Here is a 219552-nt window from a genome sequence, read left to right as displayed (position 1 = left end):
AGCCCCTACTGCGTGCCAGGCATTACATTAAGCACCAGGGACACATCAGCAAATGGAGACCCAGTCCTCAAAGAACTCACCATTTCATGGGGAAAGGGAGAAAAAGGCAGGCCCACAAATAAGTAAGTTGGGTAAGTAGCCAAATAAGTAAGTAGCCAAATAAGTAAGTAGCCCCATGGACGTAACTGAAATGGGGCCCCACTTTCTGCATGTCTAGTGGTCCTTGCGCTGGAATGATCAGGGAGGCTTCCCAGAGGAGGAGACTTCTGAATTGCAAACTGAATGACAGAAGCATGAAGGGTGACGAGCACAGCTGAGGTGGAGAGGAAGACCCTGAGGGGTGCTAAAACCATTCATGGTTGAGGCTCTGCATCTCCTGGTTCCCCTCAGACTGAATCTGGGCTAAGACAGGTGTGGGAGAGACAATGAGTGGTCACTAAGGGTTAAGCCACCCAATCAGGCAGCCAGGACTCAAGTCTGAGCTGCCATCTATTCGCTGAGTGCTCTTGGTCAGGTCATCTTCCCTAACCTCAGATCCCTCACTTGTAAGGGGGAAAGAATGATATTTGCCACTTAGGTCTATGCACTCCTAGGCATTTATTCCATAGGAATTCAAACAGGATGGAGTGCAAGTCTTTCCATGCATGTCCACAGCAGCTTTATTTGCAATACCCAGAAGGTAGGACCAGCCCAGGCATCCTCAAACTGGAGGATGGACAGACAAACTGGTATGTCCTCGCCGTGGAACACCACTCAGCAAATGAAAGGCATGAACAACACCTACATGGACCTCCACGGAATTTTTCTGTGTGAAAAAGAGTCAGCCCCAAGGTCACATACTGAATGATTACATATATATGACATTTCTGAAATGACAGAATTTAGAAATGGAGAACAGGTTGGTATTTGCCAGAGGGTAGAGAAGGGGTGGAGGATGCAGCAGGAGGGAGGTCAGCATGGTTACAAAGATCAACAGGAGGGACCTTTGTGGTGATGAAGCTGTTCAGTAACTTGTCCAGCTATAAAATATGAAGAGAACCTGTAGGTTCTGATATATATCCCCGGGGCTTACGTAATGACAGCATCCACAGCAGTGAGCCACAGCTCCTATTTGAGAGAGAGCAGAACCTCCCTCACTGATCAGAAAAGCTGTGGTCCTGGGCCCTTTTCACCTCTCTGTCTGCCCAGACTGGGTACAGGCATAGATATATCAACTACATGCAGCAGAGCAGAGTCACTCAGTCACTCAGTTCTCTGAATGGAGGAACAGGGAGCCTAAGAAACCAGAAATCACTCAGGAGCCCACACAGTCGGGGGGAGGTGGGAAAGGGGATCCTTTAAAGCTGCACACAAGTGCCTGGGCTCACCTCCAAGCTCTGTGCATGTGCGGGCGTCTGATCCAGAACAGCGTACCTAGGGCTTTGAGAACTGAACACAGAATAAACCATCATCCAGAGCCAAGACTGGCCACTGGGTGGTGCACACGCAGGGCAGCTCTGACCAGCATGGCAAGAGGTTTTGGAAACTGGCCTGCCATCAGGACCACAGCTCATAGGAGACTGGTGGGAACTTGCTGCCTGGACAGATTGATTGCCCAATCAACCAAAACTAGCAAAGTCACCATGGCATTTAAACATGACCTAGAGCCTCATAATACAATATTCCAAATGTCCAAGATACAGATGATAGTTACATATTTAGCACGCACGTGCACATACACACACATACACACACACACACAAAAGGAAAATCTCAACTTTTACCATCAAAGACGAAGACCAGACCCCTATACCTATGTGACACAGATCTTAGGATGATCAGAAAGACTTAAAGCAGCTATTATAAAAATGCTTCAAGAAGTAAGGGCAAACACTCTTAAACTGAATGGAAAGATAGGCAGTCTCAGCAAACAAAGTGAAAATATACAGAAGAACCAAACTGAAATTTTAAAACTCATAAGTACAATAACCAAAATGGTAAAGCTAAAATAAATTAAATTAAAAATGTTAAATCTCACTGGATGGGCTCAATAACAAAATTGAGATAGCAGAGGAATGAATCATTGAGTGTGCAGATAGACTAATAGAAATTATTCAATGTGAACAACAACCCAAAAAAGAATTTTAAGAACAGGGGGGAAAAAATGAACAGGGATTCAGGATCCGTACCAGAAGGTCTAACATTCATGTCCTAAAAATCCCAGGACGAAAGGAGAAATAAAAAATGCAATGTAGGAAAATATCTGAGAAAATAATAGCTGAAAGCATCTCAACTTTGTCAAAAAGCAAATTTAGATTTGCTTACAGATTTAAGAAACTCAGTGAATCCCCCAAAAGGAGAAATTCAAAGAAACTCGTGTCTAGATACATTATAATCAAAAGGATCAAAGCAAAAGACAAAGAAAAAATCTTGAATGAAACCAGAGAAAAAACAACCCATTACTTACAGGAAAACAATGAAGCAAAACCCATAGAACTAAAAGGAGAAACAAATCCACAATTATAGTTGGGGAACTCAACACTCCTCTCTTTGTTCAAGAGAACAAACAGACTGGAAATCAGCAAGGAAGTGGATGAACTGACCATCAAGCAATTAGATCTAATTCATAAAGCACCATCAAAAGCAAAATGCCCTATCCTTTTTAAGTGCACATAGAACACAAAAATCAACAACCATTTCTTGGGTCATGAAACAAACCTTATCAAGCTTACAAGAACTGAAATCATATAAAGCGTGTTCTCTGATGATAATGAAATTAAACTAGAAATCAATTTCAGAATAATAACAGGAAAATATCCCCAAACTAAAACATATCTAAATAATTGATAAGCCATAAAGGAGTTCTCAAGGAAAATTAGAAAATATCTTTAACTGAATGAGAACAAATCTATGATATAAAACTTATGGAGTCCAGCTAAAGTGGTGAAAGAGAAATTTATATCATCAAATGCTTATTTTAAAGAAGGGCTCAAATCAATGATCTAAGTTCCATTATTAGAAACTAGAAGAGTAAAATAAACCAAAGTAAACAGAAGAAAATATATAATGAAGAATAGAAATAAATAAAATTGAAAAGAAAAAATTATAGGAAAATCAATGAAATGAAAAGCTGGTTCTTCAAAATAATAAAATTGATAAAACTCTAGCAAGAATGACAAATAAAAATAGAAGACACAAGTTATTAATACCAGGAACACAAGAGAACAGATCGTTACAGACCCTCAAATATCAACAGTACAATAAAGGAATACTGTGAACAACTCTATGCCAATAAATTTGACAATTTAGATTAAATGGGAAATTTTCAAAAAACAAAGACTAGAAACTAACAAAATTCATACAAGATGAAATTGATAATATGAATAGCTTGATAAGCATTTTTAAAAATTGAATTCATAATTTAAGATCTTTCAAAAGAGATCTCCATGTCCAGGTAGTTAAACTGATGAATTCTAATACCAAGCATTTAAAGAAGAAATAACATCATTCTATACAATTTCTTCCAGAAAATAAGAAAGAAGGAAATGTTTACCAATTAATTTTATGAGGCTAGTGTTACCCTGATATCAAAACCAAAGAGTACAAGTTAGAAATTTTTAAGAGCTACAGACCAATGTCTCTCATGAACATAAGCACAAAAGTCCTTAACAAAATACTAGGAAATTGAATCTATAAATATATAGAAGGAATGATACACCACAACCTAGTATAATTTACCTCAGGAATGTGAGGGTGGTTCGCTATTCAAAAATTCATCAATATGGTCTACCATAGTAACAGACTGAAGAAAACCCATATGACATGTGAACTAATAAATACAAATCATTTGACAAAATCCAATATCTACCTATGATTTTAAAAAACTAGAAATACAAGAGAACTTCCTCAATCTAATAAAGGGAATCGACCAAAAAAGCCAAAAAAATCCCCACAGTCAACATTATACTTATAATGATGAAAGATTAAACACTGTTCTCCTAAGATTGGGATTTAGGCAAGAATATCTACTGTCAACACTCATGCTAAACATCATCCTGGAGTGAGTCAAGACAAAGAAACAGAAGACATACAAATTGGGTAGAGAAAAAGGAACCCTTCTGCACTGCTGGTGGGAATGTAAGTTGGTGCAGTCACTATGAGAACAGTATGGAGGTTCCTTAAAAAAACTAGAAACAGAGCTACCATATGACCCAGCAATCCCACTCTTGGGCATATATCCAGAGAAAACTATAATTTGAAAAGATACGTGCACCCACAATGTTCACTGCAGCACTATTCACAATAGCCAAGACGTGGAGACAGCCTAAATGCTCACTGACAGATGAATGGATAAAGAAGATGTGTGTGTGTGTGTAATGTATATATTATATATATAACGGAATATTTCTCAGCCATAAAAACAAATGAAATAGTGCCATTTGGAGCAATGGATGGACCTAGAGATTATCATTCTAAGCGAAGTAAGCCAGATAGAGAAAGACAAATATTATATGATATTGCTTATATGTGGAATCTAAAAAAATGATACACTGAACTTATTTACAAAACAGAAATAGACCCACAGACATAGAAAACAAACTTATGGTTACCAAAGGGGAAAGGGGGGAATAAATTAGGAGTTTACGATTAACACACTACTATATACAAAACAGATAACCAAAAAAGACCTACTGTTTAGCACAGGCAACTATACTCAATATTTTGTAATAACCTATATATATATATATAAATAATCGCTTTGGTGCACACCTGAAACTAACACAACATAAGTCAACTATACTTCAACTTTTAAAAAGACATACAAATTGGAAAGAAAGAAATAAAACTCTCCCTATTCACAGTATGTCTAAAATTAAAAGTCTAACCAGACCAAGTATTGGTAAGAACATGAAGAAACTGGAACTCTCCTACACTGCTGGTAGGGATGTAAAATAATGCAACTACTTTGTTGAACAGTCTGGCACTTTCTCAAAAATATAAACATTCACCTACTACATGACCCAACCATACTCCCAGGTATTTACCTGAGAGAGAGGAAGACATGTGTTCATGCAAAGACATATACATAAATGTTAAGCAACTTTATTAGTAATAGCCTCCAGCTGGAAACAACACATATACATCAGTAGGTGAATGGAAAAACTGTAGTATAACCATACGTTAGAATACTGCTGCTATTCAGTCGCTAAGTTGTATTCAACTCTTTGAAAATCCATGGACTGCAGCACGCCTGGCACCCTGTCCTTCACCATCTCCCAGAGTTTGCTCAAACTCATGTCCATTGAGTCAGTGATGCTACTCACTGCCTACATTGGAATACTACTCAATGATACAAAAGAATTACTGATGCATGGTACAACATGCACCAATCTTGAGATAATCATGCTGAGTGAAGTAAGCCAGTCAAAAACAAATACATTAATACAACTCTAGGAAATTCATACTGCCCTGTGACAGAAAGCAGATCAGGAGCTGCCTGAGAATAGGTAAGGGGAGGGCAAAGGAATCAGGAAGGATACTAGGAAACTTTAGGGGAGAGGAAGTATCAATGACATTTTCATTATTTAGAGTTTGGTGAAGGTTTCATAGTTGGATACATTATGTCAAAACATCAGCTTCTATGATTTAAATGCATGCAGTTTCTTGTTGTCAATTATACTCAGATTTTTTTTAACTCAACAGACAGAAAACAAACAACCCAATTAAAAAATGAATGAAAAGCTTTAACTGATACTTAGCCAAAGAGGGTATGTGTATGACAAATAAACACATGACGAGACGTTTAATACATTTAGCCATTCGTGGAATGCAAATCAAATCATGATGAGGTATCACTACACATTCACTACAATAGTTAAAAATACTCACAATGCCAAGTGCTGGTGAAGTCACAGGAAAATGGGAACTCTCATCCACTGCTGATGGGACTGTACAGTGATGCATGCACTCTGGAAAACAGTTTGGCAGTTAATTAAAAACTTAAACACACAACTACCACATGATCCCACCATCTCAAAGACATGTTTATACAAAAATCTGCACATAAATGTTGATGGCAGCTTCATTCATAATCACCAAAATCTGGAAATCCAAAAGTTCTTCAACTGGCAAATGATAAACAAATCTTGGTCCATCCAATAAAGGAATACTACTCAGAAAGAAAAAAAGAGAAGCTGCTGATACATGCAACAGCATGGCTGGATCTTAAAGGAGTTGTGCTGAGTGAAAGAAGACAGGCTCCAAGGTTCTGGTCTCTGAGTGCACTGACATGACTCTCTGGAGCACACAGCATTATCGTGCTGGGCTCTGACCAGGAGTCTCCAGTGTCTGGTGATGAGGGGAGGATGTGACCATGCAGGGGTTCATGAGGGAGATTTTTGGAGTGGTGCAGCTGCCCTGTATCTCAATGGAGATGATGATGACACAAATCTACATGTGTGTTAATACTCATAGGACCATACAAAGATGAGAAAGTCAGTTTTAATGTATGTTAACTTTAAAAATAAAAAGGTATAAAGGAGTGATGAGTGTTTGAGCTCTGTGCTAATGAAGAAAAATATCTCCCAAACCACATGACTCCAATCAGAGCAGAAGGATCCTTACTTTGCACTGGCCGGTGTCCAGGGAAGAGGGACAGAACTTCCCCATGTGAAATGGAGAAAATTCACATTTGCTGGAACTCGCATAACCCTGATTCTCCCACTCAGCCCATTTAATCCTGAACCTAGAATGAGGTAATAATTATACAGCCCAAGGACTCTTAACAGCATGGAGGAGAAACCTAAGCAAAGTCAGCGAGGGGGAAGTTCTCCCAGAAATGGGAAATTCGAGCCTGACCAGAGGTCTCAGGGCTGCGCTCCCTCCCGCGATGGTGAGCTCTCAGCCAGGGCACTGTTAACCCCAAGGCGGTTCCGAGCATCCAAGGCTGCAGCAAACGTGCTTCAGAGACAGACCCTGGGGTAAATCCCCAGGCACTACTTCTCCTCAGACCGCCACAGCATAGGATGGTTCTCCACGTGCAGACTGACCACACGCACTGCAAAACATCTGCATTCCTGGCCCCTCCCCATCACTGTCAGAGCCAAAACTTCCATCCCTGTGTATGTTCAAATAACCATTGGGCGATCCTCTGCTTAAGTGTCCGGAAACAGAAAAGGAGGTTGAGTTGGAAGCAACTGCTCCCTTTACCCTGATTGGAAGAATGTCCCCAGGGCCCAAGGGACAACACAAGTTCATGCAATGAGACGAAAACTGTTCATGTACAACACCCTCAGTAGTTTTTGTCCCTAGTCTTTAAGAAAGAATGCCAGTTCTGATCACATGTCTCCTCCCTTCTCCGATGCCCTCTGAGGAGAGGTCTGTAACCCCCATGAGACTCAGGCCTTCAGTAGGGCTGCATCTGGACCACAGAACCATAGTCCAGACCACCAGCAAGGCAGCCTGAGGTCGCACAGAATGCCGGAATTGGAAACAGAAAACCTAAGTCCAAGCCTGGACCTCACCACCTCACCCCTCTGAGCCTTGGTGTCCTCATCTGTAAAATGGGGATAACAGGACAAGCTCTTTCCCTTGTCACAGTGATTCACATATTCTATTCCCTCTTCCAGGGGATGCTCTCCCCAGGCTCTCACAGCTGTTTCCTTCCTGTCCCAGAAGTCTTGCAAATGCCACCTCCTCAGAGGCACCTTACCATCCAAAGTAAACTCCCACCACAGTCACTTTGTACCACAGCGTCCTGTTGAATTTCACCAGGCAGGTGCCACCACTGGGATTGTCTCTGTCCTCTCTAGACAGTCATCTCTTCCAGATGAGAATGCAAGCACCACGAAGGCAGGATCCTGGCCACCTCAGCCCCACTCTATACACCAGTACCCAATACACAGTATATGCACACTTTATTTTGGTTGGATGAGTGATGCTTCCCCAACTCCCAGGGTTGCTTTGGGGTTGGGGAAGCCTATGTGAGCAAGCAGTCTGCACCTCAAGAGTTGGTGGGTCTCACTAAGTAGACCTCAGATACACCCACTTGTGTGCTCCCTAGGAAACCAAGAACTGGAGTTTTGTGTAAAAACCCTCAAATCATAAGATTTGGAATGCTGCACTTTGCCAGCTTGCCAGAGTACAATTTTGCTAGGAAATAAAAATATATAATACTGCCACAAAATTCAAAGCCAGTAAGAATCCCAGCTTACTAGCCAGACCAGATGCGTCTTCCCCTCCATGTCAGTTATGTTCACCAAACATTTAGGAATCAACTTTCAAAGTTCTTTCAAAACGGGAACCCAGCCCAGAGCTCTACACTGGAGCTCAAGTTACATTTGGATGCTAAGCTTAGCACCTAAAATAAAATTGAACTTCTCCAAGGTGTCTCAACACCCCATCTTCCCAAGAGTGGTCCATTAGCTGACATTCAAGTTAGGAGAGCAGAGTCTGCACTTTGCAGCAGTCAGACCCCTCCACCACCACCACCACCGACAGGGGTACCACCCTCAGGGCCTCAAAGTTCCTCATCAGTGAAATGGGGCTAATACTTACTATGTAAATAGCTACATGAAGACCAATACTTACAATAGCGTTAGCTATCAGCAGGCACTCAACAAACAATACTTGTGATCAGCATTCCTTGCTGAGAGGCTTTGAGCTAGTCATTTCACTTTCTAGACTGCAAAGTGGGTACAGAAGTCCTTTCCTGCTTGCACGCTTGCTGAGACAGTCAAATCAGATCATGTTGGAGAATGTGCGAGTTCCCCAGGGATGCATGGTCTCCTCTTACTGACTGAAGGGAATTAGAGAGAGGCTAAAGAGGTTTTAACAGCATTTCTCCTTTAAGCAAAGCCATTGGGATGAACTCCTGTCCTGAACTTTTAATCAGAGCTATGAACCAAACTGGCTTAAAACTCAACATTCAAAAAACTAAGATCATGGCATCTAGTCCCATCACTTCATGGCAAATAGATGGGGGAAAGATGAAAACAGTGACAGATTTTATTTTCCTGGACTCCAAAATCACTGCAGACAGTAACTGCAGCCATGAAATTAAAAGATGCTTGCTCCTTGCAAGAAAAACTACGACAAACCTAGACAGTGTATTTAAAAGCAGAGACATTACTTTGCTGACAAAGGTCCACATAATCAAAGCTATGGTTTTCCCAGTAGTCATGTACAGATGTAAGAGTTGGACAATAAAGAAGGCTGAGTGCTGAAGAACTGATGCTTTCAAACTGTGGTGTTGGAGAAGACTCTTGAGAGTCCCCTGGACTGCAAGGAGATCAAACCAGTTAATCCCAAAGGAAATCGACCCTGAATATTCATTGGAAGGACTGATGCTGAAGCAGAAGCTCCAATAGTTTGGCCACCTGATGCAAAGAGCTGACTCACTGGAAAAGACCCTGATGCTGGGAAAGATTGAAAGCAAGAGGAGAAGTGGACAACAGAGGATGAGATGGTTAGACGTGAGTTTGAGCAAACTCTGGGAGATAGTGAAGGACAGGGTAAGCCTGGCATGCTGCAGTTCACGGGATCACAAAGAGTCAGACATGATTCAGCAACTGAACAACAATAGTAAACCACATGCTAGGGGAAATATGGGGTGGGGTGGGGATGTGCTGTGACAGTCATTAGCATGGGGGTATTGGAACAGCAAGGTGGAGTGGTAGCTAAAGATGCAGTCTTCAGGCCAGCAGCTGCTGGAGTTGGGGAAAGGGCAGTGGGGCTGGAGACATAGAGGGTTCAGCTGCACAGCACCACAGCTAGCCCCAGATGGCACCCTGTGCAAATGTGAAAAAGATACCCCTTCACCAAGATATTCTGCTCCCATTTCCTGCAAAATTGACACAATAAATATACAAATCTACAGTGACTTCTATGTGAGTGGTGCCTGGGATTGTGCAGTGCACAACCTATACAACTGTACTTACTAGCCAGAGGAGACCATGAACCCAACAAGGTTTAAGGAAATCAGCTGAGCACAGATATGTGGATTTTAAATGGTTACAAACAGAACATGGAAAAGGACCTCAGCAGATGTGGAGAAATTGGAACCCTTATACATTACTGGTGGGAATGTAAAATGATTCAGTTGCTGTGGAAAACACTTGGCAGTCCTTCAGAAAGTTAAACATAGAAGTACCACATAATCAGTAATTCAATCGTAGATATATACCCAAAAAGAGCTGAAACAAAAAGTTGTACACAAATGTTCATGGCAGCATTATTCACAACAGCTAGAAGGCAGCAACAGCCCAAATGTCCATTACCAGAATGGATACATAAAATTCATCCACACAACAGAATAATAATCAGTCATAAAAAGGAATGAAGTACTGACACATGCTACTATGTGGATGAGACTCAAAAATATTATGCTGACAGAAGCCCATCACAAATAGCAGTGTGATTCCATTTCTTGAACTGTTCAGAAGAGATAAATCCACAGACACAGAAAGCAGAGTAGTGATTGTCAGAGCTTGCGAAGAGGAGGAAACAGGGAGTGACTGCTTCAAGGTCCTGGGTCTGCTGAGGCGACAAAAACATTTCAGAACTAGAGAGAGGTGATGACTGCACAACAGGGAATGGACAAAATTCCACTGAATGTTAACACTTTAGGATGGTTAATTTTGTGTTACGTGAACGTCATCTAATTTTCAAAATCCCTCAGCAGTTACATTTAGGAAAAGCCAACAAGGACAGAGAATAACACATGGACCAGGTGCCCACCCTTCAATGCTAAAAGGACACATAAGCCCCGGCAGGAACTTAGATCTCGCTGGAAAAGGGAGGAAAGGGATGAGGGGAAACTGACTCTCCATGACAGTCAAACTCAGCATGACCAGGTTCCTTGGGACCAGCAGGTTGGATCTTCCAGAGGTTGGTGGACACAGGATCTCAAGAGGTAAGTTTGATTATAGAAAAATAAGAAAAGGCACAGCTGTGCACACTTGACTTCAAAAATGTGAAAGTCAATGTCTACACTCGGAGTAGAATCCTCTTTTCATTCCCATCATATAGACAAGGGACTCCAAGACCTGGGGAGGCTAAACCACCTGCCCAGGGAACACAGCCAACACCTAATATGTGAACTCAGGCAGCCTAACCCTAGAGCCCCAGTCCGGACACACTCCCTCTACCACGTCCCACATGAAGGGAGGTAACCAGGCTAAGGAGGCTGTCAGAGCAAAGGAACAGAGGGCTGAAACAGAATGCATGCTTCTGGGTGTATGCCAAATCTGAAGCATGGAGCTGATGGTGGTGATGAGGTGGGTTGGGGATGGTGATGAAGATGCTGATTATGAGGATGATGGTGATGGTGATAATAGAGATGGGAATAGTGTGCATAGAACAGGATAGGTCTAAGGACTGATTCAGGAAAACTATTTAAAACCCTTTGTTTAATTTCTGGCATACAGTAAAGCCCTCGGTGAATGCTAGCTACTGTGACTGTTATTGCTATCATTATAAACTTCTGGTTTTAAATCTGTTTCTAAGCAATTTTAAGTAGATTTGTGTGTACCCCTCAACCTGTGACCTGTATTAATCAAGATTCTTACAGTTAAATAAGGCCCATTTCCAGCTCGTTCATTCCAATCAGGGAATTATTTGCTTCTCCCAACTAGACAGTCTGTGCTGTTGTTAATATGGACTAGAAGGGCCACACAGTGTCTCCAGTCCTGCTCTCCCTACTTCCCTCTGCTATTTTCCTTGCTCCAAGGTGTCATTTGGGGTAGGTTCTCCCACAGGGATGGCAAGGAGCTTCAGGCAGCCTCATGTCCAAACCCTCACAGCTTGGCAATCCCAGGGCAAAGGGAATGTCTCTTTTGCTATGTTCCAGAAGGAGACTCCTGGAGGGCTCTGCCCACCAGGTCAGAGTGCATCTTCCAATCAGTCACTGAGGTCAGAAAGGGTGGATTGTTCTCACTGCTGAGCCTAGGTCCTATGCTCGTACAGTCAAGTGAGCTGGGGGTAGAGGGAAGATGATTCCTCAAGGGAAACAAAGGCAAGATGGCTGTGGAGTGGATGAAATAAGTAGATGGCCACTGCATGTCCAGGATGTTGGGAGTTCCAGAGGTAGACAGCCTGCCCCTTAGGGGAACCATCTGTTCAGCTGGCATCTACTGACGGCTTGCATGCACTACTCAAGCTTACTGTGTGCACAGCAGCCCATTTCCTGCAGAGCTAGAGAACTCGGCCTCGTACCCACCCCAAGGAGGGAGGCTGGGGTCCACCACAGCTGTGGACCAGAGAAGACACTGCTTCCCTGCTCCTTCCATTACAAGAAAGGGTTAAAGTGTTGGGGAGGATCCTCCCCATTTGGGCAGGCAAGGGAGGGAGCCCACACACAGGCTTCCTGCAGGGGAGGGAAAGACTGGGTGGCCTGAGGCAAGGTATGCTGGGGTGGGCCTGCTTACTCAGAAAGCCCAGAGCCAGCAGGCCCTGGGTCAAAGTTTAGCCCCCCGAGAGCCTCTGGGTTGAGTTCATTCTTCTTAACTGATATCATGAGGCGTCTTCTGGAGGAGGAAGGAAATGATCTCTCAAGAATGCATGTAAAGATGGTCTGGGGGTGTTTCTGGGATTGGGCAGGTGACAGGAGCTGCAGGATTGAAAGTGGTATGTATGTGAGAAAGAGTGAATGTGAGTGTGGTCTGTGTATGTGTCTGTTTGTGCTGTTGCATAAGGAGACCTCCATCTGTCTCAGCCATTAATCCCCTAAACCAGTCAGGGTCACAGTAAACCTCCCCAGAGCACCTCCTGAGTGCTGGGCATGGAGCTGAGCACCCTCCACACCTCATCTCCTCCTCTGGGGTGGCTGAGAGAGGTGAGGCATGGACTAACTTGGCCGCTGTTTCTCAGAGAAGTTGACTGAACAACATAGCCAATGCTGCACCCTAGGACTCACACCCAAACATTCTGACTCCAAAGCCACCACTTTCCACTGCAGCCCACAGCCTCCCCTGATCCCTGACAAATGGCCATCTGTGTTTCCTTGTCCAGAATTGGGAAACTCACTGAATCTAAAGGAAACAACCCTCTGTGCCAGAGGGTCCAAACTAGGGACCCTTGGGATGGAGTCACCCCTCACGTGGGTTTTGTTGGTCATCATTTTGTTTTGGTAAAACTTAAGATTTTATTATCTTCAGGCAATTCATCATAGGTCACCATGCCATATTTCCTTACATCCCCAAATACCAATCATTTCTGTCATCTGCCCAGCTACTCAAGGCATTTCAGGGAATCGGAATGAACGGCTACTGACACTGCTAACTGTCAGACAACTCTTTGTCAAAGTGAGCTGTGAGCCCTCTTTGGCATAGTTCTATTTCTGTATACAGGTGTCTAATTCATCTTCCCATTATGGTGAGGATGATGGCAGTGATGATGATACTAAAGAAAAAATTACCCAGGACCCTTGTTAAAGTGGTGTTGTTGTTTAGTCACTAAGTCAGTCCGACTCTTTGCAACCCCATGGACTGGAGCCCATCAGGCTCCTCTGTCCATGGGATTTCCCAGGCAAGAATACTGGAGTGGGTTGCCATTTCCTTCTCCAGGGGATCTTTCCAACCCAGGGATCAAACCCACATCTCCTGATTAGCAGGCAGATTCTTTTCCACTGAGCCACCCTGTTAAAGTGGTGAGGTTGCCTTTATTCAAGACTATTGCAATAGGTGTAGGGCCCAGTGAGACACTACAGGAAGAAAGAGAGATTGGATTCAACTCAATTCAACAAGGAAAAGTGAGAACTTGATAACAAGTTTTTTTAGTGGATGGAAAATTAATAGTAGGAAACACTAGGGATGAGGGTGAATATGGCTAAGCTGACCAAAAGGATTCATGCTGAAGGCAGGACAGGTGGCCAGACATCACCAGAGGAGAGTGGGAAGGAGGAGTCGCATCATATATTGAGGGTGGTCAGCTATCAAAGGTGGGGGATTCTGGCTAAACTGACTAAGCAGTGGGCTCCTGAGGACATGCCAAAGGATGAGGCCTCATGGAAAAAGTGCTCAGAGGAGTCTGACTAGAGTCTGGTCAAGGGAGAGTGGTTAAGTGGTGAGTGACTGGCCCTTAGCCCCACCCTCAACACATCTGCTGTTGTGCACCCCAACACTGCTGGCATCAGTTCATCAAGTCTGACCAAGGCAAAGACACCTTTTGGTTATGGCTTCATTTCAGTTATAAAGACAAATGTTTTGAATTTTGAAACCACTCATAGCCCTTCTTTCTCACCTTCATAACTCCCAGGGTCCTAGAGCAGAGCTAGGAAATCCTGGTCTAGAATAAAACTATGCTCCAGTCCCCAGCAGTGGGGAGTCTGTCCCAGCTGCCGAGAGCTGCCCGGGCAAGCCAGCCTTCCCGGGGGCTTGGGTATAAGGACTGGGCATTTAGGCTGACTGACGAACACTCTGACCACAGTCCTCACCCCAAGCACCCCCTCAGACTGGTCCAGGCTCTACCAGGCCACATTGAAGTTCACCTTCTTCCTCTACCCATCCCATTTCCTCTGCCTTCGTTTCAAAAGTATTCATCGCCCCAAAGTCTTGCACCCAACCTGTCTCAGTATCTAGTTCCAGAGGCCCACCTGTGACAGATGCAGTGAAGAGTTCAGGCCTTTCTCCCATCGCACAGTCTCAACGCTGGGGATCATGGGCACATTTGCCTGACACCTCCAAATACATCTGAGAGCCTCAGTTCTCCGAGTCAGAGCAGTGGGACTGATGATGGAGATGGGAGAGGGAGGAAGGGGAAGGAAACCAGAACCTCTGTGACCCTCCAGTTACCCTCCTGGCTGAACACACCATGGGAAATCAGAGTTTACAGTTCCTTGCCCCAACAGAAAAGGAAGTGCCTTAAAGACTAGAAAAAGACATTAACACGGGGTCTTTAACACGGTGCCTGGAAACCAGTCGGCCTTCAGCAAGTCTCAGTATGTCTGTCCCACACACAATCTGGAGGGGCCCTCCAGATTCATTTCTGCTGCTCAGGAGAAACAGATTAGACTTGAAGTCTCTTTTCGGGAAACGGGGCACTGAGAGGGACTGGGTTCTGGCACAGATGGCGCTTTCTACCGTGTGGGGGCAGGGAGGCCAGTCCCCTGTTGCAGGACTTATTTTCCAAGTCCAAGTTGCTGCTCTAACAACAAATCCAACTTCATTTGGCAGTGAGGAGATGCTCATCCCTTCAATCTTGCTAATCTGCTCCCTGGAAGCCTGGCAAAAAAAAAAAAAACTTCTAGCTTTGACACTCTCTGATGAAGGAGGAAAACGTTCCAATTCCCTGACAATGGTGAGGCCCTGTGTCCTCAGCAGATGGTGAATGAACAGCCAATGTTAGCCCCAAAAAGGGTTCAGACAGGAATGGCCCAAGGCCCTGGGAACAAGGTGGAAAGGTGGGCGTGGCCCCTTTAACAAATAAGGGTCACCTGAAAGCTGAGGGGGTCTCGCAGGCCCTGAACTGTGTTTCCCACATTCCAAGGAGAGAAGCGTCCACATGCACATTCCTCAAACAGTCCAGCAGTTCCACAGCCTCTCCTGGGCGTCTCCTTGGGCAGGGTGGTGCGCATGCGCACACACACACACACACACACACACACACAGGCCCAATTCACACCTGATCTTCTCTTCTGTGTCAGCGGGGAGGGTGGGTGGGAAGGTGACTTTTCAGGTTGGAGGGTCACTGACCCGAGAACGCACAAGCAAACATCCTAAAACACCACAGAGAGCCTCTGGAAACTGATTGGAACCAGTTGTGTGGTCGACAAGAATGAGGGCCGCAGAGGACTGGAAGGCCGGGACAATGTCTGCTCTGTTCTGAGGCAGGGAACAGATGCCAGCGTTCTTCTGACTTTACAGCTTTTTCTTGGCTTGTGCGGGTGAAAGAGGCTGATTAAAAATGGGGCCCGCGCTGGGTGCTGAGCAGCCTGCCAGAATGTGGCACAAGACACGGTGGGCCCGGCTGGAACCCTCGCTGCCCCCAGTTCCCACTGGACACATGCATCAGGCAGCCCAGCCTCCAAGGCCAAGAGGCCCCAGGGATGCTCCTTCCCTGCCTCTCGGGCCTTCTTCCTGCCCCTGCGCCCGAGGCCAGGCCCAGGCTAAGAAGCAGAGCTGCACCAACACCCTCTGCCTTCCTCCAACTAATAAAACCTTTCAGAAATGGATGGAAAGACATTCATCCCCTCCAAACCCATTTCTTCCTGTAGCGGTGTCGTAGGTAAAACCGAGTAAGCCCAGGGCATTGAGTTTCACTGGGCGAGTCACTGTGTGGTCTGTTCTGAGAGCCAAGACTTTCCAACCATACATTTCAACGGCGGTTACTCAAGTTTGGGTAAGAAAACACTTACCCAATTTCCGAGCAGACAGTGAACCACGGGGCCTGTAACAGATACAGAGAGAAGGAGCATGCGTTTCCCGGCAGCGCCCGGCTCCCCGGCCTGCACGCACGTCTACCGGGCTCCTACAGGATGCGGCCAGGCCTGCCAATTAGCCTCTGGCCCCTTCTACTGGAGATGGGGCAAGGGTCCCCCGTGTGCGATTCAGAGAATTTCACACGGTGCCCGCTCCTCTGCTAGAGGGGTCGAGGCTCGCGGGAGGAAGCTGGAATGAGGATTGGAAAATGAAAATATTCTGTTAATGAGGAGCCAGAAAAGACTGGAAATGCCAGAGCTAGAAGGGGCCTTGGAGAGGGGCGAATTCAGGTCTTGGGGCCTCGGTGGCCTCGTCCATAAAATGAGGGAGTGGGGGTGGAGGGGGGCTGAGACCAGCAGTCCAAGGCCACCCAAGGTGTTAGCGGCTCAGCTGGGCTCAGACCCCTGACCCCAATCCAGGGCTCTTCCTACCACGTCATGCTCCCCATCCAGAATAGAGCCTAGTGAGTGCTCAGCGGGAGGCAGCTTCCATGGGAATGTTTGCTCTGCTACACCCAGGAGGTGATTCTTCAGACCAGAGGAGCATCTGACCTTTCCTTCACACAGCCTTCTGTGATGGATCTGACCCCTGGAGCCACTTCTGACAGAGGCGCCTTCATTCATTCCACAGTGCGCTGAGTCGTTCCATGGTGTGTGTGTGTGTGTGTGTGTGTGTGTGTGTGTGTGTGTGCGCGCGCGCGCGCGTGCATGCATAATTATATGCGCGTGTGTGTGATATTACTGAGCCCCCATCACCACCTCCATCCCAGCCAATGACATGCTGCTCCTATTCTGGGTTCTAGGGATACAGCATAACCAAGGCATCACCCTCACCCTACAGGAGTTCCAGGCCAGCTGAGGGGGCAGATACTGAGCTGGACAGTGGTCCTTGCCTTCTCACAGATGGGCAGTTCCCTAAGGATGGGACTGTACCTTCTCTCCACCCCAAAGCTCACTGATGACCAGATGACTGATAGCAAGCAACACACACTGCTGGTTGGTTGGTGACTGGCTGACTCATTATTGGTTGGTTGTTATTGGTTAGGTGAATGGTTGCTAATAACTGGTTAGTTGGACATCCCTGGTGGTCCAGTGGCTAAGACTCCAACTCACAATGCAGGGAGCCAGAGTTCCATCCCTGGTCAGGGAACTAGATCCCACATGACACAACTAAAGATCCGTGTGCCAAAAACAAGATCCAGCACAGTCAAATAAATAAATAAGATTATCTTTTTAAAACAATTTTTAAAAAATAAATAAATTTTTTAAAAAATTGGTTGGTTGGTTGGATGGGTGGGTGGATGGGTGGTAAGTTGATGGACTATTTACTAGTGGTTGTTATTGGTTGGGTGGTGGTTGTTCACTAATTGGTTAGTTAGTTGATTGCTTGGCTGTCTAAAAACAAAAGCCATATCTAAACCAGCATCATGTCCTAAAAGGAACATGGACTTTGGGGTCAGAGAGCATGGATCCCACTCCCAGTTCTGCTACTTCCAAACTTTACAACCTAGAGAAAGTCCCTTATTATCAACACCAAGCCACAAGACACTCATTTGTAAAATATGGATAATAGCACCTACTTTGCACTTAACATACATAAAGCAACTTGTACATCAACAGCACTCAGCAAATGGAAGCTGTTATCATTAATCCTACTCATTGTGGAAATGAGAATTAGAGTCTGTAACTTGTAAGGCACCCTCACACACCCTTAACATGATGTTACCTTGAGATTTGCACATGATCACATAGACCTGTCTATGCAATGAGTGATGGGCCCAGAAAGAAATAGGGCTCATCATAGCCATTGCATAGTAAGAGCCAACCTGTAACTTAGACAATGCATAGACCTCATAAAGGAGTTCCAAATGGCGTTGGCACTCAAGGCTTCCTTCTCTTGACCATTGGGGAGTAAAAGCCAGCACCAAACATAAGTGTTGGATGGAGAGAAGTTCCCCACTTGGACGTTCACAAGCATCTAAAACACTTTACGGTTTGCAAATCACATTCATATCTATTACATCATGTGATCCTTGGTACACTCCTAGTAGGCAGGCAAAGTTCAATTAGTCTCCCCATTCTACAGATGAGGAAACTGAGGCTCAGAGAAGTAGAGTTGCTCACACAAGTCACACAGCATAGCCCAGAGGAAGTCCTATACCTTCGTCCTGAAGCACATGTTTTATGGGTATTGAATAGAAATCCTTGGTCCCAAAACATCTCTGAAGTTGATATTCCAGTTTGAAATCCAAGGCAGGTGCTTTTGCCAACATGCTCTCTAAGGACAACCTACTACTCAAACACAGGAATGTTCTAAGCCACTATTTTTTTAAAATTTCCCATGAAAATTCCGAAGAGCTATAAATGAAAAATAAACATGAAGTTATTAATATTAAGCCAAACATCATACAAATCTGGAAAATACGAGGGTGACAAGATGCCAGCTCAAATGACACTGGTTCAGTTCCCATCACGTGTGTGGCAGGGACCCATTGTGCAACCTATCACTCCAGGACTGTGGGAAGTGGGCATGACATCCTTCTTTTTCCTAGTAATGTCTTGCTCCAAGCTTCTGTTTGCACTGAAGTTTTCCACTTACACATCATATCACTGTTCCACATGTGATTGTCCTTGTTCTATTCGCATAGTAGATTAGACCCAGTGAAAAAGAAAATCAATTAGAAGATAGAGCTAAATGATCACACAGAATGCAACATACAGAAATTATGTGGTAGAAAACATGAAGAGGAGTTAAGAGACATGGAAGACAGAATGAAAAGCTCCAACAAATATTTAATAATATTCCTTAAGAAGAAAATAGAGAATGAGAGAGAAGAATGGTTAGATAAAATAACAACCTAAAAAAAAAAAAAAAAACCACCTTAAGTTTTTCCAAAATCAGACAAGGATATGAATATTCAGACCAAAGGAACATGCTAACTCACAAGCATTTTGGGATGGATGGATGGATAGATGGGTGGGTGGATGAATAATGTAGTGGTAGACTTGAATAGTGACATATCTGTGAAAAGATCCCCTTAGCTTAAAACCAATAAAATAAAATCCTAAATCACCTTGCTGCCAAGTTCATCTCCCAGAGGAATGAAAGAGTTCTAAAAGTCTGAACCTCACTCTGACCAACAAAAAAGAACTAAAGAACTTCTTGAAGATGTGGCAATACATGAACTCCTTTACAAAGCAACAAAAATTAAACCCCTACCTCACCTCATAGATAAAAATAAACTCCAGAGGCACTAAACAGTTAAAGATGAAAAGCAAAATATTAAAATGTTTGGAAGAAAATATATAATAGCTTTATGAATTTTTAGAATTTTTTAAATATGATAAAAATACAAAAATACATCATCATCATCATGATCATTATCATCAAAATCATCACTATCATCATCCTATTGCCAACAATTAACACACAATGAGCACTGACCATCCACATTTAATCCTACACATTCCATGTGCATCTGCTCATTTAACTCTTATGAAAACCCTCAGAGGTACACATAGAATCGTTGTTCCCATTTTATAGATGAGAAAGCTGAGGCTCAGAGAAGTTATAAGACCTGTGCCTTGTGCTGCAGCTGGGAAGTCACAGGTTTGATGCCACAGCTGGCCCATGTCCATGTCTTCTGTCTGCCACTTTAGGTCCTAGCTCATGCCTGTCATTCTTGAGTTCTCTACCAAAGATCTATGACCTGCCACTGTGAAGTCCATCCTCTTCATGCAGGAGCCAAAATATATTCATCTACACATTTCACAGAGTTTGTTAAGACCTACTAGGTCCTGGGGGTTCTGCAAGACCCCAGAGAGGTTAAGTTCAATTTCACATGACTCATTTCATCAGACTGATGGGAAATACCAGGGCAAACATTTTAAGTTTAGAAACACAAACAAACATACTGAATATTTTCCAAAGTTTCTATCATATAAGCATCAATATGAGGGCTTTGAGCCTAATGGAAAGTGAAAGATCGACACTGGAGAGGGTGGGAGTGAATAAACCCTCTCCCCACCCCCAGGTTTGATGGAGAAGACTGTTTTTGCAGGTGGAAAATGACTACATTTCAATCAGGATCAAATTCCAAAGGCTTTGCCAGCATTCACAAGTGCCCACATGGTATAGAGCCCTGGCCTGGCCAACTTCCTACTCAATAACCTATTTCTACAACTCTTTGGATATTAAAAAAGTTGAAATACAAGATAAACTCAGCTGAAACCCAAATGAATGGATTCGTTCCCATTTTAATACCATTTGAGGGTGTTTTATAGCCTGTACTGTGTATCTTTTACACATCTATTTTTAAATACTGCAAACTAAATGATCATGATAAAATATATAAAACCCTTTATGAAATTCCATCTACAAAATTACAGTAAGATCTAGACGGTAAAAATGTGCAGTCAATGCTGTTAGGCAGTGATGGCAGAGCCTGAGTTGTACTGAATCAGTCCTTTGAACAAGGGGCATAGCTAAAATACCTTGATCTTCTTCCTGAAGGTTGTCCCATTTGTAAATCCACCTCCTCCATGAAAATGCAGGAACCTACAAGTGATCAGATGCAGCTAAGTGACAGTCAAGTTATGAAAATGGGGGTCAGCTCCTATTCTCAAGACCATCCTTCTATGAGCAAGGTGTTCAACCACTTTCATAAAAGCAGCTAACGCTTATTGCAAGGCTAGGTTTTTTTCTACATGCTTACATATATAAATTCATTTAATACTCGCCACAGCCCTGTGAGACAGGTTATGTCATTGTCATTATTTTACAGATATGGAAACTGAGGCACCGAGAGGTTAAGCAAATTGTCCAAAGACAAACAACTGGCTCTGATCCCCATTCTTAACCACCATGTTCCCTGCCTCTTGTGGATGCCTGCTAACAAGGTCATACTTGATTGTGGTACTTTGCTACCAGAAATAGAGATAAAATAAGAATTCTGGTTTCCCTTCATTAGAATATGATTCCCTTCCTCCAGAGGAAGCAGGCAGTGACCCCACGGAATAACTGTGCTACTACTAGGCCATACAGAACTCTGGTGTGAATTAGAAAAATGTACCCCTTTCTCAATCTGTCAGAAAATAGTCATAATATACTTTTCATTGGAACAAATCACTTTATTACCATGTTTTATTATGAAAAGTGTCATAATAAGCCCCCATATCTATGATATCTGTGATGCAAATGGGGGCTTTAGGTCACGCAGTGCACAACCTCAGCAACTGTACATAGTGGTCCTACCCTCCATCCTCAGCCAAGTCAAAACAAATGTGGTTTGAACAGTGTCTCCACAAAAGCAGAGTGCAATAAAGCAGAGACACTAGGAGTGTGGTCCCTGGAGTCACATCTCATATGGTCATTGTTAGCATTCAACAAAGTAATAAAGTGTTTCTATAAAATGCTCAACAGACATTAGTTATTGCTCTCATTGGCCCATTCAAAACACCGCTTCCTCTTTCTCATCCTCAGTTGCAGTCCACAGACAATGTTAGAGAGGCTGGAAATTTCTCCTCCGGGGGGATTTCTACACTCAGACAATCAAAGCTTAAAAGAACTTGCTCCCCAAGGAAGTACTCAACCAAGTTTCCATACATGTTTTGTTAAAACTTTATCAAAATGTTACTTCCCTTTTTCCCCTTCGTGGAAACGCTGGGTTGCTCACATTTAACATGATCTGACATTGGCTTTGACTCTTCACCCCGCTAAGTACCGTGGGTGTGCATGTGATCCTATTAACCCTCAAGGCAACCCTCTGAGGGAGGTATCTTTATGCCTGTTTTACAGATAAGAAAACTGAGGCTCAGCCTGAGGCGGTGAGGACCAGAGCTGATGATTGCAATCTGATGTATTTGCACTTCGTAGCTGTTGCTCTTAACAAAGTGGTAATTCAGCCAAAATAAACCCATTTTGTAAATGTTATTTATAAAGCTGACAGCAGTCAACTACGCCCTGAAGCACGCACAGCAGATGAATACAGAAGTTCTCCTTGGACAAGAATCACTTCTACTTTCCTTTGAAAGAAATAATGAGAAACAGAATAGGTAATTGCTGTTCACATCATTTGGTTTCTCATGGAAACAAAGGCTAGAACTCAAGGTGAATTTTAATACCTTCTCAACTCAAAGCTCTACCAGGAGGGTCATCACAGGTGAAAGGAAACGTACTTCCCCACTTAATGTTTCCTTTCCAGTAGGGCTCCAACAACCTTTTTCAAATAACAGTGTTACTGAGATCTAATCCACACTATGCTGGACATATCTATAGCTGTTGTCTCAATCCAAGTCACCATTCCACCGCACAGACTTGAAAACTGAGGCTTAGAGAGGTCAGTGTTCCCCAGGCAACCCCGATATCTGCTCCATGGCAAGAGTGGGATTTGAACCTGGATCTGCCTGGGTCCATCTCCAAAGATCCTCAGCCTCCTCCACAGTCTCTCCACCAGAAGAGAAGGATGAGGCTGGAGGGTACAGTGGCAGCAGCCGCCCTCTCACCATTTCACTGTGGGACATTTTAGAGACAGTTACAAAACTGCACTTTTATTTAGTTTACATAAACTCAAACACATGCAATTTATCACTTCACCATGCGTATTGTTGGCTGGAGATGTGCCCACATCTAGGGAACCCCCAGGAACAAGCATTACACAAATAAACTTTTTTTCCCCAAATTCCTTCTGATTCCTGAAGCTACTAAGACGGCGCGCCAATACTTCCATAATTTTTTAAACCCCACAGAAGAAAATTAGTGTACAACAAAAGCCTCTGTGGTTCTCAGCTGCATCCTAACCAGCCTCTTGCCAAGTTTCTGAATACACTGGCCCTAGTAGTGGAGCCCAGGAGGGGACAGCCTGCCTGAGAACACTAGTTCTGATGTTTTACTCTGAAGTAGGATGTAAGCCAGTGCCAAGGAGTTGAAAACAAGGGAGACAGGAGCCCTCAGCAAATATCCTCCCATCATGGACCTAAGACGCCAACCAACTGTGAGTAACACACTAACCATCGTTAAAGCCAAACAATTAAAACCACCAAAATATAATTATTTTATAATAAATTATTTCAACGCCTTAAAGCCCAAGTAATTTATTTTAGAATAAATTACAGCCAATAAAATACAACTGAAACCAAAACAAATTTATTGTGTTTGGCACAATTACAAGACAACCAGGGCTCCCCAGGTGGCTCTAGTGGTAAAGAACCCGCCTGCCAAAGCAGGAGACATAAGAGATGTGGGTTCGATCCCTCGGTTGGGGAGATCCCCTGGGGCAGAAGATGGCAACCCACTCCAGTATTTTTGCCTGGAGAATCCCATGGACAGAGGAGCCTGGTGGGCTACAGTCCATAGGGTTGCAAAGAGTCGGACATGACTGAGGCGACTTTAGCCAGCAGGCACAGAATCTGATCTAAAGAGAGCATCTTCAAGTGACAAGATCACAGACCAGTGAGGTTAGCGCCGAGGTCCCCATCCCAGACCCACTCATGTCTGACAGGCCCTGGGTGACATGACTCATTCATCAGTTTTCTTGTGGTTAAATGGGCACACAGAGCATGATACAGTATGAGGCTGTGCAAATGGTGTAGCACTGGTGTGTGCTTCAGTTTGTCACTAGAGGACACTGTGACGTTTAGCATGTTCCTTCAAAAACGACAATGAATATGGGATCATGGAGTCCAAAGACGGCAATCAAGTTTACTGATTGGAAATGGAGAACTGTGCTAAGAAGGATCCTGAGGCTAAATCTAAGGTCAACAGGATGGAACTCTGGGATCAGCCAGAAATGTCTGTCATGTTTGAGGTCGAGGGGTGGGGGAGGACACAGATTAAACAAACTATATACACTCCCCATAAAAAGAAAAAAACAACAACACATGATCACCCTCCCCAAACTGTGAGACTATTTTCTTTATAAAAATCTTCAAAAAGTGAGACCTTTGGGAACATACTGCAGGCATTAGACATTTTCCACAGGAAATGTTCTCTAAACAGGTTTAGTTCTTGTGAACTTTCCAAGGAAGTTCCAAATTCCATCTTTCTCTACTCCAGACTTCATACCTTAATAGAGCGGGTGGTTTCCATTTTCTCAGGCCTCCTACTTTTCCAAACAGGACACAGAGATGAGCAGTTTTCAAAGAATGTTTCATGTTCATACAAAAAGGAGATTTTCCCATCTGCCTGGAGGTTGCTTTTGGGCTGCGACCATGGGAATCACTGACAGCACTGCGACACGACATTCCGAGGAGCTCCCCCGACAGAGCGACTTCAGCCCTGCCAGGGGAGGAGGAGCCCCACTCTGCCCCCAGATACTAACCTCAAGGCCTGCAGCCCACATCTGCTGCCCTGGCTAGGAGCGATCCGCGCTTCCCATCGCCAGAGGCTGGGGTGCCAGCCCCACGGTGAGAGCCGGATTGTGGTGGTCTGTCTGTTTGTTGAAATTGGGCCGGGAGAAACAGCCTCGAAGTCAAGATTGCCTGGAATGTGAGTCCTCGCGCTGTGCAGACGGCTCTGTCAGCAAGCTCAGGAAACAGGCTGGGAGGCTGGGACGAGGCCCAGGTCTGGACCACGGGTCTCACCCAGGAGCACGCCATCGGGGAGGGGAACCGAGGGATGCCTCCGGGACAGACGTCCCTTCTGTGTGGATGCCGCCCTGCCCTCACTCAGTGTGCAGCGTGAGGCCCTCATTTCCTTGACCAAGTGGAAAACCCAGTAGGAAGTGCTGATTTTCTTATTTGACGACTAGGGCTTTTTCCAGCAGGGAAGCTGAATCATGCTGACTTTCTGGAGAAGGCCAGCATTCCCTCTCATTCTCAAAGGCAAAATCTCTGGGTCCCCTTCTTAAAATAAGTACAAGACAATATTAGTAGACATGAAAGAAGTTCCCATTTATTGAGCACTTACTAGAGAGAGTTCTTCCCCTGGAGTGATCTTCAAAATATTTAGCCACTACTAAGCCACAGTTACCAGTTATGGAAGGCACTGTAACAAGTCTCAGAAGCCCCCACTCTGCCAAATGTTGCTCTTTAGTCACTGGACCATGAGGAGGCTTGGAGGGGGTGGTCCGGGGGCCTCGCAGGGGCAGCAGTTATTTATGAAGGAGTATTTACCCACAGCCGTGCTCCCAATGCCTTGTCGCTGAATGTCAGCCCCGCTGAGAAGCACTTGTGCCAGGTGGTCCCCAAACCACCCCTGACAGCTCTGCCACCTCATGGGCGCAGGCCCTCCCTCCCAGGACTCAGCAGGGCCTATGACAGCGTGGTCTGCAGGAGTGACCTCGGGGTCGTCCGAGCCCAGGTATCAGGAAGACCTGGTCCTTTGGACCCTTGAGTCTGCTCTCAGGAAATCCAGGCCACCCTGTTAGAGAGAACGTATGAAGAGACCTGGAGAATGAGACACCACGTGGAGAGGCCGTGGAATCAGTAGGCTCAATAGAAGGTTGCTGTCCTGAGCCTCCCTTCGTGGGAACAGTTTGGTGCATAGCATTCGACAACCAGAACAGCACCTAATATACATCCCCTTCTGTATTATATTACTGCTGTGCACTGGGCATTATTATAACCTATTTTACAGACCCAGTAGATTAACACACTGCTCCAAAACCACACTAAATCTGGAGACCCACTGCTACTGCTGCTAAGTCACTTCAGTCGTGTCCAACTCTGTGCGACCCCATAGACGGCAGCCCACCAGGCTCCGCTGTCCCCGGGATTCTCCAGGCAAGAATACTGGAATGGGTTGCCATTTCCTTCTCCAGTGCATGAAAGGGAAAAGTGAAAGTGAACTCGCTCAGTTGTTACTATGACTTCCTAAACCACCATAATTTACAGAAGAACCTGAGGGCTCTTCTCAGCCCCTCACTCACAGACCCTCACCCTTCACCAACTCTTTCAGTATCTCCAGAAAGCAACTGTGCATCTCATGATTTCTGCTCATGATCTTGTCAACCTTCCCATTCTGCCCGCTGGAGGCCCTGGCCCTGGCTGAGCATTCCCTGTGCTGTTAGAACAGGCAAGCCCATGCTGTCCTGGGTGCAGCCTCCCTCCCTGTTGAAGCCCCCGCAGCACCTCCTGCCCGAGCACCCTGTCCTGGGACAGCCGCCGGGCCACGTGATGAGCTCTGCGGGTATATTTAGCTGCTGGGAGACTTCTCAGGATGGCATTGTTGATCCTGGACCCCAATCGAGCCTGAGTGGAAGAGCCGTTATGCGGTTTTCTCACTGCCCACTCTTCATGTTTTACACACTCACTCCTCAAGTTCCTCTAAGGAATGGAGACGTTGTATAACATTTATGAGCTTTATTCCTGCTGGTGCTAATGGAACTGGAAAAAAAAATCTCATTTTTTTTCCCTGCTGGAAAGTACTTTTCCATACTTCTCTGTCTTTGTTATGAAATCTCCTCAGCTATATTAGTTAATTACTCAAAACAAAACTGCCCAGTGAGACTGAATTCATCCCACCAGAGGGTTGAGTGTTTTTATTCCTGTTGTGTGGTGGTTTCTGCCCCCACCCAGCTCTCCCCTTGGCCCTCATTAGGGTGACAGATGCCCAACATGAGCCACAACAGGCTGAAGAGGGGAAGAGAAGCACACCATGCCTACCTCCCTGTCCTTCATGCTCCTACCTGGCCCCATTCGCCTGCTTTCCTGAGCTCATCCTTCAAGACTCTGTTCAACTGCCACCTCTGCCAGGAAGTCCTCAGGGAGCACTCCTTCATCTTCACCTACCATATCCTCATTGGCACTCACCTCTCAACACTGAGTTCTTCTCTTTTTAAGACTCATCTTCTCAGCTATATCCTATGCTCCAAACTCCAACCTCATGTTCTTGTAGACAGTGTCATTGCCACCACACACCCCACTTTCAGACCCAGTGTTTCCTGGGGATTATCTCATTTCATAATAGGTATACTGATATCCCTATTTTGTAGAGGAGAAACCGGGGCTCTAAAAATGCACCCCATAATGCATAGCTGGCATGTAAGCCCAGGTAACCTGAGGTCAGGGTCTGTGCTGTTAACCATGCTAGTAATTAACCCACAACCCTAACTGAGCATTTCAGGACAAAAGGAGAAAAAGCAGAAGAGCGCAATCTAACTTCTTCCTGTGAACAAGCAATAGAGAAAAAGACAGCACTTCAGAGGGGATACCCCATACTAGATAAGATGTAACATCACTCGTGAGATTCAAAATCCACACACACATCCTCATATTTGTTTTGGAAGTATAGTACAAGAATACCAAAATCACCCAAAAGGTTTTCTCTATGACTCCTGCTGTCTGAATCTTTCTTAAGGATATGAGCACAATGTGAATCAAGATTTATACACAGTGACATTCACTGCACATGACTTCCAACAGCAAAAAATTTGGAAACAACCTAAATAAACAGCAATAGGAAGGGAGTGTGGAAACATGTTGATTTTTACTTTCTTCTTGCATTTTTCTGCATTTTTCCAAATTCTTTCAAAATGCACATGTTGCCTACAGGCTTAGGGGGAAAAAAATCAATAATGTTTCTAAGGCAGAGCAGGGACACAGGTCAAGTCATTCCTGCTGGTGGAGAAGCAACTCTGTGGAGGGCATTTTGGCAGCACATGTCCCAGTCTAGCAATTCTCCTTCTAGGAATTCACTCGACGTAGATCCTCACACAAATGCACCAAAAAGTACATGCAAGGATGTCTAGTGATGCACGACTTGTAATGGCAAAAGACTCAAACCAACCTGAAAGTTTACCCAAAGGGACTGGTTGAATAAATTATGGTATATCCATACAAAGGAATGCTGTGTGGTTAAAAAGAAAGAAATGGAGTATAACGTGAAAAATTAGCCGTGATATATTGTTGAGTGAAAAAAGCAGGCTACAGACCTATGTGCATAGAATAATCCCATTTGTGTAAGACAGTATAAATATATGTGCTTGTTTATATAGACGTTGGAAAGTCTAGAAGGATATACATCAAACTCTCAATCAGTCATTACCTGGATGGGGAAGAAGTTGGAAAAATGAAGAACTTTTGTGTTTTACTCAGTTTTTATATTGCTTGAATGGTTTCCAAATCCAGTCCTGCTTTAGGCAAGTAAACATATTCCTTCTTTACTTTATGTTATGGAATAATTCAAATATACACAAAAATAGAAAGAACAGTACAATTAACTCAATGTACCCATGACCAAGGGCTTCCCTGGTTGCTCAGACGGTAAAGAATCTGCCTGTAATGCAGAAGACCGAGATTTCATCCCTGCAGGAAGATCCCCTGGAGAAGGGAATGGCTACCCACTGCAGTATTCTTGCCTGGAGAATCCCATGGACAGAGGAGCCTGGTGGGTTACAGTCCATGGGGTCACAAAGAGTTGGACACGACTGAGTGACTAACACTTTCACTCTTTTGTTTTTCACCCATCACCCAGCTTCCAGATTCAAAAATGATCAACTCTTGCCCAAACTTGTTTCAACTCTACCTTACCTATCCAGATTCTAGTACTATTATCACACCTGAAGAATAACAATAATTTCTTAGTGTCATCAAATATTTGGTCAGTGTTCACATTTCTAATTTCTCTCAGTGTTATAAATCATTTTTTAACAGTTTGTTTGAATTGGAATTCAAATAAGGGCCTCAAATTACAATAGATTGGCTTGACTTCAAAGTATCTTTATCATAAAGATTATTTATTCTCTCTCTAGACACATACATACATATACACACACATGAATATACATACATGTATACCCATATATGTAGGCATAAATATGTATTAATATATGTGTATATATAGCTGCATGCATGTGTGTGCATGAAGTGGGTGATCTCATTACCCTCATCTAACAGTAGGGAAACTAAGGGACAGAGAGGGTAGGTGACTTGCCCTGAGTACACAGAGATGTGTGGAGAGAGTAAAAGAAGGAGAGGGAGAGAGACTGAAGAAGCCACAGTCTGGGTTTGGCTGGTCACATCCTCATGGTGTGGCTGAACCTGCTCTTCTGTCCTTTGTGTTTCCTATCAATTGGCGGTTAGATCAGGAGACCTGATCAAGTTCAGTCTGATGTTTGGGGCAAACTTCCCATGAGTGGTGGCACCCTTTCGTCAAGAGTCTCTTGTCCCTCACCCTGCCATGTTAGTTGCATGGACGCTCGGTGCTCGTGAGCCACTGGCTTATCATGGCGGCCTGTCAGATGTCACTCCCCGCACCATGCAGGCTGAAGCCGGCCTCTCCCCACCGAGCACTGGCTGAAGTACAGAAGCACATAGTTGTGGCAACCAAGGGAGTCTTTTATCAGCCCTGCTGTCTGCTTCCAGCTCCCTGGAGCTTGCTGCTGTGACCCCAGCAGCACGGAGAGACACACACACCCCACAGCATCAGTGTGTCATTCTGCCAGACTCGCCACCTGTCTGAGCTGCCGTAACACAGAATAATACCTTCCTGCCATGCTTCCCTCAAAAAAGTGCTTTGGAGACTGAAACACAGTGGGAACTATGGAGCAAAGGGCTTGTTTACACACATGGTGAGGCAACTCAGTGAAAGGCTCAGAGACCTGGAGCAAAACAAGCCCCTAATCAAGGCTTCCTCACTTTCTCCAGGGCAAGTACCTACTCTCTTTGTGCCTCGGTTTCCCTGTCACCCACTTCCTAGGCTGGGAACAAGAACTGGATTAGAGAATATGTCAAAGGTGCTGAAACCGTGCTGGTACACCAGATGTTAACTTCCATCCCGTGACCTGAAGGGAGTAGGGACAGGGCCCAGGGAGCCTATGATGGGTTAGCAGATCCCATGGGGCATCCCATGGCAGGGAGCACAGTGGTGAGAACTGTCTTTTCTGGAATCAGCCAATCATGGTGGTGCTGCTTCCTATCTTTGTGACCTTAGGCATGTTACTTCACCACTCCCAGCCTCAATTTTCGTATCTGTAAAACGGTGGTGATGCAAGCCAAGCCTCACAGGGCACTGTAAAGATCTGACAACCTAAGACTTGTAATGCAAAGAGCCAACACTCATGGGAGGATGACTTTGGGCCAAGCACCCAGTTCCAGGCTCTCTCTGTCTTACTGCATTTAGTGTCACCACAGCCCTGGGAAAACTGGTCAAATTTACCCCATGTAAGGTTTCTAGAATTCTGCCAAGGATGTTAGCCGGACCACAATCCCTATCTGAAACTGCTGGGGCCAGATGCATTTCAGAGTTTTAGGAATTTAGAACGGCAATGAAGTACTCACCCAGTTTGGTCTTAACACTGCAGCAGGATCCAGGGCAGCCTCTGCAACCAAGCATGTTGACACCTTGGCCGCACAACGTATGAAGTGAGTGAAAGTCGCTCAGTTGTTTCCTACTCTTTGCAACCCCATGGACTATACTGTCCATGGAATTCTCCACGCCAGAATACTGGAGTGGGTAGCCTATCTCTTCTCCAGGGGATCTTCCCAACCCAGGGATCAAACCCAGGTCTCCCACACTGCAGGAGGATTCTTTACCAGCTGAGCCACCAGGGAAGCCCAAGAATACTGGAGTGGGTAGACTATCCCTTCTCCAGGGGATCTTCCCAACCCAGGAATCAAACCAGGGTCTCCTGCATTGCAGGCAGATTATGAACAACATATGAACACCCCCACTAACTGGGATAAACCAAGACCCAAACAGACCCGCATCAGTTCAAGTCAAGTTTTACCACCCAATTAATTTGGGGCAAACCTGGGGAAAATGTTTCAGTATTCCGATATTCTGAGCTTTTGGCATTGCAGACAGGCAAGTGGGCCGGCAGTGTAAACATTAGAGACCACAAAAGCAGTGCAGTGGGCAGCAAGAGTGACTTGTACGTCAGGACCTGGTGACAAGAACATTAGACCAATAGAAGGCCGTGAAGACCTCTGAGACCTTTCACAGGTAAGAATCCCAAGAGCTCAAGCTTGGATAATCCTCTGGACTGTGGGGAAGTTCAGGCAGTATCAGGGTCTGGGAAGGCTGAGATGAAGGTGAAGACAAGATCTTTACCCTTGATCCTTTTGTCCATGCCCTCATTTCCGGGGGCACACTGGGATCGCTGAGCCCCTGAGGGGCCAGCCCCAAGTGCAGTGGGCTCCAGCCCCCCTCAAGGTCCCAGGATCCAGGTAAGAGCAGGGCCATGTCAGGGGCATGTGGTGGCATCTAGTCTTGTCACTCAGGCATCCCTCCTTCCTTCCAGGTATGACCCCTCCTTCTAATACACACGCTTTCTCTCCCCTCACCAACCCCTTCTTCTGGTAGGGGTGGCTATACTCTGCCATGACTTGATGGACACAGATGATTGGCCCAGGAGAGAACCTCTGAGGCAGTCAGAGTGCTTCCGGAGGTTTTTCTGAGCAACTGGGAGAAGTGGAAGGTGCAGCCCCTCTCCCCTGGGGCCTTATGAGCCAGAAGACAACAGCTCTAATGCTGTCTTTCTGCCCCTACATGGAGGGAGCTGTTTTGGAGAGTGAGTGGAGCGTGACATGCAGACAGAAGTGGATGTGAGAGAGACAGACATTTCTCAAGCTCCCCTGGCTGAGCTGACACAGAGACCCAGGTCCACACCTGCTCTCCTCCTGACCTGGATTTCATCCTTTCCATAAACCCCCATTTTTACCTAATTTCCATTGAGCTGGGGTGGGAACACTCTGTGGGGGAAGAAAGGGTCCCGCAGCTGGCCACGAGCAGCTCTCTGGCTTGTGAATGAGGGCTGTGTTGCAAAGAAACCTCCTGCTTCTGTATTTGTTCAGGAGGCTCGGGTGGGGGTGGGCACATCTTAACCCAAACCCACCCAGCACCTGTTGAGAAACACTGACCCCATTGCAGAGTTTGGGTTTACACGGACTCTGTATAACACCTTATAAAGAAAGCCACTAGAGCAGAAGATTAAAGAACACCATTAAGTTCGTTGTTTTATTTCTTCTGAGACCGAACGAAAGCTGGAAAAGTGCAAGGAAACGTTGCTGAGTTATTTACTCTCCGTTACCAGAGGCTGTGCATCGCCTCACATAAGCAGCCCAGCCGGTCACAGCAGTGGTTTATAAGGTGTAAATGTTGAGGGGGAGCCAGCGCCGTCCTGGAGGGAAGCTTGGAGCAGTCACACGGTCCGAACACAAGTCAGCGCCAATAAAAGCTCCTGGGGCTGGTCTGGCGTCCTGGCCCCAGCGGGACCAGGAAGGAGGCCTGTCCAGCTTCATGGAGCCCCTACCATTCCTGGGTGGAATGTGTGTCGAGCCTGCCCACTGGGGTGGCTCAGTCTCTTTATGGATTCTACAAATCCCTTTCTGGAGTCAAGGGCAGATGTCAGAAAGAAAGCAGCCCCTTTCACTGCTGGACACTGCACAGTGTGCCAGGAAGGGGGAATTTCACCCAGGACTGAAGGAGGTTCGTTCCATGTCCCACATGAGAGGCTACCTGGGTTTCTGGCCTCCTTTTGTGCCTGCTCTCTGATTATCTTGCTAAAGCACCTGGGAGCTGCAGGAGACTGAAACTGACCTGAGCTGACTTGAGCCAAAAAGAGGGGTATGTTGTAAGGTGACATGGGTGACTCACGAGACTCAGGTCTCAGGGGACTGGGATGGGAACAAAAAGTCTTCAGAAACTGGGCCTGGCCACTAGATGACTCATCTACGTGTCTCAAGTTCTGACTCTCCCTGACTCCAGGCCTGCTTCTCTGGTTCTCTGTGTGCATGGTGGAGTATGAACGTTCCACAGCTCCCAAGCCTCGCACCCACCCTTCAAGCCACCTCTAGAGCACTGCTTCCAGACCCTGACAGGCAATCAAGTCCCCATGGCTAGGGGAGTCACAAAGAGTCACTGCCCTACTGCCTTCCCTCCTCCTAGAAGCCATTCTCTATCTAGTCAGTCAACACATACACACTGAGCATCTACTGTGTGCAGACCTGGTGCTGGGGGTGGGGAGGACAGCACTATGATGAGCAAAAGAGACCCCATCTCTGACCTCAGAGTGTCGCTGTCCCGATGGGGGAGGCGGATAGGAATTTAATAAGCACACCAGTGGGGAGGGGGCTGCCCAGGTGGCTCAGATGGTAAAGAATCCACCTGCAATGCGGGAGACCTGGGTTCGACCCCTGGGTCGGGAATATCCCTAGAGGAGGGCATGGCAACCCACTCCAGTATTCTTGCCTGGAGAATCCCCACGGACAGAGGAGCCTGGTGGGCTACAGTCCATGGGGTCACAAAGAATCAGACACTTTCACTTCACCTCACTTCACCAGTGGAGAGGAGGGGGCCATGGTGACGAAAACTCGTCACGGGGGCAGGTGACATGATCTAAAGTGACATGTGAGTTAAAATCTAAATTCTCTAGAAGGTAACCAGGCAAGTGAAACAGAAAGCGCCCCCAGGCAGAGGAAAGTGCAGGCAAGGCCCCAGGGAGGGGAAGGGCCAGACTGACGGGATAAATGAGGACAGCACTGGGAGGGAGGCAGGAGGACACCATGGTGCTGCCAAGGCACAGGAAGCGTCAGTTTTCCCCACAGCAACCACTGGGAGGCTCTGGGCAGAGAAGCAAGTCAGGTGTAATGGGAACTCAGGGCGCAGCTCGGTGTCAGGTGAGGCTCTGAGGAGCCCACCTGAGTCCATTCTCTGTGAGCTTAACTCCCCAGGTCTCCATTCTCAGTCTCGGCTCCTGCCTTTCATCATCTACCCAGACCTCTATCTGAGAGGACACAAAATTCTTCCCAACTCTCAGCGCCATCCCTGGCTTTCCCATCCTTAGCCCTGGGAAACTCAGAAGTGTGGAGAAAAATATTTATCTTATATTTAGCCGCATCCCCAGCGGATGACTAACATCCCGTCCCCACGCCACAGAGAAACACAGACTCAGCACACAGACAGTGGGACGGCAGGCTGCCGGGGCTGGTGGGCCTCAACCACAGAATCGGGGCAAAGGAGGGGTGCTGGGTGAACCATCACAAGACACCCACGACTCTCCCTTTCACTTTGCCTGTTTAAGATGCTACTTGAAGCCTGCATCTTTGAGCCTGTCTGGAGAAAGCTATGTAACAGCAGGTGGTGTGAGAAGGGCTCAGATGGCGTGCATCAGGGCTAGGAGTCACACAGCGCTGGGCTGGCCGCCCATCCTGACCTAGCAGGGATTATTATCTCCCCTACTGTATTGATGAGAAAGCAAAAGCGCAGAGAAGTGGAGCTTCTTGCCCTCAGTCACCAGCAGGTGGTGAAGCCAGTTCTGGAGCCATGATGGGGTTCCAGGGTCCATTGCCTCCCACAAGGCACTCCACAAACACGGCCCAGGTAAGCTAGGTTGCTCTTTTGTCAATTATGTTCCCATCGAACAGCAGTGAAATTCACGCTTTCGACCACTGCGGGGCCTGTGGGACCAAGCCCCAGCTATCCTGCCCTCGGCTCTTCTCTGTCACATGCCTGGTGTCCACACCTACCCTCTAGGTCTCCTCCTGAAGCTCATGGACACAGACAGGTGCCTCTAAACAGCCCACTCCTCTCCCACACGGCACCCTGTGCTTTTCCCTTAGAGCACAGATGTCCGTCTGCAAGGTTACACTTCCACATGCACTTAAGTCTCTGAAGGGGCTTGGAACTTGGGAGCTGCAACACACAGAGTGTTTCTGTCCTACCTTCTGCTGAATTCTCAGCATCCACCGCAGGGCTTACAGCATAGGACTGTTTATGGATAGAAGTGAGGGAGAGGGAGGGAGGGAGGGAGAGAAAGAGGAGGGGACAGGGGGGTGAGAACCCAGCGCCACGAGCACACAAGCACCCACACAGCACATGTCTCCCAACTCCTTTTCTCTCGGATGAGTTGGTCAATAGATATTTGATATAGCTCTCATTTTTTGAAAAGTAAACTTAAATAACCGTCATCAAGGATGGTTTCTGGTCATTGTGCATCTGGACGAGGGGACAGTCTGTATCGTGGGCCAGAGTGAGTAGATATGTCTGTGTTGATATACAAAAAATTCTAAGGTATATTACACATAACCTATTCCTAACAGTATCTGGGACACGTGATCATGGGTTTTTTTAAATTTATTTATTTTAGTTTTTAATTTATTTATTTTAGACGATAATTGTTAAAAAAAAAAAAAAAGTTTTGAAAAGGTGGTATGGGGGGACTCTCCGGGTGATCCGGTGGTTGGGAATCCACCTTCCAATGCAGCAGATGCAAGTTCAACCCCTGGTTGGGAAACTAAGATCCCACATGCCTCGGGGCAACTAAGCCCACACACTGCAACAACAGTGCCACAACAAGAGAAAGCAAACAAAGACCCAGCACGGCCAACAACAAAAAAAGTGGTATGGGTAAAGTGATATCACTTATGTTTAAAACTATATGGTTAAAGATTCATATAGTAATGCATATATATGGAATCTAGAAGGATGGTACTGACGAATCTGTTCTCAGAGCAGCGGTGGAGATGCAGACATAGAGAACAGACTTATGCACAGGGTAGGGGAGAACAGGGAGAGGGTGAGATGAGTGGAGACAGCAGCATGGATGCATATGCACCAACATATGTAAATAGACAGCCAATGGGAATTTGCTGTATGACTCAGGGAACTCAAACTGGGGCTCTGTAATTAACAGAGAGGGGTGGGACTGGGTGCGGAGGTGGGAGAGAAGGGACGTATGTACACCTACGGTTAATTCATGCTGATATATGACAGAAATCAAACCAATATTGTAAACCTATCATCAATTAAAAATAAATACTTAAAAAATTATATGACTAAAGATATAAATATGAATATGATTTTCTATACCAAGAAAATTTCTAGAGGTGATAATGAAAAATCACCCCATACCTGGTCTCAGACAGAACCTCCTTGCATGATGTCATTTACAACCTCCTTCTTGGAAGTAACTGGCATTTCTGATAAATTCTAAAGTGATTTTCAAATAAACTTCAAGTTGACCCTCTGTCTTCAACCAATCATTGTCAACCAGTTACTCTTTTTTTTTTCTTGTGTCCAGGCAAAATATTTAAGAGGTAGTTAAAACTATACAGCTATTAACTTTTAGTCTTTATTTTATATGGTTTTGTAATCTTTGAATTTTTAGCCATTGCCATGTATTATTTTTTAATCTATTTATTTTTTAATTGAAGCCATGTATTATTTTTAACAAATGTTTTTGAAGAGTTAAACATATATCATGTCTTAAGTTGTGCAAAGACTTAAATGCCACACAGGAGTATCTGGAAGCTATCACACAGGTGATAGGGAGCCACAGAAGATCTTTGAGCCAAGGATTTCCTAGACAAAAGTGTCATTTTTAGAAGATTTGCCTAGAACCAGTGATGTCTTGCTCCTCACCTGACTGTGTTCTCCTGAGCTTCTCCTAAAATGAGGCTTAAAAATTACAGCCTTTCCATGTGTATACTCAGAGTAAGTGAAGTCACTCAGTCGTGTCTGACTCTTTGCGACCCCATGAACTGAAGCCTACCAGGTTCCTCCGTCCATGGGATTTTCCAGGCAAGAGTACTTGAGTGGGTTGCCATTTCCTTCTCCAGGAGATCTTCCTGACCCAGGGATCAAACCCAGGTCTCCCGCATTGTAGACAGACACTTTACCATCTGAGCCACCAGGGAAATACCATACTCAGAATAGATTTAAATAAAAAGTGGCTGTTAAGAAAAATTATGAAACACTTTACAATAGGAAAAAAGATGTCACTGGAATCAATGAAATTGATTGACTGATCTGAAATAGCAATGTAGTCTTCATTTGAATTCTAGGAATTGTCTAGCAAAGCCTCTGGAGTTGCCCTGGTCTTTGAGTGTGTATTGTACACACTATAAGGCAACTGTGTAGTGTAGAACACAGAATAATGCAAACAATTCTTGCCCCCAGAAGTGCAAATAAATTCTGTCCTGTAGAGATGCAATTCATTCACCCTGTAGAAAAGATGGCTCCAAACACACATCTTCCATCCTAGATATATAAACTCATTGTGCACTGATTAAGAAACTCATTTCCATCTGCCTGATTGCCTACAGACATGTCTGCTCTTCACACTCTCCTCTGAACCAGCTTTAACACCAGACCAATTTATTTGTGACTTAAATTTCTTATCGTTGTTCATCTCATATTTGTGCGAGAGTCATGATTTTACCTTTTGAAAACTATACTTTAACATGACCAGGTCAGAATGGAAGGAATGAGACAATGTCTCTGCCCCACAGTTATCATCCGAGTGGGGAGGAATCAGAGACAACCAGAATTTAGGACCTGAGCATATATGACTAAGCATGTCAGGCAGCCAGGACTGGAAAAGAGAGATGTGATCTGGAAATAGTTCAGCAGTCAGTTGGGCATGGAGTGGCAGGGGACTCTGCCAGATGAGACAGGATGGTGTGGGGGTGGGGAGCAGATGGAGAAAGAGTTGGGAACAAGAGAAAATCTGATGATCAGATGTGCAAGTAGCTTACAGACATGTTTTGATAATTATGCGATGCTAAACAGGGCAGAAAGAATGAAGAAAAATGAAGAGCTGAGGGGACTGGATGTGGAGAAACTTGTTAGTCTTGAATCTGAACAATGAGATGTTTTCTTAATCAGATAAGAGAGCAAAAAAGAGACTTGTTCCAAACTGCATCCGAGCCCATGATCAGACAATACTTACACTGAATTTAAAAGCTAATGAAATTACAGATCAGTGATCAGGAAAAGCAGTGTTTGCCTGTTAATCTGCTCTTCCTACCTGGGGACAAATGGGCAGACAGGCTGTGTTTTGAATAATAATAACTCGAATAGAAGCGGGAACGGGTGAGCTTTGGGGAAAAGATCCAGCCTCTAGAGGCTAGGTCTTCTCAGGGTGAAGGTGACTTCGACAAGGAACAGAAGAGAAGCACCTGGAGCCCTTTTCCTGGGCTTCAACAAGACATGGAGTTTGGGCTCTGGGACACTGATTGCCCAGGCTGTTATACACTGCATCACTTGCTTTGTGGGGCAGGGAAGGGACATCCACCCAACTAGAATGGACTGTTTGCTCCATTCCCTCAGTACCTCTTTGAGGTTGGAAGAGATTTTCCTAGACAGACAAGGGACTGAACCTTCCACTGGTTCCACCTCCTGTGACCACAAACCAGAACAATGCTTCAGACTGAAATCTCCTGCTTTTTTCTTTTAAATAAAGTGACTCTCTTGGTTTAAGACTCATATATGGGGACCAGAGGAGTAGAGCATTTTGATTGAGCCCAGAGAATTTGAAGTCATCGCTCCAATTTTTGCAGTTTCTGCTTGTTGACCTTGGGTGAACTCATCTTTCAGACTCTCAGATCCCTTGTCTGTGAAGGAGGTTAATGTCCCCCAGACCTGGGTCCACTGGGGAGCCCGTGACTAGAGAACACGTCACATGGTGCTTGGTTTACATTGGACCCTTACTCAGAGGTGGCTGAACTTCAAGCTGTTGATGGTTAGCAGCTGTAGGAATAGTAAACTGAAACATACAAGCTGGATAGAGTCGTTGCATTAGGAAATTGCTAATCATCTTTTCTCTAAATTTGTCTTGACTTTTGTCATGTTGCAATCTTTTCACTTGTAAAATGAAATAAGTCTTGGATTCAGCGGGATTAGTTTCTAGAATACGTAAATAATAATTAGTAGCACCTACTCTGTGCCCAGCCCTGTTCTATTTGACCCTCACAACTAATCTCTGTGGCTGGTGCTATCACTGTTCCCATTTGACAGAGGGAAATGCCAGACCAGGAAAGGCTAAGAAACCTGCCAGGAGGAGATGGCAAGTAGAATATGTACCTAACAGTCCAGTTCCAGGAATGGAGTGGCCCTTCTGTGGACAGGGCATGCCAGCCAGGAGAGACAGGGAAAGTGGAGGCCAACACAGACCAAGCCTCTCAGCCATCAGTGAGCCTTTGCACACAAGACCTGAATGCGCCTCTGAGCTGAGTTGTGGGGGAGGGTCACTCAAAGATGCCCTGAAGCTCCCTTGCATCTTCCAACTGGCATTAAACCAAATGTGTTCTGGAGAGCAGAAACCAACTGTCTCTGCATGGCCCAGGAGAATTCCCCAGCTGGCTCTGTTAAGAAACACAAAATGCCGTGTGAAGGAGCAGCACCTTGGCCCAGCTGGCAAGGGTGGCACTGTGGGCAGAGTGCAAGACAGATTTCAGCTGAGACACACAGTTCTCCTGCCCAGGGATAGCCCGTGCCAGCCACCAGGTGGGGCACCAATTTAGTTCATGAAGTCAGTTTTCGAGACCCCCACTGGCAAAGGCAGCCTCTATGCACACAGTTTTCCATTTGTGCAGGAAGCCGCAGCGACGAAAAGAGATGAGCCTGGACGTAAAGTCAGATTCAATGATTTTATTGAGGCTGGAGCTGCCTGGGAAATGCTCACCAGCTTCATGGGCACCATGCCTCCCTGGAGACCTGGGAAAAGTTAAGCCAGTGTCTGGAGATCGGAGCATGAAGACGTCCCCAAAAGGCAGGGTCTGGGCACAAAAAAAAGTACGCTTCTGTGTAGAGCTCCAGGATTCCCGGGCTCAGCTCAACCAGCTAACAGAAAGACCTTTCATGGGGCTCTCAGGAGATATTTGAGAAAAAGAAAAGTAGAGTCTTTCAAAGAAGAAAGTTCAGCCCTCAGCAAAAACTGTTTTAAGAAAAAAAAAATTAATCAATTTTTGTGGTTTCAATAAAAGCAAAGGATTTTGTGGTTTTCCCTCAAACTTTTCACCATTTTCCATAAAAACAAAAGCCAATATTTGAAACCATTTTTCCCCCAATTGAAAGTGGCGACATTTTTGCCCAGAGACAACTTCTTGGAAAAACCTCCTTGCAGTTTCTCAGCCTCGTGATAGCCCTGTTTGAGCCCGAGAAAGCCTGACACCCTTGTCCATGCAGGCGTATTTCACCTGCAGCCAAATGTGTATGCCTCAGATCACAGAAACGTGCTTTGGTTGGAAAAATTCCATATGACAAGAAGAGATCTTTTCTTTCAAGATGTTATATTAGAAGGAGATCATTTTACTTTCCAGGGAGGCCAACATGGCAGTCTCAAAGTGATTTCTGAGATGCAAGTACTGTACCTTAAGCAGGTCTGATTGCAGAAGACAAAAGATACCATCAAAGATACTCCTAAAACCATTATAGTCCCAGAAGTAGAACTCTCACACCTGAGATCTCAAAGGAGACTGGTTTAACCCTCTTACTTTAGAGATGAGGAAACTGAGGCCCAGAGAGGCTGTGGGACCTTCCCTAAGACACAGACTACTGGCAGAGCTGCAATTCAAATCCAGGTCTCTTGATCTCTAGCCAGTGGTTTGGGGTTTGTCTTTTCTATTATCACACATCCTCTTTTGGTAAGATTTGCTTATTTTTATCAGTTCTTAATTTCTGGAGGGAAATATCATCTATACTTTCGCCAGCAAAAGGGAAAAAAAGTGAAAGTGTTAGTTGCTCAGTCATGTCCAACTCTTTGTAACTCCATGGACTGGAGGCCACTAGGCTCCTCTGTCCATGGAATTCTCCGTGCTAGAATACTAGAGTGGGTTGCTATTCCCTTCTCCAGGGGATCTTCCTACCCAGGGATTGAACCCAGGTCTCCTGCATTGCAGGTGGGTTCTTTATTGTCTGAGTCACCAGGGAAGTCCAACTTTAACATTTTTTTGAGCACCTGGAACTGAAGGTCAGCAACTGTCAGCTTCTTGGATTTGAACTTCAGGAAGAGATTCCAAACACTCACAAATCTTCCTTTCAGATCAGGATAAAGAATGTTCCAGGAACTTTAAAGGAGACAACCAAGGACCATCAGCCCCTTGTGAGTTTCTGCCTCCCTATCTTTGACATTAACAACACTTTTCTAGTTTTGTTTTTTTCCTTGGCTGCTAGGAAGCTCAGAGCTAAGTTGTATGCTTAACTGCTATAGCTTCCCTAAGTATAGATTTTGTAATATAATTTCTGTCTCTGCACCTTTATTCTCTTCAATCTTGTCTTTCATTCTGAAGTAATGATTTTTATGCTCCAACACACCTCATGCAAAGAGTCAACTCATTGGAAAAGACACTGATGATGGGAAAGATTGAAGGCAAAAAGACAAGGGGGTGGCAGAGGATGAGATGGTTAGATAGCATCACTGAATCAATGGACATGAATTCAAGCAAACTCCGGCAGACAGCGGAGGACAGAGAAGCCTGATGTGCTGCAGTCTATGCAGTTGCAAAGAGTCAGACACAACTTAGCAACTGAACAACAACAATTTTGGTGTAAGTCATTTTGAATTTCTTCTGAAATGGTTAAGGATAAATACTAAAATAAATAGATACTTTCTCAGATCTCAAACCAAAATAATTAATAAAATTACTGTATGACAGAAAGAAGTTTGCAAGAGAAACACAAAAGTAAATATAAAAAGAACTTTCCCCCTGTGACAATTGACAGAGGAGGCATGGGGTGGGATGTGGGAGGTGGGAGGGAGGGGACATATCAGCCATCAACCTATGGCTGATTCATGTTGATGTATGGCAGAAACCAACACATTGTAAAGCAATTATCCTCCAATTAAAAATAAATTAAAACAAAAAAACTGTCCCTGAGAAAGCCAGCAAAAGAGAACCAAAATGTTTCCAGTAAAACTTTCAGAAATACAGGGTTTTCACTGTAGGCCTCTTGACTATGCTATTAACTGCCACACAGAAGCACTGAATCACACTGTAATTCTGAATCTTAAATCTGAGGATCCATTCTCCCTCTAGTCACTCTGGTTCTCACAACTGGCAGGACAGCTGAGTATCAATTCAGTTCCACAGTTAACAGATAAGGAGAATGAGGCCCAAAGAGGGTAAATAACTTTTCCAAGGCCACATAGCTTGGAAGTAGTGAAGTCAATACCTGGGGGTTTTCTGCACTATCACATCCTCCTTCACAAACCAGCCTGGTTCTGCTAAACCACATGAGACAGACTTAAGAATTTCATTTGCTGACATGAGGTTTTGTTGTTGTTGTTTTTATTTTTTCGGGACAAGCTAAAAACTAAATTAAAAGAAAAAACACTTAAGTTTCTACTCACTAATCTACAACAATCAACAAGGTGTGTGTGTGTGTGTCCAAGTACCATTGTTGGCGTAAGACAGATGATCTAAAATTCCAAGAATCTTTGTAGGTAAAATTTAGGAAGTTATTTGTAAAAACAAGCTGTCACACCTATTCAAGGAACATTTTCTTATTCAATAAATATTTAACAAGAGCCTCTTAGGCACCCAGCACCACAGAGCAGGAGGCAGCAATAAACAGAACAGAAGGGTGAGCCTCTACAGATTCCACGCCCTTATTCCCAGGGAACTCACATCTGAGAAAAAACACTCTGTCCAACCCAGTACCTCGAAATAAACTCTAAACTGCTGGATGTTGGAGCATGAGAGAAACCCACAGCCTCTCTGTGAAGCCAGTCTCTTTTTGAACAGAGAGAAGGAAAGCTTTACTTTCCATAAGCAGCTGCTTCTGTATGGTGAATTGAAACAATACGATCATTTAAACTTTCTCCACAGAATGTGTGGTATCACAGGAATGTGTGTTTGCAGCCTGGAAAACTTGGACTCGCCGCGCCCACATATTCAGCTCCTCCGTCTTCGCGGAATCCCTACTTTAGTGTCTGCTGAAAACTTAATGTCGAATTAAATGGCTTCCCCGAAATCTGGGACCCACAGAGACAGGCTTGGGATCTAGAACATTAGTTTTCTGTGTGTTCATGGAGAGGGATTGATTTAAATATGTTGAAGACGTCTTAGTGGTAAAAGTGAGTGGATTTTTTTAAGGAAAATTTTATTGGGAATATTTTTTCCCCTTAGGTGTGAAGTTTGGCAGGTAACTGCATTCTCTGATGGACTGTTGAAGACTCGGTTAATTAGAAACAAGATTCAGGTCCAAGGAAAACATCGTGAGCCTGCTAAGTCTTCTTAGGATGTTTGTCTGAAATGCTTCTGAAAATAGTATAGCTTTCTATAAAGAAATATTAACCGGTGTTCATAAATGGAGCTGACTACATTCTAACTCAGCCCTTACTAAATTGGTATTAGACGAGGGATTAGTCTCTGATTTTATTTGAAAATCCCAAGAGGAAAAGCAACTCCAACCACTGCTTTCTTACTCATTTTTCAGAAATCAGGCAACGAAGCCTCCTCTTTAGTCAGGGCTGTGGGAGATTAAGCCAGCCCAGTTGGCTTGATGCAAAGAACCCGCACAGCTAATAGCCCTCTGCCTGCCAATACAATCAGCTGCACAGACAGGAGGGTGGGCGCTCATCCGTGGAGTTTCACTTAGGTCAGAACACTTGATCTTCATTTATGTCTCCGTGCACCATGCAGCCAGGGCCACCTACACCTTGAGATGCTCTGTCTTCTCCATGCAACTCCCCTTACTTCTTTTCCTAGTCCTCACACCACCCGGTGCTAAGAGGAATTTCAAGCCCCAGGAATTTCCACGAGGAACACAGGATAAGGATGGTATGCTGTGACTTGGGAGAACAACACCCCCAGGCAGCTTTCCCTCCTGGGCTGGGCATGGGAGGCCTCCTGGATGGAAAATACCAAACCTCTGCTGAGCACCCTCTGGGGACCAGGCACCGGGCAGCAGCATCCCTCCCATTTGGGGGGTAAGTCAAGGAGTAGGAAAGTTAAGCCAGTTGCCCTCCTGTCCACAACATAGTGAAAAGCAGATTTGAGCCCAGACATCTGGAAAAATAGGCAAGACAAGTCCCATCCTCAGGGCACAGGTTTGCAGCAAGCTGAGAGAGCAGGAATCCACACTCAGAGCAGAGGGTCCAGCAGAACATGAGGACCCATTCCAGGCCTCAGCCACGACCTCCTGATCATGAAATCATAACTTAAGAAACCATAAACACATAGACAACAGAGTTCAGAATAAAAAGATGAATAGTCCAGCTACAGCCAGCTGCCCATGGGGGCAGGACAGGGCAGGACCTTGGGGTCTCCTTCCTTGCAGCTCTGCTGGTCCAATTGCCCACGTCCCTCCTTAGCTGTTCACCAGGAAGCACCCCTGCCACCCTGAACAGTGCCAATGCTTCTCCCTCCCTCTTTTCTGGCGTTCACCAAACTTCATGTGAGGACAAATGGGTGAATGTACACCTAAGCACCATCTCAGCAGGGTCGTGATTAATCACCAGAACATCAGCCCCAGGAAGGTAGGGATCTGGGGTCATTCACTCCTTAGTACCGATGATTATGCCTGGCACACAGTAGGTGCTCAATAAATACTAGTGGATTATGCAAAAAATATTTAATAATAAGTCCTTGTCAAATGATCAGTTAATGAAACAGGTCTCCTGGGTCCACATGCCAACTCAACGAGATTCCATCACTTCCCTGTACCCTAAAGAGACCTGATCTGGCACTCAGCCCCTCAAGCCTGGCCACCCTCTGCCTTTTCCCCTCTGCCTCCAGCTGTGGGAGAGGGAGGAGAAGCAGGCGCTGCTCCCTGGTTGCCCCCTAAGCCCTGCACTTGGCTGGAGTTTCTGAAAGAGGCCACCAAGCCTAGAGGTCATGGCTTCTGGCAAAGGAGGACCAGGACTTTGCTCCATGTAGCTGACCACATCCTGACCAAGCATGAGGGTCCAGCCTCCAGGGTCTAGGCTTGTCCCGCTGTCCCCCTGGCTCTGAGGTGTACCCTCTTTTCCAGGGCACATGGGAGGAAGAAAGTTCACTCTGGCCAAAACCCTGGATGTGTTTCCTAGGTCGAGACTCTATCCAGCATGAGATACCCTGTGAGTGGGGAAGGGTCCCTCCTGCCCACGAGGAGCTCCCAGCCTGACCAGTACCTGAGCATCGTTGCCTTTGTGGGTGAAAAACAAGGCACTCCCCCTTGATCTGGATGTCTTTGTTTTAAAATATATTTTCCCTTTTGATGCATTGAAAAATGCTTCCTTCCATCACCTCCTTTCTCTTATGTGTCTTCCCTTCCTCTCCTCCATGGGGCTTCTCAGGCACAAATGCATAACCCAGGGTGATAAGTGTGGACCAGGGTAGGGAAAATTATTTAAAGAAAAATGAAAGAAGAGCTTGCTGCACCTCTCAGTGTGCTCTTGGGTGAGGCACTGCTCTGTGTTCCGTGCAGAGGAGCTACAGGGGGTGTGAGGGGTTCTGGTTGGCACAGGGATTCTGGAGAGGGGGGCAGAGAAGGTAGGCTCCTCTCAACGTTGCTTCAAGACCCCCAAAATCTATCCAAGAGGACCCCCCAGATTGTTCCATGAAAGGTGTGCTGATCATCTTGAGAATCCACTCACTCAACACATCGTTACTGAGGGCCTAACATCTGCATGGCACATGGGGACCAGCAGTGACCACAATGGACACAAGTCCTGTTTGCCCGAAGACAAGGTGAGGAGGCAGACTGTAAGCACCAGCAATAAATGATCCAGTATGTATGAGTGTCATGTGGCTGCTGTAACAAAAGTCAACAAACTGGGGCCCTTCAAATTGCAGAAATCTATCCTCACAGTTCTGAAGGCCAGAACCCCATACCAAGGTGTTGGCTGGGCCACACACTCTCTGACACCTGTGGGGGAAACCTGTCCTGTGCTTCTCTCTCAGCTTCTGGCGTTGCCAGAGGTCCTTGGCAGTCACTGGCTTGTAGACACATCCCTTCAGTCTCTGCTTACTCCACCGTCATGTGACCTCTCCCTATATTTCCTGTCTTCCTCTTCTTATAAAGACATTAGTCACTGGATCAGGGCCCACCCAGATGACCTCCTCTTAACTGGATCACGTGCAAAGACCCAATTTCTAAATAATGTCCCTGTCAAAAGTACCAGGGGCAGAATTTGAACATATCTGTCTGGGGAAACAATTCAACCCACAGTTGTGCTTGGAGAAAATCAGGCAGAAAAAGGAAGAGCCAAAGTTGGGGGCAGCATGTGCGTGTCTCCAAATGGGGACTTCTTTAGAGTATGGTCTTAGCGTCCAGGACATGAGCAAGACCATCCCCCGCAGATCCTCAGGATTCAGAGGCCACTGCACCACTCTTTCTTCTCACTTGCCCCCTTGAAGCTGGGCTGAAAGTCACCAACAGCATCATCTGGTCACTGAGTCCCTGGTGCCAACGCTCTCAATCCCTCTCCGGGCCTGGGCATTCATCATGTGTGGGGGCGGGGCTCTGTCCAGCCTGCACTTCGGGCAAGAGGCTGACACGTCTCCACTAAAGCTGCCTCATAAAAGCTGGAAATATATCGAGCAGAGGGCTGTCTTTCCTGTCCGTGCCGGCAGGCGTTCGTACCAGGCTTTCATTCTCTGCCAAGTACTCCAGGGAGGTAACGCTGCAAACCAATTTTCTGAATAAATGTTTACACTGTATAATTTTCCTTTGGTGCAAAGCATTTCATCTACATGGGAAAACAAGCCAGAGACAAGACCGGCAAGCTGTGTAAAGGCAGGACTCTGCGACCCGTGGTGCGGGGGAAGAGGGCGGAGCCTTCAAGAGTCCCATTAGAGACAGAGGTTGCCACCCTGCATCCCCCGGCTCCCCTTCCTCGCCTTGCAGCTGCAAACAGGGTGCTCTCGAGGTATCTCAAGGGTTGAAGGTTCTGCACATTCGTCCAGCTTCCCCTGGGCCCATCTGTCCCAAATACTTAGATACATTTTTCTTTTGCTAATGGCTCCTCCGTTAAAGATCCTGAACGGGGAAAGATTTTTCTTTTTTTTAATTAACAGACTTTAGTTTTTAAAGCAGTCTGGGATTTACAGAAAATTGAGCAGAGTTCCCACAAAACCCAGAGGTGGGTTCCTACCTGTCGTCTCCAGCTAATGTCCCACGTGAGGCAGGCAACCAGTTGTGACCGAGGCCACCATGGGGGTGGGGATACCCCCAATGGGCCCAGCCGAGACCTGCTCCCCAACACTTTGATCCTAGAGAGAGTGCAGACAAGTAGGCCAGAGAAGCTACTGTTAATGAGGGTATGACAAAGAAGACAACCAGAACGGGGTGACAGACACTGAAGGAGGAGCCTGCTCTGACCCCATGTGTAGGGGCAAAACTTTACATAGTCCTGTTCATAGCTGCATTTTATTGGTGATATTGAAAAGTTAGAAACGGCCTCAAGGTTTAAATACAGGAGTGTAGTTAATTAGCCTCAGCATCCAATGAATGAAATACTATGCTGCCACCAAAAATAATTTAAAGACTGTGTAATGCCATGGGAAACTCTTACAGTATAATTTGAAATGAAAAGTAGGAGAATACAATACTGTACTTCAGGTACTAACTAGGAGCACATAAAAATATATGTACACTGGAAAGAAACACATCACATTTAACAAGGGTTGTATCTGGCAGCTGAAGAGATGAAGGTGCATCTCTTTAATGAGTACATATACCTTACATAGTAGGTGGGAAGAAGTTTTAAACAAAGAAATGGCCCCAAAGTTCAAATCAGTTCTGAAGTCAATCAGAGGTTATGATTTAAAAGTCAGTATTTAAACCAGCATTATTGCATTTGACATTTCCCTATTTCTGATCACTCACCACTAGCAAGCCTAAAAACTATGTTAAGATAATATGCACATATGCTCACATGTATATATTTATACATACACACAGATATATGTGTGTATGTGTGTTTGTGTATGTGTATACATATCCATCAGGGTTTTCTTTCCCAAGGAAAAGTTATAAATCTTAATTTGTTTGGAAAAAAATCCCCAAAGGTAGGCTCCAAATGGTCTTATGAAAATAGATGACCAGCCAGGATTTATGAATACATGAGGTAGACAGGAATAATTTTACACATGATATATTCCTGGCAGAGTGTCAGCCATACATTTGCAAAATTATTTTTTAATTAATTTCAATAGTAAAAAAATAAGAAAAGAAAAAGTCTTTGAGTAATTAAATTCTCTGCCTCTAAGCATTTTCACTTAAATAGATTCATTTGGTTTTTAACTGACTCAGTAGAAATTCATAAGCCAAAAAACTGAGGTCTGAACTAGTAATCCTGGCCTCAGACCATAAACCTAGCTGCTCTGAGGTCTAATTCAGGCTCAGTTTAAACTCCCCCTGTGGTCCTGGGCTAGTTACTCGGGCCTGGCTTGCTACTTCTTAGCAGAGAAAGCTTAAAATCAGCAAGGATTCTGCAGCATTGGTCATTGTCTAGTGGGACTGAAACTGGCCATATCGTGGGCTGCAAACTCTTCTGGGCTCCACAGAGAACATCCACCTACCACTTGCCTGCTAGGGGCCTTGAGCTAAAGAACGTTCCTCTACGAGTCTCATTTTCCTCATCTGAAAGACAGGAATATCCCGGTGCACCAGGATGACCCAGAGGGATGGGATGGGGAGGGAGGTGGGAGGGGGGTTCTGGAAGGGGAAAACATGTACACCCATGGTGGATTCATGTCAATGTATGGCAAAACAAATACAATATTGTAAAGTTAAAAAATAGATAAATAAACTAATTTAAAAAAGTAAAAATAAAAAGACAGGAATAACAAAAGTACCTCTCTCATCAAGAATGACCAAAATAAAACCAGGACTTAATGTGTCAAGGGATCCCACATGATAGGGTTCACTTTCTCCTCCCAATTCTTTTTTTAATAATTGATTTACCAAATGATTCAGTTGAAGTTTGTATGTTTTCCCTCTGGTAAAGGTTGGTTTTCATTTTATTGAGCACTTACTGTGTACCAAGTACTACCCATATTAGTACTACTCATGTAACTCTACCAAGAGCCCTGGAAGTTACCAACCTCATTTCCCCATTAGACAGAAGGAGGCGCTGAGGTTCAGTAAACAGAACCAGGAGTACAACCCAGGCAGTTGCACTCCAAGTCACATGCTTCACCCCTCTCTATGCTACATGTGAAGGGGACAAGAATATGGTTGTGGATGGGCTCACTCACCAAATGTGAATGTTAACTAGGATCAGTGATCCATAGGAATCCAAACAGTCCCCTCCTCCTGCCCACTCCCACAGGCTCTCAACTCCAGGATCCTAAAGTTAAGGATGCCAGTCTCAGCTCTACCATTTTCAAGCTGTGTGATCTTGGGTGGGCTTCTGGACCTCTCTGTTCCTCCTTTTCCTCAGCTTCAAGTTAACAATAGAAGCATCTCACGGGTTGCTATGAAGATTACATGAAATAGCGCACTCAGAGTGCGTACAGATCAGCAACTGAGATTCAGAGAAGCTGCATGCCTTGCCCAACACTCCACAGCCTAGGTCCCTGAACCAGCTGTAACGGTACCTGCTGTGCCATTGATGATGGAACACCATTGAGTGTAACATCACCTTTGGAACAGGAGAGTTTTACTTGCACATTTCGTGTTTTTTTCTGTCACTCATTAATTTGTTCAACAAATATTTGAGTCAGATACTGAGCTGGGAGATGGGGAAATCACAGAGAATAAGACCAATGTGGTCCCTGCTTACATGGAGAATTGCAAAGAATTCTATCTTGCCTCCATGCCACTCTTGGGATTCCCTGGCAGACCCTAGTCAGGTCTGCTTTCTGGGGTGAAAACTCTCACATGGCTCCTAGCAGTGTGCACAGTGATGAGCACTGTTCTTGCCGCTGGGCAGCTGGGTGGGGATGGGGCTCCTTTTACAGCCAGGGTCTTCCAAGAGAGTCTCCCCTGCCAGTTTATATTGTTACAGACTGGAGTCAAAGTACCCAGGCGCCTTCTAGTCTTGGGGCCTTTGCACATGCTGTTCCCTCTGCCTGCAACATCCTGGCCCCGTCCACTCTCCACCTGGCCAACTCCTCCCCCTTCAGGTCTCAGCACAAACATCAATTCCTGGGGACCACCTCCCTTGGCCAGGACCACCCCCTTCCAGCTTAGGCCCCTCTTTACAAAGCCCCATACACCTGCATTCTCCCTGCAGTCCCAACCACGCTGTGGTTCTAAGTATTTACTTGTCTCCCCTACTGAACTTAGCCCCATGCAAGCAGGGACCACACTAGTCTTAATCTCTGTGGTTTCCCCAGCTCCCAACTCTGAATCTGACTCAAATGTTTGTTGAACAAATTAATAAATGAACAGAAAGAAAACTAAATGTGCAAGTAGAACCCTCCTCTTCCAAAGGTGATGTTACACTCAACAGCATTCCATCACCAGAATAAGCAGTGTGTTTTAACTCCTGTTTCCTCTTCTACATCCCCCACTTCCTTGCTTTCCACATTTATAAACTGAGGGAAAATGAGTTCATGTAAAGGACTAAGCTCCTTTTGAAAAACATTTTCAGTGACTGATGTATTTCATTAGCATGGAAAACAATATAGTTACATTATACATTTTATACAAACTACTAATCCACATGTGTGCAAATTTGCCTCTAAGGACCACTTAGTATTTTTACAATATGCTTTCAATATTTCTCCATTGTTCCCATGTAATATATTTTGCTATTAAAATATATAATAACGTTTTAGAGAAGAAAAAAAAAAACAGAGTTGCTCTAACCAAGTAGAAGCAGAAGATTAGAGGCTTACAGATCCAGTTTCCCTTTGTCTTTGATGAGGGAGGGGTCTGAAATTAACTTCGCCACCTGGATTTCAAAAATACATGGAAACAGTCATACACAGACTTGAACCCACCACACTGCCTCAGCTCCCTTTCCCCGGTACACCCAGCCCTGCAGAGACACAGTGGCGTGCAGGTAAACATCCAGCAACACTTCTAAATCAGGGAGCCCTGGACAGCAGCGTCTGTCCACTGCTCGCTGTGTCCTCTCATTAGGAGAGAGAGCTCTGATCTCTTCCTCTTCTTCCAAGGACGCCGACTCCACCGTGGGGGCCCACTCTCAAGACCTCCTCTAAGCCTAATCACCTCCCCATGCAGCCACCTCCAAGTATCACTGCACTGGATTTGAGGGGACACAAACATTTTGCCCAAACACTCACTAATATTTAGAATGTTGATAACACTTTTGGTGTATTGAGTTAAAGTATATTATTTCATTTCACTTACATTATTTAAAAGGAGCCTATCAGAAAATTTAAAATTATACTTGAACTCATCTATATTTCCATGGGATGACAGTGGTTTCCCAGACCATGAACGCAAATTCCATTTGCATATAGTACTGTGTGACCTCAAGCAACTAACTGTGCCAGGTTCCAAATCTAAGAGATGGGCATTGTTCTGGCACATGAAGGTGAGCTCTTTTAATCTGCACCATCACCTGGCAAACAGCCCTTCCAAATGGGCAACTTTCCCAGGAGCAGGTGTGTCTGCTGGAATCCTCTCCCTCGTGAAAAGCTCCCCACTTCTGTTTAGTCCTGGCAGGCCTGGGGATCACACAGCCTTTGTCTGGTGAAGAACTGATTGGCAGGGAGACACTAAGCAAGAAAAACAAACAGGGCCCCTTTCTATATGGTTATTTAAGAGAAAGCTTGAAAACCAACAAACGAAGAAAGAAGCAGTCACAAGAAATCTAAGTCGTTAATAAGGCGCCTTAGAACTCACTCCAAGCTCCAGATTGGGAGTGGGAGGGGCTGCAGAGGAGGGCCACAAAGGGCAGAGGAAACAGAGGGGAGGAGATGGGGAAAGGAACACCCACCTCAAACCAACACGAGTCTGACAGGTGAAAGCTGACAGGGCATTCAGGTGAGGCGAGGAAGGAGGTCCCCACGTTTGGGAGTAATTACTAAATCATTTTGCACCTTTCAAAACAGCAAAGAGCGATTTCCAGCTCCAAATATCTTTGCAATGTTCCCCACTGCAGAGTCCCTCTGAACCCAGCTGGCTGAGTAGCACTTTCAGCCTCGGCTCCACCAAGCCAGGCTTGGAGAGAAGGGCGTTCTGCGGGGGTCTGTGTGCTGCCCTGGGGCTGGGGCCACAGAGCAAAAATGCAAGGATGGTTTGTCTGCCACCACTGGGATGGAACCAGCTGGAACCCACTCACATCCTGCATCAGCCGGATGTCACACTGTGATGGATGAGGGTCAAGAACCTGCCCCTGACCTGTGTCCTGGGGGGCTGGGCTTCACTTAGAGCCCGGGTCTTCTGTGGGGGAGAGGGCTAACGCACACTGAGCCACATGGCAACAGCTCCTGAGCTGCTGAGAGGTCCTGGTCAGTGGTGTTCTGTGGATATTCTGATGAGAGGTGAAAGACTGGTTTTGCAGAAACAATGTCCTATATCCTATGGTTTCAGCAAGGACCGCCTTGCTTAGTGCCCCATATGCCATCTGGAAATGCTGGTTCCTAAACTGCTAAGTGACCAGATCTAAGGAAACTATTCACCTAACTGTTTTTTCGTAAGATTCTCATTAAAACCCTGCCTTGGCCAAGCTAACCAAGTCCAGGCTCCTCTCTGCCTCTGCTCCCTCTCACAGCCCTCCAAGCTGACCGCATACCCCAGGAGTTTCCCAAAAGGCACTGCATCATTCACCCTTAATGCCAAATGCCGCCCCCTCCACCTCCTGGCCCCTTGAGAAGCCTCCCTCACTTTCCCCTTTTTCTTAGTTCACTGTTCCCCTCACTCCATTGGCCGCCCTGGCCCTTGCACAGCTATTGCTGCCCTCTACTCTCTGCATCAGAGTTATTTCTGGGTTTGTTCATTTCCATGTTTGGTTGCCAACCCATGGGAAGCCAATGAGCGCCTCTGTCTAAATCACCTTCGCATTCAAACACCGCAGATGCTGAATACAAATGAAGAACTGTATGAATGAATAAATGAACAACTAAATAAATGAAAATTGACTAGGCAGACATTTCAGAGGCATTCTGGGCCCTTCCTCTTTAACGAGTGTCAAGAGCATGGACTCCAAAGTAGTAGGCCTGAGGTTGAATCCCACCCAGCCCACATGCCTTGCTTACTGTGTGACCTTGAGCATATTACTTAACATCTCTGTGCATAGTAACAGTACCTACCTCCTAGTGTAGAAGTAACCAAGTTACTCTATTTGAAGTCTGTAGAGCCATGCCAGACACATAGTAGGACCAGGGACACTGCATAGTCTCAGCACAGAGTACAAAACCAAATGTTTTTAATGAAATTCTGATGTTGATTCCAACAGCCTACTTTGAGCTCACTGTGATAAAACAGAAGGCAAGGAGTTAAACCCTTCAGCCTCAGGAAAGAGGGATTAGCAGCATTGTGTCTGTTTAGTTACTCAGCTCACTGCCTCTCCAGAGGAAAATATCCTTGAAAGATTAGATTATGTAGTGCGAACTACAGCCACAGTGCCGAGAAGCGCTGCTGTCGCCTCCCAGCTAGGCTGAGGTCTCAGGCTAATTTCCCGTAGGTGGTCTGGGCCAGATTTCCTGGAGGCCGGGGACAGAACAAACAGCCTTTCCTGTCCCCCAGGGACTACAGCGTGAAAGTACTTTTTGAACCTTAAATTAAAAAACTGAAAGGCCGTGTCCATTCTGCAAACTCCACATACTTAGTTTTTAAAACAGCAACACGTCAAAGAGCTCTCACAAATGATGGGCCCCTGCTTTGGACTATTGAAAAGTGTTCGCCTTTAAGAAAAATAATTCAAGCAGAGTGACATGTGCCTGCATCTCTCCTCCTCTGGAATGTCTTTCCTTCTCCAGGTTTCAGGGCTGTGAGAGATGTGACAAACGATGTTTGGAATTGTTCATACTCTGATATTTTAATGTTCCAAGGGAGTCAAGGCTTAGCACCCTGGAACAGGAAAATCTCCTTGTTCTGAGTATGAAATGGACCATCATACAGAAGAGAAAAGGCCTGGCTTTCTGTCAGAGGTTGGAGATGGCTCTGTGCTTGCTCTTCATATTTGTGATGACTCCCAAAGATACTCAGATGGACAGAGACCAAACTTTGAGCAGAGAAGCCAGACTCCAGACAGAGTTGAAATGGAAAGTTCTGGGTAAGCATCACAAAGCCTGAACTCAAAGCTCTCTGGCTTCTAGGACCCTGGACCAGTTTCTTGACCTCTCTGAGCCTCAGTTTCCTCATGTGCATAACTGTAGAACTATCAGTTCCCAGGCTAACTAGTGAAGACTCCATGAAAACTTGTACTTGAAGACTCTGTTTGGAGAACTGTAATTTGCAATATTGTGGTATGCAAGTGGGAGTTTTCTCTAGACGAGGCTTGGTGTGTTGTGCCTTGTTACCCAAAGAATCTTTAAATCTTATAAAACACCCAGGTGCTCAGTGAGACCTTCATTGCTTCCTTTTTTATAATGGAAAATCAATTGGAACTTAATTTGCTGTCCATCAAAATTCAGTGTTTTCTTTCAACATTGAAGAGTACAGGGCATAAGGATGAGCATGGAGAAAACGCCTAGATACTCTGTTAAACAGAGGGAAACTAGCCCCAGCACAACATGGCTGCAGGCTGTGAGCTGTGTGGTGGCTCACTATTGAATCTGCTGCTCACAGCATCACACCTGGCACACAGCAGGTGTTCAGAAATATTAGTTGAACCAATAAATACATACAGAATTATTCTACACATTAAATATTGGCTGCCACTGAATGTGGCATTAAATGACTAAAGTATTACTATCTATATACGTATACGAGTGCTTGGAAAGGAACCTGGAAGGAGGCACTGAAATCGTTTAAGGTGATTGCCTGAGGAGGGGTGGGGCAGCACTTTTGCCATGAACTTCAGAATCATTTGAATACTTAGTCAGTCAGTCAGTTCAGTTGCTCAGTCATGTCCGACTGTTTGCGACCCCATGGACTGCAGTACTTCAGGCCTCCCCGTCCATCACCAACTCCCAGAGCTTACTCAAACCCATGTCCATCGAGTCGGTGATGCCATCCAACCATCTCATCCTCTGTCGTCCCCTTCTCCTCCTGCCTTCAATCTTTCCCAGAATCAGACTCTTTTCAAATGAGTCAATTCTTCCCATCAGGCGGCCAAAGTATTGGAGTTTCATCTTCAACATCAGTCCTTCCAATGAATATTCAGGACTGACTTCCTTTAGGATTGACTGGGTTGATCTTCTTGCTGTCCAAGGGACTTTCAAGAGTCTTCTGCAACACCACAGTTCAAAAGCATCAATTCTTCGGTGCTCAGCTTTCTTTATAGTCCAACTCTCACATCCATACATGACTACTGGAAAAACCATAGTTTTGACTAGATGGACCTTTGTTGGCAAAGTAATGTCTCTTCTTTTTAATATGTTGTCTAGGTTGGTCATAACTTTTCTTCCAAGGAGCGAGCGTCTTTCAATTTCATGGCTACAGTCACCATCTGCAGTGATTTTGGAGCCCCCAAAAATAAACATAATGAATATTTTAAAATAAATATAATATTTAAAAATAAATATAATGAATTTTTTAAAATAAATATAATGAATTTTTAAAAATAAATATAATGACTATTTAACCCTGAAATTATATTCTTGCCACCTTGTACACTCTGTAAAGTAATAAAAAAGAAACTCATCTATAACTAATACCCCCTATTGGGTCACAAGAATTCATAAATCATTACAAAAGAGTCTTTGGTGACCCATAATTTGAAATTAAAATTAATAAATTCAGAGGAAAGAGTCGCACAGCACTGACTCCTACCTCCAAGAGCAGGAACTGATGGATCAAAGTAGTGAGTTATCCTATCTTGATAAGCATAAAAAGGGACCAAAGCTGGGAATCAGAAAGCATCCAGTTCTTGTCTTCATATTTTTATTAACCAAGATTACTTTCAGTTAATAAAAAAACCTCAAAATACGCAGGTAAGGACAGTCCTGGCATGGAGCCACTATGGGAACAAGGCCCTGGGTAGCCCAATTTCCTTTCATTCTTTCAAAGTTGGCTTCAGAGAAGACTATGAACATGAGAGAGCCTCCAGCAGGGCTATCCTCCAGGTACAGAAAGGGAACCTAGCTGGTGGAGGTTTCAGGAGAACATGACACATTTTCTCCTTAGTGTTTCTTTTCTTACACACAGGCATGCACAAACATACACACACAGCAGCAGCCAAGGAACTTCTAAAACAGATTAATCCCAAAATTAAGGTGGGGAAAGAAACCTCCTCAGGACACCAATCCTGTTTGAAGTTAGGTTTTGTTTATTTGTTTTAGAGCTCTCACAGTCTTTTTCCTGAATGTAGATGAAACTACCTTTGGGGATCAGATGAAGAGATCCCCCCACTGGCCTGTCGTCAAAAGTTGAATAGATGTTCCATCAACTAGAGAACTAGCCACCAAGACCCATTATCGAGTCGTTGCGTATGGACTTGCAAATCCACAGAACATGCACCCTGATGCTCATGCCCCACACTTGTGATGTCACGTTGACTAAGATGGTCAGAACTGATAAGCCTACATGGCACCAAGATATCCATTAATTCCCCAGTTTGCCAGGGAAACCCCTGGCAGGAGAGGCTGTCCTGTGAGGCCCTACTCCATCGTCTTGTCCCGGCATGAACCCTTGGGCTTAATCTCAGAAGCACATCCCCATGACCCCTCTCCCACACTTGTCATGCATGACAACTTTGCCAGGTGTGCTGGGTCCCAATCTGCCTCTGCCCACCCCAAACACACCCCCATGTTGGGGCTGCGGGGTCTCTGGTGAATGCTGCCATCTGATCAGGCTTCTGTAGGCATCCAGGAGGCTTTGGAGGAGAGGAAATGGTAGTTACTCTATGTAAGCCTGAGGAAGACACAGACGGAGACTCTATGGAAAGCTGGGATGTCGCTGAGCAGCCTTTACTCGAAAAGACAGTGCAGACCTGGAGTCCAGCCACCTGCTGACACTTCCATCCCATAAGCCAACTAGCTGACCTTTCACCTGAATCTTGTCTCTGTCACGTCCATCCAAAGAGTTCTGCCAAATCCAGCCTGTGTGTGTTAAAATACACATAACATAAAATCTACCACTTTGACCATTTTTAAATATACAACTGAGTGGAATTTAGGGCATTCATGGGACTGTACAACTACCACCTCTGTCTAGTTCCAAGATGTCCATGATGCCTTCATCACCCCAAAAGAAAACCCTATACCCACCAGTAGTCACTTCCCATCCCCTTTCCTCCTGGCCCCTGGCAACCCTTGGCTTTCTGTCTCCATACACTTATCTACTCTGGACATTCCATATCAGTGGACTCATACAACACGTGGCCTTTTGTCTGAATCGGATTTTAGGGTGGTCTTGAAGTAGACTCACCCTCAGTGGGAGATGGCTTCCTTCCTTCTGACAAAGCGCTTCATGGGAGGAGGACACCAGTGACTTTCAGTCCTCTGCTCACAATGAACCCCTTGCTGACCACAGCTGGAGTGGATGGCCTTAATCATGGGAAACCCTCCTTTTCTTACTCACCTGCACCAGCACATCTGTGCCTCAGAACCCTAATGGCAGGTACCAAGTTGACACCCTCTTACACCTGCAGCCCAGAAGGGCTAACTCACTTGCTTCACCACCTGCTGGTAGACAACAGGATAGCACAATCCACCTCCCTGATTTCTGCATTTCTTTGCATGACATGATGCTACATGCCTCTACTACTCATCTTGGGCTCATTGATATTTATTCATCCCTTGCCCATAAGAAGTTCCGTGGTCCAACCACCCTAGAAGTTCACCATCTGCAGTACCCTCTCTCGGAACCCTCTGCCTGTGGTCATGAATTCAGGTGTGGTGGCTGGTTCCCAGTGAGGTGGGTGCACCTGCTGGGAGAACACGCATGCAGCAATGCATGTCCTGCACGTCTGCATCACTGTCCCCTCCCACACACATGTGCCTGTTGGAAAACAACTCAAGATTCCTAGAAGGGCCTACAGAGGCACAGAGAAGCTCGTTTCTGATTTCACAGACCCTTGACCAGCAGCCTGGGACTGCTGTTCTCTTACATAACTCAGCCTGAACAAAGCCCCTGCTTGTGTCAGCCAGTTATCAGTCAGGGCTCCCCGAAGAAACAGAACTACCAGGAGATACTCGTTGTTGTTGTCGTTCAGTCACTAAGTCATGTCAGACCCTTTGCAACCCCATAGGCCGCACCACGCCGGGCTTCTCTGTCCTTCACTATCTCACAGAGTTTGCTCAAATTAATGTCCATTGAGTTGGTGATGCCGTCCAACCACCTGTCACTCTCTTCTCCTTTTGCCTTCTATCTTTCCCAACAGCAGGGTCTTTTCCAATGAGTCAGCTATTTGCATCAGGTGGCCAAACTATTGGAACTACAGCATCAGCATTAGTCCTTCAATGAATATTCAGGGTTGATTTCCTTTAGGATGGACTGGTTTGATCTTGCTGTCCAAGGGACTCTCAAGAGTCTTCTCCAGGAAGAACCGAAAGCATCAATTCTCCAGCGCTCAGCCTTCTTTATGGTACAACTCTCACATCGGTACATGACTACTGGAAAAACCATAGCTTTGATTACATGAACCTTTGTCAGCAAAGTGATGTCTCTGCTTTTTAATATGCTGTCTAGGTTTGTCATAGCTTGCCTTCCAAGGAGCAAGCATCTTTTGTACATGCATATGTCTACATATTACGTATGTGTGTATGTGTACATTACGAGATTCATCTTAAGAAGTGGCCCACAAGACTGTGGAGCCAGGAAAGCCTAGAACCTGTAAGGCCACTGCAGGCTGAGAACCAGGCAGGATCTGATGCTGCCGTCCTGAGGCAGAATTCTTCATCCCAGGGAAACCTCGGCTTTTGTTCAAAAAACTTTTTTACCTGATTGGATGAGGCCCATCCAGACTATCCAGGTTACTCACAGCCTACTGATTGGTCACAGCTACAAGCCTTCTTGGCAACTCCTAGATTAGCATTGATCAAATAATTTGGTCCTGTAGCCTGACCACATCTATGCACAAAACTGGCCCACAGCCCACAGAGGCCTCAGGTGGCAGATACTGCTCAGGTATCAGACCGCACTAAGACCTCAGACCCACCCAGGGCTGCATACGCCAAGAAACCATAGTTGAGACACAAGCAGGTGTCACATCCGCTCCTTCTCACTCCAAAGTACCTCATCTTAGGACAGCACGCTGCTTCTCTACAAGAAATGTGACTTGGAATGCTCTAGCACAAGATGTAACAGTGACTTTACACACACATGGGTAGACAGTCATTAGAAAATCCAGATGGGATACTACCAGAATCTTCCTGTTGTCTCACAAGAGCTGTCTTGCTCAGCAATTGCTTCTCAGAGTCACCAAGCAATGAAAAGAAACTTCAAGTTTTAAATTTTAGGTGGCCAATTGTCCCACCAAGGACAAATCATTCTTTGATGACTACCATGAAAAATCCCTGTACAGAAAAACCAATGGGCAACTGGACCCTAGCCACATCCAAGAGGATAAAATGGCATGCAGTTGTTGCTGCACCATCTGACCCCTGGAAGTAAATGTGTCCAGCTCTCCCTTATGACACAGTTGGTGGGGTTGGAGGGCTCAGCAAGAAGGTTACATTACACCAGGTCCCAGAAAGTCAGGTTCTCCCAAGGCCCCTGGTATGTGTAACTGCAGAGACATGAGAGAAAAATCACAAGTATATTTTCACTGTGACTGAAGAAATGGAAGCAAAGTCTATTGGACAGAAAAGGACGGAAGCCCCCTTGATTATGAAACAGGAGAGGGAGGGGAAGAGAAGGAAACCTTTGGGATTAAATATTGTCGTTTGAGTGGCACAGCTGATGAAAGCCAGGAAATTCGAAATGTGCGCACCGACAACCTGACACTCCAGTTTTACACTCTGGACCCCGAACAAAGCCGCTCTGTGAGGCGCCAGGACACGGGCGGCGCGGCTGCCGAGGGAGGGACACAGGCCTCCTTTCCATTTAACGGCTGTTCAGTGTCGAGGGTGAAAACCAAAATGTTGTTCTGCAGCCCAACACTGGGCCCCTGCCCTGCCCCCAGCTCTGGTGACACGGTTCCATGGCTTAGGCGGAGGCACCTGGCCTGTTCTTCCCCTCGAAACACTGAAGTTCAAGGGTGCTTCCGCTAGTGGATTCCCCCATCCCCATCTGGACATAGACAGCCGTGACATCCCCGATCTTGAGCCCAACTCCCCTGATACTGTCCCTGCCACAGCAGATCGGCCCACAGGTCCCCTCCAGAGAAAGCCAAATGCAGCAAAAAGAATCAACCAGGAGGGGCTCCAGGCTGGACCGTGTGCTGGTTCCAGTGAAAGAGCCCCTGAGGATGGTAGGCCAAGCAGGCGTTCACACTATGAGGAGAAATGAGAGGAACTAGAAGGCACAACAACCAGGGTCTCCACATTTGTTTACTGAGTTCAGCCAAACGTCTTTGAAACTTCAGTTGGATGGTCCTCAGATAAAACCCTTGGACATTCAAACAGTCATTGACAAACTTAACCTGGCCAAGTGGGAGCCTGGGAGGCGCTGAGGCCCAGCTCTAGAGATAAACAGCAAAGGCCAGCATGGCAAGGCCTCTGCCTGAGTGAGCAGCCAGACAGCAAGTGCAGCAGGGGACACAGACAAGGCCCCTGCTTGAGAAGGAAGGGAGACGTCAAGTAAAAAGCAGGAAGTAGGGAACTGGGAATCCATCACTCCCCCTCTATACAGTTTAAGGTTGAGATGTGGGCTCTAAGAAAAGCCACTGGGAAGTCATGCTTCAGGAGTGCAGAGAGCTGATTAAAAAGTCACCCCAAAGGCCCCACCCAGAACCCATGGGCCTGAGTGAAGTCCACATCCACGTGGGCTCACCATGCACCCACAGCCCACCCTCCACCACCCCTGAAGCTTTCCCATCACCATGCCTTTGCCTGGGCTGTGCCCTCTGCTCAAAATACCCTTCCCATATGTCCTCTCCTAAAGAAATCCTATTGTCACCTCTCCCAGGACGCCTACCAACTCACCTAGGCAGACTAGTCTCCGTCCCTGTCTCGTGAGCACCTCGGCCAGAACCTCCAGAGAGACTGCAGCACCCTTTCCCCTCTGAGGTCCAAGAGGCAGGTTGGGGGTTCTCATCTGTGTCCTCCCGGCTCCCTGCGCAGAGCAGGTGCTCTGCAGTGCCAGCGCCACCTCCCTGCAACTCTAAGGAGGGCTGTATTCCCCAACAAAGCCCCTCAATCAAAGTAGCGTGGCTGAGGCCCCCACCGTCTCTGACTACAGTACTGAGACACCAGCCCAGCCACAGCCCTGCTTTCTACACAGCAGGCACAGGGAGAGCCCCTCACAGTCATCAACTCACAGCCACAACACCTCATGGGCATCAGGACTTTTATCTCCGCTTCTCTCTTGCAACTCGTCCAGGGACACAGACTAAAGGGCACAGACCAGCCTACCTCCTCAGTCTCTTAGAAAAACAAAATTGGGTTCTCAGCTCCACCAGCCTTTCCTGCAGGATTTCCAGGCAAAACAAACAAACAAAAAAATGTCTTCTGACCCTCAAGATGGGTCCTCCTGCAAACAGAACTCAAAACTCAAATACAGAACCTGAATGGAAGCTTTAATTCATCATTTTATGTTCAGAATTGTTTTTCTTCCAGAAAACTAGTCCAAATACCCATGAATTTCCCTTGATCTTCAAGTCGCCCTTGGAGGATTTCTCTGCTCGCCTTCACCTCCCAGCCCATAAAATGTGGGACGGCGCCACCTGCTGGCAAGCATGTGCAGGACATCAGGCGTTCAGCTTAGAGATGTCCAGCGAACTGGCCATCCTTGTGATCTCCAGAGCACTTTAGCCTCTTCAGTCTCAATCAGGAGAGGAAATAAACATGGATACGAAGTGCAGGAAAAAGGCTGGATCGGCCTCCATGTGCTCGTTTATCTGCTGTAGGAGCTGCAATAACAGGAGCTTCCAGGGCTGCCCAGCAGCATACTGCAAAGGTCAGGTAACAAACAAGCATATGAGCCAGAGGGCACAGGACTTCCTGGGGCTGGGAGAGTAGCCCAAGGCGAGCTTTAGGGGAAGGCCACTGGGTCGGCCAAGGGAACCCCGACCATGAGGCAAGTTGGGGGCCCCAGAGAAGAAATCAAGGGCAGGAAGGCAGGTGCTCAGTGTCCAGTACAGGACCTGGAATGGCGGGAACCCTAGTAAATACATCAAGAAGCAAAACATGCTGAGTCAATCGTCAAGCAGCTAGCAGGCCCGGCTGCCCTGAGCTCCAGCTGTGGGCATGCTGAGGGTAAAACCCGAACAAGGCAGACAGGGTCCCTGCCAGCTCAGCACACACGCAGGAGGAAACACACACAACTAAATACATAGACAACAGTTCCACATGGTTTGTTACAGAAGTTAAAGTCTCCGGGTAAGGCCCTCCATATTGCACCCAATAAACACTGTTATATGAGGAAGTGGGGTCTCCCTGAAATAGAGGCCACTTGAAACTTCTGTTCGTTCCTTCATTCAGTAAGTGGGGTCTGAGCATCCACGCAATGCCAGGGATTACAACAAGCACCTTGGTCCATTAGCTCTTCACCACAAGCCCTAGGACGTAGGAGCAGAATCTGTATTTCATAGTTTCAGAAACTGGGTTCCAGAGAAGTTAGTTAACTTATCCAAGATCACACAGCTTCTCAGTAGCAGAATCAGGATCTGAGCTGAGGTTCAAGCCCAATGCCTGTGAATTAAGTGTGCCAAGCCTCATGATGGTCCTCCACACAGGAGATATTTATTGAGTTCCTGTCACAGGCAGACATTGAGCCAGTTCCTTGGGATACATCAGTGAGCAGAACAGGACAAGGGCCCTGCCCTCAAGGAGCTGAATCTGGGAAGAAAGATGATAAACAAGTGAACAAGAGAATGAGACGCAGGGGTGGGGGCAAACTGCTCAAAAGCAGAGCTGGACAAACGCGTTTCCAAATTCGGCTCTGCTTTCCTCTTTCTGAACCTCACTTTCCTCATCTGTAAAATGGAAATAAGAGTAGGGCCCATGTGAAGATTGAAGAATACCTGGCACCCAGGACACCCAAGAGGAGAGGTTGTTGGTATGAGCAGCTCAGGAAGAAAGGCTTCATGAGGCCCACAGGCAGGGTGCCATGGTGGAGGAGATGCCTCGTGCTGTTCAATGTTGCTCTGACGGCCATCCTGGGAACACCAGGGTGGCCAACAAGCCCATCAAACACCCTATCAGTGACAGTGCGGAGGTCCCCGGGTATGTCGTGTTTTTTTAAGGGGGAAGATTCTCTTTTTTTCCAAACACTTTATTTTATAATTTCAGACTTGCAAAAAAAGTTCAGTTCAGTCCTCAGTCGTGTCCAACTCTTTGCAACCCCATGGACGGCAGCACGCCAGGCCTCCCTGTCCATCACCAACTCCCAGAGCTTGCTCAAACTCAAGTCCATCAAGTCAGTGATGCCATCCAACCATCTCATCCTCTGTCATCCCCTTCTCCTCCCGCCTTCAATCTTTCCCAGCATCAGAGTCTTTTCCAATGAATCAGTTCTTCGCATCAGGTGGCCAAAGTATTGAAGCTTCAGCTTCAGCAGCTGTCCTTCCAATGAATGACTGATTTCCTTTAGGATTGATTGGTTGGATCTCCTTGCAGGCCAAGGGACTCTCAAGAGTCTTCTCCAACACCACAGTTCAAAAGCATCAATTCTTTGGCACTCATCTTTCTTTATGGTCCAGTTCTCACATCCATACATGACTACTAGAAAAACCGTAGCTTTGACTATACGGACCTTTTCAGCAAAGTAATGTCCCTGCTTTTTAATATGCTGTCTAGGTTGGTCATAGCTTTTCTTCCAAAGAGCAAGTGTTTTTTAATTTCATGGCTGCAGTGATTTTGAAGCCCAAGAAAATAAATTCTGTCACTGATTCCATTGTTTCTCCATCTATTTGCCATGAAGTAATGGGACCGAATGCCATGATCTTAGTTTTCTGAATGTTGCATTTTAAGCCAGCTTTTTCACATGACTACTAGAAAAACCATAGCTTTGACTATACAGACCTTTTCAGCAAAGTAACGTCCCTGCTTTTTAACATGCTGTCTAGGTTGGTCATAGCTTTTCTTCCAAAGAGCAAGCGTTTTTTAATTTCATGGCTGCAGTGATTTTGAAGCCCAAGAAAATAAATTCTGTCACTGATTCCATTGTTTCTCCATCTATTTGCCATGAAGTAATGGGACCGAATGTCATGATCTTAGTTTTCTGAATGTTGCATTTTAAGCAAGCTTTTTCACTCTCCTCTTTCACTTTCATCAAGAGGCTCTTTAGTTCCTCTTCACTTTCTGCCATAAGGGTGGTGTCTTCCGCACATCTAAGGTTATTTATATTTCTCCCAGAAATCTTGATTCCAGCTTGTGCTTCATCCAGTCCAGCATTTCACATGATGTACTCTGCATATAAGTTAAATAAGCAGGGTGGCAAAAAAAGTTTAGAAGAGTGTTTAAAAAAAAATTCCCCTGTACTCTTAAGCTGGACACATCCAGGTGGCAACATCTTCCCACGTCTGCCTTCTCATTTTCTCTTGCACATTTGTTCTCAGAGCCATTGGAGGGTAAGCTGTCACGCAGACATGATAACCTTCAGTCCCTATGCACTTCATGTGTTTCCTTAAACAGAGACATTGCCTTCTCAGCTACAGTACCTGCTGTAGCACCTCAAAATCAGGAAATTCGCTCTGATCGATGTCATCAATCTACAGACCTTACTTGCGTTACACTCACTATGCTGAGAATGTCCTTTAACACCAAAGAAAAATCACAGACCACACACTGTGTTCCGCTGTCCCATCTCTTTAGTTTCCTTTCACCTGGAACATTTCTCAGTCTTGCTGGTCTTTCTAGAGCTAATCATTGAATAGAACGTTCTTCAAATTAAGTTTGTCTGGTATTTGGTCATGATCAGAGTCAGGGTGTGCTTTCTGGGCAGGGAGCCCAGAAAGTGATGCTGTGTCCTTCTCAGGGCACTATATCAGGAAGCCCACGAATTCTGTTTGTCCATTAATGATGATATCATTGTTGATTAAGGCAGTGTCTGTCAGGCTTCTTCACTGTGAAGCCTTTACTCTTTGTAACAAGTTTCTCATGGGGCAGTTCTTTGAGACCACATACTCTGTTCCTCAAGAAACTTTCATGCTAGCATCCAATAATGATTCTTGCCTGAATCAATTATGGCTATGATGGCTGTCCAGTAGTGGGTTTCTAACCATTTCCTCTAACTTTATTAGTCTCAGAGACAGATTGCCACGGAACAGTGGGAAATTAGTCTCCCTGCTTCCTTCTTGCCCCTGGCTATTCTCCACACAATAGTTAGAGAGATCCTTTGAATAAGGAAATCAAAGCCTGTTTACCTGCAAAAGAATGAAGCTGGACCCCTACCTCACATCCTACACAATAAGCAACTCAAACAGATCAAGAAGCTCAGTGTAAGAGCTAAACTTTAAGCTCTTAACCATAGGACTAAATCTTCATGACACTGGAAATTCCAATGGGTTCTTAGATGTGACACCAAAAGCACAAGCAATAAAAGAAAAATAAATAAATTGGACTTGATCAAAATTTTAAAGGTTCAAAATACACTAGCCGAAAGTGAAGTGACAACCCTACACCTAAGGGAGCAATAGGAGGCAGCCTCTTCTGGATGGAAGCCCCGTTGGTCATGGAGCCATCCTCAGTTCAAGCCACCTCTCCATAGACCTTCCTGAACCTTCTGTCCTTTCCATCTGACAGCTCTATCGTCTGCACCAAATGCTGCTGGCTGCACACACCTGATGCTTCTGCTGCCCTGACTTTTCCTCACTGACTGTGGAGACAGTGCCTCTCACACTTTAATGTGTATATGAATTGCCTGGGTCTGTTAAGCTGCAGATTCTGCTTCACTGGGTCCTGGGTGAGGTTGTTTTTGTGTTTCTGAGAAGCACCAGGGATGCCTCTGCTCTGGTCCATGGACCATGCTTTAAGTCACAAAGTGACAAAAGACCTATTCACTGTATCAAGTAATGGAAAAGAAATCCTCCTTTCCTCTGCCACTCCCTTCTCCACAATGCCCAGGGCCTTAGGAAGGGTTGCCTCCCTCTGAAGGGAGTGCCAGGTAGATGGGACTTGTCCACTTAATGCAAATTAGACTTTTAGAATTTGGGGAAGAGGAGGGGCCTAGGGTCCGCTGGCAAAGTCACTTCCCCAGAGCTTCTTTCTAAAGAGAGACTGTCATCTGGAGAGGCAAAATTTTGCAATTCTTCTGATTCCAAAGCTGATATTCTACTCTTTTCAGGACCCAGGGCAAACAGGAGAACCGACTTAAAGGTTTAGCTGGGTATGAAGGAGGAGACCAAAAGCAACATCTAGTGCCAAATGAGAATCAGAAGATTCCTCCACATCCCCTACCTGTCCTCACCATGTACCCTTTAAAGTTGGCTGGAGCTCCTGCCTACATCTAGTGAAGTCACAGGAGGGAGAGGTGATGAGGGAGTAAAAGGTGAGAGAGAAAATAGAAGATACTTAGTATCTGAGGCCAATTCTATGGTTCTCACACTTATCTTCAGGTCACTTATCCTCTTTTACAGATAAGGAGACTAAGGCTCGGAAAAGGTTAAAGGGTTTGTCCAAAGTCACATGGCAACCAAGCTGGCAAGAAATGTTTGTGTTCCTGACTCCTAAATCAGGCTGCTTTCTAACAGGTCTCCTAAATTGAATGTTTATATTTTAAAAAAAAGCAAAGTACAGATGGCATTTTGTGGGGTGGTAACCACATAAATTAACGTATTCCAATTAATTTGGAAAATCTCATTAGAGAAAGCAAACACTGTATTGAACAAGGGGAGGTGGTAAAATTGGTGGTCAGGGCAAAAATCATTTTCCATATATAGGATCTTAAGGAATGGAATGATTGGTTAGGGACTATTTATTTATTTATTTTAATGAGCCAGTAGAACTCTTGAAAGCACTCATTCATTCAAAAGCATTTAATAAGCATCTACTATGCACCAGGCCTTGTGGCAAAGGGGAGAGAGAGGGGCAGTCACTGTACTTAGTCCTTAGTACCCCAGCTGCTATTCCTCTTTATACATGAGTTAAACCAGGGCTCAGAGAGGCTAAGGAATCCAGCCAAGAGGAATGTGAAGCCAGGTGTGTCTGAACACAAAGTCTGCAGCAGGGCACTACCCATATATCACTCCCTAGAGATGACGATATCAAGTGCTCAGTGAATCAAGTCCTCACCTCTGTGATTCCATGGACACAGACTATAATTGTTCTCAATGTTGACCTAGATTTAGAAAAGTCACACTCTACCTTCTAATCCAAGTAAGTAAGAAACTAGCAACATGCTGTCTGCAAGAAATAAGCTTAAAATATAAAGACATGGACATATTTGAAGTAAAAGGATGGTTCTGGCAATGATAATAAGCACCAGATTTATCCTCCCATTTTATATACAAAAAAGAAGAAATATGCAAGCAATCTCAGCTCAAGAGAGTCATGCCTGAGAGAGTGGAAACAGAGGGGGGTCTCATGAGAGCACATATGGTAACAGAGACGGAGAATGCCCTAACTGAGACCATCAGTAGACGCAATATGGTTGAGGAAAGAATCCATGAAGCTAGGTCAATAGAAATTATCCAAGCTGTAAAACACAGAGGAAGGAGGAGAAAGAGGAGCCGGAAGAGACGAGGGAGAAAGAGAAAGAGGAGGAGAGTGAGGACAAGGAGGGGCTTTAAATACACCTGGGACAAGGTAAATAATCTAATACACATGTAACTGAAATCTCAGAGGGAAAAAGAGAGACTTGATGGTGTAGAAGATATATCTGAAGTAATGGCTGATAATTTTACTAAAGTAAAAAATATGTCATCACAAATCCAAAAAAGATCACAGAACCTCAAGCAGGATTATTAAAACAAATTAAATAGACATATCGTATTCAAAATACTGAAAGACAAAGAGAAAATCTTAAAGGCAAGTCAGATAAATTAAGGAATTAAGAAAGTGTAAGAATGACAACAAACTTATCATCAGAAACTATACAACACAGAGAACAATGAAGTGGCATCATAAAAGTACTAAGATAAACAATAACTGTCAACACAGAATTCTACCTCCAGGAAAAAATACCTTCCATAAATGAAAGCAAAATTTAAATTTTTTTCAGAAAAATAAAACCTGAGATAATGAATTACCAGTAGACTGGTGCTACAAGATATTAAATTTCAGTTCTTCAGGTGAAAGGAATATGAAACAAGACAGAAACATAGATCTGCAGAGAGAAATGAAGAGCTCTGGAAACTGTATAAGTGAAAGTAAATATAAAAGATCTTCTAAGTAACTTTTTAAGGCTGAGTGTTTAAAGCAAAAATAGAAGTAAAGGATTGTGGAATTATTACCTATGTAAAAGTAACAGATGATAAGAATAGCACAAAAGATGGGAGAAATTGGAAGTAGACTATTACAAAGTTCTTATGCTATTCATGAAATGATACATTATTTGACGGTAAACTGAAAAATTAAAGATGCATATTCTAAACCATAGGATGGCAATAAAATATCATTAACTGTTTAATGATATAATAATAATGTATTGTGGAGTTCATAACATCTATAGAAGTTAAAAAAATATGAGAAAAATAGCACAAAGGTTGAGGTTGGAGGGAATTTTTACTGACATCATTTTGATCAAACTAACCACATCTGTACAATGAAGACACTGCCCACCTCAGAGGGTTATGAAGAGAACTAAATGAGATCACATGTGTGTGGTATGGAGCCCAGCCCTGCTTGACACACAGTAAGTGCTTGGGAAATGTTTGATGAATGAGTGTTCAGTAGCATGCATGCCATTCATTCTATGACAGAGTTAGGATTTCTTCCAGAGCAGAGATCCCCCAAAAGCTGAAAGTAGACTTCCTATTTGAGGATCACAGAGAAGTGGGTTAACTGCCAACCAGTTCTGTTTCTTCAAATCTTGGTCTTTAATATAATCTATAATCAATTCCACCTCCAGAAACTCAGTCTCTCCACCTCCCAGGAGGTTTTAAGTGAGGCAGACAGAGTTTAGTCAGTAATGGCAGTCAGGAAAAATAAACTTACCTAGAGAAAGGAACAGAGAGAACCACAAACAGCTTATGTTGAGAAAAGGAATTTTGTAATCCCGGCAACATCTGTAACACACGTTTATCTTGTGATGGGCATTGGCACTTCTGTGTCTGACCTTGGGAAGACCCTAAGGAGTCTGGCTGGTTTGAAGATGAATGTGTAAACCACACACAAACTCTACAGCAAATGAGCCAAAATATTCTCCAACCTGCCCTTGACATGTAAATATTACTATGAATATAATAAATCTAATATTAGATAATATTGCTATGAACCTAATAAATCCTTGATGACATAACTATTTCCATTAGGCTTTGTGCCCAAATCCTAGGCTAAGAGCAGCAAATACAGCCTATAGGAAGATCTTTAAATGGGATGTTGGTAAAACGCATTACCTATTTTCCATTTTGCATGGCAGAAACATGACAACTTGGGAGGAGGAACTGCTTGGGGAAAGGAAGTGAAGGAAAGCCCAGGGCATGTCTGGGAGGCACCAGCGTGTCTTTGAGGCTGGCATGCTGGCTGTTTCATGCCCTGTGTGCTATTCTCTCAGCCCATCATTTTTCTCCCGCAATTTCTGCAGCAGCCCATTGTGCACAGATGCAGTCTGTGCACAGTAGCATGCCTCGCTGCACTCTGCATGTCTTGCTTTCTGCCCAGCTTCTCTGCCTACGACCTCCAGAAGCTCATCCTGTCATGGAAGAGACAAAGACGTACCATCTGTGGAACTTCCCTCCACCTACAGGAGATCAGAGCCAGTGGGTAAACACTCACCCCTTGGGCCTCAGTAGGTAATTTCTAGTCTCATTCTGCATACTTCATAGAAATTCCCAACAGCATCAAACCCAACTGCCCACTGCATGGGCTAGCAGCAGTCCTGACAGGGCTCTAATGGCCTCACATCTCTTCCCCCAAAGAATTGGTTTGCTCAATGACCAACTTAACTTCCGAAATTTACCAAATTTAACAATTTACAAAAATTCTATTTATGTTATTTCTTTATAACATTTCTAGTCATTCATATTAAGTGGAACAGTTTTAACACATTTTGAAGATTCTGCAAAGCTTTAGGTAACTACTTTTTACATTTTGTCTTTATAATTGCATTTTAAGGAACATGCAGCTGCAACTCCCCAGCAAGAGGGGAGAAGGTCTTTGGGAGACGACACATAGAGCGGCCTGGGCTGCTGATCACGGGTGGGCAGTGGGAGACACAGTGAGGTGGCGGGGAGGAGGGTGCCCCAAACCCTGCATCCTGGCCCCACCATCTTCCTCGACTCTAATGATCCTTCCGGGTTGGGAGCCTGCACTCTGGGAAGCTGCTGAGTTCAAGGATCAGCAAGAATTCCTGACAGCTGTGGGTCCCTGGCCAAGTAACTTCAGTCTCCATAACCTCCTCGATAAAAGGGGAAAAACCACCTGCCCAGAGGACTTCAGTGAGGGTGAGATAAGAGGACACGTGTTCAGCCCACAGTGCAATAAGAATGTGGCAAAAGTAGGATGCTTTAATCATTGCTCTGGCCACAGATATTCCTGTCTAAGGAGCTCCTGCAGTTCTGAAGATGTAGCTGAAAGAAAATTTCTCTTGGCTACACGTGCTCACTTTTTAAGAGACACTGATCAGTGTATGAACCTTCCTGAACCACTTCATCCCCAAGCCCTGGGCCAAGCACTGAGAACACACACAATACTGCCTTCCAGAGGCTTCCAGCCAGGACACAGCAGGGAGACAGGCCTGGGGAAGAGGAGCAGCATCCACAAGAAAGGGACTCTGAAAGGGAAAAGAGTAGGGAGGGAGGGTGCTCCCAGCAGAGACAGCGAGCAGAGGAAAGGAGACTGGAAATAAAAACTGGAGTAACAGTCAGGCTGGGGTGTAGGGCTAGGAGAGCCCTGGGGCAGATGGTGTTTCACAACCTTGTAAGGGCTCAGATTACTGAGAACTTTACCTACCAAAAGAAAAAAAAAAAATCTGTTTTTTCCTGCAATCAATGAAGAACTTCCTTTGGGGGAGGGCAATTTTTCCTTTGAAACTCCAGATTTTAATCTGCATCCCCGGCATAGATATACATTACCCATAATAGGAAATCATCTCTCAACTTCTGAACCCTGCAGACGTTCTCTTGGGCATACAGATCCTCGCCCTTCCTATTTGTTGCCTCTGTGAAACCGCACTCAGTCCTGCTCTTGCCCCAAATGCCTCTGAATAAATCCCACAGAATGCTGCAGTTGCCAAAGCTCAAAATAGTTTACTTGATCAGGTGACGAGCAACACCTAAGGAGAAGGGTGTGGTGTGCGGCCTGAGACGGTGAACCTCTGAATGGACAACACTTGGCGACCCTTGCCTTGCTGGAGAACAATGACTCTTCTAAAAGGAAACTTAAAGCTGTGGGAGTTAGAAAAAGTTCCTTATCTACGTCTTAATTTTGTCATTTGTAAAATGGGAATGACAATTGTGCCCTACCTCACAGGGCTGCTCTAAGGAATAAGTGCAATATTCACGTGGCACACTTAAAACAGTGCCTGAGACTTATGAAGCACTCAATAAATGGTACCTAGCTATGTTTACATCATCATCACCACCACCACAAACACTACCCTTGTCTAAGTGTACCTGGGATGGTAGAGATACTTCATTCCATAATCCTGCACTCAAATATGGCTTCCCCTCCTAGACATGGGGGCAGAATGCTGAAATATGAAACATTCTGGGGCTGAAGTCATATACTCAGCTCGCATCACTCCTCTCTGCTCCCATGACTGGAACAGACATTGCTAGTTGATCACAATATGCAGATTCCTGACACACTACTCAGACCCACCAACAAATTACAATTGGCCCAGGAGATGAAATATATCTACCCACTGCGACCACCATGCCACTGGAGGAAATGGGCTTAAAGCACAAGAAGTTATTGGGCTGCTATCCCTTAAAGGTACAGCTGAATGGATTTCTGATTCACTAGTAGGACTTCAGCCCAGGGTCCTAGGTTTTGAGAGCAAATTCAAGTTCACTCAAACAGTGTGAGAAACACAGTAAGGTATCCTGAATTGAGCCCCAGGACATTAATGGAAAAACTGGTGAAATCTGAACACCATCTACAGTTTACTTAAGAGCAATGTTCCTTAGTTTTGACAAATCTGAAGTCACAAAAAATTAAAATTTTACTTAAAAATTAGTCCGATTAACACAGGAATAGCCAGGACCTGAACCCCAGCCAGCTGCTTCACCAGGAGGATAAAGTGACCAAAGCTTCAATCCCCAGAGCTAATCTGGAATATCAAGATCATGTAACCACAATGACCATAAGTGCCCCATTTTCCAGGGTCTTCCCAATTTCCAACATTCTGATATGATATGGACTAACACTGATAGGTAAAAAAACCTTTCTGCATAATTTTGTTTTCTCTTCATGTAACTTTCTTCTTTTCAAAACAAGCAATTTATTTGACTGTCTTTTAAGATTCTTTTTCTTATAAATTCATACACCTGAGAAAAAATATTTTTCAGTCTGTATGTCTCAATTTTTCTTTTTTTGATAACATGATCACCGTCTATAGAACCTCAGTGCCTTCAAGCTCCGATGTTTTGTCCCTTCCACATCTGTTCCATTCACTATTCACCCCTTTGCAAGGAGACATCGTTGGGGTGAACCCACATGCACACACTGCCTGGCTGTGTGACCTTGGGCAAATCACTATACCTCTCTGACCCTCCATTACCTCATCTGTTAAAGGAAGGATGAATTAATACCATGCATGTAAAAAGAATGTGAAGCAGGTAGAGGTGGGAAACAGTGAAAAGTAGGTATCATTACTGTTGGCACTCAAAAAACATCAGTTCACTTCTCTTACCCTTTTCCATCAAAGAGCAGCAAAACATTCTGATGTAATGCTTAGTAACTGCCACAAAGAAGTCTCTCTAGCTCATTTACTAGAAGCATCTTCTCACATTCCTACATTCCTGAGTTTATTGGTGATCAGCTGTTCACTCGATAGGTGGGTAAATGAGTAAACGTCTCCAGCTCTTACTAGACCCAAGATACTTTCCTGCAGGAAGAGTCAACCAAGCAGATGGCACGGTGCAGTCATGAAGGCTCTGCAGAAGCAGGAGGACCTGCGGCCATGCTCACTCAAGTGACTGAGGCTGAGGTTCCTTAGCATGCGGCCTCTCCTCAAGGCTCCTCAGGACATGGCCTCCAGCTTCCACAAAGAAAAGGATTCAATAGAGAAGTGGGAAGGGTGGGGAGAGAGTCAGAGAGACAGATAGAAAGACAGAGAGACAAAGAGACAGAGAGTTGGAGGAGGAAGAGGAGAGGGAATAGGAGAGTGAGAGATGGAGGCACCAAGATGGAAGCCACAGCATTGTTCAGAACCTAATCTTAGAAGTGACAGCATCACTTCTGCAGAGTCTACCAGTCACAGACCAACCGTGGTGCAATGAGTGGGGCAGAGGTTCACAAGGATGTGAATTCCAGGAGGTGGAACCATTGCGCATCACGGAAGCTGGCTGCCACCACCTGTCTAGGTCTGTCCCCAAGGACAGTGTCTGGAAACACAGGTGGAAGCACCTATGTCATCCTCTGGACCAGAGTCAAGTGGCTGCCATCAATTGGGATTGACAGCAAGCTTGGAAAAGATGGTAAGGCTGCCACTTGACAGTAAGTGCGAGAGGCTGACACTGCTTCTCACTAGCTGCAAGACAACTGGCAAGCGAATACCTCAGGCATTAACACCTCCCTGGAGCTAAGGGTAATTACTTCAGCGCATTAGCAAGCTCAGCTTCATATGCCTTTCAGAAACTCAACCAAGAATCAAAGCTGAGAGGTCACTCCTGCAGCTCGTTTTCAGATGGTCTTAAATTTTATTTAAGAAGGAAGAATTTGGGATTGCACAAACAGGGGTTGCTTGTGCCTGCCTGGGTCGTAATCAGCTTCTCAATCACCTGGAGGACAGAAACAAGGAAGAAGCTTGAAAACCCCAAACGAACTTTGTTTGGAATGATTGGAGGGAAGTAGGAAGGAAGGTAGCTATTTAAATAGGAAAAGAAATGAAATGATAATCTTTCTGTTTCTAATCTTTTTACTGTGTCCAGAGGTAGGAAATAACAATTTCTGGCCTCCTCTCAGGCAGGCCCTTGGATCCCAGGCTCTTGGGGGTACCCAGGGATCTAGAAGTCACAGCCATTCAAGCAGCAAGGAACAGCTCCAAGAGTCCAGCCCGGCCAGGCTCCTGCACATTTCACATCTGTGCTCTAAGAGGAAACAGAACCAGAGGGCTCCACCTCAGTTTCATATGTAAAATGGGGTGAAAACAGTGCCTATCTCAGAATATATTACTATTATTACTGGTCATGGCTACAACTTGACTACATGCATTGAAGGCTTGCTTGCTCTAGGCCAGGCTTTGGGCTAGTCACCAAGCCTGTCACCAACACAGCCTCGCTTGGCAAGTGAAGAAATGGGAGCTCAGAAAGATGAAATTGCTGGCCTTATTCAGCTGGCTTGACACACACACTGACCCCAGGACTGGTGGAATAGAACAGGCCTCAGCCTGTGACAGGTGAGTAGATGGAGAGAAGGGTGGATGGGATGTGTCAAGTCCAACTCCTTCCTTTAGAAGAAGTATTGGAAATTTCCATGTGTTTCCTTTCTGCAGTCTTTGACAAATGTTCCACAGGAGAACAAGGTTTGGCTGTGAAATACCTCATCTTTTCCCAAAGAAAAACAGCACCTCTTTTTTCTTTCTTGTAAGTGATGCAAAACATTTCACATGGCCCCAAACAGATCTAGCACCTTAAAGGTCGGGAGCTGGGGACTTCACCAAACACATACATCATTAAAGTTCCCCTAAAGTTAATGTTACCACTGTTTTGTGCCCATGAATAAAGCATTAAACAAATATTGAGCCTGAGACACCTCATTACCCAAGGTCGTTAAGCAGCTCAGGAACACCGCAGCTACGTTCGAAGCCAATTAAGAGGCCTTACACTGGGTGCTGGAACCACATGAGTGGCTGGCACAACCCCTAGCACATAGTAGGCACCTCGTAAAACATGCAGAGCAATTCAACAAGATCCCCCTACCCTGGAGATTAGCTGACTCCACCAACGTGCTCTTAGATCCCAGCCCTCAGGTCCCCTAGGCTACACGAGACACAGACTACAACACTCAGATTTGAGAACAGCTGTGAGCACAACAAGCAAATGATCTACACCAATGGTAAATGCAATGATTTCAGTTTTGTTTCCATTTAATTTTTTATTATAGTAAAATGCACAAACAAAATTTACCACCTTTACCATTAAGTGTGTCGCTCAGTCATGTTCGACTCTTTGCAACCCCATGGACTGACTATAGCCCGCCAGGCACCGCTGTCCATGGCAATTCCTCACTGGTGGTAATGGAGGGGAGGGGGTCCTCCACAGTTCTGCACCAGGAGAACACAGACCATGAGATCCTGAAGCTGGCCCTCCTAGGCTGTAGAGAGCCTCTAGTACACGATCACTGATGGCAGAAAGATTACCCAGAAACAAGGCTGGCAGGAGGGGGAGGAGAAAAAATGGGTAAAAGGGGGAGAGAAGGAAGGAGAGGAAATGGGAGAGGAGGAGGGGGAGGAAGCTAGGAAGGGAGGAGGGGTAACGACATCAGATCCCATTTTTATTGGTATGCAACATGTCCAATCATTTAGGAACACCTCAGTATCATTTTAGTGACCAGACCACAGTCTTTCGGCATGGCATGTAGTCTCAACTCTGCCGTCCAGAAATCCCGGTGGTAGAGGTGTGTCTGCTGGTGCCCTGGATGACCTGGAGCAGGCAGGTGGCTGGACCCACAGGAGCTGACCCCCCTTTTGCCACAGTCTCCATCCTCCACACTCACATCAACTCCCAGGTGATTGCATCCAGCCCCAGGGCTCCAAAACAAGCCAGCTGGTGACTCAAATTTACACCTCCAGCCACAGGTCCCCCTTCCACACAGACTCAGTTCTAACAGCGATATCAGTACCTCTACGTGGCTCCTCCACGGTGCCCACCACACCCACTCCTTCTGCCACTGCTCTCCCACCCCAGCCAATCCACCAATTTGTCTGTCTCCTTCCTCACGACACACCAGGAACTCAGGCTCATTCCCACCCTTCCAGGTAGCAAGACTGCCTCTCCTCCGTCAGTCCTCAGCATGGCCACCAGAGGGAGCAAGTTAGAAGCCAGCCTGGGGCCATTCAGTCCAGGCGCTTCCGAAGGGCTTCTTCAAGTCAGAATAAACCCTGAGACCCTCAAATGATGCCAAGACCTCAGGACCAGGCCTGAGCTAACCTCCAGACCGCCATCCCTGACCACAGTCCACTTCACTCTCCACTCTAGTCACACTGGGCTCCTAAGCTTCCTCATACTCCACGCATATCCATCCTCAGGGCCTTCACACCTGTCGCCTTGCAGTCTGGGGCTCTGTCCCCACCGTCACACCATTCAACCCTCCGCCCAGGGTCTCCTCTTCAGAGAGGGCCCCCACCCAACCACCACCCATCTTTTTTCTGCTTTGCCTTTCGTCCTAGCACCGTCACCACCTGACCATCTCTTTGCTTTCAGTTTCCGTAGAGTCAGACCTCCTGGGGAAGAAAGCTATGTCTATGAAATGGCACGTCTCAGGTCCCAATTGTGTCAACTGATGACAGTTGGAGGCCCATGAGGGTTCGTACTTTACCATCCCAGCTCATAAACGCTAGTGACTCAGGGACCCACACACGTTAGCATGTGCTGTGCTTTATGCCTGGCTGACTTTCCATGCTTCACACACACCTTTGACCATGACCTCAGCCCCCAGGACTGCACTCTGAAGTCCAAGGACATTCCAGTTGAAGATGCCTCATTCTTCTGTCTTGCTTTAAGTACAGTAACTGGCATTGTCAGCTGTCCTCAGCTGGAATCTCATGAGACAGCAGAAGGAACGGAGAAGGCTGTGGACAGATCCCTTGCAACAGAGGCAGCACAAATGCTGGCAAACATATGAGGAGCTGCTCACATCTCAATTAAGCAAGGCCAGTTAAAAGGACAAAGCAACAGCATGCTCTGCTTCTCACACTGGCAGAGATTACGAGGAGGAGGCATGCCCGGTGCAGGTGTTGGGAAGGGAGGCCCTGTCACTGCTGCATGGTGGGGTCGCATCACAGAAGCACTCAGAAACATCAATACACCTGTGTCTGCAGAACGTGTCCCATGCTGAACTGAGCAGAAATGACAGGCAAGAGTCACCCCACAACTAGCACTCATGGCAACACCCTGTGTACATGAGTCTCTTCAGACACAGAGAAATCAGAAAGTTCATACATTGATGGTGGGAATATGAAATGTAAAATGGTGCACAGGGACTTCCTTGCCTGCCAGTGCAGGGGACATGGGTTCAATCCCTGGTCCAGGAAGATTCTACATGCCACAGAGCAACTAAGCTTGTGATCCTCAACTACTGAAACCCACAGGCTCTGCGGCCTGAGAGCCACAACTAGTGAGCCTGTGTGTCTCAACTACTGAAGCCCACGTGCTCTAGAGCCTGTACTCCACAACAAGAGAAGCCACTGTAATGAGAAGTCCACACACTGCACATGAAGAATAACCCCCACTCACCAGAACTAGAGAAAAGCCCACATACAGCACTGAAGACCCAGAGTAACCAAAATTAAATAAGTTTTTAAAAAAAACTTTGCTATAAAACATAATAATAATAAATAAACAAATAAAATGAGGCAGTGTTCTCCACCATGGAAACTTGAGGCAGCTCCTCAAAACATTAAAAAGAGTTACCATATGACCCAGAACTCCCAGGTACATACCCAAGAGACATGAAACATGTTGACACCAAAAGTCATAAATAAACGTTCACAGTAGCATTATTAATGATACCTCAAAAGTATAAATAACCCAGGGTCTACCAACTCATGAACAGATAAACAAGATGTGATCTGTCCTTGCAATGCTTATTATCCAGCCATAAAAAAAGGAATGAACCACTGACATATGCTACGATGTGAGTGAACCTTGAATATAATACCAAATGAAAACAAGCCAGATACAAAGGATACATGTTCCATCTATAAAAAATCGGAAAAGTGAGAAAGTAGGTTAGTGGTTTCCAGGGGTGAGGAGAGAAGGGAACAAGGAGTAAGTGCTTAATAAGTATAGGGTTTCTTTGGGGGGTGAAAATGTCTGGAATTAGGTAGTAGTGGCAATTGTACAAACTTGTAAATATAGCAAAAAAACCCCACTAAATCACTGTAAAAAAAAGGTGAATTTTATGGTATGTGAATGATATCTCAGTTTTGAAAAATACAAACTGCATATAATTTTATGTTACTTAAAGTGAGACCCACATGAAACAGATGCTACAGCCGCTTCAGGATCCTCATCCAGAGGATCTGCTGTCCTTGCAAAGGGAAGAGAAGTTCAGAGATGGCCCCCCGCCTACAGGGACATAGAGGTGGAGAATGAGTCCCACCCTCACAAAGGAAAATCTGAGGAAATCATTTTAAAAAAGTGATCACTTTAAGAGTTTCACAAATAACATTTATTGATCATATTCATAATGGAATCTCACCCACATTCACAGCAACTCCACTACAACTAAAAATCACCTGATGATAAATAACTTGCATTGACTGAGAGAACAGTGACTATCACAGACTCTCCCTGATTTGATGGCTTTTGTTAAAGACCTTGAGGAGGACGGACATTTTTGTTGACGTTCTTGACAGTAGCCGTTGATTCCAACTTCATACCCAAAAAAGCTGGCTAGAAAGCAAAGAGAAAGGCAATTACTAGGAATTGACCCCAAAAATGAAACCACACTGGCCTTGTAGGGCCGGCCCGTGTGAGGAATCTCCCCAAGGTGGAGGGTGAAGGAAACCCCACGGCAGAGGAGGATGTGCGCTCAGTCACTGAGGAGCCTACACAGAAGACAGGGAGCCACCCTGGCTGGCTCACTATCCAGGGTGGGACCTGAGGCAAGGCACTCAACCCCCTCAGCCCACTCTCCCTTCTGGACCCCAAGGAGAATGCCAGCTCTGCAGAACTGTGGAAGGAACTGAATAAAATGAAGGCACAGCAAGTCCAGACAAGAAGGCAAGGATTGACTCATCGATACTCTTCTGGGTTCCCTGTTGGGCAGGTTTGGAGCTCATCCATTCTCCTATGGCCTCTGAGTTCTAGCAAGCCTGTGCCAGGCCAGCAGATGGGCCAGTAGCTTCTGAGATAAACTGGGTGTGTGCTTTGGGGGATCTCACAGGGCACCCCACATACACCCCAGGCAGGTAAGGTATTCTTCCTAGCAGCTGGTTAGTGCCTGACCTCTGCCCTAAGATCCTGGCTCAGAAGCAAACACCTCCCATAAAAGTATTAGCAATTTTCCTTTGGCCCACCTGGACCACCTATTAATACTTAATATGGACCATCTACAGACAAGTTTCTATCTTTGCTCTTCCCAGAGTGGGAACCAGGGAGTCCAACTAAATTTGACATCAAGTTGGCAAACACATAAAGAAAGATGAAACTTAAAACAAAGAAGGAAGTCTCACAGTGCTGACCCATTCAGATCATGTAAAGCTGACAGACCCCTGGCCGGCTCCTTCCTCGGGGCACTTGCCCTGGAGAAGCTGCAACCCAGGTCCACGGTAAGCACTGTATGCGAATGTGCATCAAGGTGTCATATGTGACCACAGGGAGCGCCTAATACTAGGAGAGTGGCCAGGCAGGATTCAGGGAGAGGAATTTCCACTTCTAGACAAGATGGACTGACAAAGACAGAGCTGGTTTCTTATCTGAACAACGAAAAAACTGGGCAAAAGACATCTGAAACTGTTTTCAGATACTGGACATTTTCTAGAACATTCCTCTTACAACTGGGTGGAGGAGACAGACAAAAAATAAATAAGTCAATATATGTAAATTCTAATTGTGCACATTTACATATTGATATGTATTTCCATGTCTTCTATTTACATATTGGTGTGTATTTGTATATATTTGTATATAGGTGTGATGAAAGAAACAGGAAGAAGAAAGTGGATGGGGTAATGGTTGGGGACATGGGTAAACTGGGGCAGGGGCATTTAGAGGAGGAGTAGGAGGAGGAGAGCTGTTTCAGAGGAGACTGAAGCAAGTAACCAGGTAAGGAGAGGCCCTGCAGTGAACCTGAGGTTGCCCTAGAGGCTTCCTGGGTGGTGGTAGGGGCAGAGTGGGGTCCCAGGTGAGAAATGCAGGTCTGGGCAAGGCCAGGTGTGTTCAAGACTGGAGAAAGGGCCTTTCAATATGGAGCCTTGATAGTTGGGGCTGGGCTGTGAGAGAGGCAGCAGGTGCCCCAAGACTGTAGCGTGCTTAAACTCCAGAGGGATGGCTGGTCAGGCTGGCATAAAATCCACTTCCCACCCCAACACAACAGAAGTTTGCAGAAACTGAAACCAGTGGTCTTTTGGGGGCAGGGGAATTTAGAACCTTGAGAACAGGGAAGAGGTGAGGAAGCAAAGATGGGTAGATGCTCCACCACCCTACCACTGGCCCTAACCTTGATGTATCTGGTTTGTTCTTCCCTTGCATTTTCTGGAAGATGTGTGTGTCAGGTACGAGCACAGTCCCGACAATGGTAACAACATAACAGTAATCATGGTAGTGCCCACCTCTCACCCTCTGCTGAGCGACAACCAAGTTTTCCCACACCCTCAACTCAACTAAACCCCAGGATGTAAGATAAGCCCAAGGCCACCATTCCCCTACCCGCACCTGCTCACCGGATGACCTCCATGACCCTCAGCAGGGCATGGAGGAATGTCAGGAGGCTGAGGTTGAGGGGCAGGAGGGGGGCTGGGGGGCTTTCTGGCTGCCCTGAGGCCACCAGCCCAGCCTGGTGAAGAGCCTGGAGCTGCTGCCACTTGAGGAGACGGCACCCTTCACCACAGATCCGCCAGCGGTTGTACCCAGAGCGCACATCCAGAGGAGCTTCTAGGCAGAGAAAGTGAGTCAGGCCCCGAGGGGTGTGGGGACAGGGTGCTCTCAAGTCTGCACCCATGAGAGAGCCCTCGGGAAACCAGGGCAAAGGAACCAGGTGTCACAGCAAGGCAGGTCACAGCCCTGGGGTGTGGGTGCTCACGCAGTGCCCATGGAGATGAAGAGAGCTATGTGTTTGTTTCTAGGGTGATTGTGGGTCTTTGTGGCTGTGTTTTCTGAGTCTTTATCTTTTAGAGATGCCTACTGAAATATTTATGAGCAAAAGGATACAGTAGTTAGCTGTGATCTGCTCCACAGTAATCGTTTTCTTTTTCCTTTTTCTTTTTGGATGGGGTATGGAGTGGGTGAAGCACAGAAGAAACCAAATTATCCAGGAGTTGATCAGTTGATCGCGGCTGTAGCCAAGAGAAGGGAACATGGGCTTCTGCCGAGTATTTTAAATTACCCATAATAAGCAGCCAACAACCACCACAAACACAAATGAAATTCAAACATCTCTGTCTCGTCAATGCTCTTTAGCTTTTTCAATATCTGCTTTGGTGACATGTGACCCTCTTGATGTTATATCTTTTATTTATTTTTACTATGCTATTAATATGCTACTACTAAAAATGTACACTCTAATCACACTAATATAAAATACATTCTTAATAAATATAAACTATATTTTCTTTATAAAAAACTCTGCCACAAGAGCATAAAGAAGAAAAGCACATAAGCCCTCTATTTACAAGATCAGAAACACAGATTTTTCTCTTCAAAATGGAAATCAGTTGGATTTGAGGCCAACAGAACCATCTCTTATTTTCAAGTCACTCTGTGTGAAGCTCAAAGGAGAGAAGGCTCCCTAACCTCCTGGTGGCAGTGAGACTGGCACTCTCACTCCTGTCCTGTGAACACATTCTCATTCCTGTCCTTGAATGGGTTTGGGGCTTGAAACATTATTAACATAAATCACCTGAACTATAAAACCATGGCTGGAGTAAAAATTAATACTGGTTTTTAACAGTGTTATCAATGGATGCGTGATTCACTAATAAAACGACTAAGCTTTTACACGTTCTTAAAGATGCAGAGTAGTCAAAGCCAAAAACAACCAATAAAAATACACCACTAAATTGGTGACTATACAGTGAGAAGAGCAGTCTCAGGTGGTTCTCATTCTACTGCCACTTTTTTTAATACAGTGATTTCTGGCTCTTCCACCTAAAACTTGAGGCAACATATTGCTATCTGTTTTGTTCACCATGCACATCCCCCCCTCAGGAGCCTCTCTTTGCTGGGCTGATCTGCCCCTTTCCCACCCACAGGAATTACCTGTGACTATCAGCTCAGACACACAAAACCAACCTTCACCTACACACATTTTTCAATTGACACTAGTGGAGTCCTATTGCCTGGGTGACACTGACTTGTTATTCTACGTTGCAATGTGTGTGGGGGGGGTGGGGGTCCATTTCATCATCCCTAACAGCTTTGGACTCTAGGTAGCTGGTGCCACATTTCAAATGCACCTCTATTTATATCCATCCTCCCACCAAAAGATGCTTAAGCTGCTTCCAATTTTTTGCCAAAGAAATCACTGCTACAGACAGACATGCGTGGAGTGCCCACAGATATTATCCAGACATGGGCTTGTTGGATTAAAGATTTTCCACATTATAAAATTTGACAGATACCTCCAAATCTCCTGCCAAAGGCTGTGACAACTCATACTCCTCCTAACTGTGCTACTTTTAAAATCAGGGAAAAGTTAAGTATCTTCTACATGAAGAGGTGGGCATGAGAGGTAGTGGCCACTCATTTCCCAACCACTCTACCCGGACCTGGGCACTCCCAGACTCTGGGTGGGCCGCTCAAATCACCTACGCATCACAAGAACCCCTTGATAGACACCCAGCCTCTCAGTTCTCTCCAGTTCCTCCTCCACAGAGTCCATCAAGGGCACTCAGCATGCAATCTGGCCTCAACACAAAAAGGGGAGGGTGTGATCTGACTGCACAAAACATGTCCACTCCTTTGCTCACATGCAATGCAGAGAAAGCAGACATGTCAACCATCTGTGAGGAAAAGCTCCTCTGCTCATCTCAGAGATGAAGAAAGTAAAGGTGCAAGTAGAGACACCATCTCCTGGTGCACTGTGACTGAACACGTGAGTACATGTGTACATCAGGCTACATATAAGGATATGTGAACACACCTTGTCATGAATATGAACTGCACTGTGAACATGTGAGTATACGCTATGCCTGTCATGAACATATGAATGTATGTATACACTATATGATGAATATATGCATAAGTGTGGTATCATGAACATACAATGTGTTATGAATACATGAATATAGAAAAACATCAACATACAAGCTTATACATTGTCATAAATACATATTTATATACAACACATACATATACAAGTCATATCATGAATTATAGAAGATTAAAGCTTAAAAAACACTTCAGATACCACCTAACCCCAGGTTGCAAATTGGTTTCATCCTGAGAGTCAACATTGATAACTGGTAGAATCTGAGGCTTCTCTGGGTTCACTGGGAAAAGATGAGGGGTGATTAGTGATGCCTGGCAAGGGCAGGTATGGGAGAAGTGGTGTGTGTGCCAGACTATGGTCTTCTTTGTGTTAGACCCATCATGACAGAAGTCTGCCCCACTCCCATCATGACGTTCATGAGAATCCCACCTTCCTTGGGGAGAGGGGGCGATGAGACACGTGTGCATTGAGTTACCTGAGATGCCTTTAAAACTCTGCTGCCTTTTCACCACCTAAGATAAAAGATAAGAATGTGGGCAAGTGCGTCAGCCCCAGTGATCCACCAAGAGGGGGACCCAGTGATTTAGCCTGGAAATCCCAGGAAAGGGGTCCATGACCAGCACAGAAGGCAAGTTATGTTCTCTTTTTAAAAGGCCTCTAGGTTTTAATTCTGGTGACAGTTTGCTACTCAGTGACAGAAAACCAGCAGATGGAATGTGGGTGAAGGCAGAAGAAGCCTCTAATTCCAGGACAATCAGAAAACAAGGGAGAGGAGTGGCCCTGGAACTGAGCTGGGCTGGACCTGGCCAACCATACCCCACCACAGCTACTGACCTGGAACCCAGAGCTGTGGAGGTAGCTAGACAGAGCTGAAGAATGAGCACAGACTCTTGATCTATGGCCCCTCCCCAGAACCCTCCCTCCATGCCTGCCAGGCTAGGGCTACAAGTCCAGGATGCTCAGACAGGCCAAGAGAACTGAGGTAGAGGGGAGGCAAGGAGCAGGAGGGTGGGGTGGGAAGAAAGAGGGAGGGAGGTGAGCAAGTTGGAGGAGGGAAGAAGAAGCAGGAGAGGAGGAGGAGGGGCAGAAGAAATGATGAGAAAGGTGGCAGCAGACCCTCTTCAGAGAGCAGTGTATCCCACCCTTCCCAACACCACCAGGACACCTGACCTGGGCCTGCCCTGAGTACCACTTGCCTCCTGTTCTCTGCTGCCCTAGGCCACAGCTTGGAGGAGACCCCCAGACATCAATGGACGCCACTATGGGGAAGGAACCCGGCACCCTTCCCCTTATCTCTGGGTCCCCCTCAGCCCACCCCTCACTGTCAGGCCTTGCTGTCATACGAGCCTCCCTCTTACCTTCTTGTGAGACCTCAGGACCTGGGGCACCCAGTAGGGCATCACGGCCTGATCCCTAGGCATCGGGAGGTGGCCCCCAAAGCGGTGGCATGGGCAGGGGCATGTCTTGGTGGTTTTAGGAATATAAGACCGGACCATCTTTTGGATCTAACAGAGGAAGGGAAGAGAAGGTCCAAAGGGGGGTGGAGCCACACCCCAGAAAACCTCAGCCTCAGGGACAGGGCCCTGGAGAGTGCCTCTGCTATACCCCTCCCACAGCACATTCCAACTGCCCGGCTGAAGGAGCAGGTCTCCCCTTCATGACATTCCCAGGGGTGGCCAGCGCCCTCATTACCCACCACCTGCACATCTGCAGGGCGTAGTGCTGTGGTGGGACACATTGGGGGAGTCAGGAGACCTGGCTCCATCCTGAACCTGCTAGCCTCCAGGAGCACCCTTGGCACCACATTTAGCCCCTCTGAGCCTCAGCGATCTCAGCAAGAGAGAGGGCTATGCTAGCACCTTGACCACACTGTTCAGAGTCTAACATGGATAGTCTTTGGTCCAGCAGTTGCACTCCGGGAATGTATCCTGTGAAAACACATGTGCATTTGCTCAAGAACACTCAGTGCAGCACTGACTGTAGTGACCAAACAGACTGAATATAGTAATAAGGGACAATAAACAACGGACACAGGGGCAAAGGGAATGGATGGCCTTTGGAAAGAATGATGCAGATCTGTCTGTCCTGACATACAATGAGCATAGAGATGCAATACTAAGTGAGAAATGCAGCACTGTGAATAGATCACGCTACCATTTACATAAAAAAAAAAAAAAAGAATATGTGTACAGTGTTGCTTGTATATGAGTTGTGGTGGGTCAGATCCTCACCCCGATTCCTCATCACCACCCCCAGCCTCACCCTTTGCCCTGCAATTCTGCAGTTCCTTCCAGAAGAGTAGACTCTGCCCCTTGACTCTGGTCAGATCATGTACTGGACTGCCCAACAGAATAAGTAGGAAGTTACAGTAGCCAGATCTGTCAGGCTGAAGGCCTCATCTCTCTGCTCTCACATCTCTGCCATGGCCACAAGACAGTGCCTGGGACACCCTGCTGACCCCAAGATCAGGATACCTGAGGCCAAGCTGCCAGCAGAGTGTCCCTCAGACACATGAGCGATCACAGTGACTGCTGTATCAAGTCAGGACTTAGGGTGACTTGTACATTGCTAGCCAAACAACACGAGCACAGAAAACCTCCAAAAGGCCAAATGAGGACATCTCCGGAAGAGGGGCAGGACAGAGAGTTCTGTGTTCCACATCCCTGCTGCACTGCGGGAATTTCCAACCATGTGCTCACAGCTCACATTATAAAACATAATCAAAACTACTTTGAGTAACCCCTGCAACCTCCTGACGCCGCAGGAGGACTGAATTGGAGCCTGGGTGTAAGGTGTGCTGCCAAGCACAAACACTGCCACAGGAAGGAGGAAGGGAGTCCTGGACCTCCTCCAAAGGAGATGAGACGAGGCCTGGAGACCTGGGCACCTCCCTGCACCCTGGCTCCTTGTCACCACAGCACAGGACCCCTCTCACATAGGACCCTTTTGCCCACAAGGATAAGGATACTCTGGCCACTTCTACCCAGTCCACCCATACCTGCTGAGCCCATTCTCCACGGCAGGTGCTGCACCAGAAGCAACAAGACCCCATGCTGCCCACGGCAGCTCCCTGCACAGCACCATCCACTGGGAAAGAAGAAACACTGGGATTCGGGGAGCAGAGCTGGGAGAACATTCAGGCCAGAGGGGTGGTTAGGTGGAGAATCAAGAGAGCAACCATGCCTGCTGAGAGTCCCAAAGACATGACAAGAGAACTACCAGGGCACCCACACAGCAATCATTCCTCCTCTTGTTAAAAGAAACCAACTTTGCTCACGAGGCAAAGTGGCCAGCTCAGGGACCAGCCAGTCCCACTTGCCAACAAAGGGTCTGGTGGGTAACGGGACAAAAAAGCTTGGGCTTCTGGGAATGTTTTATCCCTAAAAAGAAGGAGAAGGTGGGAGGTAAGCTTTTGGAAGACTCTGAAAGACTCACTTTCTGCCATGTGCACTGTCATATAAGACAGAGACCCACAGCCAACATCTAAAAACACTAGAAGTGAAAAATAACACCAATTCTACACAAAGTCTTCCTGAAAACTGAAAAGATTCATTTCTGATAAATGCTCTCAACAAACTAGAAATAGAAGTGAAGTTCCTCAGCCTGATAAAAGGCAACCATGATCCACCACTGTGCTGGGGACAGGCATGCCTAAGCAAGATCCAGAAAAGACTAAATTATTAAATTGATAATTGGACTTCATCAAAATTTAAAACCTCTGCTCTTTGAAAGACAGTGATAAGAGAATTAAAAGACAAGTCAAAAACGTGGAGAAAACACTTGCAAACTAAATATCTAATAAAGAATTTGTATCCAGATATATAAAGAACTCTCAATACTCAGTAATTTTTTTAAAAAAAGCAACTCAACTTTTTTAATGGGCAAAATACTTGAACAAACACAAATCAAGTAAGATATGCATATGGTAAAAATAAAGGAAGAGATGCTCAACATCATTAGTCATTATGGAAATACACAAGTTAAAGCCTCAATGAGAGGGAATTCCCTGGTGGTCCAGGGACTGGGACTCTGCACTTTCACTGCCTGGAGTGCAGGTTCAGTCCCTGATCAGGGAACTGAGATCCCGCAATCTATGCAACCAAAATTTTAATACTGTTTTAATTAAAACAAATATACAATGAAATAAATACCTATTAAGATGGCCAAAATTTAAAACACTCACCAAACCAAGCGTTCACAAAGACATGAAGAAACTGGAACTTTATACATTGTTGGGAAGATTGTAAAATGGAACAACCACTTTTGAAAACAGTTGACAGTTTCTTAAAAAGTTAAACATATGCTTCCCACACAGTGTAGCAATGCCTTTCCTAGGTGCTTACCCAAGAAAAATGAAGGCATGTTCATACAAACACTTATACACAAATGTTCACAGCAGGTTTATTTGTTGGACAAAATAGAAAAAAACTGGAAATGATCCACACGTCCTTCACTGGATGAATGGATAAACTGTGGTCTCTCCATATAACAGCACACTGCTGCTGCTGCTGCTGAGTCGCTTCAGTCGTGTCCGACTCTGTGCGACCCCATAGACGGCAGCCCACCAGGCTCCGCCATCCCTGGGATTCTCCAGGCAAGAACACTGGAGTGGGTTGCCATTTCCTTCTCCAGTGCATGAAAGGGAAAAGTGCAAGTGAAGTTGCTCAGTCGTGTCCAACTCTTAGTGACCCCATGGACTGCAGCCCACCAGGCTCCTCCGTCCATGAGATTTTCCAGGCAAGAGTACTGGAGTGGGCACTACTCAGCAGTAAAAAGGAATGAACTATCAATGAACACAACCATATGGATGAATCTCAAAAATAATCATGCTGAGTAAAAGAAGCCCTTGGAGAAGAAAATGGCAACCAACTCCAGTATTCTTGCCTGGGAAATCCCATGGGCAGAGGAGCCTGGTGGGCTATATATAGTCCATGGGGCCACAAAGCATCAGACACGACTCAGCGACTAAACCACCACCACCACAAAAGAAACCAGACCCAAAAAAAAAAGTACATACTATATGATTCCATTTATATAAAATTCAAGGAAATGCAAACAAATCTATAGTGACAGAAACAGACCCATGGTTGCTTGGGGACTGTGAGAAGAGAGGGTTGAGTGGAATTACAAAAGGGAACAAGGAGGACTTCCCTAGTGGTTCAGTAGTTAAGAATCCACCTGCCAATGCATGGTTCATGGGCTCAATCCCTGGTTCATGAAGATTCTACAAGACAGGAAGCAACTAAGCCCGTGCACCACACCACTGAGCCCACACTCCCGAGGCCACAAGCTGCAACTACTGAGCCTTTGTGCTGCAACTACTGGAGTCCATACTCCACAACAAGAGAAGCCACCACAATGAGAAGTCCGTGCACTGCAACTAAAGAGTAGCCCCCACTCACCCCAACTAGGAAAAAGCCTGAGCACACCAATGAAGACCCAGCACAGCAAAATATAAATAAATAAATAAAATTTTGAAAAGGGCACAAGGAAACCTTTCAAGGTTGTGTACATGTACCGCACTACACCATTCTATACAAGGGTCTTGAGCACCCTGGATTTTGGTATCTACATGCATCCTGGAACCAATCCCCTGTGAATATCTAGAGACGACTGTACATTATCACAAATACAGTGGTGGTTTCATGGGTGTGCGCATATGTCAAGATTTATCAAACAGTACATTTTATATATGTGCCATTTTATCACATGTCAATTATATCTCCATAAATATGAACCTGATTCAAGTCACCTACCTGCTTTTGGGGTCTCAAGGAGAGAGGGACCCAGTAAGGCAGCGCTGCCTTAGCCCTGGGCACCGGCAGGTAGCCCCCAAATTTGGCCTGGCACTCACAGCAGATGGGCTCTTGATGAACAGTGCTGGGGACAGGGCACATCTGAGCAAGAGGCAGACAAAACAGAATTGAATGTGATGCTGCATTAGTGGTGCAAGCCAAGACACTCTCTGAATGGTAAAGCCACACTCAGAGGGAGCAAGGTTAAGACATGGCATCCAGGGCAAGTGCAGGGACAGGGCCCCCAGGGCAAGTGCAGGGACAGGGCCCTCGGCTATCGCAGACTGTTCTGAGATCCTCCAAAGTCACTTGGAGGGGGACCACAGAGCCTGCAGACCCGGTGTGCTGGGATGTGCAATCACTTACAGCCACATTACCATGAGCAAGTCTTGGATCTCTCTTTCTGAAAATGGAGAAATACAAACCAACTCTAGGGTGGATGACTGCTCTTTCTGTGGTTATCCACGTCAGTCTGCATACAGAACTTTGTTTGCAAAGCCTTCCACATCCATCCCATATGATCCCACCACACTCACAGGCAGGGTGAGAGGGAAAGTTATCCTCTCCAGGAGCAGATAGAGCTGCCCAGAACAGATACATTAAGGGTCAGCATTGGTTCTCCCAGGCCCCCTAAATCCCTGTCTCAAGGTATCATGAGGAACTGAGGGGTGGGGAAGGCAGTGGGTGACCCTATATAGAGATCTGGGGGCTTGCATGGGCCCTTAAACCATGGACTCCACTGCATGACACACCCTCTCATGAGATGCTGCTTGTGGACCCACAATTTCTGCTCTACTCCCCACCAAAGGGCATGTCAGGGTTGGGGCAAAGTAGTTGAGGTTTGCTTTCCTTACCGAATGATCGATGAGACACACTTCTTTCCCAAAGGCTGGAAACGTGCTTGTTTTTCTAGAAAAGAAGAAGGCTTACAAAGTTCTGGATTTTGTATACATTGGAGGGATGCTAGTATGAGAGCCTGGGCCAGCCTGGCTCGTATCATTAAACCCCAAGAGTGGAAAGTGAAAGTGAAAGTTTAGTCGCTCAGTCGTGTCTGACTCTTTGCGACCCCATGGATTGTAGCCTACCAGGCTCCTCCATCCATGGGATTTTCCAAGCAAGAGCACTGGAGTGGGTTGCCATTTCCTTCTCCAGAGGATCTTCCCGACCCAGGGATCGAACCCAGGTCTCCCACATTGCAGGCAGACGCTTTACTGTCTGAGTCACCAGGGAAGTCCTAGTCAACTGTCCCCTCTGAGGTCTTAGTCAAGAGTGGAAAGGGTCATCATTCTGAGCCTAAGAGGGGACAGAGGGTGACAACAGAAGCAGATAGATACACACTCACGTGCTAAGGTCTAGGGGTTCCCATATGTCGAGCTACTGTGGAATCCTGCATTCCCAAAGGGTTTAGCTGGAATCAGCCTGGGTGGGGAAGATCCCCTGGAGAAGGAAATAGCAACCCCCTCCAGTATTCTTGCTTGGAGAATCTCATGGACAGAGGAGCCTGTCAGGCTACAGTCCATGGGGTCACAAGAGTCAGATATGACTTAGCGACTAAACCACCACCACCAGGCACACTCCAGGTAAATCTATGCTAGGACCTTTGGGAAAGACAGGAACATTCCAACCTGGTAAGAACTTTCCAAGATGTGTAGCTGCCAACCACAACACATGCTTTATCATACACCCTGAACTTACTTAGAATTCTGAAGGAAAATACTGTCAAAATTGTACATCTAATGAAATTCTTTGCAAAAAAAAAAAACAAAACTGTGTGCTTTGTCTCTTGGGATGACAAAGCATTTGGAGCTACACAGATTCTGTTACTCTTCCCCATTCTTCCCACAACAAAATTGCTAGTATGTTGGTCACCATACAGAGTGTCCAGTCAGCATAAATTCAAAACAAAGTTTCCGGCTTTCCTAATAGCATGTGTAACATGGAAATGCTAAGAGTGATATCATCATAATAATCACTATTTTGTTATCTATTTACAGTAATAGCTTCAGGTCACAGAGCTCAGCTCCCCGCTAAGTGACTCAGGGTCTGGGGCCACCCCAGTAGAATTGGGGTCTGTGGCCTCCCAGTGGACTCGAGGTCCAGATCACCTCAGGTGAGTCAGGGTCTGGGGTGCCCCAGCTGACTCAGGGTCGGGGTTCCCCAGGTGACACAGGTCCCGGGGCCCCCTTAGGTGACTCAGGGTCTGAGTTCCCCTTAGGTGACTCGGAGTGTGGGACGCCCCCAGGTGACTCGGGGTCAAGGGCCTCCTCAGGTGACTCAGAGTGTGGGCCCCCTCAGGTGACTCGGGTGCCGGGCCCCTTGTGTGTGCGGCGACCCAGCGTGCAGGACTGAGGGAGGCACTTGCCTGTCTTGACGCGCTCGAGGTGAGTGCGCGCTGACAGACCGAACGGACACCCGAGAGCTCCCAGAAATGCCCGCTACGATTCTGCTAAGTTATGGTGAGGGCGGTGACGAAGCTCAAGATGACGAAAGTCGGGGCTGGCTCACGCGTGTCACTCCTCCTCCGGGCCCGCCCCTCACACAGCCCCTCACACCGCCCCGTCAGTCCCCGGGGCCGCCCTCGACCTCGAAAGCCCCACCTCTTCCGCCCTCCCGCTCCTCTAAGGCCAGACTCTTTCGGCGACTGCACTCTGCGCGCTTCTGATTGGCTCTCTATTAGCCAATCATATGCTGCATTCTATATATGTGTACTTACCTGGCATCTGATTGGGTTCTGAACGCACAGGGCTCGGAGGTCCGCGGGCTGGGGCGGGGCCGGGGCCGGGGCCGGGGCGGGGGCGGGGCCGGGGGCGGGGCCGGGGCCGGGGCCGGGGCCGGGGCCGGGGCCGGGGCCGGGGCCGGGGCCGGGGCCGGGGCCGGGGCCGGGGCCGGGGCCGGGGGCGGGGCGGAGGTCAGGCTAGGCGCAGGGGAAGACTTCTCGGTTGTGTTCTGGACCTGGCCTAGGTGGGCGTCGGCCTCGGAAGACACACCTTTCCCCGCCCGATCCCGGGAAAACCCACTCACCGTTTCCTACAGACGGGCCTGCGGGTCTGCAGGGCACAGTAGACGGGGAATCTGCCCCCTGGAATAAGAGAAGGAGGTGCGCGACGCGGGCCCAGGGCCCATTCGACAACCGCGGAGCATCTCGGTAGGAGTGTGTCCCACGCAGCACCCGGGGCGTATTTATATTTGAAGTCTTTCATTGTTTTTCTGACGCTGAGATTTAACTGGGCGCCTTGCCTGTCACTGGCTGAATCGGACTCAAATTGTGACTTTTGAAAATGTGTGTTTCTGAAGCAACCGAGGGTTCGAAGGCCGTGGAATTCAGAACTGATTGTAGTATCTCTTGGAAACAAACTTTTCCGTGTTTGCTAACTTTTTTTTCTTCTTGGCCACACCTCAGCTTGTGAGATTTCAGTTCCCTGACCAGGGATTGAATCCCAGCCCCAGCAGTGAAAGCCCGGAATCCTAACCCCTAGACCACTAAGGAACTCCCTTTTTTTGCTGACTTTAATATTCTCAATTAATACTAATACTTGATCAAACCATCATAAGCAACAGTAGCCCTGGTGGGCCACATTTCCATGTGCTGCGATCTAGCCATGGACAAACAGGATTTCCCAGGCACTACTCGGGTTTCATGGCTCTTTTATTAAACTGGTAAGTTCATGACCTATGAACAGGGCTGAGCTTCTAACCAGTTCCCACCCTGCAGGCTCTCCTGGCTAGCACCCATGCTGATTGGGCAGCACCCCCCACCATATTAGCTGCTAACTATTTATTTTATTTTGTCTTTTAGCTGCTAATTATTTTGGACACCACCCACAACCTGTGTATCTGTATAAACAATGTCACTGCTGGTCTCTTAATAGCTAATGACAAAATTTATCGAGGAATCTCACCACTAGCCTAGTATTTTATTTATGGCTGTCTCGTCTCTGCCAACCGTGGAGGGCTCTTGGGATTCCTTGTCATCTCTATTCTCCTGAGCCCACTGGAATATTATGGTAACACAGAAGACAGGTTTGTGCCCCCCAGCCCCCACAGAAGCACTGACCCTCACCACTCTTGACACTGTCATGCCATTTCACATCAAGTGCAACTCATCACCATTTCCACCAAAAATGGCTAAAATTAAAAAGGACTGATAGTACCAAGTTTGTAGAGGGTGTGGCAGCTGGCACCCTCACCTTACACAACAGTTAAAACCATATAGGCAAACTGGCAGTATTTACAATGTCTAAACATGTGAATATCCTGTGACCAAGCAATTCCCCACCCCAGGCAATCACCCAAGATCATAGAGCTTATGTCCACCAGAAGACACAGACAAAAACACACACAGTGCCGGCCCGGCCAGCAGCTGGAGGACAGCCACTTCTCACTCCTTCACACTTATCCGTGTGAGAACAGATATCTGTATCTTTGAGAACATTCCTTAAAAAGCATGTATTGCTGGTAACCCAGAAAAGAACCAAAAAGTTGTGGTTTGGTTTTGAGTTTGACTTGTTATTTCAGGATCATCTTGCCTAACTGACCTGTGACAGTTTTCACAAACCTAAATCCTGTGGGTTAAGTGAAATCACGATTTTCAAATAAAGTCTAAGCAAGAACTGTAATTTTTAAGTTCTCATGTCCCATGACTTTTGGGTCTCTCTGAGGTTGAACCCAAGCTGCACAGTGGTTCAGGTCAAGATTACACCAGGCACCACCGCCGTCACATCCCTGAATACAGGACTCACTTTTTCACCCACATGGGGGCCCTACATGATGTGACAGGTTCCCACTGGTGGCTGGCATGCCATCAACTCTGCTGCCCCCAACCTTACCCTTTTCCTGTGGGCCCGCAGGCTTCACCGTCACCCTCACCGACCGTGACACCTAGACTTCTCTCTTTGGTGGCTGTGACAGCAGCATCTTGACCTCTCCTCCCTCCTTCACTGTGAGCTCCTGCAGTCTGCTGGGGGAACACAGGACCACTGTCATCCTTCTCTCACTGTCATCAGGGCACTATGAAACGGCACGGCTGGGCCAAGCAGCCAGGCCAGGAGAGTCTTCTCATTTCCAACTGCCTGTGTCACTGTCTCACCCCCACCTCCAAGGTGCCAGGGACCCCATTCTCCCACTCACCCTGAGATCACCAAAGCATCCTCTAGGAGAGGCCTCCGCACCATATCCCCCACACCCATGACACCCCGTGGGAGCTTGTCTTCCAATAGAACTCTGGAACTCGGTGAACAGGAGAGACATTCCATAGTGATGTGGTCATCCACCTGGGCTCCCATACCAACACAGACCCACACAAATGCTTTGTTGTTGTTGTTCAGTCACTAAGTCATGTCCGACTCTTTGCGACCCCATGAACTGCAGCACACCAGGCTTCCTTGTCCTTCACTGTCTCCCAGAGTTTGCTCAAACTCACATCCATTGAGTCGGTGATGCCATCCAACCATCTCATCCTCTGCCGCCCCTTCTCCTTTTGCCTTCAATCTTTCCCAGCATCAGGACCTTTTCCAATGAGTTGGCTCTTCTCATCAGGTGGCCAAAGTATTGGAGCTTCAGCTCAGTCCTTCCAATGAATATTCAGAGTTGATTTCCTTTAGGATGGACTGGTTTGATATTCTTGCTGTCCAAGAGATTCACAAGTCTTCTCCAGCACCACAGTTTGAAAGCACAAATGCATATCATACGTATAAACTATGTCTGTGGCATTAAAACTTCATGAGGGGTATTAGGGAAAAAATGTCTATAATGGCTCTTTGGAGGGAAATGATAATGAATGAAAGAAGCCAGGTTAAAAGAGCTACATACTAAGTAATTCCATTTATTGGACATTCTAGGAAAGGTCAAATGATAGGGATAGAGAACAGAGGAAGCGGTTTAAGAAGGGGCAGCACCAGGGATTTTGAGGAGGATGGAATATTCTGTATCCTGACCGTGGTGCCTGTTCACAGCTCTGTGTGTTGGTACACTTATAGACATGTACTTATACTAAAAATTGACATAAATTACATCTCAAAGAACCTGGCCAAGAAATGAAAAAAGACAGCCCAACCATTCCCACAATAGTGCCCAGGTACCAGCCCTCCTTCCCCCAAGTTTCCTCTCTTGGGAAGGAGCCTGAGAGGCAGCCTTCCATCACTTATGGATTTTCAAGTCAAAGTGGGGGGAAAGGTCTGAAAACTTTACCCTAGCGCATGTCTTCGTTTCTTTCATCTTGCTGGCTGGGGTCATGCAGCATGCAGCGACCCGAAGGACCCACTAGAGGGTGGGCTATAAAGGGACCTGGTTACAGGGAGCAAAAGTCCCCAGGCCCGCCAAAGCAGCCCCCTGCAGTGGGGAAGGGCAAGCACGGTGCCTTCGGGGATGGGAAACAAGCGACACCCCAGATGGAGGGCGGAACTCAGCCCCAACCCTTCTCAGGAATCCAGGCCCAGCTGGATGGGAATGTGAGGTAGTTTTACTTTCTACACTATTTGAATTTTTCACAAGAATATTACTTTTGTAAACAGGTGAAAATAATACATAAATGAGCTCCTCAGCTGTCTACTCAGCCGCTGAGCACATCCCTGCCCTTATCTATCCCGCCCTTCTGTTCTCAGAAATGGCAACTTACTTAGACTTCAGACTAACAGAACCCACTGCAGCCCTACCCCTGGGGAGAGGGTACAGGTCCCAGACCAAAGGGAGAGATCCAGGGGCCTACCATTGTCTGGGTTCCCAAGGGTCACTCACCACTCTGTTCCATATCTGGGAAAATCGCAACTATCAAGACCGGGTATAAGAAGCACAGGCCCCTCAGGGAGGCCCCACCCCCGCAGTGGTGACCCAGTCCCCTCTGTCAACCGCTCTCCTGTCATCAGCCCCTGCCCACATCCCAAGCCTATGTCACTTAGGGCTCCAGGCTCCATCTGAATCATATCCCAAAAGAAACAAATTACAAAGCACACAAAATTTCAAAAGCTGCTTTATGGAGAAACAGCACCCGAAGGTTGTCGAGTCCAGGTCACAAGTCAGAGCTTCCTGGGGTCCTGACCCTGCCCCACCTGGCAAGCCCGAGCGGATGTCTGAGAGTGATCACAGCCTCCATCTCAACTTTGTCTTCATCACTCAGGGGGTGGGGTTTCAAGATCAAACAGGATGAATGTTTTACTTCTCCAAGCGGGCTTCACTATCTCAAACAACAACCAAAATCAGAATTAGGCTAAAAAAAAAAAAGCAAAAGGTTCTCATCCCTTTGCGTGTTCTGGCGGGTCTCCCTGCAAGCGCAGAAAGACCCAGAAGAAGGCTACTTTTCTGCTGGAGCCTCAGGTGTCACTTCTGGTGACCCTGGGCGCCGGAAGGCTGGCCTGCCAGCCGCTGAGCTAGAAATGACACAGCACTCCATGTGGTTCCCATTCACAGTATCAGGCAAACTGATGGCATGTGGCTTTCTTCTCTGTCTAAATAGTTCTGAGAACGTACAAAGTACACTGCAGATCTTCTCCCAAAAGTGAAGACAGAGAAGTTATCCTATGGAGAAGGCAATGGCACCCCACTCCAGTACTCTTGCCTGGGAAACCCCATGGACAGAGGAGCCTGGTAGGCTGCAGCCCATGGGGTCGCGGAGAGTCGGACACGACTGAGCGACTTCACTTTCACTTTTCACTGTCATGCACTGGAGGAGGAAATGGCAACCCACTCCAGTATTCTTGCCTGGAGAATCCCAGGGACGGGGGAGCCTGGAGGGCTGCCGTCTATGGGGTCGCACAGAGTCGGACACGACTGACGCGACTACACAGCAGCAGCAGCAGCAGCAACACTGGGATGGACTCCGTGATTTGGGGCATCTTACCCTCAAGGCAGGTGAGGGTTACATGAGAACACTCACATAAGGATTCTTAAAGATTAAAACATGAAAGTATCCAGCAGAACACAGCTACCGAGTCACAGTCAGGTACTCCAAGTCCACACTCAAGATAACCACAGTCACAAGGAACTTGGAGAATTCCCCAGATGACAAGGGGCTGAGCAGGTTTCTGACCCACTCTGGCTTGGCTCACAAGCACTAAAGAGACCTCTCAGCAGCAATGGGAGAAAGCCCAGGCAATCTGAAAAATGAAGGCAGTCCTGAAGTGTCAGACAAGAGGGCAGCTGGCTGAGAGAGGGGTCTGGCCGTCTGGGAGCAACTCCAAGTTGTCAGTGAGAAAGTCAGGCAGGACAGCTTCACCCCTGAGCTTGTTCTGCAGGCAGTGGGAACATAGCTAGTTAGACGGCTGTATGCTCTCCCACCCTCCTCATGGGCCAGGGACACGGGGACCCTACAGGGAGCGGGCCACCAGGCCTGGTGTCAGGGCCAGAGGGGACAAGGGGAGGAGCCGAGCAGCGGTGGCCTGGAGCACCAGCCACAGTAAGCTGGACTGTCCCAGAGGAGGGGCTAGGGCAAGGCTAGGAAGGGAGGTTCCAGTCTGAACCAATGGAGGAAGGAGCTTGAAACCCTCCCACCACAATGCCCCTAATGACCTGTTCACACTCAGCATTAGATGCTGGAGCTCTGAGCCCCAGGAGGCACGGGGGGAGGGGGAGGGACAGATCCAGGGTATAGTGCCAGGCCTACATCACGAAGCCAAAAAAGTAAGGTCGTTTGCCACAGATTCACACCAAACACCTCCAGCCCCAACATGAAGAATCCCCATGACCTATGTCTGAAATCTCCAATCACATTTCTAATCAACTCGCAGAGCATGAAGCACTCTAGGTATGCAGAGAGGTACGCAAGCCTCCCTCCACCTCACACCCACTTTCCCAACCTCATGACAGCAAAAGTGGCAGTGAAGGTGATGCCCACCGTGGGGAATATCCAAAGACCGCCCGAGGTCCACCTGCCACCCCCAGATCAAGCCCCACAGGAGCATGGCCAGGCCCTAACCTGGGTCATTAGAGATCCCCACTGGAACCGGCTTTAGCAAAAGCCTCGGACAACACCCTTGGCCTTTTTGAATCCTTGCCTACAGTGAGTTAACTGGTTGGGCCGGTTGACCATCCACCACGAGGGGAGTGGCCAGTACTGGGTCTGTGCACAGAACCACCACTGTCCTCACATCTCACCTACAGAACTGGAAACCAAGTACAGTTGGGAAACTAGGAGACCTCGGGGCGGATGACAAGCCCACGCTCTTCACTCCTGCTGCCCTGCCCAGCGACACCCAGGCCGCTGCCACCCACAAGCTCCACCTGACACCCGAGACCGAGGCCAACGTGAACGCGGCCAGCAGCCAAGGGTTATTTTAGTCACTGTTAGTGGCAACCATGCATAGGCCAGACACTAGAGGCAGGACAGCATTTAGTTTGGGGTTGGTTTTTAATCAGAAGTGCTCATCTTTACAATGCTGGGGGCCTCAGATGGACACAGTCCCTTAGCTCTGGGTAAAACACGCATTTTCTTGATTTTATTTAAACAATAGTGAAACCTAGAGAGGAACAGCCTAGCGCCCAGCTGTCCTCCATTTTCACTGTCCTCAAGGCTTTGTGGCTACACCATTGGGGACAGCCACGCTTGGCACAAGAGAAGAACAGCCGCGCTGTGAGAGGGGGGAGGGCGACAGGCTCTGAGGCTCAGCCCTGCGAGAGATGCAGGAACTGGGACCACGTCCCCACCCGACCGCGGGTCCTACTGGAAGGATCTGGAAGGTGTGCGGTGGTGTCTCTGATGAGACTCGGCCGACAGTGCCTGGCAATGGCCCAGGGCGGACCCCACAGAGTCCTGGTCCTGGGAGGCCTAGTTTGCATTTCAGGGCTATGCCCAGAGCTTGTTGCTTCTGAGCAGCAAAGGAAAGAAGGCCCAAGTAGCCAAATGGACTGAAGCAGGGACTGAAGTTATTTGAGAAAAGGGCTGGTCAGGAAGAACTCTACCAGGAAACACAGGACACGTTTCATGGGGCACCTCAGGGTGGGCTCTACGTGAAGGCACCACAGAGCTGCCCCCTCCCTGGGGCGCCCAGCGTGAGGGCTCAGTGCAGTCCACCCAACAAGGACAAGCAGCTAGGACGCGACAGAGTCCATCCACCCAGGGGAGCCACAGGCCCTGGCAGGCAGGTGCGGTGATGCTCTGCAGGCTGGAGGGAGGGCTGAGCAGAACTCCAGCTGGTCTGTGCCCAGGCACATGGGGCTCCGTTCTTCAGGGGATGGCAAGATCAGGCCTCACAGGGGTTCCCAAATGCAGGGGTCAACACAACAACAGGGACAGAGCCAGCAGAAGGGTCAGCGCTCAGTGTCTCCACGCTCGAGGGGCCTGGTCCCCTGACACTTCCAGAAAGCTGCCTTCTCCCCTGCAGAGGGGCGTCAAACACCTGGTACGACCCCTCCCAATGTCTCGCCCCTTTCAAGAATGGCACCTCGTACACCACGCAGGGGAGCAGACGTGGGTCATCTCCGAGGGGCCCTGTCCCGGTTCTGAGACCAGCAGCTGCAGCTCGCAGTCTCACACCAGTGAGCGTGGGGTAGGGGAGGAGGGAGGGTGCTCAGTGACTGCCTGTCAGAACAGCTGCAGCGCAGGTCTCGGTTCTAAACCTGAGAGAGGCCAGGCAGGCACCCAGTGCTGCAGAGACCAGGGCCGGGTGGTGCTGGACCAGGGCCACCGAGCTGCCGGAAGGCCTGCAGTGGGCCTCTCCTTGTGACCCATATCACCGGCCCCATTTCACTGATCTTGGAAATTGAGATTGGAGTGACATGCGTTTGTCCAAAATCCAAACGAGTAGGTGGAGAAGTGGGTCTCGAGCCCCACCCCATCTCCCCGGAGCTCCAATTCTGCACACAGCACCCCCACCCGCCCAGGCTGCGTGGAAGCCACCGTGGCCCTCCAGCTTGCTCCCCGCAGAGGGGATGATGGAGTCAGCACGCCTCCCCTAGGACCCCTTCCATGAGCTGCAGGCAGCAGACCCCCATGCATGCAGAGTGACCCTTCCTGGAAGAGGACTGTGTTTTCCATAGAAAACAGCCAGTCTCTCCACTTCAGTCCCTACACGCCCCGTGGCCCGTCCTCCAGGTCAGTTTGTTCCAGTTCTGTTGTTTTTTTCAAGACATGCTCAGCCCTCCTGTTGCTACTGGCAGATATGCAGGCGTGCGGTGTGCTCCGTGGGAAGCATCTGGGCGGCCGTGCCGAGGCTCCTGCGAGCAGGGGAGTGTCGGCTGTTGGCTGAGTCCCCCCGAGCGCATGCTGCTGCCCTCCCAGCCCCGAGCCGCCCGCCGTGGGGAGGCGGACCGTCAGGAGGTGAGGGACTGGATGTTCTTGAGCATCTCCTCGAAGGCCTGTGGGGACGGGGCATCTGCGTTCCTGAAGGCGGCCTGGACCCTGCTGTACAGGCTAAAGGACTTCAGCTCCAGCCAGATGAACCCAAAGCGGTCCTCGTCGAATAGTACGAAGACCCCGGGGGTGCGCTCAGGGCTGGTGAAGCCATGGCCGGCGATGAGGCCGGTGCCGTAGAAGCTGAGCAAAAATAAGAGAGTGGGGAGAGAGGGTGAGTGGGGCCCTTGAAGGCGCGTGGTGGCCCAGGCCCATCACCTCGTGGTCCAGGACATTCTGGAACACCCCCTCCCCCCAACATTATGTGGGCTACGTCCACCATCCTCCAGCAGCAGGCAATCCGCGGAGTCATCTGGTGGGCTCCACACCTTCGGGGAGGCTGGCATTCACTTAGAGGGCAAGAGCAGGCCTGCTGCTTTGCCCCAGACGGCTGGGCTCACCCCGCCGACCGCGGCTCTCTACCAACTCACCCAATGAAAGGATGAGGGTCCCAGACAGCTCCCCACCCCCGTATCGCTGCCCCAAAGTGCACATCTTCAAGGCACAGACCCAGGCAAAAGAAATCTCAGTTCCCAGGATAGTCATGTGCACATGTGAACAACTCAAATGTAGTCAATGACTTATCGGCACATAAAAGCAAAACTTGCAAATACCCATTACAGCCATGTTTGGAGACTCAGGCTCTAATGCGTTTATGTCTTTTTTGCAAAGAATTCAGTGTTTCTGACAGATGACGAGGAGTTGAGACTGGCCTGACCCTCCCGGTGTGTGGAATAATGCCCAGGACCCCACCTCTGCCTACCGCCCTGAGACTCTGCTGGGTAGGAGGGGCCAGCAGCCCTGCACCTGAGGGCCCGCGCCTCGGATGGCTTCTGGGCACCAAGCTTGGACACACAGAAATGTGTGCTGCACAGGCTCTGCAGCAGGGCCAGGGAATGCACACGCCCCTCCTAGCCGAGCCCCTAACATCCAGCTTGGGGTGGAGACCCTCTGGTGACACAGCAGGGGCTGGACCAGAGCTTCCAGGCCAGCTCTGCCCGAGGGCTCTGAGCTGGCCATGAGATGCTGCAAGCTGTGAAGTTTCCCAGAAACGAGAGGTCTGTCTCCTTTATGACTTTCAAAGATTCACAGCAGGTGAAGCTACACTGGAACACTATTGTGTACGCCTCCCTCTGGAAAACCCACCTTCAGCCTCTTTTATCACAATGGTATTAACATGAAGAGGATGTAATGGATTTTGTCTGTAAAGTCCACACCAACGCCTAAATCCCTTTTGGGGAGCTTGGCGTGGGGCCCAGGGAGTGGCACTGGCCACCTGGGACCTGGAACACGTGGGCGGAGCTTCCCACAGTGCAATGTCCCTCTCCCCATGTGGGGTCGGCCCCCACCCCAGGCGACCTCCGTGCTGGTCCGGCAGGGGACCCTGGAAGCCCCCATCCTTACCACATCCTGCAGGTCCGGGGATAGTCCTCATTCCTTGAGCTCACGCCCACTGGCAGCACGAACGGCTGCCCCTGCCCCGACTGGGCAGGTGGCTCAGCCGCGGCTGAGGCCCCACCGTCTCCAGGCGCCTGGGCCGGCTCAGCGGGCGGCTCCTCACAGGGCTGGGGGCTCTGCGGGCAGAGGCTCTCAGCGTCCTCGGGCCCGCCTTCCTGCTCCTGCTCCTGGCGCACCTGCTCGCGCACCTCCAGGACGATGCGGGAGAGCTCGTTGAAGTCATGCAGGCTCTCGGCGTCAGGAAGCTGGATACGGTGCCTGAGGTCAATCTCCACCGTCTGCTGCCCGGCAGGGATGTTGGGGTCGCCCTGCGGAGCCAGTGTGCAGCCGTCAGCAGGCTCAGAGACTGCGCTGAGCCTCCAGCCCCAGTCCTGCCTCTGGTCGAGGGTGCTTGCTCAGCCTTCCCACTGGTTTGGCAGTGATCCCTTACCAGTTGGAACATCTGATATGTCCTTAAAATAAAAACAATGCCCAGAGCAGGCAGCCTCCTGTGAAAGGCCTTTGAGGACAGGGAATGACAGCACCCACGGGTGACCCTGGGAGGGCCCACAGGCACCCCTACACTGAAGACCTTGGGTGGGAGCCAGCCTTGGGTGATAGCTGAAGCGATGGAGCCTCGAGAGGTCTGTGAACCCTCCCCGGTCAGGCAGGGCTGGCTGGAAACGCCGGCCCAGACTGTGTGCCTGGAACACAGACGCTCCTCAGCACAAGCCCTGGAGAACGTCTGGGGCCCACAGCCTGGGCCCAGTCTGTAGTCCCCAGGGAGCCCAGCTGGCACAGCTGTAAGCACCACCTGTGAGAACCGGGAAGAACCCGCCCTCCAGGGTGCTCTGTGGCTCTTCAGAAACTCCCCCAAAACCTTCATGGTAAAAGGCTAGCAGGTGACAAGCAGCCCCTGGAGCAGGTGACAAGGGGACCTTCGTCCAGGGCCCCCACTCAGCTCACCAGCCCTCCTGGAGTGTTCCCGAGCTGCTGAGGCCCAGACGGGTCGTGGGGGCCCAAGTGCTAAAGTAGAGGGTCACCTGGGGAGCTCCTGGAGCCCCGTACATGGCCTACCCCCATTAAATCAAGAGCCTCTGGGGTGGGGCCAGCATCAGGTTTTTCTCTGCCTCTCCAGGGATCCTGGGTGTGGCCAGAGCTGAGGGCCGTGCAGGGAAGGCTGCCTTGGAAATGTTCAGAATCCCCAGGGGATCATGTGAAAGGTGGGCCCTGAATCAGCAGGTCTGGGTGGGGCCCGAGATGCCAAGTTCCCGGCAAGCCCCCCGGGGAAGTGCTGCCACAGTCCGGGGCCCGCTCTGAGTAGCCGGGGTGCAGCCCGAGCCGCCCTACGCCAGGATGATGTGATCACATCCACGTGGCGCTGGGCCCGGCAGGGCGGCCCTTGGACCCACCGTGATCTTCGTGCCCCTGGCATGCTTCCCGTGGAAGCTGAGCATGACGATCTCCAGGCCATGGCTGCCGTAGGTGCCCTTGAAGAGGCCCGGCCTGATGAGGTCGTCCGGGCGGCTGGGCGGGAGGTAGATGCGGCGGTAGGTCAGGCAGTTGCTGAAGGGGGGAGAGAGTAGCATGAGAGCACAACTGGCACAGCCCATGGGCATGAGGGCAGAACATGGGGTTCATGCCCACTGGCTGCACTGTGCAGGGTAGGCAGTGTTAGGTCTCCCCCAAAGCCAGTGGGAGCAGGGGCACCTCTCCTTCCTGAGTTCCACTCACCCCAATGCACGGGTACATGGCACACCTCACAGCTTCTCCAACATCCTGGGGTGGGGCCTCCTGAGGCTGCCAAGGGGCTAAACAGAGGCAGCAGGAGAGGGTTCGAGGGAAGAGGGCATGACAGCTGGGGGAGCTAAAAGGCTGCCCAGGTGGACATAGGGAAGGGAACATAAGGCTCTAACACACAGGCCAGGCCTGTGAGAACAGAGCTGGTGGGTCATGGTGGTCAGACAGGCAGAAAACAGACACCAAGGTGTGTTAGGAGACAGGGCCTCTGGTCATAGTATCCAGAGAGAACAGGATTGTGCTCACAGTACCCAGAGGAACCATGTTCACAGTACCCAGAGAGAAGGCTGACATTCACAGCACCCAGAGGGACTGTGTTCACAGCACCCAGGAGAGGGACTGTGTTCACAGCACCCAGAAGGACTGTGTTCACAGCACCCAGAAGGGAGGGATGTGTTCACAGCACCCAGAAGAGAGGGACTGTGTTCACAGCACCCAGAGGGACTGCATTCACAGCACCCAGAAGAGAGGGCCTGTGCACACAGCACCTGGGAGGGAGAGACTGCCGCCGCCCGTCAGGGGCTGCACTCACTCATACTGACTGGTGTAGATGAACTTCATCAGGATGAGCTCCTGCATGTGCTCGTGGAAAATGTCCTCCAGCGTCCGGCCCCACTCCTCCCTCAGCCACGTGCGGAATTCCTTCCAAGAGAACACAGGTCACAAAGCTACCTGACACGAGGGCGCGCAGAGGCTGCCTGCTGTGATGGTGCATGGGCGGCAGGAAGACAGAAGCCGCGCAGGAGGGATGGGAGCGCGTGCATTGGTTCTCCCAGCTCCCAGCCGCCCTTCCTTGCTGAGGTGCCCAGGGCTCTGGTCCCCACTTTCCCAACTTCAACGGGAAGGACACGCAGGGACCATGGGCATTCTTCGGGGAGGCTGGGGCCACAGCAGGTGTCAAGAGCGCCTGGGAGGCAGCTGTGTGAGCCTCGCTTCCGTGCCAGATGGCAGCATCTACACTGAGCCTGGTTGTCGGGCTTCTGGGGGAGCGGGCGCATCAGACCCCCATGCTGGCCAAGCCTCCTTTATGCAGCCCCCAGTGAGCACAGGACAGGGATGGGCAGGGTGGAGAGTGTGGGTGGACTTTCCTCTTTAAAACGTGCCTTCCTAGTTATGTTCAGTAAGTGTATTTGTAAAAAGAAAGCTTTTATAAACAGTGCATCCACAAAGCCCCATAGTTCATTATGGCATCAAGCCATGCGAAGGATATTCAGTGCTTTATTGTTTCATTCTGTACATTCAACATAGCTAATCCACAGCTATGTGTTCCTAACTCAGTACAGTGTTTCCAGTGACTATCTAGAATTAGCTCTACAAACAGAAGCAAAAACAATTTACCAAAAAAAAAAAGCTACTATCTGTCAACTGCTTTAATATGTTACTGCCCAAACCCTGGCAAAGAACAGAAATTACCAGTGACTGAAATAAACAACTGTTAGACATACAAGGTCAATAAATAATAATTAACTGAATTTTTATATACTAACAGAACAAAATTGAAAAATGAAAGTTTTAAAATCCTATTTACAACAGCCTCAAAAAACACACAGACTTAGGAATAAATACACAAAGCATGGGTGATACTTCTACTCCGAAAACCCCAAGATGCTGCTGAAAGGGGGTGAAGAGGCCCGTGGGGCAGAGACACCTGTGGACCAAAAAACTCAGTATTGGGTCAGCAACTGTCTCAAATTGACCTACAGACTCAACACCAGGCCAGCCATAATCCCATCAGGTTCTCTGGAGAAACTGCCAAGCTGATTCTAAAATCCGTTTGGAACATCCAGAGCAACCTTGCAAAGAACAAGGCTAGAGGATGCACGCTAGCGTGATTGACTCACTACAAAGCGACTGTAACCAGGATGGTGGCTGAGCGTGAGGTCAGAGCTAAGGAGTGACCTGGAGGGAGTTCGCTGGTGGCCTTGTGGTTAGGACTCTGGGTTTTCACTGCCATGGACAAGGTTCAGTCTCTGGTCAGGGAACTGAGATGCTGCAAGACATGTGGCACGGCCAAAAAAAAAAGAGAGAGAGAGAGCCTAGAAACACCCACGTGTGTCTCAGGAATGGACTTTCAACCACAGCATCCAAACTACCCAACAAGGAAAAAGTCTTTCTTTTCCACAAACGAGGCACAAACCGGACAACCACAGGGAACAAAGAAGCAATCCTCACCACATACAGGAACCATTCAAGACAGGTCACAGACTGAAACGTAACGTGAAGCTACCAAACTCCTAAAAACAATCACAGAGAGAAACACACTCTCTTTGCAGGTAAAACAATAACCACAAAAGAAAAAACCTGACAGGTTAGACTTCATCAAAATCACAATCTCCTACTTACGTGGCTGAACTCATGGAGGAAAGGCCCTTAAAAAAAAAATCAAATAGAGAAATAACACATGAAGATGGAGGTGAGGGAATGTAGCGAGCAAGGATTTCAGTGCTGCCAAGACACATCATCAGACTTGAGCTGAGAGCCAAGAAACTGGTTTGTGAACCGTCATAATCTTATTTCCTTTGCATGAGGTCAGTCATCAGGAACACCAACCAGACCCAATTACTCAGAACAGATACGCTCACTATGAAATTATCTCATCAGATATATATCCACAAGGGAAAACACAGGGGCCTAGAACATATCAAACAAGAAGTCCATTACAGATCCAGGGCTGGTTCATCACGGCCAACACCCCACCACCATCTCCTTGTTCTGCACAGTGGCCTAGGAGCTGGGTGCTAACACCTTCCCTGGTCTACAGAACTTTCCAGAGCCACAGGGCTAGCAGGTGACAGAATTAAAGCTAATAACCCAAGGCCACGTGCTCACCAGTCTCATCTCTGCCACAGCCAATGTCAGGGCTGGCAGGAGTGCAGCAGGGCAGAGGGCCCCACGTGCCATGGTGGGCTGTAAACAGGGACCAGCAAACTGAAAGCATGTGAAAACAATCTGGAGTACAATCTGGAGTACCTTCAGGGCCTTTTATACAATTCCACTTGTGCAGAGTCCAGGCAGCAGTCATGAAAGTAATGCCCAGCATCTCTCCTGGGTGGCTCCAACCAGGCCTGCCTCTAAGCCATTGACCACTCAATCCTCCAAATCACCCACGACCACAGGTAATCTCAGCCCCGTTTTACAGACAAGGGCTGAGGCTCCCGGAGGCCAGGGCACTCGTGCATGTGGTCAAGAGGATGACGGGAACAGCTGAGCACAAACCCCACGTCTGACTGCAGGACGGTCATACACCTACGGTTGCTACACCAAAGCAAGATGATGGACGGAATGCTGCATAAAAACTAAAGTCTGCGGAGACTTCTCTGGCCAGCTGGTGGTTAAGACTCTGTTCTTCCAATGCAGGGGGCATGGGTTCAATCCCTGGTCAGGGAACTAAGATCCCGCATGTGACACAGCACAGCCAAAAAAATAAAGAGTTTGTAAAGAATATTAATGAGACTGGGAAATGTTTCTGGAATACCAGTCAAGCTAAAAAACAAACAAAAAAGAAAAAACAGAAAAACTATCCAAATTAGACGAGACCACAGTGACATCACAAAGGCCGAGGGAAACAAGCGATGACGGAGAATGGACTCGTGGAGGCCACCCCGGTAGGGTCACGTTAGCACCCTTCTCCCTCTGGATTCTGAGCATTCTGCATCTGATGGTGACAGTTCAGGAAGTACCATTTGGGGAAGGTGGTGAGAAAGTATGTAAGACAAAGGAAAGCAACATGAAAGCAACTGTGCGCAACTGAGGGTGTCCAGCGCCACCGGCTTTCTACATGGCTGAGCACGCTGCGAGTGGGACCCGCCACCCCCTCCTCCCTTTCCCATCCCTGCTCCTCCTCACAGCTCCTCCAACCCCCTGATTTCCAGAAACCTCAGGCTGTGGGATCTGGACAAATGGGGGTGGTTATAGTGGCTCAGCCTCGCCATCCCATCCAGGAAGAAAGCAGGCACCGTCCACAGTGGGAGTCAGACAACAGGTGCACTGCTGGGGTCTGGGCGGACAAGGCCCTGCACTGCCCTCAGGGGCCCCAGAGATGAGGCTGCAGTTTGAGGAGGGGCAAGTAAGGAGCAAGCAGAACACCCCAGTCCCGAGGGGGCCAAGACAGTCTGGACGTGGCCTTGGAAGTGGCACAAAGCTGGTAGGTAACCCAGAACTGGAGTCTGGGGACAGAGTGTGGGGAGGTGGAGGTGGGGGCAGGGTATTGGCAAGCCTCAGGATGCAATTTATGCAGAGCTTTGGGCATTGGTAAGGGCACAGAAGGGCTAGGGGGGCTTCCTTCCTGAGCAGAGGGAGGGGTGAGAGCCAGCAGTGCCTGCAGGGGCCGGGGCTCAGGGCCAAGGACAGGTCTCCGCCTGGAGACAGTGATAAGCACAGCCTGTTCACCTTCCTGCCCTCTGGGGCCACCAGGAGTCCTCCACCCCCTTGAGAAGCACCACTGTGGCCCAGAATTTTCGTGATTATCAACCATCAGAGCACAGGGCACCTCAGGCTTTCACCTTATCTTCAGAGCCATCAGGACTCCTCTCCCCCTGGAGCCTGAAGCCACTCTCTAGGTCGGCAAGACTCAGCTAAGAGTAGAGACGTCTCAGCTGACACGTGAATCCACAGAAGAACCCTATCCTCCAACTCCCCACTTGGACGGGGAAATAAAGGGAGGTGGAGAAATGGAGCCCAAGGAGCCAGCAGAGAGACTCCAGGCAGCTGAGATGGACAGAGTGACCATGGGCCAGATGGCAAGCTCCCTGCCCGGGGACTCTGGGGTGGACCCCCCAGCACCTCAGGCAGCCCACCCTCTGGCCATAAGGGGTTCGCTCCGATAAAGGCTCTGGTCTCCCTGTGACTCATACCTGCGATGAGACCCCACAGCCCTCGGGCCTCTTGTCAAAGAGGGGATGGAGAAGCAGTCAGAGAACCACTTCTACTCGGCGCGTTTATCCTCAGCCCAGCACACACGTCCACACCGTGAGGACGAGCCCTGGAGGCGGCCTCCCTTCACACATCCAACCTCACAACACCCCCCAAGAAAGAAGGGTCGGCCTCACCTCCTGCCGCCCGCCAGACATCCTGTGGTGGTCCGTCTGGTTGCACTTGGTGGAGAACTCGTCCTTCTTCACGATCTTGAATGTCCACAAGACGGAGAGAGGGTCACCAGTGGGCCCCGACGGCCCCATCAGAGCAGGGGTGCACCCGCCCCTCCCGCTCCCATGCCCCCCATCATCTGGGGGACCCGGAGGCCGCCAGATCACGGGCAGTCCTAGAAGGGTACTCGGGACCCCCTGAGCACAGGCTTCCTTCCAGGGGCAGGCATCGCCGCTCCAAGGAGGCGTCCTAGAGCCGCACTCTGCTACTGAGACAGGGAAGATACCTGCCCGCTTGCTCGCTCGCGAGTGGCTATCTGCCAGGCCCACACCCGAGAGTAAAACGTCTTATTCCAAGCAGACACCCTTGCAAACAAGGAGAAAAGAACCTCGCTTGGAAGGACAAATGGTTCTAAGTGGAGGCAGAAGCAGGGACGGCTCCAGCCAGTGAATCTCTGAGGCAGGGCAGCAGCGTCAACAGCACCCAGAAGGACTGGGCCAAGCCTGAATCTCCGCTTCGGCTGACCAGCCTGGGTGGGGGGCGCTGCTGGGAAGACCCTGGCAGGTGGCTGGCACTGGGCCCCGGGGAGCAGTGAGGAGCCCCAGCCTCACCTGGACGTGGCCGTTGTGGGGCCCTCTGTGGCCATACATGCACTCCACCGTGGCCGACTTCCTCTCCATCAGGTGGATTCGGAACAGGGGCTTGAACCGCATCGGGTCGTCCACGTGAGGGTCGTGGGGAGGCAGGTACATCCAGCCAATGATGAACAAGCCGTCCACCTGCGCACAGGTCCACACGAGGGTGAGGGTGGGGGTGGATGAGGCACATATCCCCGCCCTAACCCCACCTCTGCAACAGTGAGGACCAGCCGCATCCACATTCCAGTTCTGCGGGGACCCAGAGCAGCAGGATGAGCACAGCCTCTCCCGCCATTAATTAATTATTAAGTAACTAATTTAAGTAGTTTATCCAACCTGAAACGTGGTGGCTAAAGCTGGTAACACTGTTACATCATTGAAATATGCTGAGAAACAGAAATCACAGTTCTCCCCACCCCTCGCAAAGGGCTCAAACCATGAAGTGATGGGTATCTTGACTAACTAGAAGGGGGACTCCTTCCACGACATTACTTGTGCCGCAAATCGCCACAAGGCACACTTTATACATCTTACAGTTTTGGTAACTATACCCAACAAAGCTGAAGAAATTAACTAATTTTTACCTAGAAAATACAGCTGTGAGACCTGGATCCAAGAAAGCCTCTGAGAGAGAGTGTCCAGCTCTGAAGTGGGCATGGGAGGCGGGGGAGGGGGCGGCGAGGGAAGAAGCCAGAAACAAGAAAGACCAAGCCAGACACAAGAAAAAAGCTGGAGTGATTCAGAGAGCGACCCCCAATGGGGCAGCTGACCCGAGAAGAAACGGGGTGCTGCTCTTGCCAGGGGAGACTCAGGAGCCAAAACCAGCTAGCAGCAGGAGGGCCTGGCTTAGATCCTGAGGTGGACGAGCCAGCAACGGAGGGTGGTTCTGAGACGGGTGGGGAGCCCCAAGCGTGGACGGGGCCTCAGGTGACCCGGGGACCAGTGCCACTGTAGTGAGCTGTGGTCAGAACCTCACGTGTGTGGGTGCCAGAGTTAGAGACCCACACTGAAGCACAAACACAGATGGACAGGGGCCTGGGGTTTGCATTAAAATACTGAAAAGGCAAAGGGGCCGTGAACTTGGCACCAGGGCAGCTGCCAGGAGGTGGGCATCTGGGCGTCACCCTGACACCCTGTGTGTGTTTAGAGTGCCACGTGATAAAAGTGGTGACAGGGACAAAGGAGGGGGCAGCCCCCGGGCACCACACTCAGCAAGCGTGCGTTCTCGTGGAGAGGCGGGGGCACCTCTGCCGCCCACACGGTGGCCCCCCCAGTCAGTCCTGCCTCCCCGGGGGGTTGAGTCCCCAGCTTCTGGTTCCAGCGACAGAGGAAGATGGAACTCAATCACTAATCGTCTGAGAGGAGGGCTAGTGGGCAGTGTTCTATCATGGGCTCCACTTTCCCCTAATTATCCCCTGCTTTCAGAAGCCCTTTAAAACACACACACACACACACACACACACACACACAACTCTATTACTCACTGCCAGTAAGAAAAACAACAACCTCCTCCCGGACTGAAACTAAGGAGAGGATGTGCCCACGCTGGGAGAACATTCTAACAGCAAGGCTTCCCTGGTGGTATTAATATTAAACAAATGTGAAGCAACTTTCTCAACAGATGTTTCCACCACATTATAAAGACTATCAAGCAACATTTATCCCTAACCAAACCCTACCTGGTGAGCAAAACCCAGAGTCACCAGAGTCACCTGGCGGTCCACGTGAACCAGGCTCCTGGGGCCCCGAGCGCCGCAGCAAGGCAGACCTGCCAGCCATGACCCGAGCTGCGGCCAGAGCCCTGGACTTGGCTTCTGGCCCGCTGGGCGTATGTGCAGCAAGAGGGAAGCAGAATCGGACACCAGGCTGCCCAAAGGACCCCTGGCTTGGTTTTCCTCGCACTGCCAGCCACAGTGACACCAAGGTCTGGGCGCCGGCCTGGAGCTCAGTGAGTACAAGGCTCCACCCGGCTTCTGTCCCGGAGGCTGTAGTCGTGTCAGCAAGAACACCAGCAAGGGCCGTGTCCTCCTCGATGCCGACTCCAGTTAAAGCCAAGGAAAGTCAGGTCTGAATTTTTTCAAATGGACCCAAAAATTGATCAGCTAGTTTTTTACATAAGATAGGCAAGTCATCAGGAAGCATATAAAGATTAAAACCAAAAGACTTTTCTCCTGGCTACCACCACAGAGCTTATATCAAACAGCCACTCCTGCTGGGACCAGCCATAAAGACTGAATAAAGGGAAGTTAAAATGCTGCTTGAGGAGGCAGGGGGCAGGCTTGCAGAGGAGGGACAGGTGCCTGCCACAACCCCATGCCTGTGCCACGCAGACCCTGGAGCAGAGCCAGCATGGGCCTTCCATCCAGGGCCAGCCTCTGAGGGCCCCACACTGCCTCCTGTCCTTTCAGACCCTGATTTAGGGCAAAGGGCCAGTGCACAACCCAAGAGGGGAGTGTCCAGGGCCTGCAACAACTGATGGTCCTTGGTGTCCAAGAGGCAGGGACCAGGTAAGGCACTTGGCATCACAAAGTCCCTGGATGTGGTGAGAACCAAGAACTACTTAGAACAAATCTTTGCTCATTGAGAAAATAACACCTGGCCCATTGAGTCTTTGTAAATATCTGTCAGGCAGGAACCGCTCTGACCTGCCCATTGGGCAGGTGGACCAAGTCCCATCCACAAGAATCCAGGCCCAAGGCTCTTCGGACTTACCACCACATTCAGCAGTCCTCCGTACGGCCCGATATCCGGCTGCCACAAGCCCAGGATGTGTCTGTATCGGTGAAGCACTACAGGGAGAGAGAGAGGACAGGGCTTTGCTATAGAGTCAGCTGGCCTCCACTGCAGAGTCGGTAATCGGAGGGAAGGGTGTTGGCAGGGGTTTGGGGCTTGTGAAGAAGTCACTCACGAAGGCTCGCAAGAGAGCCATGCAAACAAATGTGGCTTCAAGTAAATCTTACAAGTTCCTAAATCATTCTAAGAGTAAAAATGGCTTTAGAAAGCATGGTAACAGGGTCATTTTGGGACCTGGCCTCTGCATATCAGCTCCAGTGATGAGGAACTGTTGCTTCGAAAGACGTGCAGTGGGCACCCTGGCGAGGTGATGAGCCTCCTGTCGGTCTCCATGATGGAGTAAGCATGGGACTCTTTACCAGGGGCAGAGTCCAAAATGTCATGGGGCTGTAGAGTAAGATTTAAATCGGGTCCTTTCTTTAAGAAAAAAAAACACATTCCTGCCTTATTTCAAAAGCAATGCATGTATATTTACTGGGGGTAACGAGAGAAAAGGGCACCTGAGGCCAACCGGAGATCCCACTGCATGGCCATGGCCAGTGCAGCAGATGCCCTGGGAAATGTCCTGCACTTCTGCTTCCTTTGCACAGGTATTTGTGGAGTGAACAGTGAAAAGTGAAAAAGTGAAAAGATGAGCAAACTGCACAAAAAAGTGAACCAGCTCATGCAGGGCCCTGCTTGCCAGCTGCAGGGTCTGGGGTCTCACCACAGCCAGTGTGCGGTGCTAGAATTGATGTGTCAACTGGATGTGGCCATGGGGGCAGACGATGGGCAGACATTCTTGGTCAAACATTATTCTGGTGTCTGTCTGTTTCCGGATGAGGGTGACATTTCAATCTGCCATCTGACAGAGAAAGCAGATTGCCCTCCCTCGTGTGGTGGACCACATCCAATCCAAGCAGAAGAAGGCTGGTGCTCCCATGAGTATGAAGGAGCTCCTCCTGCCCGGCTGCAAGCTAGGAGATCAGTCTTTTCTAACTTCAAACTCTAACTGTGGGCTCTTCCTGAAGTGGACAAAAAGGCTAACCCTCCCACAAACACAGGGAAATTTTCTCCTGGCTGAATGTGTTGAGCTGGGACACTGGTCTTTTCCAGCCTTCAGATTTGAACTGAAACATGGGATCTTCCTGGGTCTGGGGCCTCCCGGACTTCGAACTGCAGCTACACCATTGGCTCCTCTGGGTCTCCTGGCTGCTGACTGGAGATCCTGGGACTGGTCAGGGTCTTCATAGTTGTGCAATGCAATTTCTTATACTGCTCTCTTTCTATATGAAGGAACTGGTTCTGTGTCTGAGAACCTTAGCTAACACCCAGTGGGAGCCGTGGATGATCTCCAAGGGCAGGAGCTGCATCCTCACAACTTCAGGGAGGAAGGCCAGGCAGCAGAGCCCAGAGGGACCTGAGCCCGGACAGCAGCTCTGTGGCCACCACTTGGTCTGGGATGGGGAAACGGGTCCAGCACCATCCCGAGCCCGCAGGGCATTCAGACGACTGGTGGGAAGGTTCCACCAGCTTCCCCAAGGTTACAGCCTCAGGACATATGTCTTCTGAGTTGGCTTACAAGACACACATTAAAGTTAGTGGTTGTCTCACGGCTGTGCCCTGATAGGTTTTGTGTTTGTTAAACAAGCAATAATAAGCAGGGTCAGAGTCACAAGCAAATACTGAGCTCCAGATGCTGCAGCACACACACAGGTGTTTAGGGGTAAAACAGACTAATGTCTGCCACGTTCCTAGAAACACAGAACATTATACAATGGATGGATGGACAGGTGTGTGGGGGTAAAGTGGGGCAGAGAGCTACAGAGTCAGTTAAGTGGGTGCTCACTGCACAATTTTCTCTACTTTTCTGTTATGTTTTTAAAATGTTGCCATAGAACTGTGGAGAAAAAATCAAATGGGCCCATACAGCATGGACTTCTCTTGTCTCCGGTCTCCCATCTTTCCAAGATCAATCAATCTGATTCCGAAGCCCCCTGGAAAGTCTGTTCAAAGAATCTGCCACCGACTTGGCAATTTCCAAAGGGGAGTTTCTTCTGCTTTAAAAGCAGCATCTCGCTGAAAAAAAAGTCCAGCCTCCCATGAGTGCCAAGAGCAGCAGCTGTCTCTGGACTGCAAGCTCTACGCAGGTGAGCACACACAGGTTGTCCCTGGCTCCTGCCAACACAAGGCTGACTCACCCAGCCTGGGCCCCCAGTACAACTGGAGGGGAAGTCAGAGACCACTGGCATCAGGTGGGCTGGAAGAGTGCTGGCCCAGAGGCGCTCGATTCCCTAAGATAACGTGATGCCTGTGCTTTACAGCATATTCTTCAGAAAGTCTCAGAGTTAGTCCAGCAGACCAACCCGAAAGACTTGACAAGCCCCGGTGGCCCTCGGACTGAAGCGTCCACTTGAGTCACTCGAAATTCCAGGGTGAGGAGGGGGAGGGCAGCCCCACGTGCACGGTGGCATTCTGTGCCCAGGCCTGTTGGGGGGCCGGCTCTAAGGTGTCATGGCCGCAGGACGGAACAAGCACGGACAAGCTCAAGCACCTGCCCTCGGGCTCACCTCTGACCCGGGCCTGCACCCTGCCTCAGGCAGAGGAAGGGCCCTCGGGTTTAGGACAGAGTCCCTAGCACCTCCTGGCCTGGGCACTCAACACACCCCAGAGGTCCCCACCTGGAGGAGGAGCCCCAGCTCAACAAGCCCTCCTTCCACTGTCTCCAAACCCGCATTGACCACTCAAGTCAGGAGAGTAAACAGGATTCAGTCCCACTTACTGAATGGGGCTGAAGAAGGAAATGGCAATCCACTCCAGTATTCTTGCCTGGAGAATTCCATGGACAGGGGAATCTGGCGAGCTACAGTCCATGGGGTTACAGAGAGTTGGACATGACTGAGCAACTAACACACACACACACACACACACACACACACACACACACACACACATTCTGAATGGGGCACACCTGACACTGGCTCACGTGCAGACATGACACCGGCCGAGGTGCAGACAGCGGGCTTGGGACCTGAGCCAGTGAGTGGACGGGGTCAGACCCTTCAGGGGCTTCCCCACCAGAAGCAGGTGTGCTCAAAAGGCCCAACTCCTAGGAATCCAGGGAAGACAGGTGTTCCAGTTCACAGGCAAAGGAACCAGAAACCAGAGAACCACACTTGAGCTCAGTGAGAACAATGAAAATGCTCCTGTTCTCAGCCCCACGAAGCAGGACTTGGGCCTTCCAGAAGGAGCACCAGCTCAGAGACCCTGCCGACCACTGATCCCCAAGGTCAGCGTGGTTGTGTTCAGTAAATCAGCCCAGGCTCTAAGGTCACCCTACCACCACCAAAACAGGAACAATGGTCCAAGATGGCTAAGGGACCTCTCAGCCCAGGAGCTAACAGAAAAACACCCTGTCCTAGTCAGGGCCAGCCGATTATCATCTGCAAATGGGAAGGGCCACTTAATAAGCCAAGTGGGAAACTCGAACACACTTGACAACACCACCCAGCCTAAAAGACTCAACTCTCCTTGGCATGAGCTAAGACTGAGCAGTCTCTGCCCTGCTGTCCTGCCAGCAGCTGCCACTGCCCACCATGCTTGGGGTGGCCGACCCACCACCCAGCAAGGCTGTAACATCATTCTTGAATCACTGTATCTGTCGTACAGAACTGAGATTTCGGGCCCATAGGAAAACCCTACATGCAACTGACGGTATCTCCTGCCACCTGCTAGAAACTTTTAGTAGCTGGAATAAAATCAGAGGAGAAAACACTTCCAAACTCACTCTGTGAAGCCAGCATGACCCTGATACTAAAACCAGACAAGGACACCATGAGAAAAAAAAAATTAAAGGCCAATATTCCTGCTGAACACAGATGCAAATATCCTCAACAAAGTATCAGCAAACCAAAAACAACCACACACCACAATGAAGGGGGTTTTATCCAGGGAGGCAAGGATGACACAACACCCGTGAATCAATCAATGCAACACACCACATTCACAAAATGAAGGCTAACAACCACGTGAGCCTCTCCATACACGCAAAAAAGGTCTTTGACAAAATACAACATCCATTTATGATAAAAGGATATGGAGAGAATGTACCTCAACACAATAGAGGCCATGTGTGACAAACCCACAGCCAGCAGCACATCAAACATGAAAAGCAGAAAGCTTTTGAAAAAGACAAGGATGCCCACTCTCCCCATTTTCATTCAGTGTAGGATTGGAAGTCCAAGCCAGAGCAATCAGGCAAGAAAAAGAAATAGCAAGAAAAATAGAAGGTATTCACGTTGAAAAGGAAGAAATAAAACTGTTACCATTTTGCAGATGACATGCTGCTATACCCTAAAGACACCACCAAAAACTTAGACTGAATAAATGAATTATGTAATATAGCAGGATACAAAATCGATACATGGAACAAAGTCAGGAGAAACATCCCACAGACACACACTCTCCTCTCTCAGACACACATCCCGCTGGTGCCCACAGCCCTTTCCAGGAGCACCCTGCTGCTTTATCCTTACCGACGGTCTCCTGCCTTTTTCCGTAGCCATCCTGCAATGTGTTCTCGGCCCCGCTTGGCAGACTGGACTTCGGAGGGGCCTTCCCCTCCAACACCTCCACCCCGTGTCATCTATACCTGAGGGTTAAAAACAGCCTGGCCATCTCCTCACCCGTGGGGGTGATGTTCCACCAAACACCTCATGTCTACTTGAGCAACCTGGAGCACTGCCAGAATGCTGGGTCTGAGCTTCAAAGCCCAGAGCCCTACAGGTGCATGAGGTTATTTTTAAGTTCAAAGTGCACCTGGACAGTCACCATCGATTCACACACACAGACATGTGCTAGATCCATCGTAAAGGCAACATACACACACCCAGTACAATCCCAACATCTTACAGACACGGATTGTCAAGACTGTCAGTTAGCTACACACACACACACACACACACACACACACACACACACACACACACACACACACACACACACACACACACACACACACACACACACCCCAAGAGCAGCTGATCTGGGCCACAAGGCTGCAGAGAGACAGTGTCTCTTGGGTCCAAGAGAATGCGGCCCAGAAGGCTTCAGGGGACCTGGGGACCTGAGGTCCCGTGGCTCCAGGCAGAGCACAAGTGGACAAGGAAGAGCCCAGAGCCTCGCTCCTCACAAGCCAGTCGTCACAGCAGGTGTCTCTGGAGCTCAGGAGAGCATCAGAGCACGAATATCAAGAAGCCCTCAGTTAGGACACCCTAGGACACTGGAACAACACCTGGGCGTACAGAAGCTCAAGTTCAGATGAAACTGATTTTTCTTTTTCTCACGCATGCTAATTTTTCCCTGATATTCTAGTCAGTCAGTTCAGTTGCTCAGTCGTGTCCAACTCTTTGCGACTCCATGGATGGCAGCACGCCAGGCCTCCCTGTCCATCACCAACTCCCGGAGTCCACCCAAATCCATGTCCATCGAGTCGGTGATGCCATCCAACTATCTCATCCTCTGTCGTCCCCTTCTCCTCTCACCCCCAATCCTTCCCAGCATTAGGGTCTTTTCCAATGAGTCAACTCTTCGCATGAGGTGGCCAAAGTATTGGAGTTTCAGCTTCCACATCAGTCCTTCCAATGAACACCCAGGACTGATCTCCTTTAGGATGGACTGGTTGGATCTCCTTGCAGTCCAAGGGACTCTCAAGAGTCTTCTCCAACACCACAGTTCAAAAGCATCAATTCTGAGGCGCTCAGCTTTCTTCACTGTCCAACTCTCACATCCATACATGAGCACTGGAAAAATCATAGCCTTGACTAGACGGACCTTTGTTGGCAAAGTAATGTCTCTGCTTTTAAATATGCTATCTAGATTGGTCGTAACCTTTCTTCCAAGGAGTAAGCGTCTTTTAATTTCATGGCTGCAATCACCATCCACAGTGATTTTGGAGCCCCCCAAAATAAACTCTGACACTGTTTCCACTGTTTCCCCAGCTATTTCCCATGAAGTGATGGGACCAGATATTCTAGTAGACCATCTAAAATAACAGACCAGTTCTCAGAGAAAGGCAACCAATGCTGACAACTGGTAATTGCCACTGTGTTGTAGATCTTCCAAGTGTTCCGCTGTGCTTTTATAACTACACTCACAGCTTGAAGCGGCAGCAGTCCCCCACTAAACCAGGTCCTAAAAGCAATGTCAGCTATAAGCAATGGGGACAGCGCACATGCGGCTCTGGTCCAGACGCTCGAGCTGTGGTCTCCCAGAAGCTGGTGAGCCATCAGGACTCAGGACTCATCCTCACCACAGCAGGAAGCTTCTTCCCACCCTCTGGGCACAAAAAAGGATACCCCTCAAAACAACTTGAGGCACTTCCTGGTCCCGGTCACCCCCAGAGGAGCGTCAGAATTCCACATCAGCCTGACAGTGTAAGTCCTGGAAGAAGCCTGTGACAGCCGTGTGACATGATAACCTCTAAGTCCTCATCTGTTTATGTCTAGAAGCCCGCGGCACCTGGTTCCCCTCAGCACAGCCAGCGCCATTGACCCGCTGTTCTCATCAATACCCGAAACATCACCGTCTGTCCCATGGAGCTGGAGATGGCACCTGGCTCACTGACTGCTGGGCGGGGGGCGGGTAGCACAGCCTAGGACAGAGTGTCAGAGATCCCACTCCTGAGAGGGCCACAAAAGGAACAGGACGCATGTCTTCACAGCCGACCAACACAGCCCGGGCTTGTGGCGACCACTCCCACACCAGTCCCCTGGGCCTGGGTGACACACCAGGTGGCTTTGTAAGTGCACAGTGCCCAGACAGCGCCCCAGAGCACACTGCCCACACCCAGGCTGCCCCACCCAGACTCCAGGATGACCCCTGAGTAAAACAGGAGTGGCCAGCACACGGCAGCTACATGGAGCCTGGCGGGGGTTAGGAGAAATTCCACAGACGACTCTATTCTCTCTGTTCTAAGCAGATTTTGTTGGAAACTATGCTCTTCTAAGAATCAGGAGTGGGTCTGCTCGGCGCAGACGGTGCTGGCCCCTGGACGCCCGGAGGGGTGGGGAGAAGAGCAGGAGGGGGCTCCCTGTGCTTCCCGAAAACGTGAAAACAGCTTTCGGTGCGCCCTGGCTCAACCCAACAAAAACAGAGACAGTATTCGTCCCCTGTGGAACACTGCTTAGGAAGATGTCTGGAGCTCAAGCAATGCCAATCAAAGGAGGAAATACCCACCATTTCTACATACTTTTGTTGCGTGTGTATATGTGTGTGTAAACTTTTTACATTGACGTCTACTGTTAACACATAATGACTACAAAGCCTGGATGTGAACACTCACATTTCATCTTGGAAGAGGTAGATTTTAAGGCTCCTACTGTGTCAAGAAGTGATAAATGTTAAAATGCACAGCAACACACGCTCGTGCTTGCTACAACCCCAAACCCAAAGCGGCTGCGGAAACCCGGCCCATTTGTGCAGCTGCCCCGGGGTCACCACTCAGGAGGTGAAAACCAGCAAAAGCCAAGGAGGTCAGCCCGCTGCCAGGACCAGAGCCTGGGTGACAGGCCCTGCTGGCAGCATCTCGGCCGTGCTCGCCACAGAAGCGGAAGCCGGGGTGGGGCTGGGGGTGGGGGTACGTACGGCAGGTGTACACGTCTCTGTACTCCATGTGCTCGTAATCGGGCAGAATTCTCATGAAACGTCCCGACTTCACGCGCGGGTTTATACCTGAACAGACACAGCAGGCAAGGGGCTGAAGGGGCTTCTGCCTTCTTGACAGGACTCGCCACTCACTCACCCATGTCACATGCTTCCCTTACGTCCTCGACCCCCGGAACCTGTGGGGGCACTCGCCATGGTGGCAGGCCAGGCCAGAAGGAATCGTGGTGACAGGCATTGCTGCCAGTCAGCGATCCATGCTGGGAACTCCCCACGGCAGGCCCACTCAGGACTCCCCTGACCCCAGGCTCTCTCTCCGTCACCCACCAAGACCACCAGGCTCACTGAGCAGGGAGGGCAGAGGTCACACTCACAGATATTGGGGTGACCTGAATTGAGGTAGCTCGGCCCACTATCTAAGCAGGAGAGGGGTGACTTTCTTCCACCACCTCTTCCGGAAGCTAAGGACAAGGGCCTCAGAGCAAGCTCAGAGAAACACGGTTCCGGGGCTGTGAGGATGAAAGCCCCTGTGAGGATGAAGCTGGCGCTGGCGGGGGCAGATCAGACACTCTGGGATGCTGGATAACAGACAATGCAAATCATCCTCTGCATTTGGCAACCACTTTCAAGGGTTTGAGAGCCAGCAGTTACGACCTCTCCAGATGTCCTGCTTTGCCTGTGACCTCGCTGTGGCCCTGTCCCCTCTTGTTGGACCTCCCCTCTCTCCCACTCACCTGCCCACTCACTGTGCCCAGACGTCCCCTCCACAGGACAGCTGCCCCCAGCCCCTTTGCCCACAGCTGAGATGAGCTCCGTGGGGGCCTTAATTTCTCACGCATGCTCTCCCCCAGGCACTTCAGCCCCAACACCAGGCAAGTGTGAGCCTCCCTCCAGGACTTACAGCTCTTACAGGGAACTCAGTCACTTTGACATAATGTCATCAAGTGGCCTAACAAACTCAAGCGGCCAGATGATAAGAACTTGTAGCATTAGACCCTCAAGGAAACAGCTGACCATTCCCCGAAGCCAGGAAGCCTCTTGTTTCTGTGCTCACAGAGGCTGCTGTGGCCAGTGTGGTTCAGACAGATATCGAAGCCCATAGCAAGGGTGGCCTCCTGGACTCCCTGGACTTAAGACTCCGACTCTGGGGAGCAATGCTGGAGCCGAGGATGGAGCGGGGCCCTGGGGACACCCCTAGGACAGAGGGCAGGAGGAGAGGGTACACAACCAGCTCTCCACCCCTGGAACTCGGGGCTTTGCAGGATTCAAAGGAGCATTGTTCTTGCCCCTGAGACCAGAGGACCAGAAGGAGCTACACTTTCCCAGGAGTGACCACTAGGGCCCCCAGATCCACTTCCCCTGGAGACACATGCCTTCTTGGGGAGTGGGACATGGAGCAGAGGTCAAAGAGAAAACCAAAGTGCAAACGTGCACAGGGAAGAAGGAGCGGGAAAGCCTGTGCAGACCAGCATTGGGTCCAGGACCAAGGACAGGGTGGGGGTGGGGGGAGGGGTGGGGACCAGGACCAAGGACAGGAATTGGGGGAAGGTGGGAGTTCAGAACCAAGGACAGGGGCGGGGAGGTGGGGGCAGGGATGGTGGCTGTGGCGGGCAAGGATGCAGCCCAGGGCCCTGGCAAGTGGGTAACAGGGGTGCTGGGAGATAGCAGAAGTGGGGTCAGGACATGCAGGGCTCTGATGGGAGCAGGGGGGAGGGGGGAAGTAGCAGCCTTGAAGGTACAGTCGAGCACCAACACCAAGAACCGCCCATGTCCAGGGTGGCTGGGCTCCTCAGAGGAAGATCCACAGAAACCCAGAGACCCTGATGGGAGATTTCCCAACTTGTGAGAAAACTCTAACCCAGGGACACTTGCCAATCTAACACCACCCGAGTGGCCACGGGATCAAGGTGGAGAGAAGTCTGAGGGGATGAGGAAGTCAGCCTGGATTCAGGGGCCAACCATGGCCCACTCTGCTTGTGCAGGGGGTGTGGGCCACGTGAGGAGGGGCTGGCCCCCCAGGAAGCCCCCCATGCTGAATCACAGGTGTTCCTACACAGGAGCCCAGCCCTGGCTTCCTAGGGAAGCTGCCCAGGGAGAAGCACCGCCTGGTCTGAGTGTTCTCTGCAGAACTGGTACAAAGTGCAAAAGATGGTGAAAACCAAAATCTACCAAGATGCTTTTAAGATGAACACATGAGGTCCTTTCCAGAGAACTCAGCAGGTCTCCCTTAGGCCAAAGGTCTTTCTTACACCATCCTTTATAACCCAGCCCCGAGGGTTAACAGTGCATCACACCCTAGCCCAGGTGGGGAGAGGCAGGCTGCCCCCTGTGGGACCCTGGGTGGCATCAGTGCCAACAGCCTCACACCTGAGGGAGGGCCAGAGGAGTGATGCTTGAGGCAGGGGCTCTGGGCATCAGGGAGCATTGTTGGCGACTCTGGAAGGCAAAGGGGTGGGAGCAAGAAATGGAGAGGGGGCGGGGACTGGGGGCTCACCACTCCTGCAGGAAAGGAGCCGAGGAAAGACAGGGGCTGGGGCGGGGAGGAGGGGCCTGGCTGCCATCACACATCATGGTCACTCCTGCTGCCACGTCCCCAATCAGGCTGCGGGCCAGGACCCAGAAAGGGGCACCTCTGAGCCCCCCAGAGCTGTTTTCAGGGCAGCCATGTCTCCCAGATAAACAACACCTGATGCACTTGTGCTGCAAAATCAGGGTCATGCTTTGGCCAGAAACGGGGAGAAGAGAGCCCCCCACCTGTTCAGTGCTGTCATGCCTGTGCTGGCTCCACGGTGTCACCTCTGACTTTAAGGGGGCATCTGAGAACCGGCCCGTGGGCTGAGGGCCGTGGACTTTTACTTTCCGTGGTTGCTGCTCAGCGAGGGTCAGCCTCTGGAACCAGTCAGCAGAAGATGACAACAGAGTAACTTACGCTTGGCATAGACGTCTCGACAAGACACGCCCGTGATCTCCAGCTTCCGCAAGTTTTCACAAACGCCATACTCTGTAACAAGAAATGTTTGCTGGGAATTACAGTCAAGAAATCAGAAAGCAGTAACAATAGAAAGACTAGGGGAGGAGGTAAGGTGGGCATGCCTCAGCCTTAGCCGTGTCCTCCGCGCACCTGACCCTGCTCCCACTGCGGAGGTTTTACGGGCCTTCTCCATACTCGTCAACACCTCACTCACCGGTGAAGCCACTGTTCTATTTTTAGGCGACACCACTCTGAATGAAACAGCAATCTGTATTGTCTATTCTGATAAGCTCTGGAAACCTAATCACTCAAACCCACAACCAGATGACCAGCTCGTGAACACAGTGAATGCTGTGTGTTCCCATGGAAATGAGACCATCCCTGGTGTCAGGGTTCCACAAAGGCCCCCAGACTCCAGTGTGGCTACTGACTCTGAAGTGAAGACACAGCTGGGGCTGCCCAGGGTGGCCTTGAAGCAAAATCCCGACACCACCTCCACGACAGTGCTCTGCCCCAGGCAGGGGCCCCAGGCTCGGAGAGGTTGGTGACTCAGCAGTCCTTCCAGAAGGCCAGCAAAAGGCTGTCCACCTTGTCACACCACGGCCCCTCCCCCTGCCAAGGCCTGGTCTTTTCAGCGGAACGTCTGACATCAACCCAATGCTTCTACGGCTGCAAGGATTTCAACAGTGTCCCAGCCAAGTTCAAGATGCAGATGGTGAAGCAACCACTTGGGGCAAGGTGGTCACCACCTGGCAACCTCCCTGAGACCAAGCCTGTCTCCCTGCCTCCCCTGCTGATGAATAGCCCATGGCCTGGCTCGTGATCACACAAAAGCACACGTGCTACCCTCCTGCCAAGAAGAATGTGGACTCCACTCCGGAGAGTCATGCAAATCACAAGAACTTGTGAGGGACTCGACAGTGAAACATGTTGTGTGTGACCTGGGGCAGGGGTGACACCTGCATGTCACATGAGCCACCAGCAACCGAGAGGCCCCAAACCCTCTCAGACCACACGGGGGACCAGCTGGAAGGGCCATTCCCGCCCTGGCCAGTGGTCGAACTGGAGCAGGTCTGCCCACATTCTTGAGAAGAGCTCGGCCCCACACCGGACGGCCTTCATGAGTTCCCGCCGCGGCCAGGCGGCCGCCTGACAACCACGGAGCTGTCACTACCTTGGGAGCACCTTGGGTGCTCCCCATAAACAGAGTCCTTCCCTTGCACTAATGACAGTGCACTCCAAAATTGTCACCACACAAGACTGGCGCCTCAGTCTGTTTGCTATGTGGTTCTGAAAGGACAGCTCCTCTCTCAGGTTCCAGCAGCAACCAGCACACATGGTCAACAAACCTGCCTCTTACTGCCTTGCAGACACGATGGACAAAAGGGTTTGGGAGCCCACTAGGGGGCAGGGGATGGGGAGCCGTCTCCTCTGAACTATGCACTTCTTTTTTCAATTTATTCTCTCATTTATTCTTTTTTTAAAATTTATTTTTTTACTGAAGGATAATTGCTTTACAGAATTTTGTTGTTTTCTGTCAAACCTCAACCTGAGTCAGTCATAGGTGTACATATACCCCTCCCTTTTGAAATTCCGTCCCATCTCCCTCTCCATCTCACTCCTCTAGGTTGATACAGAGCCCCTGTTTGAGTTTCTTAGCCATACAGCAAATTCCCGTTGCACTTCTGTGATACACGCGGACACTGCCAGTCAGATGCAGGGCACAGACCAGAGACGCACCCGCACGTGCTCTGGCAGTCTGTATCTCGCTGAGGCATCGGTGCCGCCCGACACGCACCTCCCGGTGCCAAGTCGCTGAAGGCAGGCGACCTGGTCTGTGGTTTTCCTGTCTGAGTCCAGCAATCGTACAACCTGAGAGAAACAATGCAGTGCCTCCCAGTGACCGTTCGAACTCTGGATGCCTGAAACATTGTGAATCTCTCCACACAACGTGTCAAGAAAAGGCGCTGTTAACAGTACCCAGGAGATGAACCTGCTGCTGCTGCTAAGTCGCGTCAGTCGTGTCCGACTCTGTGTGACCCCATAGACGGCAGCCCACCAGGCTCCCCCGTCCCTGGGATTCTCCAGGCAAGAGTACTGGAGTGGGTTGCCATTTCCTTCTCCAGGGCATGAAAGTGAAAAGTGAAAGTGGAGTCGCTCAGTCGCTGCACGAGCACACAAACCAACCACAGAAAAGGCCACTGACAATCGGAAGGAAAGCAAAGGTATGACACGGTGCTAATAAATACAGCAATGCTCAGTGGGTTTTCCTCTATGTTCCCCAAAGATAATACATTCACCAAAGCGAAACAATGTCATTCTGACCCAAATGTCCCTGCAAGAAGTGTTTGGTATTTTCCATATGATGGCAAAGGCTTTTTTTTTTTTAACAGCGGCTAGGAACAATTCCACATCCTCTGATTATTCTGTAAACCTTTCCATAAGTCACTGGGGAAATGCCACAAAGTAGCATTAAGGCCAGTGTACCTCCACCTCCACCGAGACTCCCTCCCAGAAAAACTCACCCTCCTGCCCAAGATGGTTACAGTTAGCACACCAAACCATGCTGCCCATAGCTGCTTTCTGATTGCCAGCAATTCAAAAACTTTCCTTGCTAAACTAGTACATCAGGCAGCTTGTGAAAGTCTTTTTTGAAAGTGTCTACTCTAAAACCAGCAACACAGTATAAAAAAAAAAAAAAGGTTGGGAAGGGGTAGAAAAATGGCTGGCTGAGCTAGACTTGAGGAAATTTAAATTAAATATAGAATCACCATATGATCCAGCTATTACCCTATTTCTGAGCACATTCTCAAAAGAGATGAAAGCAGACTCAGAGATGTGTGTTCACCCTTGCTTACAGCAGCATTATTCACAATAGCCAAGAAGTGGGGGCAACCCCAGTGTCCATTGATGGATGACAGATAAGCAATACAGGTCCATCCTCACAGTGGGATATTACTCAGCCTTAAAAAGGAAGAGAGGCAGATACCTGACACAGCCTGGCTGAACCTTGGGGATGCTGTGCTGAGTGAGATGAGCCCATCGCAAAAGGGCAGTATTGTATGTCCCACTGATGCGAAGTCCCCAGATTCACAGAGACAGAAGGTAGAAATGGAGGGTGCCAGGCCCTGGGGGAGGGGAAAGGGGGTGTTACTGTGTCCTGGGGACTGAGCATCTGCTGGGGAAGAGGGAAAAGTTCTGGCCATGGTGGTGATGGCTGCACAACCCCATGAATGTATTTAATGCTGCTGAACTACCCACTTCAAAAAGGTCAAAGTGGTACATTTCATTTTGTGTATATGTTACCACAATAAAAAAAAAATTAAATTGCCACTTCAAAATATTCCAATCAGGAAATTTCCAAAAGCTATTTAATGCATGTTTCGCCAAGAGGGAAAAACAGGCCAGGAATCTGGGCTGAGTCAACAATGAAGCTGCATCCTCCCGTGACCTGACCACCAGGGGCTCCTAGCCCTCCTCACTCACTTCCCATCCAGTGAGGTCCTCCCTGTGGGGGTTTTACCCAAACCCCCACCCACAGACGTGTTTCTTAATGTGCAGAGGTCTTTTCCGTCTCCACGGGTGGGGACGGGTGAGAGTTTTCTACTTCTCTCTTTTCCACTCTCTCGCCCCTACAGGAGGACCCGAGGGTCACATGCTACTTCCCAAGTCCCTGGAAGAAAAGACGGAGGTGAACGGAGCCAGCACCTGTGCCCGCCGTGGCTGGGACGTGTAGGCACTCTGTGTCAGAACCGAAAGTGACAAAGTTAACAACATCCTTCTACGGGCTGCACCAGTCCTGGACTCTGCAGTTACAGGGCACTCAGCCCCATGCTCCAATAAAGGCCACTCAGGAGGGCTCTGCCACGCTGGACGGCCACAGCGCCAGGACGGACTCTGACGCAAGCGAGGGGCACACTGGATGAGAGTGGGAACGGGTGAGGGGGGGCGGGCATCCTGCTGCTCCAGAGACGGGGGTGGGGGTCCAGGGCGACGCAGGAGCACTGACAGGCTCAGGCAGCAGAGCGCCCAGATGGGGCAACCTGTGGGTGGAGCCGGCAGAGACACACCTGGAGACACAGGTGGGAGGTCCGGTGCAGAGGCCACTGCACTGCCAGGTAAGGCAAAGGCAGAAGAAAGGCTGGGGGGGCCCAGCCATGGACCCCAGCAGGCAGCAGTGAGAGGAAGGGGCTGGGGGAATGCAGCTGGGTCGTCTCCCACCTGCTGTAAACTCCGTTCCCCAAATAAAATCAAAAGGCAGTACTGATTGGAAATGTAGCTCATTTTTGTTTGCACTAGATTAGGGGATAACTATAACTCATAATAAAGTATAGTTGGAATTTCTGAGGCTGAAAAAGGAGGCAGAGGCAGCAGTGGGAGCTGGTAGAGAAGTGGGGTGGTCCACCAGGCTTGGGGTGAGGGGTTTCAGACAACTGGCTCTCAGGCCTCCTGGTCCGAGGACACCCCTCCAACAGCAGAGCGCTGGTTCCAAACTCCTGTGTGTCCCCCAGCTTGCTGTTTTCCTTAGCTGTTACTGTAGCTGCATGAAATGCTTTTAAAATAATAATAATAATAATAATAATAATAATAATAATGTAGCAGATCTGGAAAAGCACTTTGCAGCCAGCTCATCTCAGGATGGACGAATGTAAAAACCAAACCTAGACATGGCCCATGGGCATTTCCTATTAAACACTTAGAATATTTGGGCTGCTAAGCAAACAGTTCCCCAGGACAGCTGAATCCACCTACACAGTGGTATCTGCGACTTCTTCCCAACCAGCTCCACCTCTGCAAAGATGAACAGCCTCAGTGCCAATAGGAGCCTCACCCCTCCAGCTAGAAGATGCTGACCCTATCCAGCTCTACGACGGGCATCCACTGGCCAAGGGAGCCCCACTCCCACTGAGGCCCATCTGTCATTCTTAGACACTTCTTCCTGGTACATGCACCCCTGCTGGGTCTCACTACCCACTCCTGAGACCAGGGGGTAAGCAGGAGTCTGACTCTGCCATCACGTCTCCCTAGACCTCCTCTCAGATTTCAGACACTTCCCGACACCCCACTAATATTCAGCAAGCAGGCCTGCTGGCTACTCCGGGTTCCTCCCCTGCCCATCACCGCGGGGCGGACAGCAAGGGTGTCACTGGCAAAGGACGCTGACTCATGAGTGAGAACCCAGGCCACCTCCTGGACCAGTCCTGGGCTTCTCAGAGGACAGTGCTTCCTCCAAAGTCCCAAAGACACACTCCTTCCAGCCAGAAAGACAAACCAAGATCCTCAACTGCATTACGTAATCACTTTGTAAACACAGCAAAACAGTGAATACAGCCCAGCAGTTCTTCCTGGCAAGGCACCCGTGTTTGTCCAGTTAAACATGGCCAAGGGGGAATCTTGGCTCAGCGCTTCCTGGGGGCCAGACGCGCTTTCTAGCTTGCTGCTCTGAGGCTAGCGATGTCCGCTAAGAGGAAGCATCTCCTGTACCCCTCCTACTCTGCTAACTGGAAGGATTAGGTTTCTCTGTGGAGCAGCATATGTGATTCAACTCCCCAAAATAAAGAGCCTGTAGTCCTGTCACTGAGCAAAGCAGGACAGGATAAGGGCTTCCCTCCAGTTCTGAGACCCTGTTGTGTGTCCAGGAGGCGGCCTGGCTTCCTCTTCTCCTGGTTGGGACAAGGATGCTCCTACTACCTGGACAGTCTGTTTATACACCACCACCCGCCCCACACCCTCAAAACAAACAGGCTCAACAGGCATTGCTCAACGAGAACCATAAAATATTTCCCAAAGTCAACAATCTGCCCACTTCACCTCCTCCCTGGATGATCCTTCCGAGCTCAGCCATGTTTATCAAAAGCCACATTTTTCACATTTCATATAGCATACCAAACAGAACAGAAATAGTGTTTTCTTCTGTATGCAAATACAAAATTGAATATTACTTTTGATTTTACCATTTCTGTCACACAGCTCAAACATTATGGGAAAAGGATATTTCTAATTATGATGGAATTTCAGCCCACCTTAGACTTACAACTGATCAAAATATTATACAAATATTATTCCAGGGGTCACTGAGGCACTTACCAACAAGAGAAGAAATGGTCAAATTATATACTATAAACTTGAAACCTGACTTTATGTCTCTTATGTCTTTATGTGTGAGCATTTCCTTTGTTTCTAAATATATCTTTTGCTATTATTTGAATGTTCTGAGTTGGAATCACAGTCTGAATTTTCTAGACGCATTAGCCTCAGGTAGACCTCACGAAGTGCTGCAGAGATGAACCGTGTTAAAAATGGCCAGCGTTTCAAAATTCACCAACTAAACGGTGAAGTATTAACCAAGAAAAGCCTCATCAGGGTCAAAGGCAAAGAATGGACTTGGCTTCTGCCCTATGCTCTGAGAAATGATGGCTTATTTATAGCCGCACAAGCAAGTAACTGCAGGAGGCCTGGAGCCAAAGGAGTGATGCATCAAAACACGGCTGGTGGGGGGGGCGGGGGTTGGAAACGGGGTGAAGTGGAATACAGCTCACTCCTGACTCCCGCCACCTTGCAGGCCGGAGCTGCTCTGCTTTCCCATAAGAGGGGAAATATCACTTATTTGGTGTACTTGCCCCCAAAACAGAAGCACATATTTGGCTTCTGAGAAGCAACTTTCTTTCACCTGCCCACAGAAACTATTTAATACAACAGCTCCATTAGGCAGGGGGCTCAGAAAACCAAATTCTATAAAAACTACTGATTTATTATTGTTGATTTATTCTTGCTAGGACACTGAAAATTGTGAGATTCACACTAGCACTGTAAACAGCCACCTCACTTTAAGTTTCTAGGGTCCCTCCCCTACCACCCTCCACCTGCCCCCGAGTCATCCTCTCATTTTAAAAAGAGCCCTTGACTCGCATGTCTTGCCCGCAGCCCAAAACTCTTAGATGCAATAAAACACAGGATAAGAAGAAAAAAATTTTTTAATTAAAAAAATTTTTAAAAACAAAACACAGGTGTGCAGCACCCTCTTCCCCATGCCCCTTCCTATGGCTTGCCTTCTCCTCTGGGAAAACTGATTATCAAAACACAGAAAGCAAAGGTGCATACACTGAGCAGTAAACGTGCACACTCACTAACGCCTCACTCGTCCTCCCAGGACACCAACAAGTGTCAGGGTTGGACCTGGGGCTTCGGAGCCAGGAACTCCGGTAGGCTGCGACCACCCACCTCCTGCTCATCAAGGCTGGGATCGCTTTGGCTTTTGCCTCTGTGCACATGACTTTGACCTTATCTCCCACCACAACCAAATGGATGGAAGACGTTTAGGGGCTCAGAGAAATGAGACCTGTCTCACACATGACTATTCTTATACACATTCCAGTCGTAATTAGACTAACCCTATGGGATGCCTATTAATGCCACATGGGACTGCCAACCATCCAATGTTGGACCCAGATAAACTGGAAGTTAAAGTTACCAGAACAAACAAGTGAAACTGAAGACCTGGCTGTTGACAACCTCCATAAGCTCGGGATGACAATGATTACTTAAACCGAAAGCTACCAGTGCGTAACTTTGATTAACGCTGTAACTTTTACAAAAGTGACTATAAGTGAAGTTTGAAAGTAAAGGACTATTGACTATGAGAAAATGTTTTGTATATATTAAACAGAAATCGATCCAGATTAAATAAAACCTGCAAATCAATAATAAAAAAATAACAATGGGGGAAAGGGGCAAAGATTAAGGATACATGAATAAGAGAAACCAAAAAGTGCCAATAATTCTACTTTTTCAAATGCGCATCTTCATGAGTTACCAGCCATCTGCAAATTAAATGAGATGCTGTTTCTCACCCAGATTGGCACAGATTTTTAGAAACGAATGGTTCAAACCAGAGAGAATTTAGGGGACACTGGATTAAACGAGATAATGAACCCAGACCACAAAGGCAGTCTGTGGAGAGCACAGAGCACTCCTGTTACCTTCAGTGTCTTACCTACGCACGCCTCATGACAGGTGTGCAAAGAGGAAAACACACCTGTTATTATCTGGAGTGAAAAATCACTCCCCCCCAAGATAACTGGCCAGTATCTAGCAAAACTATAAAACTCATAGCCCACTACCCCAGCAACACCAGTTCTGGATATATTCCTCAGAGAAATTATCAAATTTAACTAAATCCAAGGAAATATATGAGATCATTCACTACCACACTGTGTGCAATGAAAAAAATAAAAATGAGCAAAGGACCACACATGGCCTCTCCAAATTATGAACCAACACAGAGTGCTCAAGAAGACGGAACCAGATTTAAATGTATTAACATGGACAGAATTTAAAAACACAAGTTGACAGATGCATAATACTCATGGCTGATACATTTCTGAAAAACTAAAGCACTATAAGACAATGTTGGGGATATTACAGGTGTATGTATATACAAGTAAACTCAACCCACAAGCGTGGCTGCTTCTTGGGACTGGGAAAGACAGGGGTGATCTGGAGGGATTTGAGAGCTGGCTAGAAGGCTTTCTTTTTTTAAAAAAGGGAGAAAAATCAAAAGCAAATATGATAGAAGACTTAACTGTTATTTACTGGGGATGACTAAGAAGGAGTCTGCTTTACCATGTTTGTCTTTCATTTTTTTAAATTTCTCAAACTGAAAATTCTCCCAGCTGCCAGGCCACCTTGGTGAAGAGGAGGCCTTGACCCAGCTGTCACGGTGTCTGCTGTCCCCGGAGAGCTGCACTGAGAGGCACAAAAGCAGGAAAGGAAGGGCTAGAGAGTCATCCTCCATCTGCCCCTACGTCTTTCTACGTCTTCAGGAGGACTTTTCATAGCTCCACTAGAAGTTGTAAGAACCTGTCCTGAGCTGTACCTCCAGTTAATTTTATTCTGTGGCACATCTCTGAGCTTTCTGGTCACACGGAAGCCTTGTTACTCTCTGTTCCTACATATCTTACAGTTTCCCCAGAGACAACCCCCTGGAGACCACCACACAGGTTTGGCAGACTGACAGAGAAACTCCGCAATGCTCAAAGCAACATCTGTGACAAATCTGGAACTCACAAGGGTACAAACTGCAAAACAAAGCAAATGAAAAGGTGGAACTCTCTTTGCCTCTGAAATAGGTGAAATTAAAATGGCCGTGAAGCATCGTCACTAGCTAGGGTGTGAGGGCTTCATCTGTATCATCTCATTTAACCCTCAAAGTCACCCTACAAGGGCAGCACTTCCCAATAATACTTGGGCCAGGGAAGCAGCATGTCCAGGATCTGAGAGCAGATAAACAGAGCCTAGTCACTGACGACCAATCCTGAGAGTTGACCACTGAGCTTTATGGTAGAAAGATAATGAACTGCCTGACATCTCTCTGGAGAGGATTCGGGGAAAGAGGCCTTCTCGTGAAGTCTTCCTGGGGGTGTAAATACCAACAGCTGAGCAATGAGTACATAAGGTGTTATCAACATGCACAGCCTCGCTGCTGCCCACAACTCCACTTTGGAAAGTTACACCCCAAGAACATAGTCTCAGAAGTTCTAAAAGGTACATGTAAGTCCCACGAACTCCTATAAAATGCACAAAGGCAGTCTCGATGGCACATGGAAAAACTGCAAGCTTAAAAGTCTAACAGTAAAGGACTAGTCTGTGGCATACACAGGCAGTGGAACACTATGAAGCTTTTTTATACTGAACCCTCTATGAGATCATAAATGATACGGTCCCATTTACAGAGAAATGTGTACATGACTTCACATGTGCATACGGAGAGACGTTTTCCAAAAGTTTAAAGAGTGGCTTATCTTTGATAGCAAGGATCTCTGATGATTTTTTACTTTCTTCCCTTTGTTGTCCACTGTTTGATTTTTCTTCTTACCTATCCTTTTTACTGAAACTCTAGAGTTTAGTGAACACCAGGGATCTGTCAACGTTCAAATGAATACAGAGCCCTGAACTCTGGGTTAAGTAAAGCTGTTTTCAGGGGATTTGTTACAAAACTATTCACCACCCTCACTTCGGACATCAGCACCCCTGAGCGGGGCATAAGTCCCCTCCAGCAATGCCTGCCACACAACCCACCGCTTCACAGACCAAGTCCTCGCCCTCGAGGCCGTCCAAACCCTTGGGCTCCCCTAACTACTTAAGTTCACCCTCATCGATCTCGTCAGCTCCGCCCCCAAGGGTTGGGGACCGAGAAGGGTGTCACAGACGTCAGCAAATTCCCCGGCCTAAACCCAGCCTCAGCTAGCGTCACTGCCCTCGGTGTCCTGGCCCCCGTAGCTGGGGGACCCCTTCACCCCTCTCTGACCACCCCATGAACTCCGCCGCGCCCGGGACCCGCCCCCTGGATCTGTGGCAAGGGGCCCCGGGGTCACAGCAGCCCCCGGCGGCTGGGACATTCCCCCTGGATCCCTGTTCGGCGCCAGCTGCCCTTCCAGAGCCCGTGGGGTCCCCACCCCAGCCCCTCCCAGCCAGGCCCCCTGGGGCCCAGGCCCCGCCCCGGAGCACTCACCCTCTCGGCAGCGCCGCCTCCAGATGGTGTCAGTGTGCAGGATGCGTCGGAACTTGGTGCAGACCTGGGCCAGGCTGGGCAGGTCGGTGCCGGGCAGCGACGCGAAGATCTCTACCAGCAGCTCGGGCGGCAGCTCCAGCAGCGAGCATCGCGGGGGCGACGAGGGGCCCGCGCTCCGGCCGCCCCCGGCCCCGGACAGCGCCGCCGCGCCCGCCTCGATGCGCTCCTCCTCGGGGTCCGTGTCCGGTTCGCTGTCGGCCGCCGCGGTCTCGGCCGGGCCCCGGCGCTGCTGGCGGCGCCGGCATCCCCGTGACGGGCCCACGCCGCAGAGGCGAGCGCATACCGCCATGCCGGCGACTGACGGCCGCCGCGCCGCCGCCGCCCGTGCGCACGCGCCGACCGAGAGCCCCGCCCGCCCCGCCGGAGAGCCCCGCCCTCCCCGCCGGAGAGCCCCGCCCGCCCCGCCGGAGAGCCCCGCCCGCCCCGCCGGAGAGCCCGGCCCCGCCCCGCCTCGCCCCGCCCCTCCAGGGAGTCTTATCATCGCCCCTGCGCGGAGTCCCGCCCCCCGGGGAAGCCGAGCACCGCCCCTGGGAGAGCCCTGCCTCGCCACGCCCCGTCGAAGAGCCAAGCCCCGCCCCCCGGGGACCAAGGCACGCCCCTGGGATTCGAGGCCCCGCCCCACCCGACAGCCAAACCACGCCTCTAGTACATTGCCGACATCCCCGTCTGGGGCTTGGCCCCGCCCACTAGGAGGGACTCGAAATATCTTGGGCTGGCGTAGCCGGAAAGCCCCCCCGCCTCGACCGCCCTTCGAGGTTCATTAGGCCCCTCTCCTCGCAGCCCCACCGGTCCCAGGCGACCCCGGCCTCCGCTCACCTGAGGACTGCAGGCCTCCTGTCGCGCGCCCGAACAGAGCACGGGAAAGAAATGTCACCGACAAACGCGCGACGTTCGCCCCTTCCAGACTGGGCACACACGGCGGGTAGGCAGTAGATGGCGTGCTGCCGGTTGTGAAGGCTGAACTCAGCACCTCCTGAGTAAGGGACTGACGAGCTCTCCCAGAGGTCAGCCTGAAGACCCTACGAGGGACCTCCCCGCCCCCGGAGAATGCCTCAGGAAGGCCCGAAGGGCCCCTCCAGAGCTCCCCCACAAGGATCCCCAAAGAACCCCCTGGGGAGGTCCAGAGGACCCCCAGGGAAACCGGAGGACAACCTCTCTCGAGGACCCTCCCGGAAGGCCTCAAGGAGCCCCCCAAGGACCCCCTAAGGATCCCCAAAGCCCCTGAGGATCCCCAAAGAACCATCCAGGGAAGCCCAGAGGACACCCCCCCCCCCCAGGATCGTCCCAGGAAGGCCCCCAAAGAGACCCCTGGGAATTCCAAGAACTCTCCAGAAAGGCGCCGAGGACCCTCTGGAGAATCCCCCCAAAAAGGCCTGGAAGACAGTCCTCCTAAACCCCCATGAAGGCTCAGAGGATACCAGCCCCAGACCCTCCAGGAAGGCCTGAAGGAACCCTCCTAGAACCCCCAGGACCTCTAAAACCCCCCTGAGCACCCGTCCATGAAGAACCCCCCAGGGTAGCCCAGAGGACACTCTTCTGAGGACCTCCCAGGAAGGCCTGGAAGAAATCCCCAGAGGGCCCCAAGAACCCCACCAAAAGGTTCAAAGGACCCCCAGTGTACACCTCAAGGATCCCCCCTCAGAGAACAATCCAGGATGCGCACAAGGACACCCCCACCACCCCTCCCCGTGACCCAGAAGGGTCATATAAGGTGTGATTAGGGGAACAACACAAACTTATAGCACCTGGAACTACTTAAGCCAAGTCGGACCTAAATTGTGCCTTTCTTTTATCTAGAAACTGACGTTCACTTATTTCTACCCTGATTGCAATGAAAAGGGGAAATCACACTAGGGGTGTAGTCTATATGATCTTCAGTTCAGTTCAGTCGCTCAGTCGTGTCCTACTCTGCTACACCATGCACCGCAGCACACCAGGCCTCCCAGTCCATCACCAACTCCTGGAGTTTACTCAAATTCATGTCCATCCAGTCGGTGATGCCATCTAACCATCTCATCCTGTCACCCCCTTCTGCTCCTGCCTTCAATCTTTTCCAGCATCAGGGTTTTTCCAGTGAGTCAGTTCTTTGCATCAGGTGGCCAAAGAATTGGAGTTTCAGTTTCAGGATCAGTCCTTCCAATGAATATTCAGGACTGATTTCCTTTAGGATGGACTGGTTGGATCTCCTTGTGGTCCAAGGACTCTCAAGAATCTTTTCCGACACCACAATTCAGAAGCATCAATTCTTCAGCGCTCAGCTTTCTTTGCAGTCCAACTATCACATCCATACATGACTACTGGAAAAACCATAGCTTTTACTAGACGGACCTTGTCGGCAAAGTAATGACTCTGCTTTTTAATATGCTGTCTAGGTTGGTCATAACTTTTCTTCCAAGGAGCAAACGTCTTTTAATTTCATGGCTGCAGTCACCATCTGCAGTGATTTTAGAGCCCCAAAAATGAAGTCTGTCACTGTTTCCACTGTTTCCCCATCTATTTGCCACGAAGTGATGGTACTGGATGCCATGATCTTAGTTTTCTGAATGTTGAGTTTTAAGCCAACTTTTTCACTCGCCTCTTTCACTTTCATCAAGAGGCTCTTTAGTTCCTCCTCGCTTTCCGCCATAAGTGTGGTGTCATCTGCATATCTGAGGTTATTGATATTTCTCCCGGCAACCTTGATTCCAGCTTGTGCTTCATCCAGTCCAGCATTTTTCATGATGTACTCTGCATATAAGTTAAATAAGCAGGGTGACAATATACAGTCTTGATGTACTCCTTTTCTTATTTGGAACCAGTCTGTTGTTCCATGTCCAGTTCTAAGTGTTGCTTCTTGACCTGCACACAGATTTCTCAGGAGGCAGATCAGGTGGTCTGGTATTCCCATCTCTTGAAGAATTTTCCACAGTTTGTTGTGATCCACACAGTCAAAGGCTTTGGCATAGTCAATAAAGCAGATGTTTTTCTGGAATTCTTTCGCTTTTTCGATGATCCAGCGGATGTTGGCAATTTGATCTCTGGTTCCTCTGCCTTTTTTAAATCCAGCTTGAATCTGGAAGTTCATGGTTCATGTACTGCTAAAGCCTGGCTTGGAGAATTTTGAGGATTACTTTGCTAGCGTGTGAGATGAGTGCAATTGTGCAGTAGTTTGAGCATTCTTTGGCATTGCCTTTCTTTGGGATTGGAATGAAGACTGACCTTTGTCAGTCCTGTGGCCACTGCTGAGTTTTCCAAATTTGCAGGCATATTGAGTGCAGCACTTTCACAGCATCATCCTTTAGGATTTGAAATAGCTCAACTGGAATTCCATCACCTCCACTAGCTTTGTTTGTAGTGATGCTTCCTAAGGCCCACTTGACTTCGCATCCCAGGATGTCTGGCTCTAGGTGAGTGATCACAACATCATGGTTATCTGGGTTGCGAAGATCTTTTTTGTACAGTTCTGTGTATTCTTGCCACCTCTTCTTAATATCTTCTGCTTCTGTTAGGTCCATACCATTTCTGTCCTTTATTGTGCCCATCTTTGCATGAAAAGTTCCTTTGGTATCTCTAATTTTCTTGAAGAGATCTCTAGTCTTCCCCATTCTATTGTTTTCCTCTATTTCTTTGCATTGATCACTGAGGAAGGCTTTCTTGTCTCTCCTTGCTATTCTTTGGAACTCTGCATTCAAATGGGTATATCTTTCCTTTTCTCCTTTGCTTTTCATTTCTCTTCTTTTCACAGCTATTTGTAAGGCCTCCTCGGACAACCATTTTGCCTTTTTGCATTTCTTTTTCTTGATCACTGCCTCCTGTACAATGTCATGAACCTCTGTCCATAGTTCTTCAGGCACTCTGTCTATCAGATCTATATGATTTTGCTGTGCCCTAATTACCTTGTTTACTGTGCTCGAGGGTACTGTGGGTTCTAGAGGGGAAGCCACCTGGGGCCTGGGGCAGGGGTGAAAGACACAAAGCCTTCCTGTGACAGTGGCTTTTCCTTAAGCAGCACTAATAACAGGAAACTGTCGTTTCCAGAGAGGAGGATGCCATTACGAGATTATGGGAGCAGACCTCTGCCTGAGTGGGCCCAACTCCTTTCTGGTCCAGACTGACGTCAATACCCTGAAGTACTGGAGCAACTGCCCAGAGCCCATATGGAAGCTAAGAGTCCACAGACCACCCCAGTGTTTCTGGTCAGTGTTGCTGTTTCTACTCAGATTAAAAAATAATGACCCTACCAGTTCCCTGGGCCCAGCCTCCACAAGGTCCTGGCTCTTCACTACCTCCCTAAGGAGGTCTCCAAGCAGAAAAGATGGCTGCCTACCCCAGTCCACAGAATCCCATAAACAGGGAAGTGCATCTTTTGACAAAAGTAACAATGCTGGGCTTCAAACTTTGACCATCTCAGCTCCCGGCAATTGAAAAACAACTTGTGACTGCCTTCCCTGTATCTGGGTGTTTTTTCGAACTGTCCTCCAGCCTGTTATCAGAACTCTCTTCCTGCAAATGGTAACACAGAAACAAAAGAAGAGTCATGCTTCACTCACCTATTTAATATCAGTATTTAATGACTCCATTGACTCCGTATCACGTCACACAGAGTACTTCACAATCCAGGCCTAACCTCCAGGCTCGGCAGCATCTCCTGTCTCCAAACATCTCTCAATAGGAGCCACCCAGTTCCTTAGTGGGAACGCACCATGCCTTGTCACATCCCTGACCCTTGTTCAAGCTGTCTCCTCTGCCAAGAAAACCCTCTTCCCAGTCTATGCCAGTAAACAGTCACCCCTTCCACCTTGTCCTCAAATGGCACCCGTTCCCGGAATGTCCCTTTATTACTGCACCATCGCTTGTTTTATTACAAACATTTGCTTCCTGTGGTAGCAGCCTCACTAGCTGTATCCTCTGATACATGACAGACATGCTAGCATACATCATGTAAATGTGTACTGACTAAATGTTGGTTGAGTGAAGAAGAACAAACAACTGGCTAGACGGCTGCAAAGGGAAGAACGTGAACCAAACAGATTTAAAGAAGCCTTGTGGATCATCACCATCCCCATCCAAGCTAGGAAGTCTCTCAGCAAACAAATGCGTCAACTCATGTGATAAGTATTTACAGAATGCCTGACTAACTTACATGCTATGTTCTATGTGGATCCATAGATTATGAAGAATGCACTTTGCTGCTGTATATTTCAATCTGTTTTTTTTAAAAATCTGTCTATTCACTACTAGGTCCTATTAATAAAATATTCTTCTAGAAAAGTTTTAGGGTATATTAAAATGTATAAAATAATTTGGCTAAATTTCCATCTTTCGAAGAACGGTTAAACTATGTTCATAATTTGAATTATGTATAATTCAGTTAAAAGATATACCTAAATCTACATTTTTGACAGCAGGAACAATAAAAGACTGTGTACAATAACCCACAGAGATGTTAAAGGTTTGAATTCATGCTGACCATTAGAACAGAAAGAAATGGATGACCATGAGAACTGTGGTAATCTATAATGGAGGAGAAGGACCAGAGGGGAAGACTTGGTCTGTAGCAGAAAACAATTACACATTGAACCCTAAAAGCTTTGTGTCCCTGAAGCTTTTACAGCCCATTATGTAGAACTGGATCCTTTACAAAAAACGCCAAAGAGGATACATTCATGCTAAAATGAGGGAAGATTAGATAGAAGAGATCTTTTTTTATGGAAATTCTAAAAAATTGTATACAATTTTAAAGATTACTTTTTCTTACAGTTATTACAAAACATTGGCTATATCCTATCTTGTACAGTACACTTTTGAGCCTATCTCACACCCAAAAGTTTGTATCTCTCTCTCCCACTCCTGTGCTGCCACCTCCCATAGTAACCACTAGTTTGTTCTCTGTATCTGTGAGTCTTCTTCTTTTTGTTATATTCACTAGTTTGTTGTAGTTTTATTTTTTTCCAAGAAAGCAAAGTGAGGATTTATTAAGTGAAAGTATGCTCACAGTGGGAGAGCAGGCAGACTCAGGTGAGTAGCTGTCTCACTTGTATTTTTTAGATTCCACATATAAGTTTGTGCTTCCCACTCCCCACCCGCCTTGTGCCCTTCCCTCACTTTCTCTACTGGTAACCACTAGTGTTTGTTCTCCGTGTTTGTAAAGTCTGCTTCTTTTTTGTTATATTCACTAGAGTGTGTTGTATTTTTTTGGATTCCACATATTAATGGTATCATACAGTATTTGTCTTTCTCTCTCTGGCTTATTTCACTAAGCATAATGTCCTCCAAGTCCATCCATGTTGCTGCAAATGGCAAAAATTTTGTTCATTTTTATGGCTGATTGTAAGTGCGTATGTACATTACATTTTTACCCATTCATCTGTTGATGAATGTTGTAAACACTTAAGTTGCTTTTATATCTCAGCGATGGTAAATAATGCTGATATGAGCATTGGGGTATGTGTATTGATATCTTTTTTAATTAGTGGGGTTTTTTCAGATATATATCCAGGAGTGGAATTTCTGGGTCATATGGTAGTTCTCAATATTCATTGGAAGGATTGATGCTGAAGCTGAAGCTCCAATATACTTTGGCTACCTGATGCGAAGAACTGACTCGTTGGAAAAGACCCTGATGCTGGGAAAGATTGAAGGCAGGAAGAGAAGGGTATGACAGAGAATAAGATTGTTTGATGGCATTACCAACTTGATGGATATGAGTTTGAGCAGGCTCTAGGAGTTGGTGATGAGCAGGGAAGCCTGGCATGCTGCAGTCCTTGGAGTGGCAAAGAGTCAGACACAATTGAGCAACTGAAATGATGGTAGTTCTGTTTTTAATCTTTTGAGAAAATTCCATACCATTTTCCACAGCAGTTGCACCAAGAGATCATTTGTTTTACCACTGTGTTGGGACTGCAAGAGGGAACTCTTTGTTAGTGAGAACTGTTATCTAGGGAAATTAGTAGTGTACAGGGCAAGGCATTTTTCAACTGATTGCCTCAAAAGTCATGGAAAATAGTAGTTGTTGGACTTAAGAAAGCCTTGTTAACTTCCCCATGCTGGTTCTCAGAATCCAGATTTGAAAAATGGCATCTGATCCACTGCTCAGAAGAAATAATCAAGGTGAATGGAGAGAAGAGAAACCATTCAAAGGCTAAACAAGAGATTTGGTGTGTAAAATAAGAGTCTCAACAGCAGCATTTATGGGCAAAAGCTGAAAAAAGAGGAGTCCTTCACAACTTGTTTACAATTAAAGGAACAAACGACTGTAACAAAGAAAAAGGCCTGTGAAAGGCCAGCCGGTTTCATGAACTGTTACATGCTCACTTAAGAGATAGTGTTAGGTTGTAGGAGTGATTTGAGATGGCTTTCCTGCAGTCACCAGGGTGCTGATTTCTGAAGTTGTACGAGAGAGCCAGGGCGTCTTGGGAGAGGAAGTTCTCCCACGCCATGCCTCTTTCGCTCTGGACAATCCCTCCTGGACCCAGTGAAGACATCCCGAAAGACTGCAGGCTATGGAGCGTCATCTGCAACACCCTCCCGGCTGAATCCTTTCTGAGAATAGCCAGGACACTGTTCTTGAGCAATACTTGTTTGTTTACTTGTGCTAAAGAGCAGGGATGACACAAGACTGATTGGACCAAGAGCCAATAGTAGCCCAGACAACAAGGAGGCTGGACTATCTCTCCCAATCAGAAAGAGAAGAGGCGGGACAGGCTGGGCAGGCCTGAAGAGCTGAACTTAAAGCTCAGGGTGACTTGCCCTCCATACTGAGAGTGGCAAAATAACCCTTACGTGTTCTGTACTGCAGGTTAACGTTTCCTGCCTTATTTACAGATTCGCAGAAATAGCGTGGTAGCATGATTTACAGCATTACTTCACTAATGCTGAGACATCATATTCTAGCAGTTACCTTATATCTCCCATGATTATGGTCATTTCATGTTAGGAAAAAAGGAATAGGGCAAGAGCTATTTAAAACTGGCCCTGCTTGGCTTTCTAGAATGATTATGTGATAGTTTAAAGGTACCATGAGATTTCTGGAGAAAGCACTGAATAAATTCACATGACAGATTTGTTCTTCTGTACATTATGTAGATTATTTAAAAGATGAGTCATATTTGCTATTTGTTTAAAAATAAATCTTGCTATGCTTATATTAACTAGCTTAAAATAATTCATGAGTGATATTAACTGACCACTCAGAATATCATTTACTACACTGAATGTCTATTGAACTGCAATCTGAGGGCACATGAAATTTTCCACATTCAAGCACATTTGTTTTCAAAATTTACGTGAAGTTACAGTACTTCTTAGTTGATACTTGTTTGCATATGACAAATTAGTCAACTTTAAATATAATTTGCTTATTTCAATATGCTTTTCTTTCAGGCTCATGAGATAACTTTACACACCAACTGCTTTAAATGATTTTCTGAGATACCTATGGGGTTGTGTGGTTTTAAATTCAAGTAGGGATTTAAGATAAGACCATACAAATCACTGTTAATATGGACTTCAATACTTGAAAAATCAGAGTAATCCTGTCCCATCACTGTAATAGCTCTTGTGGTAATCCCTGGGGCAGTGAACCCAAGGCTTGAGGTAATTTGGTAAAGCTTTATGGATGCCTAAGGGACTAGAAAATATGAAACCCTTCTTACCCTCCCCCCAGTTCCATATGCTTGATATCGATTTTTTTTCACTCTTCTTGCATTGGGAGCAGTTGTCCAGCAAGGGAACAAAAAGTCCATTTCTTACAAGGTAGCAATTAAGCCAAAAAAGCACTCACTAGTCAATACTCAATATCATAAAAACCCAGAAGAGAAAGCAATACACCATCCACACTCTCATGGAGACTTCGAAACTGATCATTTTGTGTTTGGCAGAAGGTGGGTACTCTTACTGGATTCCCCCCATCCCAATCTTTGCAAAATAAATACAAAAATACTAAGAATGCCCATGGAGCTTAAAACCTTTCTTTGGAAACCAGATAGAATGTTGAAGTCTTCTTTATTTTTTAATTGGATTCTATATAGTCTTGTTTTTTAAAAATTTATTTGCTAATTTTATTTGGCTATGCCAAGTCTTAGTTGTAGCGTGCAGGATCTTTGAGTTATGATCTTGCAGCATTTGAACCCTTAGTTGCAGCATGTGGGATCTAGTTCCCCAGCCAGGACTAGAACCTAGGCCTCCTGTATTGGGAGCATAGAGTCTTAGCCACTGGACCACCAAGGAAGTCCCTAAGTCCTCTTTATTAACTGTACCTTATCAGAGATTTTTCAAGGTAAAGAACTGTGACAGAAGGGGGGGGCACCTGGGAAAGTGAAATATGCACAAGGCAGTGTTCTTTTGTGAACAGTGACACAGTACAGAGCTGCAACTAACATCATTGTTTTGGCAGTGGGGGGTAATTATACAACAGACTTGGCTTCTCTGTAAAGGAAGAAATTCCAGCTGCACTGGAACTCTTTTGAGAGCTATGTTTTAGTAGGTTCTGTATGTTTGTATAATAAATGTTCATTAGCACAATCCAATTATTTTATCAAACAGACATTATAAGAATGGCTTTGTCCAAACTCAAAAAAGGGGAGAACACTTTCAAAGTCTAAGATATTAAAAAGCAAAAACAGTCAAAGAATCAAGTGCTGTTCATTCACATACCTGTTTATTAGATGTTTGAATTGGCAATAACTGACTTGCTCACTAAACGCTACCAGGTCACTTCCATTTGCTCCTCAGAAAACACCTGGAGTTCTAAAATATAGTACGAATGAGTCTGAGACTGAGAAAAATGGTTAGGTATTCAAGGTAGTTCCGCTAGTTAGTCATTGAAAGACTGTGAGGACTGAATATGGGTAAGGCTCCCTATTTGAGAGAACAGCGGAGATCAGTGAAAGGTAGTGAACTCTGCCAGGTGCAGACAGGCCGGCGCCCTGCCAGCGCAGGTGATGCCCGGGGCCCCCACCACCCCAGAAGTCACCTAAGGCCGTATGTCAAGCCCCGGGCACGGACTTTCTCCAAAGCCAGACTCGACTGATCATAACCTGAAATAACGCAGTTTTGGCTCTTTTCCTAGTTGGGACAATGTGTGATGGAAGTTACCAGTGGACAGTTTCCTTAGAAAAGAAAACTGAGATGTCCTTGACGTGGAAAGGCAACGGAAACAAAGACACAAAAAGCCGCCGACAGAAAAGAACCAGCAGCTTCCAGCTGTGAGCTCTCAGGAGGCAGGGGCACAACAGGCCTTTATTTTCCTGTGGAAACATCGCTGGCCACCGTAACTGGCACGGGGAACAGGAGCTAGGCCGCGCCCCTGCAGCTCTGCCAGGGGAGCAGCACAGCGCGCGTCCGCAGGGCACGTGCCCGCGGGGGACGGCCAGGTCCCGGGCTCGCGCTCCCCCGGCCCGTGGCCCGTTGCCGCACGCCCACTCGCTCCCGCGAGTCCGGGCCTGGCCCGTTGCGCATGCGCGCGGCGCGCTCCTCGCCACTCACGCGCCTCGACCCCGCCACGGCCGCTGCGCGCGGCCCGCTTCCGCCACGCCCGCCATGGCGGCCGCGGCGGCCCGCCCCTGGCCCCGCCTCCCGGGACGCCAAGCAGGTCACCTGACGCGACTGCGGGCTGAGGAGACACAAGAGAAGTCGCTGTCGCCACCGTCGGAGCTGTCGCCGCCTCCGCCACCGCCTGCACCCTCCAACTCGCCGCCCCCACCCAGCCTGCAGCGCCATGCCGTCCGAGAAAACCTTCAAACAGCGCCGAACCTTCGGTGGGTGCCGCGGGCCGGACGCTGTCTGAGGGCCGGCGTGGGCTCAGGGGCTGCAGAGAGGGCGGGCGGGCGGAGAGCTACGGGGCGGAAGGGCCGAGGCGAGCTGAGGCGGGGGCTGCGGGAAGGCTGGGCCCGGGTGGCCGAGGGAGTCGAGGCAGGGAGCCTGACGGGCCGAGGGCCGCCGGGCCTGGGGGCCTGAGGGGCCGGGGGCGCGCTGGCGCGGAGCTGCTGAATCACCTTTCGGCCCGGGCGGCCGGCGGGCTGTGAGCTCGGGGCCGTCAGCGCTCCAGCCCCGGGGTGTTCGGGCCCTACGATGAGACGAGCGCGAGCGGCGCGGGGGTGCAGTCCTTGTGGGGGAGTCTGGCCCGGAGCCGGGTTCTCAGAAGTGGTGGCACCGCAGGTGCACGTCTAGGTCACACATAGTCCCTTCAGACGTCAGGACCTCCACGGAGAGGGGTCCTAACGCCCGCCCCTTCCCCTGCAGCCCCGCGTGGCTGCGACGTCTTGGTCCTATTTGTGGCACAAGCGCGAGGGTGGGTGGCTGTTTTTCTCACTGGCTAGCGACGGCATTCTTTGACACCAGCGGCAAATCCGTTCTCTCCCAGTTCAGGCTGAAGTCCCCACTTGGCATGCTGGTGTTTGGTGAAAACCGAAAGTAACACCATCACAATACTTACTCCTGCACAAAACCAATGGGAAGGAAGTGATTGGTGCTCCTTTTAAAGCAAGACAGTGCTGTAATAACAGCGTGGCCTGCTTGTATACCCCTGTGTAGGGCTTGTTTATTTATCTCAGGCCAGGTGGAGTAGGGCGGGACCAGCGTTCCTTCCTGTCCTAATCTTCTTTAGGATCTTGAGCAGTATCTCTGCTGTCTGCTTTGGTCTAGTTTCCCAGAGTCTGGAAAAGAGGCAAGCATTCATTTGATCCTGGATGCAGTTTTGTAGATCTCATTATTGATAATTATTTCTTGTGCCCGAGAAACTCCAAAAAATGAAATTCATGTTGAGCCGAAGAGCATATCCTTTCAGCCTCTTGAAGCAGTTGGCTGGTTAGCAAGACTTAGAGGTGTCTTTTTTCTTTCTTTCTTTTTTTAAAGAAATTTTGTCTATAGTGACCTTCGTGAACTAAAATATTCGTGAATATTAGTTTTTGTACAGCCCTGGGAGCAGTATTTGGAGCAGATTTGCCATTGTACCTGGTTTCCATCCTTACTGACTGGCGTTAAAAGTTAACTGGGGATGTTTGTATGGGAAAGATGCCCATTTTCTCATGACCCAATACTATAGTTAACTTTCTTTTTGCTTAGAGTACGTTTAGGTTATCTAGAAAAATCCCTGAAGAAGAGTAGGTAGTAACAGTAGGAAAGTGAGGAATAATGAGAATAAAAGTGAGAATAAATGAGAATAAAATAATGAATTAGAAGGAATTGACCTAGTGCCTGTGGCCCTGAGGGTAAATCAGCAGGAAGGCCTTGGTTTTTCTCCATTTGTGTGTCTTGCACTTACTATATTTGTGGCTTTTCGTCTTTGTTCACCTTTATTTACTACCACTCCTTTTTTTTTTCTCCCTTGTCTCCTGACTCTTGATTCTTTTTTTTTTGTACTTTTATTGAGAAATGACATTCATTACTGTGTCAATTTAAGGTATTCAGCATGATGACTTGGTTTATGTGTCTTGGGCAATAACGACTACAGTAGGTTCAGCTAACATCAATTAAAAAGGTAAATTTTCTCCTTGTTATAAGAACTCCTAGTATTACCCTCTCCTCTTTTTTTTTTTAAGGGCTTAATAGTCATTTTTCAGAAGAATATATTATTTAATGGCTACTGCCTTTCCTTGCTATTGATCATGATAATCAGCACTGATAATGTTTTTATAGCAGAGTAAATGAGGCAAATCAGTTCTTTGGAGATATCTTTTTTGTAGAACCTAAGACCAGCCCCAGTTAGCTTGAGCAATAAGTACTCTTGCCAAGTGAGTGAGTTTGGGTAAATTAAAAATTGAGTATAGCTCTGATATGATATATTCTACGAAGGTTGAGAGGGTTGAGATGAATCTTAGTGCTCACCCAAAACGGCCACTTCCTTTTGTAGCCAAGGAAACTGGGTGGGGCCCTGAGAGGTGGAGATCATGGTCCACCTAGTGGCAGAGTCTGGGCTTGTCCTTCTACCCTTCTGGTAAGAATTCTTCCCCATCCTCCAGGAGGTAGCCAGTACATGAAGTGGACTAGCACTGAGTCAAGAGGCAGTGGTGTATCCTTAGAAACATTTTGAATAATTTTGTGAACTTTAAAGTTATACCTGAGCAAATATTTTTGGATTTAGTATTCTCAAATGTCATAATTTCACTCCATTTTCTTCTAGGGTTGCACTAGTTTAATAACAGATCTGTCTCCTAGACATAACCTGCTGAGGTTCAATGTTAAACCTAGATCGTAAGCTTCACCATCAATAACAAAATGGGTCTGCATTGTCTTGGAAGTTGATGTGGTAGTCTAGAATAAATAACTCCAACTACTCTTAACAGGTAGACTGAAGAGTGAGGTTTATGCCAACACCTAGATAACACTCCCTGAGCTTAAGCTATGTCACTCCTGATGGGTGGGATTTTACATTGTTTATTCATAGGCATATTGGGGGAAATATTTATTATGCTTCCATTTCATCTTTGTACAAGCCTGAGCCCTGGGGGAATACAGACATGACTAGAGCTGAATCCCTGACAGCCAGGGGCAGTCTGTTGAGAAAGGCAAATGATAAACAGATCATAACAGCACTAAGAAAGTAACTGAGTGAAAGGAGTGTTCCTTTATGCTGTTGATCAGTGGTGTTGGTAATGCTTTTGTTAAATATACTGCTGGCCTCCGAAAACAGCCTTCTACTCAAAGAGGCTTCAGCATATACCATATTTATATTTAATTACTCCAGGCTTACCACTGGATTTTCATTGCAGCTGGCCAGAGCACTAAAGATATTCCTCTAGGACTTTGGTACTACTATTGTCATCTTAAGGAAGTCACTTGTCTTCCTCAGTTGTCCCACCTTTAATGAAAATGATCATTTTTGTCTTCCTTTTTGGACCATATTTTGGGGATAAATCAAGATAAAGCTTTTGACACTATAGTTTGAAGCCCCACATTTAGAGCCCATTTTGTTTTTCCCTTCTCCCACTTAACCGTAATAAACCTGTTCTCCTTGTATAAAAAAATCTCTCATCCTTAAGCCCGAGTGATTCCTTTTTAGTTCAGTTCAGTTGTCCGACTCTTTGTGAACCCATGAACTGCAGCACACCAGGCTTCCCCTGTCCATCACCAACTCTCAGAGCTTGTTCAAACTCCTGTCGATCGAGTTGGTGATGCCATTGGATTCCTTTTACCTTAAATTTATTTGGATAAGCTTTTAAATGTGAAACATTTCAGGGTATATTAAACTTATTATTTATTGGCTGCAGTGATTTAAGTAAATTATCATTTCCCCTTGCTTGTGAAATCTACTCTGCCAAGATGGAGGTTTTTGTTATGAAGAGGGCTGGTAGTGGAGTCTAGGTGGTTCAGCATCTTTTCTGGGATAGGACAGATATAAGGACAGAGCTGAGAGAAGTGATGCAGTATCAGTGACACCCCAGAAATAGAGAGGAGTTCAAAGGATGATGTAAAGAAAAACTCCTTTGTGTCTCTTCTACTCTACAGTGCTGTCCTGAACACTGTGGCTCACTTTTTTTTTTTTTTGCAACTCACTTCTGACACCAGACATAAGTATTTTTACACACATCAAGCAGTTCAGCTCATTGTCCTCTGTTTAACTCAGTTCTGACACTACTTGGTGATAGCCTCAGATCCAACAAGTTAAGGGCTCTGTCGTGCCTGACACCTCCCCCCACCAAAGGCTAATTGCAAGTGCTCTGATTAGTTATAAATCAGTTTTTCAAGACCACTTTGTGTTTGACTAAATTACTAGAGTGGCTCACAGTACATTAATTACTAGATTATCAGATTACCATTAGGTTGGTACAAAAATAATTGCAGTTTTGGACCCTGAATTTTAAATCATTATAGCTAGACTCAAACACATCCTTATTAATCAAAATAGGAACCATTACAATCAATACATTTTTGCCAGCAAGAAATAAGTTTATTCCTGTAGCATAAATATCTGTGCTTCAGGATTCAGGGAACTCTAGGAAAGCATTTCTTGCTTCCTGCTGGTTGTGGAAATGTATTCCCTCCAAAAAGTTGTCAAGATGCTTGAAGAAGTGGTAGTTAGTTGGCGAGAGGTCAGGTGAATATGGCAGATGAGGCAAACTTCGTAGCCCAATTCGTTCAACTTTTGAAGCATGGGTTGTGCAACTTGCGGTCAGGTGTTGTCATAGAGAATTGGGCCCATTCTGTTGACCAATATCAGCAGCAGGCATTGCAGTTTGCAGTGCATTTCATCAATTTGCTGAGCGTACTTTTCAGATGTAATGATTTCACTGGGATTCAGAAAACTGTTGGATCAGATGGGCAGCAGGCCATCAAAGTGACCATGACCTTTTTTTGGTGCAAGTTTGGCTTTGGAAAGTGCTTTGGATCTTCTCGGTCCAACCACTGAGCTGGTAGTCAGTCACTGGTTGTCATATAAAATCCACTTTTTGTTGCACGTCACAATCCAATCGAGAAATGCTTCTTTGTTTTTGCATAGAATAAGAGAAGACAGCACTTCAGAATGATGATTTTTTTGATTTTCAGTCTGCTAACTCAACATTCAAAAAACTAAGATCATGGCATCCAGTTCCATCACTTCATGGCAGATAGATGGGAAAAAGTGGGAACAGTGACAGATTTTATTTTCCTGGGCTCCAAAATCACTGCAGATGCTCACTGCAGCCATGAAATTAAAAGACACTTGCTCCCTGGAAGAAAAAGCTGTGATCAACCTAGACAGCATATTAAAAAGCAGAGATATCACTTTGCTGGCAAAGGTCCATATAGTCAAAGCTATGGTTTTTCCAGTAGTCATGTGTGGATGTGCGAGTTGGACCATAAAAACGGCTGAGCACTGAAGAATTGATGCTTTTGAACTGTGGTGCTGGAGAAGACTCTTGAGAGTCCCTTGGACAGCATGGAGATCAAACCAGTCAATCCTAAAGGAAATCAACTCTGAATATATTCACTGGAAGGACTGATGCTGAAGCTTCAGTACTTTGGCCACTTGATGCGAAGAGCCAACTCATTGGAAAAGACCTTGATGCTGGGAAGGATTGAGGGCAGCAGGAGAGGGGGATGACAGGATCAGGTGGTTGGATGGCATCACTTACTCAGTGGACATGAGTTTGAGCAAACTCCTGCAGAAGGGAAGGACAGGAAAGCCTGGTGTGCTAAAGTCTATGGGGTCAGAAAGAGTCAGACAAGACTTAGCAACTAAACAACATGAGGCACCCACTTATTGAGCTTTTCACCTTTAAAATTTGCTTCAAATGCTGAATGACCATAGAATGGTCGACATTGAGTTCTTTGGTAACTTCTCTTGAAGTTGTTAGAGGATCAACTTCAATGATCCTCTCAATTGGTCATTGTCAACTTCTGATGGCTGGCCACTACATTCCTCATCTTCAAGGCTTTCGTCTCCTGTGCAAAACTTCTTGAACCATCAAAGCACTGTATGTTTGTTAGCAGTTGGGCCAAATGTGTTGATGTTGCAAGTTGTCTCTGATGTTTTATGACCCATTTTGAACTCATAAAAAAATTGCTCGGATTTTCTTTTTGTACATCGTTTCTATAGTCTAAAATACATATAAAATAAACAACAAGTAATAAGTTAATAGCAAAAAAAAATAAAGTGAGAAATTCACATTAAAATGATGTATAGCATAACCACATTTATTTCAGAATGTATTCCAATATCATATGGTGAAGTTCAACAATGCAAAACCGCAATTACTTTTGCACCAACCTAATATGAAGGCTATGAAAGCCTACCAGGGAACAGCTGAAGGAAAAGATGCATGGGGTAAGGAAGAATGCTGAACACAGGAGCTTCTCTCTCCTTGGAGTTCGGTAATTGCACTCTCCTGCCACCCAAAAGCTCTCCAAACCCTTTGTATTAATAAATAAGTTCATTTGTATCACTTTTTAAATTCTACATGTAAGTGATATCATTTGATACTTGTTTTTCTCTGACTTACTCAATATGATAATCTCTAGGTCCATCCATGTTGCAAATGGCATTATTTCATATTGAATAACATTTATCAACCATTTACTGTGTGTAGATATTTGCAAGGGGTGTACCAATGATCTCATCGAATCTTTTTTTTAATTTTCATTATTATTTATTATAGGATATTGAATATAGTTCCCTTACTATAAAATAGGACCTTGTTTATGCATTCTGTATATACTAGTTTGCATCTGCTGATACCAAACTCCCAATCTAACCCTCCCCCTCATCCCTCCCCTTTGGCAACCATAAGTCCATTCTATATGTCTTTGAGTCTATTTCTCTTTCATAGATAAGTTCATTTGTGTCATATTTTAGGTTCCACATATAAGTGATATATATTTGTCTTTCTCTTACTTTGCTTAGTATGATAATCTCTAGGTCTATCCATGTAGCTGTAGATGTCATTATTTCATTCTTCTTTTTGGCTGAATTATACTCCATTGTATGTATGTACCACATCTTTATCCATTCTTCTGTTGATGGACACTTAGGTTGCTTTTATGTCTGACCTGTCATGAATTATGCTTCTGTGAACACTGGGGTGCATGTATCTTTTCAAATTAGAGCTTTCTTTAGATATGTATTTGCCCAGGAGTGGGATTGCGGGGTCATATGGTAGTTCTGCTTTTTGTTTTTTGAGACACTCCTTACTTTTTTCATTTTCCATAGTGGCTGCACCAGCTTACATTCCCACCAACAGTGTAGCGGGGTTGCCTTTTCTCCACACCCTCTCCAGCATTTATTTGTAGGCTTCTTAATGATGGCTGTTCTGATCGGTGTGGATGATTAACAACTCATTGTAGTTTTGATATATGATAATCAATTATTAGTTATGTTGAACATCTTTTTGTGTGCCTGTTGGATGTCTTTGGAGAAATGTCTATTTAGGTCTTATGCTTCTTTTTTTATTGGATTGTTTGTTTTGGTGTTGAGTTGTATGAACTGTTTGTATATTTTGGAAATTAAGCCCTTGTCAGCTGCATCATTTGCAAATATTTTTTCTCCCCTTCTGTAGATTATTTTTTTGTTCCTTTAAATGTTTCCTTTGCTGTGCAAAAGCTTGTAAGTTTGATTAGGTCCTGTTTGTTTATTTTTGCTTTTATTTCTATTGCCTTGGGAGACGAAAACAGTGTGAAGATTTAAGTCAGGGAATGTTTTACCTATACTGTCTTCTAGGAGTTTTATGGTGTCCTCTCTTACATTTAGGTGTTTAAACCATTTTGAGTTTATTTTTGTGAATAGTAAGAGAGTGTGTTGTAACTTCACTGATTTACATGTAGCTGTCCAAATTTTCCAGTACCACTTTCTGAAGAGACATTTTTCCATTGTATATTCTTGCCTTCTTTGTCAAAGATTAATTGACTATAGGTGTGTGGATTTATTTCTGGACACTCTGTTCTGTTCCACTAATCCATATGTCTTGTTTTTGTGCGACTAACACAGTTTTGATTACCATAGCTTTGTAGTATTGTCTGAAGTCTTGAAGGTTATTCCTCTTGCTTTATTCTTTTTCTTCAGGATTGCTTTGGCAATTCTGGGTCTTCTATGGTTCTATATAAATTTTAGGATTATTTGGTCTAGTTCTGTGCAAGGGTAACTTGATAGGGATTACATTAAATCTGTAGATTGCTTTGTGTAGTGTGGCCACTTTAACAGTATTCTTCCACTCCAAGAGCATGGGATATATTTCCATTTCTTTGAATCAACATTAATTTTATTAATATTTTATAGCTCTCAATGTATAAGTGATTCATCTCTTTGGTGAGGTTTATTCCTAAGTTTCATTTTGTTTTTGATGCAACTCTAAAAGATATATATATATATATATATATTTTTTTTTTACATTCCCTTTCCGATATTTCATTGTTAATGTAGAGAAATGCAACCAATCTCTGTATGTTAATCTTGCATACTAACCTTTGCGAGGGATGAGGTGTTAGTGTTTGGTTTCTCTCAGTCTTAGGGAGGATGTTTTTACTGCTTTGCTCTGCCATGGCTAAGGATAGGTGGGGTCAGATATGGAGGTCTACCAGTGCAGAAAATAAGTTGGATTTTTGGCCCTTAATAATGCCGGTGTTTCTTCCTTTTCTTTGTAGAACAACGAGTAGAAGATGTCCGACTTATCCGAGAGCAGCATCCTACCAAAATCCCGGTAGGTCATCTGTTTCAATTATTGTTAATGTACGCAGAAGAGAGCACTGCTTCAGTAGTGCTTCTCCGTGTGACTGCCTGATGGGCTTCTGCAGGAATCTACAACCATGCAACCAGTGTGTTCGTTTCGTGACCTGGAATGGAGGCATCTTCATCTGCAGTGTAATCGGATCACTGTTTCCTCCCAAGTCTGAGTCTGCTGCCTTAATGTTATACACTTCACAAACCATGTAAATTTTACTTGGTAGAGAAGGGATAAGGGGGCTAGATCTGCTGATACTTTATCAAAGAAGGGTGGTGTCCACCCTCTTCTGAAGGAAGCAGAGACTACAACTGTGAAAGAATCAGTAGCTCTCGACTTAACTGTGACTGTACAGTCCAGGGTGCCCGACTTGGCCGCAGAGAAAGACGACTTACGTTCAGTTTCTTTGCAGGAGGTGGGGGAAAAGATGCTGCTCCTGTAGTGTAAGGGCCTACATGTGCTGTGCCCTGGGTCCTTTGGTGGTGGACCTTAAATAGGTTTCTGTTGTGACACTAGGTCTAGAGAGAAATGGTCAAGGAGATTTTGGCTTCAGACGGAGGCTGAATTGTGGCCCTAGGGTCAGGGTTACTAAGTGATCTTGGGCTAATTACTAAAATTCTGAGAGGAGCTGCTGTATCTTCATCTGTAAAATGGGAAGAGAATCCCATCCCCCGTGGCGTGGAAAATTTGCCTAATTGTGGGGACATGATTTTCACCTCTTACAGACTGCATCCACTGCTAACTTCTGCAGAAGCTTCCATGGTTGGCTTTCTGATTGATCATTTCATACCAAAGTGAGGGAAGAGAAGATGGGAAGATCTGGGATTAGGGTTGTGAAGTAGACAGAGAATAGGAAGGGTCTGCTCAGCAGGGTAAGGACTGTAGGATTCTGTACTTAAACCTATGTTTGCTGTGTTTCTTAGACTGGTTGGAAATTTCAGTCTGTCTTCACGCTTAGGCCTATATATGACCTGGGCATGAGGTTTCTGGGTAATTTCCCTAATTTTAAGGTTTTTCTTCACTTTTGAGTATCTGCTGTGTCTATTTGCTAGCAGGTACTTGTCAGTCATTGAAATCAAAATAACCAGCCCAACAGTCCACCAGTATTGTTCCATAACCTCCTTTTGAAATATGAATGTTTGCATACATTTTCAGTCATCTTTTTGCTAGTAGTTTCAGGTTTTTTGCAGAAGTCATATTCATACTTGCAGATACCATGTTTTCAACATACCTCATAGATAAAGAAAGCTATTGATCTTGCCAGGGAAGGGGACAACAGCTTGGCTTGGCTTACACAGAACCTCATGTAGGCCCCATACAGTGGAACAGCGTATATATAAACATTTTTCCCTCTCCTAAAGATTTCCCATTCCTGCCTTACAACTTCTCATTGTTGTAACAGCAGGGTAAAGAATTGCTCTGCATGGGGAAGGATATCCATGGTACTCAGTAAATAGGTAGTACTGAGGCTCATGGGCAGTCGCTAGTCTGCCATCATAGCTTATATAATGTGGCTTACCACTAAAAAACAATATTTTTCCTTTATAGAAAGGAAGTATGGCAAGGAGCTAATGGATTTAAATTGTAATGTGGAACTATTTTTGATCACTGCATAGTTCAAGATTCTTTTAAAACTCATTTTTTAAAAAAGCAAAGATATCAAAATGACAGAATCTCTGACGAGTCTGCAAAAAAAAAAAAACCAAAAACCAAGAAATTGTCTCCAGACCAGCTAATCGTGGTTTCTGCTTGTCAGATACTTACTTAGCATTTGAGTCTATCACCATAGTTGAGATCTTAAAGTTTTATTAAAACTCGTGTCATGTCACAGGTAGTGGAATTGGTGTAGATTGAGATCATTAAAGCTGGTACTCAGCATCTCGGTTCTTTTAAGGCTTGGGGTCTCTTTCTGACTAGGTAGTATATTTTCATGGTTCCAAGTAACAAATCATAGCAAACTTTCCCCACCTGGCGGCTACCTTGCCCTTCTCTGAAGGCAGCCATGTTGTCTCGTGCACCATATTTCGTAAGGAACAAGCGTGCTGTTGTAAACCCTGGTTTGGCATGTGCCAGTTACAACAAAGGAAGTATTTTAACTATTTTTCATTGTTAATGGCTATTTTAAAAACCACTTTTGTGGCTTCTTTTCTAGGTAATAATAGAACGATACAAAGGTGAGAAACAGCTTCCTGTTCTGGATAAAACAAAGTTCCTGGTGCCTGATCATGTCAACATGAGTGAGCTCATCAAGATAATAAGGTATTTAGTCATCTTTTAAACTTATTTCTTTGGGTAACTTCTCATTCTTTAACAGGCTTACAGATAAATCTGCCATCTAGTTCTGATAAAAATTATGCAACTTAATAAAACTATAAGATGTTTCATTTCTGAGTTTTTAGATTTCTTACTTGCTGAATCTTAAGTCCTTTCTGATTCTTTCATCCTGACATCTATGTAGATACCACGCAGGCTCAGTAGTTTGATGCATGGGTTTAATCAGTTGCTACCACAAAGCATGTGGAATCAGGGATTGAACCTGTGTCCTCTGCCTTAGCCGTTTCTTATCCACTGCGCCACCAGGAAAGTCCCGCATACTAGTTTAAAACTGGCCTAAGGAATGTAGTAAGAATGATCTATCAAGGATTATCGTTAATACTTATCATGCATATAGTCATAGAAAACATTTTGTGCTTTATGAGAAGAAATTCAAATCATCAGTTAAGACATATTTCATTTTGTCAGAAGCAACATTAGCAAAATCTTTATACTTTTATACTGATCCAATGTGGGCGATATTTTGTACATTCTCCCTGTGTATTGATGTATCAATATTTCTTCACGTTTTCTTTCAACAGAAGGCGCTTACAGCTCAATGCTAATCAAGCCTTCTTCCTGTTAGTGAATGGACATAGCATGGTGAGTGTGTCCACTCCAATTTGTGAAGTGTATGAAAGCGAGAAGGATGAAGATGGATTCCTGTACATGGTATATGCCTCTCAGGAGACTTTTGGAATGAAATTATCTGTGTAAGACTTAAAAGAAAAATGCATCTGTTACAGAATTTTTTAAACCCTTACCAAGGAATAAAAAAGGGATGTTACCAACTGAGGTTGATCAGTTCATCTAATCACCGATCATCAAAACAGTAGTTTCCTGCCTAGGAGTTTTAGGAAGTTGTTTTTTTGTACTTCAAGCAAAAAACTGAGCTCCAAATGAGCACATTCAGCTTTGGGAAACTTTATTATTTAACCTAGGCTATCTTGTTTTTAAATTTAATGTTTAAAAATACTTTGCATTATAAGTTGCCAATAAAATAGACCTTCAAGTTAATGTTTTTTTTTTTTTTTGCCCCCTCAAAATGCAGTTTTGAGCATTCAGAGAGACATTGTCTTCTCTAGGTTCACAGAAGCTGCCAACTTTTTATAGAAGGGTTTGCAGCCAACTAGAGGAATCGCCTTGAGAGGATCTTTAAGCATACATTGTCAGGTATAGCCACCCACCCCCAATGCATTTGCCATAATAGTTGGCAAAAAGCAGGCTGAATGGGGGTATATAGGAAACAAGGAAACTGTGCTGCTGTCCAGGGTCCCCACTTGCTAATTGTGTTTCAAGTTAGCACTCTCGTTTCAAAGTTCTCATTTGGTTTGTTCTCTAGACGGTAACACAGAAAAACGCTGCTGCTCAACAGGAACCTTGAATAATTTATAATTTTGGTCAAGTTTCTCAGAAGGCCTAGAGAAAGAGAATGACATTTTTTGTTTTGAATATTCTCTTCAGAGCTCAAAATGGTGCCTGCTTTGGTAAATAAACAAGCAGTTACATGGGTTTCATTCTTTGGGACAAAGGTAGAAAACTGCAGGATACTGAAACTAAAAGCATTAAAATTCAGATACACTTCTGCCTTTTGGCTCGTAGCTGTAGATGATCCACGTTTTATGTTGTGTGTGACTAAAATATGTTATTAAAACATTTTTAAGAGTATTTCAGTTATCACTGTTAGGTCAAGCAGTCATCAAAGTACTCCCACTCCATGTGCATGTCAATTTTGAAAATAGCAAAAGGAAACGTTCTTCACAAATATTAATGTCAAACGTTAAACATTTTCAAAGTCCAACTAGAATAAATAAGGAGTGCTTCCTACTACCTGCATGGGGTTCACTATGTACCATTTTTTGTGAGAGCTACCACAGAAGGATCATAGACCCACTTGAGACTGTACATATAGCAGGTCACCATTCACCCTTGTGTATCTAGACGTGTGTGGAAAACCTGTTATCTGTTAGTGGCAGTTATTTACTGTAATTGAGGAAGAAAAAGCAATATTACTGCATAGGGGTGCTCAGCCCCAATCTCCTCTTCCTGCTGCATGCGTCTGTCCACATGTATAACTTTTAATATGTATATTTTTACATTATGTACATTCTTAATTAGCCTGTCTTGTTTAGATTGTATACATCATTATATCTGACATTCTTGTAACTACTGTGTGATCAATAAGATTCCTATAAGAAACTCTGCTTTTTAAAGACAAAAATACCGTGCTGAGAGGGCTGACTTAACTTATATCCCACATTAGTGGGTGGTCACTCTATTTATAGGATCTTTAAAACATTTTTAATGAACTAAGGTGAATAAAGGCACAACTGAAAACTGTCATCAAAGTTCAAGTTAATGGCTTAGTATTTGAGACTTGCAGTCTGTGCTATCCAAAGCCAAGCAGATAACACCCTTCCCAGTGAGGAGTGCTGAGGCTGGTCTCACTGTGGGTGGAGGGACACCCCCCCGAAGGTCTCTGCCTTATGAGCAAGAGACCTTGCTCCACCTTGCTCACGTTGGTCAACGTGTCCTGCCTTCAAAAAACTCAATTCTCTTAAAATTACAGACGTGCCACAAAGTTGAGGGGGAGGGATCGGGGGTGTAGGTGTTTTGTGGGAATAAGCACTTGAAAACCTGCTCTAAATGAACTAAAGTACAACACAAAAAGTATTGACTGTGTGGGGTGTGGTCTGGAAGGTATTACGTGGTGGTATGTGGTACCCAACGTGGCCGGGTCGGGAGCTGTATACGGTAAACAGCAGGTGTGCACATGACCTCCATCCTCGGAGGCCCCAGGCATGACCAAACAGAGGAAGGCCTTCCCTATCTGAGGGGCTGCAACCTAGCAGGTCCCAGGAGTGTCCAGCTGTGTCTCCTGATGCTACTTACCTGACAGGAGCCCTGACCAGTCCTGGAACCACACGTGTGCACGTGTTTTTCTCTGGGTACCCACAAGTCTGAGAAGACCAGGCCAAACTGGAGATTCCTGCTAGGGAGAAAGTCCGTGAATTCTCTCTCTGTGGCCTGCCCTGCTCAGGATAGCACCACGGACCAGGGCAAACACATTTGTTAGCCTGCTACCATCCCAAGTCCAGAGAGGACATGGCTACAGATGCCAGGGCACACTCACTGTGAGCTTGGAAACGTCCAAAGGACACTTATCTAGTGATGCTGACCCTGATTATGGAACTGGGAGCTGGAACACCTTTAAACCAATCCCAAATCAATTCACATTTCTGTTCATAGAACATTTTTTGAAAACCCAGGAAACTAGACAGAAAGTGGCCTTAAGACCCAGTATCCCTCTTGTAACACTGAGAAGGCGGCGGAAAGAACAGACTCCCTAGCTTGGAAATCAAGAATCGCAATTGGAAAGGATATGTGCCTCGTATTCTATGAGACAAAGACCTAATAAAAAGAACCTTTTTTTTTTTAATTTTTATTTTCAGTACATTAAATTTACTCATAAAAACATTCTAAAAATGTACAATTTTTCCTTTTTAACAAAGTATAATAAAACATAAAAACCCCAAAAACAGAATACTTGACATTTACAATTCAAAATCAAATTAGCAGAATATTAAATATTTACAAAACTATATCTTTTAAAAATATTTATAAAGTTACATGCAATTTTGTAGAATTGACATAAAAGAATGGCTCAAAAATGGGAGAATTTTCCTTCATTCCTAAAAAGAAATATGTCCAATAGAAACTGTGAAGATTCTTGAGTACACGAGGTCTTCAGTTTCAGTACCAAAGCCTGTCTTTGTGCATCTAAGAACTTTACGCATGAGGGGCTCCTCACAGCACCGGGGTGGACTGGCCGGCGCTCCCCTCCCTCCAATAACAGTGTAGTAACATTGACCTTTGGCCTCAACCAGCACAGTACGTAGTTTGCGAGGGTTGATTAAAGATACTCACTTTGATTCAGAACCTTGGGACTTTTCAGTAATTGAGCCTCTTCAGAACCCATGGATGTAAATGTCACCTGCCTCATTCTTTGGGAGTCATCTGCACTTTGGAAAGGACGGCCACCTCGCTCAGGGTCCACAGGCCCATCCACTGGACGGGTGGTCGAGCTGAGCAGGGTCACGGTTTCCCTTACAACCTTTAAGACTCTTGGACACGTAACGCCATCAGTTATCAGTGTGTAAAACTAGCAAGGCGTCTAGTAAGCCACCACAGAAGCAGGAAGAGTGACAATGACAGGGAGCGAGGAGGGTGCGACCCAGTTCCCGCTCAGAAAGTGCTCAGCAGCAACACTGGGGTGAGTGGGAGATGCAAGCCTCGGTCAGCCTGTGCTCAGACGGGAACGTGCTACAGCCATTAACGTTAGGCAAAGTTACTACCCGCTCTGCACCTCCATACGGTGTGCAGGATAAACTAGCTATGTGGGACTTCTTGCAATAAAGGACCTAGAATTCTAAATTGGTAAATTAAAATACTGAACCTACTGACTACTGTATTAACAAGCTGAACTCGTGTAATTTTTTGGAGATTATAAATGATGCTGGTTTTTTAAAACATCCAATCACATACCTGCTTTCAAGAAAATAGTTTTGTCTTTATTATTCTAAGTGCTAGCTCCCATTTTCTCAGTGCTCTATAGCAATTAGAAGTTTTTAACATTTATACACTTTCCAATTTTCAATATCATAAAATAAAAATTAGAAAATAAGGTAGAAAATTGAGTGTTCTGCTTTAAAAAACAAACAAACAAACAAAAGATTAGTGTTTTATCCCAACATTGTATCTACTTCAATCTGTACATTCCACTTTCCCCATTCTTGGGGATAGAAACTTTAAAATATGACAGACTACACAGAGCAAAGTGGCTGTGCCACACCTACCTGGGGCCACAGCATTTGGAAACTGAGCCCACAACTTCAGTGACTAGTTGAAAGGGTCAGTCTGATCTGTGTTTCTAGCTGATAAGGACATCCTCTGAGGAAATGCCAAATGCTATTTAGGCTCACTGACTGTGGTTGCTTCTGGAGAGAAATTTCATCAGAGAGAATACTGCTAGCAAATATTCCCAAGTTCAAGTATGGGACTCACTCAAGAGGCGGTCTCACGGTTCAGCAGCTGAATGCTTTGTGCCTGTGTGTCCCGTGTTTTTGTTTTACCATTAGCAACTCTGAGTGGCCACACACGCATTTTCAAAGATAGCTAGAAGTTTCTCTGAGACTTCTGATGACTGGAACACAGTCACACAATGTCTGAACCTATTTCTCTCAATTTGAATGTCATACTTCAAATTGAAGTTTGTTCTGATTTTTTGTTGTATTTAACGCTAACCTCTAATATTTATCAAAACAGTTATAAGGGTAACAACAGACACTTTCATTCCCCAATACTGACAACTAAAACAAAAAAAAAAAACTTAAATGATTTTTCTCTTTTGTTATGAGACAGTTTTCAACAATTTCACTGTGTTGAAATAGGGTTTATTTAAAATAGTTCTTTGTTTAAAAAAAAACCAAAAAATTTTAAAAGTTTGGCTTTCAGCACATATCCAGGCCACTGTAACGGCCTTCAGAAATATTAAAATCGTAAACATCAATGAACACTCCAAGTCTTCCTTAAACATAATATGACAAGTTCCAGTCTAGTACTCTTTAAGGCAAAGTTGTGTCAGTTCTCACAATTTTGACATTTTGTAGTGTTAATAATTTAAGAGATCAATGTAACATTCCCCCAAAAAGCTGTTGTAAGCATCATCATTACTTCAAAACTGTAGGTAATACTGTGTGCCAAGAAGAGAGAGAATACAGAGGTCTGTCAATTCTGCATTGCATAGAAATAAAACTCTACTAAAATAAAACTCTAAAAAACTCTACTAAAAGCCTTTCATTAAAAAAAGTAACAACTTTCTGCTTTAGTTTCCAAGAAGCCAGGAAACTGATCTCAAAAATTTGAAGCCTTACAACACAATGCCTCAAATTCTAGGGTACTCTTTTGATTTACACCAATTTTGCATGAGGCTGATTGTCCCATTTTCAGAATGGTCTGAGTATTATTATTTTCTTCTTTTTTAAATATTCAACTGGAAAATCCCTGGGCAAGGCCTTACCAATCAGTATTTTAACATTGAAGGCTGTAGCATTTAAAACAGTATTCTTGAAGCACAAAATTCCCTTTAGCCATGAAGCTTTAAGTCCCTAACTTTCACAACAAAAGCTCTCATTGCAGTGGGGTAAAACTGAGAGCTGCGTGGTGGACTTTATTTCCCACCTTGATAAAACTAGACTTCTGCAGATCTTGTAGCTCTGTCCTGTCGGTGTAGTCTCTTTCAGAGTCTTAACCACTTTCTATCGTAGTTTTCCAGTAATTTTTTAATGGAATTAACTACTGATACAGAGCCTAATACAAAAGAAGTTGACAGGAGAAAATTTCAGTCGTTTGCTCAGAGATTGTAGGACTGTATTATTGTTGAAAGGTCTGTCTCAAGTGTGAATCCGTTAGCAGTGAGCCTTGGGGTCCTTGGGAAGTCCATGGGAGATAAAATAACTTGCAAACTTGGCTAAGGATATGCAGCCTCCCGTCAGTGCCGCTCACGAGGCCATGCTGCTATCGCGTCTGCCAGGGTTCCTTCACGGGGAAGACGACAGGACTCAAAGCTCTGAAGGGCTGGGAAGGAAGGTGTCCTCAAAGCTTTGACAGCTAGGGATTCTCTGGGACTTGGACCCTTTTAGAAATTAAGTTGTTGCAAGTAACTATTTCTGTTTAATAATGTAGTTTAAATGTATTTGCAGGAAAAAAAAAAAAAACCTGAAACTGCTACAAGTGCTTTTAAGGAGGGAAGGAATACTAAAATCTCTGTTGTGTACTAAGTCATGTAGCCTGCTGGTGCCGACTCTAAAGACGGATTCTCTGAGTGTCTTGCACTGACTGGTCTCAGGGAGTCTGTCTCCCAGAACTGCAGAGATTTGACATCAGTTTACATTCTTCTGTAGTGCAATCCTTAAAAAGCCCAGAGATTAGTGCCTAACCACTGTAAGAACGAAACAGAACAAACAGAACAAAACAAAGGCGACATTTTCCCTCACCAGGGGTGTCAAGAGTCCGACTGGTAGCACTCCACCTGGAGAACTCCGACCTTCGGTTCTCGGTTCCAACCTCACGTAGCTGCCCTGGAATTACGTGTGAGCCTAGAAGGACCAAATACGGCAATGCTCTTCAGGAGACGGCAGGTCTCTGCATTGCGACCAAGGGTGGAGGTGGCCAGTTTTCACCCACAGTGGAGATACCCACTAGGCCAGTCCTGACATCAAGCTCCCGTCTAGGATTTTGGCAATAAAACTGAGTTTGATGCATTCCTACGCTAGGTTTTCTATCCAGTCTAGTAAAGTAAAGCACCTTTGGATTAAAAATATTAAGCTCAACAGCAACTAGACTTCTCAGTTTTGTATTTAATTTTCCTTAGGTCTCCATGGCTTAATAGTGTTCTGTTGCCAGAGAAAAATATCAATCTGTGGAGTCCAGACTTTCTGCTGGAGGGGCATATTTCAACCTAAAAGTACCTAGAGAAGGGGGAAAAAAAAAAAAGAGATCAAATTTGAATCACCATAGAATTACTGCCATGATCTGTCCAAAGTTATTTCCGGAGTCACTGGTCAAGATTTGGGTGCTGGAAATCTAAACCACCTCTTCTAACCATGCCCAATTCCCCTGCTGCACCCCCAAACTCTTCTGTAAAGTTTATCAAATCAGATAAAGGGTGCAGAGACTGCCGAGTTCCCAGTCCTTTCCCTCAAACTTTGGGAGCTCAGACAGCAAGAATCGGCCTCTTGCCTGGGGCAGGGCCAGGGAGGCCCGACCCCACAGAGGGTGCTGGGCTCACTGCCTCAGGAGACACAGCACCATCTCTGTCAACAGGGGTGGCCAGAGCCCACAGGCACCCCACCTGCCACCAGACCCGACTCCAGGCTGTCTGTGCAGCTCCCCTCAAAAGTCTCCAGAAAGCAAGTGGCTGACTGTCCAGCTTTCCCCATGCCCAGAAAAACAGCAAGAACAAACCTGGTGTGGTAACGACAGCAGACAGACACCTGACTAAAGGAGACAAAAAAATAGCGAGTGCAAGTAGGAAAGGGGGGAGGAAGAAGATACAGCACAGGGAGCAAGGACACCACGGAGCCACACGGCGGCCACGGCCACACCACTCGGGACCTGGGACACAAGCGGGGACAGAGTCCCATCGGCAGCGCCTGCGCTCACACGCCACACCCTCGGTTCTCAGTTAACACTGGGGGTGGCTCTGAATCACCCACGCTTGCTCCCCAGTCACGTGGCACAAAAGAACAGACCGCGGAGCCGTCGGGCCACGGCCAGCGAGCCACACTGGAGTGAGGAGCAGGCAGAAATCATAAAGACAGTCTCAGAACCAAAGCTGCCCTCAGGGGGCTGCACAGCCCATCAAGAGTTTGGTGCCTTTTCAGAGAGCACTTGAAAATAACTTCTTGCTTGCTTTAGAAAAAAGGAAGTTGATTATTATTTTCATAAAAAGGACACTCCTGTCTGGATCTCTCCACCTCGAGAGCCTTTACCTTGCCGATTGAAGTCCATGGACGGCTGCTTGCAGTCCTGAGCGCGGTGACCGGTGGCCCCACAGTTGTAACACGAGAGGTTCCCGCTCTTTTTGTGACTGGAACCATTGCTACTGCCCACCAAGCCCTGGGCCTGGTAGACGCCCGCCGCCCCCATGAAGTTCTGCACGGGCGGGACAGTGAAGGCGGACTGGCCGCCCAGCACGGGCTCGGGGCCCACGCCACCACCGTAGGGCGAGTGCACAACTGGGAAGGCGCCGCCGCCGTACTGCTGGGCACCCACGTAGCCGCTGCCACACACGGGGCTGAAGGGCAAGAACGGGAAGGGGAAGACCGAGGGCCCCGAGAATGGGTGCTGGAAGTAGCTGGCATAGCTGACAGTCAGGCCGCTCGAGCCGCAGCTCCCACTGCAGCCGCACGATGTGCACACAACACAGCCAGGCGGCGGGCCAGGCGCCGGCTGCTGGGGCACCGGCTGCTGCTGATGGTGGTGGTGGTGGTGGTGGTTCTGGGCCGAGGCGGGGAGGTTCCCGGGGGAACTGCCACCGCCGCCGCCGCCACTGCTGCTGTAGAAGCTGCTTTCGGGGACCGAGGAGAGCGCGGGGCTGGAGCTGGGGGCCGGGCAGCTGGGCACGGTGGCCATATTTGCGAAGGACGGGGAAGGGTGGCTACTGGAGGCGGCAGTGTTGCTGTTCGCACAGAAGCTGCCCTGCAGGGGGCCCACGGGCACACTGCTCATCGCAGAGAAGGCAGCTTTGGTGTTGGCTGTGTACAGAGCAGTCCGGGGGTTTATTATTGCAGGGGGCACACTTATTTGCACGTTGTTAGAACAGGAGGTTTGCCCAGAGATGGCGGAATCCGCAGGGACAGATGAAGACACCAGGAGTTTGATGGGTGGCCGAGCCACATGGAAGACAGTGCTGGACGTCCCCGCGGCAGCAGTGCTGGTTTCCACCACCAGGGCCGGCTGCTGCGCCGGCTTCATCACCCTGTCCAGCGCAGACGCGTGGACAACTTTGGTGCGGGGACCAAACGAGACAGTGGGCGACACGGAGCTGCTCTCGGCGAGTCCAGAGAGGACCTGCATGGGCTGATGGGGGGTGGATGAGGGGAGCACGTCCATCATGGTATTGCCAAAGCTCTTGTCCACTTTGATGCTGCTTCTTGGTCCAGAGACTTTACTGCGCTCCTCGAGGGACAGTAGTGAGTGCATAGAGGACGAGAGGAGCTTCATGTCCGTGCCCCCTCTTTCCGCCTTGTGCACGGAGTTCAGCATCCGGATGGGTGCGATGTGCGAGGCCGCCGTCATCATCTGTGGGGGCAGCGAGTGGTGGCCCGACGGGGTGGAGCCCGCCTCGTTCTGCACGGGGAGGACCTGTGCCGTGGGCCGGGCGGAACTTGAAGTGAAGTGGTTCAGCAGCATCACGGGCTTCTCCTTGTCAGGGCCCTCCAAGTGGATCTCCACACCTAGAGGTGGAAACAGCATCAGCACAGCCTGCCTGGGTCAGGTGGGGGCAGTGCCTCGCGAGGCACGCAGGAAGGAAGGGCATCCTTACGTCTGTCGTTCTCTTCCGCGCTGTCTGAGCTCTCTTCCCGGGCCTGCACGCCCATCGGGCTGGGTGAGGAGCTGGAGCACTCAGAGGAGCTACCTTCCCGGGCTGTCTGGTGAGGGGGCTGCTCCACCTCCACCCGCAATGCTACAGAGAAGGGACAGGGGACAGTCCAAAGGTAGCACTGAGGTCTTCGAGCCACAGGACACCACGCTGGCTGTACCCTCCTCTCCCACCCGCAGGCATGCCTATCGCGCTTGTCTTCATATCAGCCCCAAGCAGGCAGGTCCTACCCTGTCCCTATGCACACAGGGTTGAGGCTCCCACGCTCGGCAGATGCACAAGTGGCCGTGGCCTCGGCTCCCCAAGCAGGAAAAGGACCCCCCAACCACCAGGTGCTACAAAAGCAGCCCTCCACCAACACAGAGACCTCTGTGTTCGGAGGCCCAGGAACACAAGACCTTTTCGGTCAAACAAGTACCGAAAAGATGCACTGACATTTTTTTCTTCCTGGTTCCTGTCACTCTTGATGTTTCTAGTGCATAAGGAAACAGCAGAAGGGCTGTTAACCGTGGTCCTGCACCTCCCCCTGAGGAGAGGAAGGCGGGGGGGCGGGGAAGGGGAGAAGGCTGGTGGTCTGGCATCAAGGACTTCAGAGTGGACCTGCAGGGCAGCAGCCTAGGGCCACCTCTCTGCACCCACGTGGAGGGGAGAGACTGGCATCTATTTTCACACTTCCTGTTCTCTCCCTCTCACCAGAGCAGTTTCTGCATCTAAACCTTTTTCCCAAACAACTTCAGGCGAGTCACCTGTCTCTAAGGTCCCTTCTATTTGTCTACTGCAGAAACTACAAGAGCTAAAATGATGAAAAGTAACTCCTAAGTACTAGGAGATGGAAATGGAAAAGTGGTGTGACCTGAGGTCTGATCCTCCCCAGAAGCGTCCCGGGTCCAGACATACCCGGCCCCACCCACCTGCAGCATGGCTGCCTCGCACCGTCTGCACAGGCCCCACGTGGCTGGTGGGGGGCACGCGGGCCACTCCGCTGCTGCTGACCGGGGGAGGGGCCGAGGGGTTCAGGCACCGTTTCTCTGACTTCTCCCTGTGCGACAGGAAAGCACACCAACAACCGAGTGTTCAGTTCTGCGGAACAAACTCTCTATGCTTCACAGGTGCCACTTAAGTACACATATTCCACAGAAGGGTGATTTCCGTCAAAATAATCCCCAGGGTAGAAGATAACTGACTTTCAGATTCACTCTACAGCAAACCTTCCTAGCAAACCAAAGCCACATTTGTAGAGTTTTAAGAGTATTAATTAAGGTTTGATAAGCCACCAGCAGTAACAAGTCCTAGTATCTGTTCTTCATGTTAGAAACTAAAATGAACACATTTCATAAACAATCTCACACTCACTTCTCCAGCTCCAGTTGAGTCTTGAGTTTTTTCTTTGCTCCCATGGTGAGGGATTCAAATTTATTTAGATCTTCTTCCGTAAGGCTCAGAAACTTCCACAGAAGAAACAAATTACAAAGTTACTGACAATTAATTAGGATTCTGAAAACAAAGAACTTGGAGTTTAACTTAATAAACATATTCAACCTCTCAGATACGTAAACCCATAAAACTTAACCAGATAATAAAAGACAGGGAAATGCTACAACATTTACTTGCTAAGTGACTTGGTGTCCAAAGTCCAAACTACAAGACACCCACTTTGCATCTGAGGCTCACAGGCTGTGTCTCCTGAGCCTTCAGCACAGGTGTCTGAACCACAGCTGGGTGACGGTGGGGCCCCTGGAAGGCACCTGCTGCGCGGGCAGGTGACTGGGACAGTGTCCTGCACTCTCAACTGCTACTGGAATGCAGTTCACGGAAGTGTCTCCCGCTCCAGGGACCCGACTCTCACAGACAGGAGCATCGTCCTCTTTAGCGGCTCTTGTTTCTTGGAATCACAGGACACCAGCAACTTTGTTGGGTAGCAGGTGATCCAGAAAAGCCGGTGCCATCCGAACTGAATGGAAAGCTAACCCACTGCCCTTACACTAAGAAAAAGATCCTACTTGGTTCTCGTGACGGTCCATAATATGATCTGTGATTTTAGCCTTTTGAACTACATACATCACACTATAACTTTTTAAACTGATCATGAACAAGGATAGTAAAATCTGTTGTTTTTAAGACTTATGAATCCTAAACTGAGAGTACTGAAAATATACTTAAAATGTGTTTTTTATTAGCAGTAAAAGCTTGATTTGTAGTTCTTCAGTTGCAGATTTTTGGAGGAAGGAAACGTTTACAGAGATCAAAGCTACCACAGCACTTTATCCAGCAGGGGGCGCTCAGAGTTCAAACATCCCGTACAGGTCTAATTTATCAGAAACATTGAAACTTTAACGAAATTTCAGAATTTAACAATGGAGGAAAAAAAATGCTTCTTGTCAAAATTCTATTGTAAAAATAGTTTCTATGTAGGACTGCTTGAAAGATATAAAATTCATCTATTCCTTTAGCTATATGCCCTTAATGAAGCCAGGTCATCAGCCAACGTTTACCTGGATCAAAGTATGTGGGGTCCTTTAAAAAGGCCTGCATTGAGGGGCGTCTAAGAAAGGGGATGTGAGCACCAGAATCCACTACTTCTACCCCCCGCAGGGCGGCTGAAGGCACAGTACCCTTCATATCACTACAGCATGTATCTACTTGGGAAGACCCCAAACTACCTTTAAAAAGCTGTTTGTTCACAAGCAATTTATGTTCCAGTTTTTGTTTCCAGCTGCAGGGAGCTTCAAGTTCAAATCCACAGCCCCCTCCAGCGAGCTCATGGGGCCTGGGGGGCACGCATCTGCCAGTGTTAAAGACCAGGTGGCATGACCTCCACAACACACACACTGCCGAAACCCAGCTCGGTTCCTCTGGGAACGAGGTCCAAAGAAAAAAAGATTACCCGAGACAACAAGCGCATTCTATCTGCCTGCCAGTAACCAACATACCTTCTCCATCGTGAGCTGTTTAAAGACAGGGTAATACTTGTGCAAACGCAGTTTCCGAAGCCAGTCTAAAATCCCGTTTTGCTCCTGGGTCTGCGGGGCCTGCAGGCTGGACGGCATCAGGATGGCGGGCGAGCTGTCCATCGGGGTCCGGTAGGCCAGAGCCGAGCCTGCACCCCCCGAGTGTGAGCAGTGGGGCAAGGCGGCCGCGCTGGCCGAGTGCTGCACGTGGTGCTGGGCGCTGCCCTGAGAGGACGGGATGCCGGCCACTCCGCACACAGGCCTGCGAGGACAGCAGACAGGTGGTTTTCAAAACCCCACAGGCCTCCACTCAAGACCAGCTCCTGAGTCCGGACTGCATCTGCGGCTGATTCCACCACTAGTGTTCAAGTTGCTGCCTCTGCCACCACATCACCGCCCTGGGTAACCATCTGTGGACATGGACATGTGCATGCACCTGTCTAGATGTGGTGCCTGAGCACGTGTGTACACGTGTGTGTGTCACTGCCAGACTTCTGGTTGAGCTGCCTAGTTTCTTTCCACTGCTTCTATCACAGGATGATACTGACAATCACATACTAAAATCGACTCTAAACATTAAAAATAGTAAATTCTAGAAAGCTGGAAGGAGCAAAAGCATCTCTCTGTCCCAGCCCCTTCCACACTAAACTGCAGACCCACAGATTTATCATGTGCTCACACACTCCAGGTAGGAGGTGAACAAGAAAGGTGGGACACCAAAGACCTCCTTGCCTGACTAGCGTCCGTAGGACCAAGTGTGCGTGTGTGCGCGCATGTGTGTATGTGCACGCGCATGCATGTGTGTGTGCGCACGCACCTACCACATGTGAGGTCAGCCCATTTTAATGTAGGCTGTCAGTCCACAAAGGTGACAGTCCGCTTATCACCTGGGCACCACCACAAGCACTGCCAGGCCCCAGCTGGCAGAGAACCCCAGAGCAGCAACGCTGGCCCTTCATGGGCTTAATCACTCCCTGAGAGCTGGTAAAAGTGAAGATTCTCAGAAATTCTGGTTTCCTAGAATGTGCAGGGCCCAGAAACTGGCATTTGCAATAAAGGTCTTTGGGAATTCTAATTCCAGTGGTTCAGAGAACCCCTTTTATCCTATTTTTTGAGAAATCAAAAAGTGGATTATCTCTATCCAATTCTTATCCAAAATTACTAGTCAAGACTAAGATCAAGAATGACTTAACTCCAGAAACAACTACTGACACACAGAAGAAGCCCTGCAGCGAGGCTGACCGGAAACGTGCTGGGCGCACGGTTAAGTCTCACCTTCCAGACACGCCCATCATGGTGCCGACTTTAGAAAGCGAAGGGTTGCCAGGACCTGCAAGTTAAAATGAAAAGAATTCATTCAAAGACCACAAAAATATTTCTACTTTTACTGAATTACATTTTACAAACTCACTTGGACTTTGAAGCTGTTGGGTGGGAGAAGAAGTGCTGAAAAATTTCTTAACATGGTCATTTTTTAATACATGAGAAGGTAACGAAGCCAAATACCTAAAAAAGAAACAGAGTGGCTTTATCAGCATTAAAATGTATTATTACCAAAAAGTAACTGGGAGAGAAATTTTAATTTTCAATTAAGAGACATTTGTATCAGAGAAAAACTAAACAGAAGCGCTTTAACCTCTAATCTTCCTGCTTTATTCAGTTTAGTTCTTGGCAGGATTCGTGTGTTTCCTGGAGCCCCTTCCCTCATTTACACTGTACTACACTATATGAACAGAGTCTCTCAGGGCCCACAACATGGGGCCTGTGGTTTCAGCTGCCGGGGGGCATTCGGACGCCGGGCCCAGTCCCCGGGCCCTGGCAGCAGGGCTCCCTCCACAAACGTGTACAGGACAGCGTGCAGGACACCCTCAGGGTCCAGAGACACTGGGCCCAGGAGACGTTTTATTAGGTCTTCATTTCATCCTTTCTACTACAGAACAGAAACAATAACCAGATTTTATTTCGTAAGACTGTCAAAATTACAGTTCATGGTGGCCTATACTTCGGAATTCCTTCACTTGTATATCCTCAAAAGCATGCCTAGGTTGTTAAGATCCTTCAAATTCTCTGTAACTGAAAAGGAGACCTGAGCCATCCAGACCATGTGTCACCTGAGCAGCCCCTCTGTGACCAGGCGGCCCAGCCCACACCACAGAGAGCCATCGGTCCACCAGTCACACGGTGCTGCTGCAGGGGGCTGCTCTCCATGGCCTTGGGGGGGGGTGGAGCGGGGAGGAGCATTACCTCAGGTCCGCTTCCAGATCCATGTGGTTTCGCTCTACGTAAAAGGAATCTGGGCCAGCTAAGCAAGGAATGAATTTCTCCAAATTTTCTTCAGGATACAGCTGAGACAACTGAAAGAGACGAAAAGGCACAAGAAGTATGGCACAATCCACTTTACAGAACCAGGACTCCTCGGTGTGAGAAACAGCTGGGCAGGTACAAGGAGGTGGCGTCTGCTGGTGTGAGTCTGGGCTTCTGCATCCACTGGGACGCAGGAAGCCACAGCCCACCACAACACAGGGAGCTGGGCGGCAAAGCCACCACATTGACCCAACTCCAAAAGGAACCTGCCCTCCGAGGAGACAGGGCACATGAGCCGTCCAGCCACAGCAGAACACGAGGAAGAGGCAGCTGCCATATGAGCGGGCAGAGGAGATGGGCAGGGATGAACACGCCCCACAGGCTGAATGTGGGTCAGACAGCAGTTGGCCAGGAGCCCAGGCACGGGGCAGGGAGACTGTGCCCTCACTTCCGAGCTCTCTTCCGTGGGTGGCAGGCTGCAGGGAGCCTCTGCAGGTGGCACAGGGTGCAACGGCTGCCCCGGGGGCCGGGCAGGAAACCCCATACCTCCCCCTGGAGCCTGCTCTCCATCCAAAGCAGAAAGCCCACAGGCCACTGGGGGAGGGACGAGATGGCACCTGCTCCCAGAGCTCAAGCACAACCCTCAAGTTTCTGGGGATGAGGCAGAATACCTTCCTGCCTCTGGGAGAAGAGGAAGAAAAGGAAGTCCTCCTGACACTGGTCACTTCTCAGAGAAGGTAAAAACAAAACCCCTCCAGCCCCAAGAAAGGGCAGGAAGGCCTCCTGAGTGGAGGGGCCTGCACAAGCAGAGTGGACCAGGTCAGCTGCTAGGGAGGGACGGGCAGCAATGTGGAGAAAGGGCCCCAACCCTGTGCCCCGATCCCCACCACCAATCTATCACCAGCAACAAGTAACAGCACCCTCCCTGGGACTGGAATCAATGGGGGAGGCAGACCCCCTCTGTCCCATAGGTGAGGCAAGACCACGCCACACTCCTCTCGAGGCTCCAGGGACCAGCAGGTCTCGCTGGAGGAACCCAAACCCAGCTCTGCTCCTGACAAGACCAACCTGAAGTCCCACTAATGGTCTGACAGATTCCATTTCCAGGCTAGTTTCTAGACACGATGTCTAACATTCAATCAAAAATTATAAGATAAAAAAGAGGTGGGAGTCTATTGTCAAGATAATCATAAGAACCAGACTCAGAAATAACCCAGATGTCAGAGCTATCAGACGACTTGAAAATGAACAAAAACCCCTAAAATCATGGTACCAGAGATGAAGAATTCAGCTCATCTGCAACCTGGACAGAGCTGAGGAGAAACATACCTCAACCTGAAGACAGGGTCAAGTACACGTAACTCAAGGCCCAGGAGAAGAGAGAGTGGAGCAGAAGAAATACTGAAGGAGGCGATGGACAAGACAGTGAGGCAGAAGCCCAGGAAGGGCAGAGGACCCGAAGCCAGGGGAGTGTCGGCTGCTGCAAATACCCAGACAAGAGCGGCAAGGTCTGCCAGCATGAGCGGAGTCCAGAGAAGAGCTCTTCCACAAAATGAGTGGGGAGGCCGGAGGAGAGGGAACTCAGCAGTCTACATGGTGCAGAGGAATGGGAGAGCCCGGGGCAGGACCACATCCCTAGAAAGAAGGCCTGTGGTGCTCTTCAGGGCAGGGCAGGCCAAAACGAGAGGCGTGATCGAGCAACTTCTGTCCAAGCTTTTCAACTCTATTTTCTCCCATGGGATGTTTTCCCTCATCTTATAATCAAACTGCCAGCTGCACTTTGGAGACACCGCAGCTGTGCTGGCTCCACTCGGCGAAGGTGACCACTTCAGATGCTCGACTGTGGCTAAGACAGAGGTTCATCGCCTGGCACAGGCCAGGCCAGGCGACTTTAAACATGCAGGTGTGTGTGGACGCACATGTGTGTATGGGGGTAAAGAGGTATTTACTAGTGCAGCTTGTTGTTGAAACGGTATTTGTTGAATCCATTTAAAAACAAGCAGGATGTACATCATTCGCCTTTCAATTTTTTTAAATATTTGAAAAAATAAAAACAAACAGGAAGATTCAATATGTAAACACATAAAGGTGGAAGCAGGTGAAGTCTCTGCCCACTGCCGCCCGTGTGAGCCCCTCCCTCAGCTGTGGCTGGAGAGCAACAAACCTCCACCAGCCAAACAGCCCTCGGCACCCGCGGACTCACATCTTTCTGCCCCGACTAGTTCTCAACAACGGGAAGGAGTGTGGACCACACGCCCCACCAGAGCGGGAATGCCCGCCCTGCACTCACTGCCCTGGCTCAAGGCAGCATCCATGGACGTCAGGCTGCCTTCTGACCGTGGGGAATGGGACCCTGTAATTTTGATAAGAGCCCTTAAATCACCTTACCTTTGAAATAAATTCAGTCACTTCAGAGGAAGATTTGGTTACTGATGTGATTGAAGAATCAGACCACAAGACCTTAAAAACAAATAAACAAACAAACCTTAAAAACAGACACCACATACTCAATGCACAGCACATTCTTCCAGGGGTTCACAGCCAGTACATGGCCGTAGTAGGGTGAGACTTTTATATATATAAAAACCTTGTCCATTTATATACACCTTCATGTGTTAGAGAAAAGACGTTCACGTAACTCTAGTCCATTAAAGCTTAACTTCCTGTTTTGTGCAATTATTCAAACATCACTAAGTCACTCATGCATGGAGTCTAAGGTTGCCCCTTAAAGCGTCATAAAGTCCCTGGCGACCCCGACTGCTTGTGTGCACAGCCCCTCAACGTGGGAACCCCCGCTCAGGTCAGTCTACATGGAGTCAAGACGCTATGCGAGGTGAGCCTGTCCAACAGTGCGTGCTCACGTTCAGGGCTGTGGCTGTGCTGGCGGCCCTCAGGAGTCTGACACAAGTCAAGGCAGTCAGGACCAGGAGAGCAGGGAACAGCTTCCACTGCAGGGGGCAGGGGAAGAACTCAGCAGAGAACATCAGAAAGGCCTTTCCGGAAGTTCTACAAAGCCCGGTGTGTGTGCTTTTCCTCCCTGTACCTGTGACAGCAGGCAGTTTTAGTTCACAACCACAAATGTCCATCTTCCCAAATGGACTGTGAGCTCTCTGGGGCAGGGGGCTGGCTTCCCAGCACTGTCTGCGGTATTTTCCACCTACGTCAGCACAGACGCCTGTCAGAGGCTCTCCTACACTGAGAAAGACATGAGCTGAACTCAGAAGAAGTGAGACAGGACAGAGGGAAGAGGGTGGGATGGGAGGGAAGCAGGGCCCAGAACAAAAAGGGTTAAGCCATGAAACCATGACGTTCACCCTAAAGTCCAGAAGCATTGGAGGATTTTAAGTCAGGAAATAAAATGACTGAGAGTCTTCTGTTACCCAAAGGGAAGCATTACATGCACACTGATGTAGAGAAGCCAGAGCTTGGAGATAATCAAGCAACTCTCAAGCGCCCACCACCCGCCAGCCTCTTGCGTGTCTGCTGACCGTCTCCCAGGCCTGAACTCAGGCTGGCATCTCTCCTCCCTGTTGAAATTCACACAAGTCCCTTTCTACTCTGGAGCTGTCATAGCACAGAACAATTACTAAGGTGTAATTTTTCAAGCCCCAACAAAATACAAATCAATCAAGGCAAGGAACCTTTCTCTTTTATCTCTGAATTATCGACGCCTCCTAGAATTCATCACAGCAAGTGCTAGCATTTTTTAATGAATGTGCTGTGCACCATCCAAAATCTACCTATACTAAAATGAAAATACCTACACCATTTTTTTCTGTTTGAAATAATTAAATCTTTTAACAACACTAGAAACAAGATTGGGGGTAGTGAGCTGCTACCCACGTAAAACACCAGTAACAGCCACGATTAAAGGTGAGAACTTTCTAGCTTTAGATGTATGACCCAAAGCACTGTTGACACTGTAGTTTTCAAGGTAAAATATGCTGCACATCATGCGGCACGAACACACCCTAACTCAACTTAAAGCACCAAGTCCATCACCCAAATGGTGAGTACAGCACCAACATACCATTTTACATTGAAACAGACAATCTGCTTCCCTGACAATTTTACATTTAAAGAAGCACAACTATTCTAGGTTGCCTGCTCCTGATATATTCTTCTTTGACTTCCAAAAGGAGTTGATGTTTCCACTCAGGGTAGATAGAAAGCAAGGATTGGAAACCAGCTGACTTCAGCAACACACCTCTGCGGGAATCGCAGGCTGACCTGACCCAGCCCTGGGCCAGAAGAGAGGCCAGCCAGCCCCCAGAGGGGCGTGGACCAGGAGGGCAGCGTGGCATCTTGCCACAAGCTAGAGACACGTGATCTAGTGAGTCCAGGAGAGCATCAGTCATAAGCTAACCCACGGTTCCTGTACCAGCAAGAAAAAACACTGCCAATCAAATGCTGGCACAGTTGTTTCCTATCACCTGTACTAACTCAAAGAGCCACTGAGACCTACAGAGAGGGATTTCAATGTATCTGAAACATACACAAAAAAGCATGGTATGCACAGAACAGGTAAGTATTTCTTTACACTCAGAGTCTGACTCCTCTGATGCACTATCTTGCTCTCAGCACCCTCTGGTGCAGGGGCAGCAGCTCAGGAAGAGGCCCTGCTACTCAGGTCACAGCCCTCATGTGGGCAGCCCTCATGTGCCCAGCACCACTAGACCTGCCATCAGGCCTCTGAGGAGCTCTGAAGCCAAACACAAGGACAGACAGAACAGTCACAAAGGACAAGGCAGCCTGGAAGCAGCATGGACACATGCTTTTAGAACTGTTTTTTAATGCTAAAACTATCAACAATGTTTGCTGTGAACAACAAGGAGAAAGTATCGCCAAGAACAGGATGCTATGAAAAAAGAACTGTCAGGGAACAAGGGTTCTTCGAAGTTTAAAACAGGACACCAGAGATGAAAAGTTCAATTCAAGATACAGAAGATGAAGGACTCTTCCAGAGTAAATCAAAAAAGTCAAACGGAAAGAAAATAGAGGAAAAAGGAAATAAAATAGAGGGCCAGTCTTAAGGTCCAACATGCCAACAGCAGGAGTTCCAAAATAAAACTGAGAAAAATGGGGCAGAGGAAATCAAAAGAATGATTCAAGAAATGGTCCCCAAGTTAACGGGCTTAAGTAAAAAGGGCTGAGGCGTCCCAGCAGTGGATGGAAACCTATACCCAAGTCTGGCTCTGAGAAATGTGTGAGTGGCTGGAACCAAGAAAAGGTCCTAAAACTTCTAGAAACTGTATAACAGAGCCATGCTTCTCAACAGCAATACTGCAAGACAGGAAATAAGAAGTGCTTCCAAGCTCCTAAGGAAAAATGACGGCTAGTCTAGAGTTGTATTCCCAGTCACGTGTCAGGGCAGATGGATCAAGACACTGCCAAACGTGAAAGTCAGGAACTATGCCTCCCCAGGACCTTCTCTAAGAAGCTACAAGAACCAGAACTGACCTGCAACAAGAGGTGATCTGCGAGCCAAGAGTAGGGAACCAGAGCTGGAAGGCGAGAGGGGACCCCAAGGTGAAGATACGGGGGCCCTCAATGAGACGGTGCCAGCCTGAGTCCAGGTGGGAGAAGGGCCACAGCTCCAGAAGGGAAACCAACGGAATGTCGGACGCATTTGAACACAGCCAGGGAAAACTTTAGGGGCAAAGCTGTTTTCCAAGTACTTGTTCCCAAGCAACAAACAAAGAGAGACAAGTAACCCCAGATAGAACAGAGCACTGGAAAGGAAACGCACTGAGCATCCACCACACGGCCCGGGTACCACAACCTTCACACAGTCAGGCTGTCATACAAGCAACTGAGGTGTAAAGTGTGTCCCCTGGTGACGTGAGAACGTTCACTAGAGTCTCTGCACACATGGAGCTGATGGGAGCAAAAACTAAGAAAGAAACAGTTGTCAAGACTGACCCTCAGCTAACAGGGAGGAAGCATCCAGGGCAGTGAAGACTGTTTTAAGATGGAAAAGTAAACTTTTAAAGAAAAGACACAGCACTAAAATAAATGTACTGTCAACCCACTCCAGTATTCTTGCCTGGGAAACCCCATGGACAGAGGAGCCTGGTGTGCCACAATTCGTGGGGTCGCAAAGAGTCAGACACGACTGAGCGCCTAAACAACAACTGGGTTCTCAACAGAGATGCGCATGAGAAGAATGGGGTTTTTATTGGTACTGCTCCACAGTTCCTCTTAAGTCAATACAACTCTCCCGTCTGCTAGGCATTTCAAGTGTTCGGGTCATCTTCTGGGCTTTTTCCCCACCCTGTCCTTCGTGTGTAATAAGTAAAGAAAAATATACTTTAAAAAGTTTTAGTTATTTGACAGTGAGTTTGGGGAAGCTGATAAAATGTGGACATTTCTACATGGGTACAAAATCATTTTGTATTTTAAAAGATTCTGTTAGCTGCTTCCTGGACTTGATTTCCACAGTAAATAGTAACTAGCAATTACAACTTCAGCAAAAACAAAATCAACTCATGGAAAAAAAAAAGAACAGGAAACTCAAACTCCTACTTGTAGTCTATTTGTTACTTACATCTTCCTATAAAAAAATAACCTTTCATTTGCATCCTGGAAAACAATGACACATAAAAATTAAAACTAGAGATAAACAAGGCTGAGAAAACGGGGTGGGGGAGGGGGGCATGGGAAGTGTCGCTGACTTTTCCCTTAATAAGTGAAAGCTTCCAGAAAAAACTGCTTCCTGAGTCTTCCTACACTGTAAGCAACAAAAGGCACACCTCACTGTGGTACAGCAGACACTCCTAATAAAGGTTTTTACTGTTCCTGCCATGGTACAATAGATATTCATTTCCAAGTTCAAAAGGCAACCTATTTAAAGGACAATTTATCCTAATTATTTAGGGCTTTGTGGACAAAAATTAATCCTCAGGTAATTTTTAAAAGTGTTTTATTGAAGTATAATTAACACTGAAATGCACATATTTAAAATGTACACTCTGATCAGTTTGGACGTACGTATACATCCATGAAACCACGGTGATAGCCATCACCCCTCCCCAGGAAGCTACTGACCTGCTTTCTGTCACTGCAGATTATTTCGCATTTTCTAAATTTATCTAAATAAACCCGTACGGAGCATACTCTTTTCCCTGGCTTCTTTCACACACGTAATTATGGAGCTCTCTCTGTCCATACTGCATCAGTAACCCACTCCTCCATGCCCAATGGCCCACTGTGTGGTCACAGTACACAGTGTATGCCCAGTCTCCCAGCGATGGGTATTTGGGGCCTTACAAATAAAGCTGTTTTAGACATTCGTGGACAAACCTTTGTATGAACACATACTTTCATTTCCTTTGGGTACTGACCTAGAAGTGGGGCTGATGAGTCATATTTCAGGAGTATGTTTAACTTTTTAAAAAACTGCCAAACAGTCTCCCCAAGTAGTTTCACCATTTTATGCTCCCAGGGCACTTCCACATACCTGCCAGCAGTTGGTGTGGTCAGTCCTGCGGATCTCAGCCATTCTGATGGGCAGGCAGCATTAGCTCATGGTGGTTTTAACTGGTCTCTTCCTAACGGCTAATGACGCTGCACATCTGTTCACGTGTGCTCTCTACCATCCACACATTTTTCTTGGTAAACTGTCGGTGCATTTTTTTATTGGGTTATTTTCTCATCATTTAGTTCCTGAGAGTTCTTTTTATAGTTTGAATACAAATCCTCTAACAGACATGTAATTTACAAATATGTTTCTCCTAGTTCTGTGGCTTGTCTTTCAATTTTCTCCACAGAGCCTTTCAAATAGCAAGTTTTAAATTCTGATGAAGCCTAATTTGTTCCTTTTGTCTTCTATGGATCAGGTTTTGGCATCAAAAGAAACACTTGCCTGTTTAAGTCACAAACTTTTTTCTGTGCTTTCTTCTACAAGATCATAGTTTATGCTTTATGTTTAGGTCCAAAATTAGTTTTGAGTTAATTTCTATACAAGAGGTGAGGTTTAATCAAGATTCTTTTTTCTTTGCCTATGTTGTCTGCTCCAGAACTGTTTGTTGAAAGACCAACCTTTCTTCACTGAACTCCCGTTATACCTTTGTCAATAATCATTGACCAGGGTGGTGTGGCATCCAGGGCCTTAGCCCAAAGCGGAGGCGGCCTGGCCCACAGGACGGAGCAGTCACCACCATCGACCCCAAGCCCAGCCCAGGGCAACCCCAAACAGAGCTGCAGGCAGTGGGAGCCTGAGCTGCTCTGGCCTCATCAGAACGCTGCTGGTCCCAGAACACATACGGAGCACTTGGGGCAAGGAGGGAACTTAAGCCTGATTGATGGTGCCCAAGCAGCCTTTGTCCTTCTGAGGGTCACAGTTCCCTTTTTTGCTTTTTTGGCCACGTCAAGCAGCATGCAGCACCTTAGCTCCCCAACCAGGGGTCAAACCTGTGCCCCCTGCTTTGGGAACGTGGAGATTTAACCACTGGACTGCCAGGGAATTCCACAACAATAAAACTCTTATCCGAAAACACAAGAATGACTCCTTATTACCTTAGCTTAGGCAAAGATTTCTTAAATACAAAAAGCACAAGTAATGAAAGAAAAAGTAGGTAAATTGGACTTTATCAAAAGTCAAAACTTGTGTCTGTCAAAGGACAGCATCGAGAACATGACATAAATTCCCACACAGCGGAAGAAAATATCTATAAGCCAAAAGGCCCAGTAATTCCCGTCCTAGATGTATATCTGAGAGAAATGAAAACATTTGTCCACACGGAAACCTGTACACAAATGTTCACAGCAGCATTACCCATAAGAGGCAAAAAGTGGAAACAACGCGGAAGTGTACCAGCCAGCTGCTGGGCGGGCAAACAGAACGTGTCCAATCCACACAGTGGAGACTCACTCAGCCATCAAAAGGGAAGTACCAATACATGATACAACACAGACGAGCCATGGAAACATTATTTGCGTGAAAGAAACCAATCACAAGAGATCACATATTGTATGATTGCACTCATGAGAACAGGCAAACCCAGAGACAGAAAGTGGATTAGTACTGCCTGGGACTTGGGGAGGGGAAGAGGGCAATGACTGCTAACAGGTACGGGGCTTCCTGGGGTGATAGAAATACTAAAATTAAATTGTGGTAACGGTTACTAAATTCTGAATAAATTGTAAAAACACTGAGCATTTTATATTAAAATTTTTTTTTTAATTTATTTGGTTGCACTGGGCCTTAGTATGTGATACCTGTCTCATCACAGGTGTAAAAAAGAAAGTCGCTTAGAAAATTTTTAAAATGTTTCATCTTTAAAATCACCAACAATACTCTCCCAAAGTCTTCCAAACAATCAATTGACCGTGTAATACCTAAGAGCAGCTCTGGCTCCAGGCGTGGCCCCTAACCTTCTCAGCAGCACGTTGGTGTCATGGCCCCTGCACTTCAACACCAGGTGCTGAGATCAGGTAGCGATCAGGTAGTGAGTCTTCCAATTTGTTTGCTTCAAAACTATTTTGACTGCTCTGTAGTTTTTCCAATATTAATATCAGTTCAGTCATTCAGGCATGTCCAACTCTTTGCAACCCCATGAACCGCAGCACGCCAGCCCTCCTTGTCCATCACCAACTCCCAGAGCCCACCCAAACCCATGTCCATTGAGTTGGTGATGCCATCCAACCATCTCATCCTCTGTTGCCCCCTTCTCCTCCTGCCCTCAATCTTTCCCAGCATCAGGGTCTTTTCAAATGAGTCAGCTCTTCGCATCAGGTGGCCAAAGTATTGGAGTTTCAGCTTCAATATCAGTCCTTCCAATGAACACCCAGGACTTTCGGATGGAACACCCATCCTTTCGGATGGACTGGTTGGATCTCTGCTGTCCAAGGGACTCTCAAGAGTCTTCTCCAACACCACAGTTCAAAAGCATCAATTCTGAGGCGCTCAGCTTTCTTTAAGAGTCCAACTCTCACATCCATACATGACCACTGGAAAAACCATAGCCTTGACTAGATGGATCTTTGTTGGTAAAGTAATGTCTCTGCTTTTTAATATGCTATCTAGGTTGGGCATAACTTTCCTTCCAAGGAGTAAGCGTCTTTTAATTTCATGGCTGCAATCACTATCTACAGTGATTTTAGAACCCTAAAAAATAAAGTCAGCCACTGTTTCCCTGTCTATTTGCCATGAAGTGATGGGGCCAGATGCCATGATCTTAGTTTTCTGAATGTTGAGCTTTAAGCCAACTTTTTTACTCTCCTCTTTCACTTTCATCAAGGGGCTCTTTAGTTCTTCTTCACTTTCTGCTATAAGGGTGGTGTCATCTGCATATCTGAGGTTATTGATATTTCTCCTGGCAATCTTGATTCCAGCTTGTGTTTCTTCCAGCCCAGCGTTTCTCATGATGTACTCTGCATATAAGTTAAATAAGCAGGGTGGCAATATATAGCCTTGACATACTCCTTTTCCTATTTGGAACTAGTCTGTTGTTCCATGTCCAATTCTACCTGTTGCTTCCTGACCTGCATACAGGTTTCTCAAGAGGCAGGTCAGGTGGTCAGGTATTCCCATCTCCCTTCAGAATTTTCCACAGTTTATTGTGATCCACACAGTCAAAGGCTTTGGCATAGTCAATAAAGCAGAAATAGATGTTTTTCTGGAACCCTCTTGCTTTTTCAATGATCCAGCAGATGTTGGCAATTTGATCTCTAGTTCCTCTGCCTTTTCTAAAACCAGCTTAAACATCTGGAAGTTCATGGTTCGTGTACTGCTGAAGCTTGGCTTGGAGAATTTTGAGCATTACTTTACTAGAGTGTGAGATGAGTGCAATTATGAGGTAGTTTGGGCATTCTTTGGCATTGCCTTTCTTTGGGATTGGAATGAAAACTGACCTTTTCCAGTCCTATGGCCACTGCTGAGTTTTCCCGATTTGCTGGCATATTGAGTGCAGCACTTTCACAGCATCATCTTTTAGGATTTGAAATAGCTCAACTGGAATTCCATCACCTCCACTAGCTTTGTTTGTAGTGATGCTTCCTAAGGTCCACTTGACTTCCCATTTCAGGATGTCTGGCTCTAGGTGAGTGTGAGTGATCACACCATCATGATTATCTGGGTTGTGAAGATCTTTTTTGTACAGTTCTTCTGTGTATTCTTGCCACCTCTTCTTACTATCTTCTTCTGTTAGGTCCGTACCATTTCTGTCCTTTATCGAGCCCATCTTTGCATGAAATGTTCTGTTGGTATCTCTAATTTTCTTGAAGAGATCTCTAGTCTTTCCCATTCTATTGTTTTCCTCTATTTCTTTGCACTGATCGCCGAGGAAGGCTTTCTTATCTCTCCTTGCTATTCTTTGGAACTCTGCATTCAAATGAGTATATCTTTCCTTTTCTCCTTTTTCCATATACATGCTATTTATTATTCATTCACTTATTTATGTAGGCTGCACCACACAGCATGCAATATCTTAGCTCAACCAGGGATTGAGCACAGGCCATGGCAGTGAAAGTACCAAGTCCTAACCATTGGACTACCAGGAAATTCTCTCCATGCAAATTTTAGCATCATCTTGTTGATTTCTAGAACAGAAAAATGCTCCTGGGACTTAATTTTGCAGATGGTTGTGTGAGATGACAGAGAGCTTGGAAGTTTATAGGTATGTGCAGAGATGTTTTAACAGGGTCCACGTCCTTCCTCTTTACAGAACTGTAGCTCTCACCACAGCCAGCTAGAGACTGTGGTTAAACCCTGGAAGCTAGGCAACTATAAGGCGCCTCATCTTTCTAGCATGATGGGATGCCCAAACCAAAGCTCATGCATGTTACACATTCACATCCCACAGGCAGCCACTTAACTTAGTCACAAGCAGGAGAGAGCAACTCACTGCACAGAGCATGCACACGGTTGAAGCTGCACAAATGAGCAGCATGCTTCATAAATAAGAAGAGAGTTGTGTTTTTAAATGTTCATTTTATCTTTCCTTAGTATCTCAAATTACCTTCCAACAAATGCAGTTTGGGCAGTAAATCGCCGAGGGCACATCAGGTTAGTAACCTCCCCCCACCCCCTCAAAAAAAACTAGCTGAACTGTTGGCTGGTGAAGGGTTATCACTGTCCTAAACACAAGAGTGTGCTTATCAGTTATCTCATCAGGAGAAGTAAGCTTTCAGATAACCAAAGCTTTTCTTTAAACACTAAAACACTTCATTCAGCTTACCCATCTGGGTAGAAACTTCCTAAACTCATCAATAACCAAACAGGACAGTAAGCTCAGAGCTGAGACAGGCCTCCAAGGAGCCTCCTGGAATTGTCTGCTGGGCCTCCAGAAGATTCGGGGTGTCCCTGTCTGCCAGCCTGCTGCCCCCATCCTGATCACAAGCCCCTCGTCTAGGGAGAGGCCGAGTGTCCACCCTGCCCAAGCTCACTGCTTTACAGGGAGGTTGAGGATGGGGGCTGAATCCAACCCCAGTTTGAGCAGACTGGCTGTGAGGGGGGTTCAAAGGGCCTGATAAATAGTATGCCTCAATTTTCACAGTTCTCCACTGTAGCCAAATTAGGTGACCAACTACCAGGAGCCGAGCGTGTCAGTCCAGAGCGCGTTCCCCTCAAACCCACCGAGGAGTTTCTGTCATCCAAGAGGTGCAGAGGAACACGGCTCATCTCTGCAGCCACTGACTCCCCCAGACTCCAGCCTCTGAGTGAATGGAGGTGCTGGGACACAGACAGGTTCAGCACTGTCCTTGGTCACACAGCTAACAGGGATACAACTGGACTGTGCGCTCCAGGCTGCACCCGAGCCCAGACCCTCCCCCTCGATGGAGAGCAAGCAGCCCCAACAAGCTCATCTTGGGGACCAGCTGCCCGCAGGGCCCAGCTCCCACTTCTATCTCCCACAGCACTGGCACAGAGCTTTGCAAAAAGACCCATCTTTTATTTAGATAAATAAAAGTATTGCTTCATGGTAAATATTCCCTTCCTATCTCTTAGAGGAGAAAAGGGGAAAAAAAAAACTTAGTATCTTACCTCAAAGGAACATTCAACATTTCTTTCGTTTTTTTTGTGTGATAATCCCTTCAGGTCTATCTTTTCAACACTCACTGTAAAGGTAAACAAAACAAAGAAACAACAAACAGAATTATAAAAATGAAATAAAAGCTTGAAGTATACATGATTAGTTTGCATCAATTGATATGTTAGTGGCTTTCACAGGAAAGCTCCCAGCGCCCGTCTCCTCTGTAGGGAGCTTGTCAGGAACAAGGGAGGCTGGAGGCTGAGCTCAGAATGAGGGCAAAGTTGATCGTGAGACAGAAAATAAAGGGAAAATATAAAAACAAATCAAAGAAAGGGATCAGTGCTTGAAAAGAACATATGTTTATTTGCCTGCTCGAGGGCACGGATGATAACTGTAACTGAAGGTTAGTTATGCTCTGTTCTCATTCCTAAAAGACTAAACCTCAACGTCTCCCACTCTGGTTGTTTAGAGACGCAGCTGCCCAGAGCCTTCATCGGCGTCTTCTGTCTCCTTCTGGGACAGGGCCAGGCTGCAGGCACGAGGACTGCGGTTGTAGAGCGGGCACTGCGGACCCCTAGCACCGCCCCTACAGAGCAGGGGCCATAGCTGCAAGAGTGGACAGGACAGGAGAAGACAGTCACGTTAGACAGCCCCAAAGCGATCACCTCCTCATGCCTCCCCTTTCACTCGCATCAGTGCTTTTTCTTCTCTCCTCAGAAAAAAAATTCTGCAATTAAGCTTGTAAGCACGTAAGTTTTAAGATGCAAATTAAGTTTGTAAGGTGCAAATATTCAAGCACAAATATTTTTGAAAATAAAACAGCACTTAATAAACATGATCTAGTTCCCAAACCCCCAAATCACACTCAGGTATGTATGTCCTGTTTCTGATTCAAACACGAATGCATCTCAAATACTCATTTAACTGCTTGCTTCTTCAAGCTTATGAACTTCTGGCAGGCACAGCAGTCAGATAATCCAGCTCTTACGGAAAGACCCCAGCAAATGAGGGAGGCTTCCCTGCATGAACAGCATAAACACCTTCCTGATTTTTCACCTGTATTCCTGGAGGTCGCTTGGCTGTGTACTATGGGCATGTCTGCAGATCCTCAACATCTGTCTAACCTGACACACTCAATGTAACTCACAAAACTATCATGTTACACTTTTTGCAGATGCCTGATCTCCTGGTCAGCCACACATCCTGAGTTTTCTCCAGCAAACACCACTCTGTAAGACATTCAGAGCCAACCCCCAGAAAGCTTCGTAGTCAAAAGTTTGGAGGGAAAATCTAGGAAACTCCTTTTCGTAGACTGCCCATGTACGTGATCATATTAAAGACTCTGAGAAGTCCTGTGACAAATAAATCTACTTTCATTAACCACATTTCCCCCAATTTTTTTTTTTTTTTTGGCCACAGAACTCTCTCCTCCCATAATGTCTAAGCACCCAGAGAACAATGAGCAACTCTGGGCACGAGGCTTCGGGAAGGTTCTAACCCTGTACTTCCACTACCGCAGCCACTGACCCCATGGGACCACTTACACTGGTATTAATTACAATTGAATAAAATTAAAAATCTCATTCCTCAGTTGCACTGCTGCTGCTGCTGCTAAGTCGCTTCAGTTGTGTCCGACTCTGTGTGACCCCATAGACGGCAGCCCACCAGGCTCCGCCGTCCCTGGGATTCTCCAGGCAAGAATACTGGAGTGGGTTACCATTTCCTTCTCCAGTCAGTTGCACTAACCACATTTTAAGCACTCGGCAGCCATGCATGGCCAGTAGCTGAGCAGACCCAGAACCCTGGTCGTCACAGGGAGTTCTACTGGATGGCGCTATAAAGTCAGGGGCGGGTGGGCCGCAGGCAGCCCTCGGCCTGTCGGTGTGACCGTCTCCAGGGTGCAGAGCCACACTGTGGGCTGATGCACCGCCAAAGGTGCTCTCCACCTGCCGACAGCAGAGCCCAGCTGTGGGGCCAGACTCCACACACCTCCTCCCCAATCCAGAAACACCAACCATCTGGATCTTCGCAGAAAACAACATGCCAATCCCTGCCCTAAACCAACAACTTGTTCATTCACCAACTCGTCTTATGAAGCACCTACTGTGTGCTGGGCCATACTCCAGGGCTGGGCACAAGGCAGCCGGCACTGACCAGACTCCTTGCCTTCACAAACCGCTGCCTGAATTTTTGAGCCTCTACAAATTTATAAAGTTGTATCAGGGTTGATACGGATCGTGGGAGACACTAGAAGCCATTTGGGTTAGAGTATTTTAAACTTAAAATAGCATTTCACAGGAAGGAATTACTCTTTAAAAAAACCAAGAACATTTGTTTCCTTTCTGGCAAAACAAAGAAAACACTACGTTTAGCAGTTGTGCACTGCCCGACCTTGCTCAGTGAAACTACCCACTGTTCCTGTCTGACTTCCCCAGGCAGACTGTCAGCAAATAAACAGCTCTTACATTCTCCCAATCACTATTTTTAAAAACTTATCCACAATGACCTCACTCTAATCCAGACCCTTCACTTCTTTAGACAATAGAATATACAAAGTCAACGAACACAGAAAAACCTATTTGGAGTTTTCCTGGGCCACAGAACACCAACGTGTACCTACAAGTTCCAGGGCTGAATATTAGGATTTATGAAAAAAAGCAGAAAGAAAAAACCCTAACTGGACTGAAGGCGGGAAATGACTCATATCTGGACAGGAAAATGTGAAAAGCAGATGAATGTTACTCAGCTGTTTTCAAATCAAAGAGGCATTTTGGACCAGAGGTCTGAGATGTTAGCAAGACCTCTTTGGAGCCCCCAGCCCACCAGACGCTGTGCTCCGTGTCTGCATCACAAGCCCTGGTTCCACCAGGACGGCTCTGGACCAAACACACGGACAAGACCTGCTGTCTTCTCTTGGTGCTGCCCGCCCTGGAAGGGATACCTGTGGCCACACAGGGCTCTGAGGGCGGGAGGATGGCTCACTGGGGAGGCGGGGGGTGGGGTCAGGTGGATTCTCTGCAGCAGGTGAGGGCGGCGACGGTGGCCCACACGAGGGCCGGGCTGGGGGTTGTTCAGCTGGGCTTCAAAGATGTGTAAGACACTCTCAACTCCAGAACTATTAAAGACCACGTTTATAACAATAAAAACATGAACAAGTGCTTATCCTGTTAGCTGAAATATTATCAAGTGCATGTGTAACATGATTATAGCTGTTTAAAATGTAAAAGAAAGAGAGACTGAAAATAAATGATCAAAAATGACAGGGTTAACTGTGCCTGGTGGTAGAGTTATAGGTAGTTTTCCTGCCACATCTCTGCAGTGAGGTTTCATGGTTTTAGAGTGTTTACCTGTGTGCACACATGTTTGCTGATGGCCCACTGAAAGCCCACTGGTAGACAAGGCCCCCCTTCCCTCCTGCCACCCTTGTAAGCCTGCAGACTGGGTCATGTCACACAAGAAGCCCCACTCCTTTCTGAAACATGTAAGCAAAAAACTTGCATCAGTTTGAGGGGCTGGATACCAAACCATCACCTGAGGAAGAGAACACAGCCCAAGACAGGATTAGCGCCGACTGGGAAGACCCCCTAGACCCCCAGGGCCGGGCGGGAAGAGCACCAGGACGAGAGCGCCTCCCTGGGGCCCAGACTGTGAAGGGGTTTGGGCGGGGCACGCAGTGGGACTCCGGGCTTGAGGCTGCCAGCCTGCTCCCACGTGGAGAAACAGCGCATGACAGTGTGCTGTTTCCTTTCAACACTTCCTGGGTTCAAATTTTCTTCTTTTCTTATTCAAGTTGTACACCAGCAGTTCTCCTCAAATCTTACAAGTCAGAGCACATAGCCTTCAATAAGATGTGTAATTGCACTGAACTCCCATTTTTATAATTGGATCCATGCCTAATTAAAAAACCAGAGTACTACTGTCACCAAAAAAGGAGGGAGGCCGAGCTGCGTGGATAAGACCGTAAAACACACCGTGGTGAGAGCCCAGGCAGGCGCCCTGGAAGGCCCAAGCGGGGCCCGGCGAGGTCACAGAGCCCCTCCAGCAGCCACACCGCCCGGTCCAGGAACACACTCCCGACTCCAGCCTGGGAGTGCCTGTTAAAACCACCACAGCCTAAGGGCCACCTTCGCTGCCAAGTGCTGTCACGTGATCCCCAGGAGCTGAGGGCCACGTCACATGAGAGAACAGGACACCCCGAGATAATGGCTTTAATATGTCTCAAGAAGGAGGCTCTCCTCTAAAACACTTCCCTTTCTACCCTAAAGACTTCTGGAAAAAACCAAGTTGTCATCAGTTTTCTGCTAATTATGTGTTTTACTTGATTTCAATGAATCTTTATTAAATAGCTTAATTCGGTACAGTCAATAACAAGAAACCAATTTTATGCCAAACCCAAAACTAAACCAAAGCTAAAAGAAAGCATAGTAAAAAGCGTTTTATTGATGAGTGAGGGAAAAGATGAAAAATAATCATTTTCTAACACAATACCTTCTCTCAAGCTCCATACAACAGAACTCAGTGTCCTCATACTTAAAGAAACTGAACCAGAATAATATTGAAGCTGCCTCCAGCTTTACAGTTTTATTACTGAAATCTAATTTTCATCTAAGAATTTAAAAGCTGTATTCTTAAAAGTCTCAGCTGAATAATGTTCCTAAATATCAATTTACTTTCTCACTTTCATTTAGCATTCAGTTGTCTGTGTTAATGGGAATAATTTTTTAAAACACTGTTTAACTGTTGTTAAAATTTGAACATTCACTACTATGCTGATGAAACTGATCCTCTTTTCTACATCTTTTTAGGTCATGTTATATGAATTTAAGAACTCTAAAAATTTATTTTTCTTTGATTTTTTTATCATCTAGCTCCCTTGCATTAATCTGATTTGTTAGTTCTCCAGAAAGATAGAAACAAAAGCTGAACATGATCCAGAAAACATAAAGCTGATAAAAGATATGTCTGAAGTAGCAAAAATAGGAAATGAATGCACATTCTATTTGGATGGTTAGCGATATGGCACTTGAACTTAGGCACCTGAGGAATTCACTTATTTATGTACGTTACGTGTGTTAAGGCAAGCGTTTGTTCAGCCTTCATGCTCATGAGGCCCCGCAGTAGCCATGACTGGTGGAAGAATGACTCAGTCCACAGCAGCACTGTGGGGCGGGACTTTAAAAGGGAAGGGAAGGGCCCGCTGAGCAGAGCCACACAGAGTCAAGGCCCAGGGGTGACAGCACCTGAGTTGGGGGGAAGTTAACATGGTGGCAGAGACGGGGGACAGGAGGCCGGGGCAGGTGAGCTGGCCCAGGACCCACGCATCAGGGCAGGGGGAGACCAGGGACTCCGTAGTCTCCAGCTGTGTGAACTGCGACACCCCAGCTGCGTGACCTTGGGCACCATTATTTAATCCCTGAACAGAACGAGCACTGGCTTGTTCCATGGGGCTGCGGCATCACCTGGCGGGCTCCCATGAACTGCCAGGCGGCTTCCCGAGGAAGTCTGTACCTGAAACCTTCAGTCAACAGTACAGAGAAAAAGGTAAGGCTTCCGCCTAATGCGTGCGTGGCTTTCCTTTTCTAGTCTCTTCTGTTTAACCAAGTGTTGGGATCTCAGGGCTGGAATCCCAGCTTATCTCAGGAACGCTGCTTAACCACAACTCAGTTCTCCTGTCTGAAATGGGGATTGCGGTTAGAATGAACCAGGTTATTATACCTGAGTCCCACAGGGTCTAAGGAAGATCGGGTGGGTTAATGTATGTAACAAGCTAGGACCACCTGCTAAGACTAGTCTGGGTTTCAGACTGTCCTTACTGCTGTCCCCGGAGCTGTAATCTGAAGAAACACAAGTCTGACCTCTTGATAAGTTAAACTGTGTCTCTGAAGGCTTTTAAAAAGCAGAGAAAATCCAAAACTGAAATGGGGTACAGAAAAGGCAACAAGAGAACTAGTAACACTGAGAGTGGCTTCAAACTTTCCGAAGAGTAGTAACAGGGTACTAGGGAAAGCATGAACAATTTACCTGCTGGTCAATTTCAGGGTGGAGGAACTATGGTTACCTGTGACCACTGAATGGAGACCACTGCGGATAATCAGCAAGGTCTGGCTTACTGCATCTTCTAAGGGTCATGAAGTCTGAGAGCAGACAGGTCCGGTCCTACCACAGTCCTTCCTTCTTGCACCAGGCATCCCGGCAAGAGACAGACACTGCTGTTCAACCAGCAATTACATTAAAACATGGGAAAGAGGGGTCTTGATAATTGTGCTGACAGGAGAAAAGCATGATGGTGAAGAAGAGGCCTTCCCCCTTTAGGACTGCGAGAGTACAAGATACAGGCTCCACCTGGACGGGCTGGGGACAGAGGAAGCAAAACCCACCGGGAGGCACCTCCTGCTTAACAACACGCCGAAGGAAGACCCTCTGCTCAGTGAGTGACAACTACCCACCTGGGAACAGAGGCCCTGCTGTCTTCAGGAAGACTGAGCCTCCAGCAGAATCCAGGAAACGAGCTGACTGCTGCTCCTAGGACTGTGAGGAGGACAGCCGTCCAGGCCCGCAGCCACAGGTAGGAGGACTCGGCAACGCCGGCATCCTTGCCCAGCTCCAAACCAGGAGATGAGAGCAGCAGCAGGCCCTGCAGGCTGTGCCCCATCCTGTCCCTGTGAGCCCCCCAAGGGCCCACACCACTGGCCAGGGGGCCACGGGCCTGACGCTGTCCACTGTGGCCGCATGAAGCCAGATGGCCGAGAACCAGAGAGACTGGCCTGCTCCCGTGGGAGGGAGAGCTGCCTTGTCCACGCTAAGCTAGTGCGGCTGCAACGCGATGAAATAAGACTACAAGTTCAGGACCTCAGTCCCGTGGGCCCCGCGTGGGGCTGGTGGTGACCACGTCAGTGCGGAGACAACAGTCCATCACTGCACAAAGCACTGCTCTCAATTCAGGAGCCTTGGCGGGGTGGGGCAAGGCACAACAACGGTCACTGATTTCCCCTTAACTAACATCAAGATGTGAGATTTCTACAGTAGAGACACATCCGTGTATAACTTGTGGAATTCAGAAAAAATAATATATCCTACTAAGATTGGCGTTTTCAAACCATCTGGAACCATCCAGCCAAACGCCATGACCCTCAGCTCCTCCCCACACCCCGTCCTCCCTGCGGCCCAGCGGCTCACCTCTGGACAGTTTCCCTCCGGGCCTCTTGGGCAGCGACCCCTCAGTGGAATGTGTGGATGTGTGCAGGGCGTTCTCCAGGCTGTTGCCCACGCTGCTGACGGGGGGCTCCGTCCTGGGCGTGACCTGTGGGGACAAAGTCGCCATCATCTTATTTTCTTCCTAAATTTAGTTCATGTGTAACAATTTTCATTTTTATTTGAAAGTCACTTATGTTTACTGTAGCTTCCAATTTTTCTGTAAAACAGCCATCGCTAGTGTGAGCACTTCCAGGGGAAGACAAAACTTTCAGCAGTTCACCACTCACCACTGAAATGTAAAGCCATCCCAGTTTGAGCAAACATGGGGACTCATGTCTTGTGCCAGCGGTTCACTCACTGGGCAGAAACTGTTAACTAAGCCGTCACAAATCCTATCTGAGGCAAAACTTGATTTTTTAGTTCTTCAAATCACAGTTTCCTATTAATTACAAAGCAGGACTTAACACTGTCCTATAAATCTTGAAAAAATAATAAATGCTCTAATTAAAACAGGAGAGAACAGGACAGACCTGGATCTATTTGGGGGTGCATTTTTAAAAAGCATGTTCTAGAAATACGTTACACTCCCATCTCTGGGTAGTTGTCATACAAAGTACTCACACGTGAGAACAATATGTGTCGGTAAGGGGAGGGGGGACATGCTCCCTGTAATAGTGAAACACTGAAAGCACCTTGAACAGCTACTGATAGAGACCCAGGAAAAAAAGGACCGCCGCCCGCAGCCCCCACTCTATGCTGGCCATGGGGGTTCAGCCTACACCAAGTTCCTAACAGGAGCCTGGAGGGCTGCCCCGTCCCCGCTCCCTCGTCTTAGGTTTACAGACAGCCAGGACCCCCAAAGGCTACGTGGGCCTCTACAAGGACCTCAGGAGGGAGGGGAGGGGGGGGGGGGTCCTTGGGAGCAGGTGGGGGAGGGGCAGCACCTTTACTTTTTTCTCCTAATGACGACCCGTATTTGAAAATTTTTATAGCCAAATGTACTTATTACTTTTAGGATTCAGAGGAATAAAAAGGACCAATGCTTTAATGTCTTCCTACTCACAATTTAAAAGGACAGTACAGAAAAGTTATGATTTTAAATTTACCAAAAGCAGCAAGTTTTAAAAGATGGAGAAACACGGTGCTACACACACAGCCAAAGAGAAGGTTTGGGGAAAAAGGGGCATGACTTCTGGTCCCAACCCTGACCCGCGGTGGGTGTGAGACACACACAGGAAGCTCTCTGGCCGCCGCTGTCCTCAGTTCACCTTGTTACCTGGCTAGCGGGTGGGCGCCAGCGCAGACCCTGCTGTGTGCAGGCCTGGCCGGGGCACCAGGCAGAGGTGGAGGGACTGGGGCAGGTGGAAGTGGGCAGAACGCACCAGCCACCTCGGGAGGCAGGACACCCAGCCCCCCCAGAGCTCAGGGAGGCAGCGGCGGGCACGACCCCGCCTGCTCCCAGCGGCCAGCCAGCCTCCCAGCCTCCGGCCCAGGAAGGCCCCAGCTGTGCAGGTGTCCCCTCCCCGCATGCAAGGACCCACACAAGCTCGGTAACTCAGCAGGTCTGGCTAATCTGCAAGTTTATGGAACTCAAGGAAGAAACCTCCCCTTCTCCAGCACTCCTCCAAAAAGTCCCTTCATTTGATAACATTTACCAAAACGCTGTAAGACAGTTACATTTTTCAATTACTTATATTTGTAGTTTAGTTTGCATTATTTCCTTTAGGTGGAGCAAAGTTTTCTTTTATCATCCAATGATCAGAATATTCCAGAAATGAACTTCTCCTTTATTAAATAAGATAAAAGCACTGACAGGCACAACACAATGGATATGAATTTGGGCAAACTCCAGGGGATAGTGGAGTCTGGCGTGCTGCAGTCCATGGGGTCGCAAGGAGTCAGACATGATTTAGCGACTGAGCCACAACAAAGTTACTCAAAGAGCAAGATTTTAAATACCAAACAGTAAATACGACTTGAGGGAACAACTCGGGAGGCTGACATTTCCAACAATACCCTAAACACAATGTCAGCCGACTCCCCACATCTGGCCTGACCCCCAGGAACCCCCATGTTCTCTCAGCTGCCCTGGCAGGTAATTCTAAGTCCTGGTCCTAAGGAGAGGGAGACCGAGAGTCTCGGCAACAGCTAACGGAAGCGCAGGCCCTGCTGGCCCATGAGGAACCTCTCCGCGTGGAGCAGACACACATACCCCTGTCCAGCCTCCAACAGCCCAACCGGCCAGAGTGGAAGTCACCCTCCAGACTCACAGCCTTTTGGGAGGGGGCTTCAAAAATGGACCGCAGTGCCCTCAGCCCCTCTGGTAAACACTGAGGCGGAGAACTCAGCCAGTAAAGCCTGGGGCAGGGGCACGGAAATGACTCGGGTTCTTAGCCCTGACTGCACGTGGAACCCTGGACTTACCCAGCAGGATGGATGCACTGCATCCTACATAAATACAGGAAAGAAAACTAAAACCAAAACAAGAAAAAAAAAAAATTTGTTTTCCTTGGCACTTTTAAAGCATTTCTTCCTAGTTTTCCAAACGTTCACTTCTTTCAACCCAGCCTCTATCTTCTCTCTGGTCCTTTGTTTACATTGAAAGCTGTCTTCACTTGTGCTTCCCAGAAATGCTGTTTTTGGGGTTATTTTTGGTGAAGCTAATTTGCCCCATGTGACCCACGCAGCTCAGCCGAGCGCTGTCTGACTCACTCTCACAAGCAGAGCCGTCAGCAGCCTGACAGACTCAGAACGGAGCCCTGCTCAGTGCCGGGGTCGCATCTGCTGCTGCCGGGAGGCTCTGGGAAGCTGAGCTCTGGAAGCCGGCGCTCCAGCCGCCAGCCCAGCGCAGCCCTGACGGATGTTTTCCATTAGGCTCACAGTCTCGCTTCCTGCCAGTGCCCGCCAACTGACGCCCTCTGGGCCAGTCAGCTCCTTTTCCATCTTCCCAGCAGCCCCTCCTACAACCCACGGGGTCTGGCTCCTAACATGGCCCCAACATCTCCCACGGTCCTCCACTCTGTCCACTGGGCCTCCGGGGCAGGAAGATGATCAGGATATACCGGAGGCCTCTGTCCTGGCTGTGGCCTCGGCCAGGACCCCCTCATATACAGGCCCCCCTCATACCCCATCTCATACACAGCTCGGGCTCTGCAGCTGTGGCCCTGCCGACCGAGCCACCGAGGCCAAGACCTCATCTGGCACACGTTCAGCTTCCTCCCTGCACCTACCTCGCAGGGTTTTTGTGAGAATTAAATGGAAAGCATTTGAAGTAGCGTGCTGGAAAGACAGTAAGAACTCAGTGAAATGGCAGTTGCTGAGACAACCAGGGCACGTGCAGACACACGGCGTAACAGGGACACCTGGAGGGGACGCACACCCACAGGGTCCCACAGTGAAGCTCCCCTGGGCGGCCACCCGACCCCACAGGCCGCACCAGGAGCGGAGCACGCAAAGCTGCACCACTGACTTCACCCAGGGACGCAGTCCAGGCAGGCCCTCGGATTCTGCAACCCCATCTAGGGAACCTGGGGGCTGCCTTCTCCTCTAAATAGACACTCCACCCACAAGCGACTCTTCCATGACAAGCGAGCGCCACCTTGCAACAGTGTGGACGGTGACCTGATTATCTGGACCACAGGCAGACAAATGCCCCATGAGTCAGTGCTCGTGATGTCACAGGGGAGCAACCTCGTCCCCAGCCAGCAAGTGCAAATGGCTGCAGCTGTGTGTCTGTAACAAACTTCACTGCCTCTAGACCCCTGGACCCACTCATGCGCTGGAAGGAATCTTTCCTAAGAAGATAACCAGTGATAAAAGGGTTTGTGTGCAAGAAGGTTTGTCTAAGCTTCAAAAGAACAAAAACAGGCAAGTCCCTAGTGGTCTAGTGGTTGGGACTCCGAGCTTTCACCACTGAGGGCACAGCTTTGATCTCTGGTCAGGGAACTGAGACCCCACAAGCCATTCAGTGTGGCCAAAAACAGAAAAAAAGAAATAAATATCCAACAAGATTAATATTTAAATACGTAAATGTACCTCCATATGATTGAATATCATGCAGCCTTTAAAAAAAACAACTTCAGAAAATGAAAGGCATGGGGAACACTCACATTTAGGTATGTGAATTTGTAACATATAAATTGTATAGACATATACATTATAAGCATTGGAAAAAGAAGAAAATATGCCATAATTTTAATAGCATTTCTTATGAGTGATTAAAATATATTTTTTTGTTTTCCAATTTTTTAGAAAGGAATAGTGGCTCAGACAGTAAAACATCTGCCTACAATGCGGGAGACCTAGGTTCGATCCCTGATTGGGAAGATCCCCTGGAGAAGGAAATGGCAAACCACTCCAGTACTCTTGCCTGGAAAATCCCATGGACGGAGGAGCCTGGTAGGCTACAGTCCATGGGATCGCAAAGAGTCAGACTCGACTGAGCGACCTCATTTATTTTTATTTTTACTTAATCACTATTAGGAAAAAAGTTAAAGAGACCAAGTGTAAATCAAAGCACCTTCCTACAAGATGCAAACAACATGAAAAGGTCAAACAGAAGCAACTTCTAAAAAACGGCAGCTGCTCATCCTGGCGGCTGCCCTGTCTCCTGGCCAGCCAGAGCTGTCACGGAGCTGTCAGAGGTGCTGAGAAGCCCCGACAAGAAACCTCGCCATTGGGGGCAGGCCAATGGAGCTGAAGCCTGGCAGGAGAGGAGCCAGCCAAGCAAACACCTGTGGGAGAGGCTTCCAGGAGCAGGAATGGACCCTCAACTCCAGCATCTACCAACAGAGTCCCCTGATTTCCAACTTGTTCTCCAAGTGCCGCCTCTATAGTGGGAAGAACAACGTGCTGAATGTTGATACTTGTAAGTCAATGGGAAAAAACACATAAAATCAGAACGAAAAGTGATTTGTAAGCGTTTTACTAAAGCAGTGATTACGTGTCTCTAAAAAACCAGAACAAGAAAATAGATAGTTTAATAGTGAAAGCTATTTGCTGACTTAGGACAAGTAAAAGCCAGAGCTAACCAAAAACCATTTTCCACATAAAAACATTCCTTTTAATATTCCTTACCCTAGAGCTCTGCTCATTAAAGAGAAAAGATGGGAGAAAAAAATGATTACTGCTCAAAAATCTCAGCACGAGGTACCAAGTACATAACTAGATGAGTTCTAGCAAAGCAACTCTAGAGCCAGGTTCTTCACAAGCAGCCCTGGGAGGTACAGCCCCAAGGCGTGCCTAGCCCCACTGTGTGCCCCAGGAAGCTCAGAACTTCGGCTCCAGGCCACCTCACAGCCTGCGATTAAACCAGAGTCTGGCGGTAGGGGAGGGAAGTGGGGGAGCGCCCGGAGCCGGTCACCTCGCAGGAAGCCACCACGGTCCAGGCTGGCGACATGGCCGAGGTGCAGAGCAGGCAAGGCTTCGTGTGAACAGCGCACTACCAGCTCTCACTCAGAGCTTTATTTTAAACGACCTAACAGCTCAGGTGTATTCTCCTGGAACTGAGCAGGTAACAGGCAGGAAACTTAAAGTGGGGCTGGGGAATATTCCAAACAGTGGTTTAGAGAGAAAGGCACAATGTTAGTGGTGAGGAACACAGTGATGCAAGGAGTCACACAGAAATGTTATTAAATGCACAAGTTCAAAAGGCACAGCCAGGTGGGAACAAACTCCCATCTCTATAAACTCTGAAAGCGACTCTGTTTGAAATGTAAAATACATTCAGGAAGATAGCCCTGCCCCTTCAGGAAAAACTTAAGTCACGTGACCGGTGTCCTGGTGGAAGCTGCTTCCCTCGGCATGCAAGGTCCATGCCCGGCATGCAAGGTCTATTCCAGTAGTTTCTTTCCAGAACGTCACAGCCAAAGACACAGATGGGGTATCCGCCGCAGGCTATTTTCACCCTCAGCACTTCCGAAGAGAAGGGCATAGTATGCACGACACTGGTATTGCACACATCCTGGCCAGAAGGATGCATCAATATTGGGGTATTCTTTGAGAACCTGGCTCAGTGTTTAGTCATAATAAGTGAACTGGGCTCTAATGCCCACTTGGCCCTCGACATAACACTCCAGCACCTGACACGAACCTCGCAGAGCAGCGCCCGTTCCCAGGGGTGCTGCAGGATGCCCGGGGGCACAAGCCACAACACAGAATCAGCCCAGAACACTGGGGCATCCGCGATGGGCAGAACAGGTGCCCACAGACGCTGGGGATGAGCCGGACCCCCAGCTGGAAAAGAGGACGTGAGGACGTATCAAAGGTTCAGAAGCATCAGTGAAGCAGGCCCCAGGGATGTGTCTCGGTAGGAGCCCTGCGAGCAGACACCTATTCTGAAAGGAGAAAAATCACTGCGATTGGTGACCCAGCCTCCCCAATACAAGTATTAACAGCACATGGCCCTTGAGCTTCGTAACTAGTCAAGGAAAAGACCCACACAAACAAGCCTTTTCAGAAAATTCCCACCTGCGAAGTGAGCACGCCGGAACAGAGGTCGGGAAGCTGGTGATAGGAGAAGCGCGGTCCTCCCCGGGGAAGCAGGGGCCCAGGGAGGGCTGTGTCTGGTGGGGTCACAGCCCAAGACACAGATGGGGCATCCGCTGTAGGTTATTTTCACCACACATTTTCCCACATGGCCCCAACAACCCACATCAAAGTATCTCGTTCACTTAATTAACTCTGTTATAGCTATAGGTTGTTACCATTATTCCCAAGCTTTTAATTTTTATTAAAATGCCCAAATGTGATGGGAGGAGGGGCTGTTTTTCTTCCCCACAAATTAATTCTCTTTCCTTTTCAGTTAATTTTTTTCTAGTCTAGACTATAATACTTCTAGAAGTAGTTCCTACATAATACATGTTTTAATTAGATTCACTGTGAATCAGTAAGAAAACTGAGGATACAATTTCTTTCTAGTAATTCTGTTGAGGTTCTTATGTAGAAGTCCTAAATAATCATAAAAGATGCTACAATGCTCCTTTCTCATAATGAATTCAACGTCAATGCTTAAAGTACAACAGAACTATAAACTAACAGCTAGTATGGTGAGAGTCGTTTGGTTTACTGCCATTCTACAGCACACTCAAATATCTAGGCTTACCACAATTTACAACTTTGCAAATATTAAAGGAATACAATCAAACAGTCTTACTTTCAGAGCTACAGACTCCTCTCTGAGACAACCTGACCCACGTGCATAGTTCTACAGGTGACAAGTCCATCAGAACACTGGAAGAATACACACTCTGCCCCCTCTCTGTGTACTTGTCCATAAGCTTGGTTTTGTCATGGCATACATAAAGCCAAACCATCAAGTTCAGAGAGTCTCTCCCAACAGAAGCTTTTGCACACCAGCTTTTGAAAAATAAAAAAGCAGGATTCAGAAGTTAAAATTCACTAGACTCTGCATCTATATAGTACATAAGAGAAACAGCCGTTGGATGTTACTCATAGGCCCACGGGAAAGAAAAGCATTGAGAGAGACAATGTTTTCACTCGGGAGGCCTTTCGGAAACACCTGGCACGTCCCTCCACTGCTCAGGACACAGCCCCCCTACCAGGAGGCAGGGACCACCAGCCTCTGGGACTGAAAGACGACGACACAGTCTCTGCCTCCAATAATCAAAGTTTGGGAATGAAAATGTGAAGAAACCTATTACAACCCAGTATGGTAAGGGCTAGAACAGAAGGAGCCCAAGAAGGCTTCCTTATAGATTGTGTGAGCCAAAAAGTGGGGCCAGGTGCCTCCTCTGAGAGAAGAGCATCTGGGAGGGGCTCGGGGGAAAGGGGCACATGAACACGAGGAACTGAGCACAGACAGAGCCGGAGACACACAGCCAGGCCAAGAGCAGATCGCAGCGCTGGGACGCAACGCACCATACGAGGAACTCACTCCAGAGCCCACCAGCCCCACGGGCCTCTTCCCGGGACCACTGCTGCGACACCCGGGGGCAGCGGTCAGCGGCTAAGAGTGGGCCGGGAGGCGGCGGGGCACCATCACACACTAGACCCGGGTCGGGGATCCTAGACCAGAGCCCGCTTAAGGGCAGCACCCGAACATGTCACTGTTATTTCTAAAAACAGATAAGGCACCAAAGTTTCTGTTTTAAATTTAATCACAAAACAAGGGAGAGAAGCTATAAACTTGTCTCTTGTGGACTTAAGGACAGCAGTTAATTCTAAAAGGAGGCTGTCACTCGCTCGCTTCCTGACTTGGGATGAAGTGGAGCTGCCCGTGGCGAGGGCTGTGCTTGTTCCCAGAAGACTACGGTGGTCTGTGCCCTGACTCCCTCATAAATCACCCAAATCCACTTACAAAGAAGCGTCCCGCCAATGTAACCATCATGCCATCGTGTCAGGGAGAGGTGGGGGGCAGGGGGGAGCGAGGGACAGAGAGACAAGAACACAACCCGGCCATCCCGGCAGTGTCGGTGGAGATCAATGACTCTGGAGATGAGAAGGCATGCAGACTTGCCAACAGCGTGGGATCCTGGCCGGCAGGTCAGGACGGGCTCAGCGGTCAGAGACAGAAGACAGGACCTCGTCTCTGGACACCAGAGCTCTCTGGAACATCCGACCACAGCTCAGTCAGCTGGTTAGAGAGTTGGGGGACTAAGAGAGAGGGCAGACCACAGCTGAAATGTCACAAATTATCAAGTAACGAGAGAGAGAAGAGGAGAGAAGTCTGAGGAATACCATCATCAAAAGGGCAGAAAAGCAGGAGAAACAGAAACAAATGCTCATACAAGTGGAGGAAGTTGGGGGGGTGCGGTTTGTCAGAGAATAAGGGGGGGCGGGGCTCCCAGGCAGCTCCAACCGAGCCCTGCCCAGAGCCTTTAACTGAGCCTCTCGGCAGCCACAGTTGTTTAAAAAAACAAAACTAAACACCACATCCCCCAGAGAATTTCACAGCGCAGAGAGCCCACAGAACAAATGAGAGATGAGAAAGATAAGGGATGAATCTGGCAAATCACAGGTCATCACGATAGAGACATCAGTGAGACCCTACAGACAGTCCAGAAGTGAATTGAAATATACACGGAAATACGCCACATTTCAAATCTGAGAGGGAGGGTGCATTATTCAACAGATGGCACTGGGACAGCTAGGCTGTCATCTGGAAAACATAAAACTAGCTTTGTACCTTAGACCAAATAAATTCCAGATGGATTGGTTAAATGCAAAATGAGAAACCACACAAGTTCTATATAAGCACACCAGGGAATGGTTGTTGTGTACAATGCATTACGTTTATATCAGCACAATCTATGCACATGTATAGTAATGTACACAATGCACAATGTACACTGCGTTTCTAATTATGACACAACCCCCGAAGCCAGACGAGACTGACAAAGACAACATTAAAAAGAAAAACCCAAACTGCATGGCAGAGTTTTTTGGAAAAAAACCCCCAAACCTGGAAAACAAATTCCTGAAACTCAAGATGAAAGGACAATTTCCTTGAAACTTACAGAGCTCCTAAAGAAGAATAAAGACAAGATCAATAACCCAACAGAGAGGGGGCAAAGGATACAGAGAGCTCAACAAAAATAAATAAAATGGATCAGTTGAATGCGTGCCCCCACACTGAGCAGTATTCCTTACCTCCTCACATTCTGTGGGGATCCCACAAACTCACTCGGCAACACCCCAGTATTCACAGGAGCACAGACCATGTGACCCACAGCCAACCCCACATCCTGGCTTCTCCTCTGCAGACATGCTTACAACACATAAAAGGCCACACACGCTGTCCGCCACACACAGGTGGCGCGCACACGATAGGGAAGAGACAGCGTGGTCTGTAGTAGTGAGATGGGAACAGAGCCCATCAACAGAGACACAGGGCAGCAGCTCTGCAGGCGACACAACGCTCATCAAGAGAGACGCCACCAGGCACAAGCGACGGACAGACCTGTGCAGGTGGTAAGGCACCAGTCATCTATCTGGAAATACAGAATTTTTCTGGAAGGTTCTACAAGAAACAAAGAGGGGAACAGAACTGCATGGGCTCCTGGGTAAAAATAAACCTGTTTTAAAAATGTGAAATAAAATGTATCTACACCCAGGTAGGTAAGGGAACAGAAGCTTGAAATGTCCTGTGTATCCTTCTCCAAGTGCATGGGGGACAGAGAAATGAGGAGAAGGGGATGGTTCACTGAATATTCTTTTGTAGCTTTTCAATTTATTTTTACCTCTCATTATTAAAATATTTTTAATTTAAAAGATTACTGAGTACTTTTTAATTAAAACTGTTTTCGTTGAAGAGGCTGGGGGCAGAAGCCAGGTTACAGGAGGCTGAGGAATAGCTGACAATCAGGCCCAGAGCAGCAGTACTGATTCCAAGGAGGCTGCTCTGTCCTATAGCACTGGGGGTATGTGTGCACGTGTGTGCGCGTGCTCAGTCACACTCATGAATAACGGTATAGATGGGAGATCCATTTGTACTGAATTATGTATACACGATGTTTTCAAAGAATACCTAAGTATATATTTAGATAGGCATTAGACCCTTAGAAGACTTCACACCAGACTGTTAAAAATGCGCACCCCTGGGAAAGCAAGACCTGGCGAGACCACCGTGGGTGGCCGAGGGTTCACGTGCAAGGAAGGGTTCTGCTGCCTCCAGCGAAGTGCTGATGCGCCAAGTGGGAAAACAGCAGAGGTCAAAGGTTAGCGTGGGGAGGTGGGGAAGACAGGAAGTGGCAGAGTGCAGCACGTGACCCAAGAGTGTCCCTGAGGAAACAGAAAGATACGACCAGGACAGAGGCAGAGGGGCTTCCTGGGACAGAAAGGAAAGCTCTGCCCCTGAAAGGAGCAATTAAGGACAGGACGGGGACAGGGAAGACATTTTGAGGGCTGGTGATTTTTCTACAAACCTGCACACCATCCACCCCAAGCCCTGACCCCTCACAGGCGAGTCCGCTGGTCCCGCCGCCAACCTTGCCTCCTACACGCGACATTCTGCACCAGCGAGAGCCGTCAGGGCGGCGATTACCGGAAAGAGGGTCTGTCCTGACTCTGTCTTCTCTTCACTCGAAATGACTTCGGCCCTTCTGACCCAGAACAAAACAAACTGCCTCAGAACTAATCAAATATTTTATTACTTCTTGATAACTGCTTTTGACTTTGATAGAAGTGTTTCTACAATGTTTGGGTCTTACAGGGCAGCTGTAAAACACAGCAGCTACTACACAGAGTGAGGCACATTCAAAACAGCTATGGAGACTGGATGAAACTCTCTTGTGGAAACTAATTTCTAAACCATGTATGTCAAGGGTAAAAGTAAAAAATCAGAAACCGCTCAATAATCTGTAGACTATCAATAATAGTGAACCTGCAGCAACAGTTCTTACTTAACCTAGAGAGAAGTAGTATTCTGAGTGGGAGTTTCTCAAAAAAAAAAGGTATTCAAGGGATCTCTTCTAAAATTTAATCCATCGAAGGCAGGGAAAAAGGATACTTAAGTAGAAACTGCTTTTCCTAGATGTAATAAAAATTTTCTTTTGATTTATTAACAGTCACCAATTCCACCAACAAACAGAATGGACCAGTTCAGGTCCCTTCTCCTCACTTCCTCTGAAGCTGTAAAACGCACACATGAATTAGTTGGGAAAATACATTCATCCAAAATGTCCTCCACCCAAAAGAAGGGAAATAATGTCTACAGGACTGAGGAGAAAATGGGTAAAATAAAGCCTAAATAAAAATAATGAACTTCAAAAACTGCAGAAACAAGGCTAATGTTGATGTTTATCTACCCTTAAGTTCTAACTTGCATCAGTGATGCCACCCCATTCCTCATCACGTCCTAACAGAATAGGAAACTTTCAGCTTCCACAACTATACCCCAGAACAAATGTAGAATAGTAACGCAAACATTTGTTGAGTTGAACACACATATAAACTAGCTCATGTCAAAGTAAGTGGCCTGAATTTAACCTGAGGGCAAAGGACAGTAATTCAAGTGTCACATAGTCTGAGCCATTGTACAGCAGGAAAGCAGCAGGACAACAGCTACAGAAGAGGTGAGGGGTTTTCATCTGCAATGAATACACCAGCAGCAAGAAAGCAGTTAAAACTGCACCCCAGGATGTCTCAATTCCTATACCATGTACTTCACTATAAAAAGAGGACAGTCTTTGGGATCTACAAAAGCTGGCCAAAAAAAAAAAAAAATCCAATCAATCTATCTCAGGACACCCTCTCCTGCAGTGTACGGAAGGAAGTCAGACTTGCTGGGAGTGGCCCTGACGGGTGGCCTTGGACGTGGGCTGCCCGGAACAAGCGTGACCACAGAGCCACAGTGGCCTCGCAGACACAGTGCTTCCTTTAACCTGAGCAGGAAGCACAGCAGCTCCAAGCAAAGTCCCTTCTTGTGGTTTCAGACAACTTCCAGCTCCAACAGGCCAGGGTTTAGGGTTAAAGGAGAAACCAGAGGAAGCCACTTCTGGCTCACATGACAAACTACCCGGTGCCTCCCCTGCGGAACTGCAATGATTTCCAAAAACTCTTGGAAAATCATTGAGACAAAGTAAGCTCTTGCTCACCTTGGGCAAGGGATTGTTAGCAGGTGTGTTCACCGCACCTGTGTGGATCTCCAGCCTCTCTGGTGCTCATCCCACAACAGAGGGCTCCAGAGCTGGACCAGGGCACACGGCCAGAAGACCAGCACCACCTGCCACACTCCTGCACTGAGCACTTTAAAAACAGTTTCTGCACCCTCTCATAATAGGTCTGTGAGGCTCCTGACCCGAGGATTCCAGACACAAGGGCAGGAGGGGCTCACAGCACGCCCCTGGACCTGACCATCAGCTTCAAGAGCCTCTGCCACCTTTCAGCGCAGCTCCTCTGGGAGCCCAGGGTCAGACCTGCAGGGCACTGCGCAGCCAGCCACCAGGTGGACTCTGGTCTTGAGAGTCAGGTCCCTCGGGACGGCCAGATGTTGGTGACACTCCAAGGACGACCAGGTGTTAGGGATTAAGACAAGAGTCTACCAGCCACGAAGGAAAAAAAGTCTAGAAACAAGCACCGGAAACAGTCCACCTGTCCACCAACTGATGGATGGACAAACAAAACAGGGGTATATCCATCCACACAATGGAAAGTACTCAACCTAAAAGGAGAGACGTGCTGACACAGGCCCCATACAACATGAATGAACCTTAAGAGCAGTGCACTGAGGGAAGGCAGTCAACCACAGAGACCACACACCGCAACCCCGTTGACATGAAGTGTCCACAACAGGCAAACTCACAGACAGAACGTAGTGCAGTTCTCAGGGCTAGGGGAGGGGGGATGGGAAGTGACACAAATCGGCACAGATTTCTTTTAGGGGTGATGAAAATGTTCTGGAATCAGACAGCAGTGATGGTTAGACAACTCGACGAATATATAAAAAAAACTGAATCACACACCTTCGAGGGGTGAATTTCATAATATAGGAATTAAATCTCAATAAAGCTGTTATTTAAAAAAATAAGCACAAACCACAGCACCTTATCACTTATACAGCAAAAAGATGGCAAAGGATAAATGTAAACAATTCCCAAAACTATGACTTTATAATTAAATAAAATGAAAGACAGAAGCAGTGTTAAGTGGAAACCAGCTACCATCCCCAGTTTGCACCACACACCTATAGTGCCATCAGCTACTGAGCACCATGAAGCCACCCTACTCTCCCTCCAGGTTTTCTGCTATGAACACCTCCCTTTCTGAAAGATAAAATGTCTAGCTTACATTCTTCACACTTTTAAGCTTCTTCTGCAAGTCCCTGGAGCAAGAAGAATTTTAAGATAACACAGTGAGACTTTGGAGAAGCAATTGGAAATAACTACTGTATCAGAAAATTTAATTACTAGAAGTCTCTCTTTAAATAGGATAAAATAAAAAACAACCAACATCTTTATCTCTAAAAGACAAAGTCTCTAAACTCAGAGAGCTCAAAACAAAACAAAACATCTTACAAAAGAAATGCAAACAGAGATTTAACCAGGCTGCTTTTTCAGGACTGCCCTAAATGTTAGACCTAAGAGATACTAAGAAGGCAAAAGGCTTACATGGTAGATTTCACGTGAGTTGTGCATCAATGTCAGGCATACACTTGACATCAGCAAAGGAACAGAAAGTTAAATGAATGTGAGTGAGCTTCGCTTGTCCAGGTAAAACTAGACACCATGACTGTTTCTGAAACATGGAAGCAGGAGCCCCCAAAGTTACTCACTATACCCTCATTATTAAGGGTCAGGTAGATCTCTCCAATTTCCCACACACGAACAAGAAAAATGCCAACTCCAAGTAACTACGTATTCAAAAATCAACTTAGAAAGCACTAACACTCTGAAACATAAATATTTCACTCCCTAACAATATGCCTTACTTAAGTTAGCGCTCCTAGAGAATTCCCTGGCAGTCCAGTGGTTAGGACTGGGCAGTCTCATGGCCAGCGGCCTGGGTTCAATCCCTGGTTGGGGAAATAAGATCTTGCAAGCCCTGCACTAACAGCCAAAAACATTAAAAAAAAAAAAAAAATCAGTGCTCCTCTAAAGAAAGCCAAAGAGGACAAGGCAGCAAAGGAAGCTCACAGCATATCTACTGGGCACTTCACAGGGGACCTCATGGAACCCCCAAACAAGCCCACAAGGCCATCCACTCCAAAACACCAGGAAAGGGGGATTCTGGTCAAGGTCACACAGCTGGTCAATTCCAAGCTCATGCCAGACCGGCAGAGGGGAGAAAAGGGGGGATTGGGGAGGGGAATCAGCCCCCGAACCTCATCCAAGAGGTAGTTCTGGTTTGACAAAAAGTCTCTCTTATCAAAGATATTTTTTTCTAGCTTTAGCTCACTGCCCATTTTTTTCCAGCGTTAGCTCACTGCGCCGTTAAAGTCATCACCATCTTCTGCTTTTATAAGGTGATGCATCTGTACACACTAAAGAATCCCCTTCAAGAGCTGACTACGAATGGTGTTAACAGCCAGGGACACCGGCAGTGCTTAGGAATAGGAGCAGAGGACTGAATGGTGAAACTGGCCACTGGGGACTGAACCGCCATGAGCAGCAGCACCCCAAAGCCTACTGAGCTCCCTGGGGACAACCACATTTCATAGGACCCTGCTTTCCCTTCGTTGTAACTGCAAGAACATTTTTAGGGTGGGATTTGAACACACACTTAAAAAAGGAGACTACAGTCTCAGAGGTGGTACGTATCTCAAAAGAGATATGACAGATTAAAAACCTATGTAGGTACCGCAACCATGTCTCAAAGGAAGTCATTGAAAGCCACAATTTACCGGTGAAAGACAGCTTAAAAACCACCACTAGCAAACCAGAGAATCAAAGTTTTAGTTTAGGACACTCAGACGTGATCAAAAAGCACTTAGACTACTGGTGTGACTGCAATCTTACACTTCCCAAAGAAAGTCAGTTTTAATCCAAAAACACAAACCACACATGGTCACAGATAAATCCTTTTGCTTGGAGCACAATCCTAGCACAGGGTCCCAGGGGGCTGCTAAAAATAAGTTTGAGCTCCAAACACTTTGTGTTTACATAGTTTTGAAACATTTAGACAAAAGTTCACATTTCTAAGTGAATGACCACTCTGCCCTTCCTGTTTAATTTGAAGACACCAGATCTTTTAACTAGTCCTAGTCGGCTCCCCATCAGTCTGGGATCGGTTCCTACAAAGGCGGGTGACCGAGAAGTAACTGTTTCACAGGTGTTCAAGGCTCCAAACCTGTTTTTCCTTCTGTTACGGCAGCCTAACTCTTACACGCAATATGAACACAGACATAGAAACACATTCAGAAATACACATATGCACTCCATACACACGCATACATGCACACACTCACGTGTGCACTCACGTACACGCACACACGGACACGTGCCCACGGCGGCCTGCGGCCCACGCCGACCCTAACCTCCTCGGGGCGACTCGGGCCCCACCGCCCCAGGGATACCAGCACCTAGGCCTCGGGCCCGCAAGGCACCCCGCAAACGTCTTCTACCCTTCCAACACCTTCTAATCTCCACCTCCCACCTCACTAGCGGGGATCACTATCACCTTCCGATAATAAACACCAGATTTGGAAGAACCAAGAGGACACAATGTGTAGCGGTTATCTGTCGCCCAAGAGCCTGATTAAGGGGACAAAGGCCTTATCGCGCTTCCAGCGGAAGACGTGGACCGAAGGCCTGGCCGGCCGCGAACTCAGCTCAGGGCGCTCTTCCCAATCCCGGAGATCCCTCTCCCAGACCCCCAAAGGGCGTGCGGGGCCGGGCAGGGTTCTAGGGTGCAGGTTCAGAGTGCGAGGTGGGGATGGTGAGTTGAGGTGAGGGTAGGGTTGGAGGTGCCGGGTGGAGAGGCGTGGGACACGAGTGAAGTGCGGAGAGGACGCTTGGGGTGCGAGTGGGAGGTTGGGGTGGGGGGTCGGTGAGGACACGGTTAGGGCGGAAGCTCCGGGCGCGGGTAGGGGTTTGCGGTAACGTAGCAGCTTGGGGAGCAAGGAGTGAGGTCTGGGGTTCCAGTGGGGGTTTGGGGTGGGGGCCCGGGGCGCGGGTACGCACCTTGTGGCAGGCCGGGCAGGTGGGCAGCGCGCTCTTGCCCCCGGGGCCCCCGCCGCCGCTGCTCAGGCTGCTCTGGATCTGCGTGAGCTCCTGGCGCAGCACCTGCTTCTGGTGGAAGCTGAAGGCCGGGTGGTTGGAGGCCATGGTGAAGAGCAGCAGGAACTCATCGCCCGTGCGGCCCTCGTTGAGCTGCAGCCCGTAGTTGTGGATGATGGAGTCGATATGCGTGAGCGTGCGGTACAGCACGCCAGCCGCCTCGCGCTGCTCCGAGCCCAGCAGCGCCAGCGACACCAGCAGCTTGCTGCGCACCACCTCGTCCGTCAGATTGGTGAGGCTGCCCAGGTCGGCCGGGTTGTTGGCCTTGATCTCCGAGTCGCGCAGCGAGTGGTAGTCCTTGCGGGCCAGGTCCTCCAGGCACGAGCCGAGAAAGCGCAGCTCGAGCGGGATGCACAGGTCCAGCAGGCCGCACAGGAACTCCACGCGCTGCGGCGACGGTAGCTCCGAGAACCAGCGGTACACGCCGTCCCTCTGCAGCGGGCAGCGCTTCTCCACCATGCTGCCGCCCGCGCCGCGCCACGCGGGGCCGGGGGCCGCCGCCCGGGGCCGGGGCCGGGGCCGGGGCCGGGGCCGGGGGCGCGGGCGGGCGCGGACGCGGGCGGGGGTGCGGCCGGGGCCGGGCGAGGGCGAGGGCGGCCGGGCGCCGCGGGCCGCGCCGGGGCCGGGGGCGCGCGGCGCGGGCGAGACCCCCGCCAGGGGCCGGCGAGCGGGCGCGCGCGGGGCGCCGGGGGGGCCCGGGGCGGCCGGGGCGGCCGGGGGCGGCGATCGGCCTCGGGCCCCCCGCTCACGGGCGGGCTCCTGGCCCGCGCCCGTCCCCGGCGGCGGCCGGTGCGCGGCGGCGGCGGCGGCTGCTCCTCGTCGTCGTCGTCGTCGTCGTCGCCCGGGAGGCGGCCGCCCCCATCTCCCCCCGCGCCGCAGGGTCTGTCACTGCGGGCCGCCCCCCGACGGAGCCGCCCGGGCCATGCCGCCGCGCCGCCGCTCTGGGCCGACGGCCGTTACCCGGGACAGAGGCCGCGGCAGCTCGGGATCGGCGCTCGGAGAGGGCTCGGGAGCGGACGGCGGAGGGATCTGTGCCGGCACTCGCCGCGGCCTCGCGCCTCTGCTTCCAGCGCCGCGGACGAATCCGGGCCGAGCGCCGCGTTCGCAGCTGACGGGCACAGCGACGAGGCGCAAGTAGGTGGGGAGGCGGCCTCTCACGAAAGCCGGGCGGCCGAGCCCGCCCCTCCCTCTGATTGGTCCGCGCTGCGCCTTCTCGGCCTGCGATTGTTCCGGATCCCCAATCCTATTCGCCCCTGCCGCGGCCACGCCTCCCCGGGGCTGTCAATCACGTTGGAACCTCCCTGGCCCGCCCCGCGGCGGTCGGCGGAGTCAATTGGCCGGCGGGGGCCGGGTGGGCCGAAAACCCGAGGCGGATTTATGGTTGCTTTTGTTCGCGCAGATTTGCGTGGAGCATTGTCTTAGGTGAAAGCTGGGCGTCCGGCCTTCCTGTTTTATTCCTGAGCGTCACAATAGGGAGGTAGCGGGTGTCTTCGAAAAGCCGCTGGGAGAGGGCCTCCGGAGACCCCCCCCTCCGCATCGCCATCCCCGCTCTGCTTCTGCGAAGCTTTGTGACCTTGGGCGAGTGGCTTGGCCTCTCTGATTCCCGAGTGCTCCCCCCGAAAGTGAGGGTGACCACAGGCCGCCTCCGGGGGCCCGTGAGAAGGTCGTGAGCTCACAAAGGCCCGGCGCCCGCACCCCTGAGGTAGCCGGCCTGCCCTGGGATGGGACGGGAACGAGCTTTGTGAGAAAACCTCGCCCAAATGGAGCCGTTAGGCCGGCCTCCTTTCACGGGTCACTTCCTCAGCTCCAGGAGCCCAGAGGATGCAAGCACACCGGCCAGGGTCAGGGAGCATTTCCATTGGCCCGTATTGCGGGTTGGGGACAGGCGGGGGAGAAGGTGGTGGCCCAGCCATAACTGCAGGCAGCGGTCTGCCATCTCCAATAAGGAAACCTAGGCCCTGGGAGCAAGAAATTCATTCTTCCCGGTCTTCCTGTTGATCCCTCCATCTGGCCCGCTTTTGCATTCGTTTAGCAGCTCTCCGGGGGTCGGGGAGGGGGGGCCTGCGAGCCAAGCCTGCCTTCGCGCCTGTGGAGCCAACAGCCTGGTCCCGGGTACTAGGCAAAAGAAGTTGATTGAATAAATGAATGCATTTCTTCAGGACATGGTCCAAGATACTAGAAACCTCCTAACAAGACGTTCTCCAGCCTTGGGACTTCAAAGTTGCACAGACATTGCAGAGCCATAGTTGAGGGGTGAGAGTGTGGGGGACACAGTTGCTTCCCAGTCTTCCACCCCCTCCACTCCTTGGGCAACTTTTTCTGGAACCGCCTTCTGTTCTTGGCCACTCTGGGAAGGAGCCGGCATCCAGGTGAAGGTCAGCAGAGCTTCCCAAGTGTATCACATCCTCACAGGCAGCAGGGGCAAGGCTGGGCCCAGCTGGGTCCCCACTTCCTTCCCCAGGACAGACTGATTCCTATGAGTAATTAAGTTAATCCTTGTTCTCCCCAACCGCACTTTATCAAGTGATTCCAGGAAAGTAGCCACATTTCCAAAGCTACAATATGAGGAAATGAAGGAACATGAAAACCAAAACAGTTCACCTTTGCTTTCTGTTGATAAATTAAGTTCCTTGGAGTGGCAAGATCTTGGGACCTAATGGGTGCTGAGGGCTTCCTCAAATCCAGCCGGAGCTGACTGTGAAACCCCTAAGCGTGCCAGTCAACCTGGATTCCAGGCCCAGCTCTAGTTGGCCATGTGACCTTGGCCATTCGTTTGAGCCCTCTGAGCCTCAGTTTCTTCATCTGTAAAAGGAATCAGGAATCCCACCTCCCAGCTGGCATGGAGGTCAGAGATGCTAGTTAGTGGAGCCCCTTGGCAACTGGGACAACTGAGCCACAAGCAACTAGATCAAGGGCTCCCAGCTCCCAGCCACCTACTTGTCACTTCAGCCCATGCTGTTTGCTACTCAAAGTATACACTGAGATGAAGCGTGTCCCCCACAAAGGTCCTGTTCACCCGGAAGCTCAGAATGTGGTTTTATTTGGAAAGAGGGTCTTTGTGGATATAATTCAGTTAAGAATTAAGATGAAATTGGGGACTAGCGTTGGCCCTGAGGGACAGCGTCCTTATAAGAGACAAGGAAAAATAACAACGACAACAATAGAGACTGGGTAAGAAAAAGGCCCTATGAAGACAGAGGCAGAGCTTTGGAGCCAAGGGTCACCTGGAACTACCAGGAGCTGGAAGAGGCAGGAAGGATTCTCCCCTGAAGCCTTCAGCGGGAGCACGGCCCTGCCCACACCTTGACTTTGAACTTCTGGCCTCGAGAACATAAGAGAATGCGTTTCTGTTGTGTTAAGCCACCAGGTTTATGGTTGGTTGTCACCGCAGCCCCAGGAGATTCCTACAGTGTTGTTTCCTTGTCAGCTTCGGTCTAGCTCAAGTTACATCTCTGCTCTGCAAGACTAGACCCCACTAAGGGTTTGGGGCTTCTAAGGAGAATGAAACCCAGCCCCCACCCCCCACCCCTTACTCTAAGGAACTGACAGCCTGACAGCCTGGACTTCTTGCTCTGAAGCAGGTGGGCGCCAGTCCGCGACGGAGTGCTCCCTTCCGCACACTGTCCCCTTCCCCAGGGGCCTCTGGGGAGGGGGTAGGGTGGGCGCTGAACCCCTGTCCCGTCCTGAGGTTGAGGTTTTCTCTGCTTTACCTGCTGCCCAGGGATCCTGCTCCAAAACAGCCTGTAGCCCTAGGCTGCTAGCAGCTCCTCACTTTCCCTTGCTCTCCAGGAGGTGACGCCTGGCTTCCCCTGCGTTTGAGTGTTTCTCTAGCTCCTACAAGTTGGAAGGGCTTGGGACCCATGGAAGGAGATTGAGAGGCCACACCTCCCTGTGAGAGCAAGGGGGCTACAGGTAACAGGGAAGTGGACCACGTGTTCAGCAGGGAGATTTCCACACAGTGCAGAGCAGGAACAAGTTCACTTGCTCTTTCAGGCTATTCCTGCCACATGCCTAACTCGCGGGGGCCCAGGGATGACAGTGTGATGGGCTCTGCCCTAAAGGGTAGGACAGTACGTCTGTCTGCATTTTCCATAGAGCTGGGATGGAGCAGAAATTGTTTTAATACTACTTGTGAGAAAGAGAAAGATTTGGCATTCACCCCAAATTCTCTGAACGATTTTGCAGTGACATGCCTGGGATGACCTCTTGTGTCTGAGTGAGCAACACTGATGAATTACCATGGTAGACAGGGACCAGGCTGAGACAAGAGACTAGCCACCTGGACTTCGAGTTCAGTGCTCCTCCCCGACCCCAGCTTCCCTACCAGGGCCTTGCTTCTCCTCTCATTTAGGATCAGCCAGAGAGGAAGAGCCTGGAGGCCAGGTTGCGGTTAGGAAAATGAAAACAGAAGTAAGATTGAGACTCTGATTAAGACGAGGGTGCCTTAAGCAGTTAGGGCTGGAGGTGCACGCACACACAGGCTTCGTGTCTGGAGCCACCACTTATTTTTCCCTGGGGTGTGTGGCCAGGATGTGTGTGGTTTCCTTGTAGATGTTTTCATGTTCCCTAGGCCCTGCCTTCCTGTGACTGAGCCAGCGAAGGACACCTAACGTGCAGACCTTAAGAAGTGGGTCCGTAACCCTGCTGTGGGATCCTTGCTGGGTGTAGCCTCAAGCCGGTGGGACTAATCCTGATAGTGCTATCTTTGTTCCCATTTTACAGATGCAGAGCAGTCAGCTGTGAGCCCCGGGGGACTGATGGAACCAGATCCAGACCTAAGTCAATTGCTAGGACTCTGTCCCTCAGGGAGTAAAGCACTGAGGTACAAGTCATCATTCACTATCTCTGCAAACCAGAGATTCCAAAGGTGCCTGTGGCATGCCAGTTCTTTCTAGCCATGAGACTGACAAAGTCCACTGAGGTCATAATGGGGCAGTTGTCCCCAGCCATGCCCATGTTTGGCCACATGTTCTCCTCCAGGGCAGACCTGCTTTCCAGGGTGTCTTGAACCTTGGTCTAGATGCAGTGTTTCCCCAGGGGGAGTTCATTACCTGGGCTGTCACTTAAAATGCAGATTCCTCAGTCAGACACCAGGTGTGGAGTCAGACTCCATGGGGCGGGGCCTTCAGATCTACATGAGACATGCTCCCCAGGGCACACTGAAGTTGGGCAACTCCCCCTGGGCAAGTAGTTCTCACTATCAGGCTTCTAATGTGCTTCTCTGGATTGATAGCCACAGTCCTAATCAGAGTCAAGTTCATGTTACAGGCCTACCATTCCATAAGGATCTCCCTATTTTATTTACGTTTTTGGCCACGCCGGCTGGCATGAGGGATCTTAGTTCCCCAACGAGGAATTGAACCCATGTGCGCTTTGTTGGGAGCTTGGAGTTTTAACCACTGGACTGCCGCAATGTCTTGGATCTCCCTGTTTTACAAGTAAGGAAACTGAGGCTTAAAGAGACCACCCAGTTAGTGAATAGTGAATTCACATCATTAAGTTCTGCAGCTTTATTTCTGTTGTATATTTGCTTGTTACTCACACTTCTGTGTTTCTTATGCCACAGTAATGATATCCTCTGAAAACTAACAGTTCATTGCTGCTTTTGGTTTTGTGTGCTTTGGGTTTCTTTTGTTTATCTTTTTACTATGGAAGTTTTCAAACGTCCAGCGGAAAATCAAGAGCATAGTGTAGTCATTCTCCACATCCCTACAGCCTACCTCCAACAGAGATGACATTTCACTTTTCTTATTTCATCTATTTCCCGCTAGAGTGGCAGAAATACATATATTTTCCTTCTGGAGTATTTTAAAGCAAATAAATTGGGGATTTATACACATATATAATTGTATATATACTACATATATGAAAATGAAAGTCGCTCAGTCATGTCCGACTCTTCGTGATCCAATGTACTATACAGTCCATGGAATTCTCCAGGCCAGGATACTGGAGTGGGTAGCCTTTCCCTTCTCCAGGGGATCTTCCCAACCCAGGAATCGAACCCAGGTCTCCCGCATTGCAGGCAGATTCTTTACCAGCTGAGCTATCAGCGAAGCCCCTACTACATATTTAAAATTGTGTTATTTTGTCTGATTGTGAGATAATGCGTGTTCCTTGTAAAGAGACTATACCTCAGTGAAAAACAACCTTAAAGTTAAATAATGTTGCTTCTCAGTCATAACCAACATTGACATTTTAAAATATATTTTTCTAGTCACTTTCATATTCATATATACACATGCAAATCTATTTTTACAAAAGTGGTATATTCCTCAAAAATAGGACTGTGCTCCCCATTTTACCATCCATTTTTTTCCACCTAACAGCATACCCCAGATATCTATCCTTGCCATGGATAGATATTGTGATTGTCAAGGACACCCCAGAATCTTGTTTGGATGTATCGTGATTTGTTCAACTAATCTCCTATTGCCGGACATTCAGACTGTGTCTGCGCTCTGCTGATTGAGTGTCAAAAGGCAGTTCTGCCTGCCCTGGACTTTGCACTAGGCTGAAGGCTGACCCACCTCTTCTAGATCCCAAGTGGTTTTCTGAGAAGGATCAGGCAGGGACCAAGACAGACGCACTGTGGAGCTTCCAGTGCCTCCCCAATGAAGTCTCAAGACATAAGACACACCCAGACTTGAGTGTGGATGAGAATCACATTCCAGAGGCAGGGAGCGTATTGTTTGGGTGACAAGATGTAACTCTAAAATACAGAAGGTTTCTTTTCCGACGGTCATACCAGAGCTCACCCAACCCAGTACCTCCCTGTCCTTTCAAAGTAGTCACCCGGAAGGCAGTCTTTTCCTTACAATAAAACTGTGCTTGCATGAAAATACATCCGAGAAGTCTTAAAACCATCTCCAGAGCCTGGTGAGGTGGTATTTGGATGTCCTATAGGCTGAAAAGTCTTTATGCTTCTAGGTATGTTGAGATCTGGAAATAGCCTGTGTTCACCAACTACATTGCAAACACAGAATCTATGTCTAGTTTGAGCAGAAACAGATTTATTCTGTTATAACAGAGATGAGAGTCTGTGGCAGGATGGGAGAACCGGTGTGGAGGCCATTTTTGTATCTTTTTGTAAATGAATTACCTGTTCATGTTTTTTTGCCTTTTTTTCTATGAGGTTTTGGGTCTCTGTTTCTGTCAATTTTTACGTTTTTTTAAAAATAGTTTAGGGATATTAGCCCTTTATCTGTGATTTATGTTGAAAATTCTCTCTCTCAATTTGTCAATTGCCTTTGACTTCATTTATAGTATTTTTATCCTGAAAAGGTTTCTTTTATTTTTATATAGTTAAATGTATTTATCTTCTCTTTTATTGCATCTGGATTTGGAATGACTACTGGAAAAAAACAAAGGTCCGTCTAGTCAAGGCTATGGTTTTTCCAGTAGTCATGTATGGATGTGCGAGTTGGACAGTGAAAAAAGCTGAGCACCGAAGAATTGATGTTTTTGAACTGTGGTGTTGGAGAAGACTCTTGAGAGTCCCTTGGACTGCAAGAAGATCCAACCAGTCCATCCTAAAGGAGATCAGTCCTGGGTGTTCATTGGAAGGACTGATGCTGAAGCTGAAACTCCAGTACTTTGGCCACCTCGTGCGAAGAGTTGACTCATTGGAAAAGACCCTCATGCTGGGAAAGATTGAGGGCAGGAGGAGAAGGGGACGACAGAGGATGAGATGGCTGGATGGCATCACCAACTCAATGAGCATGGGTTTGGGTAGACTCCGGGAATTGGTGATGGACAGGGAGGCCTGGCGTGCTGCAGTTCATGGGGTCACAAAGAGTCGGACACAATTGAGCGACTGAACTGAACTGAACTGGATTTGGAATTATGGTTAGAAGACCTTTCCTTACACCCAGGTTATATAGGAATTAATGCGTATTTTCATCTACTATGTATATGGTTTCATTTTGTTGTATTTAGATCCTTGATCTGTTGGGGCTTTACTCTTACATGAAACATGAGGTATTCGCTTTTGAAACCCAGTTTTATTAGATGTATTTATTAAACCTCTGGTTGCAAATTAAAATGCTTTCAAGAGCCAGGCAGAAAGTTAATGAGCAAAGCTGCTGCTGCTAAGTCGCATCAGTCGTGTCCGACTCTGTGTGACCCCATAGACGGCAGCCTACCAGGCTCCCGCGTCCCTGGGATTCTCCAGGCAAGAACACTGGAGTGGGTTGCCATTTCCTTCTCCGAATGAGCAAAGCTAGATGGTATAATAAGACGGAGTGGTAAGGTCCATGGCCAACCAGAGATTACATTTAAAAAACACACCCACACATTGGGACTTCCCTTGTGGTCCAGTGGTTAGGACTCTGCGCTTCCACTGCAGGGGCCACAGGTTTGATCCTTGATCAGGGAACTAAGATCCTATAGGCGGTGGTCAAAAAACACCCTTCACAGTGGGTATATTAGCTTCTTAGGGCTGCCAGAAACAAATGATCACAAACTTGGTGGCTTAGAACAACAGAAATTTATTCTGTCACAATTCTGCAGACGAGAAGTCTAGAGTCAAGGTGTCAGCAGGTTAGTCCGTTCTCAGGGGGAGTCTGCTGCAGGCTGTCCTCCCAGCTTCTGTGACTGACACCAGTCCTTGCGTTCCTGGGCCCATAGCCACACCACTCCAGTCTCTGCCTGTCTTCACGTGGCCTCTTCCCTGCATTTCTGTGGCCAGACATCCCTCTTCTCACAAGGACGCCAGTCCTTGGATGCAGGGTCCACTCGTATCCAGGACAACCTCATCTAACTTGATTACATCTCCGAAGATCCTATTTCTAAATAAGGTCACCCTCATAGGTTCCAGGTAGACACGCGTTCTGGGAGGACAGTGAGGTGAAACCAGAACTGTCCAGAGCACCTGGAGCCTGTGTGCCGAGAGCTTGAGGACCTCCAGGGACGTCTCCTGCTGCTGTTGGCACCATCCATGCCTAGTGATGAAGGGTCTGTTAAATTGGGAAACTCATCAGACCTCAGGGCTTCCCTGATAGCTCAGTTGGTGAAGAATCTGCCTGCAATGCAGGAGATCCCGATTCGATTCCTGGGTCAGGAAGATCCACTGGCGAAAGGATAGACTATTCACTCCAGTATTCTTGGGCTTCCCTTGTGGCTCAGCTGGTAAAGAATCTGCCTGCAATGCAGGAGACCTGGGTTCGATCCCTAGGTTGGGAAGATCCCCTGAATGAAGGGAAAGGCTACCCACTCCAGTATTCTGGCCTGGAGAATTCCATCGCCTATACGGACATGACTGAGTGACTTTCACTTCACTTCATCAGACCTCACTCTCCAAATCAGTTTTGAGAAGCACTGACAGCTGGTCACTTTAAAACGTTCTGAGAAAAGGAAAAAGAAACTAGAGAGACCAACTCGCCCAAGTCTGAACGAAGAGCTGGCCTGCCCCACAGCCTTACAGAAGACAGGCTTGTTCTGTATAAATATTTGGGTTTCCCCCTGGAGGCCACACCTCTGTTATGCTTCTTCCTTCACTGTAAGGGGTGAATTCATACAAACCCCTCTGTGCCAAAGGACGTTCCCTTTTGTACCAGAGAAGGAGAAGGGTGGTGCTTGCCCCTCCTAGAGGTCCAGGGGGGGGCTCTCTGAGGATGCCCCCAGGCCATGCCCCGGGGTCCCCAGCCCCTGGTTAGCCAAACACTAGCCCAGGTGCTGCTGTGAGGCAATTCTGCAGATTAAAGTCCCAGATCTGGTGATCTTAAGACACGAAGATTATCTGGATGGGCCTGACCCATTCAGGTGAAACTTGTAAAAGCAGGGTGTTTTCCCTGGCTAGGAGTAGATAGGAGCCGTCAGAAGTGTTAGAAGGGTCAGAGGGACACGACACGCCGTTTCTGCTCTGAAGGCAGATGCTGCTCTGAAGGCAGATGGGGCATGTGGAAAAGAATGTGGGTGGCCTCCAGGGCTGAGTGTGGCCCAGCCCACGGCCAGAAAGGACACGGGACATCAGACCTACAGCCTCTGGGAGGCAGATTCTCCCACAAATGAGAGCCCAGCTGGGGGACACCTGGCTTTTTGCCTGTAAGACCTGCACAGAGAACCCAGTCAAGCCCGGATTCAGATTTCCAGCCCACAGAACTGTCAGGTGATCAGTGGGTGTTATTTTAAGCTGCTAAGTGTGTGGTGACTTGCTGTGCAGCAGGAGACAGGAACCGGCCTCTGCTCTGGATGAGGTCGGGGAGGCTGCTGAGAGAGGGATCGGGCGATTCTGTCTCTTCCGCCAGAACATTTCCGTCCTGTGTTCACCCACGCCATCTACCAGAGCTCCTGGTCCCTGCCCATGACGTAAAGACACCACGATGAGCTGGGTGTGGGGGCCACCAGCTCCAGACGCTGATGGAGAGTGGACCTGTGCCGCTCTGTGGTTAACCAGTTCACTGAAGACCCAGGAACCAGGTAAGTCTAATCACATTCCATCTGGGTGTTTTATAGCTTCCTACAACCAAGGAATCTTCACATAATCAATTCCCCCTTTAGGGTAAGGTCCCAGAAAATCACATCCCCTGGAAGTGAAAAAGACAAAAACAAGAACAAGCAGCTCTGGGTACCTGTGTCTTGATACCCTCCTCCTTGCAGAGTGGAGGTGGTGGGCGTGGGGCACATGGTATCCACCAGGTGCTCAGTAAACCTTGGCGGTTGGGACGATGACTGTCAGGCGGAAGGCTTATTCACCGCCCCCTCCCTGGTCTCAGTTTTGTGACCCAGGACAAGTGTCCTCATCCCATCACAGAAGTGAGCCCAGAGGGGGAACTTGCAACCCTGGCTGCACAGCAGCGGCACCTGGGCTGGGAGGAGCTGAGCCTCTGCCCGGGAAGACCACCCAGAGCCCTGAGCATCCTTGGGCCACAGTGCCCAGTGCTGGTAGGAGGAAAGGTCAGTGCCAAGCAGGGCAGTCAGGGCTTTGAAAACAGGTTTCAGGACTCACTGTCAGAGAACGCCCTCCCACAGGGGGAGGAGCAGTCAGAGAAACGCTGGAGGGCTTCTTGAGCAGGGGGTGTGAGGCAGGCAGAGGGATGAGAAAGGCCCCGCTCCGGCAAGAAAGACCGCAGGCCACGGGAACAGGGGTCAGGTCTGATCTTGGAGGAAGATAGCCTAGGCATGGCCCCTACCTCCCCTCCGGCCTACAGGTTCTCTGTTCTGGGCTGAATTGCACCCTCCCCCACCCCCGCCCCCAGAAGATGTGTTGAAGTCCTGACCCCCATCACCTGGGAGCCTGGCCTTGTTTGGAAACAGGGCCTTTGTGGATGTTGAGGTTGAGGCAAGATCATTAGGGTAGATCCTAATCCAGTAGGACTTGTGTCCTTATACAAAGAGAAGCATAAAGGGGAGGGGCCAGGTGACGATGGAGGCCAAGATTGGGGTGATGTGGCCACAATCCAAGGACTCCTGGACACCCCGCCTCCGACTCTGAAAGAGGAAGGAGGGATCCTCCCCAGAGCCTCCAAGAGGTAGCACAGCCATGCCCACACCTGGACTTTAGACTCAAGTACCCTGTACTGTGAGAGAAGCCATTTCTGTTGTTTGAAGCCCCTGTGGTTTGTGGTTCTTGCTTATGGCGGCCCCAGAATGCTGATCCAGCCTCCAAGACCCGGGCGGGGATGGCCGCTTGGTGAATGTGCAGTGCTGCCCATGAACTACCTATTCACAGTAGTTCACAGGCCCTCCCTACCTGTTCTTGCTCATCGTCTCAAGCTACAGAGGCAGGAAAACATTTTATGTGCCCATCGTCCCTCACATCCAGGAGTCACTGTGTGGTCCCGTTCTGGCCAGTGAGACCCAAGTAAGTCTGCCAAGAAGTTTCTAAAACATTTCTGCTTCTCAAGTCAAAGGACAAGTGTGTCAGGTGCCCCTCTTTCCCCTCCCCATCCGAGCTTGCTTGAGCACAACGTGGCCACAGTGTTGGGGGCCACGGCATTGGGGAACCAGCCTGCCATCTTGTTACCTTGTACCTGACATCACCCAGCTCAACTCACCTTGTCCCGTGAGAAAAATAAAACCGCTTTGTTCAGCTTACTTGGGCTTTCTGCTCCCTGCCACTGACACCTTCCTGGGTACCATTCTTTGCCCACATGAGCCTCTCCAAGCCCGTCTTCCCTCCAGGTGACCAGAGAGGTTAAGGGCAGGTGCTCTGTCAGACCAGCAGACTCCAACCCCGGCTCCCTCACCTCCAGCTTACAGTTCGCCCCTCCTCCCAGTGCCTCACTCCCCTAGAAATGGAGATAAAGATATCTACTTGGAAATATGGCGGGAGAGTCAGGTGAGATACTGCCAGCACTTAGCAGATGCTGGAGAAATAGTGCTGCCACCATTTCCAGGAGCATCTCCGTCCTTGGGTCCT

General features: G+C 47.8%; 5 protein-coding genes and 2 long non-coding RNA genes across 14 annotated transcripts; 3 read left to right on the top strand and 4 right to left on the bottom strand.

The window, feature by feature from the left end:
* Positions 1-78740: 78740 nt before the first annotated feature.
* Positions 78741-94445, bottom strand: C7H16orf95 (chromosome 7 C16orf95 homolog). Its single transcript, XM_081513364.1, has 9 exons — positions 94387-94445; positions 92281-92338; positions 90114-90168; positions 89626-89662; positions 89221-89361; positions 84823-84969; positions 83940-83976; positions 80979-81189; positions 78741-78987 (listed from the first exon to the last, which is right to left on the bottom strand). The coding sequence occupies exons 5-9, from the start codon at positions 89359-89361 to the stop codon at positions 78969-78971; spliced, it is 555 nt and encodes a 184-aa protein (XP_081369490.1). The 5' UTR covers positions 89626-89662; positions 90114-90168; positions 92281-92338; positions 94387-94445; the 3' UTR covers positions 78741-78968.
* A 4132-nt stretch (positions 94446-98577) lies between these two features.
* FBXO31 (F-box protein 31) lies at positions 98578-134541 on the bottom strand. 5 transcript variants are annotated; one of them, XM_081513363.1, is made up of 11 exons: positions 134328-134541; positions 133452-133737; positions 122900-122971; positions 119953-120039; positions 112249-112325; positions 109510-109677; positions 108862-108936; positions 104346-104455; positions 103426-103579; positions 101981-102342; positions 98578-100720 (listed from the first exon to the last, which is right to left on the bottom strand). In XM_081513363.1, the coding sequence occupies exons 4-11, from the start codon at positions 120005-120007 to the stop codon at positions 100498-100500; spliced, it is 1224 nt and encodes a 407-aa protein (XP_081369489.1). In that variant the 5' UTR covers positions 120008-120039; positions 122900-122971; positions 133452-133737; positions 134328-134541; the 3' UTR covers positions 98578-100497. The 5 variants fall into 5 exon arrangements, with proteins under 5 accessions (XP_081369489.1, XP_081369486.1, XP_081369485.1 ...); XM_081513360.1 differs by lacking the exon at positions 134328-134541 and having other exon boundaries at positions 98578-100401; positions 100496-100720; positions 133452-133841; XM_081513359.1 differs by lacking the exon at positions 134328-134541 and having other exon boundaries at positions 133452-133841.
* Positions 134179-138761, top strand: LOC145514724 (uncharacterized). Its single transcript, XR_014060319.1, has 2 exons — positions 134179-134433; positions 137529-138761. It is a non-coding gene; the product is annotated as an uncharacterized LOC145514724 (long non-coding RNA).
* Positions 138762-143694: 4933 nt separating this feature from the next.
* On the bottom strand, positions 143695-144860 carry LOC145514721 (uncharacterized). Its single transcript, XR_014060318.1, has 2 exons — positions 144485-144860; positions 143695-144102 (listed from the first exon to the last, which is right to left on the bottom strand). It is a non-coding gene; the product is annotated as an uncharacterized LOC145514721 (long non-coding RNA).
* Positions 144110-157276, top strand: MAP1LC3B (microtubule associated protein 1 light chain 3 beta). Of its 2 annotated transcripts, none has more exons than XM_081513358.1 (4): positions 144110-144247; positions 152544-152599; positions 154773-154879; positions 155479-157276. In XM_081513358.1, the coding sequence occupies exons 1-4, from the start codon at positions 144208-144210 to the stop codon at positions 155648-155650; spliced, it is 375 nt and encodes a 124-aa protein (XP_081369484.1). In that variant the 5' UTR covers positions 144110-144207; the 3' UTR covers positions 155651-157276. The 2 variants fall into 2 exon arrangements, with proteins under 2 accessions (XP_081369484.1, XP_081369483.1); XM_081513357.1 differs by having other exon boundaries at positions 155476-157276.
* A 3685-nt stretch (positions 157277-160961) lies between these two features.
* Positions 160962-207712, bottom strand: ZCCHC14 (zinc finger CCHC-type containing 14). Of its 3 annotated transcripts, none has more exons than XM_081513354.1 (14): positions 207096-207712; positions 190501-190624; positions 183336-183409; positions 172739-172810; positions 170291-170400; positions 169458-169552; positions 169322-169376; positions 168029-168308; positions 166452-166543; positions 166010-166137; positions 165042-165182; positions 163486-164952; positions 161989-162090; positions 160962-161627 (listed from the first exon to the last, which is right to left on the bottom strand). In XM_081513354.1, the coding sequence occupies exons 1-14, from the start codon at positions 207648-207650 to the stop codon at positions 161554-161556; spliced, it is 3369 nt and encodes a 1122-aa protein (XP_081369480.1). In that variant the 5' UTR covers positions 207651-207712; the 3' UTR covers positions 160962-161553. The 3 variants fall into 3 exon arrangements, with proteins under 3 accessions (XP_081369480.1, XP_081369481.1, XP_081369482.1); XM_081513355.1 differs by having other exon boundaries at positions 160962-161530; XM_081513356.1 differs by lacking the exons at positions 160962-161627; positions 161989-162090 and adding an exon at positions 162332-162462.
* Positions 207649-219227, top strand: LOC145513740 (uncharacterized). Its single transcript, XM_081510725.1, has 5 exons — positions 207649-207672; positions 207849-210772; positions 211914-212013; positions 212460-212629; positions 217439-219227. The coding sequence occupies exons 1-2, from the start codon at positions 207649-207651 to the stop codon at positions 208611-208613; spliced, it is 789 nt and encodes a 262-aa protein (XP_081366851.1). The 3' UTR covers positions 208614-210772; positions 211914-212013; positions 212460-212629; positions 217439-219227.
* Positions 219228-219552: the final 325 nt, after the last annotated feature.

Source organism: Giraffa tippelskirchi, chromosome 7, assembly GCF_054371585.1.
Source record: "Giraffa tippelskirchi isolate mGirTip1 chromosome 7, T2T-mGirTip1v1.2.pri, whole genome shotgun sequence".
NCBI lineage: Eukaryota > Metazoa > Chordata > Mammalia > Artiodactyla > Giraffidae > Giraffa > Giraffa tippelskirchi.
The sequence above is the reverse complement of the archived record's forward strand: the minus strand, read 5'-3'. Positions and strand labels throughout refer to the sequence as shown.

What these genes read in the sequence shown, in the direction of transcription:
- C7H16orf95 (XM_081513364.1), bottom strand. Translation starts at nt 89,361, where the DNA reads ATGTGCCCTGTCCCCAGCACTGTTCATCAAGAGCCCATCTGCTGTGAG. An exon ending in TCCTGAGGTCTCACAAGAAG is followed by an intron (nt 83,977 to 84,822) that starts GTAAGAGGGAGG and finishes CTTTTATCTTAG; the next exon opens with GTGGTGAAAAGGCAGCAGAG. An exon ending in GAGTTTTAAAGGCATCTCAG is followed by an intron (nt 81,190 to 83,939) that starts GTAACTCAATGC and finishes TTCTCTGCCTAG; the next exon opens with AAGCTCCTCTGGATGTGCGC.
- FBXO31 (XM_081513359.1), bottom strand. Translation starts at nt 133,800, where the DNA reads ATGGCGGTATGCGCTCGCCTCTGCGGCGTGGGCCCGTCACGGGGATGC. An exon ending in CCCACAACGGCCACGTCCAG is followed by an intron (nt 108,937 to 109,509) that starts GTGAGGCTGGGG and finishes TGGACATTCAAG; the next exon opens with ATCGTGAAGAAGGACGAGTT. An exon ending in CCCCGGACCTGCAGGATGTG is followed by an intron (nt 100,721 to 101,980) that starts GTAAGGATGGGG and finishes ATTTTTGCTCAG; the next exon opens with CTTCTACGGCACCGGCCTCA.
- MAP1LC3B (XM_081513357.1), top strand. Translation starts at nt 144,208, where the DNA reads ATGCCGTCCGAGAAAACCTTCAAACAGCGCCGAACCTTCG. An exon ending in CAAACAGCGCCGAACCTTCG is followed by an intron (nt 144,248 to 152,543) that starts GTGGGTGCCGCG and finishes TTTTCTTTGTAG; the next exon opens with AACAACGAGTAGAAGATGTC. An exon ending in GAGCTCATCAAGATAATAAG is followed by an intron (nt 154,880 to 155,475) that starts GTATTTAGTCAT and finishes TTCTTTCAACAG; the next exon opens with AAGGCGCTTACAGCTCAATG.
- LOC145513740 (XM_081510725.1), top strand. Translation starts at nt 207,649, where the DNA reads ATGCTGCCGCCCGCGCCGCGCCAC. An exon ending in TGCCGCCCGCGCCGCGCCAC is followed by an intron (nt 207,673 to 207,848) that starts GCGGGGCCGGGG and finishes GACCCCCGCCAG; the next exon opens with GGGCCGGCGAGCGGGCGCGC.
- ZCCHC14 (XM_081513354.1), bottom strand. Translation starts at nt 207,650, where the DNA reads ATGGTGGAGAAGCGCTGCCCGCTGCAGAGGGACGGCGTGTACCGCTGG. An exon ending in CCTGCCCGGCCTGCCACAAG is followed by an intron (nt 190,625 to 207,095) that starts GTGCGTACCCGC and finishes TTGTCCCCACAG; the next exon opens with GTCACGCCCAGGACGGAGCC. An exon ending in ATGTTGAATGTTCCTTTGAG is followed by an intron (nt 172,811 to 183,335) that starts GTAAGATACTAA and finishes TTTGTTTTTAAG; the next exon opens with GTCTTGTGGTCTGATTCTTC.